The sequence below is a fragment of the Nelumbo nucifera genome, chromosome 1 (assembly GCF_055504915.1).
Source record: "Nelumbo nucifera cultivar China Antique chromosome 1, China Antique-T2T, whole genome shotgun sequence".
Lineage (NCBI taxonomy): Eukaryota > Viridiplantae > Streptophyta > Magnoliopsida > Proteales > Nelumbonaceae > Nelumbo > Nelumbo nucifera.
In genome coordinates, this window is record NC_142649.1 from 180,678,075 (window position 1) to 180,966,432 (window position 288,358).

The following is a 288,358-nucleotide window of genomic DNA, read 5'->3' on the forward strand; positions in this document are numbered from 1 at the left end:
AAGAATTTGGCATCTACCATTTTCATCAATAATTTGGGTTTTTAGACGAATAATATCCCGATCCCGAACTTTAAATTGCAACAAATATCTCCTGTACTTTTAATTTGTGATGAAAATCTCCCTGAACTTTAGCCATTAGACAAAGACCCCCCCACCCTTGTTAGTTAATTTTGAAAAAAAAAAATTATTCAGCTGTTTAAAAATTTTTAAATTACCAAACTACCCTCTCTTATTTATTTGAAAGATGAAAAACCATCACCGACCAGATCATCATGGATTCCCGTGACCACGGGGACGATTGATTTGTTCAACCTTCTTCAATTGGTGGGTTCTATATTGGAAATCCACATGACTGGTGATCTTGCTGTTGTGCCATTCTTTGGGTGGTGAATGTTGAGGGTGAGTGGTGAGACTAGGGAAGGGATGACAAAGATTAGATTAAGTTAAGAAGTTTAATAGAAAAAGGCAATGAAAAGAAAATAAAGAAGTTCATGTGGTCATTTTGATAATTGAACATATTATATCTTTTAACTTGACGATTAAAGGGGTATTTGTCTCATGGTAAAAGTTCAGGGGGGTCTATGTCGCAAATTAAAGTATAAAAGGTCTTTATCATTTGACTCCTAGTACAAAAGGGGGTCTTTGTAATTTACCGAATTTGGAGACTTGTTCCTTACCATTTCAAAGGAGTGTTGCCTTCCAATCTCTCTGGATTTGACGACAGAGTAGTCATAATCTTAAGCATTCAAACCTACAATCTGCACATTATAACCATGGCAACAAGAAATTCCCTTTTCCATTTGAAAAATCTTTCCTGAAAGTTCCCATTGATCATCAGACTGAAGACAGACTTCAAAATTTTTATATGTAGAGGTTTCTGATACACCTCTCCAGGGGGTGTTTTGGGGTCTAATCCAATTCAGGGGATAAATGAGCCTTAAAGCAACCCATCTGAACCAGAAAAAAAGGAGAGTGACACATGATACAGTCCAATACGCCCCTATTGGCATATCAGACTGTATCGATATTTTGAATGGCCATGATTCCTTCTCAAAACCTCTTTAATCATCAACACTACGGGTTTTGGTGGTGGTTGCAGAAAAAGCTGTTATATTGAGAACTGTGTTGATATTATGAGCCGAATATCAGGGTATAACCCTTATAACCAAGTATGCTTAAATAGTCTGAAAACTCGCGTACTTTAAATAGGGTTTTAAACTTTAAAAGTATTTTAATTAATTGTCAAATTGTTTAGCGTACTTTAAGTAATTAACCTAATTCCATCTTATTCACCACTCCTCTGTTTAAAATTAAAGGATAAAAGGCAAGGAAAAAATGTTTTCTGTTTCCCAAATTAACCGAAGAAAGAGATTTTTTTTTTTTTTTTTATGATCATGCGTATTTTATGGATTTGCTTTTCGTTCACTTTATTTTATCTTTTGAATTGTACTCTTCAATCACGATTCACGACACTATGCAACGATTAATTTCTTGTTAAGAGATTTTTTTTTTTTTAACTTTATTAACACTTAGAAGTAAAGCATGATGATTTCACAATCTGCGTGTTCCCAGCTCGCGAGGACTTAGTTTTGCAACAGAAAAGAAAAAGGAGAAGAACTTCTGATATTTTCCCTTCTAAGTTCAACAGATAATGTGGGAAGAAAAAATGCAAGAGAGAGAGAAAGACTTCTCCTTCTGATGGAACAACAGGAGTTAGTTTTTCATGTAACAAAGAGCTTGCAGTGCAGTAATATTTTATTCTCATATTCAAATTGTTCCCCCGTTGATTAGAGCAGCTGATTTCGGCTTCTCCCCTCGCATACCAGATTTAGATCCTCTACACCTTGGAAGTGAAAATAAGTCCATAATCAATTCATCACAAAAATAAGTTGAGCAGAAACAGCTGTTAATGGACCAGCAAAATGCAGCGACAATGACTAATATGATCCGTGGGTGATCAAGGAAGTTCTTAAGAACATGATGCGGGTTCTTTACTTCTCTCTGCCTCTCTGGCATGATATTATCAAGCGGCCAAATTATCAACTACATATATTAAAGCAACAAACTCAACTAAAATATACTTTAATTTTGAAATCCAACAAACCAGTTAATTTTGGAAAAAAACATTATTCAAAAACCAATTGTCATTCATTTCAATCAAGATAACACCAAATTTATGATATTTAAAACATGAAGAAACTGCACTCACATGTAAAATTTTCAGCATTATTATTATAATTATGCCATTGAAATAAAACAAAATAAAATAAATAAAAAGGTCCTAGAGATTGAGATCTTAGGTTCAGTTTGGAAGAAGTATAAATAATACAAATACATACAAAATACAAGGTTTTGCACTTTTATTTGTACTTCTTCTGTAAAACCAGAGCTTTTCTGGTTTGTTTTTCTTGTGTTTCATTCATTGAGGATTCAGATATATATATATATACAGCCATCAAATCTCCTAAGTTTACAGGAACTCAAATTCAAAACGGAGGCTCCTACTCCTAATTTGATCCTAACTCAGCGGAGTCTCCTAATCCTGGAGACTCCCAATTCAATCCTAACACCCCCCCTCAAGTTGGAGCATGCAAATTGTGAATGCTCAACTTGTGGAGAAAATACTCAAATTCTCTGCGACCCAGTGCCTTTGAAAAAATGTCAGCCAACTGAACGGTAGTCGACACATAAGCAGGACGAATGCAACCATTTTGAATCTCATCACGAACAAAATGGCAATCAACTTCAATATGTTTCGTACGCTCATGAAACACTAGGTTTGTTGCAATATGCAAGGCTGCCTGACTATCACAATATAATCGCATTGGGTTCGAATGCGTCACTCCAAGAGCCAATAACAATCCCTTCAGCCATTTTAATTCACACGTGGCCGTGGCCATAGACCGATACTCTGCTTCCGTTGAAGAACGAGCCACAGTGTGTTATTTCTTAGTTTTCCAGGAAATCGACGATTTCCCAAGTAGAATAAACCACCCAGACAGGGAATGTTGGGACAAAGGACAGCTCGCCCAGTCTGAATCACACCATGCATATAACTGCAAGTCACAATCTGAACGCAAGAGAATTCCTTGACTACGATTTCCTTTCAAGTAGCGCACCACTCGCAATGCAGCCTCCCAATGTCTTTTTGCGGTTGCTGCATGAATTGGAACAGAACATGCACACAATAAGACAACTCAGGACGAGTTGCTGAGAGATAAATAAGCCTGCCCACCAAGCGCCTGTATCGCTCAGGATTAGATAAGAGAGGCCCATCTGTCAAGGCCAGATTGTGATTATGCTCCATAGGAAAAGGAGCAGGTTTTGTACCAACTATTCCAACTTCAGTGATAATATCTAGAGCATACTTTCGTTGAGACAGAAAAATTCCTATTGAGTTTCGGGCAACTTCAATGCCCAAAAAATATTTCAATGGTCCCAAGTCTTTCATATGGAAGCAGTCACTCAAATATTTCTTGAAGACTTGAATTGCCATACGATCATTACCTGACACGATAATGTCGTCCACACACACGAGGACAAGCACATGTACCCTGTCTCGATGAAAGGTGAATAGGAGTAATCGGAACCTAATTGCTGAAACCCATATGTCTTCAAGGTTGTGGTTAATTTAGCAAACCAACATCTCGGCGCTTGTTTCAAGTCATACAGAGATTTTCGCAACCGACACACCATACCTGGTTTATTTGACTAAAAACCAGAAGGCATTCACATGTAGACTTCCTCATGAAGGTCACTGTGCAAGAATGCGTTATGTACGTCCATTTGATGAAACTCCCAATTTCTAGCTGCTGCGAATGTAAGAAAGGTATGGACAGTAACCATTTTTGCAACTGGGGCAAAAGTTTCATTATAATCAATTCCCTCAACCTGCTTGTTCCCAAAAATCATGAGACGGGCTTTGTATCTTTCCACTGTCCCATCAACGTTGTACTTGATTCAATATACCCATTTGCATCCTATGGCTCGTTTTTCGGATGGCAAAGGCTCTATTGTCCATGTCTGATTATTCTCAAGTGCCTGTATTTCTTTCTGCATTGCATCCCTCCATTTTTCATCATTTATGGCCTCAGCAAAAGAAGTAGGTTCAACTCCTGCAGTAATAGCTGCCAAGAAAGCACGATGTCGACAAGAAAAACTGTTACAATTCACATAGTTATCTATGGGATAAGGACTACCTACAAGATGTGATTGGCCGAGTGAGCTTGCAAAGGGATGCGGAGAGGGACTCAAGCACTGTGTGGTGTGAAGCACATAACCTCTCAACCTTGTGGACTGCTGTTTCTGTCGATGCCCACGCCCCAAATGAAATTCAGAGTGCTGTTGTTGCTCAACATGCTGTTGTTGCTCAACATCACTACCCCCCCTGACATCAGAACTGTCTTCGATTGCATTCTCTATGGTTGCGTCACAAGAATGCATGGGTTCACCAGCATTTGCATTTGGGTCTACGTGGGTTCCTTCTTCTACACGGACTCCTTCTTCAGCGAGTTCACCTCGCTGGATAGTCTCTATCTCACCATTTGTTAGTCCAGGTAAACAAGTGGATGGTACCAACACCTCATCTGTCCCACCTATTCCATAATTAAATTGACATTGAGCTTTGTTCGGCTGTGCATCCTCCTTGTGTGCATACAAGAATTCATGCTCTAAAAAAGTAATATCTCTTGATGCAAAGAACTTGTTGGACTCTAAGTCATGCAAGCTCCATCATTTCTTTCCAAAAGGATATCCAACAAAAACACACCATCTGCTTCGACTGACAAATTTATCCCCTCCATGTCCATGATTGTGCGTATATGCTAAGCAACCCAAAACTCGCACATTATCATAAGAAGGAGGTTGCCCAAATAGCATTTCATAGGGAGTCTTTCCTTTCAACAGAATGGACGGTGTCCGATTGATCAAATAACATGCGATCAAGACACATTCCCCCCAAAAATCAATAGGCAAGCTAGCTAGAAAGCACAAGGCTCGGGCAACATTGAGTATGTGGCGGTGCTTACGTTCAACCCTCTCGTTTTGTTGAGAGGTCCTGGCACAAGTGGTTTGATGAATAATACCACTTTCAGTAAAATAACTACCCAAGCAGATAAACTTAGTCCCATTATCAGTACAGATCACCTTTACAGGTTTGTTAAATTGCCTTTGAACCATAGCAAAAAAATTTCGAAGAACTCGTCCCACTTTCGTCTTATCAACCAGAAGATAGATCCAAACACCTCTAGAAAAATCGTCTACTATGGTCAAGAAATAATGAGCACCACAAGAGGCTGCAGTTCTATACAGGCCCCATAAATCACAATGAATTAACTCAAAAATATCGGATGCTTTATTATTACTAGAAACAAATTATTCTCGACATTGTTTAGCTTGGAAGCATACATCACAACTCTTAATACTGTCATCATTATTATTCTTAGTGCTAATAAAAGGCAGCAACTTAACAATTCTATAAGAAGGATGCCCTAACCTTTGATGCCAAATATCCCATGTTCTGCTCTCTGTAGTCTTCATTGCTCTTGTTGATGTAATGCTCCGGAAATAATAGAGTCCCTCTCTCTGCTCACCTGCTCCAATCAGCATCCTCGTAGTGCGGTCCTGTATCACACAGAATTTATTAGTGAACTGGACAACACAATTCGATTCCTCAATTAATTGTGAGACAGAAAGTAAATTGCAATTCAAACTAGGCACATATAAAACACTAGTTAGTTTCAAATGATCGTCCAATGCAACTGTGCCTTCTTTCTCAGCTATTGTCGCTTTCCCGTTTGGTAGTCCGATAGAGCACGAAATGACATTCTTTATGTCTCTCATTGACTCGAGGGCTTCCTGTCATATGATAAGAGGCCCCTGTGTCTATTATCCATTCTGACAGTTTTTGCTTACCACTTAGTCGTTGACTCCCCTCTTTCTGTGTGTTCAGAAGGTTGAGTAATTTGTTCCATTGCTCACTACTTAGTCCATTTAACCCAGTCTTGGCTGCATCAATTGATTATCCTTGAGACGCATTGCCTTGTGCAGAGGCTTTGGCTGTATTGGCCTTGACTTGGCCGCCACGTCCTTTTCCGCCTGCCCCTGCTCCTTGTTTCTGTCCACCACGTCCTCGGCCTGTTCCACGGGAATTATTCTTCGGCCAATCGCCCCACCATTCAGGGTAGTCGATCATTTGGAAACAAGACTCTGTATCGTGGCCTGCCTTGTTGTAGTGAGTACATATTAAGTTATTGTCTCTGCCTTTGCCTTGCCTCTTCCCTGCGTGGGCTACGAAGGCCACAGCTTCAGTCTTCTCTTCCTTTGCTCTAGTCATGGTTTGAACTTGCTCCTCTTGAATTACTATAGCATAGGCTCGATTCAAACTTGGCAAGGGTTATGTACTCAGTATATGCGAACGCACACCTCCATAGACCGTGTCATCTAGCCCCATCAAAAATTGATGAAGTTTCTCTTCATCTCGCTTCTTATCCCATGCCTTGCTTATGTTGCAGCTGCACTTTCCACATTAACAAGTGGGATATTGCTCATAATTTCCCAATTCCTCCCAAATCATCTTGAGTTTGCCATAGTAATTCAGAATTGTCATTCCTCTTTGTTTGCAATTTTCTAGCTCGGATTTGAGTTGTTGAACTCGTGATCCATTACCGACAGAGAATCGCTCCTTTATGTCGTCCCAGAGTGTCTGCGCAATCTCAGTGTACGTTACGGTTGAACGTAAATTAGGTTCAATCGTATTCAGAATCCATGACACAAGCATGGAATTCACCATCCACCAATCTTCCAATTCCACCGAATCGTCCGGAGGTTGCTTCACCGATCCATCGATGAAGCCAAATTTCTTCTTGGCTCGCAACGCCGTTCTTATTGCTCGAGCCCATTCATCATAGTTGTCGCCTCTAAGTTGGATCTGTGTGATAATGCTGCCTGGATTGTCATTGGTTGATAGAAGGTAGGGCGAGATCACATTCCTTGTCAATTGACCATTGCTCTGTTCTTTTTCTCTGTTTTCGGCCATCGATGGGCTTTAGTCCTTAAACAAAAAGCTGCTCTTCGGATTTGGGATTGCACTGACCGAACTCGCGAGTCAGTCCTTATAAAAGCTGCTTGTTGGATTTGGGATTGCAACCGAACTTGCGAGTCATCCGCAACCAACCTCTTCTAAAGCTTTTGCTCTAAAAACAAGGCAATCGCTGGTAATGGATTGTTGCCGCTGGTAAGAGAAGGTGATCGCTGGTAATGGATCGCTGCCGCTGGTAAGAGATCGCCCATTGGTAATAGATCGCCGCCGCTGGTAAGAGATCGCTGCCGCCGGAACAAAACACGACCACTGGTAATGGATCGCCGCCGCTGGAATGATTCTCGCCTCTTAGTGTTCGCACCGTTGGTAACAGATCGCTGGTAATAGATCGCCGCCGCTGGTAAGAGATCGCCGCCACTGGAACGAAAGACGACCACTGGTAATGGATCGCCGCCACTGGAACGATTCCCGCCTCTCAATGTTCGCACAACTGGTAACAGATCACCGCTTCCACCACCGATTGCAGTCTTGGTAGGACGAAGGCAAAGATCAAACTCTGTGGAAGACAGAGTCTCGAATGGAATCTGGAGTGCAAAGTCTCTCCTTTCCCGGCACCGAATTTCGTTGTTGCCGCCACTAATCTCCAGAGGTCTTGGAACATAGACCTCTCATGGCTCTGGTACCATGTAAAACCAGAGCTTTTCTGGTTTGTTTTTCTTGTGTTTCATTCATTGAGGATTCAGATATATATATATATATATATAGCCATCGAATCTCCTAAGTTTACAAGAACTCAAACTCAAAACGGAGACTCCTACTCCTAATTCGATCCTAACTCAGCGGAGTCTCCTAATCCCGGAGACTCCCAATTCAATCCTAACATCTTCCAAATTGAGACTTTAGGAACAAAATAAAGGAATAAGAAAAAAACTATAGAAATAAAAAAAAAGAAAAAGAAAATCTCATTAGGTGAATAAAAAAATGTCTAGCCTAGGTTCACTCCATATGCAAGCTCATTAACCCAATAAAAGGAAAAAGAGGGGGAATGAAAACCTTAGCCGAATCTTACTTAGCTTTTTCTAGGTAATAAACTTGATTAAACTAAACTCAGATTAAAATTTGGCACCTAACAAATTTTTTGATGAATATAAGAGATGTAGCAGAGTATTTTCAATTCTATAGGCCCCTGAAGGTTATAATTCCTTTTCGATGCAATCAGACCTGGCAAAAAATTGACCCAACCCAAAAAAAATAGATTAGGATCTCGTATTTAGCTATTTGAATTTGAGAATGACCCGACTTGACCCAACCTAGAAAAAAACTGGGTTGAGTTGGGTTGGGTCATGGGTCAATTTGCTGACCCAATTGTAAGGTCTAATTAGGACTATTTATATATTTTTAGAAGCTTTTTCTCTTTCATCTTTACTATTTAGTCTTTACTTTTAACCGTTTAAAATTTTAAGGTTAATTCCTTAAATTTTGACATTTTTATGTATTTTTTCTTTATTTTATAAAAGTTCTGTTATTTTTAAGAATGACCCGAATTGACCTGTGGGTCAACCTTAACCCGAACTTTTAGGGTTAGGGTTTAGCACTTGCTGACCCAACCTGAAATTCAACCCGACCCGAAATCAATCCACAGTGTCTTGACCCAACCCGAACCCAACCCACCCAACCCAATGCCAGGTATCACCTATATATATGGTAGGGACGATTCCACGTCAGATACTTTCTCTCAAGCAATGAAAACCCCCTACAAAGGTTGTTCAGTCTTGTGAACTAATTTTCTATTTTACTTGTTTCTTTTTCCTCTTTAGTAATACAGTTTTTTTCTTCCTAATAGAATTTTCATTTCCTGAGATGAGAGGGAGAGAGGTCAAACTGCCTTGGTTTAACTGAATATACTGTTTGGAAGAGAACATGGAGAATAAATAAAACTATGTTGATGGACTTACAAACACCAGCCACACCAATACAGCAATAAGGAAAATACAAGTCTTCCATCAGCTGTTGTATAACCTTCAATATAAGAGAGAGAGAGATTGTTTTGAGCACTAGAGCAGTGTCATTTTCCTTGGTGAATTCACTAAACCTCTGCCTAATTTATTGTTTTCGTTGTGGCTGTATACAATGATATAGACATCAAGTTCAGTAATCTGTCTTTCAGGAACCAAAAGAAAAGAATGTTATGCCATTCCCTATTTCCTGTTTATCTTCTGGAAATGAGTAGCCTGATGAGCATGGAGATGTAGCATATTCTGGCCTATAGAGTATAAATAACCTCTGTATCTTCTCATTAAAATACTACAGCTACAATTTAACAATCAGAGGTTTGATCACTTCTGTAATTAATTATTGTAACCACAATTAGATAGAAAGTGGAGATAGAAAACAATTCTTTTGAATGATAAATAACATTAGAGTCCACTTAACATTTTACAAGACTAATGGCTTCAAGTTGCTTATAACTCTCAACACATTCAACTGAATATTATTATCATCTGTTGGTTTCTATATTCACCAGTACCAATTGGTATTGGCGCCCTTAGAAACTGAGAAGAATGCAGAAGAAGAACCTGAAACTAGAGAATGTTGAAACGGAGAAGATATCCAAGGAGTCAACATAGAGTGGGACTAATACCAATACCAATTGGTATTGGCGCCCTTGCAAATACAGAGGCATATGTGATACCAGTCAACTTAAAAAAACGTAGTAACACAAAATACAAACTATAAAACAACGACACAACAGACTCTATCTCTTTACATAAAACTAACATAACTCCGGCGTGTACATTGGAGAGAAAACGCTGTAGAAGCACTTGAATTACAAGCTGCAATCCACAGCTTTGTCTTTCACCACACAATTTAGATTATCAACAGAGGAAGATGCAGCAGCCACCCCACGTCTCCTTCTCAGTCTCTTCTTCCTTGTCAATTTCCTCTCCAAGTCTCTCACTCTCCCATTCAGGCTTGATATAATTGTCATCTGCTCCTGGCCTGCTTGGATCAGCTTGTTTAGCATCTCCCTTAGTTTTTTATTACTTTCAGCTAGTTCTGTACCATGGAGGAGGTGAGTTTTGTCTTCAGATGTGGGGACCAGGTGGATTTTTTCTTTTCCACAGTCTTCTCTGTTCATGATATATTCATCAGCCACCTCAGACTTTTCAAGATCACAGCAACAGCTACCATTGGCTTCTAATTCCTCGGATGCTTCCATTTCCTTTTGCACATCATTTGAATCTTCCAAACTCATAGAAGGTGTGTATTGCTCCTCCATCTCAACTTTTGGCAGCTCAGACAATGCCCTTTCCTGATCATCCATTGTTTCTTCTTTGCTCTGTTTGATAGTTGTTTCTATGTCGCTAGCTGCAACCATGTAACCTGTGCAATCAAATGACGTTATAGTGTCTAGGGTATCTGAACTAGAAACGCTTTGGCCTTCTATGATCTCTTGACTCTTTTCCTGCACTATATGTGGATGAAGTGAGACCTCTAGGTTTGGGGATTCCACAACATCCTCTCTCTGAAATTCTTTCTTCTTCGATGGCCAGAATAGGAGCTTTTCTGTGTTGCAGATAGAATCTTCATTCCATGGCAAAGGCTTCTTATCAATCTTCTCCAGTTCATCAGATTTGGGCATCTTGGTCACTGTCACTTCCCCATCTGCCCCTACTTTGTTATCCTCATTGGGTATAGCTGTATAATCTGCAGAATGAGGCGAAACAAAATCTGTAGCACTCTCAGGGATGTTAGACATATCCAGACCTTCTGCAATCTCCTCTAGATAGTCCTGCCCCTCCATTACTGGTTGCATCAATAGCTCAGCTTCCACAATCTTTTCTTGATTTTCCTTCATTTCTAGTGATTCCCCATTGATCTCTGCCTCTACTTTGTCATCCTTGAATATAGCTGTGTAATCCACAGAATGAGGTGAAACAAAATCTGCAGCACTCTCATTAGATACATCTCGGCCTTCTGCAATCTTCTCTAGATAATCCTGCCCATCCATTACTGGTTGCATCAATGCCTCAGCTTCTACAAGCTTCTCTTCTTGATTTTCCTTCATTTCTAGTGGCCTACAGAAAAACTCTGCTGAATTAAGAGCACAATGTTTGTCTTGTTGTAGACACTCTCCATCCTTGCTTGACGCCAGATCTATGTAACCCTTGGATGGCTGTCCATTCATTTCTCCAGATGCCCGTGCTGACATCGGATTAGCTTCAGATTCAATGGATTTAGCCACTGTCTCAACATCTGAATCGATATGTTGGACCTCTACTGAAGACTCCATGAAGTCTCCCTTGGGATCATTTTCCTTATCTTCCAATAATGGTAATCGAGCAGATTCATCCTTGGGGTCAATCTCCTCATCCAACATTGATGGTAGAGCATCTGTCATACTTTCATGCACATGATTTAGTACCTCGATTCTACTATCACAATCAGGATTCTTATCCCATCCCTTACCTTTGTTCTCTGCAAATATTGCTACAATTGACTCCGGCCCTTCACATGTCTCTCTTGGAGATTTGCTATCAGAGTCTGCCTGAGCTTCTCCATCAGCTAACAAAGGGCTTTTATTAGCCAATCGGGAGTCAACAATTTCCTTGAACTCCCTATTGAAGTCTGTTGGAACTGGATTTTCAGCAAGAGATCGTTCATCTCCTGGTAACCCATGGCATGGCTTCATTAGGTCAGATATATCTTCATGCGTAGGCTTAGGAATATCATCAGCAAGTTCTGATTTTTCACGTCCTTCGTTTGATCTATTACCACAGACAGAGTCATAAGCGCTCTCCATGGAAGATTTTCCAGTGTACACAGTTTCGGTAGTTCCCAATTTGATCCCTTCATGCTTCTGAGTGGTCATAGAGTCGAGTCTCTCTTGCAAGCAAACAAGTTCCTTAGCCACAGATTTTCTGATATCTCTGACACTTGGATGCAAACCCTGACAAATGCAGAACCATATCAAATAAGCAATAAGCAAAAAGATTAAAAATACCAATTTTATAGACTTAAAATTCTAATGGTTACTAAGGATAATATAATATATTCTAATATCAGAAAAAACATGTACTACATATATATGTGTGCATATTTCTCCAATCCAATCCTACTGTTGCTATTACTGATGTACCACCGTTCAGTCAAAAATATAAAAGTTCAATTGACAAACTAAGTGATTAATTGTTTCTTGCTAGGAAGACCAAGGAGAAAGAAAAACATTAAATGCATGTTATGCTGTATGCATACCTGGATAGTGCATGTTATGCTGTATGCATACCTGGATAGTGTCCAATTGTAGAAGTAGACCCATTATGGTTTCACCAACAACTGCCCTTTGCTTCTCATCTTTCTGCAGCCCAGCAGAAGATTCAAGACCACTAATACGGTCTCTTAGATCTTTCACCTGGTCATTGATTCTTGCAATCTGCTTTAGTTTTTTCAGTGGTTCCCACTTCCTCACTTCATACCCACGATAAGCTGACTGAACAAGAACAGCTGCCTCCGTGATTGACAAAGTTTTCTTCTTCTCTTTCCTTGCTTCCTCAATTTCTCTCTTGCATTCCTCATTCATGGGTTTCTTCTGACTGAAATAATCTTTCTCAATGACTGTTTTTTCTTGAACCTCTTCATTATGTATGGGAGGCACACTTACTGAAACCTGAACTTTATCCTGTTTTGTTAGTTCTTCCTTTTTGCTTTCATCCTTCTTCACTTCAATGGTCCTTATGTCATTTTTCTTAGGCTGTTCTTCTGGAATTTTATTTGAACTTGTGTCCTGAGGTATGAAATCATGGCGCAGTCTGTCTTTCACATCTAATGTATTAGGAGTAGAAGTTCCATTAGAATCCTTGTGCAGTGCTTCTTTCAGACCAGGACTGGGAGACCTTGAGGCACCATTTGAACTCTTTCTCCGTGGCAGAGGATCAACCCTCAAGCAAACAGGAGGCAACTTAGATGCTTTTGGTGGTGATGAAGAACCTTTATTTTTGTCAGTACCCGAGGAGGTTTTTTGTCCATTCTTCTCTATTTGCTCCACAGGAATGTCTTCCGGTTCCCTTTCTGTGACTTCTGAGGATTTATTCTCCCCTTCCATCTTTTGCACATCGATGCTTTTGCTCTTGTCCTCCCCCATCTTCGACTGATTCTCGTTAGTTGAGACTCGAGAAACTTCTGGTTTATCCCCACGATCCTCATCACTCTCAAAAAGCATGACAGGAATAACCTTGAGCTTGGAAGGCGTTTCTTCAGCAGATGTTGGACCAGTGGTCGTTTCCTTTTGGTCTTTCTTTTCAGTTTCTTTTGGATTTTCACAAACAGGAAACCAGAACATTGGAAATTGAATCTTCGCCTTTCTATCGTCATCTTGCTGATTCCGTCCTCTCCTTTCATCTTCACCATGTTTCCAAGATTTGATATTGTTCAAGTCAAGTGGAAACAAACCATTCCATGCTTTTGCTTCTAGTCCAGAACTCTTGCTACTCTCCTTTGCATAACTAGGTGGAATCCACACAACTGGATATGGATAGTCTTCTAATTTTAATGGTCCAGAAAGCTCAGGCTCCATCTTCTCAACTTCTGACGCTTGCTCTTCAATCTTTACATTATTTTCCACCTTTGGACGGCATTTATGATTTGGACACCCACAACAAGGGTGGGTAGGCATGTTCTTGTCGTACTCATATCGAGGTTGTTCCATTGGATAATGCAAAGGGAAGTAGTAAGCAGGGTAGGATTCGGGATAATATGGCGGGTAAATTCCATGGTAATAAAATGGGGGTGGAGGTGGAAGAGGAGGTTGTGAAGGTCTGAAATTGTAGTAAACAGGACAGTAGCTATGGTTGCAGCAACCATGGCATTCCGTTGGAGATGTGTAGCCATAACTACCACCATGTGGCCACTGTGCAAATGCTACAGGAGATTTAGCTGGTTCGACTTTCATTTGAGATGGGACTCCTTCCCAGTTCGGTAAATAATAGTAGGGGTACATAATTTGATTCCGTTGAGGAATAGATTGGGAATTAAAGCCCACACTAGAAGCCCTGCCGAATCTGAGATCTTCGCACAAGCAATCAAGCAGGGAGAGATCTTGAGATTTCGATCACAGTATACTAATAGTTTGTATTAACTATTAAGAACTGCAGGGAAAAAAAAAACAGAGAAACAAAACATTAAGAGAAGACAACGGAGAAATAACATGTCCTACAAGCTACAATTACAGCACTCTGGCATCTCGACAAACAATAGAAAGGGAACAGAGAGAGATTTTCAATAAAGAACAAGAAAACAGTAACTTTCGGTGGATTAAGAATTTGATTAAAACCAAAATGAACAAACACTAGAATAAACGAAAGTCATAGAACTTCAGCTGAAATTAAATACTACAGGCAAGACAATATAAGCAACAACACCAACAGGAAGGAAACCATTTGATATTTGAATAAACGAAATTATCCCCAGTAGAAAGATGTACAGTTGTTCAATAATTTTAATGAATGAACTAAGATAAAAATACCACCATTTCATTTACAGGAAAAAAGAAGGCCCTACATCTCGAAGAACAACGGGAACCTTGACGATCATGAAACAGATAATCAGAAATCAAAGAAGAAAAGATTACTCACCGTTCTTTTTAATTGAAATGAAATCCTTCCGAAAGGTTCCGCAATCCAAATGACTTAGTTAATGGTTCAAATCAGTCCACAAACCCAAATATAGAAGAAAGTATTAGCGCCTTGTTACTTCTCTCTGGCGAGGTGCGACGATCAGACTTTGTGTATCGATGAGGAATGAAAGAAGCCAGCTCTTACATCTTTATATATATGTTAGCGAAAGTGGTTGGAAGTATTCTCAGGCGAACCGTTGGCCGTTGGGAAAGAAAATCAAACCTTCTCTCATGTTCCAGATTTTTCTCGTTTTCGCGCTCTCGCTGTTCTTGAAATCTCTGGATTTTTCTTGTTACGTGTAATGCAAAACTTCCACGTGTAAGTATTATTAAGCCTTTACAAAACTTACACGTGTGAATCCAGATTTTCTGCTCAAACTTAGGCAATGTTTGGTTGCTCATAACAAAATGAAAACTAAAAAACTGAACCAATTGGTTCAGACCGTTTGGTTTGGTAATTTTAAAACCTAAAAAACGCCCCTTTGGATTTCAATTAATTTATAAGTAAAAGAGGCTATTAACCAAATTGAACAGTATATAAGAAAAAATTAAAGAAGGTTGGACCAATCAAAATCCCCCAGTGAATTTTGATTAATACCACCTAATTGGTTGAAAAACTTTGGCTCTGTTATGAACGATATTTAATAATGAATGTGGGTAAAATGGGATTTACACTCAATACATTTTTAGTTGAAAAGACAAATGAGGAGCTGATACATTGTGTAGAGGCTCCCAAAATAGTTTAGGCTGTTTTTTAGAAACAACCATTTTGGATGTTTTTTTCACGTATAAGGATATATTGGCAGTTTCTATCAAGGTTCAAAGTATCGACATGTATCGGCCCGTATCGGCCGATACGCCCAACATATCGGGCGTATCGATATTTTGAACATTGAATATATTGTAAACTCGTTTTCTCACAAACAACCTTTGTAAACTCTTTTTTTTTTTCTTTTCACTTCTACCGGCATTGCTTGTATAGTATTGAATATAGACTAGTCCTTCTATGTGATAAATGAGAACTGTTATGTTTCCATAATCATGGATAGTATTGAATATAGCCATTAGGTTAATGTCATATAAAAAGAAAATTAGATGATCTAGTTTTGCTATAATCTCTCCCTCTCTCTCTCTCTCTAGCTGAAGAGGCTCAATTGAAAATGCTTTGTTCCCTTGTCTTTTGGTGAAAAAGATATAAAAGGAGGTTGTGGGATTGTTAATGGCTAAACCTAGGATAGATCATAGTTCATTGAACAACTTCAGTTGTTATCAAAAATGGTCCCTTAATCTTGAGGGGGTTGATTAAAATGGATGAGCATGCCTAACAATGGTGTTTGATGTTTACTTTGGGCTGATGAAATATTTTGTTACATACTGGTATTTACATGATTATATGCTAATTATAACCATGGTGTCTGATGTTTATTTTGATTTCGTTATAATGTTCAAGTTTGTCATACAACAATATTCTATGGGTCCTCATCAGTATTAGCAAAAAAGACAATCCATTGATTCAGATGATGATGATGATGAGGAAATGATAAACTTCATTCTGACTTCTTGCATACTACACTTGTATTGTCCACAAACAAAAAGGCAGCGTTACATGACTTCTTTTTTGACCAGACATACTTATGTGTGGATAGAAGTCCTTAATGACTTAGAACATGCATATAGATGCTATAATTCATTTAAGATGGAACAACATGTCTTCAAAAGCCTGGCGTCCCTACTTATGGTGAGAGGAGTTTTGAAGAACACTGGGAATACCACCGTCGAGGAGTCACTTGCATTTTTCCTCCTCACAATGGTCATAATGAGAGGAACTGCCTGATGTGTGAACAATTTACAAAATAGGGAAGGAGCTCATAAGGCCACCTACATTCACTGAAATGCAACCATTTATTAAGAAATGTAAGAGATATTACCCAATGTTCAAGGTAACTACACTTCATAGTTTGTAGTAACTTTCTCCACAATTGTTGTTCTAACTATGTTCATAATTGTGATTAGGATTGTGTGGATGTTATAGATGGTATACATGTATCAGCTACCGTCCCAGTTGCTAAACAAATACCATATAGAGGAAGGAAGGAGGTTTGTATGACAAATGTTTTGGTTGCTTGTGATTTTGATATGTTCTTTACCTTTGTATACATGGGATGGGAAGGACCAACACATGATTCAAGGATATTTGTAGAAGCACTTAGTATGCCCAATGTAAGGTTTCCCAAACCACCACTAGGTTTAGTAGACATTCCTTAGAATTGCCCTTTATCAGTTCTCTTCATCATTTGTGTGTCCTCACATCTAGAATTCAATGCAGGAAAGTACTACCTTGTTGATTATGGATATGCTAATGCTCCCGATTTCCTAGCCCTATACTCTGGTGAACGGTAGTGAGTTCAGGAGATAGTCCGATAGATTTAGATCTAAGGAAGACCTTTTCAACTACACTCATTCTTCACTGCGTAATGTCATCGAACGTTGCTTTGGAATCTTGAAGGGTAAATTCCTCATATTGAAAAACATGTCATGCTACCAGTTAGAGTTCCAACAACTTCTTGTAATATCATGCTTTATAATAGACAACTTCATAGAAAAAGAGGCGCGTGAGGATAAACACATAGATGAGTGTGTAAAGGGTTATGAAAATGACTCAGATGATGATGGTTCAAGTAGCGATGATGATGGTGAAAAGCACACTACATCTACACTGGGTTCGAGTAGCGAGATGGACATGGTTAGAGACTAAATTGCTTCTGAGCTTTGAAAAAAGTACCAAAGATCTACCCAGCGGGTAACGCAGATTTGTGGCTTATGCCGAAACATGTGAAACGTGATGTTATGTTTCAGACCAAGAAAGTGTTGGAATTCAAACTGTGATGAGTTTTATGTTTGTTATGAATTAAACTTCTTTACTGCTTCATATATTTTAAACTATGATAAGTTTATGTATTTTTATGCTCACTTGTTGATCATCATTGGATGTTTACTATACAAGTTATTCATGTAGAAATGACTGATGGGATGTTCTTACGAAACTGCTCTTGTGGTAAAGGGGAGATGACACTACATATGGCAAGGACAGAAACTAATTATGGGCGATGGTTTTTATGTTGCCCAGTAAGGGGTAACCACAGGGGTTCATTTGTATGGGTAGATGAATATGGTGGAATCCATCATAGAGCACTTAGGGCTGAAGTTATTCAACAAATTTCATCTACCAGACAACCACAACAAAACAAAGGATATTTTGCACTCATCGCTTGTTGTGGTTGTAACTTGGTTTGTCTTCTAATTTGGGTTTGGCTAATAATTATCTTATTAGTCTTAAAGCTCATTAAATAAGATGAATATATTATTATCAAAGTGGTGGACAAATGGAGATACTATTAGACATTTTAACTGATACTTATTGATTATCTGAATTTTCTTTTTGAAGCATTTAACTATTGTTTGTACTAATAGGTGATTGGATCACGCACAACCATTGGATATGATGCCATTATTCATGTTGATGTTGTTGATCTATGCCAACAGCATTTTCAACCGTTGGATTTAAAATTTTAGGCCAGATATTATAAAACAATCATCCAATTAATCTAGACCATTTGATAAGCATCGTTATATAATTTGGTATGATATTAGCGCACATCATCTTACGGGATAATGTGTGCACATACATGAAAAACGGTGATGAAAATCACCTTACCAAACAACATAGTGTTGCTCATTGCCTACGTGGCAGAAACACTCACAAACAAAATCAATGTATTTTTTTTGCGAAAAACGGGTCTAACAAGCATGGGCATTCTTTTTTACTTTGAAAATTGGTCCAAAAAACACCCACACTTCCAAACACCATCTTAATGTCTCTTTTAACTTTGTAAATAGGAATAGTAATACTTTGGGCAAATTTGTTCTCATTGGGTTAGGAGCTTGTTGCCCAAGATTTGCCAAAATTTGCTCTCATTGTGTGATTCACAATTTTAGCCTTACGCTTCTCCACAGAAAACAACTGATTTTTTATATCCAACCACTCTTATTCGAGTTTGAGTCTGAATTGCTTCTCACACCAACCTCATAACATCTTCCTATATTTTATATTGTTATTCATGGAAAAATGTTTTCAATACATGGTGGGATGGAACTGTGGTAGCAAATCTCGATTCCACTAATTCTCCTGTGAATTATGTTGGGCTTGGGTTGGGCTTAAACGCAACCCAAGAAGACTAAGTTGCACCTTAGCAGTCTTTTTATGTCTTCATCACTCACCACTCAAACTTTTGTAACCAACATGAATTATAGCGTTGCATTTTTGGAGTTAGAATGGTAACACATTGATACCACATCTACAATTCAATTTTAATGGTTGAAGAACGCATTTGGCTTTTAGTCGAAATGATCACACAGTTCATTCCTCTTTGGCCTTGTCTTGGGATACTCAAATTGAGCTTAGCCAAAATCGTAGGCCCAATAGTGTAGATTCTTTAAATCGGATACTCAACTTGTACTGTTTTGGGAGGCATAAGTTGACAGAGGAACTGCAATCTAATGTAGGCAGGACAGAAATTTGTGGATATAGCTTTATGGCCAACCCAAACTCCCACCATAAACCTAACCAGTCTCTATGCAGATCACGCAATGACTGTATAGCAAACTGGAATCAATGACAACACCCCACGCTAGTCATAAATTTATATGACCCACAACCAATGAATCTCTCACTTAACATTGATGACTAGTGTGAGACATTATTATTAGTTCCATAGCCTACTACACAGCCATAACGTTCAGCTAAACCAGCCCAACTTTTAACAAATTGGGCCTGGTCTTTTGAGTTGGTTCCATTCAAATCTTAACAAATTATACACCCAAACCAGCAGCCCAAGTTGTACCCACACAAACTATACCCACAGAATACATGCCACGTCCACGTTGGACCAAATAACAATGAGGAACCTAATACTTGCCTATGGTTATCCGTATGCCATGATCATTTATCAGCAAAAATATAAATTTAGGTCATGTTTGGGAGTGTGTAAGTTAAAAATAAGTGCTTATTCAAATAAACACTTATTTGCATTTGGCATCCAACTTTTTCAAGTGTTCATTTTTTAAAATAAGCACTTATTTTATATTGAGCGTTTGGTAGTATTTTCTATAATAAGCATTTGTGACTATTTTATCCATTTTCTTTCAAATTTTCATAATATACCCTTTGAAAACACTTTTAATAAATTATTTTTATAAAAGCACTTTTACGAAAGCACTTTTATAAATATACTTTTATGAAAAGCATTTTTACAAAAGCACTTTTATGAAAGTACTCTTACGAAAAGACTTATGAAAGTACTTAAAAGTGTTTCCGTAAAAGTACTTTATAAAAGTTCTTTTGTAAAAATGCTTTCATAAAAGTACTTTCTTATAAATGATTTCATAAAAGTGCTTTTACAAAAGTGTTTTTGTAAAAGTGCTTTCATAAAAGTATTTTTATAAAATTCACCTAGGGATAATTTTGGAAGAAACAAATTGAATAAATGCTTATAGTATATGCACTTAAAAAAACTGAAAATTTAGGCTTAAAAATAAGCCCTTATTTCGGGCTTATTTCCCAAATACCAATAAGTACTTAATAACCCAAATAAACATTTATTTTGAATAAACACTTATTTTTAAGCACTCCCATAATGTCCTTAATCCAATACTTGGGCTAAATTAGAATTGCATGGCATAACTAATTTTTATGTAAGTCATTAAAGAAGTTTTTTCATGTTTTTATATCCTAAGCGCACCTAATTGGTCCGAGATGTGTCACCCGGACCTAAAACTAATGGATCTTAATAGTAGAATCATAGACAGGTGACTTATAGAATTATTTCAACCAAATGTATTCCTAGGTTTTGTTTTTCAATTTTTTTTTGTGCCAAAAAGTTAAATCCATTATTCATGCAATAAAGTGTATAATGAAAATGTAACATTTCTATTTGCTACATTATAAAAGACAATGGTTTCTTAATAAGAAACTTGTAATATAAGTACTCAAGTCTTGAAATTCATATAAAGACTAAAAAGAAATCAACATATGCTCGTTTTTTAAATATTGCTTTAGCAAAGCATCTCATATAAAAGAATATGATCATACAGTGATAGTTCTAAGTTCTACTTCATAGCTGTCCTTTGTTTCACATTGAGAACTCCCAGTTGACCCTAACAACAAGACTGTTTGGTCTGAGAACCGTCTAGGCAATCGGTTCCATTTTACCCCAAACCTGGTCCTTGGCAAAAAATCGTTGAATCAGTCAACGAACCGTTGACCCAGGTGATCGAACCGTCGATCTGTTCAACAGTTTTGACCATTTATTTTTTAATTTTTGATGTTAGAATAGGCCATCCATTCGAACCAGACGATCGAACTGTCAACCTAGAAACTAGTAGCTAGAACGGTTCCGTTTCCGAGTCGTTTTTTCTAGATGTCAAAAATTAGATGAAATAACTTTGTAGTCATAGCCATGGGGAGGCTAGACATTGCAAGGGATTCCAAAACCTTGAAATAAATCCAAAGTGACCTTAAACACACACACACAAAAAAAAATTGGTGGTAAATCTACTAGATTGGAAAAGCTAAGGAAAAAAATCAGAAAATCGACTCCAAAGTTCCGCTTGAGATGGAATTAAACATTTCGGCCCAAGAACCATCCAGGCAATTGGTTCCGTTTTACCCCAATCCCAGTCCCTGACCAAAAACCATTGAATCGATCAACGACCCATTGACAGGGCGGTCGAACTATCGACTAGTTAAACCGTTCAATGGTTTTGACCATTTTTTTTAATTGGGAACTGTTTAGGCAACCGGTTCCGTTTTATCCCAATCCCAGTCCCTGGCCAAAAACTATTGAATTGATTAATGACCCATTGACTCGGGCAGTCAAACCATCGACCTGTTGACCCGTTCAATGGTTTTTTGTTGTCTTTCTTTTATTTTTTAATTTTTGTTGTTGGAACGGACCATCCATTCAAACTCGAGGGTCGAACCGTCGACCCAAAAACCGGTGGCCAGAACGGTTCCGTTTTCGGGTTGTATGAGTCACATGCTCGAATGGCATAACACGTATGGTACTACTTAATGGACATCACACACTCAATTTTTTCCTATAATTTTTGTTGCCAGAACGGGCCGTACATTTGACCAGACAGTCGAGCTGGCATTTTTTTTTTTAATTGGGAATCGTCCAGGCAACTAGTTCCGTTTTACCTCAATCCTGGTCCCTAGCCAAAAATCGTTGAATCGATCAACGACCCATTAACCCAAGCGGTCAAACCATCGGCCTGTTCAATGCTTTTGGTCATTTATTTATTTATTTATTTTAATTTGTGTTGTCAGAACGGGCCATCAGTTTGAACCAGACGGTTGAACCGTCAACCAAAAAACTGGTTGCAAGAACGGTTCCGTTTTTGGGTCATATATGAGTCACGTACACAAATGACATAACACGTATGATACTGTTTATTGGACGTTACACACTCAATTTTTTCCCTATAATTTTTGTTATCATAATGAGCCGTTCATTCGAACCATCGACCCGAAACCGGTGGCCATAATCACATAAGTCCCTGCTCGTTACTAATAAAGTTTATATTCTTTTAATATTTATTTTTCAGAAAACATCCATAAACCCTTTCCCGGTCATGTTGTTATTCTATTCTTTTATATTTAGCATAATGTTCTAGTTAATTAATTACTTGAGCCTTTAAAAAGATAGTTTGATGAGATCAGTGGGCTCGGTCCATCCATGTTAACCCCCACTCTATCGTACTTGGTTTTAGGTGTTATTGGGCATGGGCCCAAATTTGATAAAGGTGGTTCCAGATCAGATCCATCAAACGATCAGAACTAATTGGGTATGTAAAAATTGATAATATCTTTTTCTTACCCATTAATAAAAATAAGAATGGTTCAATGTTGTCGTCAAACGACCCTGATTTCATTCTTCCATTTACACCCTTGTCATTTTCATCTTATATCTTATATATATCTATATTAAACGGATAGGGGTGATCTCCCCTTTTTCCACTGGTTTCAATTCGATGGTTCAACCGTTCAGTTCGAACGAATGGCCTGTTCTGACAACAAAAATTACAAGTAAAAAAATACCTCTTCATAAACTATTTAAGGAGCAAGAATCAGACTTCAAAAACACACATTTTCAAAATCCACTTTCTCTCTCACTCTCAGTCCAGTTTGCTACAGTCTCACAGAAGTTTTCTTCAGAGATTCTTCAACTTTGTTGGTTGCATATTCTCGCCCAAGGCTCTATTGTATCCTGGGAACGGATTTTCTTGTAACCCAACAACAAACTCAATGAAACTGAGTGGGGGCAAATAATGTTCTAAAGATAGTGTCTTCAGACGTGCCTCAGAGCTTCTCCTCCAAAGTTACAGTGACCCCATTTCCCAACAATTTTAGAATGTTATTATGCAATGAAGGCGGAAGCAAGCATGACTTCGATCAAGATGATGAACCAAGATCTTATTCGATTGGACCAGTTTGATGGAACAAACTTTAGCCGATGGACTCAAAAAAACTAACAAAGCTAACAACGACTCAAAAAAGCTAAAGAAGGAAAGAGAAAAACGAGAAGAGGAATCACTTCTATGCCGATGACACAAACTAAGTGCCTTATCAGACCGACTCTACAACTTCTACAAGGAACTTACATCTCCAAAAGAAATCTGGAAGGCCCTAAAATTCAAATATAAGGTGCAAGAAGCAGGTATGACTAAGTATCTTATTGTAGAATACTTTGACTTCACCATAAACGACCATAAACCCATACTGGAGCAAGTTCATGAACTGCAGGTGACAGTCAACAAAATTCGATCCATTGACATCATCCTTCCTGAATCTTTCCAAGTGGGAGTAATCATTGCCAAACTTCCACCCTCTTAGAAAGATTACAGGAAGAAGCTTCTGCACAAGGCTGAAGAACTTACCTTGGAGCAAATTCAGGAAGACCTTCATATTGAAGAAGAGTCTCGGATTAGAGACAGTAGGGATAAGACCTTGGCTGGTATGCTGAACTATAAGGTCAATTTTGTGGAAAACAGGTTGAAGAAGACTAACCCTACATCACAAGTAAAGAAAAATGATGAGAACTTTAAGAAGAGCAACAATAAGAAAGGATCCTACTATGTTTGTGGAAATAAGGGGCATTATGCCCAGGTCTACCGACATCGGAAATGTGGAACTAAGTCTGTAAACATGGTAGAAGACAATCTAATGGCCATGATTACTAAAGTCAACATGCTAGAATCATCTTTTGGATGGTGGTTTGATTCAGATGCCACAATTCATGTTTGCAAGGACAAGTCCTTGTTCAAAATATATGAAGTGACTGATGGACAGGAGGTACAAATGGAAAACCAAACATGTGCCAAAGTTGTTGGAAGAGGCAGCGTAGAGTTGAACTTCACATCCGAAAAGACATTGACTCTCCTGAATGTTCTCCATGTTCCTAACATTAAAAGAATTTGGTCTCAGTAAATTTTGTCTGTTAGAGGGGATTCAAAGTTGTTTTTGAATTTGACAAACTAATCCTATCCAAGAATGGGGTGTTTGTTGGAAAGGGATATGGCTGTAATGGTATGTTCAAATTAAGTATTAATGAAGGAAAAGTTTCTGCTTATATTGTTGATTCTTTCTCTTTATGGCATGATAGATTAATACATTTGAATTTTAAATCTATAAAGAACATTAGCAAACTTTGTATGATTGCTTATAGTAATGAATCAACCGAAAAATGTGAGATATGTATAAAATCTAAAATGGCTAAGAAGCATTTCCCTAGTGTTGAGAGAAATTCTCAACTTCTACAACTAATTCATTCTAACATCTGTACACTCAATGGTGTATTAACTAGAGGAGGTAAGATATATTTTATAACATTTATACATGACTTTTCTACGTACACCTATGTCTACCTTATGAGAACTAAGGATGAAGCCTTTGACATGTTTAAACTGTATAAGACTGAAGTTGAAAATCAACTAGAAAAAAAAATTAAAATCCTTAGAAGTGATAGCGGTGTTGAATACTTTAAAAATGAGTTAAATTCTTTCTGTGAAGAATTTGGAATAATATATCAGTGTTCTGCTCCCTATACCCCTCAATAGAATGAATTAGCCGAAAGGAAAAGTAGAACACTTACAGAAATGATAAACTACATGTTGTTAAAAGCTAATGCACCATTAAACCTGTGGAGGGAAGCACTCTTAACAGCCTACCATTTACATAACAGAATTGTTTCTAGAGTTAATAACAAATGCCCATATGAATTATGGACAAGAATAAAGCCTAATTTAGTATATCTAAAAGTGTGGGGATGCTTAGCATATTATAGAGTTTCAGATCCTAAAAGAACCAAGTTAGGACTCAGAGTTGAGAAAAGTATGTTTGTTGGATATGCAGAACATAGGAAGGCTTATAGGCTTTTAGACTTAGAGTCCAACATAATAATTGAAACTAGAGATGTTGAATTCTTTGAGAATAAACTGTGTTCTGAATCTACAGAAAATGAATCCATCGAAAATGACAGAGAAGTTGAAAAAGAAACTTAGATCTCAATACCTGTTGATAATAATGAGATTAAAAGAAGAAATGACACAATTGTAGTAGGAGTTTGAATTGAGAAAGAATTATGTAATTGATCAATCAGTGTGGGGGATTGTTGGATTTTAATCACATAAGAGATTAAATCCAATGGGTTTGATTGGTCAATTACATGAGAAGTTGCACTTGCACACTTGTTTGGAAAATTAGCTTTTTCTCTTATAAAACCCAGTTTTGAACTTGTCCCACATTGAAAAATTATAAGCTTTGTTTTCAGTATTTTAATAGGAGTTGATTTACATTCCTTAGAAATAGTAGTGAGTATGGAAGTTTGATACCACGCAACACGTGCGCACGCGTGTGTGCAATGAGAAGCTTTAGATGCGAACTTTTCTCGCACCCGCGTGGCTCACGAAGGGCGGCTTTGGTTTTGGTGCGATGCTGACCGTTGATCACCATTGATGAGATCAACGGTCACGATTTGATCGGGTGTGATCAAGAGGTACAATTCAAAGTTAATAGTCATTAACTGTTAATTACTTTTTAAACAGTCACAATGTTTGAAATTGTGACTATTCAAGGTGCTGTCTCTAAACCAGCACCTACATTTTCTTCATACCTCTTCATAAACTATTTAAGGAGCATGAATCAGACTTCAAAAACACATATTTTCGAAATCCACTTTTTCTCCCTCTCTCAGTCCGGTCTGCTATAGTCTCACAGAAGGTTTCTTCGGAGATTCTCCAACATTGCTGGTTGCAGATTCTCACACAAGGCTCTATTGTATCTTGGGAACGGATTTGCCTATAACCCAATAGCAAACTCAGTGAAATTGACTGGGGGCAAATAATGTTCTAAAGACAGTGTCTTCAGATGTGCCTCAGAGCTTCTCCTCCAATGTTATAGTGACCCCATTTCCTAGCAGGTGGAAATTTTTAAAGTACAGTTATGAGACGTATTCTATAACTAAACTCCAACTATAAAGTTAAATTTAAAGTTTCTGTTAAGGTTAAAGTTAAAAAACATGAATCATATTAACTTTTAGGCTAGATTAAGATTGAGACATTGTTTAATCCAACTGTATAATATATAAGTACATAAGTCATTCTAATTCAAGTCCAACCTCAAAAATTGAATTCAAACAAATTGGATTGACCAATAACTTGGCTCTGCCTCTGACTTCAGCCATTAATGTAGCCCGGCCTGCTAGAACCCGATGGGCGTGCACAAGATCTCTACTTATATGATAACAAAGATAAACTACACACTTCTTGCTTAAGCTTTTCAGTAGTTCTAAATATGGTTTTCAAAATTGAACTGGATCGGACGGCCGGAATGGAAAAATTGGGAACCGGTCATCTGTTTTCCCTAAACCCATTTTTCCCCCCAAAATCATTGATTTTGGTCAACAAACCGCTTAGCCAGCCGGTTAACCATTCGAATTGTTCGAACGGTTTTGACCATTTTTCAAAATTTGCAATTTTTTTTATCAGAATGGGCTGACCATTCGGGTCGAACGGTCATATCGTTCAAACTGGTAACAGTCACCAATTCGGTTTTAAAAACCATGGTTCTAACCACCACTGACCAGATCAGGATGGAGTTGAGCAGGGATATTTCTATTGCTATATTTGTTGGTGACCGATGCCCATCTCTATCTTTCTCTTTCTCCCCACTCCCTACAATGCAGTCAAGGGGTTGATACTTGATTAATAAATTAAAATTTAATATTAGCTTTTGCATGTGAAATATCTCTGTATTTTTCTCCCTTTCTCTTTCTCTCTTTGTCCCTTATTGTAACTTAATTGATGAAGAAAGTCAAGACGTTGACATCAATAATGGATTTGAGTTGGTCCTTATGCATGTTTTAGTGCAACTACCACCGCTGAACTTTGAACTTTGAGGGTAATGATAGGTTTTGGCTGGCTTTTGCTTCAAACAATATTTTTGAAGCTTATAGAGAAGATTATAGAGAATCGGTAGTTAGAAATGCAAAGGCAAATAAGATCAATCCAAATTAAGCTAAAACCAACTTTTCGAAGAATAATGGATATGATGAAATCTCAATTCAATCTATCCTCTTAACAAACTCAGAATTTATAACATAATTATAGAGGGGAGGAGATTCCCAATTTAGGGATGCTATTTGTAGGGGATTGGGGATTAAATACATTTGAAAAATTAATTAATGAATTCTGAAGTAGAGCGGACTGTAAAAAGCCAAAACAAAAATCAATCGACCATAAGATTTCATGTCAAGTTCTAAATTATGTTGCAATTACCTCTCTCATGGTTTTCAAAACCAGACCAGACCAGACGGTCAGACCGGAAAAACCAGGAACCGGTCAGGTGACCAGTTCCGGTTTTCTCCAAAACCGGATTTTCCATAAAAGCCATTGATTTTAGTCAGCAAACCACTGACCTGGGCAGTTAACCGTTCGAACCATTCGAATGGTTTAGATCGATTTTCTTTTTTTTTTCTTTTTTCTAAATTTTTTTATTTTTTGTCAGAATGAGCCGTCTATTAAATTTGAATAGTCGGACTATTCGACCCAATAACCGAACCCCTCTGACCGGTTCGGTCTCTGGATCGGTCTTAAAAACCATGACCTCTCCCTCTCCTATTGATCTCACCAGACATCTCTCGCGTTCATTATCGCTAATGTTTCTGCCCCTAACAAATGCTCCCTATTCATGAGAAACTATCTTGCTGACAGAGTTATTAACCCACAACAAACAGAAGCGCATACGTCGCATGTATTGAGATGTTACCAGCCTTGTTTGTTGTACACGGATTCGAATCATTATAATTTAGGAAATATTACTTAAATACTACTTCCTAGAGATCTGACAAATAGTTGAAGAAAGCTAGGATAATGCAAATCAGCTCCTGATATTAAAGGCTCAGTTTGAAAAGAATATAAATATAAATATGTACAGTGAAATTATAAAATAATATAAAATATAAGATTTTACATTCTACATATTTGTATTTATACTCGTTCCAAACTGAGTCCAAAGTATTATCACCACCCTTTTATTCAATTTTGTGTATTTCATGCTTCCCATGAACGGCAGTAGAATAACGACTGACCTTGGTTAGCAGCTCTTTTTATGGTTGGTTTGATAGAAAATGGGAGAGAAAGAGAAAGATGAGGGAAAGTTCTTCAAAGAATTTCACAAAATTAGGTTGTGTTAAAAAACTTCACAATTTGTGCTTTCAAAACCAAAAAGCACAATGCCCTGAATTTAGGCTTTTATGTTTTAGGACTTAAAAGTGTTTGGGCTTCAGATTAAAATGTTTTCAGAGCAACTTGTCAAACGTCCCAAACACTTTTTGGTTCAAATTTGTTTTCACGGTTCAAAGCTCAAAAGCAAAAACTTCTCCAAACAAACCTTGGTTAACAACTTTCTGTTTCTCTTTATTGTCTATCAAACCAAACACAGTATTTGGAGTCTGCCCTGCAATTCATCGAAGCAGTCTCTTCAAGAAATTAAAAGAACAAAAATGGACCACTTTTCTTTCTTCGTATGTATTGTATCTTTCAATCTTGTGATAAGAAGAATAAACACAAACCATGTAAAGAGCTGGTTTTATGCTAGCTTCCACTACATACATTTACAATGGCGAGAACGCTGCTAAGTGAAATTGAGTGTTGGTAAATAGTTAATTAGTGACATCAATTAGTTAATTAGTGACATCAATTAGTTTTGAATAAATTAAAATTGAAGAAAGTCAAGAGGTTTATAATTCATCAATATAAATTAAAGGGTAAATTGTTGAAAGCTCCCTAAAGTTTGGTAATTACAATCTTCTCTCCTGAACAGCTGAACTTTCTGATCCAGTTGTAAACAGATCTCCTTTGTTAGAATTTTCTAAAAAGAGGCATAATAATGTTCAAAATACAATGCAATTACTCTTGAAGCTGGTTTCTATAGAAAAACAATTCAAATTTCATTAAAGGTCCGTTTGGTTTGCAGGAATAGGGGTCTGGAATTGGAATTGGAATGGGCTATTCCGATTCTAACTGTTTGGTTGGGTGGAATCGGAATCTCATTCCCCCATTTGAGGGAATGGCCATTCCCTGCCCCTCCCTTGGGAATGAAACTCCATTCCTGCTGATTTTAATTCCCATTCTCATTTATGTTTAAACCAAATAGACTATGGGAATGAACCATTCTGATTCTGATTCCGGAGGATTTCGATTCCGATTCCAACTACCAACCAAACACCCCTAAATTTTGTAAACAATAAAAAAGAAGAGAATTTAAAGTTGCAGTCTTACATTTGAGAGATTGATATGAAAGGCAAATTTGGAAAATAAATCAATTTCATAAAAGAGATTGGAAGGGTTTGGGTGTCCATTCATATGAAGAGGAAATTGTAAAATAAATATTTTGGTCAAAAGTAACTATATGGGTATTTTGGACATCTTCAAGACTCATTTTAGAAGATTCTAATAAAGGGGGTCTACTTGTACATTGCAACTAAGTTTAAGAAAGGTGATTACAATTACCAAACGTCAAGGGAGGTTTCAGCAATTTACACTAAATTAAAATGGAATGTTGGGCTTTGCTTGTGAGGTCTCTCCCCCTCTCTACAATGCCACCATGGCTTAATTGAAGAAAAGTAAAAAAGGTTGAGTTAAAAAAAGAAAAGATGGGAAATTGTCTAAAACCCACTATCACTTTTTATGAATTCTCTTAAACCCACCATAACTTTTCAAAACGTCCAAAACTCACCATGTCAGTGAGATTTTATTTTCTAAGACTCACCATCCATTAGAACACCATTAAAGTCCATTGACCTAAGTTGCCCAATCCAATTTCATATATAATATTCCCGCTCACTATCTCCCTCCCTCTATCAGCAATTTCCGTCTCTTCCCCTTCTATTCCCACCCCTTCACCCTCACCAACACACAGTGCCGATCTCACTGCCGTGAACAAGCCCTCGCATCCCCTCTCTCTTCTCTTCTCCTCTATAACCCTCACATTCCCCTCTCTTCTCTTCTCCTCCCTCAACCGTCGGAGACGGCAAGGCTCACTGCTGCAACCCTTGCACCCCCTCTCTCTTCTCTTTTCCTCCCTCAACCGTTGAAGACGGCAAGGCTCACCACTGCAACCCTTTTTGGGATTATTGTCACAAAGTGAATGAAAGTGCGAATAAAATGCAACAGAATTATAGCAATTCAGGAATTCCAGACTCGAGTTTAAGATTATTAACCCTAATCGTCTCAAACTGAAACACTACCATTGCACAACACAAATGTTTGGATTTTTCTCTTTAACAAATGAATAACCCAGCAGATCCAGAGTGCAACAGATGGCAATCACATATTTTGATGTGTGTTGAACTACTCTGTCCTTCACGTGGCTTCCTGTTTCCCAACAGAAGTTGTCATATATCATCCCTCCACCTCATTTCCCAAGTCAAATTTAATCTCCCATTGTTAACACCTCCTTGTTGACAGTAATCTCTTAGCTTCTTCTAACTGTCAACATTCACCCTTTTCTATATGAATTCAAAATTTCAAATAGCAACTAGCAAAACCTTAATCTGAATGGAGCTGGAGCAGAGAGGATCTTTTCCTTTCTCAGTAATGTGCTTTTTCACACTTGCAAGAAGCAATTGGGAGTGACCCCTTATATAGTTTTCTACCTCCAATGTTAAGTCCCCTATTATTAGGAACAAACAACAACGGAGTAACCAATTAAGATAAGTGCTCCTCAACAGGATCTAACCACTTGGTCATGTAGTCTAAACTGGGTCAAATGGATATCCACTGACCCAGTAAGAGATGGAACTAGGATCCAGAAAAATCCAATAATATTGTATCTTTATACATAAAACATTTTCCAGTAAACAATCAAATAAATTTTCTTGTATAGAAAATAAATAAATAGATAATAATTAAAAAAAAGGTGAATGATTGTGTGTGAAGGTGGTGCATAGAGATAACCATGAAATAATCATCTTCCATCAACATGTGGTTTGTCACATGACCATTATATATTCCATCAGGTTGAGGATCAAATGAGGGCCTATGGCCACTCTACCAACATATACCACCCAAGCTAGATGGTGGACCTTGCTTTTAGTAAATTCATGAGCTGATGTGGTTTGGGTTATTAGTTCATCAAACATGCATGGATGATGGAGCTTTTCCGTCTCCAACGGTTGAGGTAGGAGAAGAGAAGAGAGAGGGGATGCGAGGGTTGCAGTGGAGAGGTTTGCTCCGACAATGGCGATGGTTATAGAGTCGTTTCCAATGGCAGTGCGATTTGAGCTGTTTCTTGGTGCTATGAAGAGGTGGTGGAACTTGGGAGGGAGGAGAAGAAGAGATGGACTAAGCGGGTTAATTGTGTTTGATAATCTTTGGAGTCCATATTGCTAACACCGCTTCAATGGCAGAATCCCTTCTTCTCTTTCTAAATGCTCCCATCTTTGCACCCTCTTCTTGCAGTAAAATTCATTCTCCGGTCATCTTCCGCCGGAGATCTTCAACCTCGCTGGCCTTCAAGTTCTCAATGTAGCTCAGAATCTCCTCTCTGGAGGAATCTCTAGTGATATCCCGTAGAATCTCTGGTATGTGGACTTTGATGCGGATTATTTCATATATAATATTCCCGCTGGATGATGTGGCAGCCACAAGTGTTCTTGACATGTCAAGAACGATGCCAACATGTTTGTCTTGACATTTTAATACACACTCATGCGTGATGGATCGAACATTTAGGTAAAATAGTAAAAGGGTCCGAATATAATAAAGGGTAAAATAGTAAATTAGCGATATCTGTTAGTTAAATTGCCGTTATCTCAGTGAAATGGTGAGTTTTGGATGTTTTAAGAAGTTATAATGATTTTAAGAGAACAATTTCTCAAAAAAGATTTGACTTGTTTCGAGTAGAACTACCACCATTAAATTTCAACTTTGAGAATTGATCAATAGTGATGGTGTGGTTGACTTTGCTTCAAAGGTACACGCAACAATTAAGGGAGAGAAAGAGTAGTTGGTTGAGAAGGGAGAAGGACGATGGATTCAAGACAATCTACCACCATCAAATTTCAACTTTGAGAATTGAGAGTAGTGATGGTGTGGTTGGCTTTGCTTCAAACGTACACGCAACAATTAAGGGAGAGAAAGAATTGGGTTGAGAAGGACGATGGGTACAAAACAATCACAAGACAATCCACAACAAAGATCTAGCTACTAACTAGCTAGGATGATATGATATCAACCAGCTCCACTCAACTTTTCACTAGCCATGTGTGGGATGGGGCTCGGACTGAACATTGACGTCTTCAATCGTTATAGGTGGTCCAGTGCGATGCGCATGATCTTGTCTCTAGTGAATTCGGGTTCCATTAAAATGATTCATTGCCCTCCTTTCTCCTTTCTTATTTTTTTAAATGTTAAAAATAAAAATAAAATAGGTTTAAGTTTAATTGCCTAATTCGAAAGAAGTAGGGAAAATCTCTTCAAGAGAAAATGTTAATTTTTTCGACCAGATAAAAAAGAAAAAACCATTTACAACCTCCCCTTCTTCTTCTTCAGTTGTAGAAAAACCATGGAATCAAACCCCTATTTTAACAACGTTTGCTGAGATCGATGTGATTTTTATAACAAAGAAATATTGTACAAGAAATACAATATAAATATCCGCAAGCAACAAATACCCGCCTAACAACATGGGTAAGGTGGCAAAAATGCTTCAATTTTGTGTAACTTTACCCAAATAAGGTTCAAATCTTGATATAGCTAAAATTTGAAGTTTTTTTAAGAAGAAGAAGAAGAGGAGGGACGGTTCAGAGATGGGGGAGCCGCCTGGGGAACCTCGTGGTGTTCCCTCCTTTGCTTCGATGGTTGCATCTTTTGCAAATTCTTTTCTCAGAGGAAGATATCAAAAAATCTCTCTCCCCTCTTCAGTTCACTTTGGCTGGAAAATGTTCATATGGATGTCCTTCCCTTGCTAAAATCACGGAATTTCTGGTGGGTACGTTCAGGCTTCAAGGAGCTCTTGTCGTCACTGCCCTAGATCCTAGGCATGTGCTTCTTTAGGTTTGAAAATGAAGAGGAATACCTTAGAGTTTGGTTGCGAGAGGTGGTTTTTGTCAAAGACTACTTGCTCAGATTTTTGAAATGGACGCCAGGTTTGGAGTTAGGGTGGGAACCATCAGTTGTGCCGCTTTGGATCTCTTTGCCAAAGTTGTCGATCAATCTGTACAGTGATAGGTATTAGACCTGTTCATGGGCTGGGCCGGGCCAGGCTTTTACTCTTCATAAACAGGATTTTGTTAGGCCCAAGCCCAAGACCGGCCCGACCAACAGGCCTACAACTTGGGCCCAAGCCCGAAGCCCGACCTAACAGAAAGAAGGGAGAGAGAGAGAGAGAGAAGACTCACCGCCGCCACTGATGCTTTTGTCGCCGCCTTGCCAATGCTTGAGATTTGAAAGAGAAGAAGTGAGAAGAGGAACGAGAGAGAGAAAGAAAGAGAGAGAGAGAAAGAGAGAGAAAGAGAGAGAGAGAGAGAAGACTCACCGCTGCCGCTGATGCTTTTGTCGCTGCCTATCAAATGTTTGAGATTTGAAAGAGAAGAAGTGAGAAGAGGAACGAGAGAGAGAAAGAGAGAGAGAGAGAGAGAGAGAGAGAAAAGATTCATCGTCGCCACCGGTGCCTGTGTTCGCCGCCTCACTGGTGTCTGAGATTTGAAAGAGAAGAAGTGAGAAGAGGAATGAGAGAGAGAGAGAGAAAGAAAAGACTCACCGCCAATTGGCCAGAGTTTACTTGTTGCGCCGGTGAGTGTTCGCCGGTTCTGCGGCTGCCTGAGAGTGTGAGGAGGATGTAAGTCACTGTGAAGAGAAGAGAGGTTCGGCAGTTCGGCTAACTGGAAAGAGATGAATGAGAAGAGAGGTTACATAGGAATTAGGATATTAGGGTTTTTGAGTTTAATCTATAGGTTGGGCAGGGTCGGGCTATTTCGGAAAATCCCGAGCCCGGCTCGAATTTATTGTGGGTTGGGATTTTGGGCCCGAGGTCAAGCCCGTGGGCTCAATTGCGTGTTCAAGCCCGTCCGGGGGCCAGGCCGGCCCGTCGAGCCACCCGGCCCATGAACAGGTCTAATAGGTATCTGTGTTCGATTGCACAGGTAGCAGGAAGAGTGCTAAAGGTAGATCCGGCCATTGCATAGTTGACTTGAACTACGACAGCTAAGGTTTGTGTGGAGGTGGATCTGTTGAAGGAGAACCCTAGTCGTGTTTGGGTTGGGCTCGAGAAAGAGGGGTTCTGGCAAAAAATAATTTATGAGAATCTACCCAAGTATTGTACTTTTTTCTTCAAACATGGTCATGGCAAAGGGGACTGTAAATTGAAAATTAAAAGAACTTCAAAAACAAAGGGAGAAGTCACCAAGACCAATGTTACTTCAGTTTTGTAGCCAGTGGAATAAGCACCCGCTCCTAGAAGGAAACAGATTGTGAAATAGATCTACCAGGAAGTGCGAAGAGCACCTATAGTTACCATAGAGAGGGTATTGACAGAAACTCTAAGATCGGAGGAGGTGCAGGTTCAACAACTTGAGGTTACTGATACGGTGGAGATCCCTGCTGATGGGTTGCAAAAATCTTTTGCCTCCAAAGATGATATCGATATGAAGCCTATTTGGCCATACTTGCTGGAGACAATATGTCCTCTCTCTTCTAGGAAGCCAGAAAAGCTCTGGCATTTGGTGGATCTGAGGAATTCCAAATTGGAATTGAATGAAAGATTTAATCGTTGGGGACACAGCAATGCCACCAAATTTGATGTTGAGTTGCTCGACAAAATTACTAAACAAATGGAAGGTCCTTCTTATACATTCTCTGAGGACAATGCTGGCATGGATGTGGAGACGAACTAGACATAGGTGGTTTGAAAGAAAAGGCCTAGAAAGAAATATGTGTAGAGCGAGAACAGGCCAGTAAATAGATCACAAACATGCCAAGGTAAGTCTACTTCTAGTTGTTCCCAATGATGGTCTTTTCTGGAATATTCGAGGGATTTCTAATGATCCTTCCATTACTCGCTTAAAAAAACTCTACAAGTTACATAAATTAGGTGTGGTAACTGTGGCTGAGCCCATGATTGGGGATGATAGACTCTCTTTGATTACCAAGAAACTTAATATGACTGGTTTCATTGTTAATATTAGTAGCAAAGTTGTTTTATTTTGGAATAGTTTTTCTCTGTACAGTTGATAGAGGATTCGATCAGATTTTAATTGCGAGAATTACTACTTCTGCCAATGAGGCTTTTATTCTATATGTGGTTTATGCCAAACGTGATCGGTTTGGAAAGAAGAGTTCTATGGGAAAGAATCCAGAATTTAGCTTCTTGGGTTTCAGAACCTTGGCTGATAGCTGGTGAGTTTAATGTGGCTATGTGTAGAGCGGAAAAATTTGCAGGGAGAAGTCCTGATGTTTCTGCAATGGAGGATTTTGTAGAAATGATCAATGCAGTGGGTTTGGTGGACATGGGTTTCTCTAGAAGCAAATTTACCCAGCGCAATAATAGGGAAGGATTGGACTATGTTTGGACTCGACTTGATTGGGTTCTGGTAAACTCTAGATGGGCACAATATTTTCCCTTGAAACCAGTAAGCCATTTAAATCGAACTTGTTCAGATCACTGTCCCTTGGTTTTCTCAATTGTGGAGGAAAGGCAGACAGGTCCTAAACCTTTCAGATTTCAACAGATGTGGTTGTCTCACCAGTCTTTTCATAACGTAGTTAGGGATTGCTAGAATGTAAGTGTTCGTGCAAATCCACTTATGAGTTTATTTCTCAAATTACATAAATTATGAGGTAAACTCAAACAATGGAATTGTGAGGTTTTTGGGAACATTCATCAGGCTGTGAAAGAGGCAGGGGATAGAATACAATCTGTGGAGATGAATCATTTATAGGTGAACTCAGCCATCAGTCTCACTGAACTTAGGGAAGAACAAAAGAAACTTCATGAGATCCATAGATTGGAGGAAATTTTTTGGTGACAAAAATCTAGAATCAAATGGTTGAAAGAAGGGAACAGAAAATCCAAATTTTTCCACCTCTCTATGAAAAAGAATAGAATGAGAAGCAGAATTTGTAAAATCAAAGACTTGACAGGAGTTTGGATCATTAATTCAGAGGAAATGAAATTGAATGCGGAAAACTACTTTTGCAATGTTCTGTCAAAAGAAGGGGTGGAATGTGACAATGATCTGCTGGAGGTTATCCCATGCGTGGTAAGTCAAGAAGACAATGATGTTTTTATTGGCCGCTCCCTCTAGGGCTAAAATCCATGTGTTTCACACCACGGATAGAGGTAGTGCTCCGGGGTAGATGGCTTTATGGGACATTTCTTTATTTCTTGTTGGGACATCATTGGTACTGATGTGGTAAGGGTTGTACAATACTTTTTTAATGGTGGCCAGCTCCTGGTGAGTTACACTTATTCTTTTATTACTCTCAATCCAAAATGCAAAGTACCCAAAAGTTTTGCAGATTTTTGCCCCATAAGTCTAGGGAATTTTTGCTACAAAATTATTGCAAAGGTGGTTACTAAGATGTTAGAAAGTATCTTACCTAGGATGATTTCACAAGAACAGGGTGCTTTTATACAAGGACAGAATATCATGGATAATGTGACCTTAGTGCAGGAACTGGTTAATGATATTGATAGGAAAGCGGTAGGGGGGAGTGTAGTGTTAAAACTAAACATGGCAAAAGCCTATTGTTAGCACCCAATTTTTGCTCGGCCCCTTCACCCTACCTTTTTATAGCCCCTCATAGACCCCAAAAACATAGAAACACGTCCAAATTGACTTGACACTCTCTAAAACCCAAAATACCCCCTTTCTTGATGCAATCAACAAGACAAATAAGAACCTTGATCAAACATCAACCACAAACTTAAAAAACTACAACTTAGCTACACATTAACTTTCATGACTAAGCCCCAAAGATCCACCGTTCATCATGCCAACTTCCTTTCTAACGGCCCTAATCCATGCGATATTCAAACTCCAACTCCCCAAAATCAAATCCAACACACCCATCACCTTAATATCACTAGGAAACAATCAACTAGCGAATCCCTACCACAAATCTACGATGATCAACCGTAAAAACATCAAAAATCACATTCTAGTGACCCATAACGATAACCAAGATCGACCATGTCTTTCCAAGATTAGAACCATCCACTTGACTCCTCCCCTCAATCTGTTCGACCTCCCCTCAATCCAAGATCTTATTTCAACTAATCTCATTAATTAGAACTTACCATCTATCATCCCAACTTCATACGATCAATCAAACCATACCACTGTGTTTAGAGACCCAAAAAACCCCTCTACGTCAAATTTCATGACCAAAAACCTCCATTTGACCATTGAAAAATAAGATTCCACTTTGAACCCTTTCGTTAATCAGAAAATCATAAGCTAAGACCATGATCTGAACTAAATCAATCCATCTACACCTCTGATCAAAGATCCATCACTTCCATTAGATTTAGGATGATCAAAAGTGCCAACCTACCAAATTTCATCCCAAAATTCCCCCGTTTGACCCTTCATCAAACAATGATTCTGTTTCAACAAATCTCCTTGATCCGAACTTGTCAGTCATAGATCTCAATCATCCCGACCCCATTTGTCCGATCAGACCTCACCACTTTTTTCATCGACCCAAAAAAACCAAGGACGCCAAATTTCATGACTAGACTCATTCATTTAACCGTTAAGCTAAAAATATACCATTTTAACGCAGCAGATTAAATTGCCATGTCATTTGAACCAACCTGAAGCCTTAAAAGGGTGATGATTGATGTCAAATCCATTATTGACCCATTATAACACCTGGACCAATCAAACAAAGCCTAATAGACCCAAAAAGCTCAAAATACCAAATAGGCCCTTACTTAAGACCAAGAAAAGACAAAATAGCTTTTAAAAGTTCATCAAATTTACATTTTCTACCACTGACAGCCCCAAATACGAGACTGCAATGTCTGGCATGCCCCAAGCTCCCATTGGCCGCACAAAACCCATGAAACCACCCCCAAATCAAAGAAAGAGTTTCACCAAATAAGTAAGTTTGACTGGGCATCTATTTCTTTGCAAAATCTTTGCTTATTTTGTGAAAAACCTCTCTTGAATCCTAGGCACTATAGCTGGGCAAATTCCAGACCCATCTCCCTCCATTTTCTCTATAAATAGAGGCCTACCTCGAGCTTGAGAAGGGAGAGGGAAGAGAGGAAGGAGGGAAATCAGATTGAGGGGGACGACTTGAGAAGGGAGAGACTTGAGAGAGGGACTGGAGAGAGGAAACCTGAGATAGGTCCCTAGAGAAAGAAAGAAAGAGGAGGAAAGTTTCCCAACTCCTGTAACACACTCAGTTTGCTTGAAACCCCAAAATCCTTGAAACCAAGCTCAATGCTCATCCCTTGTTTCAACACCAGAAATGCCCAACCTAGCTTCTGCCTTGCTTGATTTTCATTCGAAGTCCTTTCAGATGTTGGAAAGATTGTTTCTAGGTCGAACACGAGAGGTAAGCCTCTCATTTTGCTCTCTTTGTTTTTAGTTTAGCCTCGGATTGCTTAAAGCCCTGAAATCCTGTGAAACTTGCATTCCCAACTTCCTCCGAATTGAGAAAAAGAGGTAGAGAGGCAAGGGTCTTAGGGAAACCAGTACCTAAGACCCGATAACATCACCTCAAATCAATTCTAGGTGGAGTTGGGAACATTTTTATCAGATTTCAGGAACTTTGAACAATCTCATTAGTTTGTGTTTTTCCAGAATCTAAGCCTGAGTAACTCTTGTATTGGGCTGCTAAATTAGCTTGGAGAGAGGGGTGCCTAATACCTTCCCTCTCCCAATCCTTAGAACCCATAATCTCTTGGTTGTGCCTTTCCCATGTAAAACGGAGCCATTATCAAAGACCGAAATCAAATCCTTTCAAATATGAAAATGAGGGCCCATTTTCTCTAAAACAATGGGTGGCGACTCTAACTCCTTTGAGCCGGCCATGAGCTTCTCGGAGCTCACACCTATGATCGGTTGAATTGGTCCTTTCTCTTTGTTGTTTTGAGAATGTTCAGTTTTAGTGAAACATGGATTGGTTTAGTGAAAAAAAAAATGCTTAACAACTGTTGGTTTTCTGTTCTGTGGAATAGAGGAGTTACAAGATACTTTCAGTCCACAAGAGGGTTGCGTCAAGGGGACCCTCTATCTCCATATTTTTTTATCATCACAAAGGAAGTCCTAAGCAGAAATTTGTCTAAATTGGGTGAGAATTATCCTACAGGTGTTTTTGCTACCCATAGGGGCTGTCCGGTTATCACTCATAGTCTTTATGCCGATGACACAATTATCTTCACTCGGGGCTCCAAGCAAGTGCTAGAGAAAGTCATGGAAATCATCCAGAGATATGAGAAATGTTTAGGTCAATTGGTGAATAAGGCGAAGAGTTGCTTCTCCACTTCAGCAAAAGCCTCTCATAGCAAAATCCATATTATCAATTCAGCTACAAGTTATATGCATAAGAAATTACCCTTCATCTACCTTGGTATTCCAATCGGAAAGGGTAGGGTGAAAGCAAAAGCTTTTGATGATGTAGTGCAAAAAGTGGTGGCTAAAATTTCTGGTTGGAAGGGGAAAATTATTTTAGCAAGAGGCAAGATTGTGTTACTCAGACATGTTTTAAACAGTATTCCTATCTATTTGATGTCAGCAGTGGCAACTCCAAAAAGTGTTATTAGGCGACTAAAACAGTTGATGAAAGGCTTCTTATTGACCAAATCTGACTCAGCCAATCCGTATCATTGGGTGGACCTTTCACTGAAAGGGGCCTCCAAATTAAGAATTTATATGATATTCATAAAGCTCTTCGGATGAAAGCTCTATGGCTGGTGCTTTTTCATAATTCTTTATGGGCTGATTTCTTTAGAGCTAAGGTGCTGAAACATGACCATTTTTATACAATTGTCCCTCCTTGCTACACTTCTCGCACTTGGAAGGTAAATATGAAACTAAGAGGTGATTTAGTTTATCTTTCAAGGTGGATGGTGGGTAAAGGAACACAGTTTTTAGTTTTATAGGTGGATTATGGATGGCCCCTTGATTGATAAAGTCCTTCGGCATGAAGGGCTGAACTTGTAGTTGAGGGTTTGTGATGTCCTCGATGAAAAAGGGGTTTGACACCTAGATCAGGTTTGTGGTTTTCTAGAGGAAGATGTCTTAAACATCACTTAGGGGTTGGTGTGAGGCTCTCCAACTGCCACAACAAAATAGTATGGCTAGCTAAGGCGATGGGGGAATTTACTGTAAAATCGACTTGGTCATTTATAGAACTACTCATCCTTCTATGAACTGGTCCAAGGTGGTGTGAAATGTGCTAGTGCCAACCAAGATAAGTTTCTTTAGGTTTAAATAAGATTATGGATGAGTCGGATTCCAAAATCTTGATTGATATACTTAACGGAGTTTGTACAACCCCTTAGAAGCTTTGGTTTTGGTTCTCTCAAGTACATAAGCTTAGGAGTATATTGGAATTCTTTTGTGTACATATTTATAGAGAGGCTAATCAACCGGTGGATGCTCTTGCAAAGCTTGGTTGCTTAACTTCTCAAAAAATTATTTATGACTGCAAAGAAATTCTTCCTTCCCACGTCCAGAACTTGGTTACTGCAGATGGTCTAAGTCTCCCTTTTCTGTGAATTTGTTAGTAGTAGGTTTCTCGGATACCTGATGTTTATATGAGTGGGGTTTCCTCTGTATAGATTTGAGGGGTAAGGCCTCACGTCCCCCCCCCCCCCCCCCCTCCGAGGCTTTTCTTGCATATGAATAAATTTGCGGTGGCCACCCTTCCACTGGGAGTAAATTTTGGGGTTAAAGTAAAAAAGGTTCAAAGTATCGATATGATACACCCTATATATATATATATTACTAGTAAGTGTGCATGTGATAATTTTAGATGATGATAATGATAATAATAATATATCCGATTTTTTCTATAAAATTTATGTATTTTATATTTTTTGTTTTTTATTATTAATCAGATTCGGATTGCAAATCCAAATATGACAACATAAACATCTTATCCAAATACAGGATAATTGGATCAAGTTGTGAAGTTTCAAGTATTATTGATAAGCTTATTTGCTTCGCTAGATTCTTCTTTTTGTAATATTTAATCTTTTTTGTATATCTTTTTTTATTCATTTATTAAAAATATGTAAGATTTAAATGGAGGGAATTGAATGGGGTGAAAAGTAGTAGTTCAATTTACAATTTAAACCTACTAATTAAATAAGTCCTAAATTCAAAACTAAGTATTTTAGTCAAAAGAAAGTTTCACAATTTTATTCATATTTTTTAATAGTAATGTAAACATAGAATTATAGATGTAAAAATAATTCTAATGTCACACATACTTTTTGTTTAATATGATTATACATGTGCCTAAATGTTTTTTTTTGCAAAATTTATGTACTTTTTTCATTTTTTTTATTTTTATATGTTATTAACTTTTATTATTTATTTATGGCATTAAAGGCTAACATGTTTGACCAAAATTTCAACTATTGATCTTTTCCAAATACTAAATAATTTCATTTTTTGTCAGTTCTAAATTATGTACTTCATTTTCATTACGAATAAAAATAATTATTTTTTATTACAATTATTTTCTTAATTTGATTAACAAAAATCATAAATGTGTCTAATTTTTTCTACATTTTTTGTAAGATTCTATATTTATTTCTATTTAAAAAAATTTTTTTTACCTAACTATGACTTCAAAAGTTGATCAATTTGATTTGGATGGTTGAATTGATTAGTCACCACTTGGATTAAAAATGGTTTTGTTTTTGAGTTAGTTTTAAAATATATGGGTTTATATTGTTAAAAATATTGACACATATCTAATTTAATAAGAGAAAATGGAAGTTAATAATTTAAGTATAAAACTTAATGAGAGGGAATTAAATGAGGTGGGAAGTAATAATTGAATTTACATATTCAACCATTACTATTAGAAATGGACTAAAGACACAATTATGGGCATTTTAGTAGCTATTAAATCTGGCATTAAAGCTATAATAAAATAGCTTTTATACCCTTTCTCAAATAAAGAAGTAGAGGATAATTTTAGTCCAAAAAAGTTTCACATCCAAATATGTGATGTAAGTGATAGTAATTCTAGATGATGATAATGATAGTGATAATATATCCAAAATTTTTTATAAACTTTTATGGATTTTTTGTTTTTATATTTTATATTTTCTGTCATTAATCGGATTAGATTGCAAAATCCAAATCTGATTACATAAACACCTCATCCAAATATGTGATAATCGGATTGAGTTGTGAAGTTTTAGGTAACATTGATAAGTCTACCTATTTGGTAGGGATGCAAACGGATTGGATCGGATTCGAATTACGGTAATCCAAATATGATCGAATACTATTAACAGCAGATCCAATCGCATATCATAAACATGGATTTGAATATGAATCCAACGAGGAAGTCAGATATTTAGATCTGATCCATTCCAATTTAATTTAAAAAATAATAAAATATTAAAAGAAAAATTAAAATACACCAATTTAAATAGAGAAAAACAAAAAGTACATCTTTTCAACTATTTTCATCAAATATATAAATTTTTATAAAAAAATAAACAATATAACAAATTTACAAAAATGAAATATATATAATATATTTATAAATAAATAAATAAATAAATAACATATATATATGTTATATATATATACAGGGAGTGATCAAAATTTGATCTAGTTTTTTTATTGGGTCCTATTATCTGACTTGACCCAATCTGAAGATCCGGACTAGGGATACCTGAATTCTGCAAAAAGGAGTAAATCAGATCATGATCCGATCCATTTGCACCCTATTTGGCTGGATTCTTCATTTTGTAATTTTTATTTTTTTTGTGTATCTTTTTTTTTTGTTCATTTATCAAAAAAAATGTAAGATTTAAATAGAGTGAATTGAATGTGGTGAAAAGTAGTAGTTCAATTTACAATTTAAACCTCACAATTAAATAGGGACTAAATTCAAAAATGAGTGCTTTAGTCAAACGAAAATTCCACAATCATATTCATATTTTTAATAGTAGTGTAAATATAGAAATATAGATGTGTTCAATTTTTTACTATAGTTTTTTTGTATTTTTGTGTGTAAAACTAATTATGATATTTTACATGTACTTTTTGTTTAATATGATAAATATATGATATTATGCATGTGTCTGAATGCCTTTTTTTTTGCAAAACATATGTATTTTTTATTATTATTTTTTATTTTATTAATTTTTATTATTTATTTATGATGTTAAAGTTTAATACATTTAATCCAAAAGTTGAATTATTTTTTATTAATTTTTATATTTCATTTTTGGTTGGTTCTAAACTATGTATTTCATTTTCATTATCAATAAAAATAATTTGGTTACATAAATGTGTCTAATTTTTCTATATTATTTGTAATTTTCTATATTTATTTCTATTTTAATAATTTTATTACCTAACTATGACTCCGTAGATTGATCAATTTGATTCAGATGGTTGAATTGCTTAACCACAACTTAGATAAAGAATGGTTTTGTTTATTAGTCAATTTTAAAATATATGGACTTATACCGTTAAAAATATTGACATAGATCTAATTAGTAACATTTATTAGTGAAAATAACTTAAAAATATAGGATTTAATAAGAGAAAATGGGATTTAATACCTTAAGTATCAGACTTAATTAGAAGACATTAAATGAGGTGGAAAGTAATAATTAAAGTTACATTTTCAACCCTTACAATTAGAGATGGATTAAATTCACAAATATGGGCATTTTAATAGCCATTAAATCTATAACAAAGTGCCTTTTATACCCTTACTCAAACAAAGAAATAGAGGGTAATTTTAATCCAAAAAAACTTCCGCACTACATTCACACGCACACACACACACCCATTGATTTCTGGGTCAGCGGTTCGGACTATCCAATTTGAACAGGCAGCTTGTTCCAAATTAAAAAATTAAAAATAATAAAATTAAAAAAATGGCCAAAAATTGTTGTTCAGGTCGAACGGGTTAACGTTCAATCTCCCGAGTCAATGAGTCATTGACCAAGTCAATGGTTTTAGGCCGAAGAACGGATTAAGGGTGAAACAGAACCAGTTGCCCAGACGGTTCTCGGGCCGAACGGTCTGATTCTTCAGGTCAACGATGATTCGGAAACACTGGTCAATATGTAGAGGTGTAGTGATACTTGGAAATAGTAAAGGTAGAGTTAGTGATTTTAAATAATCACTTGCCTTTTTTCTCTAAATAGTTGCCATATTGTCTACCTTTCCCTTCCTTTACAAATCCTACTACTAGCTTCCACTAACTCTACTTTTACAAACCTTTACTTATACAAATCTTATAATGGTAATGGCTTCTAAACTAAGGTTTTGTTTGGTTGCAGTGCAAACGCAAATATGTACACTACATATTTACCCATTTTTCGGTTCAAGAATGCAAAAACAATTCGCATTTTAAACCGTTTTTTCATTCATCTTGTTTGTTTGAAATCGGTGCAAAAGTGTGGGCCCATCATTAAATGCTCCAAATATCATATGCTTTTTAATGCCTTAACTTTGGTCAAAATGTTAATAATCAAGAGAGCACAAAATTGTATCCAAAAAATAGGTAAAGTAATGCTCTCTTTTTAGAGTACAAAAGTGTTAGAAAATGCAATTTTGCTCTGATAATAATTATTTTTTTATGCATCAAGCAAACACTCTCAAACGCAAACCGGAGTACATAGATATCCCAATTCGGCGTTTGTATCACAAACAAACGCAGCCTAGGAAAATTAAACCAGAATTTTTTTTTTTCATTTGCACTCTAGAACAAATGCAAGGAGTGCAAATGACAAATACAAAATTTAGTTTAATTTTTCTTTTGGGTTTTAGGTCTTATATTACTTCATTTGTAAGCAAACAAAATAAAGTAAATTTTGAAAAAAAAAAAATCATAACTTGTACCAAAATCATTTACACTACTATAGTTTTGCATCAATACAAATAAATTTGCATTGTAATCAAACACAACCTAAGGCTCAATTTGGAAAGAGTACAAATGCAAATATGTACAGCGCAAATATATACATAATATAAGGTTTAATTTGCTCTCTACATATTTACATTTGTACTTCTTCCAAACTGAGCCTAAATGTATGTATTTACCTTTTTTTATTTTTGGAACATTCTTTTAACTCAATCAAAGACTACCTGAAACTCACGCTTATGCTCTGCTCTAAGCCTTCTCCTTTGAAAACCTACTTGTACAAATTCCCCAAAATCAGTCTTAACCAAAACAAAACCTTGCTGTTGAGAGCTTCATTTCGATTTTTCCAAGTATTTTTGGGTCTTAAAAGTAACAATCACTAAAGAGACTAAAATATAGGTGAGATTTAAATGGGTATTGCAGAGATTTTCAAGATATAGGGGAGTATAGCCCCCCTGGCTCTGCCCCAGATGGATAACAAACTAAATCACAGAATTCTGCAGCCATTTCGTTGTACAAGTAAAGAGGAGAAGAGGAGAGAACTCGGACTACTACCAAGTCGAGGAGAACTGTGTGGACTTGAAACAAAGTGTCTCAAGGCTTTGTTTAAGACCCCCTGTACTATGGGGTCTGTGACAAAGACCCCTCTGTACTTTGTTTTGCAACAAAAACCCCTGTATTATGATCATGAGACAAAGACCCCCTTCTATTACGAGAAAAGCATTTACCTTCCCCGACCTCAAGATACATAAATAGTAATAGCGATAATCCCTTCTATCTCAGATTCTTTCACATTTCTTTAAATCCCTCTCTCATCCCCGATCTCTCTTCTTTCCCTTCCCCTTTCTCTCCTCCTCTTTCTTCTTCCACACGGTCCATGCCTTGTCGCTCTCCTCTTCGTCTCAAGGTTGAAGACGATGAACTTATATTATAGGGTACGAGTATCTTCTCCGCCGAGAACCACCCAATTCATATCCATGGATACGATTTCTACATCGTTGCAGAGGGCTTTGGGAATTTCAATCCGCAAACTGACACGGCTAAGTTCAATCTTGTCGATCCACTAATGTGGAATACTGTTGCAGTTCCAGTGAATGGATGGGCAGTGATCCGATTTGTTGTTGATAATCTAATTATGTTCTTATTTGGTATTACCTCCTCTGCATCTTCAATTATAGTTTCACCAATCTGATGCGTTTATTTATTTTATTTGGGAAAAAAAACAGGAGTTTGGCTGATGCATTGTCACTTGGGCGTTCACATCACCTGGGGATTGGCTATGGCCTTCCTGGTAGAGAATGGAATCGGGGAGTTGCAGTCTTTAGAGCGTCCTCCAGCTGATCTTCCTCCTTGTTAAGATATTCAACGACAAACAGCTGAAAGTTGCTGGTGGTTGATTTGTATCTGTTAGAGACCGGGATTTCTGTTTCTTGTCTTTTGTTAGGCTTATTTGCTCTGTATTGTTCGCCTCATTTGGCGACCATGTTCTTATTTTGTTTTTCCTCTCTTATTTCTTTTTCTTCCTTTCTTTTCCCTTTTACTAATATACAACGGGTGATGTTGTCTTAGAACTAAATTTTAAGTGCAAAGTTTAGTAAAGAAGCCGAAACATTTGTATGTTCTAGCTAGGCCGAACCTTCCACTGTCAGACAACAAACTTCAGAAGAGCATCTCACCTGACCCAATCATCAATCCACAGGCTGAAACAATAGCAGCAGGAGGCAGAGCTTGAACTTTGAAGGTCCCAGTGCAGCTCTTAGCTCTTAACAAGAGGCAAGCGTTTCATATTTTTCAACTGCCTCTGTTTTTGCAAACTGCAATTGCCAATTGAAAATCCGAAATCTACAGAATGACAAAACAAATAAAAAGGACCAAGTTATACTCGTCAAATCATTAAAATTTTATCTCTGAAGAAAGTACTGAAGAAACAGAGGAAGAATTATTTCGGCCACTTAAGCCATAATCAAATAGCCCCTTCGTCAATAGGTACAGAATCGATACGGGTTCATATGGAACTTGAGAGAGATACTATAAAAATTGGAAAACGAAGACCCGTTCCCTAATTGAAAACGAAATCTTAGCCCATCTGAGCCGAGAATAGAGATCATTTCTGCCTACATGAACACAATGAGGGTTAGCAAGGGATATGCCCGAATTAGTCGCTGCTACAAGTGGTGGTGATTATGGCCGAGAGGAACAGAAAACAGAGGAAAGCGGGAAAAAGAAAGAAGAAGAGAGAAAGGGGAAGGGGAAGAAGAGAGATCGGGAAAGAGAGAAAAATGTGAAGGAATCTGAGGTAAAAGGTATTACCGCTACTGTTGCTCATGCATCGTGCGGTCGGGATTAAAAAATATTAAACAACTTTTTAGAAGGAAGGCTAAGAAGAGGGTCTTTGTCTCACGGTCATAATACAGGGGGTCTTTGTCACAGACCCTGTACTACAGGGTCTTTGTAACTTACATTTTTAAAACAATTAAATTTTACTTCTCATGATGCAACTACAACCATACGATTAACCCAATTATAACCCAAAAAAATTAAAGAAAAAAAGTGGAAGAAATGCAAAATAGTGGCATGTTTTGTCCCATCGACATCAGTCCTTTATGCCGGTCTCGCGGTGTCTAATAAGAAAGATCGAGAGAGAAAGAAAAGTAAAACAAAACTAAACAGAAAATTTTAAAGGTTGTCTAAGGAGACACTAAGGCAGTACAAATATAAATATACTGTGTGAATACATACAAAATACAATATTTTGTATTCTATATATTTATATTTGTATTCCTTCCAAATTGAGACTAAAGAGTAGAAATACAAATATTGAAATATGTATAATACAAATAGATACAAGATTCAGGGTTTTACACTTTACATATGTATTTGCACTCCTTCCTAATTGAGCCTAAAATTCACCAAAAATATGTCAAATGTTAAGCCCGAAAGCATTGATATAAACAGATAGATTTTCCATTGTCTTAGGAGTTAGAACCTCACCTATTGTTTGCTGTAAGGCCCTGTTTACTTTTTGGTAAGTTTTTTATCCAGGTAAATGTATTTACCCAGGTAAGTGTTTCCCAAGAAAGATTTATCCGAGTAAGTGCATTTACCCATGTTCTTTTATTTCCCATGTAAATAAGACAATATCCATTTTAGCCATAAAAATTCATTATTAAAAGGGGTATTTGTGTCCAATTCAAGTGTTGACAACTTTCCCCCCAGGTGGGAAAGTTATTTATCCACCTACGAGATGTGTATGGTAAAGCAGGAAAATAAACTTTTCCTGGTCCTCACATAAATCTGAAAAAAAAAAAAAAACATGGGATTCTTGGTCAATGGGAATCAAAATGCCATTGGCCAACTTTCCCCATCTTAAAATCCAAAAAAAGAACGCCCCCTAAGTAGAAATATTTTATGTTTCAACATTTGTTATTTTCATAGTATGTTGAGAATTTCTAAGACAACAATGTCGTTAACAATGACCTAAGCTTCTTTGTAAACTTAGGGGGTGTTCTGTAGTGTGGATGAGAAATTGGTGGGTGGGGACTGGTCCATAGCACACCCTGTGGTAGGGACCAATCCACACCACACTACAGTTCACAACTATCCTGACTGTGGACAAACTGTGTGGACTAGACCAGTCCACATTACACTTTTTTTATTCTATATATCTTAATACATTTTATGAATGATATATACAGTTAATCATAAATATCTAATTTTTGCAATTTATATGATAAATATTTTGAAAAATGCATCAATGAATTAATATTAACCAATAAATATTAATTTTTTATAGAACAATAGTAAAATATTTAAAATATTTAAAAAATTATAAAAATTAAAATTAAAAAATTAAGTAAAATAATTAATATTTAAACAATTAAGTAAAATAATTAATATTTTGAAAAATTTTAAAAATTAAAAAATGTAAATTAATTAATATTTTATTGACAAAAATATTAAATATAATATTTAAACAATTGAAGCATGGGATAAAAAATAGGGTTTTGATCCAACGGTAATGTGAAACAAACAATAGGGTTTTAGAGAGACTTGTGAAGCATGGGATAAAAAATAAACCGTGGAGGGGATGCATCCACGAGTTTTTCCTGTTGACGCTATATTGGGGTGTGGCGTGGACTAATCCCGTCCGCATGGTTAAAAATGACGAGGAAGAAAGAATGAAAAAATTTAGATTTTTAAAATATTATATCATGTACCATTACATTCAAATGGAATGCAATAATATGCTAACAGTAGGGATAGAGTTGGTCAATTGTTAGTCAATTTTATACAACTTTCATGTATTTTGCAAACAGGATGGGTAGAGTTAGTCAATTTTATACAACTTAAGGATAGTTTAAATATTTTACCCAAAACTAATTGAATAGGTGATTAACAGAGGACAATTAATGAAAAAGGGTAGACACCAATTGAAGGAGAACTGGGAATAGCAACAGGGTGGGTTTAAGGTGGAGACCATAATCTCCATTCCCAATAAGCAATTCCCCATCCCTGACCCCAATCCCCATTAGCGAGAAAAATGAAAAAATCAACCTCCATCTCCAGTACTTGTCGGAGATGGATTTCCTATAAGGGACTTGAATCCCTGTATTCTTTTTCTTTTTTCGGTTAAAAATATATGCTTTGAAAAAAAGATTTACTTAAAAGAAAAAAATCACTAATTTAAATTGGTTTATACTAATAGAAATTTATCCAATATATGCAAGGACATTAGTACAATTATACAGAACTACTTTCAAAATTTCCCATCCCCACCCCACCTAAGCAGCCTCCATCCGTTTATTAATGGTTGGAGAGGCCAATGACATTAGTACAATATATGTCCATTAATATTTGTAATGACATTGATACAATTATACAAAACTAGTTTCAAATTTTAAAATAAAATTTAATTGGCCATCTCATCCCCACCTCATCAAAACAGTCCATCCTCGATCCCATCAAGTTGGAGAGGTCAATGACAATATTACAATATATGTCCAATATCTATAATAACATTAATACAATTATACAGAACTACTTTTCAGTTGGTAGGTTATCAAGGGGATGGGCTATAGCCCCATGAAGCGAAAAAAATACTTTCAAAATATAACTTCATTGGCCATCTCATCCCCGACCCCATCATGCACGTTGGAGAGGCCAGATTATCATCTCTAACCACACCTACCCCACCTCTTATATTATTGTAGTATAAAGAAATTCAACATCTACCGCCAATGAAACAGCAAATGAAGACACCAGCATGCTGAATCATTGCCCCTTTGATTAACAAAATTAACAGGGTGTTCTATCTGTCTACATATAATTAATTATGGATTTATTAACTATTAATTAATTAATTAATTAATTATTGAAACCCTTTTAAATTAATTAAATTCAATATTTTGGCATTACAGTTTGACTAGTACAATTGCAAATTAATTAATTAGCTCAAATCGACAATGTTCATCAAGACTCCCAATAATAAGTAAGTAAGTAGCACCCAGCATTGACTTTGACCTTTACTTTAAGAGTATGAATAGACATATTACGCATCTAATAATGTCTGCTCAGGAGATCGGCTTCCATGTGCTCAAACTGTTCCAATTGACTTTTTCAATCTTGTATTTTCCATAAAATAAAATACAAGTACGAAAATATTCTCAATGCAAAACAGTAAACACTGCCCGAATAAACTTTACCCTGATTGAATCCGAACTCATGTCATGAACATGTTCATAATTATAGAGTCCGATCTGTTATTCAGCATGCTCCTCATAGTATGTTCCGGTCTACATTGGGAATATTTCACGCACTTTATGTTAGTATATATTCATGAGAAACATTTCTAATACATGTAGTATGTGCCTGTGAGGAGCACATTGACCAACAGATCCCAACTCCTAAAATGGGAGATCAGAGATGTTTCTAGTGTATGACTGAAACTTGTTGAGAGGTTGGTGTGACACGTGCCCAGTGAGGAGCAGATCCGAAAGAGTGTTATTTTTTTCTTTTTTTTTCATTTTTGGTTTTTTTTAAGGCCATATACAGAAAGAACATATGGGCCCGTAGGGTAGGTAAAAACATAATTAAACATTTCAAACCCGACCACAAGAAAATTAGAGTGACCACATTATAAAAATTATAAAAATATTAAATTTTTAAGATTATTATTATTATTAATAAGAAGGATGGTAGTAGGTGGAGAAGATTGAGGAAGGAAGGTTAAGCGAAGAAGAGGAGAGAACATGCAAACCCTAAAGGGAATCTTTTAGGACAAAAACGGAAAAAGATGCTCTCTAGCTGGTGCCGTGCCGGTTCTAACTTCTACGGCCCCTTCAATTTTGTATTTCACCCAGATCTCATTTCTTATATATACAACTAACCAGACGATGGGATAGGCAAATTCAGAACTCAGAGAAGTAGCTCAGCTCGGCCTCGGCCCCGAGAGAGTAGTGTTGAGTGTAGAGAGGTGTAATTTTTCCGTCCTTCCCCTTGAGCATTAATTCTCTCTTTGAAACAAGGAGAGAAGGGTTCAAAAATGAGCTCAAAAAACATCGCACCCATCATCCTTGTATTCTTCCTTTGTATCTCTGGCTCTTCTGCCATCCCCGGTGGCAAGAAGATCAAGTACCACAAACCATGTAAAGAGTTGGTTCTCTACTTCCATGACATTGTTTACAACGGCAAGAACGCCGACAATGCCACTTCTGCCATTGTTGGGGCGCCTGAAGGGGCGAACCTCACCATCTTAGCAGCACATTACCATTTCGGAAATATGGTGGTGTTCGACGACCCCATCACCCTAGACAACAATCTACACTCGCCGCCCGTCGGTCGAGCACAGGGCCTCTACTTCTATGACAGTAAAGCGGAATTCACTGCTTGGCTAGCCTTTTCCTTCGTTCTAAACAGCACTGACCATCAAGGGACTATAAACTTCGTTGGCGCCGATCCTCTAATGCACAAGACCAGGGACATTTCAGTTGTGGGTGGCACCGGCGACTTCTTCATGGCCAGAGGAATCGCCACTATAATGACTGATGCTTTCGAAGGAGAAGTCTACTTCAGGCTCCGCGTCGATATCAAGCTCTATGAGTGTTGGTAACATACACCTACTGAACAAAAAAAAGAAAAAAGTAATGAATAAAATTGAAGTCTAGATTTGTTTTTCATGGATTTTATGCGATCCATATGTATCAAATAAAAGTTGATATTGTTATGTTGTAATAGCTGCTTGATGGGACTAGATTTGTTTTTCTCTACCTCTGTAAAGAATTAAGCACTTCTGGTCTTCTATGGCAGTGAACGTTTCAGTTGGTAAGAGATAGGAAATCTTAAACAAGAAGCAACTTTCCTTCACTCAAGAGTCACTTGGTTTCTTTTAAATTTCTTCACACAACGATTTCCTCCCTTCTTTTTTGTTCTTCCCCTTTATAATCATCTTTCTTCCCCAAACTCTGACCCACTTGTTTTCTTGCCATGACCTCATGTTCAACCTTAATTTGGCCTGTTACTCAGGCAAAACTTTTCTTCTTCAAACATTGTTAACATTATGCCCAGTGACCAGTTGCTCGAGTAAACATCTCCTGGGGATGGAGTAGTAATGCAAAAAGGATTCAATCCAAGAAATTCAAATTTCATGAACAATAATTTTCGGTACAAAGTCTTTCTTAGAGAATGTGAATGACGACTTTTAACTTCAATTTCTACCTACAAAGTCACATAACAACTTCAAAAGTCTTAACACAATCATATAATAGTTCATTGTTTTTAATGGATTATCCTTTCTACCAAAAAAAAAACTCACATAATAATTATTTGTCATTTGCCAAAACAGGGGAAAATCGGATTCAAATAATCAAACCATTTAACTCATATTGTTGAAATCTAGTTAGTATTCAAAATGGAATGAAGAATCGGATTCAAATAATTATTCATTATTTACTTTGAACAGTTGTATAGCAGAAAACCAGTAGATTAGGGTGTAGGGAGAGAAGAAAGGATGAGGAATTGAGGAAGAGTGAAAATAGGGAGGAAAGAAAAAAAAATGTACAATTTTTTGATTAACGAATTATGGGCTATATAAATTAAAAAGTATTACACACATGGGAAGACCACTACCCATGACAAATAATTGTAGGTCTAAAGAAGATCCAAATGACAAGACAAAATACCAAATGGATTCTTTTCTTTTTAAACTAATATTATATTGAAAATAAAATATTCATTATTTTACTATCTTTATCAAAATAATTAAAAATAAAAAAATTTAAATGAATCTCAACTCCAGGTTTTACTTTTTTATTGTTTTATATTTTAATTATTTTGATAAGATAATAAAATAATGAATAATTAAACCTTTAAATGAAAAACACATTAATTGGGTCATATATCACAGAGCTATTATGTGCTCACTCATTTTCCTTACCTATCTTGCCTACTACATACGAACCTTCCTGTGGGTGGTGGGCGCTCTCTCTCTCTCTCTCAAGAGCTAAGAATTCGTGGCGGACTGAGATTGTGCCCAACTGCAGCGGCCCATCACGGGGGTGGTCCGAACCCTAGCTCTGCCTGCATTCTATTCTTACAATACCACACGCTAACAACTCTAAAGAGACCTTCAATATCACCCCGTCCACAACCTTCTGGCCGACCACCCCTCTCTCTACTACCCTGAAATCCGAGTTGTTGCTGCCACTCTCAAAATCGTTGGCGAGATCCGCAAGCCCCAATTCCGTCCAATGGCATGAGAGGAGGGATGCCGCAACCGGAGAAAACACCTTGTGCTACATCATGCCAATGCCGAGATGCGCCTTCAAAAAACCAAGGCCAAATGTAATGATGAAGATGAAGAAACAAAACATCTATGACTTTTACCCTCACCCACCATGAAATGAACAGACAAAAAACGAACCCCACTACTCCACTATGATTATCACATACTTACGCATCACAACAAAATCGCAATTCGCAAATAAACTACCCATAAGGTCAGAACAACATATCATCCCACCCGAATAACGAAATCCAAACCACACAAACCAAGGCAGTCCGTATTTACTCAAAATGTGGAATTCTCAACGAGAAGCAGGTTTCAGAAGCTCTGCCCCAAGATATGCAAGTACCGCCTTCCAGAAGCTCTACCCCATTATCTGCAAATGCCTTTAACAATAAGACGGTATCTCTAAATGGGAACAGTTTTGGCAGAAAAAAATCTATAAGCGTTTATTATTGAAGTACTTAAAAAAAGCTAGAAATTTAAGCTTAAAAAATAAGTATTTATTACAATTTTATTTTCCAAATACTAATAAGTGCTTAATGGTGTGATTCTAATTTAAATAAATACTTATTTTTAAGCACTCCAAAACATAGGCTAAATACTAAAACTGACATTTTGTTATTTATGAGAGATTTTTATCCTCACTTACATATTGGTAACACACCAATTTGTAAAAATATTGGTTCTTATATGATTAAAATAATGGGAGAATGACTGATAACTTCAACGTCAAAATTTGTAGGTTCAAAGTACATTTGAGATAGATGTCAACTCGGAATTGATTCCAATTTACCGCAGGTATGAGTAAATAAAGTGTGATTTTTGTAGCTTCTCAATATTTATAACTTTGCAATAGAAATCAGAAATCTACATTAAGCCCGTGTGTACCTTTCCGTAAAATAATTGGTGTAACTCATGTGAGATATATAAATAATTGGTGTGACTCGTGTGAGATATATGTACATAGATTCTTCTTCTCGGGTAATAGCAATAAAAATAACTTTTAATGATGGCATAAAAGATGCATATGATTTTTTATTTATTTTTCTTTTTTTGTATCATCTGCCAACAACATACATGGCAGATTGGTAAGGTATAGTGACAACAACTACTATTGGCAAAGATTTTTTTTTCTGGTAATAAAGAGCTTCGTAAAAGAAAAAAAAAATCATTAATCGCAATTAAGGGGAGTACAAATCCTCAAATCAAATAAAAGAAAATGGACTGAACCAAGAGGAAAAATGATTCGTCATCAGTTGTGCTGTGTTAGGGGAGAGAGTTGTGGACGGGCAAGATGATGAGCCACCCTATTATTCTTCCAAAGCTACCAATGTTGGAAAATGGGATCATTGTAACTTTGGAGGAGAAATTCGGAGGTGCATCTGAAGACATTGTCTTTATAACGTTATTTGCCCCCACTCAGTTTCTGATATAACTGAATTTAAGTAAAGGAGAAGAGGGTCAAAGAGAGGGAGAAAGAAAGAATTCTACGGTAGAAAAGGCTGATGATCTTTATTCACTCCTTCAAGCTATATTTATAGCCTTACTGTGTAACAACAATGCTACAAACTAGGAAATAAAATAGGAACTACTCACCCCTGGGGCTTATCTACTAAAACAAACTAAGCTTATCTACTACTGGCTAAAAAATATTCAAAGATACTAATAGACTAAAGAAACAAACTTGACCAAGTCTCATGCTGCCACTGCCACATAATTTGTGCATATATCAGTTTCATTGAGTTTGTTGTTGGGTTACAGGCAAATCCGTTCTCAGGATACAACAGAGCCTTGGGCGAGAATCTGCAACCAACAAAGCTGAAGAATCTCCGAAGAAACCTTCTGTGAGATTATAGCAGAATGGACTGAATTGAGAGAAAGATAGAGTGAATTTCGAAATTATGTGTTATTGGAGTCTGATTCATGCTCCTTAAATAGTTTATGAAGAGGTATGAAGAAAAAGTAAGTGTTGGTTTAGAGAAGACACATTGAACAGTCACAAATTCAAACATTGTGACTGTTAAAAAGTAGTTAACAGTTAATGACTGTTAACTTTGAATTGTGCCTCTTGATCACACTCGATCGAATCATGACCGTTGATCTCATCAACGGTGATCAATGGTCAGCATCACACCAAAACCAAAGCCGCCCTTCGCGAGCCACGCGGGTGCGTGCGAGCAAAGTGCGCCTCTAAAGTGCCTCATTGCACGGCACACGCGTGCGCGCGCGTTGCGCGGTATCAAATCCCCATACTCTCCTCTACTATCTCTAAGGAGTGTAAATCAGCTCCTATTAAAATACTGAAAACAAACCTTATAATTTTCCAATGTGGGATAAGTTCAAAACTGGGTTTAGTAAGAGAAAAGCTAATTTTTCAATCAAGCATGCAGATGTAATTTCTCATGTAATTGACCAATCAAACCCATTGGATTTAATCTCTTATGAGATTAAAATCCAACAACCAATATCTGATCAACCATGTACTTTTTAAAGGGTTAAGCTCTGACTTGTAATTTTCATTTACTGCTCTAACCGCTTCTAATATAAAGAGTCAGATTCTATAAAAACTTTATCTAATCTCTCCTTCAGGATTTCCATGCATAGAACCTAATCTAATTGCTCTTCCTTCACCATCAAGAACTGACTGACAGCGTGTATCTCATTCCATAAACAAACACCTTTCCTCACCACTAAGGATGGAGCTTGATCCTGGCCTTTGTAAAATAACTCGTTCCTTGCCTTCCAAAGCTGCCAACAAAGGTGCCCATCTATCTGCATTTCCATCCAGATATTAGTCATCTTGGAACCAAGATATTATCCAGTCTCCCACTATTCTTGAGTCCAACTTTCCAGAGATATAAAAGCTAGAAGTGAGCAAAACCAGACTACTTTTGTAAATGGACACAGAATAAGTAAGTGTCGAAGGTCTTCTTCCTATCCACATCTTGGGCAAGAGGCCTTAACCTTTACTTGTCGATTTTTCATCCTTTGAGAAATCGAATTAAACTGTGTATACTCCATCCTTTGAGAAAGCCCATATCAGTTTATCTCCGTCTTCTTCCATACTCAGAGGTATGGCCATAATTCCTTCAACCTCTGATGGAGAGAACAGTCTAATTAATAATGCTTTCATTCCATCGGTGGGGGTTACATAGAATCAGATCTTCGACCTTAGTGACTTCATTTGCGATGGCCTGGTGGAGTGGATGTGGATCCTATAATCTGGCGAGGAAGGCATGCAATCAAGGGTCTTCCCAAATGAGGACTTCTAGTCTTGAGCCAATTCTCCAAACTAGTCCTTTCTTTAGGAGTTTCATACCATAAATAATGCTAGCTATTCATACAATATTAGTCACGCATCGCTTCCACGCTGATTAGATGAGTCATCTACATGGAGGATCTAGGGCTCCTCATCCCAAGTCGGGCCTTCTCTGACCGAGACTGGTGCTGCACTAGTTGACACCTTCGACGTGCTAACTTGCTTGATTACTTCAGGAGCTGGCGTGTCGAATGAACATTCTGCCATGAAATCCACCAAGACTTGTGCTTTGATTGTTGTATGTGGCTCGAACCGGATGTCGTACTCGCTCAGCTCAATGACTCACTTCATCAATCTTCCTGACACCTTGAGCTTCAGAAGAACATACCTCAATGGTTTGTGGGTGAGGACAATGATCGTGTGGGCTTGGAAGTACATGCACAATTTATGAACCACTATTACTAGCACATATGCCAGGTTCTTGATATGGGGTATTTGGTTTCTACGGCCTACAAAACCTTACTTACATAGTAGATAGGTCGTTGGACCTGGTCTACTTCTCTAATTAATACCGAGCTGACCACCTCGTTACTCGTGGAGAGGTATAACTTCAGCTCATCACCTTCCTCAGGTCGGGTTAAAACCAATGCAGAACTTAAGTATTTCTTCAGCTCGTGAAAAAGAGAAGGCACCGATCTACCAATTTAGACATAAACTGGTTTAGGGTAGCTACCCAACCAGTTAGCCTTTGAACTTCCTTTATCTTTTGGGGTGGTCTCATATCTAGTATGGCCTTTATTTTATCTAGGTTGGCCTCGATGCCACGTCGGTTCACTATGTAGCTGAGGAACTTACCCGCCGTGACCCTGAAGATACACTTGTTCGAGTTGAGTTTCATATTAAATTTTCTTAAAATTTGAAAAACACAATTTAAATCATCAATTAAAGAATTTGAAAATTGGGTCTTCACGAACATGTCATCAACATAACACTCTACTTTATTTCTGATCAAAGGTTCAAAAACTTTGTTTATAGGTCGCTAGAAGGTTGCTCCATCATTTTTCAGTTTGAAGGGCATTACTTTATAGCAATACAGCCCCAGTTTGGTTACAAAAGTAGTCTTGTCTTGGTCAGTTACACCCATCCTAATTTGGTTATCGTCGGAGTAGGCGTCCATGAATCAACAACTTGTGCCCTAAGGTTGCATCTACTAGGCGATCTATTCTAGGAAATGGGAAGTAGTCCTTCAGGCAGACTCTGTTGAGATCGATGTAGTGGACACACATGCACCACTTTCTATTGGCTTCTTTACTAGCACAGGGTTGGCCACCCAGCTCGGGTATTGGACCTCCTTAACGAAATCTATTGTGAGGAGCTTGTCAACCTCCTCATTAACTACCCTCCATTGCTCTAAGCGAGGTTTTGTTTTCTTTGTCTAACTGGCCTGACTGAGGAGTCCACATTAAGTTTGTGAGTAATTATACTACGGTCAATATCAGGCATTTCTGTCATGGACCTAGCAAAGACATCTAAATTATTGAGTAGGAAACTTACTAGCTGCGACCGTAGAGGTTTGCTTAGCAGAGCACCGATCTAAAGGGTCTTCGTCGGCTCCACTTTAAAGACGGGTACGTGGACTGTTTCCTCCATTGGGGCAGCTTACTCCTCTTTGTGCTCAGTGGAGGCTCTAGTTCGACATCTTCTGCCGACTTCGCCTTGCCCTTCAGTGCCGCCACGTAGTATTTATGCGATTCTAGCTGGTCACCTTGTACTACCCCCATTTCGCAACTTGTCAAAAATTTCATCGATAGATAGTTCGTGGACACTACTGCACAAAGGTCATGTAGGATGGCCCGACCTAGGATTGCGTTGTAGGGGGATGGAGTTGCAACCACTAGAAATGTGTGCTCGAAGCACATTGAGTTGGGCCATGTTCTTGCTGCAACTAGCATTGTAAGTCAACCGAAGGGCCTGACCACCTCTCTGCTAAATCCCACCAGGGGCAAATCTATTGGTTTCATGTCGCTTCGCTTTAGCTTTAACTTATCAAATGCTTTCAGGAACAAGATGTTCACTAAACTTTCTGAATCCACCAGCACTCCCTTTATCTCGAAGTCGTTGATCACAAGCTTGACAACTAGGTTATCATCGTGCGGATATTGGATTCCACGTGTGTCGTCCTTAGTGAAGTAGATGGGCTCTTCTACCCGAGGTCTCTTTGGTGGGTTCTCTACTTCTCGCTCTAACTCCCAAACCAAGGTCTTCCCTACTGCTATAGCGCACCCTGCCACGATTGACCCACCGATGATCATGTTAATCACCCCACGGATCGGCCTATCTTCAGGTGGTTGTTGTGCTGAGGTGGCAGGTCATTCCTTCTACTCAATTCTAGTGCTTCTCTTTTTTAATCTACTTGGCGGTCTATTGACTTCCTGCCCTCACACTAGATGTACTTCTTCAAATACCCATGGCGGATCAGCTCTTCCATCTCATCACAAAGGTTTCGATAGTTCTCAATGTTGTGCCCGATGTCATGATGGAAGTGGCTTCAGGTTTCTAGCTGTCAGGTCCCCCCACATCCTGGGTGGCCACTTGACATAGGTGGAATCCTTGATCGCCATCAGAATCTCTCCTTGCTTTGCATTGAGGGGGTTGTAGGAGGTCCTTTCAACAGGAGGGGTCCAACATCGCCGACTTGACCTAGAACCCCAGGATGGTGACTTACTTCTCTTTTGTGGAGACTTGCTTCTCCTCGATGACTTGCTCTTCTTTCGTCGATGCTTGTTGCTACTGGCTTCTTCGTCTTCCCTCTTCCTCTTTTCTCCCTACTGAATCTCTGCTTTGGACTTGTGGACCTCTTCTGTCCTCATGAACCTTTCAGCATCGGAGAGGAACTTCTCGATCGTCTTCAATGGATTTACCCCGAGGTGCCATGCGAACTTGTTGTGCTTAACTCCCTTTTGGGCTGGTGAGTCGAATAACCGGGTCATGGTCAGGTATCTGCAAGCATTTAGTGTTGAAGCGCGCTATGTAACTCCTAATGGACTCATTGTCTCTTTACACCACATTTAGAAAGCTCACAATGGATTTTGGGCACTTCTTATTGGTGATGAAGTGGGTGGTGAAGCGGTTGGCGAATTGCGCCCATCTTATAATCAAGCCCGGTGCCAAATTTCCGTACCACTACTGGGCTAGTCCTCTAAAGGTGGTGGAGAAGGCCTCACACATGCTTGCCTCATTTGCTCTAGCAAGTAGCATATGAGACTAGAATGCATTGACATGGTCGTAAGGGTTGAACTTCCCGTCAAAGCATGCCATTTTCCTAGTTAAGTTCAATGTTGTGACCTCTGAGGGTCTCTATGAAAATTCTATGGAGAACTAGGGAAGTTACATGGCTAAAATTCAGATTTTGGGAAGTTGGTGTCAAGTCCAACTAAGAAAGGGGGTGTTTTTGTGAAAAACTAAAAGAAAGAGGGTGTCTCCTTGTTACTAAACCCAGTTTGGCATCCCTCCTATTGTATTTGCATGCTCCTCACGTTTTAGTAAACCCTAAGGCACCTTTTAACCCATTCTTTTCACTCTTAGCAAACCCTAGCCACCCCTACTTGATTAATCTCCACCCTCCACTCCTAATCTTCACCATCCATTCTAAGGCACTCTTTTTGTAGTTTTTAAACCCTAGGGTGCCACCTAATTGCTAATCCTCACCATTCAGCCCCTGACCATTAAATCTCAACCCTACATAATATTCGCCACCCACTCCTTTTCTTCTCAGCCTTAGGATCATCTTAGAACCATCCTAACCCTTCGTTCTAAACCCAGGGCACCCATATTTTTGCTAAAACCCAGCTACCACCCCCTCTTTCTCTCTAATTCCAATTATATCCACCCTTCTCTATAAAAAGGACCCAAGAGCTGCTGAGAAAGGGTTGGATTCGGCTCCCAGGTGAGACAAAAGGCTGATCTTGAGAAGTTCAAGGGTAGAGGAAGAGGAGGACACCCAGGAAAGAGAAGGGGTTCCTACTTGCATTTCGCCAACACCACTACTGCCACCTTTGGAATCGGATCCCAACTAGTTTACATTAGCCTTAGTTCTAGTTTCATTATTTTCTTCTTGCATTTTATTTTCATTCCATTTGATTTTCGTTTACTTGTTTGCATACCTAGAATTCGGCCAAGTAAGGCGGAAGGCCTAGCTCGAGAAGTTCGAGGGTCGAAAGAGAGGTCCAGAGATTGCTACCTCTGATCGAATGCAAATAACAACGAACTCTGAACTAACTTGGACCTGATTGAGGAAGTACATGACCTAGCCTATATCTGAACTATGGCCTACCAACAGTAGGTAGCTCGGTACTACAATGCTTGGGTCAAGAAACACCAATTCCAAGTTGGTGACCTGTACTTCGAAAGGTGATGGTACCTGAGCCCGATGTAGGTAAGCTCGGACCGAACTAGGAAGGCCCGTATAGGGTGAGAGGGGTGTTTGGAGAAGGCACGTACGAGCTTGAAACGATTGATGGGAAGCAGGTACCCCAAGCCTAGAATGTTGACAACTTGAAGAGGTACTACTTATGAGCTCGTGAGTGAGACATCCACTAAAATTCGTTAAGTCTAAAAGACCACTGAGCTAGTCAAGGCACGTATTGAAGAGTGGATTACAAGTCACACCCAAGGCCTAAGGGCTATGGTACCGAGCTAATAAAAGACATCGGTGCTAAATAAGACCTAGTTGTCTCTTTGGCATAGGCAATTCAAGACCTAGTCACCTCCTCGTAATGGGAAATGTAAGACCTAGTTGCCTCCCCGGCATGGGCAAAATAAAAGTAGCTTGCATTCAGCCTCACCTGTGTGCAGACAAGTCAGACACATATCCTATAGTGTCGGTGCACCTCGGCTTACATTGAACTCGGATTGTTCCTATTTACGCCTAGCTTGCCATCTCGGCACCTTGGGAGTAATCTACATTTAGAAAAATTTTGCACAATTGAACACAAGATGGAAAACAAAAGATGTTTCATTACTTCATTACAAAAGAAGCCTCAGTATATTCCAAAAGAGAGAGAGAGAGAGAGAGAGCTACGGCCAAGCTCGGAGGCTCGATATACACTATAAACAACGAGGTCCAAGAAAAGAGGCAAATGTTAGTCTTGATGTGGCTCCTCACACCCTCCATTGACAAGCTCAGGATCTCTTGTTGGGTCCACTTCCATAGATGTGTTTGTAGCAGCAACCTCATCGATCTCCATGAGCTCGTTGATTGAAATGTCAAAGTTCCCCAACTTCTCTCTAGCTTCCCCGCCGATGTTGTCGTCATCATCCTCCTCGAAGTCTAGGTCTTCCTCCTCTGCCTGGATCACCATCTCTGTAGAAACCCCAACAATGGTGAGCGGCTTGAGGTCGAGCTGAGAGAACACACACCAAGCCAACCAGCGATAGAATTTGAAGCCCTTGCGGAATGCCAAGGTTGTTGTCTCATTCACGAAGTCATCGAATTTCGAAGAAGCCTTGTAAGCCTGGACAGCAAGAGCCCCAGCCTCCTTCACCTTCACCGAGAAGATGGCCTCACAGTTGACAAGGAGAACCTTATGCTCCTCGACTTCCTTTGTTAGATCGCAAATACGTTCATCCCTTTGCTTCTCTTCGGCTTCCCATTTCTTGGTGTAGTCCATGACCTTAATTGTTTTCGATTGGCACTCCGTCACTTTGGCCTCGACAGCTTGCACCTTGGCCTCCAAGGCCTTCGCCTTCACTCGGAGACTTGTAGTTGTGTTGCCTGACAGTCGAACTGCTCCACCAATGAATGAATCATCAAGTTCATATGCAAGGAGAATAAACAATTAGTAGGAGCCAAAGATACAAAAATCAATTATGTAAGTTCGGAAGCATACCACCATGAGATGACCCCAAGCTGTAGTGGCGAGTTTAGAGCGTGGCATCTCAGCATACTGGGCAACTTCGGTAGGGAAAATAACCTCCTTGCTCTTGAGGGTATCTACTCGGGCATCATAGATGCTCTGGCCCTGCCAGTGGATCGCATTCGGAGTGGTGATCTCGAGTTGAATGGGTCGGAGCTCATACTCTTGGGCCACCTCGGGCTTGCAGAGTTGTGGCCTCTTATGGAAGTAGCAGGTGCAGGAGGAGTGGTGATAGGCTCGGCGGCGGGGAGATTAGCTCAGGAAGCCTTCCTCTTCTTCATGTCAGTAAAGAGCTTTGAAATCAGAACATCAGCCATAGTACCTACAAGAAAGAGAGAAGGGGGCGTTCAGCCAACCAAAGCGAAGATGGAATGGAAAGATAAAGCACCAAAGTGGAGACCTACCCGGACTCAGCCCCGCATTAACCAACTTCTCCTCGGCCAGAAAAACGTTCAAGTCCAACATGAGCTTTGCCTAGGAACGAATTTGTTTCTTCATATCTTTATATAGATTAATGCCATGGTCAATGATGGTCATCCTCCAGAGCGTTGGAAACAGACACCCCCAACCATAGTAATGATAAAGTAGTGTCTCTTCCAAGCCAGGACCTTGTTGGGATATCCATATAAGATCTTGTATCCAAGGTGGGGGGTCAAGTAGTAACTACGGTACTCAAATGAAGAGAGACTAGCAAAATTTTTCTTGATGGAACAAATCGAGTTAAAAGTGTCCATGGTTAAAGGCTTATCGAAGTGATGAAACAGGGAAACGATACCTACTATAGAGTGAACTAAGTTTGGGTGGAGCTAGCCTATGGTGATATTGAAAAACTTGAGAATTTCTATGATGAATGAGTCGAGTGGAAAGCACAACCCAGCTGTTATCTGGTCTTTGAATACTATGATCTCATCGGGATCATTATCCCAGGGATACCCTTCTAAGGGAATACTCCAACCATGGTCCTCAGGAAACTTGTATTACTCAACTAGAGTTCGGAGCCTCTCCATAATCATAACAGAAGGACCGAAGAGATCTAACTCTGGCTTCCGAGGACAATGGGAGGTCAAGGCTTCCTTCTCGAAGAACTCTTGCTCCTTTGTTGGGGAGTCCACCTCAGATGGGCTAGGTTCAGAGCTATGTTTCGAGGCATCCATCTCGGCAAGACTAGACTCTACCATCTAGCCCGAGGAGTCCACCTCGGCCCCAATTGACTCACTACTGGCATCTAGTAAACTGTCAGTGCTAATACTTGGCATCACAATTGAAGAAAAACAAACAAGGAACAAAGGAGGCTTACCTAAAACCTAGGGCTGTTCACAGGTCAGGTTAGGTCGGTTACTGGCATTTTTCCAATCGACCCGACATGGTCAACTTACCTAGAAATGAAACCGAAACCGACCCAGTACTAAGTAAAACCGGCCAGGTCGGTTTGAATCGGTTTGGGTCGGTTTTGTAAATGATTCTCTCGATGTGAACGGTAAAGGATTCAAGTATAAGAAAGCAAAGGTTGGATGCTTGAAAATTAAAAATGATTTGATGGATTAAAACGGATATTTTATATATCAGAAATTTTATATATAATTGTATATTTTTGAAATAAAGTTGAAATATATATATATATATATATATTCACAAATATATATCTGAAATATAAATTAAAACTGAAATATATATATAATATCTAAGTCGGTTTGGGTCAGTTTGGTTTCGGTTTACCAAAACCGAACCGAACAATCGATATTATATTTTTTTGTAACCTGAAACTGACCGGTGCTGAAGAAAAACCAGCCAACTCAGGTTGGATCGGACTGGGTTGGTCGGTTTGGGTCTTGTTATGAACATCCCTACTAAAACCAGAGAGAAAAGGAGGTGATTTTGAGGACAAGGACAGGTGACACCGACCTGGGTGCAGACGCGTGAGCTCAGACCACGAACTCATAATTTATGACGAAGAAAATGGGGACCCCAAGGCCCCTATTTTAGCCATTGTAGTTGATCTTGGACAGTCAAGATCAACGCGATCCAATGGCTCCCAAGGAAACCGACTGCATGCCTCCCGAGGTTGAAGTTGGTTGATTGCACGTTTTGACGTTCGTAGGGTTAAATAACCCACATGACGTCCACGCATCCCCGACACACGATCTGGTTTCTTGGTTAAGCCACGTGGGTCATTGAGGTTAAACCGCCAAACCAGCCATCAACCTGGAAGGTAATCAAGGCCTAATCGACCTCAGCTCGTCATGAATTCCCCATACCAGGTCAGGAACCCTAGCATGAGGAGTGGAGGGCAATTGATGAGGGGTGATTTGGTCCGACCTAATAAGTAGAGGACACATGGACGCAACTTGCCAACTAGATGATGATTTAGCACCTCCGACCACCTCGGCGAATCAAATCACCTCGGGTGTCCCGGTCACCTTAGATTGCATCAAAGTCTGGATACCTCGGATGACCAAATCTACCAAAGTGACACGTACTAGATTCTAGAAGCCTGCTAGCTATCTCTGAGCCTTCCGAGATCATATCATGCAACCGTAGGCCTCATCCTCATCCCATCCAAATCGGATGGACACGATAAGCCTTATTAGTCATTACGTTATCCACCTCTCAAAGCAGAACAGACTCTTACTGCTCGAGCCGAAGATCTCGGAGATGTTTTGTGTGGCTTACGGTGGTTCAGCTATATAAAGGCATGAGCCCCTGTTACCCAGGTACATGCGATTAATTGCATTCTAGCTCTCGAGTTTACTGATTCCCAGGTCGCTATTCACTACTAAGTAATAAGTTAAGCATCGGAGTGGCCTCGCCAGGTTATCCACCTTGGGTACTCTGATTCATATCTCTTGCAGTTTGAGCAACCCACTTGGCAACCAATGTCCAAACAATCTTCCAGCTAGGAGCATTCATATCACACACCATCAGTAACAATTACTCAATTGTTACATAATTGTTGTCAATTAGATGATTGTCTTTATTTCATTGAAAATTGTTACAAAAAATGGTTATAAGCAATAATTATTCGATTGTTGCCTATACTTTATTAACAATTAATGTGAGTGTTAGGCAATAATTGCATAATTGTTGTCAATAGAATTAGCAAGAATTAATGATTCTCTTTATTTCACTGAGAATTATTGTAAAAGAAGGTTATAAGCAACAATTGATTGATTGTTGCCTATTCTTTAGCAACAATTAGTGCATTTATTTCCTATACATATATGACTATACGTTTTCATTAGTAACAGTTGATTGTAACTAAAAACTTTTAACCACACCACTATCCGCAACAGTCAATCCAGTTATAATTAAAGCTTTTAGCAACATTTTTTGAGCATTTAGAAACAAACTTTTGACTGTTGCCAATGGTCAATTTTCTTGTAGTGAAGAAAACTAGGTTTGAAGGTTGTTTGAAACCAAAAAAAAAATTAGAAAATAACGTTAAGGAGATACTAAGGCTCAGTTTGGAAAGAGTATAAATACAACAAATATGTATGGTATAAACACACAAAATATAAGCTTTTGCACTCTTTTCCAAACTGAGCCTAAAAGTCACCAAAAATATGTCAAATGTTAAGCCAGAAAGAGATAGATTTGCCGTTGATTGCCTTAGAACCTCACCTATTGTCTCCCAATATCACAACAATCCTCAAGCTTATTTTTTTCTTTTTAGTTTTTGGTTGAGGAAGAAACTGTTTTGGGTTTTAATGACAGCATAACTGCATAAGATGGGCTTCAGTGGTTAGAAATGGCGAAGAAAAAAAAGTGGGCAAAATTAGATTTTTAAAATATTATAACAATTATGCACTATCATGCACAAATCAACGGAATGCGATGGCTAATTAACCGAGTTAGTCAATTTTGTAAAAGTTAGGGATAATTTAAAATATTCTACCCAAGATTAAGCAAGTGATTACAAAGGACAGTATATATATCATCTAGTGGAAAAGAGAAATAGACATCAGTTGCAGGATAGAGCATTAGGAATGGCAAAGGGGTGGGCGGATTCAGGATGAAGACCATAATTCCCATCCCTAATTAACCCGATATTAATTTAAGTAATTATGTATTCCTTACCTTGATCCTAATCTCCTTGGGTAGAAAAATCAACTTCCATCTCCAATCCTTCACAGAGGTGAAGACTGCTTTGGTGGGGAATGGGGTTGGTCAACCAAGTTATATTTTAAATTTTGAAAAATAGTCTCCATCCCCACTAGCTGGTGCAGTCTCCATCCCAGCCCCATCAAGTTGGAGAGGCTTGACACCAAGCGGGGATGGAAAAATTACCAAACGAGTGACTACCCACTGTAGAGAATTGTGTATTATAAAGAAATTCAACACCTACCACCCTGTCCCTATTATTTTTATTTGTCGTAATATAATGAAATTCAACACCTACCGCAAAAAGCAGCAAATGAAGACCCCACCACAATTAATGTTCATCAAGACTCCCAATAGCGCAGGAAGCAGCACTCAGTGGACCGACTGGTGCTACGCATCTCGTTTCATAATATCTGCTCGGTTTGAAGTTTGAACAAGCTTTTCGATCCATTTCCATACAGTAATACACTTATTCACTGAAAAATGAAAATAGTACTATATAACTATATATATAGAAAAGATCGAAGTTGATAACGTCCAATTGTTAGTCGTCACCTCTGCTAGCCACCACTTATTCTTGTTAGTTGGCTAGTTGCTACGTTTGAAAGTTTCAAAAAGAGAGTGTTTTTCTTTATTTTTTTAACTCCATCGAAAATTAGACGCTCATGAAATGTCCATAAATTCCACACGAAATTACCTAACCTACTGGCAAGTGGCAACGGTGTGTGACGATCATATTATAAAAATGCAAAATGTATTAAATTTCTAAGATTATTATTATTATACTGGCAAGTGACAACGGTGTGTGAGAAGAAGAAGAGAGAACATGCAAACCTTGGGAATAAGATTGGTCAATGGGATTTTGATTTGTATGGATCGATGGAGATATCCATTCATGTGGGTCTATGAAAAATTCATTGTCCCTTTAAATAATAAAATTTTATAATTAAAATAATCAATATCTTATTTATCTAATAAATAAAAGAATTACACAAAATATGTACCTTAAAAAATAGCAGGGCCAAACAGAAAAAGATGATCTCAAGTGTGGATTCTACGGCTGTTTGATTTTGCATTCACCCAGATCTCATTTCTTTAAATACATATATATATATATATATATAACTAACCAGACGATGGGAAAGGCATACACTCAGAACTCAGAATTAGCACAGCTCGGCCTCGGCCTTGGCCCCGAGAGAGTGCAGAGTGGTGTAGAGAGGTGTCTTTCTGTCCTTCCCTTGAGCATTAGAATTCTCTCCAGTCTCCTCCTTGAAACAATAAGGAGAGAAGGGTTCAACAATGGGCTCAAAAAACACCGTAACACCCATCATCCTTGTCTTCTTCCTTTATATCTCTGGCTCTTCTGCCATCCCCGGTGGCAAGAAGATCAAGTACCACAAACCATGTAAAGAGTTGGTTCTCTACTTCCATGACATTGTTTACAACGGCAAGAACGCCGACAATGCCACTTCTGCCATTGTTGGGGCGCCTGAAGGGGCGAACCTCACCATCTTAGCAGCACAATACCATTTCGGAAATATGGTGGTGTTCGACGACCCCATCACCCTAGACAACAATCTACACTCGCCGCCCGTCGGTCGAGCGCAGGGCCTCTACTTCTACGACAGTAAAGCGGAATTCACTGCTTGGCTAGCCTTTTCCTTCGTTCTAAACAGCACTGACTATCAAGGGACTATAAACTTCGTTGGCGCCGATCCTCTAATGCACAAGACCAGGGACATTTCAGTTGTGGGTGGCACCGGCGACTTCTTCATGGCCAGAGGAATCGCCACTATAATGACTGATGCTTTCGAAGGAGAGGTCTACTTCAGGCTCCGCGTCGATATCAAGCTCTACGAGTGTTGGTAACAAACACCTAGTGATCAACAAAAAAAGTAATGAATTGAACTAGCTATAGTGAATAAAATTGAGGTCTATATGTGGCGTTTAGATATTGTTAAGCACTTCTGGTCTTCCGTGGTGGTGAATGTTTCAGTTATATATTAGGAAAGTATTAAACGAGAAGCAACTTTCTTTCTTTCTCTCAAAACTGAATTAACAAGGAGTCTCCCGGCATGTCTTTTTCTTTTTTTCCTTTCTTTGGGGTAAAGATCAATATCGTTGATATAACTATCTCTGAACAGAATATCCAGAAGGAAGAAGGATGTCTCACCAACTTTCCCCCTCCATTAAAATGACGCCACTGTAAACACTTGAATTAAAATCATGTAATGAATTCAACAAGCAGGAAGAAGAAAGTTGACATCCACGACTTAAAAAATGTATGAAAATTTATGCGGTGAGATGCAGATTCAAGAGTTCCACGGAATTTCGCCGGTTGGCCCTCTACCCATCGTTCATAATCTCTCTTCCTTGTATCGGAAAGTGTAAGGTTGAGAGCTACGTGACAAGATGACGACAACGTCGACAAGGTAGAATATAAAACCCAAAACGGATTCTTTTCTTTTTGAATTGGTCTGCTATTAAAACAATAAAAAAAGGGTAAATTCTAAATTGCATACTTTGGGGCTATTCTCAATAACGGGTCATACCTGAATTCCTGAAAACTACTGGTTTAGTGGAAAAAAGTTGACGGACGTTAAGTAACATGTGAAAGGACACAAATGCCCTTCATTCATCCGTTTGAGAAAATTTGCCTTCAAAAACCCTTCTATTCCTCTCCATCCAAATGATTCATAGAGCAGCCTCTTTCTTGTATACTTGCGGTTTCATTAAATAACATTCTATGTTCTCTTCATTCAATGGGCAAATTTGAATTAAAACAGGAAAAAACCCAAACTTTTAATGTTTTAAAGAAAAAGGGTAAAATAATCTCAAATACTACAAATAATTGACGAACTATTAAATAGTGAGTACTAAATTGACAGTTTTCGACTACAATAGCACGTTTTGAAATTCAAATACTAAAGAGAAATTAGCTCGAAAGTACAGGGTAATAATGTGCAATGTCTATTCTTTTATTTTGTGATAAACAATTCACTTGAAAAAGATTAGTTCTAATCTCAAAATTGCCCTTCTATTATTTGTTTAGATATTTTTACCTTTTCACTTACTTTTTATTAACCAAATAATTCCTAAAAATATTGATTCTCATATGATTAAAATAGCTGGCGTGGCAATACAAATACATTCTTTCTCCTACAACGGCATAAAAGATGCAAATGATTTTTTTTTATATCACCAGAGATTCTTTTGCATCTGGCAGCAACGTACTTGACTGCTCTTTATCCGTAAGATAGTGGCAATAACTTCTGACAAGGAGCGGTGTAGGGTTCTCATCAAATGGTTTTATGACAAAATGTTCATATAAGTTGGGATTTAAGTGAAAATCAGAAAATGGGCAAGGAATAAACAAAAAGGGGAATGGATTTATCATTTTAAATTTTCATTTCACGCCCCTTGAATTACAAAGAGGGCAGTTTGATAATTTCGTGTTTACCATCAGTTGACTTAACAGTCGGGGGGGGGGGGGGGGGGGGGGGGGGGGTCTTTGTGATCACGATGGTATTTTTCTATGACTCCATAGTAAGAGGGTATTTTTAATTTACTCAAAAATAAAGAAAAAACCAAGAGTAGGTTGTCTCTTTGGTCGTTATCGACTCAAAAGGCTAAAAGAGTCGAACATCAAAGCTACTTATTAATGTTTTTGATAAATGCAAATCTACTTATTAATTAGGCGGTGATTTTGAGAGCTTTTTGTTTTAAACGGAAAAAGTCAAATGGTTTTTTTACGAAGTACTTTTTTTAATGTTAGGCTGTCTCTTTTTGTTTTATGCTAAAAGCCCTTTTTGAGCTTTTACCAAACAATTTTTTTAACTGGTAGAATTTTTGCTTGCAAAAAACCCAAAAGTTTTGTTTGGAGGAGATCCCGTCGCAATTAGTGTGTGCTATTTCGATTATTATTGTTGTGCTATTGCCACCGTATCCATTTCCCTACTTCAGTTTGGGGCTCAAGCAATTCTATCTTGTATCGCGAGGATCAAGACCCGCCATTAGAGGGTCCCACCTAGGAGATCAGCATCATCGAATAATTCATCCAAATTTCAAAACTGCTGAATAGGCTGAATCATATAATTTACGAATTCGCTTTAGTGGATAAAATGGTCACGTAATGAAAAAAAAAAAAATTTCATGGGTAAAGTTGCCTACTGACATGCCACTCAGCAATTAAAAATCACGGCCTATTCATCAAATGGTTGTTCACTTTGGTTTGAAGGAAAAGGTAGGGAAGTTAGGAAACCTTTACAAGCCCTTATAGGTTTCTTTACCTTTTTCATCAAACTAAACATAACCTAAAAGACCAAGTGGCAAGTAGTTCAATTCAGCTAATTCAGTCATTTTGAAACAATACTGAATAATTCATAGTTCATTGATTTTGGGTTTTGTAAGAGTTACATTTGAATCTTTTTTTACCATCTCAAAAGCATAATAATGTAAAACACACCTTGGTTGGTTACACATGTTTCAAAGGTGGCTTTTGTATATTATGGGGTGTTCTTTTTCTCTGGATTTTGAGATGGGGGAAAGTTGGTCAATGGGATTTTGGTTCCCATTGACCAACAATCTCATCTTCTTTTTTCATATTAATGTAGGGATCAAGAAAAGTTTATTTTCCTGGGTAAGTGATACCATCTCCTAGATGGACAAATAACTTTCTCACATGAGGGGGAAGTTTTCAATACTTAGAATGGGACAAAAATGCCCCATTTTAATAATGGATTTTATGGTTAAATACACTTACTTGGGTAAGTGTTTCCCAAAAAAATCTTACCCAGATTGTATTTACCAGGGTAAATAATTTACCAACAAGCGAACAAGACCTTAGTGGTGAGTGGTGACATGCTACTGGGACCCACCAAATATTGGTGGATCCAGATAATAGTGTGATATCTTAGATGGTTTCTCAAATTCCAGGCCTCCAAATGTGGACAAACATCATAGTTCATGGGAAAAAGTGGCCGAATTATATATCCAAAAGCATATACAGTGATAATTCACCTAAACAAATAACATCCATTTATTATTACAAAAAAAAAGTCACAATGAGCGTTGGTTCCTTTTTGATGAAACAACCAAACTATTATCACTGGTCAAACACTTGTAACTTATCATTTTAGCTATAAATTAAGATCAAATTTCACCCTCTAAAACAAAAAGCCTCTTATACATGCATTTTTAAGGTATGGCTATTTCAATTATAGAACTGCCTCAAATAATAGTTGTATACCGATTCATATTGAGCAACATAAAACATTTCGGGTAAAAGTAGCAATAATACAAAAAACAATCTAAATGGTGGTGTATTGTGTCGTTTCTAATAGGGTCTCTTGAAGTTTTTCAATCACTAAAAATACATCAAAATAAATAAAACAAAAAGATGTTTGGGGGGATAAAACCTCTATCATCCATCCATTCTACTTTTTTGAGTTAAGCAACAATATTAAACTCATGTTTGGTACCATTGTCATTTATGGCTCAAACATTTAGAGACAATAACCCTTCATAGTGATATGAAACTTGTTTGGTTGGTACTCTACTCATGCTGACTGGACCCATATTGGACAAGTGTGTTTTGAGTAGTATTGTGTTTGTGTGTAGCATTGACAGTCCCACCTGAAACATTTAAATGAAATGTTTACATTCAATGTAACACCATCCAATTGCCAAATTTAAAAATAAATGTTTTTTTCTGATGATTGACTCGTTAATACACATAGATTAACATATAGATACAGATCAAGGTGTTCTAGAAGCATATAATTAAAAAAAAAAAAAAGATATGTTTTGGAGGTAGGATATACGAGTATCCAATGGTGTATATCTATCATTGCTAATATGTGGTGCACTAAAATGTTGCTACATTGCCATGTAGGATGCCAAGTAAGAGACAAGTTATTGCACTGTTTCTTCAAATGGGCAGCCAATGGAGGAAATGTTAACTTAATGTTCCAAATAGAAAATTGGCATTTAAACTAAAAGCACCTAGGCGACGATGATGTAGCATTTTTTCAATTAGAAACAGCCACGGTAGCAAATATCAGCAAAGTCAGCTCCCTACTGGCAGTGATTTGGTAGTATTGCACTTGTTGAATGATCCAAATTACTGAATGCTAGACCTATTCATGGGCTGGGTAGCCCAATGGGCTGGCCCAGCCCGACTTGTTCTAAGTTGTGATTGAACATGACTTTAAGTCTGTGGGTTCGGGCTTGAGCCTAAAATACTCGGCGTCAGGCTTTCTCAAAAAAGTCTGAGCCTAACTTGATAATTCTTTTTCTTTGTTCATCTCCTCTTTTTCAAGTAATAGTGAGATCATTCACTATTTTTGAGTTTTGATATCTGCTATATAATAAAATAATTTTTTATTAAATAAAAAAGATTTTTTTTTCAAATTTCTAACTAGGCTTCGAGCTTTATATGAGGATCAGACTTGGGCTCAAGACTTAGGCTCAATGGTCGGGCTCGGGCCTGAATGTCTTCTATTAATACAAAGACAAAGCTCGGTCCAACCTGTGAACAAGTCTACTGAATGCTAAAGTTATGTTTGGTTTGAAGGGAAAGGTAGGGAAAGGAAGAAAAAGATAGGAAACCCCACACAAGGTTTGTAAAGATTTCCCTACATTTCCTTTCCTTTTTTCTACTTTTTTCCTTCAAACCAAACACAGCCTAAAGGTTCAATGTCATATAAGTGGCCATGGTTAGAGAAAAGCTGGAAAGGTATAATCAGTGATTTATCATGCCACATTTCACGCCATATTTTCCTAATAAGAGTTTGCTTTTGAGCTATGGTTTGCGGGAAATAAAAATAAGCCAACAAGTGTTTTGAGTATTCCATAATAGTGGTTTTCTGAAACATAGCAGTTTAAAAGGCCAAAACACTATTAAGCCCCAAACCATAAAATTTAAGGACCTGTTTGGGAGGGTCAAAATTTTCATTGAGCTCCTTTGAAGAAGCTACTAAAAGAAGAACCAGAAAGTTTTTATTTTTATTTTAATTGTTTTTATTTTTTGACTGAAGCATAGCATATTTGAGTTTTTCATATTTTCACCAAACAATGCTTATAGGCTGTTTAGACCTGTTAATGGGCCAGGCTCAGATTGAGCTTTTGCCAAATTTTGAATGGGCCTACCCCGACCTGAGACTGAAGCAATGCAAAATGTTCATGGACTGAGCCCAAAGCCCGGCCCATGAACAGGTCTAGGGCTGCCTAAGTGGATTCTAACTTGCAAAACCAAAAGCTGCCACCTAAAAGCCCTCCCAAACAGACACTAAAATTTGGGCTCCGTGCTTTCGGGCTTTAAAAAGAGAAATTCTGAAGTTTATCCAAACGCAACCATATGTTATTGAATGTTTTGTAATTTTGTAATAGAATGTGCCACGTGTTTATTTTATTGCTGTTTTTCATGTCCAATAAAACCTTCTCAACAACCCTTATTTTCTCAAATGTTTATTGATAATGTTCCCCAATATCATTTCTACTACAGCAACATTGCAAGGTTTGCTGCCATGGGCCAATGGGAATTGACACTAAAATGAATAATCCAACACAAAGGCTATTCAGATATTAAACAGGTGTGGTTCCTATTCTGTGAAATAGAGTTTGTTGTCTCATTACAAATGAACCTAATTTAGTATTTAAATGGTTTAACTATCAGGATTAACTACGTCAATAATGGACCCCAAACAAAATATGAATGGTAAAACTGATTGAGAATGGCCTTATTCCAAAATCTGTATCTATATTTAGAAAGAGGGAGGATGGAAGTCTCCCCCCCCCCCACCCACCCAAATTAAATCCTCTCATTCTCTCCTTTGAAATCTCTCCTAACTCTCCCTAATACAGCAGGAGTATAACTTTGATGGATTGGACCAGATTAGAGGCAATCCAAACCCAAACCCTCTAAATATGGACCTCAGACCTGAACCCACTTCAAGGTCAAAGTGAGAACATAACCAGAGCCTTGATATCTTGGTAGATTGGGTGGAGAGGATAAAGAGAATTTTGGTCCGATGATTTAAAGCATATCGACCACCACCTTACCATCCGATAAGACCATAGCATCGGCATCCAATGTTTCAAAATTCGATCCAGAGACCAAATCATTTTTGTCTCCAGGTTGCATGTCACTGGTTCGACTCTTCAAATCGAATGGGTCAGACCATGTCAAATCAGTATATGTATAAATATGTGTTTTGTCAATAAATAGTGTATAATTATTTTTACATGTAATATATGCATAAGTACTATTATATATCTAATTTATATTTTTAATTTAATTTTAATTTTTTATTATTTATAAAAATGTTAAAATTTGCAATTTGGTGTAAAAAAAAGATTTTTTGGAAAAAAAAATAGCAGGGCAAGGGCACCTTGGGATTCATACATCTCAAAAACTTATCCAAAATATTTAAAAAAAAAAAATCACTCCAATAAGACATCAAAGCATGAGAGCACAAAGTTATGGTCTCTGAATACACATTTAGTGTACAATACATGACTGGTGACCCAGTCACCTGGTTAAATGGGTCAATGGTCCAACCACCAGATTGAACAGTTTTAACCAGGTCAACGATTTTTACCAAGGACTGGATTTTATGAGAATTGGACCCAAAATCATTGTTAGGTGATGGTTTGAATTGTCCAACTGGAAAGGCCAACAACGGATATATATATATAATATAAAATACCCCCTCAAAAGACTACAAGTGAGTTGGATCTCCTCCAAATAAAACACATTCCAACACCCTTCCGACATGATCCCATACCACATCTCACTAAGGGTGGCCATGAGCCGAGCTCTTTACGAGCTACTCGAGATTGGCTCGTGAAAAGCTCGATTCGGTTCAATTTCAACCGAGCTTCGAGCCAACCTAGAGCCCAGTTTATAGGTTTGATTAATAAACGAGCTGAGCTCAAGCCTAATAGAGCTCGGCTCGTGAAGCTCACGAACCGAGCTCGAATATATATATATATATAATAAAAATATTATAATTCTTAATTTTTAAATATTAAATAATTTATATATAAATTTTTATTTTTATAAAACATTTTTTCTCAAATCGATCTCGAGCCAAGCCGAGCTCAAGGTTCTAGCTTGAATCGAGCTCGAACTCGAACCTTGTACTACCTTGGTGAGCTGAACTCGAGTCTCATACTATTTGACTCGGCTCGGCTCGAATCCACTCCTATATCTCACCATGAGATTGTGGCCCATATATAAGATGCACAGTGTTAGATGAATGTCTTGAGGGTATTGGCAAGTGATCCGAACTCACAAGTATGGTAATAGTAAAATCCCTGTTTTCAGCTGATCAAAAATGCATTATAACTGGCTCAAGCTCAATTGTTCAATTGAATTTTGAATTATCTATTCTATATGTCCAAAATCTTCACGGTATTGTTTACAAAATGATTAGTAAAAGCGTGTATATATGGACTCTATATCATTAACTATGGTATCTGAATTTTATGATAGTTTGGCCAGTTATTTGGGGAACTCTGGGTAGTATTTTGCTAGGGCAAAATGATTAACAATATGAATACACGCATAGTGACCCATTTGGGAAGGTTGAGTTGAAGATTCAATTAAACTGCATTAAAATATTTCCAATAAATTATTCTAAAAAGGATGAAGCAGACAGCCCTTCAAATGACCGGTTGCTTGTTTGGGAGGGCCGAAAGTCTGAAACACAGTCGTTTTTGACTTTTCAAGTTATGCACCACTGAGACAGTCCACAAGCTATGCTCAGTGAAAGATTCAAAGATTCCAATCAACTGTCACTCAATCATTTAAAGGGCTATCTGTTGTGTAATCCATAATAATGAAATTCGGATTAGCTGAACGAGATGGTTGTTCAGCGGGATGTGTAACTAATTAAAATGTTCCACGCTAATAAAAAATTTATGGGCCCTATCGTGAAAGGTATGGGTCCTATATATTTTATCACTGGTGTTCCTACAGCCCGCTGAACACCTATAGTGTTCTGTTAATCTTTGTTCATCTCTTATAGGTTGTTTGCGTAGGGTCAACCTTGGGAAGTAGATATACTTGGTGAAAAATCATGAGCCTAAATTGGTTGAGTCAATAACTCGAAGGGTTGTCTGCTTCATCTCTTTGATTAGTGTTGAGGGGTGAAGTGACCCTCCAGTTACGAGCTGTCACATGATGGCCAAAATCGTCTCATCATATCTTGGTGTCACATGTAGCATGACCTCGAAAGAACGCTCCTTGACAGATCGATTTATGCCCCCCAAATAATACCGACTCCACTTAAAATAGCAGATCAACAAATTGGCAAATGAGACCTAGGCAACGACCTAATGAACTAGTCGGCCTCGGGGACACGACCTACGAGGCACATCCTCACTTATCCATTTGCATCACTTGACGCCTTCGAAACACATGATGACATTCTGCCCACCTGGCAACGGTGAGCCCAATTCCTCCCACTTGTGTGGGAGTACTCGACAAGTATTGGGCAGATAAGGCCTGTCACCTCTGGATATGTCGAATGCACATTGACTGAGCTCCACAATCTATATAAGGGTGATTCCTCGCCCTCTAACAATATGCTTACACTATCACTCTGAATCTCTGCCTATCATCTCTTGTTCCATGAAGCAGTTTGGTATTAACTTGACCGTTAGGTTCTCCTTCGCCCAGGTCATACCCGTAGGCTCTCTAATGTGTTCTTCTCTTGCAAATCTGGCCTATCAACCTTACCACCCTTTGTCTGATTTATCAAAGCCAACGGGTAAGGGTGATCATTTCAGTCCGGCCTGGCCCGTACAAGTTCAGTCCGAAAATTTTGCGCTTGGGCCTGTGTTTTTGTATTCAGGCCCAGCCTGGGCCCGGGCTCATATCAGACCCACAAATTTTAGGTTTGAGCTTGGGTTTAATACTTTAAATTTATACATTTTGTGTATAATGTATACATGTTATTTTACATTATATTATATATTTTATATATAAATATTATAACATGACACGTATATTTTATATTATAATGTTTTATTTATGAAAGACATTGGCCCAGAATCAGGCCCAGGCCTATGTAGACCTGGGCTAGGGCTTATGTTATAGGCCCAGAACCTCGGGCCCAGGCCTAAGCTATATAACCTTTATCATAAATGCAAAGTCCGGCCCATGATCAACTCTACCAACAGGGATTCAACACAGTTCATGCATCATCAAATAGAAATCGGATTCAGTCAGTGCAAAGCCCATTCAAATAGCCATCATAGCCTTGAACTGACTGAAGTCAATCTCCATCAAATAGCTTCAATCTCTTATGAGCAAAAACTATCCTTACATTACATCCAATTGGACATTGGGAATATCTTATGCGGCTGGATTCCCATAGCCTCAATTTGGAAAGAGTACAAATGCATATATGTAGAGTGCAAAACCATATATTTTGTATTATTTTAAGTGTATTTACACGGACGTATTTGCATTTGTACTCTTTCCAAACCAAGCCATATGCTTTTTGTGTAGGTTTTACTTGCAAGGAATCTCATCGCCATATGGAGCACCTTAAAGCAGCTGAGTCTTCACCTCAGCCCTCCCAAACGGGCTCTTAAGTTTATACCTTTAGTTACAGTGTTTTTTTTTTTATATGCTAGTGTAACTGTAATGTTAGTTACAGAGATTTTGGCGGTAAAGTAAGGGAAGGAAAAGGTATGAAAAGGAAGGAAAAGCTAGAAAAACCTATACAAAGACTTTTTCCTTCAAACCAAACACAGCGTAAGGGGTTATTGGTTCGAACCCGTCTTTTATGTCAAAAATCGGTTGGATCCTATATTTGGGAGAATGACCAATCAACCCAGATCAGAATTTTATAACCCCAAAGCATCCTGATCGTGAATTGATGAGGGTAGTGAATTCAGAATTCTGCATCGTGTATCTGTACTTGTCCGTAATTTTTTTTTTCACTTTTTACTTTTTAATGGGTTATCCATTATTCCACCCACGGAACCTATCGTTTGAAATAGAGAACACGGCGTATCTTTACATGAATGTAAGGTGGAGAAGACGAGACACTGAAGAGACGGAGAGTTCTGAAAATGCAGACCCTTACGCCATCAGCTATCGTCTTCAAGACACATTTGCAGCCTTCATGTCCCAAGCCTCTTAGATTTTACCACGTCTCTTCTTTATCTCCTTCAATTCCTGATTCGCGGAGGAAGAACCCATTACAGTCTTCCAGGAATCCCTGTACCGTATTTCCGAGGTAACTTCGCTTTTCCCTTTCTATTTTCTGAAAGATTCATAATTCTATCTTAAATTCGGTATCTCTTGTAGTTGTTCCTTTGGATTGCTTAAGCTCTAAGAATACTTTCTTTCAGTCAAGCATGGTTTGCTGTTTTTTTTTTTTTTTTCTCTCTCTCTTTTGCATGGATGGTTAACACTTTCGTGTTCTTATTTCTGTTTGTACTAAGGTTTCTAGCAGAATTTAGTCAAAGTATGCTTTGCAATTTTTATTTCTAAAATTTGAATAAACAAAGACCGAAGAAATAAGGAGCACAATGTGGATAAATTATACAAGGATGCAGTAACAGGTGTTCAATCTCTTGACAAGAACTTAAAATATCGTGCAGATTTTCAAGCCAATGGACTCGACATAAGAACTTGGGCGACCAGTGGTTAGGAAACTTCCAAACATCTTCGTCCAATGCAGGCTGCACTGTAATTTTTTTGTCCTTTCGATATTCTTTTTCTTGATTGTACCTTTATACACAACATGGAGAAATTCAAGCTGCTTTTTGTTGTGTAGTATAAACAATTTCTTGTGTTAACCGTTTAAATGAACAGTTTCCAGTCCACTACCACTAGCCATAATTGTGCTGCTAGTTGACGATTTTTACATTCTCCTTTTCTTTTTCTATTATGGTATTAAGGATGCCTTGTACTAGTCCTATAAACGAGCAATTGCCACATCTCTTAGCTGTGGTCCTATAAGCGAGCAAAGGAAATTCTTGCTGCAAATAACCGCTTTCTAACAGCATAACAGAACACTGCAGGGAGATTTATGTTTAAATAGCAAACCCTGAAGCCAATGTAATCTGGAATTATGATCCTAATCATCCATTGCGGCATTGCTATACTTACCTAAGAAAATTCACCTCAATTTCCTTGCTGACTCTCCAGTTTAAGGCAATAGGTTTGATGGTTGTGATGTAAGGATAAAGTCTTGGGCTGACAAGTGTGAAAAAATGGGTTCAAGTCTGAGAGTGGCCACATTATGCACAAAAACAAGGCAGCAAAGGTTAGGCCCACGTATAGTCCACCCCTTCCAAGTTCTAGCTAGGACCAACATTGGCTAATCACCTTTGGGATTGATGATTATGGCCACTAGATTGCTTTGAATTTTGGTTCAGAAATTTGCTAGATGAGAATATGGAATGATGGTTCTGCACCTCTGTCATTTCCCCTATGGTCCCATCTCATTTAAAGCCATAACATTGGTGATGTAGTTATTGCCTACAATATAAAGACCTTAGCTTAATTTTACCTCAGGATGCCAGAAATTTGACAAGATTGGTCACAGTTAGGGCTGTTAATGGGTCAGTTTGGCCTGACTTTATTTTAGTCATAACTCATTAATTAAGAATAAGATTACAGAGGAGAGGAGCTAAAATATCTTAACTCCCCAAAAATGCCAACATACACCCAAAATAAAAAGAACAATTACACCTGAGCCCAAAAAACAGAACTCCTATTCACCCCTTGCCTAGCTAAGCCACCTACAAATGAATTTGCACTTCCCTTTACCCATGTGCATTGAACTTCAATGTCCTTAGTCAGCCATTTAAATTTCCTCTTTTCATTGCTGTAGTTTCAAAGCTTAGAGCTGTCTTCTTTTAGCCAACTCACTACAGTCTCAGAATCTCCTTCTATGATCAGTTTATTGACATTAAGATCTTTATCCCTTTGTACCCCTTCCAGAGCTGCTAATATCTCAGCCCTCAAAGAATCTCCCACTCCAATTGGACCAGAGAACATGGCTGTCATATTCCCTTTTTCATCCCTTATAACTCTCCCTATACCCGAGGGCCCTGGATTGCCCATGCTACTACCATCAAAATTCATTTTGATAAAGCCGAGAGGTAGAGGGTTCCAGTAAGATCTTGAGACCTTCCTGACTAAAACCAACCATGTCGGTTCTGGTTCCATGATTTTGTCCCAATTAATAATCAGGTTGATTCCGGTTCTCGCATGTCCCAAACTGATTATCTTATTAAGTATATAATGTATTCCTAATTTTACTATTATTTTTATTATATTTCATGTCTGAAATGGTAAATTTGATAGATAATATATGATGATATTAGTTAAAAATGCTTAATTTATTAACATATATATAATTTAGTATTTTACTATCATTTTTATCAAGATTATATTATCAAAATTTACATTTTAAGTTATTATTTAAATCAATAAATATAGTTTTCGGAATAATCAGGTCTATCAGGTAAGACAAATGTAGTCGTATGAGACTACTAATAGCCCAAGCTGTGGTGTATAATCAACAAGAAATTAAGAGGATGAGAGGAGAAAGAGAAAAGAAGAGAAGAAGATTTCGAAGGAAGGATTTCAGAAAAGAAGAGGATACTTAATGTACCGCCCTCCTCTTTCTATTTATATTAATTCTGAAGTAAGGATAAGTCTGCTTACATGGCAAAATTAAAATCCTAATAAAAGACAACAATTTTAAAGTCCTAATAAAAGACTAACAACTAATTGTGGACTGACACTTAAATAACTAGTAGTTGTATACAAGTACAATAGAAAGAGGTGGGGACCACATAGTAGTTGTATACGAGTACAATAGAAAGAAGTGGGGACCACATCAGTGGTTTCTACACTCCCCCTCAAGTTGGGAATAGATGTTTGTCATTCCCAACTTGCATAGATCTGCTTCTAACTTCTTCTTTGAAACTGCCTTGGTGAGAAGATCAACAAGCTGCATGTTGGAGCTGATATATGGAAGACAGACTTCTTGAGATACAACCTTTTCCCTAATAAAATGTCGATCGACTTCAATGTGCTTGGTTCTGTCATGTTGTATCGGGTTATGAGCTATATTAATAGTAGCCTGATTATCACAGTACAACATTAGAGGTTTCTCATAGGTAATACCCAATTCATCAAACAATGATTTCAACCATAGTATTTCAGCCACACCATTTGCCATGGACCGATATTCAGCTTCAACACTGGAACGAGAAACAAAATTTTGTTTCTTACTCCTCCAAGAAACAAGGTTACCTCCTACAAAGGCACAATATCCAAAGGTAGACCTTCTATCATCAACACAACCGGCCCAATCTGCATCTGTGTAAACTTCTATCTTCATGTGATTATTATCCTTAAATAGTATACCTTTGCCTGGACACCTCTTTAAATATGCCAATATCCTCTCAACAGCAAGTAGGTGGGTAGTTCTGGGAGAGTGCATATACTGACTAACAACACTGACTGCATAGCTAATGTCTGGTCGTGTAAGGCAAAGATATAGTAGTTTACTAACTAATCTTTGGAACATAGCTTTATCTTCAAGAGGCTCTCCACCTTCTGCACTAATCTTGTGATTCTGTTCAATAGGTGTATCAGCTGGCTTAACACCTAACTTTTCTGTTTCTTCTAACAAATCAAGGACACACTTCCTTTGAGAAACAAAGATTCCATGCTTGGACCGAGCTACCTCAATACCCAAGAAATATCGTAGCTCTCCCAGGTCCTTTACCACAAATTCCTGATGGAGAAGTTTCTTAAGAGACTCAATTTCACTGTTATCACTCCCTGTTACTACAATGTCATCCACATATACAACAAGTTGAGTCAAGGAAGTATCCACTTTCTTAATAAACAAAGTGTGATCTGATTGAGCCTGCACATAGCTAAACTTTTCAAGGGTTTGTCTGAATCTATCAAACCAAGCTCTGGGGGATTGTTTTAGTACATACAAAGCTTTATTCAACCGACAAACCTTCTTACCTGTCTCTACACTATAAAAACCAAGAAGTAAACTGCATGTACACTTCTTCTTGCAAGTCTCCATTGAGGAAGGCATTTTTAATATCCATTTGGAACAAGGGCCAAGAGTAACTGGCTGCAAGAGATAATAACACTCTGATAGTGGTCATTCTTGCTACTGGTGCAAAAGTCTCCAAGTAATCTATACCATAAGTCTGAGTAAATCCCTTTGCAACTAACCGAGCCTTATACCTTTCAATGGAACCATCAACATTATGTTTCACAGTAAACACCCATCTACATCCAACTGGTTTCTTCCCTTTGTGTTGATCAACTAGCTCCCAGGTATTGTTTCTCAGAAGGGCATCCATTTCTACCATCATTGCATCTTTCCACTCAGGAATGGTCAGGGCTTCCTGTACTGTTCTGGGAATGGGAATATCAGCAATGGATGTAAGAAAAGACTTGTAAGAGGGAGATAGGTGATCATAGGACAAGAATTGTGAGATACAGTGGGCTGTGGGTGAGGTGCAACAGCGTTTGCCTTTACGAACTGCAATGGGAAGGTCAAGGTCATTCAATGGAAGTGAGGGCTCAGAAGATGGAGAAGGCTCAACAGCAGAAGGCTCATCTGTAATGGGAGCTGGAAGAGATGTAGTACTTGGATCTAGATCTTCAAAAGGAATTGGGGCTGGCTTGGCATGATGATGACCGAAATCAACCTGCCTCCATCGTCTGTGATAAACTCTCAAATCCCGACATTTTTTACAACCCTCCCCATTACACCCCTCTTCACTCAATAGAACAGGTAAAGGGACTTCTGGTGTGTTAACCCCAACCGTACTACTCTCCCCCTGAGAAGAAACCCTAGAGTAATAAGGTACATCCTCAAAGAAAGTAGCATCCATGGATACAAATCTCTTTCCTGAAGCAGGTTCGTAGCAACAGTATCCCTTTTGAGTTTGTGCATAACCAAGGAAAATACATTTTGAGGCTTTAGGGTCAAATTTGGAACAGTGAGGGCTAAGAGTTTGCACGAAGCAGGTACAACCAAAGGTTTTAAGAGGGACAAAAAACAACTCTTTATCAAGATATAAAAGAGAATGGGGGTTTCATGTCAAGAACCCGTGAAGGAATTCGGTTGATGAGATACATAACTGTGAGAATGGCATCTCCCCAGAAATGTATAGGCACATTGGAGTTGAATATGATACTTCTAGCTACTTCCAATATGTGCCTATTCTTTCTCTCAGCCACTCCATTCTGCTGAGGGGTATGGGGGCAGGTACTCTGATGGATAATCCCATAGTCAAGAAAATAAGAGGCTAGTGATGTTTTAAAGTATTCTCTCACATTATCGGATCTGAAAATTTTGATTTTTACCCCAAACTGGGTTAAAATCATCTGATGAAAGGTCTGGGTTAGGGTAGGGACCTCATCTCGAGAATGCATCAAGTAGACCCAAGAAAACGGGGTGTAGTCATCAACAAACAGCAAGAAGTATCTATACCCCCCCCATAGCAGTGATGTGATATGGTCCCCAAACATTGGTATGCACAATGTCAAAAGGAACACTACTTCTCTTATTACTTAATGAATAGGTTGTTCTACAATGCTTTGCAAGTTCACAACTTTCACACATTAAACTGGACATCTGGATAGATTCAAATAAATTAGGAAATAGGCTTTTCAAAGACTTAAAGGATAAATGGCCCAATCGGTTATGCCAAAGCATGACTTGACCAATAGACTGAGAAACAAAAGACCCTCTAACTTCATTACCGTCCCACTGTGAACTTCTTCCAAGCAGATAGATTCCATTTGTCTCATGGTCAGTCCCAATCACCTTCCTTGTCTCCAAGTCCTGAGAAACACATCGATCAGGAAAAAAAGTTACTGAGCAATTCTGGTTTTCAGTAATGCTACTAACTGAAAGTAAATTGGTGCTAAGTTTTAGGAACATGCAGAACAGAACACAAGGAAATGGCACTAGACAACTTGATGTCTCCCTTGCCAAAAATGGGAACAAGTGATCCATCAGCAATAGACACCTTGTCTTTACGAGAGGATAAGTGATAGGTAGTAAATAGTGAAGGCAAACCAGTCATATGATCAAATTTACCTGAGTCTATTACCCAACAATGTTCAGTGTTACCTGGAGCTGAAGCATGATAAGCTGAGGCCCGTATACCTAAATGAGCAAATGCTGAGGTGGGAGGAGCTAATGTTGTGACTGGCTGAGATGATGATGCTAAATTACCAACCTCCTTTTCCAACTGAGTCAAGGCAGCTCGGACAACAGCTAGAGTATCTAGTGGTGCTGCTCTTGTGCCTGATGAGGTTGCACAATCAGTAGTAACAGTTGTATTAGCATTCCCCTTTTTGTTCCTGAGTTTTGCGGGAACTAGATGAGGATGTAGCTTCCAACAGGTTTCTTTGGTATGCCTAGGTTTCTTTCAATGTTCACATATTAGGTCATTCTTGTCTTCCTTCTTCATATCTCTCTCCTTATCCCCCCCAAACTTGGGTTTAGTTGCTGTCAAGGCTGATTCAAGTGGCGAATGCTGTAACATAACTTTCCTCCTACTTTCTTCACTGTGCACTAGAGAGTAAGCTTGTGATAGAGTCACACTGTCTCTTGTTAGAAGCTATTGTCTCAGAATGTCATACTCATAATTCAGACCAGCTAGAAACTCAAATACCCTATTGGTTTCAACCTGCTTTCTGTAGGTCTGTGCAATCTTCTGGCTTTCCCACTCAATTGTTTCTAAGTGATCAATCTCATTCCACAAGGATTTTAAGGTGGAAAAATAAACCGAGACTGGCTTCTCTCATTGCTTAAGGTTATTCACCTTACATTTTAGCTCATAGGCCCTAGCAACATTGAGGGGTTGGGAGTAGGTTTCTTTCATGATATCTCAAATTTCTTTAGCTGTTTTTGCCCATAAATAATTCCGACTGATATGTGGTTGCATGGAGTTACACAGCCATGTCATAACCAAATAGTTCTCCTGAACCCATTTGGTATATATTTGGTCCTCCTTGGCTGGTTCCTTGACATCTCTCAGTAAATAACTTAGCTTTCCTCTACCCCCAATAACCATCATGGCTGATTGGGCCCACTCTAGGTAGTTTGACCCATCAAATTTTACAGTGGTAATCTGAAAACTGTTCTCAAGTATGCTAGCAGCACCACCAGCCCCTAAATAGTTTTCCTCTTGGCTCTTAAACTCCATTCTTTGTCAAGAAAATATTAACAAATGCCTTTTGTATCACTGAGACTGGGTAGTTACACCCAGAATTTGCTATCAGCCAAACCTACTTTATCCTTCTAGGTCGGCAATCCACCCAAAAATGATAGCCTTCCAAGTACAACTTAGAGTGCAGGGCTGAGAGTGCAAGGCTGAAACTAACTGCAACCCTAGAATTGGCGACAATCAAGAAACTAGAATCTTGAACCTAGAACTAGTCAAAGGTCAAGAAACAAGCCAATAACACAACCAGTTCAGCCGCACCTCTTAAAGTAACCAAAAAACTATTCTTTTAATGTATCAAGAACAGTTCAAGAGGAAAAAACTTTCAGTCGAACCTTTGAAATAACTAGAAAAGGTAACCCTTTTAATAGAAAAGATTGACTTGCTTCAGCAAAACTCTAGCCGCAACCTTCAAAGATAAGTCTGAACCCTAATCTTGAGGGTTCTTCCTTTTGACTTTTTGGCCGCAACCTTCAAAAACAAGTCTGAACCCTAATCTTGAGGGTTCTTCCTTTTGACTCTTCCTGATCGCTGGTCATCCTCTGATGCTTCACCAACAATCTCCAAGACTCAGCCGATGATCCTTTTTGCTGGAAATTTTCCAACCCTAGGAAATTCTTATGCAGCCGGCCATGTCAAACTATCATAAGATTTCCTTGGTTGGCTCTGATACCATGTAGTCGTATGAGACTACTAACAGCCCAAGCTGTGGTGTATAATCAACAGGAAATTAAGAGGATGAGAGGAGAAAGAGAAAAGAAGAGAAGAAGATTTCAAAGGAAGGATTTCAGAAAAGAAGAGGATACTTAATGTGCCGCCCCCCTCTTTCTATTTATATTAATTCTGAAGTAAGGATAAGACTGCTTACATGGCAAAATTAAAATCCTAATAAAAGACAACAATTAAAGTCCTAATAAAAGACTAACAACTAATTGTGGACTGACACTTAAATAACTAGTAGTTGTATACAAGTACAATAGAAAGAGGTGGGGACCACATAGTAGTTGTATATGAGTACAATAGAAAAAGGTGGGGACCACATCAGTGGTTTCTACAACAAAATAGGACCCAACTATTAGTGAGGATGGTTCTGGGTCCATTCTTTTGTCCTGATTAGTCGGTTTGGGGTTCTACCTAGAACCAACCCAGACCCGACCAATTGACAGCCCTAATCACAGTACTCTATTCAAGATGCCCCATACCACCAAAAATATAGCTAGAAAAGTGTGATAACTTGTGACAGTTCAAACTTGGTTTAGGAGTTCTGCTTCATGGGATCAGTTTCTTTTACATTTACCTCAAGTGTGCTGTAAAGCCTTAGCTGTGTATTGATGTATATCAGGGTGGCTTGGTTATATTACCCTTTGTACAGTATCTCAATGTACAAGCGAGCCTTATGATTTTTAAGATCTTTAATGAAATACTTTTCAGTGTTAAAAAACAAAAAGTGTGCTGAAAATTTTTATATAGGCATAGTCTGTAATTCAAATGGAGGGATCTTGCTGCATTAGCATATTTGTTCAGGTTTTGTGATAGACTGATTGAAGCCTCATCTTATTTATATTTTGTTCTGATTGGACACATTACTTTTTGACTTCAGGAGTCCAAATTTCCTGATGGTAGAAGTTGCAACGGAACATCTAAGTTGATGCAATTTCAAGATGATTTTGTGGTTTTGGGCAAATCTCCTGTAGAAATTACTTCAACAAGTGAAGATTGCATGCCTACATCATCTTTTAAGCATGCACTCCCAATTTCTGATTCATTCTTTCATGGTTCACTGAAGTTTGCACTGCTGCTTGGCTTGTTCACATTTCAAGGATCTGAAACAGCAGTAGCTGCTTTGGAAATTGCTAGTGGGTTGCAGTCAGTTCCTTTTCTTGGAGATCTTGGCGATATTAGCACAGGTTTTACTTCAGTTAGGAAAATCTCCTTGATACTTTTATTTCTGTCATTTTAGATATTAAAGGCTAGATCATTATCAAACCTTCTATGTCTTCAACCTCTTGAATTTGGGTGAGTTTCCTGTTAAAAATTAGGGTTCTTCTTGCTGACATTTGAAATTGATGCAATATGGTTGATTCTCTTGCATGTGAATGAGTGTTTTTGTTTAGGAAGAAGTTTATTTAGAGATAGCATCAATTAATATTGCTCAAATCTATAAAAGGATCCAACTCAACATGTTTATTATAGCGTAAGTAATCCAAACATGTTTATTTAGAGATAGCATCAATTAATATTGCTCACTTTCTGTACTTGGATCCCCCAGAACAAATCACTTTTATACTCAAAATCAACTTGTCTTCTTTATCAAAAGTTCAATTTGGTTTCTCAGTATTTCATCAATGTATTTCCATGGTTTATCCATTTATCATAACAAGCCCATTGCAGAATTTAATTTTAAACTAGAGGATTATCCATGATGTCTTCATAAAATTCTTCATCTTACATATATTCTTTCTTACTATAAGTGGGATCCTCTATATAAATGGTTTTCATTTTTATCTATGCTCTACCTCCAACATTGTTCCATTAGTTGTGTTGATATTAATATAAGAAACTGATGTAAACAGGGAGAATTGACATAAGGCATCTAGTTTCTCAAACTAGCACGTTTCTTCCCAAATACAATCAGTTACCTATGGTATCTTTTGTATTATCCACCTTCAACAGCACTCTGTGATTTCTTCATGTAGACTAGGATAAAAACCACATTTGTCTATGACAGTCTTATCTAGATAGAATAGATTTTAACTTTCAAGGCATAGGTTGATAATATTCTTACAAACTATTGGAAAGAACAAACTTCAATTCTTGAAAGTAAATCTTCCGGTATTATATATATATATATATATATTGCTCACACACAATATGCTCCTTTGGTCACTAAGTTAGCAATGGCAATTCTGTTTCTGTTGCAGGCATTCCTGCTGATCTTCTTCTCTGAACTAGGAGACAAGACCTTTTTTATTGCGGTAAGGATGAATAGTTGAGCAGTAGTCAAATTGATCAAATGCATTGAGAATTTTTTACATAACTCATGATGTGGGAAATCCTGAGTTTGTCTATACATTGCATGTATATGCGCCTCTGGTTTTTTCTTTTGTAAAACAAAGATCTTTTTTATTTATAGAAGGTGAATTAGTGTCAATACTCTTGAATTAGATGTCACTGATCCTTTCAACTAAAATTATGCTTGTTGACTAAGATGTTTCATCAAATTTTAGCTGTTTTGCTGATTTCTGTTAGAAATTAATTGCTTTTGCACTGTAGTAGAATAGATGTACAGCCTTAGGAATGTTAGCCCCAATTAAATTGCACCCCTACTCTAATTGCTTTTGCACTGTTAGCCCCAATTAGAGTAGGGGTGCAATTTGGTTGGGCTTTTTAATTTGAATGGGCCCAGCCTGAAAGCTCGGCCTCAATTAAGTGTAAATTATTCAAGTTGGGTACCTGATTTGCACACCTAGTTTAGAGTTTTCATGCAATTTTGGATCCAGATCATCCTTCTGTTTTTACTCAAAGAAATTCAACTCACTATTTGAGCTAGGTTTCCTTAAAAACGTGGAAAAAAGCTATTTCTGATATTATATTCCAGGTAAGAACATCTGACACATACTGATTATTCTGTATACCTTGAGCAGGCACTTTTAGCAGCTAGAAGTTCTGGGGCCATCGTTTTCATTGGAACTTATGGTGCACTTGTGTAAGTTATTTTGTTTTGTGTATTGTAATATAGATGACTAGTGGTGAATGCTAATGTTGCTTCCTTTACCATTGTTTATAGTTTTTCTCCTCTATATTTGTTTATTGCAACCTTTGTAGCCTCCCCCCCCCCCCAAAGATGGGATGAGATTGTTGCAATCATTCACTATCCAAATTTTTCTTTTTAAACTTTCTGAAATGTCCTTCTTCTGTAAGGTCTGTTTGTTTCTTCTTGGACAGCAATTGATAATCATGACCCTTTGTATCATGGACAGGGCAATGACTATTATATCTGTTGTTCTTGGACGGACATTTCATTATGTTGATGGTATCCTTCCATTCAGGTACTTACCTTGATCTCTGCATGCAGCTTAGAAGAGCCAAAGAGGACCTATTAGTTTCATTCTTTAGATACACACACTGGGAGTCAAATACACAATTAATGGAGTACCCCTATGATATAGCCATGCAACCTCAAGCAAATTAGGTAGTTATAATTCTGTAGTGTTATGAAAATATTTCATTTTTAACTTTTAGGCTCAGTTTAGAAAGAGTACAAAGACAAATATGTACAGTGCAAATACAGAAAATAATACAAAATACAAGGCTTTGTACTCTACATATTTGTATTTGTACTCCTTCCAAACTGAGCCTTAGGAATACAATAGAACAGACAGTTGAGATCCATAAGATGGTGGGACTCAAATCCTGTGTGCAGTGCACCATCTTAGAGTATGCTCATGGCAGACCATTCTGGTGTCTACAAGAAAATTTCGGATTTCTTCTTTGTTGTTTAGTATGAACTGGTATAATTCTTTTTTTTTTGAAGGATTTTTTCAGTTAGTCAAGTATAATTTTTGAACAATCTATTTGCAGATTTGGTGAGACTGATCTGCCAATTGATGATATTGCTGCCGTTTGCCTTTTGGTAATTTTAGTCTCTCATGTTTGGTTCATTCATCTTTTCCTACATATATGTGCATTTGTACAACTAGAATGATGTCAAACACGTAGCAATGATGGTGGTGGTATGGTTATAATAACATTGAATCAGATATGCAAACAGAAATACTTCAGTTATTATTTGTTAGGATAGCATTGTAATAAGGTGTATGAGATACACCATAACACCGAGACCGGATTCAGTCCTCACAAAACCGTCCTCACACCATGTTCACAGCTTTTTGCAGCTGTGCATTGGGAACATCTCCATATTTGTATGTTTTTACTCATGGGGAGATATTCCCAATACACATCTGCAAGTGGCTATGAGCACAGTGTGAGAACAATTTTGTGAGGGTTGAATCCAATTCCCATAGCATCTCATAGCCAACGATATTAGGATTTATTGAGTGGTTAGGATAAGATCAAGATAAATGAAGATTATCCTCATCTGTAATCTCTATTTATATCCCTTGTACTCCTGTTTTGAACATTATGCAATCTCCTCATTCTTTAGATTTTACATTCATGATGAAAATAAATTTCAGAGTTTATCTCCACCAGTATTAATCAATTTCAGGCTTATTTTGGAATTACCACCTTGCTGGATACTGCCTCAGATGATGGTTTGAAAGCAGACGAAGAACAAAAGGAGGTTGAGTATAAAAATAATTTGTTTCAAAGAGTCTAGTTTCCACTTTCCAGTTTCAATGGTCAGACCAAGAAGTCAAAATTATTGCAAATATTCCAATATTTCATATAAATAAGTACTTGAGATATACTTTGGTGATTAACATTTTTTGACTGCATTACTTTTCTCTCCAGATGAGAGTGATGATGCAACAATAGGCATACTTTAATTAACCATCAGGTCTCATTTTCTGTACCAGGCAGAGATAGCAGTTTCCAGATTTTCAGGAAATGGTGCTGGAATGGTTGCTGCTGCTAATACTATAATTAGCACTTTTGCACTGGTTTTTATTGCTGAGTGGGGTGACAAATCATTTTTTTCAACAGTAGGTGAGCCTAAGTAAATCCATTGTTTTTTGCTTATCAAGTAAATGTTACCCAAAAAGGGATGCATACAATAGGATAGAAGCTGTATTTCCAACAAAGGTGGAGCCTAGAAGAAACGTTTTTTTTGAAAATTACTTAAACCTCCTTCTGACAAAATATTTAAAAGTTCCCCTGTACTTTGACCTTCACAAAACCTCCCTTCATGTTTCAAATAGATATACAAACACACCCCTTCTATGAATTGTCTAGATGTAAAACACTGACTGCTTTGAAGCTTTTAAAATCTCATTTTTGCTGATGAAAAACTTTATTGGGATGAAGATTTATCAAATTAGCCCCCAAAACTTTATTGTTCACTTAATCAAGTGAACAACAAAAGCCAAGCTGGGATTAAGATTTATCAAATTAGCCCCCAAAACTTATTGTTCACTTCACCAAGTGAACAATGAAAGCAAAGCCAGGGTTGAATTTAAGTCTCCCCTTTTAGCAGAAATGCCATACTCAGGCAATCTAAGAATAAACGATGGTGTTCATTGTGCACATTAGTATAGTTACAATTTCAATGTCTCTGTTACAGGATAATTAACAGAAGGGATGTGTTTGCATATTTATTTGAAATGTGAAGGTGATTTTTAGGAGGCCAAAGTACAAGGGAGTTTAAATATTTGTCAAAAAATACTGGAGGTTTAAGTAAATTTCCCTTTTTTATATTTTGGTTGTGTAGTTTTTTATTTTTATTTGGTCAAATGGGTGATGGGGGTTGGGAAGCTTATAATTTCGAAAGGGATCTACTCCACTCTATATAAATGTATAGGATTTTCAATTTTTTCTTATGGGTGGGGGGGATAAGCGCTGCCCCCCAGAAGGATCTCTCTCTCTCTCTCTCTCTCTCTCTTTTTGAAGGGGGGGGGGGGTGGGGGGCTGGACCTGGACCCACCTTTTGATAAAGGGCCATAACCTGATGATGTTGCTCCTATATGGATCTAACATTGGCTTTTTTTCTCTTTTTTCTCTTTTCTCAATACCCCCTCCACATGTTTTCAGCATTTCCATTTCTATCTACATAGGCATGTAAATTGCTTCTTCAATTCCTGATTCCTGATTCCTGATGTATGTATTCCTTCTCTTCTCCATATTGATGCAATTCATATCTTTTCTTATGCAGCACTTGCCGCAGCTTCCTCACCCTTAGGAGTCATTGCAGGATCATTAGCGGGTCATGCAATTGCAACTTTGGTAGCCTCTTGACCTAACTTTCAGCTTCTGGTCCTCTCCTAGTATCAAGATTCTAGTTCTTTCCATATATCATTAAGTATGCAAGGATCTGTATTAAAAAAAAAAAGAAAAATCTTGTGTAGATTGCTGTTCTGGGAGGAGCTTTGCTGGGGACATTCTTATCAGAGAAGGTAAAGCTCAACTATTAACTTCAGAAACTGGATTAGACCAGACAGTTAAACCTCTCGGACTGTTATATCCATCAGTTACTTGGTGTAGTCTAGATTGTAGGGCCACAAACAAATAGGAATAAATCGGATATACCCTGATCCAAATTTAATTAATTAATATTCAGATTCAAATTGAACCTTATCCATTGGGTTTGAATTGAATTCAGATCAAAATTGGATATTGAATAGCATTAATAAGTCAAACTAAAAATAATCAAAATACAGTATTAATAAAATGAAATAAAAATGACTGATATTGTTTATTATGAATAAAATGAATTGAAAATAGCTTGCATGAAACTTGAACCTATGACTCTTTAGTAAAATACAACATTCAAATCAAATTTTACTAATAGATACAATACAAATATTAAGTATATATAAGCATATATATTTAAATCAGATAGGAAAGTGGTAGGCCTGTCAATGATTCCCAAAAATCTGTGGCCCAATCCAACATCCAATCCGATTATCTCGGATTCAGATGATATATTTATGTAATCGGATCAGATTCGGAGTTGATTGCATTCAATCCGGTTAAAATCCGAATTTGATTATATTATAAAATTTATCAATTTTAATATATAACTTTATTTAATTATATATAAAATTATAAAAAATATATATTTTATATATTATATTATATATGTATTTATATATAATAAAATCAGTATGTTATATTTACATTAATGTATTATATATAAAAGTTGAATCTAACCCAATCCAATTATAGCCCTAGATACTTAGATAGTGGTGGATCCATATTCAATCTAATTATAAACTGATCAAATTCGGATCACCCTTAACTGAATCAAATTCATAGTTGGACAAATTGATTTCGTTTGCAGCCCTACTGATCTGTCATAATTTTCTGACATCAGTCAGTTGAACTTCTGAATCAAAATCATGGTACATAATTAATGTATTGAATCAAAATTATCAATTCATGGAACCACCACTGCCATGATATCTCATGTTATGGAAAATGAGAAGACAGAACACTAACGCCATAAAATATACATGACGTTCTGTTGGCAAGACTGAAACATTGTGTTGAGTGCCCAGAAGGGTACACTGCTGTGAAATCTCATTCTTCAAATCTTCTTATTTGTTTCTGGGTGACTTTCATCCAACCACATTGCTCTTGAACTATGAAACACTCGCCACTTCGATCCCTCAAACAGTAGATCTTAACACTCTAGATGGGTTTCACATTTAACGAATTGATGAGAATGTGTTTATTTTTAGTTCTAATGTTACTTGCTTGTTGTTCTGAAACTTTCTAAGGTGCTTTGACTTTTGTTCATCGTATAGGTTGTTGCCTACGCAGGAGGTATTCTTTTTCTAGTTTTTGCTGCGGTGACATTGGTTGAAATAGTAAGTTAAGAGTTTAGAGTTTGCCAACAATTTTTGTTTCATCGTAGGCAACATATGTTTGTTTTGTTTTGGTTTGGTTTTGGTTTTGGTTTTTTTGGTTACCAAACATATATTCAATTTTGTAAATACATTAGACACGTTTATTCATTTCTAATGTAGAAATGGATCAGATGTAGGATCATTTTCAGGTATTTTGATGATTATCAATTTTATGATACAATTACTTAATTGTTGTTAATCCTCCTAGCATTGGCAATGAGACAGACAGAGCCACCATACATATCCTTAACTATATATTGAAGGAGTTCAAATCAGCCCCCCACCAGATTGTCCCACAGCACATCCCTACCGCGTATTGTGAACATCTCCCAATGATGACATCATCGTCTCTGGTATCATTATCGGGAGATGTTCCCAATACATGGCGGGGATGTGCCGTGGGACTTTGTGGAGGGCTGATTTGATCTCATATTGAAGACCAGATTTATTGGAGCTTCTTTTCTTTCTTTGCAACAATGTTTTAAAACCGGACCTAAAGGCTGAACCACTTTTCACTCCATATGGATGGGATCACCAGTTCGATCATCCAGGTTATAGGTCAATCCTTAATGTCACAACAACAGAATTTCAAATAATAATAATAATGTATTTTAATTTTATATTATTAAGGTTCAGTTTGGAAGGAGTACAAATACAAATATATAGAGTGCAAAACATTGTATTTTGTATGTATTTGCACTGTACATATTTGTATTTGTATTCTTTCCAAACTGAGCCTAATGAACGATTAGATGATTAGATAATTAGATTACAGGTTGATCAAAAGTAAAATCGTGATTGAGTCAATTCACAGGTCAAACCAGATGGGTCAATGACAGGTTGAAAATATTGCTTTGCAATTGGTCACAGAATTTTTTTTCTCACAGCAACCATGCATTGAGAACATCTCTCTATAAAGTGTTCTGAGGACAGTGTGAGGTCAAATACGGTCTACGTATGGGCATAAATCATAATAAACAACCACAAATACCCTTGCGATGTGGTATCCTATTGTTAAGAATCAAGGTTTAAAGTTTAAAACCTTGTATTACCACCAATATCACCTATATTGGGGCATATTGGCCCATATCATTAACCAATACATGACTGGTTTGGTATTTCTGGAAAGTAAAAGGACTAATTTGGTTTCCGGTTAACCTAAAAAAACTAGTGATTAATTAAATCAATCAATCTATATGTATGTATGTATATATATATATATATATGATATAAATATAAAGAATTAAAAAATGAAACCGATCAACCAGTGGTATCGGTTTTGGTTTCAGTTTGAAGATATAAAAAAACTGGTAAGACCGAATTAGTTTAAAAAAAAAAAACATGGTTCATTTAATTGAACTGTGAGCAACTCTAGTGAGCCACTCCCCCTTCCTGTCCCCACGAATGAGATAGTGTTTTTCCATTCCCATCCCTCCACTCCCCATCATTTTTTTATGTTGTTAAATTCAGATTATTTTTTTATTTATATTTATTTTCATTTTAAATAAAATAATTATAATTTATAATTCTATCAAAATAGATTCAAATACATGCAACATATTCAGTTATATTTTTAAAAATATTAGCACATATAAAAGCAAGGATCCCCATGGGACAGGTATAGGAGACCCATGGGGTGAAAAATGCTCCCGATCCCTGTAGGGAAAATCATTCCCATCTCTACCCACCCTACTCTCCTAATTCCTAATTTCTTATATGTGCCTTAGCTTTTCCGATGCTTCTTAAACTTCTTTCAGAAATCAGAACTAGTTGCATGGAATGGTTCCATTGTTTTAAGAAAAAAAAAAAAAAAAACAGGAGCAGTGACCACGAGCAGCATAGGAATCAAGCCCGGCTGCCTATGTTGGATCTGCATCGTGGACCAACCAAATCCACCAAATGCTGCAAAACAAAGGGACTTTTATTTATGTATGAGAGATGGCAAAAGGAACAACAGCCGGGTCCCACACAGGGAACACGTGGTGGGACATGGACTTAGCACAACCAGAACCTTCGAAGGACTTTTATTTAAGTTATGCTTCTGGAGGTCTCCAGAGTCCAGACTCCCTCCGCTGAGCTCTCCAGTCGCCAATGCACATGATCGCGTGGCCAGTGCGTGACAAGTGACAACGCTGCCCCACCGCACCCCCACTAGTACTACCACTTATAACGTTGTTGTTGTGCTGAGTCTGAGTGGATGTGGATCTGGTCCACTGGTCCACCGGTCCCCTCCCTTCTTCTCTTTTTTGTTTCTCCTTTCTAGCTATCTGCCAGTGCCACCCACCGCCTTCTCAGTTCTCACTCCCTCCCACTTCCACTTGGTTTCCAACTTCCTACCTTGTTGACGTGTTTACGATCTGTCCACTTTCCATACCAAAAATAATAAAATCGAGAAGATATTATATTTTATATCCAGCAGCAAGCCTAAAACTCTGAAAGTAAAGGTTTCCTCCTCCTTAATTGGCCACCAATCTTACACGTTGTCAGTTTGGACTCAAATTGGAGGTCCGATTTGCTAGTGGCCACAACAGACTTTGTGATTGAAACTTGAAAGCGCCCCGCAACGCCCATATCCACTTTTACACTGACTCGACTGAGGCTCAAGGCCTCAAGGGCATCCTCATCGCATGAGCTATCCTGCTCTATATTGCATGTTTATTGTTTGATGAAAGCTCACATTTGGTAATTGGTATACCAATTTAATAAGAATATCATGCTTATGGATATATGGATTTAGCTCCGTAAGGGTGACCCGAATTCGACTTTAAAATTTTATTATATCTATAATTGAAGTTCATCTCAATGTATTTTCACTAAATTTCATACAAAAAAAATCACTTCGTTTTGTTCATAAAATATAATAGTAAAGTCATTGTTATGATTTTATTAATAATATATAATATTTTGATTATAATCTGACTTTAATTCAAATCCACTAGATACCCATCCAATATATATATATATATATATGATCGGATTCAAATTCAAATTTAAATATAAATAAATCAAATTCAGATATGCATATATCCAATTCAATCCAATCCATTTGCAGCCTTATATGAATTGTAACTCCCTCTGAATTCAATTGTCCCCCTCTGCTGTATCTGGTATTTGGGACACATGGATAATGCGCGTGCAAAATGTATTTACACAAATGGATATATAATCCTTTTTTTTTAAATGTAACTTCAATTAATATCTTTCTTTCTTTCTTTACCTTTTGCAGATGGATTGATTCTAGGTTTCAAATCAACATCAACGAGCTTAGACGAACAAGGGAAACAAGAATACAAATGTTTAGTGAGTTTGTTAATCAACCCAATAAACTATTTCAGCCATTAAGAAGCTCACAATCGTTATCAGAAGGGAAGCATTGATCTATTCGACCATTCACGCACGAGATGTAAATAATTAACAACCCATTTTATTATTTAGGTAAAATATAAAAATCCTCTCCTAAAGTTTTTAACAATCATAAAAAAGCATTCCTTGTAACAAATAGTTTTCTTGAACTTTTGAACCTCCTTCCATCACTGACCTAGACGGAAACTCACAATATGCGGGGCCAGAGAGGTTTAAGGGTTGAGAACTTGAGAGGCAGTGGCCCCAACCAAGTGAAGAACGAAGAATCGTGGCTCCGTCTCAGCAAACAATTCTCAGGCGGCTGCTGGCTTATCATTTTCAATTCATTCTTCACCTTTTTATCATCATTCATCAAGACTCACAATCCGATGCATAAAATGTTTCTATTCATTCATCTCCTGCTGGCACGTTCAGAGGGATCGGTTTAAGTTTCAATTACCTTTTCAATCATGGCCTGACCCGATACACCCCCTCTAAGGGCGTATCGGGAAAGTCCCAATACGGGCCGATACATAATGGTATTTTAAACCTTGATCTACTTTTGCATTCCAGATCTCGCGCCAAATAGCCAATACCTAAAAGAGGACCCATAGGAACAACAAGCTCCTTGTAGCTGCTCTTTTCTATACCGGAATCGTCACCAATGCTCTTGCCTCCTGCATTGGAGCTCTTACGGGTACACACTAGCAGCAGAGATATGAGGGACATGCCATCGTCGAGTGATGGATCCGAAAAACCCCCCACTGCCTCCGTCTCCGAGGTTTTCACGTTGAGGAGATAGAGTTCCCAAAGCAACTTTGATGTGTCAATGGCAGTTTTGGTGAGATTGGGTATATAATCTTTAGGAATGGTTTGTCAACTCCATGTTGGGGTCCATCTCTAAAACGATAATGAGGTTATTTGGGACCGGTGCATTTGATGACCGTTCCGTTTCTGTGATGTGCCATACACGCTACATCAGCAAATAAATGGAATCGGTAAAAAATGGTATTTGGTAGGTGATGTAACTGTTTCTGGCTACGTATGTTTTTTTTGGTTAAGTACCTTATTATCCCGTTTGTTCCTAGGTGGCCGATGACTCAGAGGCTGAAGTGGAGTTCCCTGGTGTCGCGCAATCCGGTTACTCCCTGCAGAAGATGATCTGTTCATCTTTGTAGATGGCGGACCTGGTCGATCTGTAAGAACTGAATCAGAGAACCCGAGGGTGTTTACCCGGCGAGGTCACTCCGATGGCTAAGCCAGCACTTAGTCGCGAGTTGAGAATGATATTAGAGAATGAGAGAGCTAGAGAGCAGGGGTTACCATCTCTTTTTTCTTCCCTTCGCCCTTGGGGGGTGAGACCTTTATATACTGGAGTCCTCGTGGGTTTGGTGGAGCAGTTCCTAGATTCCCGCTGTGATGGATCCTGTTTTCGTGTTAGATGGGTGATAAAGCCACCAACCGGTAAGGTTGCCCATTTCCACCTAAATCGGGGAGTGGGTGAGCTAATATAGCCGTTACAAGTCACAATCCCGTAAAATGCGGGTTACGGTGGTGAGCTCCTCGGGGTTGTCATGCGGTGGTCAGTTTGACTAGGAAGCGAGTTGTCTGTAAGGTGCCGGGCTGCATGATGGCGAGCTGCCTAGTGGCAAGCTGCCTGTGAAGTGCTACATGGTGGCAAGTTGCCTAGTGGCAAGCTACCTGTAAGTGTTGCATGGTGGCAAGCTGCCTAGTGGCGAGCTGCCTAGTGGCGAGTTGCCTGTAAGTGCTGCATTGTCTGGGTGTCGAACTGCACCTAGTTGTCACGAGGTGCCAGGTGTCACGATATTATTGGAGGCCAAATCCGCCCTCATCATTTGCCCCCCACTCCCGAGCTGAAAGTAACTCGGCGAAGGAAGTAGATTTCTCCTTTTGGCCCATAATTCGACGAGCTCGTAAGCTGCTGATTCAATTTCTTAGGCTCTGGGAGCTGCTTGGAAGCGAGCTACCCGTAAGGTGCCAAGGGCTCTGCCAGTTCAGTACTTTAGCCCTTAGGCTCTGGGAGCGACTTATAGTCCACTCTCCTTGACTTTGTCTATGCCGAAGAGGCGATTGCATCTTAAGTGCCCATGCCAAGGAGGCGACTGGGACTAGCTCGCCCATGCCGAGGAGGCAATTGGGACTTAGGTGCCCATGCCGAAGAGGCGACTGGGACTTAGCTTGCCCATGCCCTAGAGGCGACTGGGACTTAGGTGCTCATGTCGAAGAGGCGACTAGGTCTTAAGTGTCCATGCCAAGGAGGCAACTGGGACTTGTGAAGTGTCGAGCTGCCTGTGAGGTGCCAGGCTGACCAAGTATTGAGCTGCTTGTGAGGTGCCGAGCTGCCTGTGAGGTGTCGAGCTGACTAGGTATCGAGCTGCCTGTGAGGTGCCGAGCTGACCAGGTGCTGAGCTGCCTGTGAGGTGTCGGGCTGACCAGGTGTCGAGCTGCCTGTGAGGTGTCGAGCTGACCAGGTGTCGAGCTACCTGTGAGATGTCGAGCTGACCAGGTGCCGAGCTGCCTGTGAGGTGTCAAGCTGACCAGGTGCCAAGCTACTTGTGAGGTGTCGAGCTGACCAAGTGCCGAGCTGACCAAGTGTCGAGCTGCCTGTAAGGTGCCGGGCTGACCAGGTGCCGATCTACCTGTGAGGTGCCGAGCTGGATTGATGAGCTTCATTGCTCTTTAGGGACCTGCAAGGGACTAAATGTTAGAGGACCCGAGGTGGCTAACCCAGTGAGGTCGTTCCGGTGCTTAAGTCAGTACTCTCACAGTAGACTGCGAGCTAAAAATCACAAAGTCTGAGAGCTAGAACTTGTTTATTTACTTCTGGGGTTGGTGCCTTTATATAAGCATTGTTTGGCATGGTTTTCACGCACCATATCTGAGATTTCTACGAGGTCATCTAAGTGGTTCGAGACTCCTGGAGTGTTTGGCACATGGGCTAACTTCCAAGGATCGTGAGAGTGTTTGGATATGTATGCCAAATTCGTCGGCGAGCACGTCTTGCAAGTCACCAGGTCGGCGCATGTGCTACGTCGCCAGGTCGCGCCTGGGCCAGGCCCCCAGGTCACGCTAGGGCCGGGCCGCCAGGCCACTGGGTGGGCGCCTTAGAGCTATGACTACGCTGCATCTGCCTCGTAATGTGAGAGCTTCAGTTTCTTTGAGTTCATAAAAAATGGAAACTATGAAGTGAGAGCTTCAGTTTCTAAAAAGCGAGGGCTTAGCTTTCTGGGAGAAGAGGACTTAACTTTTTGTAGGATGAGAACTTAGCTTTTTGTAGAATAAGAACTTAGCTTTTTGTAGCGTATTCCCACAGACAGCGCCAATTGATGTTGCCGTTTCTGGCTATGTATCTTTTTTTTGGCTAAGTACCTCATCATCCCGTCTGTTTCCAGGTGGCCGATGACTCAGAGGCTGAAGTGGAGATCCCTGGTGTCGCACAACCCGGTTGCTCCCTACAAGAGATGATCTGCTCATCTTTGTAGACAATGGACCTGGTTGATCTGCAAGAACTGAATCAGAGAATCCAGGGGTGTTTACCCAGCGATGTCACTCCAATGGCTAAGTCAACACTTAGTCGCGAGCTGAGAATGATATTAGAGAATGAGAGAGCTAGAGAGTAGGGGTTACCATCTCTTTTTTCTTCCCTTCACCTCTGGGGGTGAGGCCTTTATATACTGGAGTCCTCGTGGGTTTGGTGGAGCAGTTCCTGGATTTCTGCTGTGATGGGTCATGTTTTCGTGTTAGGTGGGTGATAAAGCCACCAACCGGTAAGGTTGCCCATTTCCGCCTAAATCGGGGAGTGGGTGAGCTAATATAGCCGTTACAAGTCACAATCCCGTAAAATGCGGGTTACGGTGGTGAGCTCCTCGGGGTTGTCATGCGGTGGTCAGTCTGACTAGGAAGCGAGCTGCCTATAAGGTGTCGGGCTGCATGATGGCGAGCTACCTAGTGGCGAGTTGCCTGTGAAGTGCTACATGGTGGCAAGCTACCTGTAAGTGTTGCATGGTGGTGAGCTGCCTAGTGGCGAGCTGCTTGTAAGTGCTGCATGGTGGCGAGCTACCTGTAAGTGATGCATGGTGGCGAGCTGCCTGTAAGTGTTGCATTGTCTAGGTGTCGAGCTGCACCTAGTTGTCAAGAGGCTACACCTAGTTGTCACGAGGTGCCAGGTGTCACGATATTATTGGAGGGCCAAATCCGCCCTCATCAATAGCCTTGTTTTAAAAAAAAAATGTTTTTGTAATAATTAGCTTTAGGATTCGAGAAAGGAGGAGTTTCTTGAAATGCCAAATTTTTGTTTCTTGAATCACCTAGTTGATCTTGAATCATTATGGTGACATGGTACATTGAAATTTAAAAAACGCTAACTACTTTTTGAGATGCCATACATTTGTCATTATAACTATGAGATTTTTGGACTGCAATCCCCCTCATAAATTTTTTTGCAGCCCCCTCCTAGTCTGTTAGTAGCCCCCCTATAAACCACATCTTGCCCATGAATTTGGCATCAATCTACAGGCAAATCATACAACTGCCATTATAAATATGAGATTTTTGGACTGCAATCCCCCTCATAAATTTTTTTTTGCAGCCCCCTCTTAGTCTATTAGTAGCCCCCCTATAAACCACATCCTGCCCGTGAATTTGGCATCAATCTACGGGCAGGATTCAGTCCACCCCTAGGAAATCCTAGCTTCACCTAGGGGTGGACTGAATCATAAAAACCCCTATATTATAATATTAAGCCAAATCACTTTAAACATTCAGTTAGCCTACATCCCATTTTTTTTTGTGTGTTTCTTAAAAAAAAAAAACATATGAGATGAATCACTTGTGAAATGGAATGGTCGTGAAATGCACAGGTCCCAAACAACCTCAATGCGCCCCGATACACCGATAGGGGCGCATCGGGCGAATTGATACACATTTTTATTTCTTTTTTTAATTTTTTTTTCAAAACCGGTTCAAGGGGGCCGGTTTAGGGCTCCTCCACCCCCTGAACTGGTCAAACCCCCGATACACCCACTATAGGGGCATATCGGAAGGGTCTCAGAACGATAAATATCGACCAATACGGGCCAATATGTGTCAATACTTTGAACCTTGGTTCAACCCATTCGTCCCCCCACTGTTGCCCTTGCTAGCCACTTGTATTTTTTAAGAAATAGTGTAACTAATTAAGCGTGCTTCAATCTCTTCAGACTTGCAAAAGAAAACTTTTTTCTGCAGGGGTAGGGGTGCAAATGGATCAAATCATGATCCAATCTGATCCTATTTGGTCGAGTTCGGATCACCCCTATTCAGATCTTCAGATCGGATAATAGGATCCTATTAGAAATCAGATCAGATTCGGATCACCCCTATTTGATCCAAGAAGATCCAATCTAATATATATTATATATTTATAAATATATATAATACATATATATATATATTATTTCTTTATTTATAATATATTTTTTATATTATATTTTTATAAATTTGTTATATTATTTATTTTTTATAAAAAGCATGTATATATATGATGAAAATAATTAAAAAATACTTGTATCTTTTTTTTGCTTTATTTAAATTAGTATATTTACTTTTCTTTTAATAATTTATTAATTAGAAAAGAAACAAGTCAGATTGGATCAAATCTAAATATCCAACTTACTGATAGGATTCAAATTCAAATCGAGTCCTATCTAATCCGATCGGATCTTTGGGTCGGATCAGATTCAACATGAACAGTGTCAGATCATATTTGAATATACACTAATTCGAATCCGATCCAAACCGTTTGCATCCCTATGCGGTGCTTCTGTTTGTATACTTATATCTAGAATGCAAATTCTTTGTAGCCCACTTCTGAATATTAGTAGAAGTACATGTTTATGGTGGTATCAAGCTCTATCCAAAAATTGTAGCCCGCTTTTAGGGTTTCTCTCCTCTTAAGATGATGGAGTTTGAACTGGGTTCCTCAGTTTTCGAACAGAGTCGATGAGTTTAGGGATGGGAGTTTGAAGGGAGAGGATAAAAATTGAAAGGAGGTGTTTGTCTAGTTTTACAGGGTTATTTAAGTAATTTTGTATATAAAATAATTTATAAAAAAGTAAAGTCAATATTAAAAAAAAAGGTAAAATACTTAAACCTCCCCTGACATTTTTAAAATGTACTTAAACCTCCCCTTACCTTTGAAAGTTGCGAAGACCTCCCCTCACTTTTGGTGTAAAAGCTGCTTACTGACCCCTTTTGTTAGTTACACGTTAAAAAATTTAATAGAAATAGATATTTATTGCTCAATTTTTTGTAAAATACCCAAAATACCCATGAATCATGTTTGGGTAAAATACTTAAACCTCCCTTAACGTTTCTGATAAGTACTTAAACCTCCCCTCACCTTTAAACGTTGCAAAGACCTCCCTTGACGAGTAGACCCAGGTACTAAGCAAATAGTTAAGTTGCCTATATAAACAATAACAAAACAAGGTATGATCTGTTCTAGACTTAAGTACAATCTATATATACGTTTTACTCGCCCTGTTTCCTATATAAACAATAATAGATCAAGAAAAATCAAGAATTTAAAAAAAACAAACACAAAAAGCTTAGGTTAATAATTATTCAATGCATGAAAAAAAACTACCTCTAAAAACTTAAAAAAAAAATTAAACTCAAAAAATTGTGTGAAATCACCTTCAACAAGTAGGTATTCTTTGTTTGCACACAGGGTTTTTTGTAGAATCCTTGAGAATATTGAGTTGGACTGCAGAACTGGAAAAGAAGAACTAAGTGGGAATTATTTCACGTGATGGCAGAATAATCCTAGAAGGGTAATTTTGGTAAGGTAGTCACTAGTTTGGGAATTTTTCACTCTCCATCCACTAGAATTAATACAAAGGGTCAATAAACAACTTTTAAACCAAAAGTGAGGAGAGGTCTTTGCAACTGTTAAAGGTGAGGAGAGGTTTAACTACATTTCAAAAACGTTAATGGAGGCATAAATATTTTTTAATGCATCAATCTAACGTTTTTGGTCTTTTGTCGAATTTTTCAAGGTATTTGTTAGAATGAAATTATTATAGGGAAGATTTGTATGATCGTCAGAAACTCCAGGAAAGGTTTTATATCTGACAATTACATCAGATGTTTCTCAATTTACTTCTGCCGGGCCGGGCCGGAATTTTTTTTCCGGCCATTAAGAGGGTCGTCCAAATTATCTGGTCCCTGAGACACGAGATTTCGTGGGCTCTCAACTTGGACTCGTTCCGATTCCATACATGTGACTGACACATGTTTCTAATTATAAAAACAACGATAGATTTTAATACAGGGGAGAATCGCAAATGCAAGAAACAAGCATTACGTGCAGCCATGAACATGAAGGGAATCGTAGAGGGCATATTCTCCACAAAAGGTCCTCCAATAATAACAAAAGCGAATTGGGCCGTCCACTAATACGGCTATAGTGGTGTCAAGTGAAGTAAGACTTTGAAGAAATGGTGGAGATGAAAGAACATTTGTTGCATTATGAATGAAAAATAGGGTCAGATATTTCTTTACTTTTGATGCAGAGACAGACAGAGAGAGAAGGAAAAGAAAAGACCCAGATTTCCACGTATGTATATAGTAAAAGTTCTAAACCCTAATGAACCATCTTTTATTTGCAAAAAGCAATCACACATCTCTTTTTATTGGTCTGGACCTTTCTAGATAAGTTTGGAGTTATGTGTATATATATATATATATATATATATATATATTCAAATCTAATAAAGATAAGCATCTTAAGTGGGATCATGGGAAGCATCACTCCAACTTATATGTTTCTTACATGTTTATATATGTTTGTGTATGTATATGTGTATAGATAATGTCATATGAATTCTTTAATTGAGGGAATTGGAATTACATCATTACCATCATCATCATCTAAGCCTTGCTTCAATAATATGAAGTCCGCTATATGAATCTTAGTATGCCATTATATTTTATTTAGGGGGCTTTTGTTCTGAGATTTTGAGAGGGGGAAAGTTAGTTAATGGAATTTTGATTTCTATTCACCAAGAACCCCCCATATTCGTTTTTTAGATTTATGTGGGGACAAGGGAAAGTTTATTTTCTTAGGTATCGCTTACCCAGATAAGTGATACCCATCCCCTAGGTGTGTAAATAACTTTTCCATCTAGAGGGAAAATTGTCAACACTTGAATGGGACAAAAATGCCCCTTTTAATAATGAATTTTTATGGCTAAAATGGTCATTGCATTATTTACCTAAGAAATAAAAGAGCATGGGTAAATGCATTTAATCGGGTAAATGTTTCCCAGCAAAAACTTACCCAGATAATTTGCATTTACCCGGATAAATAATTTACTGAAAAGTGAACGAGGCCTTAATGCCATATCCATTGTTAATTATGAGTACTTAAACGCTTCTTATTATTTTGACACATTTTTTTTGTCTACCTCATGTACTTGTAGTCCCTTTAACTGAGTCGGGATCTCCTCCTCATAAAAAACTATTCAAACACATTCTAACATGCACACATGATCAAACCAACTCCCTTAACTTGCAACAGATCTCTTATAAGTGCTGCCAATGGTCTTCTATATACATGACCAAACCATCTTAGTCTACTTTTTCTAGTTTTAAATTGAGGCATCATATCCTAATTGGTTTTATTTATTAATGTTATTTCACTTTCTTAGTTGATGTTGAGTCACCATGTTGGTATTTTTGGTTTAAGCATTAACCCATCAAAATGAAGACATGCACTATCAAAGTGATTTAGCTGACTGATGATTTTGATAAATGAGATAACATTATGGTTGCATTTGATTGTATATATGAAGGTGAAAAATAGATTATGAACTCCATGGAAATTGGTACCAAAAAGGAAATAAATTCTTTCTTCTTAATTTGTCTAGTGTTCCACGATGAATCTCTGAAAATTAAAAAATAAAAAATAAAATAATGTTCTTTTCCAAAACTTACTCTTCTTAGTTTTTTATATTTAACATGTAAATAAACTTTGTAAAATAGCTTCCTTAGGGGAATTGTTGAATTTTCATTCATTTTGGAAGATTGTCTAAGTTTCAAACATTCCTTTGGGAAATGATAGTGCAGCAATATGTTTTTCTTTTTTTTTGTTAAAAATGGTGATTACATGAGCCCCACCTTGTTTAATAAGGTGTCTTTGTTTCTCTGTGAAATGGATATATATAACTTTTTTTTTTTTTTAAAGTTCAGCTATATATTATTTCTACCCCCTACTCCTAAATTGTTTCAACCTAAATGGCAAGGAAAATTATAGATTACATTGCAAAGTAAAAGAAAACCATCATCATCATATAAGACTTATCTCAACTGGATCAGCTACATCATCTATGCCTTATGACATTTTGTTTAGTGACATATCCATTGTAAAGGATAGAAAATATAGGCCAAGTATTTCATCCTGAAAATAATTATACCGTTAATGGAAAAGTTTCACCAAATCATCACTTGTTTTGGTAATGCCACATCATATGTAGAAATATACTCTTTGGCAACATTGTTTCCTTTAATGAAGATAAAAGGTGGGGTCCAAATCACCAAACCATTTTTTCTTTGCCAAACCAAACAAGATGAGATTTTGTTTTTTGCTTCTCTGGGTTAGGCACATGGTCAGGACTCAGAACTCATGAGTTTGGGACACAAAAATCTAAAAGGAATGTCGGTCTCTATGCTACTGAGATTGATGATTGATAAAAAATAATAGAAAAAGAACATTGGGGGCCACCATTAGGCAATTGGTTGTCTCTTGTCTACTTGAAAGTGGACTATCTAATGATAAATGGGCCAATGCAATTCTTCAATGGCACAATCGAGCAAAATTGAGAACTTCATCTATATCATATTATATGGGGTCCTCTCACCTAAACACTTTCACAGGCTCTGACAAAATCTCTATTAACCCTCTTTTCCCCTAATATGTATGGTTAGAAAGCTCTCCCTTTCCTATATCCCTCTTCACTCTCGCTTGGGCTGGTTGAATTGGATTTAAGGCCAACCTAAGCCCAACCCTAAGATATAGATCTTGGGCCTGTTACCAGCCCATCTTGAGGTTTAAGCCCAAAGCCCAAGTTTGCCAACCCCTGCCCAACCAGAACTGCACTTAAAAAGTTAACATAACTAAACCCTGGTGTTAGCTTTTGGTTGGCTGGTCATTATTCTACCATCAGAAACGAGAAACCCCATCATAATCTTATTAACACAAAATAATGGCAATCAAAATCCCTCTTTTCTTTTCTTTAATTCCTTTTGAATGCAACAGTGTGTGGTTTTTAAAATAAATATATTTACACGTCATGCAAGAAATATATGGTGTGGGTCCATCCAAAATATGGACTGAATAAATTTTAGTTGAAATTAAAAATATATGCAAAGTGGCGCTGGTCTCTACCTAACTTTTAAATTATTAATCAATTAAATCTAATTTAGTTTCTCAATTCAAATAAAAAGGCCCATCACAAAGTCGTTCTGGTGTTGGTCTCGTTATTTTAGATAAAGTGGGATGCTTAATTATAAATCAAACCTACTTTACTGTGTTAAATCAAATACAGAACAGCCTAAATTCATAAGACTTGTAAAAATAGTGGCTTTTGAACAAAATATGTGCATATAATTTCTCATTAAATGGTTTGTAATGGAAGGCCTTTACTACGATTTTAATAATAAAGTAAAATTGTATATAAGGAAAGAAAGTTTTAATTTTTCTGTTTTCTTCGTTTTCTTCAACTTTTGCATTTATTTTAATATCAAATATTATTATCTTTTATTTCACTTTTTTTATATTTTGTTATTACTTAAATGCCATGATACATGGTTGAATGATCTTTTGTAACTTTTTTCTTAAAATCATCTTCTCTAATCTTAACAACACTAGTTATTTATTAACTGGTATATACTTAAGTTCTGCTTTGGCTCACAAGAATTGGGGTCTGGAATCAAAACCAAAATGACCCATTCTGATTTCATCCATTTGTAGGATTTTAATCCTCATTCATAATGGAATGACATTTCAGTCTCCCTCGTTCTCATTGGGAGTCATGCATGTTTTATAAAATCCAATATCCCAATCCCAATTCCTGTCTAACCAAACAAATATAGGTGATTCTAATTTCGAGTTCCAGAAGACGTCAATTCCGATTTCCACCTCTTCTTTCAATGTAATTGGGAGACAGCTATCTGGTTCTCTTCATCCATGGGGTTTTGGGTTAGTGATGAAAATTTCACGCTGACTCAATGGTCAGGGGAATGAGCTAAGATTGATAATGGTTTCTCCCGTACGTGGCTTTTCTTCTGGCTAGCGGTGCTATCTTCCTTTGGCATCATATGTGGAAGGCAAGATGCAAGGTATCGGTATCGATTGAAAATCTCCATTATGAGGAGTTAACTTTGGCTGTTGGCCCCCAATAACCACCTGTTGTTGAGAGGATTTTAGGCCCAGACACTTTTACCAATTCATGCCCATATTTGTGATTATGGTTAAAAAGAAATAAGGAGAAATTACTATTTTACCTCATTTTATGGCAACGTGGCATTGCCAAAAATATTCTCAACAACAAAGGCTATCGGCCCCAACAATCAAAGTTTTTCCCATTATGAGATTCCTAAAGTGGTAGCCGGAGGTCCAAATTTCTGAGATCAGTTATAGAATCCAAATGCCAGGTATTAACCAGGCCTCTTCTTTTAACAGGGACAATGCAAGTGCCCGTTGGACCAGACCCCTAAGAGGGCTTTTTTAAAATTAACTTTGATGAAGCCTCGAATATTCATGCGTCAGGTATAGGAGTTATAATCCGTGATTGTTTTGGTGGCTTCTCCTCTTCACTTCCCCCCCAATGTCAGCTTTGGAAGTGGAGTCTCGAGGGCTTTTGGAAGGTTTAACTTTTGTTTGGAATTGGGTATCACTTTGGTGGCAAATTTAACATATAATTGTGATTGCAGAGCTCTTTTTCATTATTTCTCTCACAATTCCGTGAAAATTCATTCCTCGTTAGGGATGCTCATGGTTTAGTTAATCGAACTATTGGTTTTTTTTGTAATTGAATTGGTATTATCGGTTTTGAAAAATCGGTAGCTGAAACCGAATCAAAACCAATCGATTAACTAATTGACCGGTTTAGTTAACCATCGATTTGGTTCGTCAGTTTTTCGGTTTTTTATTTTTATAATATATAATAAAAATATATATATATATATATATATATTTATATATATATATATATATAATATCGATTAACTGCTGGTTTTTTATATTGGTTAACCAAAACCGAATTGGTACCTTCGGTTTTTTCTAAATATTGAATCAAAACCAAACCGACCAATTCGATTAATCAATTCCTCGTAGCTAACAAGGCTGGTCATATTCTTGCTAAGTTTGGCTTAAAATTCTTAAGGCTCATACCTAATCGGCATGCCCTGCTGAGTTCTTTTTAATGAAATTTGCCTAAGTGGGCTTCAAAAAAAAAAAAAGAACCCTTACTCGTTTTCCATAACCTCTTAAATAAGTTTATATTAAAATCCATGCAATGTTTATTATTAGGTTGAAGAAAAACCCCTTTCTCTTTGTGATCAAATCGTTGTTTTTCCTAGGTAAATGATGATCTGCAGTTTTTCTTTTTATTTTTTTTCCAGTGCAACAAATTTAAATTTAATATATATATATATATATATATTGTACTTTTTTAAATGTATTAATTTGTTTTAATTAATTACATTCAAATATTAAAATATTTAAACAATTATCATTTATAAATATTAACATTATATCACATCATTAGAATATATTAGTTCAAATTTTATGGCCTAGACGTGAAGCCAAGGCAAATATCGACGTTATGTAGTAAAGATAATTCCCCAACCTCCATTAAACAAAATAATAATAACGCTTTCTGTTTTTATTTATTCTTGTTTTTAAAAAGAAGAAATGTCTAGGGGGCACCGGCACCCTGTTTTCCTTGCAAACCATCTTCAAGTAAACATGTCGCATATGTGATAAACAAGGTGGAAATTGATACGGTGGTCCTGAGGACCATGACACTTGAGAGTTGAGACCCCGTGACTCTGATCCGCTGTACCCTCGGATATACGATCACAAACTAACCTCCATTTTTTATACCAATCACTTGGTCTAGTACCGTGTAAGTACCGGTGAGCTATTCGTAGTCGTCAGATTGGAATTCAATGACATAATATCTCGACTTCGTAAATTGGTATTCGAAGAAAAATCGAGTCTCCTTCTTTTTCAAACTTGATAGAAGATCTGGAACCAACGGCTGTGATATTCTATATACGATCAAAAGCCGTTGACGCAGAGATCTTTTGATGACGTCACCTTCCGGAAATTAGTGCTGGGCGTCACGTTAAGATGGTGGTGGGACTGAAAACCATGTACAGATTTTTTTAGCGGTTTGGTGTTTGGGCCTGACAAAAAATAAATAAAAAACCGCCGGTGTTGAAGTTAAAAGTCTGAAGAAGGCCACGAAATCGGGCCCACCGTCTCGAATAAAAATAGAATAATAATATTCAGAAAACATGCATGTGGGGCCCGCAGCAGGCGCACCACGGACGGTGACGGGCCGCTGCCTGCGTGGAAATCTGGTGTCACTGCTGAGCTGGCAGAGCGTAGCGTTTCACCCCGTCGTATCGCCACACTACGAAGGCTCGGGCTTCAAGTGCGTGCCCCCGACCATCCAACCGTCCATCGGACGGTCCTCCGAACCCCCACCCTTAGCTTAACCTGCGCCCCTTTTTTCTTTCCATATTTATTTTGTTAACATGCTCTCTTTCTCTTTGTTCTTATTTCCCCAGCCTTTGCTTCAATCTGTCTTCCTATCCGAAGTCGCAAAACCCTAGTTTGCTTATCTCCTGCTGTTCGATGTCGAGGGGTCATCCGTTTAACTGAAAGCGGGGAATTCTACGGTTTTAAGCCAAGGTACTAATTTTATCCATTTTTTGTGTTGATTGTTCAGCGTTTCCTCTCTGAGATCTCAATTTTCTCATTCCGTCAGTGTTTTTGTGGGAAAATCTGTTTCTGTGATTTTTGATCTTGTGAAGATTGTTTGGTTCTGTTGAACCTGCGTAGGTTCAAGCTCGTGTGACTCTTGATTCCTTCATTTATTTTCAAAACTTGAATTCTGTATCGGTTACTTGCTTGTTTGATTTAGTAACATAACATGCTGGTAATTTATTTGTGGTCCAAAGCTTTCTAGTTAAATTTCTGGATAAAGATTGTGTAATTGTGATATGATTTTACTTGAGAAATAGGTCCTGCTTCCATGTCTGATCCAGTTTTAAAGCTGGTTACAGAAATTCACGACGCTTAAGGCTTTTTGAGTTTTTAGGTATAAAATTATGAAAGCTTGTCAAGAAAGTAGGTTCTCTCTTATATGCCAGGAAATTTCCCCTCGGGAAAGGAGTTACTTTTTCTCTCTCCAATTATCTCTTCTTTTTGCCTTCTTTTCTTTCTTCTTTGGTAAGGACGTACTTATCTGCTTCTGTTTTCTCTCCCCCCCCCCCCCCCCCCCCCCCCCCCCCCTCTCTCTCTGTAGAGTGTGGGGTCTTGTTATTTTTTTTTGGTCCTTTTCGGATTTAATAGTCAAGCTGTGCTACCTTCCATGCTTCTGGCGCCATAGCGACGAGTCTGTAAAATTTGTTGGTAAGTCATGTTCTTGTGTTTATTTCGTTTTTGTCACCATATTACGAAATAACGGATTCATCCACTGCTATTTAATTATTGCGTATTTTTTCGCAAGCTTTTCAATGTCAGCCAGCTTTGCGTAGCTTTTCCAGTTTGTTTACATCTGGGTCGTCACCTGTTCTGCTTCCCTGGTTTCATCACCAAAAAGCGATTTGTAATGCCACATCTATTTCATCTTTCAGCAAGATCAGTTATTTTGGTGTTTGGAATAGAACTTTTGAGATTGTTTTGGCTGCTTCTTTTTTTCTGCATCTGAAATTTTCATCCCTTAAGTCTAGACCTCCTTACATGTGTGTATATATTATATTGTCTGGCATTTTTTTTTTGAGACGGCCAGATGGGTTTCTTGCAACTTGTTTACTTCAATATGTTGCTATTTGGTTCCAAATGTGTTTTCTTCTGATCTTGTCAGTAAGAAGGTAACTAGATCTGAATAGAGTTCCTTGGTTAAAATCATAATAATGAATATTATCTTCGTTTAATGCCTCTATTGTATGGCTTGCTAGCCCTGCAAGCATGGAAATGTAATCATACAGATGGGTGGCTATATCTTGGAAAGTAAAGCCCAAAAATCAGATGGAAAACAACAGACATCCCCCCCCCCCACACACCCATAAGATTGTTTTCTCTGGCCATCAAGTGTTTTTCCTGGCTCTGAAGGAAATCTATCTCGTCATCTTTTCTTCTTCCTTTTTCCCCTTGGTAACCTTGGTTTGATGCCCATGGACCCCATTTTTTGGCAATTACATCAGTGCCGTGGGATGTCATAAGATTGATTTGAAAGATATGTTTTGTTGGTTTCTTTGAGGAGTGAAGGAATTACTTAATCTGTTACCCTCCTTTTTTTCTTGGAACTGAATAATCTGTAAGCTTTGCTAATAGGTCTCAGATGTCAGGGTGCAAATCGCATAAGCAATTTATAGTTTCTAGTTTCTACCTTACATCAAGCTCAGGTCTGTGTCCCCTGAAGAAATGCTCAAACCAAGCCCAACCAAGTTGCACTCTTACTTGACCCTATTGGAACTGATGTGTCTCTTGGGATAATTTTGGTTGTTTGAGCTTTCTTCTTAAGTAACTTCTATCATTCAATAGCACTAGGAGGCTATGAAGATCCTATGCATATTCCATGTCTATGGTGTACATCACAGGTTGGGTTTACCTACTGTCTGCATGTAATTTGGATATTCATCCTTAAACAGATAAATAATGAAAGCAAGAATTAATATCTTCTTGTTATGAGTCGCACTGACCTTAATTTAAACGGTATTAATGGAATGCTCTTTTTTGTGATTTAATTTCTTAATAGTTGTCAAAATCTTTCACTTTGCAATATGATTCATGATTCAATTCTGAAAAATCTTGTGATTTTTGTTTAAGACTTGTGTTTTTATTCATGAAACTTACCTTATGAGTTATATGATTCATGCGATTCAAATCAATTCAGTCAGGATCTGGTTCTTACTTCTTAGTCATTCCTTTGTTTACATTTTTGCTAGGGGCTTTGTGTTGAACCCTTGTTATAATCAAATTTATTATGTTATTTTAGACCTTTTTTACCAAAAAACACCTTTAGAAACCATATCAAATATATTTTTCGCCATGTATAGGTTTAAGATCCATTATGTGTAGGTTAATTTTTTTGGTATAAATATTTAGGTTAATTAACTTCAAGTTAAACTTGGTTTAACAATCTTACATTGATGCGTGTAGTAAGCTCTCTATTTTATCAAGTGCATATATGGTGCATATGGATTAAAAATGGGTAAATATTTTTCTATATATAGTTAGGTTTTTGGTTCATGTATGTGTAAGTTGTTGAAAATTTTGTACAAAACAGAAACAATCCTATGATTTACATTACAATATACAATTCAACTCAAGTTAATCTTACTCCACCATTTATATTACCATTATAATTTTCAAAACATTTAACTACTGGGGTTGGAGCAATCTTAGTGACAATGCACCAGAACAAAGCCTTCACTGTGGTCTGATTAGGATAAAAGGTTCTAGTTTTCTTATCTTTTGATGTAAGCATGCCTTGGGTTGAAAGATCATGTAAATTGTTGTCAATGAGTTTTTCCCGTCTAATTGTCCACTTGTTTTATTGGTCTTATTTTCCTTTTCTTTTCAAAATTCTGTTTCATATTTGGATTCAATGCCTGTACCATGCTATTTCTCTAATCACACAATTTCTCCTGGAACAGGATGATTGGTTGCAATGATGCCTGTATGAAGTATAGAAGTTCTTGTGGATTTGTCTTCATCTGCTATTACTGATTGATCCAAGTGTTTCCTTAGACTCTCACAAAATGGATCGTTGTGACACATCAGGGTTTGTCAGTGGGGGGGTGGAATGAACTCTTTTGCACACCTCTAACACTAACCGTTCAAAAAAAAAACAAAAAAACAAACTTTTCTCATTGTCCTTCTTTTGTCCCCGGAAGTCAGGCAGGCTGCTTTTTTCTTCATAATATTGAGATTCAGTTTGGTGAAGAGGATCTTTGTTTTTTTTTTTTTTCGGAAAAAAAGAGTACATGGATCCCAGGTTTCAAAACTTGGGTTTCTTTGATCCTAACCCTTCTCCTAATGCATTTGAGAATCTGAGCAAAGTCATACAAGTTGGAGAAGTTAGGGCTGATTGTTGCACAGATACCACCTTAAGGCTTGATTCCGCTGGTGCTTCTTTTCCTCACTTTTTGACATCAAAAGGAATTAAAAGGAAGTGGAGTATGATTGATGGGTCAATGGGCCTAAGAGATGGCTCATCTCTAGTTCTTGGGCTAGGCCATCCATCAAGTTCTTCAGACAGTAAGGGAAGTTCGGCAACTGCATGCACAACCATGTCTTCAGCCAAAGAAACTGAGGAGGAGTCTTCAATGGACATTGCCTTGGATTTTGTTCTGCACTTGGGGAATGAGAAGTCACCTAGCCCTAAGAAGCCTGCCATTGTTACTCCAAAGGAGCTGGAAGTGAGACCCAAGTTTGACCTCGAACTAAGTCTCTCAACTGGACCTGCTGAGTCAGATATAACAAGTGTCACACTCAACTCAACTCTTCAGAACAATTTAGAAATGCCAATGATGGTTAGCATGAACCCACAGTTGGATGAAGGATCAACATCTTCCTGCGATAAAATGAAGGATTCTATGTTTTTGTTGTGCACACTACCAAACACCATGCCTGGCTTTGTTCTTAACCAAATACCTGGCAAAGCAGATCCAGGATCCATCATTCAAGATCTCTCATCAAACATGGCAGCCACACCAAAAATATCAGCCACCTGTACTTCCGGGGTAACTCAGCCAAAGCAGCATCAGCAACAACACCGCAGCACTAGTGCAAAGACATGCCAGTTCAAAGGATGTTCAAAGGGAGCCAGGGGTGCTTCTGGCCTTTGTATTGCCCACGGAGGTGGTCGGAGGTGCCAGAAAGTTGGTTGCAACAAGGGAGCAGAAGGTCGTACTGTGTACTGCAAGGCCCATGGTGGTGGTCGTCGTTGCCAATTCCTTGGGTGCACGAAGAGTGCCGAAGGCCGAACAGATTACTGTATTGCACATGGGGGTGGCCGGCGATGTAGTCATGAGGGTTGCATCCGAGCTGCAAGAGGGAAGTCTGGCTTGTGTATCCGACATGGAGGTGGCAAGAGGTGCCAGAAGGAGAACTGCACAAAGAGTGCAGAAGGACTCTCTGGCCTTTGCATCTCTCATGGAGGTGGCCGTCGTTGTCAGTTTCCAGCATGCACTAAAGGGGCTCAAGGGAGCACAGTGTTTTGCAAGGCACATGGTGGAGGCAAGAGGTGCACAGTTATAGGGTGCACAAAAGGTGCAGAAGGAAGCACACCCTTCTGCAAGGGCCATGGTGGGGGGAAAAGGTGCTCATTTCAAGGAGGTGGAGTCTGCCCAAAGAGTGTCCATGGAGGTACGCGTTTCTGTGTTGCACATGGAGGTGGAAAGAGATGTGCTGTACCAGAGTGCACCAAGAGTGCTAGGGGACGGACAGATTACTGTGTCCGCCATGGAGGGGGCAGGAGGTGCAAATTTGAAGGATGTGGGAAGAGTGCCCAAGGGAGCACCGACTTCTGCAAAGCACATGGTGGGGGGAAGAGGTGCTCTTGGGGGCAGCTGGGGTCAGAGTTTGGAGGCCAAGCAGCCCCTTGTGATCGGTTTGCAAGGGGAAAAACTGGACTCTGTGCTGCCCATAATGCCTTGGTGCAAGACAGGCGGGTGCATGGAGGTGGCACATTGGCACCTAAAGTTGAAGATCCAAAACTTTGCAAACCTGAGAAGATGAAACAGGTTGTTACTTCTGATGACATGAATGTTGATCTCAGGAAGTTAGATAGCAGTGAAGGGAACCTTACAGGTTGGAATGCTATCTATTCAAAAGGATACGGACATCCAGCAATATCACTGCAGCTGCCTTCACAAGTTAGTCATCCAATTCTGAAAGTAAGCGCACCACCAGGTCCAGTTTCTCTTCCTGAAGGTAGGGTGCATGGGGGTAGTCTGATGGCGATGCTGGCAGGAAATACAAGTATAGACCCAAACACTGAGACTCAAGTTCTTGGTGGCTCATCCAAAGCCGGGATGTCTTGTATCATGCCTCACAGCTGGGTGTAAGCTTTTGATAAACCAAGAAGGTTACCAATCTCTCCCTTCTCGTTTCTGATTTGGTATTTGATAGAGCTTGTGCTTGTTTGGGTCCTGTGTTTTTAGTGTTGCATTTACAGATGAGAAAAATGGAAGTTTCTCAGTCATTTGATTTGTGTACGGTGATAATGGTCTAAACCTTGAAGTATTTGTTTGACACCCTTGTGAAGCCAAGGGGAAAAGCGTAGGCATTGTCTAGTCTTTTTATTAGAATTGGTAAGGTTGTCTCCTGTAAATATCTATAATATTTTATGTGCAGTCGTGTGAATATATCGCGTTAGCTTAATTCCGTCGATGCTGTTTTACTGTGTTTACTGGGATTGATTACTTTATCTAAGATTTTCCTGTCGAGTTAGATTCTATCTTTTTTAACATTTTCTACATGGTGATGGTGTAGCAAAAGTGAACTCTAATACAGAGATGGTTGGCTACAGTTTTAGGATGATCCTAGCCATCCATCTGTCGAGCAAGAAGTAAGAACAGGCTATAATGGTGGAGGCGGGGGAGACCAGTGGTATCATCCCGACGACCATCCAATTCCTATCCATCGCATGATCATAGGTCTATGCTTTGATTTTTCATCCAAGGACCATGAGAGAGAGTTTCTGAGCACACGTGGAACTGAGTACCCTATGTTTTTCTGGCAAAAGGAACTGAGAACCCTATACGTGGAGGTTTCAACTTTCTGAGCCCACATCAACTTCACGAATGGGAAATCCATGGCATTTCAACTTTCGTCCGCAGTCCGCACCATCCAGCTAAAAAAAACTTTCTTCCGCACCACTCCTGTCAAGGTTTGTCTAAGCTATGAGATGCTTTATAGTTTGTTCCACCTTGACCTTGCTACGGAACAATGGAATATCATTGATAAATGGGCCATATTTATTCTGCAACTTTAAACCTCAAAACTTGGAGTCCATCCATTGATCCAACACTAAAACCAGTCTTGTACCGACGTGGGCCCCCTCTGATTCCTGTCTAATGGGGTAAACAGGGCACTATCCTGATTCGTAAAATGCTAGGTTTCCGGTTTCCCTACTCTGTTTTGTATAATTTGTACAAGGTCCCCTTTTATTTATTTATTTATTTATGTTTGCTTCTTGGCACTATACGTAACCCCCCACCACCACCACCCCCCCCCGGGGATTCAATCCAAAATTTGACCCAGTACGATCGTCTGTCTTCCTAGCACGTACCCCCTTGTATCCTCCCCCTGTTCCATTACACTATCACCATTACCTTCTGTGTGAACTGTGAGGCTATAAGCATGTCCATTTTTCTATGCTAGGAAAAAAAATCAAATAAAGATTTTTGAAAAATTCTTTTAAAAACGACTCCTCTCTCATCCTCTTGGAAATAACTCTTCTAGTTTTGAGAGGTTCAACTCCACTCCTGACCCAGGTAAAGTTGATGTGGGCCCTCCAAAGATTGTACTCTTTGGCATGATGATGGAGCAAGGTTTAGCTGAACGCTTTAGCTGTTCAGCACGCTGTGGAACCAAAGATAAGGTTCTACGCCACTATTAAGTACATGGGGCCTGCCGTGAAACCTCATCATTGGGTCTACAGCCTGCTGAACAGCTAAAGCATTCAGTTAATCCAAAATCGATGACATGCCCTATAAACCATCCAGCCAGGAATTTGGATGGGCTTCACACTAAGCACGCCCCACAGCCTATCCCCCACTCCCCCGTGCATTAGGAACATCTCCTCTGTTTGTCATGGGTAGATGTAGATGTTCCCAAATCACAGAGGTGGATTGTGGGGCGCATTCTATGGGGAATCCATCCGAGATCGGCTTCAGTCAGTGCAAGGCCCATTCAAATAGCCTTTACAGCCTTGCATTGGGAACATCTCCACACTTTTATGCTATAATGGGTGTTCGAACAGACTTTGCACTGATTGAATCCAGTTTCAACCCATCCCATTAGGGGTGTTCATGGGTTGGGTTGATTCATTTTCTTCCACCGACCCGACCTAGTTGGTTTATTTATTGACTAAACCGAAACCGACCGACCCTGAAGCAAAACCGATCCAAACATGAAGGGTTGGTTTATCCGTTTAGTCAATTTTTATATATATTTTTTGAACTAAAATATTTATTTATATTTAAGTTTATTTCTTTTTAATTTTTATACAAAATCAAAATATATATTTAAATCGATTAGTTTTTATGCAAAACTGAATTTTTTTGTCAATATATATTTAAATTTAGACAAAACTGAATTAAATATTGTACCATTGTATTATATTTGTATTGGTTTTATTTTTTAGTTTTTATCATAAATAATCATTTTTTTCAAAGTTTAAACAAAACAAAAATAAAATATATCAACATTTAACATATAGGGTAGGGACTAATTAATAATTACTTAAACATATAGGATCAATTTGGTTCAGTTTGGTTTCGGTTTTCATTATGAAAATCGAAACCGACTGATGGTTTTGAAAAACCGATCACCTCGGGTTGGGTCAGGCCGGTTTGATCGGTTTGACATTTAATGTGAACACCCCTACATCCCATCTCTTCAGAAAGGACTAGGGGTTTGGATTTGGTCCTCACAGATATAAGGTTAGGATCTGCTACCAACACAACGTTCCCAATAATGTTCCAAAAGGCCACTGCGGCACATTGGGAACATCCCCCTTATCATTCATGGGGAGCTGTTCCCCATAGTATCTTGCTGGGACAGTGTTGGGAGGGATTGTTGGTGGCAGATCTGAACTCGATTGAAAGGATTTTGAAAGCCAGCCCCAAGTGCAAGTGCAAACCTCCCGGAAGGAGTTTCCTTCCCTGCTAGTTCAAGATACTCATCTTTTACCCAAAAAAGTCTTCGAACCTTCATGTCCCCCTTTATACTTTTTTCCCTGTAAGCTTATATCAGGCAGTTGGTCTCTCAAACTAATCATTGTCAGCGTAGAACTCAATTCGGCAACCTGTTGGCGCCAGCAGTTCAGGAATGCAAGCATGCAAGTCCTCTGGGTCCAGTTGCACTTGCACAAGGAACAATCTGGCCGACTAACGCAAGCATGCACTCTTCAAGTCACCCTAGTAACCATTGTCCTCTGATTCTAAGTTGCACCTTCTTCTCCGGACATCCATTCAAAGTTCAGTTAGGATTTGATTCCATGTATTTCATCCCCCCTTGTGATCTCGTTCTGGTTCAAACTGTTGCCACATCTCATGCTTTATATTCACAACGAATTTTGCCCTTGAGAGGCTTTTACCAGACCCAACACAGCTGTTTATGTCAAAAACCCTAATTGCATGCACACACCATATCAGTGGACTTTCCGTTGGTTGTATTTGTTTGTTCCACGTGGACTCAGTTTGGAGATGGTATCTCGCTTTACATTTTCAGAATTCAGATAAGAGACTAGAAAATTCTATTAATTAAAGGCTGCCAGTGACCCTTAAAGGAGGCCAAAGATGCCAAACCAAAGAAAATGAGAGAAGTTATACTACACAAAGTCAAAATGAGTGAAGTGCATCTTTTCCAAAAAATAGAAAAGAGAAGGAAAATAACGAGAAAATTTCTTCATTGTATGTTTACAACCACAAAATGCAGATAGCTCTTGAGACTATGAAGCATGTAGGGCATCATAAAAGTTGTAGAACATACCATTTGTCCACATGATCAGGACTACACAGAAATACGGCCAGCAAGACAACAGTACATCTTCTAAAGCTCAAATCCATTGTGGGGGGAAGCAGAAACCATTTTATGCCCGTTTCCATCTGATGCCTCATCTACACTCTCCTTACCTGGATATTGTGAGTGGACTGGGAACGCCAAATGGGCTGTCTGCCACTCTGAAGAAGAGCCACCTGTTCCCCTTCTTTCACCATCCCTTGTTTCTGAACCATTCATCACAGTTGGACAAAAATTTCTTGAGTTTTTTAATTTGTTTTAAAGTAAATCTTCCAACAGATAGCAATCACAGCTGGTAAGATATATAATAACTGGCAAGATATACTGCAGAATTACCAATGCTATTAGAACTTTTTATCAAGGTTCAAAATATTGATATGCCCCTGTATATCGGCAGAGGCGTATCGGTACCAAAAAACATCTGTTTTTATATTTTTTTGTTTTTTTAAATTGTATTCTGGATACTTTCTTATATATTTTTTGTATTAAAAAAGGAGGGGTCCCGAAACACCTGGGGCGTATCGTATTGAAATTTTGATCCTTGCTTTTTATGATAGAGATCTGGTTTTATCAAGATTCAATGGACAGCAGTACAGCATATGAGCCGGTTGATCAATGGACAGCAGTATAGCTCACATATTAATGCCATGGGCAACACTATGGACAGCAGTATGTGCCAGTTGATCAAGGATCTTAAACATCAGCTTTAAAGCTAAAATTGTTTAGCCAAAAATGAAAAGGCAAGGTCAACTTCCAAGAGAAAACTGTATCTACAAGATGGCAAGGGAACTCCTCTGGTATTGGGTTATGGCAGTCGGCAGTCCAATCCCACCATATTATTTCTTGTACAGATTTTTATTCTCATTATTAATAAATTTCTGATTGTTGTTGCTTATCAAAAAATAAATTATGCTGACAATTAAAATACAATAAATTTTTATATCCCCGTGGAACATCCTCTTCACCTGTGTCACTGTAGGGGTTCAACATCCACCATTTTAATGGTGGATCCTGTGAACCTGAGGAAGAAACAACCTGAAATGCTGCTGTGCTACCACACTCCTACATCCAAGGACTAGGCATGCACCATTAGAAAAGTTGGGGAACAAGCCTATCATTATTTTTGTAGCAGAATTTGCTCTGCATCCTTTCCAAAGATAAGTAGCCTTCTTTATTGTAACAAACAAAGCAGGGGGCACACTAGTTAGACCAACAATAGATCAGGGTTGACGATATCCAATTTGATCAACAGTAAGATCATGGAGGTCCAATCTATAGGAGTGCCAACGGACCAATTTTGGGTTGGACCCCATCCAAATAAAAATCAATTTGGACGGATTGGACAGACCAGTAAGACATTGAATTGGACTAGTTCAGGCCTAATGGTCAAAAGTATTTATTGGATTGGATTGGATCTGGTCCATCTGTAATGAATTTATATTAGATTGGGTCGGATAGAACCAATATCCAGTCCATTGATATAAGAATAAAGGTGACAATGAACCAAGTTTTTATTAAAACCAACTTGAACAGATTGGGCGGTCCAGACATTGAATTGGACCAGTCCACAATGGTCCAAAGTATTCACCGGATTGGATTGGACCTGCTTAACCAGATACATGAATGGCATTTAGAAATTGTACCAACCTAACCAATATCCAGTCCATTGATATAAGAATAAAGGTGACAATGAACCAAGTTTTTATTGAAACCAATCTAAATTAAAACCAACTTGAACAGATTGGAAGGTCCAGACATTGAATTGGACCAGTCCACAATGGTCCAAAGTATTCATCGGATTGGATTGGACCTGCTTAACCAGATACATGAATGGCATTTAGAAATGGTCAGTAGTGCGTTTTTAGGTTCAATATGTCATGGCTGGATAATAGTTGGTTCTTAAATGTTAAACACAGAATCTAAAAATGCATCCCAAGACCATTTTATGTTGGTCCATTTAAAAAGAATTAATGAGTACTCAGAACTAATTAAAGCCTGAAGGAAGTGTAAGATCAGTCCCACTAAAATTACCTGCAACAAAGATAAGGCATTTGCAAAGGTTTCTTCAGCATCATCTGAGAACTGCATGTACAAGGGGCATACCCCTTGGTACAAAGCCAGTCTTTGTCTAACTCTCTCCCTGCATGCCATCATGTTCAAATATGGTCAGTCCATCAATGCAAGAGGATAGAATCAGACCCTACATAGTGCCATAGACAAGATAGGAATGTTTATTAAAACAGGTCTCTTGGATGATGTAAACACCCAATCGTTTAGGCATTGCATGGATGCTCAAATTATGAGGATCCAAAAGTTACATGTAAATGAGAAAGTTAGTATAACCTTCCTACATAAGCTCATGGTTGCAAGATCAATGATATTGATCCAAGTCGCCCTCTAAGCCTCATGCTGTGCACAGCACATGTAGGGAAAATGGCTTCTCTCCTCCCACCAAAACTTGGATCTTCCTCTAGAAAGAAAAGTGTGATGAATTTAGTAGATATCATAAGACTCACTCATTTGTAAAGGCAAATATAGTGCCAGAAGGTCGGTAATGGCTCAGCAGGATAGCCATGAATCCAGTTCTGGTGAAGACTACAATAGAGGTCCCAAGGGTGTTTGACATCATGGTTGCATGGAATGCGAACATTTCACTCATATGGTTCTACAAGAGATAAGAGTTTCCAGTAAGAGTTGAAGTCTCATGTTCAGAAGAAAGATTTGAAACATTTAAAAATTGAAAAGGCATAACGAGTAACCAAATTATTTAAGGCAACCTTAAAGGCCTGACTAAGATTCAGAAGCCTTTCACCTCCAACCATAGTTGCTTCAGTCCTTAAAGAGACCGTGTGCATAACCTTCACTGCTTTGAGTGGAAACCTGCAGGAAAGCAATGTAAATGGACTTTCATATACAGTGGAAGTAAAATAAATCTCTATATAAAAGGAGCATTATCAATAAAATAACAATGTAAATGTCTCTTAGAATAAAAAATTGAGGCAACCATATCTTTCACTTAAAGGGACATAATGCAATATTTGCATGTGCACAACTATGCATGATGAATGTGTGTGCACATATGTATGTACATAAGCGTTAATGTATGGATACATGAACATAGTTCTACCCCTAAAAAATTTTTGAGTTGAGCCCTCAACAACTTGAAGAAATATTTCTGCCACAGCATAGCAATTGCATGGGAGGAATAAACTACTTCTCCCTTGTGCTATCTTCATTGATATTGGAAGAGACCACCCACTAACCTGACAATATTAACTGCCAATCACTTATTCTTGCACTGCCCAAATGCTAGCAAAGTTTGGAGTGCTCTTTTGGATACTTTTCGCTGCTTTTGGCTGGGTTGGCAGTTTTCTTCATTCAGTTCAAGCTTTTCCTTGGGGCTGACAGATTAGTTGTGTCAGTACCAGGGGTAAAACCATTTGAAGGCTGCTTTTTGGTCTATATGGGAGGAAAGAAACTCTCAAGTATTTGAGAACACCTATGCTAATTGAGTACTTGTGATATGTTGCTAAATGGGATTAAGGGAAGACTTTGTTCATGGTCATGGTTGGCTGTTCATAAGGATTTTAGGGGATTGGGTTATAATAGATTTTTTGACAGAGATGTTAAGCTTTTGTTAACAAGTTGTATGGTCCTATACACAGGAGGGTACATGGTTTATATTTGTAAAATTTTTTGTTTATATCATTAATACAATACCTTACTTTTTCAAAAAAAGAAAAACAAGAACTGAGATAAATATGAAATGAGCTTCTTTATAGACAGGGAGGCTATCATTATCATATGTGTAAACCTTAATCATATGTTGCACATCTATCCTCGATGTACAAAGATGATGGTCCAGTCATGTGCTAGCAACTTGAGTTTTAGCATCACACAGTATCACTTTGAGAAGAAAATTCTTGTCCCAAGAAAGGAATAAATCCTACTTACCCTTGTGATTACACCTACCCTTATGGCAGACATGCATAGAGACTAGGAGAGACCATGCAACAGGTCCAACTAAGATATCCTAAAGTTTTAATCTGACACAATCAAATTTATAAACTTCTCCGTGGCATGTCAATTTATTTTTACATCTAATTTGAATTGGAGGCTTGGGATCCACACAACTAGATCAATTCTCTAATGAACAAGATGTCAAGATCCCCTTTGGTAGGAGTTATTGGAGTTGGTCCAAACCCACACTCTCTCGTGTGCAGAGCATATGAGTCTCCTGCCCAACCTTACAGGTATTCAAGAAGCTTAACTGAACTCAAATAAGCCTCAACCCCAACTACTTGGACTACACAAATCCTTTCCTGCAATTGTGCTTTGTCAAGAGCCATGTTTTCTATCAAATTGCAAGTCTTCAGATCATTTTCTACCACTTCAAATCACGGTTTCTTTGGCCTTCCCCTTGCTCATTTATAGCCTTCTACTTGAACCAAGGCACTCCTCACCAGTGCAGTCTTGGTCATCCATGTACATGACCTAACCATCTCAAATTGGAGACATTCCTAAGTCCTCTCCGATGTGCTCATTTTTAACTGTCCTTTCTAGTCTTGTGACTTGCCACTCATCCATTTCAACTACTTTCATTTTTTGAACATGTTTTTCTTGATTGCCCATCATTCTGTCTGATGATAGTAATGGTGATCTAATAATTGGCTTATGAAATCTTTCTCTCAGGCTAACAAGCAAGAAACTTGGGTTCAAGTCTAAGAAAAGCCACATTGTGCAAAAAAAAAATGCCAAAGGTTAGGTCTATGTCCATTTAACTCTCCCTCTCCCAAGATCCAGATAGCTGGGGTCATCATTGGGTAATGGGCCTAATGGCCCTTAGGTTTCCTTTGTTTCATTGATATATGCCAACCATACAGCACACTTGATGCACCTTTCCACTTCAACCATCCTGCTCTAATTCTATGCATAATATCTTCTAATTTCCCCCTCACCACAAATGATTGATCCAAGGTATCAAAAGTGGTTAGTCTGGAGTCCCTCCTGATCACCTTTTTCAAGTACACCACTATGGCACTATGGTTGCTAACATTTTACTAAAATTGCAATGCACGTATTCTGTCTTAGTCCAACTAACCGTTTGGTTCTAAAGCATTTCTCCATTGTTCTAGCTTTGTTTTCAGCTCATTTCGAGTACTATCAGTAAATACTATGTCATTAGCAAACAAAATACACCATGGGATCTCCTACAAATGTCTAGTTAGTTCATCTGTAACTAATGCAAAATGACACTAGTGTTGACCCTTGATGTAAATCAATTGCGATTGGAAATTCTCTTATCTGTTCTTCCTAAGTTCTTACACTGGTCACTACCCTTCAATACATTTCCTTGACGATATCAACATGCCTACTTAGTACTTACAAGCCCCTTTCTTAAGTACGTGTACAAAGGGGATAAGGGGAGAGATAAACTCTCTTAACTCTCCCAAATACAAACAGCAAAATTACAATACAGCCCAAAATAAATGATCCCCTCCCGCCCCCTGATTTTCTAATGTATCAGCGAATGAATTAGCATTCCTTTTCACCCATTGCACATTGATTTCCATTCCCCAAGACAGCCAAGTACCCTTTTCTCATTAATATAGCATAGCACCACCATCCATCCTCCTCTTCCTTCTTTAACTACTCTAACTAACTTTGAATCCCCCTCAATTACTAGCTTCTGAATGTTCAGCTCTCTGGCCCTTTGAAGACCTTCCATCAGGGATAAGGCTTAGATGATGACGACAACGACGACGATGATGATGATGAATCATTGCTCAACCCTTCCCAAAGTTTCAGAGATGGCTCATAAGCTTAATTCCACAATAATTATTGCCACTTCATACATCACTTTTGTTGTCATATAAAGGGACCATTTACTTTCACTCATCAGACATTTTCTTTGTTTTAATAATTAAGTTGAACTTACTTTCAAAAAGTTGCAAAATATATAAATAAAACTTACTTTCCATGAGCAGTTTCTCCAGAGAGCATTACTGCATCAGCACCCTCACGGACTGCAATGGCAATGTCCGAAACCTCTGCTCGGGTTGGTGTAGGATGAACAATCATGCTTTCCAACATATTTGTTGCCACGATAACAGCTTTTCCCATACTACGGCAAATTCTAATAATCTCTTCCTGCATTAAAAGAAGCAATTTGCTTTCCAGTAAGTAACTCAAATTAAGGAATACCTCTGAGTCGTCTTAGAAATACATTGTTTGGTTGAGCAATTTAAGCAACAAGTCTCTTCCTATTTGTAAACCATGCTTTCTCTGTAGTGCCTTTTCCGTCAGAAATAAGAAAACTACCTGCAGCAGTGGAACCTCCTCAATAGGGAGCTCAGCACCAAGATCTCCCCTGGCAACCATAGCCTACACATGATTATTCATTAAGATCATTAAATCACAGGATGGTCAAACTAGAGAATATACATTTTCAATAGTTATACCAGTACCAGGTTGTCTATTGCCTATGAGAAAGAAATAGATATATATTAAAAGGGAGAAAATTAGAGAGAAAGCAAAGTACAAATGGTGGATGATGTAATATTTGGTGTATGCCACAAGGGGCATTTTGGTCTTTTTACTTCTTTTAAGTTGTGCGGTCACCCTAGTATATATAATAAAAATACTGGCGCCCCCAGTAGATGTTTTGAGTTTTCTCTCAACCTCTTTCTCTCTTCTCCCCTTCTCTTCTCCTCCTCTCCTCTTCGCCCACTGCCCTGGTGATTGGAACATGGTACCAAAGCGGGACAGTGCTCTGTAAATCATCTCCTGCAAGTCGAAACTCTCTCTCCTGCTCCTGTAGACTGAGAAGTGGAAGAGACACACTCGAACTCCATTTGAAGACTGTTCATTCTTGTCCTGCCCCTGTTTCTTGGACTGCAACTGATTCATACGACACCCAGAGGTCAGTGGATGACTGACCGAATCTCCCTAAGAGGTCGGTGTTTTTATTCCTGTGTTTTTTCTTGTTGTTCCTGGGTTGGAAACTACAGGGATCCTGGACTGAATACAAACAGAAGCTTAACCCCCCCCCCCCCTTTTTCTTAGTTCTTGGTGTTGAAACCAAGAACTGATTAAGTTATTCTGCTTGACTGAATGATATAAAGAGAGTTTATCCCTCTTCGTGGGTGTGAAGACCCAATAATCTTCATGTTTGAGGAATCTTGGTAGGTCATAAGTGACCTGGTTTGACTGACAGACGGCAGCAGCCTCTTTAAATGTTTTCTGTAGTCCGTATTGCCTTAAGAAGACACCTCTCAGGTCTGTGAAAATCTGAGACAGCAAGAACTGTGCTCTGTTTTTAGCAGATTTTTTGTATTTACCTAGTTGGGTAAGGACTGTAATCAGTTTGTGTCTGCTGCTTTCACTTGGCTCCAATGAATTCTGAAGAGTCTGCAACTTCAGAAGCTACCTCACATCAAGGAGGAATGTCTGGTGGTTATGAGACCCTGCACTTTCCTATGACCATTACCCCCTTGGACGGCAGAAACTACTTAACTTGGTCCAAGGAGATGCCAAGGCCTACAAACAGTTGGTCTCCCAGCAACAGGTGTTTGCTTTCCTTCTTTGCCTTAAACCCATGTATGAGCCTATCTGGGTACAGATTTTGAGCAGCAAGGATCTCCCGTCTGTCCAAGAGGTGTATGCTTTAGTTCAGTTTGAGGAGAGTAGTAGGTCTGCTATGAATCCTCTTGAGGGGGAGACCATAGCTTTAGCCACAAGAAGTAATACCAATTCACTAGGAAGGGGGAAAATCAGAAAAAGGTGGATGATAAGGATAAATTATGGTGCACTCACAGGAACTCAACAAGAAATCAGCAACAGAACAAAACAATAAGCCAATTCAGAAGAAGTTCACCTCTGCCAATCTTGCCTCACATGAATCTCCAGATTGTCCCTCTAGTTCTGATCCCAAGGAAGATATTATCAGCTCCTTCTGTGACCATTTGGAGCAGTATGGTAGGACTATCAGACAAACAGATCCTAGACCTGCACTTTCTACCTCATTTGCTTCTTCCTCAGGTAACTTAACCTCTGCTTTTCATGTGACTACTGATCCCCCGGAGTCTCCATGGATTATTGACTCTGGTGCCTCCAACCATATGATTGGTAAGTCAACTTTGTTTCAATCATATACCCTTCTATCTGGAAAAGATAAAGTGAGGCTTGCTGATGGATCCTTCTCCTCCATTGCTGGTCAAGGATCTATATCTTTACCTTTTGGTCTCTCATTACAAAATGTTTTGCATGTCTCAAAAATGGCTATTAATTTGTTATCCATCAGTAGTATTACACATGCTTTGAATTGCTCAGTAACTTTCCTTCCCGACTCTTGTGTTTTTCAAGATTTGGCTTCCGGGAGGACGATTGGTAGAGGTAGCATGGTCGATGGCCTCTATATGCTAGAGAATAAAGTTGGTCTTGCAGTTTCAGAGTCTTCAAGTCAGTCTAGTAATAGTCAAGTTTTTTTGTGGCATCACCGTTTGGGTCATATGTCTTTTAAGTCTTTGAAGTACTTATTTCCAGATTTATTTGTCTGTTCCTGTCAATGATTTTCAATGTCAAGTGTGTCAACTAAGCAAGCATTGTAGAACCTCATTTCCTTTACGTAATAAAATATCGGATTTTCCTTTCCATATTGTGTACTCTAATGTTTGGGGACCTATGAATATTCCAACTGAGAATGGCTACAAGTACTTTATTTCTTTTATTGATGACTTTTCACGATTCACTTGGGTGTACCCTATGCACTCACGAGAAGTTGTTCCTAAGCTTGTGAAAGATTTTCAACGAATGGTTTACACCCAATTTCAGACAGAGATTCATGTCTTTCAATCAAACAATGCCAAGGAGTACTTTCATGGAGACCTCTCCAACTTCTTTACGTCCTATGAATCTATTCATAGGAGCTCATATGCAAGGACTCCCCAATAAAAGGGGGTTGTAGAGAGAAAAAATCGTCACATCTTAGAAGTTGCTCGAGGACTCTTGTTGCAGATGCAAGTTCCAAAAAGATTTTGGTTGGATGTTGTTATGACTGCCACATATATTATCAACAGGATGCCTTCTCGGTTGTTGGAATATAGGTCCCCACACCAGCTCCTCTTCCCCAAGGCTCCATTGTTTCCCATACCCATGCGTGTCTTTGGGTGCCAATGCTTTGTCCATGATCTCTCCCCTACCCAGGGTAAACTTGATTCTAAGGCTATTATGTGTGTTTTTCTTGGATATCCCCTTTCTCAAAAGGGTTATCGATGTTTTGATCCAGTCTCAAGGAAATATTTTGTCTCTATGGATGTCTCATTCTTTGAAAATGTTCCCTTTTTTTCTGCTTCCCCTCGGGGGAAGAATCTTGGTGAGGAGAAAAAGAAACGGACTCCAGTCTTGTTGCCTTCCCCACTTGACTCTCCTCCATTTTGTGTCTTTCGGAGACAACGTTATAGAAGTCAAGGCCAACAGAGTTCAATAGCCAAGGGACAGCCTAAGACTACGCAAACAATGCCATCGAACTACCAGGAGTTGAATCAATGCCCTCACCCAAGTACTACTATTCCTGTTGAAACTCCTGAACCCATTGACATTGACACTTCAAATTGTGATCTAGACCTTCCTATTGCAAAAAGGAAGGGGGTTAGATCATGCACCACACACCATCCCGTGGCTCAATTCTTATCCTATGAAAATGTCTCACCTTCATTTCGTGCTTTTCTATCTAAAATTCATAATGTCCCAAGATGTAAATCAGTCCTCTAATATCAAGATTAAACTTAGTGATTAGCAGAATAGAACAGATCTGAATAACTGTATAAGAGAGAAAGATGGCGAAGAGAAGAGGTAAGAGAAGAAGTCGAATCAATCACCCTTCTCCTCTAACCCTATTTTATTAATCTCTAAAAAATTGATGATGACAAGTATACCCTTAAGTGGTTGGCCAGCTTGGCAATTACATAAAGAAAATAAAATAAGAGCAAATAACAAGCCCATTAAGTGAGGCCCATCAACATAAAATAAAAGATAAAATAAAGGATATCACACAAAAGGCTGTTAGGGCCCATTCGGCCCAGTCTCTTTACACTCTCCCTCAAGCTGAGCATAGATGTCAATCATGCCCAGCTTGCTTATATAGTGTGTCAATTTCCCCCTAGGAACTCCCTTGGTCAAGATATCAGCCAGTTACTCTTTTGATGTGATAAATGGTAAACAAACTTCTCCTAAAGAGACTCTTTCCCTTATGAAATGCCTATCAACCTCAGTGTGCTTAGTTCTGTCATGTTGAACAGGATTATGTGCAATGTTGATAGCAGCTTGGTTGTCACAATAGAGCATCATCGGTTTCTCGTAGTCCACCCCCAATTACTCTAGAAGGGATTGTAGCCATAGTAATTCTAACACACCATGAGCCATTGCCCTGTATTCTGCTTCAGCTGAGGATCTAGCAACTACTGATTGTTTCTTACTCCTCCAAGACACAATATTCCCAGCAACCAGAGCACAATAACCAGAGGTGGACCTTCTGTCATCAATACATCCTGCCCAATCTGCATCAGTAAAGGCTTCCAGCTTCATGTGACCATGCTTAGCAAATAGAATACCTTTCCCCGGAGTACCTTTCAAGTAGCACAGAACCCTTTCTGCAGCAGCGATGAGTATCTCTGGGAGAATGCATAAACTGACTGATAACACTGACTGCATAGGAAATATCTGGCCGAGTCATGCAAAGGTATAACAGCTTCCCAAGCAGTCTCTGAAACACTCTCTTATCAGACAAACGTTCACCATCTGTGGCAGAAAGCTTATGATTAGGATCAATGGGAGTGGAGATGGGTTTAGCTCCAAGTTTACCAGTTTCAGCAAGAAGATCAAGGACATATTTGCGCTGAGATATGAATATACCATCCTTAGATCGAGCAACTTCAATGCCCAGGAAATACTGAAGATCTCCCAAATCTTTGATTTCAAATTCAGAGTTGAGAAATGCTTTTAGTTTACTGGCCTCTTCAATGTCATTACCCGTGACCACAATATCATCAACATAAACAATCAAGAAGGTCACCAGAGAGTCATTTCTCTTCAAGAACAGTGCATGATCAAATTGTGTTTGAATGTAGCCAAAAGAGACAAGAGCAGCCCGAAACCTCTCAAACCAAGCCCGAGGAGATTGTTTGAGACCATAAATAGATTTGTGTAGTTTACACACCTTGCCTTTCATTTCTTTCCCATACACTCCTGGAGGTAGAGACATATAGACCTCTTCATGCAGTTCTCCATTCAAGAAGGCATTTTTAACATCAAATTGGTGTAGGGGCCAATCAAAAGTAGCTGCTAGAGAAAGTAAAACCCTGACTGAAGTCATCTTAGCTATAGGAGCAAATGTCTCAAGATAGTCAATGCCATACATTTGGGTGTAACCCTTAGCAACCAACCGAGCCTTAAACCTCTCAATAGAGCCATCAGAGTGATATTTAATAGTAAACACCCATTTACAACCCACCGGTTCCTTCCCTTCCGGCAAGTCCACAATATCCTAGGTATGATTCTTATGCAATGCATCAAGTTCGGTCATCATAGCTTCCCTCCATTCAGCTTGAGATAAAGCTTACGGTACAGACCTGGGTATCACATGGGAAGAAACAGAGGCAAGAAAAGAGTAGTAGGAAGGGGAGAGAAGGCTGTAAGATAAGTGTTTGGAGATACAATGGGCTGTACACTTCCGCTTGCCCTTGCGAAGAGCAATAGGAAGGTCAAGGTCTGGAATAGTCTGAGATGGGTCAGTAGAGGGCTGACTTGTTTCCTCCGGAAAGATAGGAGTGGCAAGATGCTCTTCTGAAGGAGTGGAAAGAACCTGCACATGTTGGAATCTCTGCCTTTGGTACCACCTTTGGAGAGCAAGAGCAGGAGCAGAAGCAGGAGGGGGAGCAGGGACATCAAGGGTAGGTCCAGTGGAAGAGGTGGACACCCCATGATCGGACTCACAAGGGATGGGAAGAGGAACAACTGGAGACATAGCAAAGTACTCATCAGATTTCTCCCCCTCAGGAGGAATACTAAAGAAGGGAGTCAACTCTGCAAATGTGACATCCCGAGATACAAAGTGGGTGCCACGAACTGGATCAAAACAGCAATAACCCTTCTGTGTGGAAGCATATCCCAGAAACACGCACTTATGAGCCTTAGGTTCAAACTTGTGCCTTTGGTGACTATGAATATGCACATAGCAAGTACACCCAAACACACGGAGAGGAAGAGAAAAGAGATCCTCATCCGAGAAGAGAAGACTAAAAGGGGTTTTTAAGCCAAGGACCCGGGAGGGCATACGGTTGACCAAAAAGGTAGCAGTAAGAACAGCATCTCCCCAAAACTTTATAGGAACATGGGATGCAAATAAGAGGGATCTGGCAACCTCAACCACATGCCTGTTCTTTCTTTTCGCCACCCCGTTTTGTTGTGGAGTGTAGGAACAAGAACTTTGATGAATAACCCCAAAAGTTTCAAGATAGGTGGAGAGGGTTCTCTCAAAATACTCCTTAGCATTGTCAGAGCGGAATATTTTGATACGGGTATTAAACTGGGTGATGATGAGTTCATGAAAATTTTTCACAATAGTAGTACTTCATCCCTGGATTTCATGAGATAAATCCAAGTGTAACATGAATAATCATCAATAAAAAAGATAAAGTACATGTAACCCCCCATGGTTGGCATGTGATATGGCCCCCACACATCAGAGTGAACAATATGGAAAGGAGAAAATGATATTTTATTGCTAATTGAATAGGAATGTCTACAATGCTTTGCCAGCTCACATGATTCACAATGAAGACTCGATAAAGACTCATTTAAACATATCTAGAAACAGACGACTCAAAGTAGAAAAGGACAAGTGACCAAACCGAAAATGACATAATAAAATTTTGTTAATAGACTCTGACACGACTGACTCTAAGGCAACTCCATGAGGTAGTCCCAAAGCTTGATTTGGTGTGTCCAGCAAGTATATTCTGTTCGCCTCATGGCCATTCCCAATCATCCTCTGAGACTGCAGGTCCTAAAAAACACAATGAGTGGGAAAGAAAGTTATGCTGCAATTCATTGACTTTGTTAAGCTACTAACAGATAAGAGGTTTGTGTTAAGCTTAGGGACATGAAGAACAGAAGATAAGAACAGGGTGTTAGAGGTCTTTATATCACCTTTACCAGAGATGGGGGCAAGGGACCCATCGGAAAGGGATATTTTCTCTTTCCCAGAGAGGAGGTGATATGAGCAAAACAGGTTAGATAGGCTGGTCATATGGTCTGATGCACCGGAATCAATAATCCAAGGGATTTTATGATTAACTGAAGCTGAAGCATGATTCGCAGAAGCATGAGTACCTGAGTGAGCAAAAGCCGATGAAGATGATGTACTGTTGGAAGGGTGAGTTGAAGAAACCGTAGCTTCCAGGTGATTTAAGAGCCTCCCGTACTTCTCAAAATCCAGCTTCATTGCAGCCAATTGCTCAATAGTTGATTTTTCTTCGCTTTCCTTGCTTCCCCCTTCAGGCACTGTAGCAGCATTAGCAGTCTTGGATTTTCCCACCTGACTGCCCTTCTTAGGGTTATTATTGTTCTTAAACCTATCAGGAAGAAGTTCAAGATGAAGCTTCTAGCAGGTGTCCTTTGTATGCCGTGGTTTCTTGCAATATTCACACATCTTCTCTCTTTTCTCAGTAGGGCCCTTCAGTTTCATTCCTGCATGTGCAAAACGTTCTGTAGATGGACTCTCCAACTGCACCTGCCGCCTACTCTCCTCACTACTTATCATAGCATATGCCTGTGAAAGAGTAACCTCATCCCTGGCCAAAATGTTATGTCTGATAATATCAAACTCTGGGTTGAGTCCAGTGAGAAACTCAAACACTCTATTTCTCTCCACTAGCTTTCTATACATTTCAGCATCCTTTTCACTCTCCCATACCACTGTCTCCATAACATCAATTTCCTGCCATAGGGATTTTAGTATATAGTAGATTGTCACACTCTTCTCCCCCTATCTCAGGTTCTTCACATCACTTTTCAATTTGTATGCTCTGGCTACATTCAGTTTCTGTGAATAGGTCTCAGTTACACTGTCCCATATCTCCTTAGCCGAAGACATCCAGAGATAGTACTGGCTTATATGGGGTTGCATAGAGTTGACCAACCATCCTATAACAATATAGTTCTCTTGCATCCATCTTTCAAATTCAGGGTCTGTCTCTTCGGGTTTCACCTTGCTGCCTGTGAGATACCCAAGTTTTCCTCTACTACAAACATAGATTTTTATAGACTGTGCCCAAGCAAGATAGTTCGTCCCATCTAGCTTAATTGTGGTAACACCAGTCAAAACGGAATCTACTAAAGCAGGTCCAGAAACTGGCACCTGCTTGAACTCACTTCCGTATGCCTCCATTAATCAAACAGAAATCAAAGAATAGAAAATTTTGACTATGTAAACTTACTTGAAGTCAAACCAGAACTTGGGTGCTTGAAAACTAGGGTTTTGCTCCGTCCAGTAGATGGGAGGAAGAGAGAAGACACTATCGCACCTACCAGACTAACCCAAACTCTTCCAAACCTGAACCACCCTCCTTTAGCAGTCATAAGACACCTTCCAAGCACAGAGCGCCACGCCCAAGCTTCACCTTTCCTGGTAATCTCGAAAATCTCTAGCCGGATAGGGTTTTGGGCAGCAGCAAAACAGCATCACTTCTTGGCAAAATCTGGCCAGAACTAAACTCTCCAAACCCTTCTACCAACTAGGCAAGTGATTCTCTATACTATAGAGAACCTATCTCTCCATACACTCTTGATTTTAGAGTGTACAGGAACAAAGAAAAGGAAGGAAGAGGAACTAAACCTGCTCTGATACCAAGATGTAAATCAGTCCTCTAATATCAAGATTAAACTTAGTGATTAGCAGAATAGAACAGATCTGAATAACTGTATAAGAGAGGAAGATGGCGAAGAGAAGAGGTAAGAGAAGAAGTCGAATCAATCACCCTTCTCCTCTAACCCTATTTTATTAATCTCTAAAAAATTGATGATGACAAGTATACCCTTAAGTGGGCGGCCAGCTTGGCAGTTACATAAAGAAAATAAAATAAGAACAAATAACAGGCCCATTAAGTGAGGCCCATCAACATAAAATAAAAGATAAAATAAAGGATATCACACGAAAGGTTGTTAGGGACCATTCGGCCCAGTCTCTTTACATCCCAATTACTAAAAGTGTCACAGATGCTCTCCTTTCTCCTAAGTGGACAGAGGCTATGAAGGAAGATATCAATGCCCTCCACAAAAACGGCACATGGGAGCTAGTGGATCTTCCCGAGGGAAAGGAACCTGTAGGGTGCAAATGGGTATTCTCTGTGAAACACAAGGCAAACGACACAATTGAGAGATACAAGGCTAGATTGGTTGCAAAGAATTTTACACAAGTGTATGGTGTTGACTATGCTGAGACTTTTGCGCCTATGGCAAAAATGAATTCTATCCGGGTTCTTGTCTCTTTGGCAACAAACCTTGATTGGGAGCTTCATTAACTAGACATTAAAAATGCCTTCTTGAATGGGGATTTGGAAGAGGAAGTATGCATGACTCAACCTCCTGGTTTTGGTGCTAAGGGTAAAGAGCAAAAGGTGTGTGTTAGAATAATGTTAAAATAACTTAGTTGCATATGTTAGGGCCTGTTTGGCTAATTAAAGTGTTTTTTATTTCGTTTTGTATTTCTGTTATGTCGGTTATTGTACTCAGGGGCACAAGGGTCTTTTCCCTTGTTATTTCTGCCACCCTATATATAGTAAAATAAAGACTGGCGCCGCGAGTACTGTTACATTGCAAAACCTTCTTTCTTCTCTCCTCTCTTCTCTTCTCTTCTTCTTCTCTTCTCTTCTCTTCTCTTCCTCTTATTTCTGGCCGGCCAACACTGTCAAGATGGTATCAGAGCGGGAATACTGATTAAAAAGAGCAGATCGATCAACCCTACTATCAAGAGCAGATCGATCAACCCAGAGAACAGATCGCACAAACTAGCAGAACCAGGGCGGAACAGAAATCTGATTCTGGACTACAAAATAGCTACAACTGGTACAGTTCTCCCTGTTTTTCTCTTATTTACCCTCCTTGGTCATGTGCCGAGTAAAAACCCTATGAGTTTGGGGCGGTTGAATGCTGCCGAACCTGTGTAACCCCAATTTTCTTGGATCGTGTGGTGATCCTGTTCATGTGTTAAGACAACTGTAGGTCAAGGATGACCTGTCTTCTCAATGGTTTGAGTTGACTACAAGTAAGAAGGATCTCTCCTGCTGATTAGTGGCTGTTAGACATCCTGGAATTCTGGTAGGTGGGGACTGTTAAAAATATACAGGTCTGAAATCTGCCGAATATTACCTCTGTTTTGTCCGGAATTTGGTACAGTTTGTGCTTAACCTGGTTGTTAAACCCAAGTGTGTGGGTGTGAACTGAGTGGAGCATTGTTTTGTGGAGTAAGGAGGGGTCCTAAGTCCGGTGTTTGGGACTGATTAACTGCTTGACCATGTCGACTGAGAATTCTGCTACTTCAGAGATCTCAGGGAGTCACAATGGAGTGAGTGGGGGAGTGAATATGAGCTTTCCCATGGCTGTTATTCCCTTTGATGGTCTGAATTACCTTGAGTGGTCTAGGGGAATAAAACTCTACATCACTGCTAGGGGGAGAATAGGATACATCAATGGGAGAGTAAAGGAACCGAAGTATGGAAGTGCTGAACATGATAGGTGGAACCAAGAGAACAGTATGGTGATGTCTTGGCTCTTGGTTTCAATGCTGCCACAAGTAAGGAAGACTTTTATGTGGGCTGAAACTGCTTGTGAGATATGGGAACAAGCAAAGTCCACCTATTCAGAGAAGAGACACTATGCCAAGATATATCAACTACAAGCTGAATCTTCTACTTGCAAACAGGGGGAGAGGAGTTTCTCAATGTACCATTCTAATTTGACATTAATTTGGAAAGAACTTGATCACTATCAAAATGTGAATTGGAAGTGTGATGAAGATGCAAAGGCCTATAAGTCACTTGTATCACAGCAACGAGTGTTTGCCTTCCTCCTAGGGCTGAATCCGTCATATGAGTCCATCAAGGTACAGATCTTGGGTAGTAAAGACTTGCCATCAGTCCAGGAGGTGTATGCCTTGGTGCAATCAAAAGAAAGCAGAAGAAGTGTGATGAATGGTGTAGAAGGGGAGTCAGTTGCTCTAGCTGTCCGGGGAAATTCAGATACAAATATCGGAGGTGGCTTTAAAAGGGGTGACACTCAGAAAAAATCAGATGATAAAAGCAAGCTTTGGTGCACTCACTGCCAGAAGACACGACACACGAAAGATACATGCTGGGATCTCCATGGAAAACCTAAATGGGCACAAGATTTGGGTAAGAAATCAGCACCTGATCAGGGCAAGAAACCAGGCCAGCAGAATCAAAAAAGGTATAACTCAGCTAATATGGCATCGACAGAGACTAGTCCTTCAGTAACTCAGGAGAGACAACCCAGTTCTGACCCTAAGGAAGATATTATCAACTCCTTCCGTAAACATTTGGAATTGTATGGTAGGACTCTCCGCCAGATGGATTTTGGGCCTCATTTGCGTCTACATCAGGTAATGCCACAGCCTTCCATGTGTCATCTCATACTACTGATTCTCCTTGGATTATTGACTCCGGAGCCTCAAATCACATGACCGGTAAGTCAAATTTGTTTATTCTGATGTTTGGGGCCCTGTTACTCTACCTACTGCGGCTGGCTATAAGTATTTTGTTACTTTGATTGATGATTATTCTCGTTACACTTGGGTTTACCCTATGCGATCTCGAGATGAAGTGCCACAAATTGTGAAAGATTTTCAATGTATGGTGTTCACTCAATTCCAAACGGAAATCCATATCTTCCAGTCGGACAATGCAAAGGAATATTTTCATAGTGATCTCACGAAGATCTTTGCTTCGAGTGGGTCACTTCAGCGAAGCTCTTGTGCCAGGACACCCCAACAAAATGGTGTGGCTGAATGGAAAAACCGTCACCTTCTCAAAGTTGCTCGTGGCTTGCTGATTCATATGAATATGCCAAAACAGTTCTGGATGGATGCAGTATTGTGTGCGACATATATCATCAATCGCATGCCCTCTCGGCTACTAGAGTATAAGGCCCCACATCAGCTCTTGTTCCCTACAGCCCCGCTGTCCACCATTCCGATGCGTGTTTTTGGGTATCGTTGTTTTGTCCACAACCTGTCACCTACTCGTGGTAAACTTGACCCTGGGCTATTCCTTGTGTTTTTCTTGGTTACCCCTCATCTCAAAAGGGGTATCGTTGCTATGATCCCATTGCCCGCAAGTACTATGTTTCAATTGATGTCTCATTCTTTGAGAGTCAACCATTTTTCTCGGTTTCTCCTCAGGGGGAGAGTAGGGTTGAGGAGAAACAAGCAACGACTCAAATTCAACTACCTCCTTTACCCGATCCTCCTCCGTTCCGGGTTTTTCATCATCGCCATAAGAGCCAACAGAGTTCAAGAGCTGTGGAGCCGAACACTATGCAACCAACATCATCGGATTCACCCGAGGCAGATCCGTCTCATCGGCCAAGTACACTTGCTCCCATTGCTCCTTTAAATGTTGATTCCCCCGTCACCAATGATCTTAATATTCCTATTGCTAAGAGAAAGGGTGTTAGATCTTGTACCACTAATCATCCTATCTCTAATTTTGTGTCCTATGAGCATGTTTCACCTTCGTACCGTGCCTTTCTCTCTTCTGTGGATAGTGTCCCTGTTCCTAAGACCGTGGCAGAAGCTTTGTCAAAACCTGAATGGACAGATGCAATGCAGGAAGAAATTGATGCCTTACACAAAAATGGTACTTGGGAGTTGGTAGATCTTCCTGAAGGGAAGGAACCAGTGGGGTGCAAGTGGGTGTTCACAGTAAAACACAAAGTTGATGGAACTGTTGAAAGGTACAAGGCTAGACTGGTAGCAAGAGGCTTCACACAGGTATATGGAGTGGACTATGCAAAGACTTGCTCCAGTAGCCAAGATGAACTCTATCCGGATTCTCCTTTCCTTGACAGCAAATCTTGACTGGGATCTTCACCAATTGGACATCAAGAATGCCTTCTTGAATGGTGACTTGGAAGAGGAAGTGTACATGACCCAACCCCCAGGGTTCTGTGCCAAAGGCAGTGAACAAAAGGTGTGCAGATTAAAAAAATCCCTATATGGGTTGAAACAATCACCTCGGGCTTGGTTTAGTAAGTTCCATTTAGCAGTCCAACAGATGGGATTTAAACAATGCCAGTCAGATCATACCCTGTTTGTGAAAAAAGGTGAAGGTAAAATTGCAGCTCTTATTGTGCATGTGGATGACATAGTGATCACAGGAGATTGGGAGGCTGAAATCCAGAGACTAAAAAAATTCTTAGCCACTAAATTTGAGGTGAAGGATCTAGGCACCTTACGATACTTTCTTGGAATTGAAGTTGCCCGCTCTCACAAGGGCATCTTTATTTCCCAACGGAAGTATGTACTAGATCTACTAGAAGATACAGGCAAGTTGAGGGTAAAACCATTTGATTCACCTATTGAACCTAATCACCATCTGGGAGACAGTCAGGGAGAGTTTTTGAAAGATGTAAAGATGTTCCAGAAGCTCGTGGGGAGACTTTTGTATTTGTCTATGACCGGGCCTGATATTGCCTATGCAGTGGGTGTCCTTAGTCAATTCATGCACAACCCTAGGACAACTCACTTTAAGGCTGCAAAGAGGAGCTTGAGATACATCAAGAAGTTTCCTGGAGCTAGTTTGTTGTTCCAGAAACACAGTCACTTAAAAGTGGAAGTATATACTGATGCAGATTGAGTATTGTGCCTTTGTAGGAGGAAACCTTGTCACATGGAGAAGCAAAAAACAAAATGTGGTGGCTAGATCCAGTGCTGAAGCAGAGTATAGAGCGATGGCTCATGGGGTTGCGAAAATCATGTGGATAAGAAATCTGTTAGGTGAACTGGGTTTCGCAGCAAGCAATCCTATGTCACTCTGCTGTGACAATAAAGCTGCCATCAATATTGCTGTTAATCCAGTTCTGCATGACAGGACAATACACATTGAAGTGGACAAGCATTTTATTAGAGAGAAACTTGAAAGTGGAGAAGTGTGTACACCATATGTCAGCTCGGAAGAACAACTTGCAGATATCTTCACTAAAGGTCTCCATCATGTGCGGCACAAAGATTTGTGTGACAAGTTGGGCATGATTGTCATCTATGCTCCAACTTGAGGGGGAGTGTTAGAATAATGTTAAAATAACTTAGTTGCATATGTTAGGGCCTGTTTGGCTAATTAAAGTGTTTTTTATTTCGTTTTTTATTTCTGTTATGTCGGTTATTGTACTCAGGGGCACAAGGGTCTTTTCCCTTGTTATTTTTGCCGCCCTATATATAGTAAAATAAAGACTGGCGCCGCGAGTACTGTTACATTGCAAAACCTTCTTTCTTCTCTCCTCTCTTCTCTTCTCTTCTTCTTCTTCTCTTCTCTTCCTCTTATTTCTGGCCGGCCAACACTGTCAAGAGTGTGCAAATTAAAGAAGTCCTTATACAGCCTAAAACGATCGCCAAGGGCTTGGTTTAGCAGGTTTCCAGGCAGTTCAACAAACGGGGTTCAAGCAATGCTAATCTAATCACACGCTCTTTGTGAAGAAGGAACAAGGGAAAACAACAGCTCTGATTGTTTATGTGGATGATATTGTCATTACCAGTGACTAGGTCTCAGAGATACAAAGGTTAAAAAGGTTCCTAGCTACACAATTTGAGGTGAAGGATCTAGGTCAATTGCGTTACTTAGTGTAAGTAAACCCTATTCGATTCTAGGTTGAAGTAGAGAAGAAAGACCATATTGTCCCTCATAAGAGATGGGAGAAATAACTTAAACTTAGATAAAATAGACCTTTCACTCTCAAACAGACAAAACCAAAATGACCAAAATACCCCTGATTCGAGTATTCTAACACAACCCCTCAAGCTGGAGAGTATATGTCATATAATCCCAGCTTGTTACAAATATAATCTACTCTACCCCGAGACAATCCCTTTGTAAAGAGATCTGCCCACTGATTTCCTGAGCTCACATGAGATGTGGTTATCACTTTCTCTCTTACGAAGTGACAATCAACCTCAATATGCTTAGTTCTCTCATGGAAGACCGGGTTGGTAGAGATGTGAACAGCAGCTTGGTTATCACAGAATAGTTTCATGGGCTTATCAACTGAGAATCCCATCTCTTGTAGCAAGTTCTTCAACCATACTAGTTCACATGTGGTATGAGCCATAGCCATGTATTCAGCTTCTGCACTACTCCTTGCCACCACTATTTGTTTCTTGCTCTTCCAAGTTACAAGATTGCCACCAAGGAAGGTACAATACCTTGTAGTTGATCTCCTGTCTGATATAGAACCAGCCCAATCAACATCTGTGTACCCTACTATCTCAAGGGTCCCTCCACTTCGGTATAGCAAACCACGACCTGGACCCTTCAGGTACCTAACAATCCTCAGAACAGCTTCCTAGTGAGGAACCCGAGGATGTTGCATAAACTGACTCACCATACTCACAGCAAATGATATATCTGGTCGAGTAATGGTCAGGTAGTTCAACTTTCCCACCAACCTCCTGTATCTTCCAGGATCATCAAACTCTTCACCTGCATCAACACTCAACTTGGCATTGAGTTCCATAGGAGTCTCTGCTGGTTTAGCACCTAACAGCCCTGTTTCTTCAAGTAGGTCAAGAACATATTTTCTCTGACATAAGTTAATTCCATGTTTTGACCTTGCAACTTCTATTCCCAGGAAATACTTCAGCTTACCCAAATCTTTCGTATTGAAGTGGTCCTGTAAGAATTTCTTCAACCTGTCGGTTCCGTTACTGTCACTCCCAGTTATGACAATATCATCCACATACACCACTAGCAAGATTTTCCCATCTTTTGAGTCATGGCTGAACACAGAATGGTCTACCTGACATTGTTTCATCCCAAAGGCTTTCACCACTTCACTGAACCTGCCAAACCAAGCACGTGGAGATTGTTTCAATCCATAAATTACCTTTTTTAGTCTACAAACCTTACCATCCTCCCCCTGAGCAACAAACCCTGGTCGTTGCTCCATATACACCTCCTCAATGAGATCACCATGTAGGAAGGCATTTTTTATGTCAAGTTGTACAAGAGGCCAATCATACATAGCAGCTAATGAAATCAACACGCGAACTGAACCAGGACCACAAAACGACCGGGGGCAAAGGAAGTACACCCTAGATCTCCTGAAAGATACAGGAAAACTTGGGTCAAACCTGCTGACACTCCTATAGATGTGAATTATAAACTTAGGGATTGTGGTGGTGAGCTTTTGGAGGATCCAAAGCAGTATCAAAGACTTGTGGGGAGACTGCTCTATTTATCCATGACTAGGATGGGCATAGCATATGTTGTGGGGGTTCTTAGCCAGTTTATGCATGCTCCTAAGGTAGCACATCTGGAAACGGCAAACAGGGTACTGAGATATCTAAAGAAATTCCTAAGGACAGACCTATTGTTCAAGAAACATGGGCATATGAGAGTTGAGATTTACACTGATGCTGATTGGGCCGGCTCGGTAAATGACAGAAAATCCACCAGTGGTTATTGTACCTTTGTAGGGGGAAATCTTGTTACTTGGAGAAGTAAGAAACAAAGTGTGGTTGCCCGACCCAGTGTAGAGGCAGAATATAGGGCCATATCACATGGAGTTGCAGAGCTACTGTGGATCAAGAACCTTTTAAGTGAACTAGGTTTCCAAGCTAAAGATCCTATGTCACTCTATTGTGACAACAAAGCAGCTATCAACATTGATGCAAATCCAGTTCTCCATGATAGAACCAAGCATATTGAAGTTGATAGCATTTTATCAAAGAGAAGCTTGAGAAGGGAGAAGTTTGCACCCTTACATCAGCTCAGAGGAACAACTTGCAGATGTCTTTACTAAGGGATTGAATTCCTTGCACCATTATGATCTATGTGACAAGTTAGGGATGATTGACATCTATGCCCCAACTTGAGGGGGAGTGATGTAATATTTGGTGTATGCCACAAGGGGCATTTTGATCTTTTTTCTTCTTCTTTTAAGTTGTATGGTCGCCCTAGTATATATAATAAAAATACTGGCACCCCCAGTAGATGTTTTGAGTTTTTTCTCTTCTCCTCTCCTCTTCGTCCACTGCCCTGGTGATTGGAACAGTGGACAACTTAACTCCCAGCCTAGAAATAGTACACAACCAACTCCCATTAAAACATGAAAAATAAAAATAATATTAAAAAAATTGGGGGGGTAGGGGAACTATCAGATTCTAGTCAATATCCAATCTTATCGAATATTTTTTAGGCTTTTCAATCAGATACTGATATAAAGATTCGTTTCTACTAGATAAAATAGTACACACCTCAAGCAAAGAAAAAATAATAATCACAACCTCAAAGTCCAGGTAGGAAGGAATATAAGTTTAAGACGAGCAATGATTCTGAGCTTTCAAACAGCAAGTTTGGCGTACAAACTACATACAAAACTGCGAAAATCTGTGAGTTCAGGTGTAGCATTCACTCTTAATCTAGCCAATTGATTCCACTTAGCCAAGGGCCCAGGACTTCGTTGACTGCTTAACACCTTAGATGGTTAACCTAGACATTAGAACATGGAAGTGTTTATTTAATACAATAACCAACTCCACCAAACGGTTTTTGTTTTCTAGGGTGATTATATTACTTTTTAGGGTGACTACATATATAATTTTTTCAGATCTCTAAATAGCGAGATCAGAACACGAAATGGCTTCCTTTTTTTTCGATGAATTCCATTGAGAAAAGAAGTTTAGGGCTCATTCCCTTTGTGTATGTAATTCTTTTCTCTCTTGCCTTCTTCTGTGATCAAAGAAGAGAGGCAAAGGGAGTTCTATTTTGAGATGAGAGCATGGTATACTATTAGGGGTGCAAGTCGGGTACCCAAATTGAAGATTTTACACTACTCCGGGCTCAAGTTTCTGGGCTGGTCCCATTCAAATTTTGACAAAACCCCAACCCAAGCCCACCCAAGTTGCACCCCTAACTTCTATTTTGAGGGTGAAAGGTGATACTTGTTTCTTGTAATATCACCATGGTTTCAAATGTCGCTAATGTCGCCCGGATGTCGAGGCTCACCGACATGAAAATGGATGGTAATATAAAAATAACATTATGTCGGTCGACATTTCCTATATTTCGGAAATTTCGACAAAATCGGTCCAAATAACCAAAAAAAATACAGTTTTTCCTATTATGTCGACAAGATGTCGACTAATGTTGACAGGATGTCGACTAATGAACATTAAAAATATAATATATTAGTATATTATATTAATATAATACAGTATATTAATATAGATTATTCCATTAATATTTCAAATAAAATATTTATAAAAAGAATTAACAAAATATAAAAACAAAAGAATAAATTAATTACTTTATAATATAAAACATAAAATATTTTTCAAGTAATAAAATATTAACTAGTTAGTATTTTTAAAAAATTTATTAAAATCAGAAAATGTTTATTAAATTTTATAATAAACCATATTCTACATTTAATATAAAAAATCAGAATAAATTTAATAAATTTTATACTAAATCATAATTTATTATAAATTTAGTATTAAAAATCATAATAAATTCATTAAGTTTTATAAGAATTAAGAATTTATCATAATCTTAATACTACAAAAAGGAGAATCAGTTTATTAAATTTATAATAAAACATAATGTATTATAACTTTAATATTTAAAAAATCAGAATAAATGTATTTCTATTTACTAGTGTGAAATAAACATATTAGAATTTATAATAAATCAGAACTAAAAATAAGAAAAGAAAATATCAGATAACCTTGTAAAAACATCAAAATGCATAATAAATCAGTAAATCGTCATTTACTAATTTGTTATTGATCTTAGTTTCTTAGCTTTATATAATGGTTGGGAATAAGATAATAGTCTAGAAATATGTATTATTGCTTCTTTTATCATTTTACAAAATATCTTTGCATATTTCCACATATTTCATAATATCTCCACAATGTCTCTAATTTTTACAATATTTCCCCTTGACATTTCCGACATTTCCGACATATGTCCTATATTTTGGTAAGCGACATTTCCATCAACATCGACATTTTAAACCTTGAATATCACTTATGCATAGAGTAACATACTAGAAGAGAACAATATTGTTTTTTGAATTCAAAAGTATAATTCACTTATTTTTTTTATCAATAACAACAAAATTATATTAAAATAGATATGTAAGATACAACCAGAATGGAGGGGTAAAATGTCTTAACCCTCCCTTTCAAACCCGAAAACACATATTACAAGATAGCCCAAAATAAATTAGGTCTTCCCACCCCCTATTTAGCCATGGAGTTGGTACTCCTCTTAGCCCATTGAACCCTTATAATCATGTTCTGAGTCAGTTGCTTGATTTTCTTTCTTTCATTTGAGAACTTCCCCAGGTTGGACTCTTCCATCTGCAACCATTTAACAATCAGTTGGGAATCTCCTTCCACTAGCAACTTGCTAATATTCAATTGCTTAGCCCTTTTAACTCCTTCTAAAACTGCTAGGATTTCAGCTCTCAGAGAATCCCCCTAGCCTATAGGTCCTGAGAACATAGCAATAATTCGACCTTCTTCGTTCCTGAAAATACCACCTATGCCTGAAGGGCTTAGATTTCCTTCACTACTACCATCAAAATTCAATTTGATGAAACCCAAGTCTGGTGGAGTCCAAACAGGTCTGATATCACTAGACATAGGAGCTGACCGAGCCACTTCTTCCCAATTTCTAATGATGCCTCCTACTGAATAGGCTTCAAAAAGCTTCAAAGACTTGACCCAGTGGACCACCCTAACATATACAAGTTCTATGAGGGCTTCCTTGCTTTTTTCTTTTTTGTTAGAGAATATTCAAGGACCTTTACCTAACAGCTTAAGCTTTTAGATTGAATGGTTCATTGAGATGGTATCAGAGCCACTTTGACCAAGTGGTTTAGTGTTCGATTCTCATTATCCCCATTACATTTAAATAAGTTTCATCACAAGGTATGGATGGGCTTGTGCTTGTTCACGCTTCAAGGACCTTTACCTAACAGCTTAAGCTTTTAGATTGAATGGTTCTTTGAGATTTTTCATGAAAGAATCTCTGATTTCTTTCTTTCCAAACTGTCTAGTAAACAGCGGCTCTTAACACATCTCCACAAGATTTTACCTCTCTTCTTTAGACCCCTCACTGAAATGGAGTTGAACAAGCTTTGCACACTTGAAGGGAAGGGCCACCTGCAACCAAATAGAGAAAAGAACCAACACCAAATATCTGAAACAAAAGGGCAAGAGACAAGCAAGTGATAATAGCTTTCACCATTCTTTTTACATAAGATACACCAGTGCGGGGATAAACACCAATTAGGCCTTTTCTTTTGAATTAGGTCACAAGTGTTACACTTTTCTACGATTGCTTCCCAGCAAAAAGCACCTACCCTAGGAGGGGTGGGGCTACCCTAAACTTCCCGGACTGGAAAAGGAAACCCAGGTACCGGACTAGACTGTGCCAATGCTTTGAAAAAGGAGCAGGAGAAGATACCCGAAGGAACAAGAGACCACACCGTGGAATCCACACTACAAGGTTCAAGGACTACCTCATCCAAGATTTTAAGCAAATTAGAGATGGGTTCCAACTCAAAATCTCTGAGAGCCCTTCTAAGACCCAAGTTCCAATCAATAGCAGAATTAGACAAGGTAGCAAATGTTGCTATTGGCTCATTTTTAAACCTAGACAGAGCAAACAAAGAGGGAAACTGCTCTTTCAAAGGAAGATCCCCCACCCAAGTGTGTTCCCAAAAATGTACAGACAAACCAGAACCAAGATCATACCTGATGAATGGAAGAAATGACTGCAGGATGGCATGAATCGACTTCTAAGGAGAGGCTCTTGAAGCCCTAGATGATAGTCCTGGATCCCAGCCAGCTGCCTCTTGCCCATGAATACTTAGGATTATTTTAGCCCACAAGTTTTTCCTTTCTTTGGACCATCTCCATAACCATTTCCCGAAAAGAGCTTCATTCTTCTTCTGCAGATTTTACAACCCCAGTCCCCCTTCACTTTTAGGTCTTGTAACTAGATCCCACCTAACTCTATGGTCCCTTCTCTCCTCCCCAGGATCCCAGAAAGTCCCTCATTAATTTTTACAACTCCCTACAAACTCCTTCTGGAATTCTGAACACGGACAAGAAATAAACTGGAAAGTTTATGTAGCTGATCCCATATGGTTGGAAGTTGGGACAAGGTTATTATTATGATGATGATGATTTCTTTGGACTGGCATGATGATGATGATTTCTTTTTTTTTTTTTTGATAGGAAATGTTGGACAAGAGAAGAGAAAGAGAGGAGAGGCGAGAGGACTGAGAGCCCCAAAAGAATACTGCAGGCGTGTGTAGTATGTTATTATTTATACTAAGATGGTCGTACAACATAAAAAATGAAGAAATTACAAAAGTACCCTTGCGGTACTAAACATATGTGTACAACAACATCTGTCAACACTCCCCCTCAAGTTGGGGCACAGATATCAATCATGCCCAACTTGTCATAGAGATCATGATGTCTAGAATGGTGTAGCCCTTTTGTAAAGATGTCCGCAAGTTGGTTCTCAGAGCTGACATAGGGAGTACATACTTCACCTATGATGACTTTCTCTCTGATAAAATGCTTGTCAAGTTCAATGTGTTTTGTTCTATCATGTAGCACTGGGTTAGCAGCAATGTTTATAACTGCTTTGTTATCGCAGAATAGAGTCATAGGCTTGTCCACTGGGAAACCCAACTCACTCAACAGATTCTTTATCCACATACTTTCAGCTACTCTGTGAGCCATTGCACGATATTCAGCTTCAGCACTGGATCTAGCCACCACATTTTGCTTTTTACTCCTCCATGTAACAAGGTTCCCTCCTATAAAGGTGCAGTAGTCACTAGTAGACTTTCTGTCACTTTGAGATCCAGCCCAATCTGCATTTGTATAAACTTCAACTTTCAAATGCTCGTGCCTTTGAAATAACAAGCCAGCACCAGGAAACTTTTTTAGATATCGAAGGATTCTTTCTGCCGCTTCAAGATGAGAAGACCTAGGTGCATGCATGAACTGTCTGAGGACACTAAGAGCATAAGCAATGTCTGGGCGAGTCATAGAAAGATATAACAATCTCCCTACAAGCCTCTGAAACTGTTTCACATCCTTGAGAGGTTCACCTTGGCTATCACCTAATTTATGGCTCGGGTCAATGGGAGAGTCAACTGGCTTCACTCCCATCTTTCCAGTGTCCTGAAGTAAATCTAGGACATATTTCCTTTGGGAAATGAAGATACCCCTTTTTGATCGGGCAACTTCAATTCCAAGGAAGTATCTGGGAGGTCCTAGATCCTTCACTTCAAACTGAGTGGCAAGGAAACCCTTCAACCTCTGGATTTCATCCTTCCAGTCACCAGTAACAATTATGTCATCCAAGTATACTATTAAAGCAGCCATTTTACCTTCTCCTCTTTTCACAAACAATGTGTGATCTGATTGACATTGCTTGTATCCTTTCTGCTGAATCGCAACATGAAATCTGCTGAACCAAGCTCTTGGTGATTGTTTCAGCCCGTATAAAGACTTCTTCAACTTGCACACTTTCTGTTCACAATTCAAGAATGCATTCTTGATGTCAAGTTGATGTAGATCCCAATCCAGATTAGCAGCAAGAGAGAATAGAACTCTAATGGAGTTCATCTTGGCAACAGGGGAAAAAATTTCTGCATAATCAACTCCGTACACTTGAGTAAACCCCTTTGCCACTAAAAGAGCTTTATACCTCTCCACCGTTCCATCAGCCCTATGCATCACAGTGAACACCCATTTACATCCAACTGGATCCTTTCCCTTAGGAAGATCTACAAGTTCCCATGTGCCATTTTTATGAAGGGCATTAATTTCTTCCTTCATGGCATCTGTCCATTCAAGTACTGAAAGAGCTTCTGCCACATTCTTGGGGATAGGGACACTGTCAATAGAGGTAAGAAAAGCACGAAATGATGATGAAATGTTTTCAAACCAAACAAAGTTGGAAATGGGATGCTTAGTGGTGCACAATCTAACACCTTTCCTGTGAGCAATAGGAAGGTCAAGGTCATTAGCAGCAGAGGTATCAATTTCAATAGAATCAGGAACATCATTGGAAGCCAAGTTACCTGAGTGGGTATGATCCTCCCCCGAGGAGTTTGATGGCACTGGAGGTACAGCTTCTAGATTCTCCATAGCTCTTGAATTTGGTTGGCCTTTGCGATGACGAAAGAAGACACGAAAAGGAGAAGGATCAGGAAGAGAAGGGAGCTGAACCAGTTTCTCCTCATGCCTACACTCCCCTTGAGGAGAAATAGGAAAGAATGGCTCATCCTCAAAGAAAGAAATAGCACGAGAATCCAATTTCCCACGGGTGGGAGACAGATTTTGGACAAAGCACCGACAACCGAATACACGAGGAGGAATGGGAAGAAGGGGGGCCTTAGGAAAGAGAAGCTGATGTGGGGCTTTGTACTCTAACCAACGAGAGGGCATACGGTTAATGAGGTAGGTAGAACAAAGAACAACCTCAAGCCAAAAACGTTTGCGGACATTCATATTTTGTAGTAAACCCCGAGCCACTTCAAGGAGATGTCGGTTCTTCCGTTCAGCCACACCATTTTGTTGTGGTGTGCGGGCACAAGAGCTACGGTGAAGTGAACCACGCGAAGCAAAGAACTCCGTGAGATCACTATGAAAAAACTCTTTCGCATTGTATGACTAAAAAATTTGGATTTCAATCTGAAATTGAGTGAAGACCATCCGATGAAAATCTTGGATAACTTTTGGTACTTCCGCCCTGGTGCGCATAGAATAGACCCAAGTATATCTAGAATAATCATCAATGAGGGTAATAAAATACTTGTAACCACTCTCAGATGGTAAAGTAACAGGGCCCCATACATCAGAATGAACAATGTGAAAAGGGAATTCAGATTTACTATTTTTTTGAAGAAAATGAGTTCTACAATGAACAATGTTTACTATTTTTTTGAACAGTAGATAATACCTTCTTGAACATCAAATGATAGCCTCTCTATAAACCAGAACTTTCTCTACGCTAGAAGATGAAAAGTCAGGCAAGCTTCTACTTGCTTAAGGTCGAACAGCAAATGGATACAGCTGGGAGATGAAGAGACTGACTGGTCGACATTGGAAGATGAACAAATCAGATTTGCTCGACATCACCCTTCAGGCCTGGACGACTTGCTCTGATACCATGTTGGACAAGATAAGAGAAAGAGAGGAGAGGCGAGAGGACTGAGAGCCCCAAAAGAATACTTCAAGCGTGTGCAGTATGTTATTATTTATACTAGGATGGCCGTACAACATAACAAATGAAGAAATTACAAAAGTACCCTTGCGGTACTAAACATATGTGTACAACAACATCTGTCAACAGGAAACGGTAACTTTCATTGATGATTTGAAAAGATTACAGATTTACCACCACAAAATTGATGAGATATCAAAACAAAATATTACAAACAAGCCCAAAACAAAGTCTTCCTAGTAGCTCCTTGCTTAGCTAAAGTGTCGGCCATTCCATTTGCTGACCTTCTTACCCATTTAAAATGCACCCCAATCTCCCTTGCTAAGCTAATAATCTTTCTTAGAGGCTGTCTAAGAGACCAAACTCCCAAGTTTCCATATTGCATCCACCCTATTACCAGCTTGGAGTCTCCTTCCACTTCTAATTGTTGCATTCCCCATTGTTTTGCCAGTCTCAATCCTTGAAGTAAGGCCATTACTTCTGCCCTTAAGGAATCTCCTATCCCAATTGGGCCCGAGTAAAGGGCCAAGACTTTTCCTTCCTCATTTCTGAACACCCCCCCAACTCCCAACCGACCTAGATTACCCAAGGAACTTCCATCAAAGTTTAACTTCACACTGAACTGAGGCGGTGGTACCCAACTTCCTTGTACCACAGTGGAGGGAGAGGATACAGCTATAGCACTCCAATTTCTAATTAAGTCAACTGTGGAGATGTCCTTGAAGAGATGTTGTACTTCCAGCCAATGCATAACCTTGATGGTGATAACCTCAACAAGTGTTTCCTTGGATTTTTCTTGCCCTAGGAAGATCCTATTGTTTCTCTCCTCCCAAATTGACCAAAGGATGGTTGCTCTTGTTATTCTCCACGTTATCCTGCCTCTTCTCCTTGGTTGTTGGAAGAAGTTAGAGTCAAAAAGGTTCAGCACACCCAGGGGGGATTCCATCTGCAACCAAACAAAGGAGAGAACCAACCCACAAATAAGAAGCAAAATGACAAGAAATCAAAAGATGAGTCGTTGTCTCACCATTTCTTAAGCAAAGGCAACAAACATGTGCGGAAAGGCACCAATCTCACCTTTTTCTTTTGATTAGCATGATAATGATGATTTCATCTCTTTATTTTAATTAATAAGTATTTTTATAATTTTTAATTAATTAATTAATATCTTGGCTTACTAATAATACTCACATGGGCCATACAACATATTTAGTTATTCATATTGTTTTATGGTGGTCCTACTCTTGTTTCAAGAGTTTCTTGTTTTAAGGCTTGTATCCAAATTTCACCTTTTACAAATATTCTCTTCTAGCAAAAAAAAAATATATCATTTCAATGATAGAACTAAAATTTATCACATGAACTGCTCTGCTTGGTAAAGACTCCACATTTTCTGAAGGTCTAAACTCTATCAACTACTAGGAACTGATCATGGGTAGGTATTAGGTATTGAACATTATATATTTGTTCCACTTCACAATTTGGCAAGCATAAGAATGTGGGATTGAATCTGAGAACAGCCACTTTGTGCCAAAAAAATGTTAGAACCATATCCAGTCTACCCTCCCAAGACCCCAGATAACTGGGACCAACATTGGGTAATGACCTTTTTATTCTCTAGGATAGTTTAAGTGTTTAACATGGAAATTTCAACCATTTCTATTTTTTACGGTTCTTTCTCTTCTCTAGAATTTAAACCATCAAAACAGATTGTTGTAGGCTCTATTAAGGTTCAGGATGAGAACAAAACCCTTAAAATTATCTGATTTGAAATGACTACCAACCCAAAACTGGATTTAAAGTCCATCAAAAGGGGCATAAACATGTTGCAATAGCAAATATGAACCCCAAACCAGTGTTGCATGGATTCTCCTAATGGATGAACTGTCCATGTCAGGCATGCATTGGACACCAACACTCCATGGATTGTAGGGGGACATTTATTTGATGTAAATGAACAGCTATGTACACATTGAATGGCATTTTTCCAACAAAATGCTATTAAATAACAAAGGGCAAGATTTTAAAAGAAAAATTCTATAGGATTATAATGTTAAAATTCAAGAAAATATGAGTATTTTAATGGTCTTATACTTGTCCAGAGACATGTCTGAAAGTCTATGGTTTTTTTATAAGTAATAGATCTTTAAATTTCATTGAAAACAATAATGATAGGCACTGTTACAAGCATCCCAAAGGGAGGCACGAGATGCACTGCAAGACTGTTTTTTCATCTTGCCAAATCAGACTCCCAGACACACATTGGTTTCTGATTCTCATGTCCATGTCCACGTGGACCACGTCCATGCAACACTGCCCAAACCCCTTGAAAACCAGCACACAAGTATTGGAACCAAGTTGGTCCAAAGATAAACAGCTGAATGTACAATAACAACTAGGTTGATTGGAGTGTTATTGCGTCAAAATGTATATGTAAAACAATTATAACTTCTACAATGGGGCCAAATCAGATTTATTTACAGTACTCAACCAGTGAAATTTACAATTATTTTAGAAATTGTTAAACTTAAAAAATGAAGGACAAAAATTGAAAGGTTTAGGTAATTACCCCATCGGATGCAGTAATAATTGAATGAAGATTTGGTATAGAGTCTGCACTTTCAATTTTAACAATCACATGTATGTCTGCACCACAACCTGTAAATACAATAGGGGAGGAACCACAACTAATAAGACTTGTAGTGAAAATAGAAAATACCAAAAGTAATAATAACAATTGATCAGTTTTAAACGCTTAATTTCAAAATAAATTTTCACGCTATATATTTACTTCGCAGAAAGTCCTTCAATTCATGGACCACTTTTGCATCTTTGACAAAGGAAACAGCATAGAAATCTACTTTATTATCCACTCCAAACTTAATATCATCCCAGTCTTTTTCTGCAGTAAATCAAAGCAAACTGTTATCTGCATTTGAACAGCAATAGAAGCTTCAATTGTTTCATTAAAAAGCATCCATTAAGAAGGATGAAACAAAATCAAACGTGAATATTGCGTAAACCTTTGAAAGATATTATGCTCTGAGGTCCTACCAGTGATGGATGGCAGTGTAGCACTTTTCCCCCGAACATTCAGATGCCGCCTTGACTTAAGTTCCCCACCATCAACAACTTCACATTTCACTGAATCTTCCGTTTTGGACTTCACCATTAATGACATCATTCCCCCTAAGGAAGCAACTCAAATCAGTCAGTTGTGCCAAATCATCAAAGACCACTTATAGTCTTAGAAATTTTGGAAGTCAAACATCTAATGGAAGATATCTCTTAAAGCCCCAAGAAATGGATGGAAACATATTTACAATTTTTTTATCATCAGAAAATATATTTGTTTTATTAGATTCAATTAAAGAGGTAGTTAATACAACTTTGATGACAGAAAAGTCATCCCCATTTTTCAAACCCTGATTACATAGAAGCCCAAAACAATTGTCGCCTCATAACCCCTTGTTTGGCAAGGGAATCAGCTAATCCATTTGCACTTCTTCTAACCCACTTAAATTCAGCCTCTATATCCATAACAAGATTTTTCACTTCCCCTATCACATGTTTGAGAATCCATGGAGTACGTCTGTTGCAATTTGCCCATGTGATAACTACTTTTGAATCCCCTTCCACCTCAATCCATCTAAAGCCCAACTGCTTTGCCAACCAGAGACCTTGTAGCAGTGCCCACAATTCACCCTTCAAGGAACTTCCTCAACCAATTGGCCCTAAAAATAAGGCCAAAATCCTCCTTTCATAATTTCTGATTTCCCCTTCTATAGTCCTATTCCAGCCATCCCTAGGTTTCATATTTGAACTCCCATCAAAATTCAACTTGACTTTATTGCTTTCCAAAGTTTCCAGTCCACTCTTGCTCCATCTTTTTCTATAGAAGACTACTATTACATTCCAAGCTCTTTGAATGTCAGTGACTGAGAATAATTGGAAGCTATCCAATGTCTTTACCCATAATGCCACCTTTAACTTTATGCTGTCTATCATTTCCTCCAGAGACCTGTTTTTTTCAGAGATCCTGTTGTTTCCTTCTTCCCAAACCACTCAACAAATTACTGCTTTAGTGGCTCTCCGAGTACCTTCCCTCTTTTCTTTGGTTGCCCCAAAAGGTTGGGATTAAACAGTCCCACCACATCTTGAGGGAGGGCTCACCTACAACCAAAAAGAGAACAAACAAACTCCCAAATTTGATTCACAAAGAGATAGGAGATTAGTAAATGAGATAGGACCTCTCCATTGTTCCTACATAAGAAACACCAATGAGGAGAAAGGCAAGCATAAAGCCTTCTTCTCTATAGCAAGTCACAAGTGTTTACCTTACCAAGGAAAATTTCCCAACAAAAAGCTTGTATTTTAGGTGGGATAGACTTACTCCAAATTTCTTTCACTGGGAAGTCCACCCCTTGAGGGTTAGGCGAAGCAAGGATTTTGAAAAAAGAAGGTAAAGAGACAATCCGGTGATGTTGACCAAACTCTAGAGACCTCAAGAGAAGGATCTAGGAATACTTGCCCAAACAAGTCAAGTAGGTGGACCAAGGAAAGAAATTCATTATCCGTTAAACCTTTTTTAGAGCCCAGGTCCCAATTTAAACCAGTTGGGGAAGAAGTTACCAGCCTAGACATAGTTTTTTTTTTTTTTTTTATCAATAGCCTAGACACAGTTTCTCCCTTAAAAGTAGAGAGAGCAAAGAGGTCTGGAAATTGGTCACTCACCACAAGTCTTCCCTGAACCTTACTTTATCTCCCCTTCCCACATCAAACCTAATGGAATTAAGAAAAGTAGGGTAGACTTCAGGAATAACTTTCCAAAGAGAAGCTGAGAAAGAGTTGGGAGCAATTTTAGCATCCCAACCATTACCATTCAACCCATGAATCATTGACAATTAGACTCATAATCATTATCAAGGTCCATAATTTCAAATTATAGTTTGGATCCTTTAAAATGGGAAATTCTGCAGAATCTATGAAATGGCATAAAGCTTTTTCATCTTGAGTAAAGCATTAGGGAAAACAAAGTTTTATGCTAATCATTGACAAATTGGAACATACAGAACTATTAAATATTCATTAGTGACCATACAAGATGAAGATATTCAAAATAATATCCACACAACTTTGATTTGGTTGAAATATCTTTGTTTCTGCCAAAATAAGTTCAATGGTTGATAAATGTAAATTATCATTGTGGAGGTGACATCACTAGACTCACCAAATGATCAAAACCCACCGAGTAAGCTAAAGCAGTGAAGACCATTTTCTCTCCACCACAAACCCTCACAACATATTACATACCGCATATTAACCATTAGTTGTAAATTGTGTGGTTTAAAAAAAGTCCTATAATTTCCTTTCTATCTTCCATGAAACCTATTATTTAGAGGCTGTAAGGGCAAGTTCTAGGTGAGGATTTATAGAGATGATGGACCGAATGGGCCTGAGTATCTTCTTTCTTATTGGGTCTATTACTTCTTCCTATTTATTAGTTAATGGGCCTTAGTTGTGGGCCTATTTTCTTTGTTTTTCATTGTTATCAATTTAGCCATGGCCCACCCTACCAGGGGCACCCTTGTAATTGTACATTTCATTAGAATCAATTCTAATAAAATATGATTAAGAGACTGGAGAGAGATACAATCAAGCTCTCTTCCTCCTCCCTTTTCTTCTCCATTCTTCCTCTTTCTCCTGAACCTCTTCTTTCTTCTCCTTTTCTTTCTTCTTCTCTAAATTCAGAATTGTTGCTAGTTTAGATTTCATCTTGGTATCAGAGCAGGTCACCACTTCCTGTTTTTCTTTTCTTAGGCACATCCACAGTGTATATGGAGAATTAAGTTGTTGATCGACTAGAAGTTGATGTTGCCTAGTTGGGAGAGTTTTCTAGAGAAGATTACACATTCAGATTGAAGCCCAAGACAGGTTCTTGGAGATTCCCAAAAACCCTAGCTGATTGGAGAAATCAAATTAAGGATTCTAGAGATAGTTTGATGCTTGCACTTGGGGCTTAAAAGAAAGTTTGTTGACCTATTTGGAGATCAACTATTTGGCATGGTCTCAGTATATAAAAAATCCATGTCTGTAATAGAGGAAAATGGGGGTTCATCACTGGGAGTGGCAAAACCTAAGGAGGACGATCCTACTTATGAGAGGTGGATTCAAGAAAACTACACAATTGTAAATTGGTTGGTTAATTCTATGCAACCTCATATCAATAAGCATAACCAATGGGTAGATACTACTAAGGAGGTATGGGATAGTGTTAAGGAGATCTCACAAAAGTTGAACGTAGGTCTTTTAAATTAAAGAATGATGTGAATAATTTAAGACAAGGGGAGAAGCCCTTAGTTGTGCCCTTCTCAATGCTGAAGTCTCTCTAGCAAAAAATTGATTTGACAGAAACAATTGAATGGGGGTGCACAAAGGATGCTGAAACTCAAAAAACTGGTGGACAGGAAGTGGGTCTTTGAGTTCACCGGACTCGACCCTAAATATTATAATAGTGAGAGAGAATGTTTTAGCAAAAGATGAAGTGACCCTTTCTCAAGCTAATGCTATGGTCAATAGTGAGGAAAGTAGAAGACAAGTTCAGATTCTAGAAGTACCAATAAATCATTTTGCTAATGTTGGGATGAAGCAAAAGGTATTACTAAGGAGGTTGTGTGTGACTACAAGAAGCCAAACCACATGAAGGATACCTGTTGGAAGCTACATCTAGAGCTCCAACCGACTAGGTTTAAGAATAACAATGGTAGAAAGAGTGGGAATGGAAAGGATGGTAATGCTAATGAGGCCACCTCCTTCGAGGGTGAAAAGAGGTCGTATGATGAGAAGTCTGTAGGGGAACAACTTGCAGCCATCAGGGCTGAATATAAGAAGTTTGGTTGTATTATCAATCATTTAGAATCTACCTCTTCACCTTTGTGAAGGGATGAGAGATCCATCGTATGGACGCCCAAATCTTGCGAAATAAAGGGGCGAATTTCAAAAGAAAATTTCTCTCCCTTTCAACTGGGAATCGCATTCCCTATTTAGAAAATCATATTTTCAATGATCAATCTTGAACCATAAACTGAACTAGATTTGAACCAAAAGGAGTAGGAGAGGATTATACCTGATACAGAGAAAAAGTATCTCCAAACGAAGGTGTTCACGCCCAAGGAAGGATTCAAAAACTGCTCCCACTGAAGATGGTGCAGTGCAGGATGGAGCAGAATCAATAGTATTCTTCTCCAAGAATTCTGTCCTTTGCAAGAAACAGCAGGATGGCACGTGAGCACAGCTTCCTATCAATTCTTTCTCAAAGAACTGATGTCAAGATCGAATCTTGACTTCTCCTACAACTGGAGATCGAACTAGATGTCTGGCGGCTGCAGGAAGGAGGCGGCAAGAAAGATCTTTTGCAGGGATTGCAGAAATTTTTCTTCTCTGATTTCAGCTCTGAAGAGGATCTGATTATGTGTTGTTCTAAAGGCTGCCGCCCCCTCCTGTTTTGTAACCCTAAAAGATCAGTTCCTAATCCAATTAGGAGCTGTTGATCCAAATCATATTTGGATCAGACCTCTCTTTAGGTGATAAGGATAAACCCTTATCTTATCTGCAAATTAGATCAGCCCTCTCCTAATCTCATTAGGAGGCTTCTAGATCTGAATCATATTCAGATCTGGACTCTCTGAGTGGATAGGGTTAAGACCCTATCCTATCTGTTGATCCATCTCAGAATTTGCCCATATTCAACTTATTAAATAATTCCAGTTCGAAATGGGCTTTAGGCCCATTAAGCTTATGTGCTCACTTAACCTTCCTAACTGCTGCCCAGTTGGGCTTCCTTGTATGGCGTGGGACCCAAGCATTGATCTACACATCAGCCACATGGGTTCGGCCCAGCCTTTGTTACAAGGCTTGGCCGAATACACTGTTATGGACAGTGCACCCCCTGAAACCCATCAAATGGGCTCTATGGACCCAACACTTACCCTAAGTGGTCCCTGGGCCAAGCCACCTTGTAACACCCAGGGACTGTAGACAAATGCAAGATTAGTCCATCAGGTATTATCCTCAATGGTCTTACACTTAACCTCTCAGCCCATAATGATCAAACACTGCCTGATAAGAGAGGACCTCTCCCTCGGCTGCAAGGAACAGTGTTGCACTCTCTACTTATATGGATCCCGGGAATTAAAACCTTTTGCAAACATTTTAGAAACCATAATATATATACTTTTATATCTCATATAAAATATACTTTGCAAAACAAATCTCAACGATTGAAATCGGCTGCCGGTAGTCTTGGTTTCCATCAGTGAGAGTGCATCCCCGATCATTACCTTTGTCCGACAAAGGGGCTGATCCTATCACTATGATCACCCACTCAGATGAATTCTCAGACTGTCCCAATATACCCAGGTTTTGACCCCCACTAAGGATCTCACTGATTGGTACATCAAAGACAGCCCAATCCGACACCTAGTGCAGTATCATAATCGAGTCTAGGGGTCGGGTGTAACTTTCCAGTTTTGCCCATCAATCTCCAAGGTCCAGGGCAATACTGGAAATCTGGTTCAGTTCAAAGATTCAATTAATCATACACTGTATGTGCCTAGGGTCTCACCCTGGCAGCTGAGACAGGCCACCCCAACCGACTTGCCGGCACAACAGTGTTAGCCTTATTAGGATAGGTCTCCCCAGACCGACCCACTGGCTGTGAACATTCTAAACTAACACGAGTCTCATTAAGTGTCCAGTTTAAGGGTATTACACAGAAACATACCAAGGGAACATGAATCAAATATGCACTTTTATTCATTTACAATAAACTCATAAAGTACATCATTCTGATTGAAGCTAAGGGCATACAAAACTGTCCAACACTTTGCCCCTTCCCTTTCCAGCACATGTTAAATCTTGTGTTAGCCCTTCTTCAACTCCTTCGGTCCCTTTGGTTGAGTCATCCACTTCTCCTGGCTCCCCCATCCCTACTTCTCCACCTCCTCCCAGTCCTCTTGTGTTCACTACACATCCTATTCTTCAGAGGTGGTACCAACGGCAAAGGCAAAGGCATGCACAACTTGTTCCCACATCTCTAAATGAGCCTTCAACACTTTCAATCATTGAAGAGAGGATAGGTCCTATACCATCATCACTAGTACCTTCCTTCCTTGACCTTGACCTACCCATTGTAGTAAGAAAGAGTAAGAGGTAACATACCACTCATTGCATTTCCAAACACCTTTCTTACAATTTGTTATCCCCTTCCTACTATTCCTTCCTAGCCTCCATTTCAGCTCAACCTATCCCTATGAGTGTATCAAAAGCCTTGTCTAAGCCAGAATGGAAGGATGTTATGAGGACTAAGATAGAAGCACTTTGTAAGAACAATACTTAGGATATTATAGACTTACCTACTATGAAGGAGTTTGTTGAATGTAAATGGGTTTACACTATAAAGTATCATGTTGATGGTCAGATTGAGAGGTATAAGGTCTGCCTTGTTTCCAAAGGCTATACTCAAGTATATGGGATTGATTATATGGAGGCCTTCTCTCCAATGGCTAAGATGACATTTGTAAGAGTTTTGTTGTCTTTAGCAATGAGTTATGACTAGCCCCTTTATCAATTTGATGTTAAGAATGCCTTATTGAATGGTGATTTAACTGAAGAGGTATGTGTCCCTTCCCCCTAGAATGTATGGTAATGAGATGCAAGGTAAGGTGTTGAGATTGAACAAATCTCTTTATGACTTAAGCAGTCCCCACATGCTTGGCTTGATAGATTTTGGGCTGCTCTTATTCAATATGGTTATACTTAGACTTAACTAGACCATACTCTATTTATGAAGAGAAGGCTTCTCAGGTCACCTTCCTCATTGTATATGTGGATGGCATTGTTCTTACAAAGATTGATACATAGGAAATTCATGATTTCAAGTGTTTCCTTAACTCTGAGTTCAAGGTTAAATATTTGGGAGAATTGCGATATTTCTTAGGCATTGAGGTAGCTAGATCTAATGAAGGCATTTTCATCTCTTAGTGAAAGTATGTGTTGGACCTTCTCATTGAGACTGGGAAGCTTGGTGCCAAACCTGCCTCCACCCCTATTGATGGGAAGGGTCTTGACAATAAATCCGATTGAAATATGAGGAAGTAGAGAAGAGAAGGAAAGAAGAGAGAAAGGAGAAGGAAGAAAGGAAGAAGAAAAAGTTTGGAGCAATAGAACCATGCTAGCGGCGCCAGCTTTTATTATATTATATAGGGCGGCAGAAATAAGAAGGGAAAAGACCCCCGTGCCCCTGCTGTAAGTGAGTACAATAACAGAAATAACAGAAATAAAAATCGCTTTAACTAGCCAAACAGACCCTAACACTAAATTATTTCAACACTCCCCCTCAAGTTGGAGCATAGATGTCAATCATGCCCAACTTGTCACACAAATCATTGTTCCGCACATGATGAAGACCTTTGGTGAAGATATCTGCAAGTTGTTCTTCTGAGCTGACATATGGAGTACACACTTCTCCATTTACAAGTTTCTCTCTAATAAGACCTTTGGTGAAGATATCTGCAAGTTGTTTCGTCCTATCATGCAAGACTGGATTAGCAGCAATATTGATGGCAGCTTTATTGTCACAGTAGAGTGACATAGGATTGTTCACTACAAAACCCAGTTCACCTAACAGATTTCTTATCCACATGATTTCAACAACCCCATGAGACATCGCTCTATATTCTGCTTCAGCACTAGATCTAGCCACCACACTTTGTTTTTTACTTCTCCATGTGACCAGGTTTCCTCCTACAAAGGCACAATACCCACTGGTAGACTTTCGGTCATCGACTGCTCCTCCCCAATCAGCATCAGTATATACTTCCACCTTTAAGTGACCATGTTTCTGGAACAACAAACTAGCTCCGGGAAACTTCTTAAGGTATCTAAGGATCCTCTCTGCAGCTTCAAAGTGAGTTGTCCTAGGATCGTGCATGAACTGACTAAGGACACCCACCGCATAAGCAATACCAGGCCTGGTCATAGACAAATACAAGAGTCTCCCTACGAGTCTCTGGAACTGAAAGGGATGGTAGAATCCATCATATGGACGCCAAAACTGTTGCGGAATGGGTGGGCGAATTTCAAAAATTTCCTACCTACCTTCCAACTGGGAATCGCATTCCCTGATTTTAGAATCAGGATTCAAGGATCCTACTGTTAGACAGTTTTGTATGCCCTTAGCTCCAATCAGTTTGATGTACTTATGACATTTATTGTAAATGAATAAAGTGCATATTTGATTCAGGTTATGTGGTGTGTTTCTGTGTAATACCCTTCAAACCGGACACTTATGAGACTTGTGTTGGTTTAGAACGTTCATAGCCAATGGGTCGGTCTGGGGAGACCTACCTTGATAAGGCTGATACTAATGTGCTGCCAAGTCAGTTGGGGTGGCCTGTCTCTGCCACCAGGGTGAGACCCGAGGTACATGCAGTGTGGGATCAGCTTGAGACCTTGAACCGGACCAGAATTCCAGTCTTGCCCTGGACCTTGGCGATTAGTGGGCAAAACTAGAATGTTACACCTGACCCCTAGACTCGATTATGGTACCGCACTGGGTGGCGGATTGGGCCATCTTTGATATGCCAATCAGTGAGACCCTTAGAGGGGGTCAACCTAGGTATGTTGAGATGGTTCATGAACCCATCTGAGTGGGTGATCATAGTGACAGGATCAGCCCCTTTGTCGGACAAAGGTAATGATCGGGGAAATGCACTCTCTCTGATGGAAACCAAAACTGCCGACAGTTGATTTCAATCGTTGAAATTTTGTTTTGCAAAATATATTTATAGGTTTCCAAAATTGTTTGCAAAAGGTTTTAATCCCCGGGGTCCATGTAAGAGGAGAGTGCAGCACTGTACCTTGCAGTAGGGGGAGAGGTCCTCCCTTGTCAGGCAATGTTTGTTCATTATGAGCTGAGAGGTTAAGTGTAAGGCCATTGAGGGTTAAGCCTGATGGGCTAATCTTGCATCTGCCCAGTCCTTGAGTGTTACAACGTGGCTTGGCCCAATGACCACTTAGTGTAAGTGTTGGGCCCATAGAGTCCATATGATGGGCTCAAGGGGTTCACTGGGCTTTCCAGTGAATTCGGCTAGGCCTTGTGACGGAGGCTGGGCCACACCCTTGTGGCTGATGTGTAGATCAACGTTTGGGTCCCACGTCATACAGAGAAAGCCCAACTAGGCAACAATTTGGAAGGCTTAAGTGAGCACATACATTTAATGGGCCAAAAGCCCAATACGAGCTGGGCTAATTAGATTGGCTTGAATGGGGCGAATCTGAGATATGGACCAGCCTTAAAGGATAAGGGAAAGTCCCTATCCACTCAGAAGAGTCCAGATTTGAATATGATTCAAAATTGGAAACTCCTACTCAAATTAGGAGGGCTGATCATGATCTGCATATTAGATAAGGACTCTACCTTATCACTTAAAGGGATCTACATCTCCTAATGGGATTAGGAGCTGATCCCTTTAGGGTTATAAAAGTAGGAGGGGCGGCAGCCTCAAAACACACTCATCTGAGATACAGATACAACACAGAAGAGAGAATCAGCATACAGTGAGACTATGCCAATTTCTCCCTGCCGCCTCCTTCCTACCGCCGCCATTAGCAGTTCGTCTCCACTCACGTGGGAGTCATCAAGTGAAAGAATGGTAGGATTCATCGTATGGACGCCATAAAGGTTGCGGAATGGGTGGGCGAATTTCAAAAATTTTCCTACCTTCTTCCAGCTGGGAATCATATTCCCTAAATTTAGAATGCAATATTCAAGGATCCTACTTGAACCATAATCGAACCAAATCTGAACCAAAAGACAAAGGAGGAATTATACCTGATCCAGAGAAGCAATATCACCCAAAGTTGGTGTTCATGCCCAAAGAGGACACCAAGATCCGCTTCTGCTGAAGATGACACAGCAATGTGTGGAACGGAACCAGCAGAGTGCGTCCTACACACTGAATCCTTCACTAGAATCCTCTGGAAACACTGAGCACCGAATCTTTTCAGTTCCTTCTGCAAAACTGATATCAAGAACTGATTTCTTGATTTCTTTTCTTCAAAGATTGAATCTTTTCAGAGAATGGCGGCGGTTGGAGAACTCCTGAGATAAGATGGCGAAGATTGCTTCTCTTCTCTCTGGAGTGTATGAGATCCTATCTCAATTCGCAGTAAGTTTTTTTTGCTCAAAATCCTAGGTTCGAATTGTGTTAATCCTCTTGGGATTTCTCCTCTTTCTTCTTGATTAAGAAATCTCCTAATCCCATTAGGAGTTATCCCAATCCAAATCAGTATCTGGATAGGGAATGATCTTAATCCTATCTGCAGATTACGTTAGCTTACTCTTGATCTTATCAGGAGATTACCATATTCAAATCTGATTCGAATTTGGTCTCCTGGAGTGGATTAGGTTAAAGGCCCAATCCTTTTGCTAACCCTAATCTCAGATCCACCCCTTAAGTGGGTGATCATATCAGCCCAGTCCGAAATGGGCTTTTGGCCCATTAAATAATCAGTGCTCAATTGGTTTCCAATCTGCTGCTCAGTTGGGCTTCTTTGTATGGCGTGGGACCCAAACATTAATCTACACACCAGCCACATGGGTTCGGCCCAGCCTTTATTACAAGGCCTAGCCGAATTCACTGAGAAGCCCAGTGAACCATTGAGCCCATCAAATAGACCCTATTGGCCCAACACTTACACTAAGTGGTCCCTGGGCCAAGCCATCTTATAAAAACCCAGGGACTATGGGCAGGTGCAAGATTAGCCAATCAGGTATTATCCTAAATGGCCTTACACTTAACCTTTCAGCCCATAATGATCAAGCACTGCCCGACAAGAGAGGACCTCTCCCTCGGCTACAAGGAACAGTGCTGCACTCTCTACTCACATGGATCCCGGGAATTAAAACCATTTGCAAACATTTTGAAACCATACTTAAATATATATCATATATGTAAATTTTGCAAAAACAAATTTCCAACGATTGAAATCAACTGCCGGCAGTTTGGTTTCCATCAGAGAGAGTGCATTCCCGATCATTACCTTTGTCCGACAAATGGGCTGATCCTGTCACTATGATCACCTACTCAGATGAATTCTCAGACTGCCCCAACCTACCCAGGTTTTAACCCCTGCTAAGGATCTCACTGATTGGCATATCAAAGACAGCCCAATCCGACACCTAGTGAAGTATCATAATCGAGTCTAGGGGTCAGGTGTAACTTTCCAGTTTTGCCCATCTATCTCTAAGGTCCAGGGCAATACTGGAAATCTGGTCCGATTCAAGAATTCAAGTAATCCCATACTGCACGTGCCTTGGGTCTTACCCTGGTGGCCGAGACAGGCCATCCCAACACTTAGTGGCACACCAGTATCAGCCTTGGCAGGATAAATCTCCCCAGACTTATCCAATGGCTGTGAACATTTAAAACTAACACGAGTCTCATTAAGTGTCCAGTTTTAGGGTCTTACACAGAATCATACCATACAACATGAATCAAACATGCACTTTATTTATTTACACTAAATATCAAAAGTACATCAAATCAGATTGAAGCTAAGGGCATACAAAACTGTCTAACATCAAGAAGTGTTCTTGATTTCAATTCCTTGTGAAAGAATTGAAAAGAAGTTGTGCTCACCTGCCGTCCAGTGGGTTCTTGCAAAGGATCCAGTTCTTGTGATGAACGTTGCTGATTTTGCTCCGTCCTACACTGCGCCATCTTCAATGGGAGCAGTCTTTGGTGACTTTTCTGGGCATGAACACCTTCGTTGGGGGATACTAATTCTCCGTATCAGGTATTTCCCTCTCCTACTATTTTGTTCAGATCTGGTTCAGTTCTTGATTCAAGATTGATCCTTGAAAATTAGTTTTCTAAAATAGAGAATGTGATTCCCAGTTGTAGGAAGAAAAGAAATTTTTGAAATTCGCCCATTCCATTCCGCTTTATCCGGGCGTCCATACGATGGATCTTTCCATTCCTTCAGTGGTATTAGAGCCATGGTTCAAATCTTGAATCAAAATTATTCAGATTTGATCCTACGCAAATGGGCAGAAGGCGTTCTACCCTATTTGCGCAGATTTTGTTTTTTGGGAAATTGCTCCCATAAATATGGGCGAATGATCTGGAATTAAATTTTGCATAAATCTGAATTTTATATGGAATGGTTCTTTATAATTTTCTTGATTTATGGGTTGTTCGTACAATGGAGATCGAAATCTTTTATTCTTGGCACGTGGATATCTGCGATTTGCAGATTCTTGTTCATTTTTTACATTTGGTCTGTAAATAATTTTTTTTTTAGACTGGATGTATAGGATTCGATCTGATGTAATAATTAATAGAATATTAGGTTTTTCTATTTCTGTATTATTTTGGATCGAAATTGGCGGCACTGGAAGGAGAATTCGGAGATATGAAAATCGCTATCTACGATTTGCAGTTTGTGAAACTGCAAACTGTGAACTAACCTCTGTTTTGTAGGATGGAGTGTGCGAACAGCCCTACTTGACTGATTTGTGTTTTTCTTTATCAGTATTTAATTTCATATCATTAATCTTGAATTAATTCTTGAATTAAAAATCAAACCCAGACAAATTCGAACCAGATTTGGACCAAATCAGTTGGACCGAATCTAGGGTTTGATGGGGCGGATTTTAGTCCTGATTCCTCCCTCTTTTGGGTCAGGGATTGATGTTTAATTGCAGGTATTAATTCGGCCCAACCTGTAAAGGCCCAGTTCTAAATTGTTAAAACTGCAGAAGCCCACCATTCGCATGAAAGCTATATGGGCCGAACTGCTAACTGCTATTCAGCCCATATACCTAGATAATATTAAATGTTAATAGTATGGACTTTAAATGGGTTTTAAAAATGGGCTTTACAGATATTTAATTGATTGGATCAATTCTTCCTGCATGTGATGTATGGATGTGTGATGTGCTGCGTTCATGAGCCATAAGCACTTGGCCCATGCTGATATGATAGTGGCTCTTGCGCACACCATGGCTGAATGCACATCATTGCCATGGTGTCCCTTATGATCATTGGATGACCTTCTCTTCGTGGTGGGCCCCACAAACCTGAAAAGGACACGTGCGGAAACCCTAGCCGATTTGGGCCACCAGAAATCTGGCTTTATGAAAGCCAGTGGGAGCCACTTAGGTTTGACCTAAAACTAGGGCGTAACTTGTTCCCTCCTGAAATATGAGTGCATGTGATAGGGAGATCCATATGATGGACTCTCTAAAGGCCTTCCATCATTAACATGAAGACGGGTCCTTCAAGTGATGAGGGGAAGCACCAGAAAATGGGCCAACCGATTTGCTGCTGGATCTGTTGGATTGTTTCATACGATGATAGGGACGTCATAGACCGATGTGAGAGGGGCTTCACCAGAAAATGAGAACTCACTGGACAGAAAGGTTTACCCGTAAACGGCTATGAACCTTGTCTGCAGAGGCCAAAGGGAAAGCTCATGTGATGAGTGGATATGATCCTTTACAGAAAGGTGATGGGGTTATGCAACTGAAACAATTGGCTCCATGCACCCTATGTGGTTTCCCACATTCCCAAGAGACATAATTGTCGCTGTCTCCGTCACTAAGATAGGAAGGAAATCCCGGTGATGAACAAATGGAAATGGGACATAGATTAAAAGTCATATCTATGTAGATGACATGAATCAAATTAGGTTGTGGACTGATGTCTTGCTATTTTACCAGAAAATGGCTAACGGACAATTCGCCAAGCTTCTTGATGACAACAAACTTAAAGGCCCTAATTACGTTGACTGGTACCGTAACCTTATGCTGGTACTAACTTCTGATAAATTGGATAAAGTTGCCAAAAACCCCGCCCCGGAGCGTCCGGGTGATCGGGCTTTTGAGGCCCGCAGAAGGGACTACCTTGAGTGGGAGGAAAAGAACTCCCTGGCCCGCTGCTATATCATAGCTTCTCTGGACAATCCAATACAGAGGTAATTCGATCAGATCGAATTGGCCAAGGACATATTGGACAGTCTGAAAACTATGTACGAAGAGCAGAATCGTTCTACTCGACAGAAGGTGTTGAAGCAGTTCATGACCGCTCAAATGACCAAGGGACAGCAAGTGCATGACCATTGTCTTCGGATGATGGGATACATAAACGAGCTAGAGGCCCTAGGGTCCGGGCTACACCACGTCACCAAGGTAGACGCCATTCTGAATTCTTTACCTTCGTCCTACAATTAGTTTGTCATAAATTATAACATGAATAAGCTGAATGTCAGCCTACAAGAGCTCAGCAATATGTTGCAATGAGCTAAAGAACTGATTCGTAAGGATGAGTCCGTTGCCATGCTTATGGAAGCAGGCAAGTGTGGCAAGAAGAGGAGGTCCAAGAAGAGGCCCCAGAAAAAGGGCAACAAATCCAAGAGACAGAAGAAGGACAAGGCATCTGATGCCTGTCACCATTGTCACCAGACCGGCCACTGGAGAAGGAACTGTCCTGCCTACCTGGAATCCAAGAAAGGTAATCCCGAATCCTGTCATAGAAACCAATTTGTTGGTTACTTCTGCTTCCTGCTGTATTGACTCTGGGGCTTCGAATCATGCCTGTAACACATTGTAGGGTTTCAGAATAAGCAGAAGACTGAGTGAGGAAGAGGTGACGCTCTTCTTGGGAACTTCTGCAAGCGTTGCTAGTTGCGGCCATCGGAACCGTAGAATTGTTTTTTAGAGAATGATCACTTGTACTTAAAGATTGTCTTTATGTACAAAATTTAAGAAGAAATTTGATTTCTGTCTCAAAACTGTGTGCTGATGGATATTCTGTTTTCTTTAGTAATACGATTACTATTAAAAGAAACAACAAATTCATCGCATACGGGGAACTGGAGAACGGTCTCTATGTTCTACATCCTTCTCTAGAAACCAACATAGCCAAAACTACGTCGGTTGACGTTCCCAAAAGAACTCGTGATACCGTTAGTCCCACGTGCCTGTGGCATTACCGTCTTGGCCATATCGGTATTGACGGAATCACAAGGTTGGTAAAGGATGGTCCTTTGGATTTTCTAACTGTAGAAGATCTTCCCACCTGTGAGCCTTGCCTTCATGGTAAGATGACAAAACGGCCATTCGGCGGCAAACCTAAAAGATGTACGGGCACGCTTGACCTTATACATAGTGATGTATGCGGGCCCCTGAATGTTAGGACTCGTAACCAACACGTACATTTCATCACTTTCACCGATGATTATTCGCAATATGGTTACGTGTACCTAATGAGACACAAGTCTGAATCCTTTGAAAAGTTCAAAAAGTTTAAACAAGAGGTAAAGAAACAGTTGGGGAGAGAAATTAAGACCCTTCGATCCGATCGAGGTGGCGAGTATCTCTCTGACGAATTCAGGGACTACCTAAAGGTCAACGGGATAGTATCGCAGTTAGCTCCTCCTGCTACACCACAACTCAATGGTGTTTCAGAGAGAAGGAATAGGACCTTACTTGATATAGTCGGGTCACTTCTCGCACACTCGGAGTTACCCACATCCTTTTGGGGATACGCATTAGAGACTGCGATTTACGTGCTGAATAGGGTTCCAACCAAATCGGTTTCGAGCACTCCATATGAACTTTGGAGCGGAAAGAAACCAAGTGTCAGACACTTGAAGATTTGGGGTTGTCCGGCACACGTTAAAAGAACGAACCCGGACAAATTGGAATCCCGAACCAGCTGTTGCCTATTGGCCTTCTATGACCCAGAGGAACAGAAGGTGTTTTGTAGTCGGAATGCCCATTTCTTGGAGGAATATTACATCCTAAACAATCATCGTCAGGAAGTTGTTCTTGATGAGGAGAGCTTAGGAGTAGTGGGAGATGTCCCACATGTTCCAGGTAGTGACCAACCTAGAAGATCTACCCAGGTATCCAAGCCACCAGTCCGTTATAGTTATGATCAGGATAGTTACCTGGTGGAAGCCTTGACTAGTGAGGAGGATCCCGTGACTTACGCGGAAGCTATGTTGGACATAAATTCCCAGAAGTGGGTAGATGCCATGAGAGCTGAGATGGACTCAATGAAGGCCAATAGAGTCTGGACTCTAGTAGATCCGCCCACTGGGGTAAAAGCAATTGGTTGCAAATGGATCTATAAGAGGAAGAAGGGCCCCGATGGCAATGTTGAGACCTACAAGGCTCGCTTGATGGCGAAAGGGTATACTCAAAAAGAGGGCATCGATTGTGAGGAAAACTTTTCGCTTGTGGCCATGCTTAAATCCATTAGGATCCTGCTAGCTGTAGCAGCATACCATGACTACGAGATTTGGCAAATGGATGTCAAAACCGCATTCTTGAATGGAGATCTTACTGAAGATATCTACATGCAGCAGCCGCAAGGCTTCATTGCTGCTGGTCAGGAACACATGGTATGTAAACTTAATAGATCCATATATGGACTTAAGCAAGCTTCTAGGAGTTGGAACATCCGGTTTGACTCTGCCATCAAAATCAAAGATTTTGAGCAGAACCCGGATGAGCCCTGTGTATACAGAAAGTCCAGTGGGGATAAGATTACGTTCTTGGTTCTGTATGTGGATGATATCTTGCTCAGGGAATGATGTAAGAATGTTGACCTCGGTCAAAGTATGGCTTTCACAGCAATTCTCCATGAAAGATCTTGGAGAAACGTCTTATATACTGGGCTTCGACTCTATAGAGATAGATCGAAGCGGATAATAAGATTATCCCAATCTGCTTACATTGACAAATTTGTCAAAAGGTACAGCATGGAGAACTCCAAGAAGGGAAACGTTCCTTTCAGGCACGGAGTTACTCTCTCCAAGAAGATGTCTCCCAAGACATCTGAGGAGATCGAGTACATGAAAAATGTTCCCTATGCCTTAGCCGTGGGGAGCATCATGTATGCCATGCTATGCAATGTTCCCTATGCCTCAGCCATGGGGAGCATCATGTATGCCATGCTATGCACTCGCCTCGATATTGCTCACGCGGTGAGTATAGTAAGTAGATTTCAGGCCAATCCAGGGCAGGAGCATTGGACCGCTGTGAAATGCATACTTGTGTACCTTCGTAGGACAAAAGAGTTTTGTCTAGTATTCGATGGTACATCACTACAGATCCAAGGGTATACCAATGTCGACTTCCAGTCAGACCCAGATGATAGAAAGTCTACATCTGGTTATGTATTCACGATAGGATCGTGTGTTGTTTGCTGGAAAAGCAGCAAACAGGGGTCCACGGCGGATTCCACAACCGAAGCCGAATACATTGCCGGATTCCACAACCGGATTCCACAACAGAATCGAACCAGATCTGAACCAAAAGAGAAGGGAGTGATTATACCTGATCCAGAGAAATAATATCTCCCAAAGTTGGTGTTCACGCCCAAAGAAGACACCAAGACCTGCTCCTGCAGAAGATGACACAGCAACTATGGAACAGAACCAACAGAGTGCGTCCTACACACTAAATCCTTCACAAGAATCCTTTGGAAACAATGAGCACCGAACTGAATCAGCCTTTCAGCAAAGACTGATATCAAGAACTCTTTCTTGATCTTTTCTCTCGTAGAGAAATCGAAATGGAGTAGATGGCGGCGGCTACTGAAGGAGAAGGCTAGAGAAGAAGATGGCGAACGGCTTTTTTCTTTTCTAGGGTTTCTGAGATCCTATCACAAAACTGCAAAGTGTTTAGTGAGATCCCTAGGGTTCGAATTCTTGTAATTTGAATAGGGTTTCCTCCAGTTGCTTAATGATAAAGAAAACCTCCTAATCATATCAGGAGTTGCCCTTATCCAAATCTGTATTTGGATTAGAACTCTTCTTAATCTTATCTGCAGATTAGATAAGCTTTTGTGCTCATCCTAATCTCAAATCCGCCCCCTGTTAATGACTGATCAAATCAGCCCAGTTCGAAATGGGCTTTAGGCCCAATAAGAATCAAGTGCTCAAAAGTCTTTCAAACGCTGCCTAGTTGGGCTTCTTTGTATGGCGTGGGACCCAAGCATTGATCTACACACCAGCCACATGGGTTCGGCCCAGCCTTTGTTATAAGGCCTACCCGAATTCACTGGAGAGCCCAGTGAACCCCCTGAGCCCATTACATGGACCCTATGAAGGGATGAGAGATCCATCGTATGGACGCCCAAAGGTTACGGAATAAGGGGGCGAATTTCAAAAATTTCTCTCCCTTCAACTGGGAATCACATTCCCTATTTAGAAAATCATATTTCCAATGATCATTCTTGAACCATAAACTGAACCAGATCTGAACCAAAAGGAGTAGGAGAGGATTATACCTAATACGGAGAAACAGTATCCCCCAACGAAGGTGTTCACGCCCAAGGAAGGATCCAAAGACTACTCCCACTGAAAATGGCGCAGTGCAGGATGGAGCAGAATCAGCAGTGTTCTTCTCCAAGAACTCTGTCCTTCGCAAGAAACAACAGGATGGCACGTGAGCACAGCTTCCTATCAATTCTTTCTCAAAGAATTGATGTCAAGATCGAATCTTGACTTCTCCCACAACTAGAGATCGAACTGGCAAAACGGGCGGCAAGAACAAGGAGGCGGCAAGAAAGAATTCTGCAGGGTTGCTTAATTCTTTCTTCTGTGATTTCAGCTCTGAAGAGGATCTGATTATCTGTCTACTAAAAGCTGCCGCCCCCTCCTTCTTTTGTTAACCTAAAAGATCAGCTCCTAATCCAATTAGGAGCTGCTTATCCAAATCATATTTGGATCAGGCCTCTCTTTAGGTGATAAGGATAAACCCTTATCTTATCTGCAGATTAGATTAGCTTTCTCCTAATCTCATTAGGAGGTTTCTAGATCTGAATCACATTCAGATCTGGACTCTCTGAGTCGATAGGATCAAGACCCTATTCTATCTGCTAATCCATCTCAGAATTCGCCCCATAATTAACTAATTAAATAGCATAGTTCGAAATGGGCTTTAGGCCCATTAAGCTTATGTGCTCACTTAACCTTCCAAACTGCTGCCCAGTTGGGCTTCCTTGTATGGCGTGGGACCCAAGCATTGATCTACACATTAGCCACATGGGTTCGTCCCAGCCTTTGTTATAAGGCCTGGCCGAATACACTGTTATGGACAGTGCACCCCCTGAAACCCATCAAATGGGCTCATGGGCCCAACACTTACCCTAAGTGATCCCTGGGCCAAGCCACCTTGTAACACCCAGGGACTGTGGGCAGATGCAAGATTAGCCCATCAGGCATATTACCCTCAATGGTCTTACACATAACCTCTCAGCCCATAATGATCAAACACTGCCCGACAAGAGAGGACCTCTCCCTCGGCTGCAAGGAACAGTGTTGCACTCTCTACTTCTATGAATCCCAGGAATTAAAACCTTCTTGCAAACATTTTAGAAACCATAAAATATATACTTTTATATCTCATATAAAATATACTTTGCAAAACAAATCTCAACGGTTGAAATCGGTTGCCAGCAGTCTTGGTTTCCATCAGTGAGAGTGCATCCCCGATCATTACCTTTGTCCGACAAAGGGGCTGATCCTGTCACTATGATCACCCACTCAGATGAATTCTCAGATTGTCCCAACATACCCAGGTTTTGACCCCCGCTAAGGATCTCACTGATTGGTACATCAAAGACAGCCCAATCTGACACCTAGTGCAGTATCATAATCGAGTCTAGGTGTCGGGTGTAACTTTCCAGTTTTGCCCATCAATCTCCAAGGTCCAGGGCAATACTGGAAATCTGGTCCAGTTCAAAGATTCGATTAATCCTACACTGTATGTGCCTAGGGTCTCACCCTAGCAGTTAAGACAAGCCACCCCAACCGACTTGGTGGCACAACAGTGTCAGCCTTTTCAGGATAGGTCTCCCCAGACCGACCCACTGGCTATGAACATTCTAAACTAACACGAGTCTCATTAAGTGTCCAGTTTAAGGGTATTACACAGAAACATACCAGGGGAACATGAATCAAATATGCACTATTATTTATTTACAATAAACTCATAAAGTACATCATTCTGATTGAAGCTAAGGGCATACAAAATTGTCTAACACCCTATGAGCCCAACACTTACACTAAGTGGTCCCTGGGCCAAGCCATCTTATAAAAACCCAGGGACTGTGGGCAGGTGCAAGATTAGCCCATCAGGTATTATCCCAAATGGCCTTACACTTAACCTCTCAGCCCATAATGATCAAGCACTGCCCGACAAGAGAGGACCTCTCCCTCGGCTGCAAAGAACAATGATGCACTCTCTACTCACATGGATCCCGGGAATTAAAACCATTTGCAAATATTTTGAAACCATACTTAGGTAGGTATATATCATATATATAAATTTTGCAAAACAAAATTCCAATGATTGAAATCAACTGCCGGCAGTTTGGTTTCCATCAGAGAGAGTGCATCCCCGATCATTACCTTTGTCCGACAAAGGGGCTGATCCCGTCACTATGATCACCCACTCAGATGAATTCTCAGACTCTCCCAACATACCCAGGTTTTGACCCCCGCTAAGGATCTCACTGATTGGCATATCAAAGACAGCCCAATCCAACACCTAGTGCAGTACCATAATCGAGTCTAGGGGTCAGGTGTAACTTTCCAGTTTTTCCCATCAATCTCTAAGGTCCAGAGCAATACTGGAAATCTGGTCTGGTTCAAGGGTTCAAGTAATCCTACACTGCGTGTGCCTTGAGTCTCACCCTGGCGGGTAAGACAAACCACCCCAACAATTGGCAGCACACCAATGTCAGCCTTGGCAGGATAAATCTCCCCAGACTTATCCAACGGCTGTGAACATTTAAAACCAACACAAGTCTCATTAAGTGTCCAGTTTTAGGGTCTTACACAGAAGTATACCACACAACATGAATCAAACATGTACTTCATTTATTTACATTAAATAAAAAAAGTACATCAGAATTGATTGAAGCTAAGGGCATACAAAAACTGTCCAATAGGAACTTCTTCACATCTTTCAAAAACTCTCCCTGATTGTCTCCCAGCTGATGATTAGATTCAATTGGTGAGTCAATTGGTTTTACCCCCAACTTGCCTGTATCTTCTAGTAGATCTAGTACATATTTTCATTGGGAAATAAAGATGCCCTTGTGAGAGCGGGCAACTTCAATTCCAAGGAAATAACGTAAGGGGCCTAGATCTTTCACCTCAAATTGAGTGGCTAAGAATTTTTTTAGTCTCCATATTTCTGCCTCCCAATCTCCTATGTCACTATGTCATCCACATACACTAAGAGCTGCAATTTTCCCTTCACCTCTTTTCACAAATATAGTGTGATCTGACTAGCATTGTTTGAACCCCATCTGTTGAACTACTAAATGGAACTTACTAAACCAAAACCGAGGTGATTGTTTCAACCCATATAAAGATTTTTTTAACCTGCACACCTTTTGATCACTGCCTTTGGCACAGAAACCTGAAGGTTGGGTCATATACACTTCCTCTTCCAAGTCACCATTCAAGAAAGCATTTTTGGTATCCAATTGGTGAAGTTCCCAATCAAGATTTGCTGCCAATGAAAGAAGGATCCAGATAGAGTTCATCTTGGCTATTGGAGCAAAAGTCTCTGCGTAGTCCACTCCATATACCTGTGTAAAACATCTTGCTACCAGTCTAGCCTTGTACGTTTCAACAGTTCCATCAGCCTTGTGTTTCACTGTGAACACCCACTTGCAACCCACTGGTTCCTTCCCTTCAGGAGGTCCACCAACTCCCAAGTGCCATTTTTGTGTAATGCATCAATTTCTTCCTGCATTGCATCTGTCCATTCAGGTTTAGATAAAGCTTCTGCCACATTCTTAGGAACGGGGACACTGTCCACAGAAGAAAGGAATGCACGGAATGAAGGTGAAACATGATCATAGGACACAAAATTAGAGATAGGATGATTAGTGGTACAAGATCTAACACCCTTTCTCTTAGCAATAGGAATATCAAGATCAATGATGACAAGTGAATCAACATTTAGAAGAACAGGAGCAAGTGTACCTGGCTGATGAGACGGATCTGCCTCTGGTGAATCCGATGATGTTGGTTGCATAGTGTCAGGTTCCACGGCTCTTGAACTCTGCTGGCTTTTATGGCGACGATGAAAAACCCGAAATGGAGGAGGATCGGGTAAAGGAGGTAGTTGAATTTGAGCCACCTGTTTCTCCTCAACCCTACTCTCCCCCTGAGGAGAAACCGAGAAGAAAGGTTGATTCTCAAAAAAGGAAACATCAATGGAGACATAGTACTTGCGAGAGGTAGGATCATAGCAGTGATACCCCTTTTGAGATAAAGGGTAACCAAGGAAAACACAAAGAATAACCCGAGGATCAAGCTTACCTCGAGTAGGGGACAAGTTATGGACAAAGCAACGACACCAAAAAACACGCATCGGAATGGTGGACAACGGAGCTGTAGGAAACAAAATCTGATGTGGGGCCTTATACTCTAGTAACCGAGATGGCATACAGTTGATGATGCATGTAGCACACAAAACTACATCCATCCAAAAACGTTTTGGCACATTCATATGAATTAATAAGCCACGAGCTACTTCGAGAAGGTGACAGTTATTTCGTTCAGAAACACCATTTGTTGGGGTGTCCTGGCACAAGAGCTTCGCTGAAGTGACCCACTCGAAGTAAAAAACTTCGTGAGATTACTATGGAAGTATTCCTTCGCATTGTCCGACTGGAAATTATGGATTTTGTTGAACAAGAGAAGAGAAAGAGAGAGGCGAGAGGACTGAGAGCCCTAAAAGAATACTGCAGGCGTGTGCAGTATGTTATTATTTATGCTTGGATGGTCGTACAACATAAAAAATGAAGAAATTACAAAAGTACCCTTGCGGTACTAAACATATGTATACAACAACATCTGTCAACACTCCCCCTCAAATTGGGGCATAGATATCAATCATGCCCAACTTGTCACAGAGATCATGATGTCTGGAACGGTGTAGCCCTTTTGTAAAGATGTCTGCAAGTTGGTTCTCAGAGCTGACATAGGGAATACATACTTCGCCTGTGATGACTTTCTCTCTGATAAAATGCTTGTCAAGTTCAATGTGTTTTGTTCTATCATGTAGCACTGGGTTAGCAACAATGTTTATAACTGCTTTGTTATCGCAGAATAGTCATAGGCTTGTCCACTAGGAAACCCAACTCACTCAACAGATTCTTTACCCACATACTTTTAGCTACTCCGTGAGCCATTGCACGATATTCAGCTTCAGCACTGGATCTAGCCACCACATTTTGCTTTTTACTCCTCCATGTAACAAGGTTCCCTCCTATAAAGGTGCAGTAGCCACTAGTAGACTTTCTGTCACTTTGAGATCCAGCCCAATCTGCATCTGTATAAACTTCAACTTTCAAATGCCCGTGCCTTTGAAATAACAAGCCAGCACCAGGAAACTTTTTTAGATATCGGAGGATTCTTTCTGCCACTTCAAGATGAGTGGACCTAGGTGCACACATCAACTGACTGAGGACACCAACAGCATAAGCAATGTCTAGGTGAGTCATAGAAAGATATAACAATCTCCCTACAAGCCTCTGAAACTGTTTCACATCCTTGAGAGGTTCACCTTGGCTATCACCTAATTTATGGCTCGGGTCAATGGGAGAGTCAACTGGCTTCACTCCCATCTTTCCAGTGTCCTGAAGTAAATCTAGGACATATTTCCTTTGGGAAATGAAGATACCCCTTTTTGATCGGGCAACTTCAATTCCAAGGAAGTATCTGGGAGGTCCTAGATCCTTCACTTCAAACTGAGTGGCAAGGAAACCCTTCAACCTCTGGATTTCATCCTTCCAGTCACCAGTAACAATTATGTCATCCAAGTATACTATTAAAACAGCCATTTTACCTTCTCCTCTTTTCACAAACAGTGTGTGATCTGATTGACATTGCTTGTATCATTTTTGCTGAACCGCAAAATGGAATCGGCTGAACCAAGCTCTTGGTGATTGTTTCAGCCCGTATAAAGACTTCTTCAACTTGCACACTTTCTGTTCATTGCCTTGAGCTAGGAAACTAGGAGGTTGAATCATGTAAACTTCCTCTTCAAGATCACCATTCAAGAATGCATTCTTGATGTAAAGCTGATGTAGATCCCAATCCAGATTAGCAGCAAGAGAGAATAGCAGCAAGGGGCAAAAGTTTCTGCATAATCAACTCCGTACACTTGAGTAAACCGCTTTGCCACTAAGCGAGCTTTATACCTCTCCACCGTTCCATTAGCCCTATGCTTCATAGTGAACACCCATTTACATCCAACTGGATCCTTTCCCTTAGGAAGATCTACAAGATACCATATGCCATTTTTATGAAGGGCATTTATTTCTTCCTTCATGGCATCTGTCAATAGAGGTAAGGAAAGCACGAAATGAGGGTGAAATGTTCTCATAGGAAACAAAGTTGGAAATGGGATGTTTAGTGGTGCATAATCAGGGACATCATTGGGATCCAAGTTACCTGAGTGGGTATGATCCTCCCCCGAGGAGTTTGATGGCACTGGAAGTACGGCTTCTAGATTCTCCACAGCTCTTGAATTTGGTTGGCCTTTGCGACGACGAAAGAAGACACGAAAAGGCGGAGGATCAAGAAGAGAAGGGAGCTGAATCAGTTTCTCCTCATGCCTACACTCCCCCCGAGGAGAAACAGGAAAGAATGGCTCATCCTCAAAGAAAGAAACATTCATGGAGACAGAATTTCCGAGAAACAGGATCAAAACAACGGTATACCTTTTGAGTGAAGGAGTAACCAAGGAATAGCACGAGAATCCAATTTCCCACGGGTGGGAGACAGATTTTGGACAAAGCACCGACAACCAAATACACGAGGAGGAATGGGAAGAAGGGGGGCCTTAGGAAAGAGAAGCTGATGTGGGGCTTTGTACTCTAACCAACGAGAGGGCATACGGTTAATGAGGTAAGTAGAACAAAGAACAGCCTCAAGCCAAAAACGTTTGGGGACATTCATATGGAGTAGTAAACCCCGAGCCACTTCAAGGAGATGTTGGTTCTTTCGTTCAGCCACACCATTTTGTTGTGGTGTTCGGGCACAAGAGCTACGGTGAAGTGAACCACGCGAAGCAAAGAACTCTATGAGATCACTATGAAAAAACTCTTTCGCATTGTTTGACTAAAAAAATTGGATTTTAGTCTGAAATTGAGTGAAGACCATCCACTGAAAATCTTGGATAAATTTTGGTATTGCCTCCCTGGTTCGCATAGGATTTACCCAAGTATTTCTAGAATAATCATCAATGAGGGTAATAAAATACTTGTAACCACTCTCAGATGGTAAAGTCACAGGGCCCCATACATCATAATGAATGATGTGAAAAGGAAATTCAGATTTACTATTTTTTTGAAGAAAATGAGTTCTACAATGTTTACTTAACTAACACGTTTGACAAGAGAAATCTGAAACGGACATTGACTTAAACAGTTCGAGAAACACAACTTTTAAAGACTCAAAAGACAAATGACTAAGGCGACAATGCCATAAATAAACTTGACTCTTACAGGACTGACTCATGTAAAGTCCAGCCTTATTCTCCAGCATGTAAAGTCCATCAACCATACGTCCCCTACCAATCGTCCTCCCCGAGGCCAAATCCTGAATCACACAATGAGAAGGGAAAAAGGTCACTGAGCAATTTAAGGAATTAGTAACACTACTAACAGAGAACAAATTAATGGGAAATTTTGGAACATGTAGGACATCAGAGAGGGTAAGGCCAAGGGGAAGAGAGATGGTTGCTTGACCAGCTATGGAAGTGTATGATCCATCAAATAGTCTCACCTTGTCTCTTCCAGAAAAAAGATGATAGGTTTGAAAGTAAGAGGACGTAACAGTCGTGTTTTGACGCTCCAGAATCAATGATCCATGGAGAGTCAAGGGTGTGAGAAGCAACATGGAAAGCTGTGGCAAAGTTACCTGACGTAGATGCAAATGAGGTTGAGGGAGGAGCATCCATCTGACGAATTGATCTACCATAGAGCTCTAAATGGTCACAGAAGGAATTCATAATATCCTCCCTTGGGTCAGATCCAAAGAGATGTGTCTGAGTCACAGTAGGGATGGAGGGTTGGCCATGTTGGCCATGTTGTATTTCTTTGTACCTTGCTGTCCGGACCTTTTATTCACATCTGAACCTTGCTTCTTATTCAGATCTTGAGCCCATTTTGGTTTCCCATGAAGATCCCAACAGGTATCTCTGGTGTGTCGGGGCTTCTGGCAATGAGTGCACCACAATTTGTCCTTATCTTCTGTTTTTTTCTAGAGATCTCCTTTCGTGGAAGAAGATCCCACACTAGTAGAGACACCCCCTTTTGCTGCCAACACAACTGCATCCGCACTAGGATTGTTCATCAAATTCCTTCTGCTTTCTTCAGATTGTACAAGAGCATAAACTTCCTGAACTGATGGAAGATCCTTAGAACTGAGAATCTGGACTCTGATGGATTCATACATAGGATTCATACCATGTAAGAAGGCAAACACTCTTTGCTAGGAGACAAGTTTCTTGTACAGTTTTGCATCCTCGTCACACTTCCAATCCACATTCTGGTAATGGTCCAACACTTTCCAGACAGAAGTCAAGTCAGAGTAATATACTGATAAACACCTCTCCCCCTGTCTACAAGTAAACGATTCTGCCTGCAGTTGATAGATCTTGGCATAGTGTCGCAGTTCTGAATATGTAGATTTTGCTTGTTCCCAGATCTCATTTGCAGTTTCAGCCCACATGAAATTCTTCCTTATTTGAGGTTGCATGGAGACTAAGAGCCGAGACATAACCATATTGTTCTCCTGATTCCATCTATCATATTCAACACTCCCAGAGTGTGGTTCTTTAATATTCCCATTAATATAGCCTATCTTCCCCCTTGCAGTGATGTATAACTTGATCCCTCTTGACCACTCTAGGTACTTTAAACCATCAAGAGGGACAACAGCCATAGGAAAGGATAGGTCACCACCCCCACTCATTCCATTCTGCATTGAAGAAACTCCAGATGTGGCTTAATCTTCACCACTCATGATTTCAGGTTTAAAAAACAGCACCCAAAGAAGGAGCATTGCCTCATAGAGTTGTTACAGAAGGCACCAGGCACTTCTTGACCTTCAGTCCACTAAAAAGATTGCTATTGCAGCACACAAACAGGTCCTTATGACCTACGGTTTCACAGGGATCCAAGAACAAACACTGCTGTTGCAGCACATAAACAGGTCTGTATGACCTACAGTTTTACAGGGATCCGAAAAGACAAACACTGCAATTGCAGCACATAAACAGGTCTGTATGACCTACGGATTTACAGAGATCATACAACCCCACAACAGAATGGAAGGAGCAAGGTGAAGTTCACCACACACCTAATCGGCAAACCTGGAACAGTGCCAACTTCAGGGCAGCCGAACAGTCAATGAGAGCAAAGTAAAAGAAAGAGCTACTTCAGTCCATCAACAGGGTAGCCGAACAGCAGTAACACAAAAAGGAACACTTCAGTTGAATACTAGGGCATCAACAGTCCATCAATGGGTGCAAAGTAACACAAAAAAAAACTTCAGTCGAATACCAGGGCACCCGAACAGCAGATGAACAGTATATAATACCTTCTTGAACATCAGATGATAGCCTCTCTATAAACCAGAACTTTCTCTACGATGGAAGATGAAAAGTCAGGCAGACTTCTTTGAACATCAGATAGAAAACTCTCTATAAACCAGAACTTTTTTCTATGCTGGAAGATGAAAAGTCAGGCAGGCTTCTACTCGCTTAAGGTCGAACAACAGATGGATACAGCTGGGAGATAAAGAGACTGACTGCTCGACTTTGGAAGATGAACAAATCAGATTTGCACGACATCACCCTTCAGGCCTAGACGACTTACTCTGATACCATGTTGAACAGGAGAAGAGAAAGAGAGGAGAGGCGAGAGGACTTAGAGCCCTAAAGAATACTGCAGGCATGTGCAATATATTATTATTTATACTAGGATGGTCGTACAACATAAAAAATGAAGAAATTACAAAAGTACCCTTGCGGTACTAAACATGTGTACAACAACATCTGTCAACAAATTCAGTTTGGAACTGAGTGAACACCATGCGTTGAAAGTCTTTCACAATTTTTGGCACTTCATCTCGAGATCGCATAGGGTAAACCCAAGTGTATCTAGAGTAATCATCAATCAAGGTAATGAATTACTAATATCCAGCCTCAGTGGGTAGAGTAACAGGGCCCCAAACATCAGAATAAACAATATGAAATGGAAATTCAGATCATTTATTTCTCAAAGGTAAAGAACTTCTACAATGTTTACTCAATTGACATGTCTGACACTATAACTGACTCACTGACAAGGACTTTGGGAACATAACTTTTAATGACTCAAAAGAAAAATAACCTACACGACTATGCCATAAATAGGCTTGACTCTCATTTGACAAACTCATGGACTCTGTAGCCACAAGACCAGCTTTATTCCCCAACACGTAGAGACCATCCACCATGCCTCCTCTACCAATCGTCTTCCCCGAGGCCAAATCCTGAAACACACATGAAGACGGAAAAAAAGTGACTGAACAGTTCAAGGAGTGAGTTATACTACTAATGGACATCAAATTTATAGGTAATTTCGGAACATGCAGTACATTATAAAGGCTAAGGCCGAGTGGGAGAGGTATGGTACCTTGGCTAGCTATGGTAGAGAAAGAACCATCAGCTAGTCTCACCTTATCTCTCCCCGAGAGAAGGTTATATGTCTTAAATAAATTTGACTTACCGGTCATGTGGTTTGAGGCTCCAGAGTCAATAACCCAAGGAGAATAAGTGGTATGAAATAACACATGGAAGGCAGTGGCAGCGTTACCTGATGTAGACACAAAAGAGGTAGAGGGAGTAGGACCAGAATCCATCTAGCGAAGAGTCCTACCATACAATTCCAAATGGTCACGAAAGGAGTTGATAATTTCTTCCTTAGGGTCAGAACTGGGATGCCTCTCCTAAGTTACCAATGGACTAGTCTCTGTCGACGCCATATTAGCTGAGTTATACTTTTTCTAATTCTACTAGCTTGGTTTCTTACCCTGATCAGGTGTTGACTTCTTACCCAAATCCTGTGCCCATTTAGGTTTTCCATGGAGATCCCAACATGTATCTCTCGTGTGTCGTGTCTTCTGGCAGTGAGTGCACCAAAGTTTACTCTTATCATTTGTTCTTTTCTGAGAGTCACCATTCTTAAAAGCACCTCCGACATTTGTATCTGAATTTCCCCGAACGGCTAAGGTAACTGACTCCCCCTCTACACAATTCATCACACTTCTTCTACTCTCTTCTGACTGCACTAAGGCATACACCTCCTGAACTGATGGCAAGTCTTTACTACCCAAGATCTGCACCCTGATGGACTCATATGAAGGATTCAGCCCTAGGAGGAAGGCAAAGACCTGTTGCTGAGATACAAGTGACTTATACGCCTTTGCATCTTTATCACACTTCCAATTCACATTCTGGTAGTGATCAAGTTCTTTCCATATCGATGTCAAATCAGAATAGTACATCGAGAGACTCCTCTCCCCCTTCTTGCAAGTAGAGGATTCAGCTTGCAGTTGATATATCTTGGCATAGTGTCTCTGCTCTGAATAGGTGGAGTTTGTTTGTTCCCATATCTCACAAGCAGTTTCAGCCCACATAAAAGTCTTCCTTACCTGTGGCAGCATGGAAACCAAGAGCCATGACATCACCATACTGTTCTCTTGGTTCCACCTATCATATTCAGCACTTTCGTACTTCGGTTCCTTCACTCTCCCATTGGTGTATCATATTTTCCCCCTACCAGTGATGTAGAGTTTTATTCCCTAGACCACTCAAGGTAGTTCAGACCATCAAAGGGAATAACAGCCATGGGGAAACTCATATCCATTCCCCCAGTCACTCCATTGTGGCTCCCTGGAATCTCTGAAGTAGCAGAATTCTCAGACGACATGGTAAGCACAAGTTTTTTTTATCTAAACTCTCAACTTAGGATCCCTCCTTATATCAACAAGCTCCACACACAACAATTCAGTTTTGGACTTAATCTGAGCACAAAAACAAACAGTACCAACTTCCAAAGAAGAACTATGACGAGACTGATTTTCACCACAGCATTAATCAATTACGTATAAGTTCCACCACAACATTAATCAATAAGAGAAATCCTAACACACATGAAATCAGACTAACGAGCAGAGAAAACAAGTCATCTACGACCTACAGTCACCTTTTCATAGGTACAGGATCACACGATCCAACAAATAAAAGATATAACCCTCACAAAAGTCTGCCGACATTCAGTGGTTTGGATTCATTTGCTCTCCATTTGGTACACAACCAAGGAAAGAAATAAAAGTAGAAAGAAAACTTTAGGGTTGTACCAGTTGCGGATCTGATTTGATCAGCCCAGATTCAGTCCTCTGTTCCGCCCAAATTCAGCAACTTGAAGAGAAAAAACTTGGTTGCTCAGATTCAACAGCCTTGCTCCGATACCATCTTGACAATAAATCCGATTGAAATATGAGGAAGTAGATAAGAGAAGGAAAGAAGAGAGAAAGGAGAAGGAAGAAAGGAAGAAGAAAAAGTTTGGAGCAATAGAACCGTGCTAGCGGCGCCAGCTTTTATTATATTATATAGGGCGGAAGAAATAAGAAGGGAAAAGACCCTTGTGCCCTGCTGTAAGTGAGTACAATAACAGAAATAAAAAACGCTTTAACTAGCCAAACAGACCCTAACACAAATAACTAAATTATTTCAACAGGAATCATAAGCTCTAAGCTACTAATGGACTGACAAGGGAGCATTTCAGACTTTTGAGAAAGCTTCTATACCTTTGTATGACATGGCCTAATATCTCATATGTGGCAAGTGTAATCAATCAATTTATGCATGTCCCCAAAGACACACATATGGTTGTTGCGGAGAGGGTTTTATGTTATTTGAAAGACACACCTGGGAAGGGTATTCTCTTTGCCAAACATGGACACATGAAATTATAAGCTTATATAGATGTTGACTAGGCAAGTAGTATTGATGACAAGAGATCCACATCAAGGTACTATGCTCTAGTTGCTAAGAATGTTGTTTCTTAGAGAAGTAAAAAGCAGCATGTATTAGATAGATCCTCAGCTGAGACAAAGTACAGGTCCATGGCTCATTGGGTTTCAGAGTTGTGGCTTAAGTTTCTCCTAGAGGAAATGGGCATTACTTATGATAAAACCCCCCATGCTATACTATGATAATCAGGTCGCCATCAACATTGCTCACAAGTCATAACCCAATTCAACATGACAAAACAAAGCATATTAAGGTAGATAGACATTTCATACAAGAAAGAGTAGCTAGAGGGGAGGCTTGTCTCCCTTTCATTGCTTCAGAGGAGTAGTTAGTAGACGTTATGACCAAGGCTGTTCCTAAGGCACAATTGCACCACTATGTAAGCAAGCCAGGCATGAATGACATCTATGCTCAACTTGAGAGGGAGTATAGAGATGATGGGCCAAATGGGCCTTAGTGTCTTCTTGCTTATTGGGTCTATTAGTTCTTATTTATTAGCTAATGGGCCTTAGTTGTGGGCCTATTTTCTTTGTTTTTATTGTTATCAATTCAGCCACCCTACTAGGGGCACCTTTGTGAGTGTACATTACATTATAATCAATTCTAATAAAATATGATTAAGGGACTGGAGAGAAATAAAATCAAGCTCTCTTCCTCTTTCTCCTGAACGTCCTCTTGTTTCTTCTCGTTCTTTTATTTCTTCTTCTCTAAATTCAAAATTGTTGCTAATTTATATTTCATCTGGATTCTTGAGTGGGAGACATGGTCAAAATGTTTATGAATATGTTTTCACAGTTAACTCTGTTACCTTGCATTCATTTTGAGTATGCAATGTGTGTTTATATATGTGCATGCATATTATAGATGCATACATACAGATTTTGTGCGTGTACATGTGAACAATGTAAATCCCTCTAATGATTAAAACAAGGTAACCAGTGTCTGGTCACTCAAATTACAGGAGGCGAAAGCATAGTCAAGAACTTTGTGCCGACCCTTTTGGGAACATTTTGGTAGTATCTTTGAAAAGCAAATAGGTTTTCTTTTAAATAATAACTTCTTTGTCTTTTTTTTGTGGGAGGTGTATGTGTAGGTGTATGCATTTGAGAGAGCAAAAAATCACAACAAGAATATTGTTCAATAGCACCTCAAGAAACAGAAACCAAGGATAAGTCAGGATGGGCTAGGATAGAAAAAAACTACTAAGACCCAGGAGATTAACAGTGATGATTAGTTTCTAAACATTTCTAATCAATCAAATGGCAGCCCAATGCACAAGGCTCCAGCCAATGCAGGGTTCTACGGAGGGAGAGATGTATGCAAGCATCCCTGCACATACAAAGAGGCTGTTTCCAAGATTTGAACCCTGGCCACCTAGGTCACAATGGAGCAACCCAACCGTTGTGCCAAGGCCCACCCTAAAACATTTCTAATCAATTGATACCCTTAAATTGTTATAATTGAACAATGTTGATATAATTGATTTAAACATCTTTTTGTTAGAATGTTGCAGTTAAAAACAACCAACATTAGCATCGTCAAAAAAATGCAGCATACCATCAACAAGAAGCATATCACCCACTTCTACATCATTAACAAAATCATCATAGTTTACACTGACACATGTCTCTGTGCCAACGCCTCTTTTAATCGTGAAAGTGAATTCCTGGCCACTTGTTAATGTGATTGGCTGTGGTAAATCACCACTTCTAACCTCAGGGCCCTGGTGACCAAAAAATTTTAAAAAAAAAAAGAAAGAAAGAAAAGTTAGGAAATAGAAAGGAAAATATTAAGACAGAATATAACAACCAATTTATATCCTTGTTGACAACTTATCCATGCACGCTTACATACTCAACAGAAGACAAGTTAACAAACATGTTACAATCATGTATTACATAAAGAACAGGAAGATATTCATTGAGTTTCAAGGATTCTGCAAAACAAAGTGCAAATCCCTAAAAGGAAAACCTAAAATATGCTTGATGAAAACTGTAGTTTGAGGGAAATCTAAAGCATCGATAGGGTTATAATTCCCAATTTATCCATCAGTAAAAGGAGATTTAATGTAGCATCAGGCAAACCAGAACAATCACCTTGAAAAACCATGTCCATCGCACGCATAAGACATATGGAACAAAATTAACAGGTCACACCCTAAAGGGTGTAAATTGTAATATGTAAAAAAGAAAATAAAATTGTGTCAATCATCCTATTTACCAAGTTCCTTTAGAGGATTAGAGAGTACGGAATGTACAGTATTTCCATTGGTAGAATGTATACTAGATTTTCTCAACATAGTGCCAGTCTCTTTTAGCAGTCACAACCCAACAGGCTAATCATAACCCATGACCCTTTACTGCTTCGGTAACAACAGTAAAGTAGAAACCGCACAATTACTCTAACTTCTTTAGAGATAAATTATCAGAAAAAAAAAGCATGAAAACCACTTTAGTTGTTGTACTAAAAGAAAAGGAGTTTTGAACACTAGCAACTACTATCCTACAAATCTGGTAGGCAGTACCTACAGATCTGTGACTAGAGACCTTCATCAGATTGAAGGAAGTGCTTGAGAAGGTTCTCACCCCATTGAGGGGCTACAATTTGGAGCATCTGGGAAGAGAGAAATTCAATGACTTCATATGAAGATTTAGAGATCCATAGATTGGTTAAAAACAATTAAAATGTAACTTTTCCTTTGATGATACAGGGAACTGGAATGAAATTTACATATCTTTGACCCAATTAAGAAAATTGCTGCTATTGTGTTCCTACCCTCTAAAGCTCAGTTTGGAAAGAGTACAAATGCAAATATGTACAGTGTAAATACATACAAAATAGTACAAAATATAAGGTTTTGCGCTCTACATATTTGCATTTGTACTCCTTCCAAACTCAGCCTAAAGGAGCAATCAAACTCAGCTTCAGTGTTTGTTTTATGAGTAATCTGGGCACTGGTGCATTAGCAGCATTTTACCAGATTATACATGGATTGTAGTATGTTCTTTTTGTTTTCGCAACTTTTTTTTGAGAAAAAGAAAAACAATTAAAGCTTGATGGAAGAATAAATGTCACTTATTGGGTCGTTAAACTGAAATTTGGTTCTGGGTAGCAGTGCAGGACAAATAACTTACTGCTGAAATTTTGATAAAAAGAGGGGTGGTTGTGGAAAACCCAAATTGCATTTTTTTGTAATAGCAGCTTGGAAACTGTTCACCATATCTTTATTAATTGTAAATATGCATATCAGATCTGGCAAGATTGACAGGAATGGTTTTTTTTTTTTTTTGATCAATAACACCAGCTTCATTAAATTAAGAGAAAAGATGAAGTATGTATACAAGAGGGGAGATAAAATACCTTAGCTCCCCAAATACAGAATACAAAGAGAATACAGAGAGAAAAAAAATTAAAAACTAGCCCAAAATACAGACTCCCTATTCACCCCTTGCTTGGCCAACCCATCCGCAAATGAGTTGGCACTCCTCTTCACCCAGCTGTATTGGATCTCAATGTCCCTACACATCCATAAGAACTGCTTCTTTTCATTGTTAAAGTTCCACAAACCACTGTCCTCTTTCTTCAACCAGTTAACCACCACCTTCCAGGATCAATCGGCTGACACTTAATTCCATTGCTCTTCGAATTCCTTCAAGTGCTGCAAGGATCTCAGCCCTAAGAGAGTCACCTTCTCCAATAGGGCCAGAAAATAGAGCAATAAAAACCCCTTTCTCATTCCTGAAAAGTCCTCCAATCCCAGAGGGTCCTAGATTCCTTACACTGCTGCCATCAACATTCAACTTAATGAAACCCAAGGGGGGAGGGGACCAAGAGGGACAAAGAGTCCTCTTGCATCTGGCAGTGGAAGCAATCTCTTTCTAGTTTCTTAGCAAGTCATCCACAGGAAAGTCTGAAAACAACTCCAAAGATTTCAGCCAGTGGGCAGCCCTTAAAAGGATTAGGTCTAACAGTTCTTCCAGGGTTCTTTCCTTGTCAAAAAAAATATGTGAATTTCTTTCTTCCCACAGTGACCAACACACTGCTGCCCTAATACTCCTCCACATAGTCTTCCCTCGCTTCTTAGACCGTCTGAAAAAAGGAGAGAACAACCTTTGGACACTCTCCGGAGGAAACCAAGAACACCCAAAGCGGGAGAAAACCCACTCCCAAACAGTTTTAGCAACCTTACAAGAGACCATGAGGTGGTAGCCAGATTCCCCATCGGCTTTACAAAGAGTACATCTTGTTAGACAGTGTACTTATTGTCATTTATTGTAAATGAATAAAGTGCATAATTGATTCATGTTATTTTGGTGTGTTTCTGTGTAATACCCTTAAACTGAACACTTGTGAAACTCGTGTTAGTTTAGAATCTTCACAGCCGTTGGATAGATCTGTGGAGATTTATCCTACCAAGGTTGACACCGATGTGCCACCAAGTGGGTCGAGGTGGCTTGTCTCAGCTGCCAGGGTGAGACCTGAGGTACATGTAGTGTGGGTTTTCTTGAAACCCTGAACTGAACCAAATTCTAGTATTGCCCTGGACCTTGGAAACAGATGGGCAAAACTGGAATGTTACACCTGACCCCTAAACTTGACTATGGTACTGCACTAGGTGTCGGATTGGGCTGTCTTTGATATGCCAATCAGTGAGATCCTTAGAGGGGGTCAAAACCTAGGTATGTTGGGACAGTCTGAAAATTCACTTGAGTGGGTGATCATAGTGACAAGATCAGCCCCTTTGTCGGACAAAGTGAATGATCGGGGTATACACTCTCTCTAATGGAAACCTAAATTTCTGGCAGTTGATTTCAAATTGTTGAAATTTGTTTTTGCAAAATATATTTTTATAGAGATATACATATATATTATGGTTTCACAAAATGTTTGCAAAAAGGTTTTAATTCCCGGGATCCATGTGAATAGAGAGTGCAACACTGTACCTTGCAGCCGAGGGAGAGGTCCTCTCTTGTAGAGCAGCGTTTGATCATTATGGGCTGAGAAGTTAAGTGTAAGACCATTGAGGGTAATACCTGATGGGCTAATCTTGCATCTGCCCACAGTCCTTAGGCCTTCATAAGGTGGTTGGACCCAAGGACCATTTAGTGTAAATGTTGGGCCCATTAAGAGCCCATACTGATGGACTCAGGGGGTTCACTGTATTCAGCAGTGAATTCGGCCAGGCCTTGTAACATAGCCTAAGGTGAACCCATGTGGCTGATGTGTAAATCAATGCTAGGGTCCCTCGCCAGACCCCTTTTAGTACCCAAGTATGTACCTCCTTGTGAAGTACCCTTGTTCAGCTATGAAACAACCCGATCTACCTTCTTTTCGGCCTCTTGCAAAGCACTAGAACCTGGGAGGGGCTCAGTCGAGAATGGGTTAAGACCTCCTCTGTTGCATACTGAAGTTTCAATCACCTGCTTCTCCCCCTCCTCCTTTTCCTCCCCCACCGTATCCCCTATGAACAAATGATCTAGGTTGAAAGCATCCATGTTCTGTTATTCAAAACGATCTTCATCATAGTCAGAATCTAAACCACAGCTAATCCATCCTTCGTCAGCCTCTTCCTTCTCTTCTGTACTAAGTCTCAAATAGCGCGGGTTCAGGCGATCAGAAACGTGGTGTTTTTGTTCGTCGCCGGCCAGCCGTCGAACCCAGCTCAGAGGATGGAAACCTTCTGCCGTTCTAGCCTCCTGCGCCCCTCCACAGTCGAGAGATCGAGACCTAGACGATGATAGATGATAGTTTTCATCTATCATCGCCCTAGGCCTACCCCGCCCCACGTGATGACTTAAGTTGTCACATGGGCAAGCTAAAAGGCTACCCGTAATGAGAGGCTCACCCGCTGAACCGGCCGGCTCAGACTTCCTTAAGGCCGGTTCAGACAGAGAGGTTTTAAAAGAGCTCGCCCGAGCCTTACCCCTTCTATCCACGTCAGCATAGGACGGGCCACCGGCTTTAAATAACCCACCTTCAAAAAAAATTGAATTAACACCCTTAAAAGGAAAGCTTCAAGGATTGGGGCGCCCCTACGACTATTCCCCTTCCTCCTTAGCCCTGCCACACGCACCAGGCTTACCCGCCATCCCCTGAAGACCACATGTACACACTCTTCTGCTCCTTCAACCTCTGTTCGTCTTCCCCAAAGCGACGCTTCATCTTCTAAGGCTAGCCAGACCTTATACCAGGCATCATCTGAGAGAACTTCGATGGCTCGAGGCAAGTTTTCCAGCAAGATCCCTGCAACCTTAAGCTCACAGGCTTCTTAAGTTAGCCTCCAGCAGATCTCCACCCAACGCTTTGACAATTTTATTTAGGATTTGTTCATTCCAAAGGTTGAAAGGAAGACCAAGAAGTTTGATGAAGAAGCTGCCAACTCTTGGTACGACTTCGTTGCTAGAGTCCAACTCTGAATCTGTATCAAACGTCCCTCTACACTGAATGTGTCGAGATTCAGTTTCTTATCGCCATCATCTAATAGAGCTTTCTTTTCAGTAAAGGGCAATAAAACAACATCTTCTAAGCCCAACCTTTCGGCAACTACTTCTGAGACCTTCGTCCAATCTTCTACCGCCCTATCTGCCAATAGAACCAACCTCTACTCCCAGCTCCCTCCCCCTTCTTCAAAAGCAACTCGCTGAATTTCAGTCGAGCTAGCCACCACAACTTCATTGCTTTTCTTAAAGCAGGGCACCTAAGCACAGGGAGAGGACGGATTACAATCCTTCAAACTCCTACCAGGAATTTCTTCCACTCTCCCTTCGACCTCCAATAGAAAAGCCTAAAGGTTAAAAGCGAAGGAAGCCCACCCTCTCCTCTTTTGGCCTTCCGAAATACACAAAACTTGCCTTTTGTTAATGCCAAAATGTTCTGTAACCATTATAAACCACCCGTTTCCATTCCTCTTTAACACTGATTCGAATTTCTTCCTCTCACAAGTCATCGAGTTTTTCCAACCTTCTTCCCGTAAAGAAATAACAGTTCCATCCACAAAACCTTTCAACCACAAACACGCCTCCTCTGGAAGAAGAATCGCTGCCCTGCTCCCTTCTCTGGTTTTCAGGTGAAACTTCCCCATTGTCCTTCCCAGCTCGAACAGTGTAGAGAAGATGGACCGAATGGCCCATAGGTTGTTTATTCTTTTATTCTTTCTTACTGTTTATGTTCTTGTCTGTAATGGACCTTACTCTAGGCCCATCCTTTCTATGTTATGTTCTGTGTAAATTCTTGCCCAACTAAGGGCCTCCTTGTAATTATTCAAAGTTTATCTTAATAAAATGGTGTTAGGGTGTTAGAGAGAGAGTAATGTTCGAAACTCTCATTCTCTACACCCTCATTGCCGAACTCTCAAGGTCTGTTTTCTTCATGGTATCAGAGCAGGCCTGAACTTCAGTATTCTAGGGCTGGAAGCTTCAGCTCGTGTTGCCTGATTCTTGGAGGTCATTGGAAGTTGCCCAAGACTCAAATTTCTTGGAGAAGTGATTCGGTGGCCAGGAAGAATCAGAGAAAAAAAGGGGAAACAGCTCGGTTCCTGATTTGAAGCTTAAATATTGTAAGTTGTGCTCAGACTTCTGGGTTATTTTGTTCTTGTTCTGCACTGCTAATCTCCGAAGTTCCTTTGGAAACAGTACAGATATTCAGCTATCCTCTGATCAGATTTAATCCAGAGATTTCTGGGTTGTTTTCATTTCTTTTCTGGACTATCAAGTAGCCGAAATACCTCTGAAATCAGTACTGCTGTTTATTGTCCTTTTTGGATTGTTTTTGGGCCCCTGTACGGGCTGTTCTTTGGGGCTGTTTTCATCTTTGACAGTGTGGTCTTCTATACTGCCCACTCTGTGTTTGTAAAAAGGTCTCTTCGACAGTAGGGACTGCTCTCTTCCCTTGTGGGGTACTGTTTGGAAAGTAATAAATTGTTTGTTAAAGAAAGGGAGCTTGGACTGGGTGCACAGTGTTTGGTAGTTTTCTGATTTATTCTTGAAGGCCGAACCAAGTTTGTTGGTGTCTCGTTCTGTCAACAAGGTGCTGCCTCTGTTTTTGGGGCTCTCACAGCTTAGGTGTGACTCAGCTTTGTGTATTGCTGCTTGAGGCTGGTTTAATACAGCCCTTGTTCATCCTCATCCGGTGTTGTTTTTGGTTGAAGTTTGCTGAAATCTTATTTGATGTGGTTAAAAGGATGGACTCATTAGAGATTGAAAACAAGAATGTGGCTGAATTCGGACAGGTTCCGAGAGCTCCTGTTGACTCTTTATTGGCTGTGACCACAGTCAAGCTAGATGGAACTAATTATCTAGCATGGTCACAATCAGTAAAGATTTATATATGTAGTAGAGGAAAGTGGGGGTTTATCTCCGGGAGCAACAAGGCTCCCCCAGAAGATGATCCATCTCATGAGAAGTGGATCCAAGAGAACTACACTATTATTGGGTGGCTTGTGAACTCAATGTAGCTACAGATCAGCCAGCACTATCTATGGATGAATTCAGCAAAGAAAATTTGGGATAGTGTTGCTGAAACCTATTCCCAAAAACTAAATGTGGCTAGAGCCTACAAGTTTGAGAAGTGATGTGAAGAATCTGAGATAACGGGAGAAACCATTATCTGTATACTTCTCAACCTTGAAGTCTTTGTGGCAAGAAATAGACTTGATAGAAGCTGCAACCTAAGACACCACTAATGATGCAGAGACCTACAGGAAACTGGTTGAAAGAAACAGGGTGTTTGAGTTCTTAACCGGACTAAACCCAGAATATGATATCACAAAGCAGAATAATCTATCCAAGGAGAGTGTCACATTGTCACAAGCTTATGCATTGGTGAGCAGTGAAGAGAGCAGGAGGGCTGTCCAGGTTCAAGGGGCTGGTTTTTAGTGATCACTTTGCAAATATGGGGATTAAATCCAAAAGGGTTGCTGGGACTGCTAGTGGCTCTGGAAAGAAAGAAGTGGTATGTGAGTACTGCAAGAAGCCGAAGCACACCAAAGATAAGTGTTGGAAGTTACATCCTGATCTTGTTCCAATTCGGTTTCAGAAAAAACATGATAGTAAAGGGACAGGGAGTGCAAATGTGGTTGTTGGGCCAGATAGTGATAAGTACTATACTGAAGATATGTCTGCGTGTGCACAGTTGGCAGCCATGAAAGCAGAATATGAAAAGTTTGGAAAGATGATCAGTCATCTAGAGGATGTGACTTCTTCCAACCCTTCAAGAAATTCAGCTCCTTCCACGTTTGCTCATTCAGGTACAAGGGCCTTTGCCAATCATGCAACCACTTCAGGTAATCTTAAGATCCCTTGAATTATTGACTCAGGTGCTTCTGATCATATGACCAACCTCTCTACCCTGTTTGTTTCATATGACTTGCTTCCTAGACGTGATAAAATCACTTTAGCCGATGGTTCACTTGCCCCTATTTCTGGCAAGGGAACCATCAAGGCTACAAATTCCTTGTTATTACCTTCTGCACTTCATGTACCTAGACTAAATACAAATTTGTTGTCTGTAAGTAGTCTAACCAAGTCACTCAACTGTTGTGTAACATTCTTTCATTCCTACTGTGTTTTTCAGGATCTAGAGTCTCGGAAGGTGATTGGGAGTGGCCATGAGGCGAACGGAATATACCCGCTTGATACTCCGGGACAATGCACTGATCATCCTGGGAATGTTGCTCTTGGGTCTGTTTCTTCAGAGTCTATTAGTCGGATTATGTTGTGTCATCGTCGTTTGGGTCATCTGTCTTTTTCTGCCTTGAGTCATCTATTCCCTGAACTGTTTAAGGGAATTAGTTTGTCCAGTCTTCATTGTGATTCTTGTGAATTATCAAAACATTGTAGAAACAATTATCCTTTGAGTAAAAAAATATCTTCTTTTCCTTTTAATATTGTGCATTCTGATGTGTGGGGGCCTTACCACTTACCCTCCATGGGTGGCTACAAATATTTTATCTTGTTTATTGATGACTTTTCTCAGTTCACTTGGATATTCCTGATGAAATCCCGTGATGAAGTTCCAAGACTTGTAAGACAATTCCAGGAATTTGTTCTAACCCAATTTGATACCAGGATTAAAATCTTCAGATCTGACAATGCAAAAGAATACTTTGAGAAGAACCTATCCTGCCATCTCTCTAACATGGGGGTTATTCATCAAAGCTCCTGTGCTAGGACCCCAGAATAGAATGGAGTTGTTGAGAGGAAAAATAGGCATATTGTTGAAGTTGCAAGAAGTATCTTATTTTCCTCACATGTTCCTACAAGGTTTTGGGGTGATGTCGTCCTTACTGCTACCTACATTATAAACTGTATGCCATCCAGGGTTTTAGGGTTTAAGTCTCCCTTCAATCTCCTTCATCCAAGCAATGACATTTTTCCTATTCCTCTTCGTGTCTTTGGCTGCACCTGTTATGTACATGTTCCAAGTGTCCAAAGGCATAAATTTGAACCAAAAGCCCACAAGTGTATCTTCCTTGGTTATTCCCCCACACAGAAGGGTTACTGTTGTTTTGATCCAAAGACTGGCACTCGGTATGTCTCAATGGACGTCACCTTTAATGAGTTTTCTCCCTTTTATGGTTCCTCTCGGGAAGGACATTGTCCACAGGGGGAGGATTTGCCACAGGTGTTTTCCCTTCCTCTTCCTGTTCCAGTTGAGTCTTTTGACAAGTCTGCTTCTCCTTCAAATGAATCAAGGACGGATAAGTCGTTCCATTCTCCCTGTCCCAGTGTTCTTCCTCCTTTACCTCCCCGTCCTATCCGCAATCCCAAGGTGTATCAAAGGCAAAGATCCAGAAATGAACAGGTTGTTTCTCCCACAACACATGAGCCTCATACACTTCCAGTCACAGATGAGACAACAGGTACTGTTTCAGCACCCTTGGAGTCATCCTTCCCTGACCTTGATATTCCCATTGCTGTTAGGAAAGGAAAACGGAAGTGCACTGCTCACTGCATTTCCAAGCACCTTTCTTACAAGTTGCTTTCTCCTTCATACTTTGCATATCTATCTTCTATTGCTTCTAACCCTATTCCCAGGTCTGTGTCAGAAGCTCTTAATATTCCAGAATGGAGGGATGCTATGAGGTCTGAAATTGATGCCCTACACAAGAATGACACATGGGAAGTGGTTGATTTGCCTGGAGAGAAGGATCCAGTTGGTTGCAAGTGGGTCTTTACTATCAAATATCGAGCTGATGGCACCATTGAAAGGTACAAGGCCAGGCTGGTTGCAAAAGGCTATACATAGACATATGGGATTGATTATCTGGAGACCTTTGCACCTGTTGCCAAGATGACATCTGTGAGGGTTCTTCTATCTTTAGTTGCTCACTTTACTGGCCCCTTTATCAATTGGATGTGAAGAATGCATTTTTGAATGGTGAATTACATGATGAGGTTTATATGTCTCTTCCTCCAGGGATGTATGGAACTGATATGCAAGGAAATGTATGCAGACTGAAGAAATCACTTTATGGACTAAAACAGTCCCCTAGAGCATGGTTTGAGAGATTTATAACAGCACTTGTTAACTTTGGTTATGTGCAGACACAGTTTGATCATACTTTTTTTGTGAAGAGGAGTGGACCTCTGGCAGTATACCTCATTGTGTATGTAGATGACATTATAGTGACTGGTAATGATGTTTCAGGAATTCATGATCTCAAATCTTTCCTCCATACAGAGTTTGAGATTAAAGATTTGGGGGAACTGAGATACTTCCTTGGCATAGAAGTTGCTCGATCCAAGGATGAGATTCTTATCTCCCAAAGGAAGTATGTTCTTGACTTGCTCTCTGAAACTGGGAAGATGGGTGCTAGACCAGTTGCTACTCCTATTGATATGAGTCATAAACTCTCTGCCTCAGATGGGACATTGTTAGAAGACAAAGGAATCTTCCAGAGGCTTCTTGGGAAACTTCTGTACCTATGCATGACTCGGCCAGATATTGCATATGCAGTTAGTTGCATTAGCCAATTCATGCATGCTCCTCGAGACACTCACATGGCAGCAGCAGAGCGAATCCTGTGTTATTTGAAGGGTGGCTCCCCAGGAAAGGGAATTATGTTTGCCAAGCATGGTCACATGAAACTTGAAGCCTACACCGATGTTGACTGGGCCGGAAACATTGATGACAGAAGATCTACTTCTGGGTATTGCAGCTTGGTGGCTGGTAATGTTGTTTCTTGGAGAAGCAAGAAACAATCGGTTGTTGCTCGGTCTTCAGCTGAAGCAGAATACAGGGCCATGGCACATGGAGTCTCTGAACTTTTATGGCCAAAATCATTGATGGAGGAACTTGGGGTTGAACATGACAAGCCAATGATGTTGTACTATGATAATCAGGTTGCCATCAATATTGCTCACAACCCAATGCAACATGATAGAACTAAGCATATTGAAGTTGATCGACACTTCATTGGAGAAAGGGTCTCTTCGGGTGAAGTATGTCTTCCTTTCATCACATCTGAAGGACAGTTGGCAGATTTTCTCACCAAAGGCATTCCCAAGGCAAAACTTCAGCATGATACTAGCAAGCTTGGCATGATTCATCTATGCTCAGCTTGAGGGGGAGTATAGAGAAGATGGCCCATAGGCTGTTTATTCTTTTATTCTTTCTTACTGTTTATGTTCTTGTCTGTAATGGGCCTTACTCTGGGCCCATCCTTTCTATGTTATGTTCTGTGTAAATTCTTGCCCAACTAAGGGCCTCCTTGTAATTATTCAAAGTTTATCTTAATAAAATGGTGTTAGGGTGTTAGAGAGAGAGTAATGTTCGAAACTCTCATTCTCTACACCCTCATTGCCAAACTCTCAAGGTCTGTTTTCTTCAAACAGGAAGTATTTGGCTTCAATTGTTAGCTTCAAACGCCATTTCCCCGCCATCTTGAACTTTCTCTCCTCTCCCATCTCTTTTGATGTTTAACTGAATGGGAACAAATGTTAGCTTCTCAAATCCCAGATATACTTTTCCTCCAAAATTGATAGGTGTCTCAACCTCTTTCACAAAAAGGAGATTCTGCACAAAAAGATAAAAAAGATTATACTTTTCCTAACAATTCCATGAAGTTTCGTTAATAAATTTCATGCTTTAGAAATATTTCTTGATTTCTTTAGATTTTCCAAATATCTTAGAAAAAATAATGAAACATCCTAAAACTTCTGTCTTTCCATGGCAAGATGTTCATTGATATCAAAATTTTGAACCATGGTTATGAATAAGATTGACAGTACTATTTGGGGCTCAAATATGTCTCCCAGGGACTTGAGGATCTTTTGGAGGCTTGGCAAATTAGGGGTCTGAGAAGGGATGGGAGGCTAATGTGGTAAATGATTCCTGCTACAGTTATGTGGGCCATTTGGGAGGAAAAGAAATGCATGTATCTTTGAAAACAAAGCCATGGAGGAGGCCATGATTGCTAAGAAGGTCATATTGATGTTACTGCCTTAGGCGGCCAGGCATTAACCAAAGGAAGACCATACAGCTCTTTTTGTTTTGATTTTCCTTTACTTTAGTAATCTAAGCATGAATGATTTCAACATATTTTTGTAAATCCCCAATGTACAGCCCTGACTTCCTTTTGATTGATACAATCTGAATATGTTGCGGAAAACCCAAGAAAAAAAAAGATTCAAATGGCACCCAAAAATGAGAGAAAACAGAGATAAAGAGAAGCAAGCAAAGAGAACACACAGATTTACATGGTTCAACTTATAGCCTACATCCACAGGCAAAGTAGGAGCAAAAATCCACTATGTAGTCAGCAATGGAAAAAAAATATAGAGTTGTGCTCTCGCAACCTCACTCATAGAAAACCCCAAATCCCAAATACACCCAAAGTCTCACTCTTCTCTCACAAGACAAAGACTAAGTATACAAGAGAGGAAAAAAAACCCAAAATACATAACTCTTCATATTTGGTTCGGACCCATAAGCTGGAATATGGAGCGGCCCAAGCCCTACGCTTCCACCACAAACCACCATGAAATTTTGCCTTTGAGCTTTTCTTAAATTAATTCGGAGCAAATTCATGAAGCGGGTCACCACAAAGAATTCAAGGCACAAACATAACAGAATACTTTACTTGTGCTTAAAAATTAAAAATTAAAAAAAAAAAAAAAAAAAAAAAACTGTATCATTAGTTGCTCTTGTTACTAGCCTCTGGTTGAATGTCTACCAATTTAGAGTGACTAGATCAGATAAAGACATGGTAGAGTAAATGCATTGATAGCAATGCTTTAATAGGCAAAGGCCGGAGGTGAGGCCCTAGAAACTTCAGATATGAGTTATAAGGTGTGAGGTTTAAGCCTCATTGGATCTCTTATTTGTTTTTCCAAGAAAAATCAAATGACTCAAAATGTGACGGAGTATAGAAATATGCACAAAAAAGAATTACACTTTCATATAGTGAGAATATAAAATGAAATAATCACCACAGAAAATTGATCAAAAAAATAACCATCACAAAAAGGACTATAAGAACATTAAAATCTCTAGTGAAACTAATATTGGCCTTTGTTTGGTCTTCTGATGAGAAGACTACTTAAATTGATGTATGCCATACATATTCTTAAATAAGGTCTCTCAAATAATGAGGTATTTCCCTATACCTTCAGGCATGATCCTCAAGGTTGAGTTTCATGGCATTTCCCTTGAGAATTCCCTTGAATGCATAAGCCTTGGTTGCTCTTTAAAAATAGGTTGATAATGTTCCATCCCAGTAGCAATTGGTCTTTTCTGTGATGGGGTTAACATGTATATAAATAATTCTTTTTACTATCAAGCCTTTTCAACAGTCAATGACAAAAGGAGGAAATTGTATGAATACAAACTTGCCTTGGTATCAAGCATGATGGCAATTACATTGCCCTTGGATTGAGCATTGTATTCTTTAACCAGGTCAATGACTTTCTGATGAGATGCATGATCCCCATGAGACATATTTAGCCTAGCAACATTCATACCAGCCTCAGCTAATTTCCATATCATTTCTCGTGTGTTGGTAGAAGGACCAATAGTGCAGACAATCTTTGTCTTGCGTCGAACCGTTGGTTTTAACCACATGCCCACTGATGTGTCTCCAAGTTGTTGAATGCCATGGAGGTGCTGAAATTCCTCCTCTCTCTGATATGCAATGAAAACTTCAACAAGTCAGATAGTGAAAAAAAAAATCACATTTAAAAAATTAGGAGTATATAATGTTTCTACCTTTTTGTCCTTTTTCTGTTTGCTTTTTTCTTTGTGATAATAAATAAAACAGTCCAGAATTTGTTAGTCTGGTGTGATGCAAATTGGTCAAGATGTGGCATTGAAAGTGCCTTATGACTTGGTTAGCATTAGTTTTTTTTTTTTTTTTTTGAAAGGTAAAGTAATAACGTTATTGAATCAGAAAGAACTCAATACAACAAAAGAGCAAGCCACAAGTAGCTGCTGAGATTTCAGGACAAGTTACAGATCCCAAATCAAAGTAGACTTAACTAATACAGGAACATTTAGCTCTTTAAAATCAGGTGTAACAGCCACCCAAGAAATCAGCTTGCTGACCGCCTGCTGTACAATCTCCTCCGTTAGCTTTGTTGCTGAAGATTCTTCTATTCCTTTCAGACCAAACTACCCACACCACTGCCACAGGAATAGTTCTCCAAATCAAACTACCTTTTTTCTTCAAACCTTGGAGATTCCAGCAAAGCAGCAGATCTTTAACTGACTTTGGCATAACCCAATTAAGACCAGCCACTCCAATGAAATGGTACCAGACTTTTGAGGAGATAGGACAATGTAAGCACAGATGGTATGTGGACTCAGACAACAAGGCACACAACCCACACGTCAGAGAAGGGAGCTGAATGCCCCTTCTGTCCAGATTGAGTCTTGAGAGACATTTGTTCAGCACCATAGTCCAAACAAGGAATACAGACTTCGAGGGAGCACAGGACTTCCATACTTGCTGGTAGGGGAACTCAGTAATACCCGTACTACTAAGCTTCAAAGTAAGGGATTTGACTGAGAAGCAGCCATCCTTACTCCAGTACCAACTCCATTCATCTTCACCTGCAATGTCTATCGTGTGCCCCTATAAAATCTGCAGAAGTTGCATCACACCTTCTATTTCCCAATCAAATAACTCTCTTCTGAACTGAGGGTTCCAGATCACTGAGTTGTTAGAAATCACATAAGACTCTGCCACTGATATTTCTTGATTAGCTGTACATTGGAAGAGAAGGGGAAACACCTCAGCTAAAGGTCTGTCCATGCACCAGGGATCTTTCCAGAATTTCAGCCTATTTCCACTTCCTACTTTTAGTCTCACTCCCTCATACATCACAGGAAAAGATTTTAGAATCCCTTTCCAAACCAAACATCCCCATGTTGTTTATGGATCCTGAGATTTCCAATTACCCCAATCCACACCAAATTTGTTGCAATTAAGGTCCTCCACCAAGAAGATCTTTCTGCTGCAAATCTCCAACACCATTTACTCAATAAAGCCGAATTAACCACCTTTAATCTTCTAAGACCTAATCCACCCTCTGCCTTAGGAAGACAAACTTGATCCCAATTCACAAGGTGCATCTTCTTCTCTTCTTCCCACCCTCTCTGCATCTTCTCGAACTTCTTTGCAATTTTGGATGGCATAGGAAACATGGACATGAAGTAGGTAGGGAGGTTGGCAAGGGCACTCTTGATAAGGACCACTCTCCCTCCTATAGACAGATATTTTGCCTTCCAGGATGCCAACTTTTTCCCCACTCTCTCAATTACTGGATCCCATAAAGCAAGAGAATAACATTTGGCACCTAGTGGGAGGCCAAGATACTTACCTGGCAAATAATCCACCTAGCAGGCCATCAGTCTAGCAAAAGAATCCAGGTTAGGAACAAGGCCCACCGGGATTATCTTACTTTTATGAAGATTAACTTTTAGGCCTGAAACAACCTCGAACCAACAAAGAATACCAAGTAGAACTTCCACTTGGTTAGCAATAGTGAATTAGAGTATGAACTAGAAATTGAAGGTAGCAGAATGGAGACGAATTAGTGAGACCTGCAAAGAAGGATGAGGTAGAAAATGCCATGCCAGGTTGCCATAAAACCTCTTGAGATTGAAACAACAACTACGACTGTGAAAAACAAATTTGCAACCAAGAGGCTGAAGTCAATTCAATTATGAAAGAACCCCAGTGGAAGAGGATCGGAAAAGGAAATCACATCTACAGAAAAAAGATGTGTAGAACCAGAAGTGGATAGCAGTGGAGAAAAAGAAAAACATGAACAAGTCTAATGTGGAACACGAGACTTTGCCTCGTGTCATTCAAGCAGAGCCAGTTTGTGGGTCCTTTTTTTATAAAAGTAAAAATTTTATTAAAACAAAAACTGAGTACAACCAACAAAGGTGTTAAAACAACACCCACAAATAATTAACAAAACAACTACAGCTCCGCTATTTAAACTGAGGGTTGAAACCTTTGTTTGGGTGGTTAGGTCAGTTTGTAGGTCTTCAAGACTAAACAAAGGTTTCAACCCTCGGTATAACTAATGTAGTCCATTTTAGATACTGTTTTTAAGTGTGTTGCTCTAGTGTATGCTTTTCCTTCGAGGGGTGATGTTCGCATCCCCCCTCCCAAAGGTTATTAATAATATTTTCTTTTTCAAAAAATATTAAATAAATAAATAAAATTCAAAGTCATCTAGATGTATTGAATACTCATATCTATGTTAGGCTTGTGATTCGCATAAATCTCTTGCTGGTAACAAATATTAACAAATTAATAAAACAGACATCCTAAACCTGAGTAAAAGATATATAGTAGCAATTCATATTCAGACAGATGCAATGTTACAGACTACAGCGAGCTACTAACCTGCACGATATTGAAAGGAAAAGAAGGAAGCAAACAAATATTTCATCGGCGTAACTTGATAAATTTCTATTGTGCTGGAAAATTGACCAATATTTTTTTATCAGTAAAATTGACCAATATTCAGCATTACAATTTCTAACAGTTTGGTAAATATGTGTGGCACAAGTTCATTTCTGGTTAGATTATCAAACAACAAATAACTATGCAATCAATATATAATCAAACAAGTTGGGTTTTGGGATTCTATAACCCGTATGTTACGGGTAGGGTACCTTATTAGGCTAAACCTGACCCTCTCAACCTGCATATTATTGGAAAACATATAAACTTTATGTATTAGGTGTTGAATTTAATAATATTTTCAATTAGATGTAAAGGATAATTGATAGTTTATGTGTTCTTTTACATCTTAATCAAATAATTGAAAATGTTGTTGTTTATTTATGTTATTTTACTTATTTATTACTTTTATATAACAAGAAATAATAGGAAATTAGATGTGGGTTTTAAACTCAATCCACCCCTACCTTGAATACATTGAGGGTTTTGCATTTTCATATGCGGGGAGGGTTTGGATTCTCAAAATCCAACCCGTTGGGCGGGTCCCCGAACCCACTTTGTTGCCATCCATGTTTGGGTTAGGCTTGGGGTTGGGCATATTGAGCTTTGAAACTCAATTTCCAGATAGAATAAGTTGATTATATATATATATATATATATATATAAAATAAGATGATAAAATGTTGGGCAAACTTAAATTGCATTGTATCAGTACCTGTGCCCGTGCACCAATCGGGTCGGGCTTGAATTGGGTACACCCAACTTGCACCACTGGCTCTACTGCCTAAAATTGTTTAACAAAGCCCGTAGTACATAACTGCGTACAGTACTTCTGAATCTTTTGTAACACGACTACTAAAATCTTGCAAACGGGAAGAAAGATAAATTCTTGGCACATAAATGAATTCGAGACAGTTGAACAATAAAGCTAAACACCTCGAGCATATCTGATTAAGCTACAACTATAGAACTACGGTATAGAAAAATCCTTTGAACAAAACACACTTCTGAGTTAAAAGAAAAAATTACAACCTTCGGCGTATCCTCCGGCGACATCGGGAGAACTTCTGACTCGGCTCGAGCAGATCTCCTGGCCATTGCCATAATGCTGCGGAAAGCTATGTTACTCTTGCGTTCTTTTCCAGGAAAAAACTTGGCCCGAAAACTAGAAGTCTTTAGCTTTTCGGCTGGAATCTTTGTGGATCCTTGACTAGGATACGCAAAGGAGCCATGAACGGATCTAGTTGCTACTATTTGCGCCATTGCAGATTAAAGCACCTATGCTCGAGAGAATAGACGGAGGTCACGGAGCGGACCGAGTGGTCTTTTATGCCTTCTGTGCTTCCTTCTATGGTTCTCTTCGAAGAAATCGCCTCCAAGTGATGGCTGAACTTAAGAGAAGAAGCGAAAACTTCGTAAGTATCGAAGGAACATAGATTTCCGTTCGCTGTCTTAATCTTTCCTGTTCAAAACAGGTTTTTCTTACATTAATGCCCTCCTCCATCTTTTACACGTAAGACGACAGTGTGCGTGTAGTTCCATTGACGGGAAGGAATTGAATTGCCTTGGCCCAAAGCCCAATGTTAAGTGTAGTTAGACATGGGTCTAGACTTGGGGCCCAATTTTCCTCCCTTCTCATGCCAAGTGTGGCTTTTCTACATTTTTTTTGAAGTTACTCTGCATTAGGGGATTTTTATTGGAGTCTGATCAGCCCACGTACTTACTACACTTATTGGGCTTAAAACTTATTTATGACAGCAATCCTCCTACTCACACCTGCAGCAATTACATCCATTATTCCAATCAAAAACATATAATGATTTACCTATTTACTATCAAAATCCAAATACATGACAATAATTATTTGAATAAAAACAAATCATTAACTCCAATATAATATCATATATTTCTAATAAACGAGACTTCCATAGACCCTAGTGATAATTCCTAACTCCAAATATAATAAACCCAAAATCCAACTAATAAAACCTACTATAAAATTCTAATTTGAGATTAATCTTTAATAGTTCTCTCTCTCCCTTGTCTTTTTAGATGTATATTCAACATTTAAAAAAAAAAGTTAAGAATGAAAATTTGATGTATATAACTTGTGTGTTCCCCAAAATTCATAATACATGTTTTGAAATAAAATAATATTTTATAAAGAAAAAATAACCACTATGTATTTGGCATAGTTTTTGTTTATTAAATAAACATTTGTAATTGATTTGTTTTCAAAATCGATAAAAATACTTGATAAACCATTTATGGACAATTAAGCACCACTAGGCGCCACATCGACAAAACAGTGAATCGGTGGGTGCCAAACCCAACCAAAGATAAATAGTCTTGCTCTAGGTTAATAATTTGCAGATAGTGATGAGCAATGTCATTTTCCACAGGGACTGAGTGAATTTATTTCCAAGTAGATGGATTAAGGGGGGTTGTAGAGCTAAGGAAAATAAGAAAATAGCAAAAAATATCAGAAAACAAAGATTAAATCGATGGGAGATGGCTTCCAGTTGAAGGGACGAGTTCAACTTTGATTCGTAGCATTGATCATTGATGCAAAGATAGATTCATATGTTTATGAATAAATTGGTTATAGCTATTAACAAGCTCTAACAACCAGCCTCTACTCTTATTATTCGACAACCAAAACAAGCTCTTTAATTGCTTCCCTTATTAATAAGCAGTCCTAAACAAGCTCTTAGGATTGAACCTATTAATAGCATTAAGAGGGGAGAGACCCAATTCTAGTCAATAATCTCACAAGCTTGGACTGTTTAAACCAAATCATACATTTTCCTAACATAGATCAAAAACTTTTTTGCAATCAATTTATGTTAGTTGCCACCATGATCGAATCTACCAATCATATACGAAACTGGAGGTTCAATCGGCCATGGATTGTTTCCATTGAATGAGCAAGGGGCCCTTCTTGCTTAACCAACAAAAATAATCCTCACAGTTAATTCGCAGAAAACATATGAATACCCATAAACAATGAACTGAAATAAAAATCAATTAGATCTCACAATGCATACAGAATCAAGGCTTCCCTAACCCTTCAACCATAAATAAAAACTTACAGACACTTCATGATGAAATCGCAACTTCCAGATGAGAAAGGGGGGCGAACTCTTACTTCTTCCTCCTTGGTTGCTGATTTATCTCTCTGAAGACTGAAGCTCTCTTGGAGGAATTGATGCCTTGGGTGCTGATCCGCCCCCCCTTTATATAGATTTGGGGAGAGGGCTGCTCTCCAACTCCCTTAAGGAGATTATCCTCTGACTGGAAAGTCCTATTCTAATTTGAACTTATCCTACCTAACTCTTATCTCTTATCTTTTTAGGATTACAATTTGAGAATTTAAATCTGATAAAACTCTTTTATTGAGATTACATCCAATTTCTATTCTAATGGGACTCTTGGATCTTGAATTCGAATTAGGCTTCTTTAACAATTCGGGATTGCTTCAAGACTCTTCTACGAAATGGGCTTCAGCTTGTGAAATGGGCCTTGTTGCGAAATTGCTCCGAATTTGGGCTCGAATTCGTCTTCGATGCGGATCGATTATGCCAAAACCCAAAACATAAAAGTTGTGGGCCTTTTCATTATCTTTCTAGTGCTTCTTGATGTCCAAATCGGAGTCCGGAATTGAGAGTTATGCCCATATCACTGATCGGTACCGAAATTGTGCAAAAACATCTGATTATCCTTGTTTTCTTCCAATCGCCTATCTGCTTGCCCTGAATCGAAATACAAGAGTAATGAGTCTAATTAGGTATCAATTAAGTGCAAAATACTAAATATTGATGGATAAAGATATGACAAATTTTATTATCATCATGAATATACGTTCAATCTTTGGGAAAAACGTTAAAATCGAGCTTCCCCCAACAGTTGGTGCGTATATAAATCAAATCAAAACTCATTTTTATGAATATCAATACATACAGATGAATATGATGAGAAAAATGTTGATTTGACGATGACATGGCAGCGTTTTGATAAACGCCTATCACGAAATGCCCATAAAACAAACCCATGACGTGGGCTGATATCAATATATTAAAATTTAAATTCAGAGTCATATCAATTTGACAAAAATGTAGATTCTGACTACTTCCACCCTGGTGATAAGGGATCATGTATATGCCTTTAGTCTAAGATGCCACCATATTCATCCATATTGGTTGGATAAAAAATGAAGTCACATGCTATGGATTATAACGCATACATCAATCCATGCATGAGTTTCACAAACAAATTTAACAACAGTAATAATGACAATAATAATAATAATAATAAATGAAATAACAAGTAAAAAAATGTTATCGATTCATTTACGAGATAACAATGTGCCAAGTAAGCTCTTCAAATAACTATCAGCATGCATAGTCATAAATTTTTATATGCTTGGAACCCAATTTAAACAAACATAAAAAAAATACAGTTTTTTCAAACATATAACCAATAAAGCACCTCGTTGATTTAATTTATATTTCATAAAACAACTTAAATATAAAAAGTCACTCAATGTGGTAAAACAAAATGTAATAATAAAAGATGAACGGTATATCAAAAAGTCTATATACCAATGAATAATTGTTATCACCCATTCCATTATTAATATTTATAAAACCATTATGCATATGCATCTACCTTATTATATACATTCTACCTAAATCTAAGGTAGTTTACTAGTTTAGTTATGAATTGCAATGGGGTAAGTTCAGGGTAGGGATCATACTCACGTCCTTAACATTGATTATAGAATAATTCAAAGTCATTGCCTTTTACCCCTACAATGGATAAAAAATGGCATTCTATCCCTGATCCCCACTGAGAATAGGTTCTTTGTCGAGACCTGATTACATAAAAAAATAACAATTTTTAGAAATTATATTTACTTTAAATAATATTTTTTAGATATTTACTGATATATAAAATAAACAACATAATTTCATATGTGGCATATATTACGCTAAGAGGAGGCCGTAGTGGTTATGACAGATCAACAGATCTTCTAGGATAAGACCTTACCTCCATAGGTTCAGAACACGGGAGCCTTGATGAAGTCGAGGTTCTCTTGAACCTTAGCTCTACAAATAGATATAAAATTGCCTTTATAGTTCCTTTTGGGCATTATGAATAGAATGTTATGCCCTTTTGGTTTAAAAAATGTCGAAGGGCATAACACCTAATGTATTGACCCTAAATGAAGAACACCTCTTAGAAAAAACCAACATTTTCAAAATAGATAAGGTAGAAAAGGCCTCAGACTCTCACTCGGTAAATATACTAAGTGATGAAGAGGGTTGTGAAGAAGAAAATGCATAATCAATTAAAGATTTAGAAGAATCTGTAGCAGAGATAAATAAGATCTCTTATCAAAGCAAGAAGCCTTTATTACCCTACGCATACACCAGTTGATTTATTATTTAAATAACTAGTTAAGCCTCAAATTGGCTATAATTGGAATATCTTTTATGAATGAAATTTATATGAAAAATCTGAATATCAGATTCATGGGATGATACATCACACGACGATGTATGTCAGCGCCAGTAAATTAGCTGGGAATGATGAAAAGGTTATCGCCACAGTAATCATTGAGTCCTTTACAAGACAATTAAATGGCTGGTAGCATAACTACTTTACCAAAACATAAACAGAATTCATCATAAATTTTGTCAAAAGAGACGCTGATGGCAAAAGGGTCTTATCTTAAGCCAGTGACGGGATCTCCTCTTCACATGCACATCCACCATGCATTGGGAACATCTCCCATGAATATTCATTAATAAATATGGGAGATGTTCTCAATGCATGGCAAGTGGTGCCTGTGAGGCACCAGGTGTGAGGAGCAGATCCGGTCTCCTTAAGCCAAGCTAACCTATTCAAGATGCCGTCACAACACTGATTCTCAACATTCTTAGTCATTTTATAGGCAAATCAGAAATATGAATGAAATGTTAACTGAACAATTAATAAATCTATGAAAATTGGTATCTGAGCTATTGATCCCTATGGAATATTTAGAATTATGTATAACAGAAAAACTCTCTAAAGCATGGAATACTGCTTATGGGAAAATAATAGAATCAGTTCATCTACCTTTAGAAGCAATCAAGGTAGGGAAAGATAAGCTACTTGCAAGACAAATAAAAAAACTCAGCAATAATAAAATAATCCGAAAAAGTCATTCCTGGACACTGCTCTTAAATTATAGAACAAAATAATTATACAAATATATACCTTAATGTTCTAAGCAGACAAACTAATAGAATAGAAAACCTATTAAGTTCTTTAGAAGTTTATAGAACCATGAGCAAAAGGGAAAAATCCATGGCTGTAATGTCAAGCACCATAAGGAAGATGGATTAGATACCCAATTCCCAATCAAAATTATTTCTGTTACGTTGCTTTTCTAAGATATGTTCTTCGTCTAGGGTCAATACATTAATTTTCCCTGAATTTTCTTCTCCTGTACTTGTCTCATTTTTGCAAATACATACTCCATTCGTGCAACACGACTCTCTTTCTGATTGTTCTTCATCATCTGATTATCTTAATTCATTTATCTTTTTGTAATTTTGAAACACTTATTAGCATAATGTCCCTTTTTCCACACTTAAAACAAGTGGGGCTTTTGTTTTCATTTATTTTAGAAAAGTTTGATTTCCTATTTCTTTTTTCCTCTTTCTTTTTGTAAAATTTCGATTTCCTTTTTCTGTGAACCAGTTTCGAACGAGATGGCTCAGGAGCCATTCCAAATTGGTAACAAAAATCTCATAACTCTCTCTTAGAATTAGCCTTTTCTTTCTTAATTTGCTTATTTAGACGTAGATCATTATACAATTCTAATCCAACTTGTTTGATTATTTGGACTAGGTACCCGTATGTATAATGCAGGTATAGCATTCTACCACCTCCTGTATTTATGAGGTGAGTTCTTACCTTTTCCACAAATACTAGATGAAGACTAGAGATAAACTGTTATTTCCAGTAATTATGCCTAGAGTCGGGGAGTTTGTGTACTTTAGATAGAAAGACGTCTTTATACCATCTAAAATCAAATAGTGTTTTACATGTTAAATTTATTAATTGTTCACTTAACATTTCATTCATATTCTTTATTCGCCTATAAAATGACTAAGAATGCTGAGAAATAGTGTTGTGACTATATCCTTAATAGGTTGGTCTTGGCTTAAGACCCTTTCACCATCAGCGTCTCTTTTGACATAACATATGATGAATTCTTTTTCTATTTTGGTCAAGTAGTTATGTCACTGGCCCTTTAATTGTCCTATAAAGGACTCAGTGATTACCATGGTGATAACCTTTTCATCATTCCCAACTAATTTATTAGCGCTAGCATACATCATCATGTGACGTATCATCTCATGAATCTAATATTCAGATTTTCCATTTAAATTTCATTCATAAAAGGTTTCCCAAAATTGGTATTAGAGCCATTGATCCCTATCTAACATTTCTTATCCTGTACCTACCTTATTAGGATTTCCTCTTAACTATATACTTCCTATAACCTTTGGCTATAACCCAAAGACTATAGTTTATTCGGATATATCACTTGGCTATAACCCAAGTTGGATAGCCTAGACACCTACCAGTTTCACCAAGTCTAGAACCCTTGAACCAAGGTTGAAGTTGTGTTTAGGCCATGAAGAGTTGAAGGCTGCTGTAGTCGATTAAGAATTAATTGGTGAAGTGAAAGGATAAGATGAATAAACTATTTAGGATAGCCTCTAGTGTAAAAAAAAAAAACCCTAATGAGAGTGGTACTAGTTCGTCCCTAACAAAGTCTATGTCGATAAAAAAATATAGAAGAAATAAACTATAATATTAATATAAAAAAATCTTTATAAAATTGGACCATACCCAAGGTTGCACCCTCGAAAGTCTATAAGAGAGGAATGTTTAGCTTAAAAATAGATCTTAATGTAATAACTATAGAAAGAACTATAGCTATAGGAAATGAATCATAAACATTTCCCCTTATAGATAGACAAGTAATAGAAAACTATAAAAATAAGCCAGATTGTCATTTTATACACTTTGGTTTAATCCAGGTAGCCATAAAACCATCAACAAGATTAGGTCTCCAAACAGCAAATTTAGCCTGTTTGACAAACTCAAGACATAATAAATTAAGTGATTCCTTATTAAGAGTCATAGAAGGAAGTTTTCACCAAGGTCCTTTCTATTTCAATGCCTTCCCTAATTTTTTAGTGTTACTAATAGACCCAATGATACATGAGTCTTTAATCCTTAGGCTGTAGGCCCAGGATTTTGACATGAAACCAGGATCGGAAAACGTAGCGTTAGTCTACAGGATATACTTTAAGACCATGAATACTATTTGCCATAATGCAAGGATCACAAAAACAAGGGGAATGACTACCTTATTTCAGAGCAATGCTATGGATAATGTTACTATTCCTAGGCAAATCACATGGAATGATGTGAAATTGCCGGAGAGTTGGTCAATAGCTAGAATTGAACCTCCTAGATCCATGGAGTCCATTGAATTAGTTTATATATTTAGTGAACATGATGAATTTGTAGAGTTAAGGTTCAGGAGAACCTCGACTTCATAAAGGCTCTCGTATTCTAAACCTATGGAGGTAAGGTATTTTTATCCCATAAGATCTATTGATTTGTCAAAACCATTACAGCCTCCTCCTTGCGTAATATATGCCACATATGAAACATTGATAGTAGACACTCCACATTCAGATTATCATACAGCTCCAAAATGTAATCCGCTAGTAAAATCATCTTATGAGCCCATAGAGGCAGATTTCGAAATGAATACTCTATAAATTTGTAGAAGAATTTCAAAAAAAAAACAAAGATCTAATAAGATTATATTTTAATTATCAACCAATAAAGAGAAAAATGGTTTTTTAAAAATTTTTCGAAAAAAAATAGAGATTGTATTAGAGAAGAGTGGTACAAGGATATGCATAAAGTAAAGGAAAATATTCCTTTTTAGGAATATTCTCAGGACCCATAGAGCCATGAGACCCCCTATGGAAGATTTAAAATTATGTGTAATAGAAAAAAACTTTATAGAGCATGGAATACGGCTTATGAGAAAATAATAGAATCAATTCATCAATCATTAGAAACAATCAATATAGGGAAAGATGAGCTAATTACAAGTCCAATAAAAAGCTCAACGATAATAAAAGAATCCGAAAAGGTCATTCCCGAAGACTACTCTCAAATTATAGAACAAAATAATTATACAAATATATGCCTTAATGTTCTAGGCAAACAAATTAATAGAATATAAACCCTATTAAGTTATTTAGAGGTTTTTCGAACCATGAACAAAAGGGAAAAGCCTATGGCAGTAATGTCAAGCTTCCCAACTGATATGAAGATACAAAAGACTCATTTAGATTTATCAAAGGTAAGCAATAAGGAGCTATCTACAAAGTTAATATCCTCTTCAAAATGGGAAAAAGGAGATACATCTAGACCTTCTAATGCTAAGAAGGGCACAGACTCTTGGTTAACAACCAAATTAATTTCTCCCTTAAAATGGGAGAAAATGCCAACATTCTCAAAATAGATAAGGTGGAAAAGGCTTCAAACTCTCACTTGGTAAATTTACTAAGTGAATTAGAGGGCTGTGAAGAAGAAAATGCAGAATCGATTAAAGATTTAGAAGAATCTTTAGCAGAGATAAATAAGATATCTTATCAAACACTGTTTTCAAAACCAAATCGGATCGGATGGTCGGACCAAAAAAACCGGGAACCGGTTACTTGACCGGTTCCGTTGTCCTCCAAAACCACTTTTCCCCCAAAACCGTTGATTTTGGTCCACAAACTGTTGAACCGGCCGGTTAATTTATTTTATATTTCATAAAACAACTAAAATATAAAAAGTCATTCAATATGGTGAAACCAAATGTAATAATAAAAGATGAACGGTATATCCGAAAGTCTATATACGAATAATTGTTATCACCCATTCCACTATTAATATTGCTAAAACCATTATGCATATGCATCTACCTTGTTATATCAATTCTACCTAAATCTAAGGTAGTTTACTAGTTTAGTTATGAATTACAATGGGATAAGTTCAGGGTAGGGATCATACTCCCGCCCCAAACACTAATTCTAGAATAATTCAAAGTCACTGCCTTTGACCCCTATAAGGGATAAAAATGGCATTCTATCCCTGATCCCCACTATGAATAAGTTTCTTGTCAGGCCTGATTACATAAAAAAATAACAATTTTTAGAAATTATATTTACTAGAAATAATATTTTTTAAAATATTTATTGATATATAAAATAAACAATATATATATATATATATATGTGTGTGTGTGTGGTCGTAATTGCCTATGTTTGTCAACAACTTTATTTCACTGATAAAGATCAAAATTAAGGTTTCATTTGTTTGCATAGTTAACTCCTAAACTGATGTTATATTGCAACCCGTTCATGTTTTGCAGGTGTTTAATAGCGGTGTTAATAATGCCATTAATTGATGTAAAATTCCTTCATCCAAAATTTTATCTCTACAAATTGGTGTGATGTTAATACTTATTTTGTCTATTTAACACTTGTACCCTGGTTTATTTCCCTTTCTTTTTTTTGGTGAAACACATTACCCCGATAATTCAGTTTGTTTAAAACCGGATCATGGGCATAAAAGAAGTGAAATCTGCTTCACAGAAGGCGTCTCACACCAACTTCACTGACACATCCCACCAGGTATCGGAAACATCTCGTATACTTATGAATTATTATTAATGTGAGATATTCACAATGTACGGTAGTATATGCCTGTGACGCCGGTTTGAGTAATAGATCTGGTTTTTGTATAAAAATGTATTTACACGGCAAATATGGTCGATTGGTTTCACCATGGCATAAAAATGTATTTACACCGCAAATATGGTCGACTGGTTTTAACCATGGTGGAATCTGTTACATATCAAGACTGAGGGATAACTACAGCCACCGTTGACTCTTCTACTAATTGAAAAGTTTATCATTCCTTATTTTCAAATAAGCCATCGACTATCAATATTTCCCATGCAAAATCGTAATGGAAAATCTCTGGTTTGAAAATTATCCATATTTATAATTTGCCCTAAAAGATTTGTCTGTTAATGTAAGAGAGTAGAAGGTAGGAAAATGTACATTTTTCCAAGACAAGAGTGTAGGTTTTTATGATTATCAGAAAATTTAGAAAGGTTTTTATATTTTACCATTTTTTTTTCAAACCATCGGCGGCTAGTCCATGAGTCAATGTCCAATTGTCCATCCCCCTCCCCTGGCGGCAGTGGGATTTGATCCCACGTCTCTACTCCAACGAGTCAGGGATCTCACCAGCTAAGCTATCATCAGTGGGCACATCGGCACCGGCGTAGTTACTCGTTAGCGCGGGAAAACTTGCAAGTCATTTGGCGCCATACGCCACCGTATAAATAACATATTACTACGGAAAAAACCAGTAATGGCCGAGTCCGGATCTCACTCTTTCCGTTCATAATCTTCCATACACTTGAGCTTTCCTGTTACCGTCGCCACCATCTGTTACAATTTACAACCTCTCATTCTCATTCAGTTAGATTGAATCGAGCTCCCGAATCATGGACATGGAAGGGCTATCTATCATTTGTGCTGGTCTTGGGTTTGTCGAGGAGGATGAAAATGGCTCCCGAATTGGTTACACAAAGGGCGAATATTGCTTAGGTTTGTTCCGAATGCTTTATTGCTTGATGATTCCGCAGACTTTTAAAATTCACTTTATTGTTTCAACCTTTTCCTTTTTTTTGCTGCAGATAACTTGAAGGATCTGCAGAGATTTCTGAGACGCGATGATCCACAAACACGAGATGTATTCAAACAAGTCTGCAAATGGAACACAGTGTCTAAGGATCTAATACCAATAATCGAACATTGCCAAGACGACCGAAGCTTGGTGATAAATGCAGGTGAGTTACTCGTTATTTATTACTGTTCTTCTTCTTCTCCATCCGTATTATGTTAACCCAAAGATCTGTGGCATTCTTTCTGAACAATTTCATTTATACTGGTGTAGTGAAGGTTTTGATATTTCTCACTATGCCTATTGAGCCCACGTCTAGCGATATCTCCCAACAGATGGAGTATCTGTGGGATTTAAAGGCTTCAATTACTCGCAATGACACAATTGCTGTGGTTATTTCCCTTCTAGAAGACCCGCTGGAAAATCTGGAACGGTATGCTAGAATTTGCCCGTTCTCTCTCTCTCTCTCTCTCTCTCTACCACATATACTCTTTTTTTTTGATACTTAAGATTTCGACGCAACCTTATTGAGAACTGAATATATGGAACACTTAAGTTTTAGCTTTCATTTGCCATTACTGAGAAATGTTTTCCTCAGTTATCCATGTCCTAACTATATACATAATTTCCTGTTACCCGCGGAGGAATGATGGGGATTGAGCTTATGTTCTCACTGAACAGATGCGTACCATCTCTTTACCCTGCCGTTTACATCTTGATGTCAATAGCAAACTTTCTGCTAGGGCATAGGTTCTTGCCTTTTTATAGTTGCAAGTCCCTTGCCGTTTCACGTTGATGCACTGACCAGACTTTGATCTACCGTATTTCGCTAACTATTTGCTTTTTCTGTATTCCACAAAATATTTTATCGCAGCTTCTTACAGAAACAACCAAATAATATGGCCATTTAGAACCTTGGCAGAATGTAAGTGTTAGCAAGGATTTGGCAACATAGGAACATTGTTGGCATTGTCTGTCCGTGCTACTGTAAATTGAAAGCAAATCAAGTGGGAAGCTGTGGTGCTTCTTTATCAAAGGGTCATCAAGAAAACATTCAGTCATTTTTGTGTAAATCGTATACTTTAAAACTTTATGGAGCTAACTAAATTATAAGAGTCTTGACTACCTTTTTTCAGTGTAGCATGCAAATGTAATTGGTCATTTTTACACCTTGCTAGGATCTTATCTAGCATGATTATATTCTAAGGACTTAGAATTATGTTTATTTTATAAGCATTCCTATTTAAGCACATAATTAAACCTGTTCAAAAACCTAATAAAATCTGAACAATTGTGCTCTACTACACCATTCACTTTAGCATTGACCAGCTTCACCACAAGGTGTTTGTTGGTCCCGAGAACAATACCTTGTTGCCAGTAGTCAACTACTTCATGAAGAAATTTCATAGTAGTCGACTACTACATGAAGAGATTTCCTAGTAGTTGACTACTACCTCAACAAAACTCGGAATAGAAGCAAGAACAAGCTAGAAATAACAGAAAATATCAAGGCAACCAAGCAAAGGCAAATAAAACAAGCACTACCAAGAACACAAAGCATTTATGTGGTTTGGCCTTACCACCTATTCTTCACTATGAAAGAAACAAGAAACAGTACAGGTACCTCGTGGCTTGCAACCCAAACCAACCCTTAACCCTTGTACACCCGTCATCCCTTTCCTCTCTCAACCCGAAGAACAAAAACAAGAGAAAAACCTGACTCTTACACTAAGAGCACTCTCTTTCTCCCCCTCTCTCTCTCTTTCTAAACCCTACATACAAGTGAAACCTTTTATATGTAAAACCCTCTTTAACCTAAAGAGGAATCACACCAACTATTATATTAAAAATAATCCAGCGGTTGAAAAATAAGACACTACCTCAACAATTTTTTGGTTCTACAATTTTGTGTCATAAGTGCATTTAAATTTATCAGATTCAGAGAAGACACAGTGTTGTCTATCTGTTATTTAGTTATAGCTTCCTCTACAATTTTATATTCAAATCCATTTTTATTTATTTTCCTTGTAGGATTTATTTACTAACTTGAATAACACTCTTAATTGACTAGATTGTTTATTTTGTTCTACACACTGACTATTTTTTTGCCCCTTTCTTTTGTTTTCATTTTATTTGCTATTATTATTCCTTTGATTCTTCTTATCCTATCCTACTTCAACCAGTGGAGCATTCACAGAGGATGATTGGAAGTTGGTCCAGTTGGTGCTTACTTTGTTTCGGAATGTCCTGGCTGTCCAAGAAATTACATTGCAGCAGAAAGCTGTGGGATCTGCCACTCAATATATTTCCTTGAGAGACAAATTTCTGGAGTTATTGTTTAATGAGAACGTAATGGATCTCATCATGGTTCTGACACAGCATGTTGGTGGTTCTTGTTACTATCTCCGCCAAGATAACTTACTTCTGTTAGAGATATTCTATTACATATTTATGGGCCAAGAGCCTGAGTTGATTGCCAAAGCTTCTCAAAAGGGTTCTGAGGTTAGCTTCTTTGATCTTTCTTCTTGATATCTTTCTGGAAATGATAATGGATTTGATATGGAGAAACATAGTGTAGTAAACAAGAACAGACAAAGAAAAAGATAATGGAATCATGATTTTCCAAGTAAAAGCTTCCATGGATAGGCTCTGAAATTCTAATATCCAAATACTGACACAACTTTAGCACGTTGAATTGGGTATAAACACATATCTGTCAAACAAGCCGGAAATTGGAATATATGGAGGTAACAGTTTACTCTGTCAGAAAATAGTTCCCCCTCTCCTGTTTGGTTTCAGAATATTGAGCATGCAATTTCTGTTATTTGCTTCTCAGGCAAAAGTCTCTAATCTTTTTTTTTCACTGACAGGAAAATTCATTCCTTTTGTTGTTGAATGTGCTTTCTTATGCCATTTGCTCATTGTCTGTTAGGAAACCACATGAAATGAAATGATTTTTGTTGTACTTTTATTTGCATCGAAGTGTCTGTAATTCCTTCACCAACAACCAGTCAGTGTTGAAGCTTTAATAAAAATAGAGATGAGGTCATTTTAGGATTTCAAGAACTTAACTCATTTTCCACCTTTTGTTAACACTTGTACCATGGGCATTGCAAACACTCTTTCAACACATTTTTTTTTTTTATGTTAGAAAAACATTTTTCATGTAACTCTAATTCAAATATGTTCTTACCATGTAGGTGGAGGGAAATGTTAAAGAATCTCTTGATTCTCTAAGGTCTATCATGGAGGAGGAAGAAGCAAAAAGGCGGCTCACTAGACAACTGAATTTGGATCGACATTCACAATTTAGTGGAACTTTTACTCGGTTTTCCATGGTATGAAGATTCACTATAGATAATGCCTATGGCAGTGTTATCTTAAACTTATTTTGACTGCAGCAAATTACTTGCTACAGGATGGCTCTAAAACATTATTCAAAGGGAATCCTGGTTCAGCATCCTGTGATAGCCTGTTGAAATCTCATAAATCACAACGGGGTCCTCTAAAGAGAATTGTATGGGACCATGGAAAATTTTCTTCACCAAAGGATAAAATTTTGGAATTGCTCCATAACCTTCTAAACCAGCTACTGTCAGGTGGTTACAATGGTATGTCTGTTATGTGGTGGAAGATGTTTTTGTATAATCTTTGCCTTTTCCCCCTACATTGTCGATGCATATTTTCATTGCTGAACTTTTACTTTTTCAGTTTTAATGCAGTCAATTCGTGAGGATATTGAGAAAGAACATCATGCAATACAAAACAGCGATGTTGCTATTTTCTTCCAGGTTGCTCAATTTGTTACAGCTTTTCAACATCACAAGTCCTTAATTTGGAAGGTGAGAAGTGACTCCAAGGGTTTTGTGTTTCACTAACTTGTATCAATGGAAAAAATACATATATAGCCATATAAGTTATTATAAGATGATCTGTAAGAAAAATGCTCTCATTGAGGCTTGACAATGTCGCACAAACTCAAATGGTTTGGCTCTTAAGGTCATGGCAGGTATACCAAGTTAGATTTCCAGTAATAGGACTTTGGATTGGTAGACATGGTTCAGGTGGTAATAGAGGCTAGTGTACTGGTGTAATGTTTAATAGCTGACTGGTTAGGGTTTTATAGTAGCTTTATGTTAGAGGCTTGTGAAGCTAGTAAGCTAAGTTACACATGTTCACTATGGAATGGGGTTTCTGAATGCTTTATTGCAAGTAGAAGAAGAACTAGGACCCATAGTGATGTATGATGGGAAGGGAAAAAGTCTTAATGGAATGAATGTGGTTGGATGATGAGAGACATTAAGGATCTGAATTATGAGACAAAAAGATTCAGATTTAAATAGATAGGAGAAAGATAAGAAAGATTGTACCTTTAGAAAAAAGAGAGAAAAGTTAAGGAGGACCACACTAGTACCCATTCAAAAGAAATTTTTATTTTTTTAAACCAAATTGAAAATTTCAATTACAATGACTGTATAAAGTAAACACAAGGACTTGGACAAAAACTAACTGAATAAATTTTAATTGCTTCAAGACCAAGACAAACCCATTTGAACACTCAAATAAATATGCCGGCTTCTAAAATAATTATAAAGATACTTTATTAATGCTACTATAACCAGGAAAACCAAAAATAAATTCTAAGAGTGGCCCAAAGAATAGAAGACTCAAATCCTCTCATAGACCAACACCCTATTAGTAAAACGACCATAATTTAAAACAAATCCGATTTACAAGATCTTGGTTTTGTTGGATAGATAACTTAATTATCTGTCTAATGGCACCAATGATCATCTATATTGGCCCTTGAAATTAGGTTAAGAGAAAAATGACATGATTGCATCTTCAGTTCTCTAAAATTATAAAATCTTTCTAGTAGAACTCTTTAAACTAATCTCATCATTTAAAATGACTAATCCTATTCCTTTTTTGATTTTTTTTGAGGAAAGGTATTAGAATTAGTTGATAGGGGCATATTGGCCTTTTCTTGGTTGTTAGTTTCTCTCTTGTAACAATTTTACTTGTCTGGGGGCATTGTTGTAATTTCATTTGTTAATGAATAGTAATAAATACTCGGTTGACAGTAAAGGGAGTAGTTTAGTTCGAGTTCTCTTTTCTGTTCTCCCTTTTCTTCTTCCTCCTTGCTTCCTACCTTTTCTTCTACTGTTCTCCTTTCTTCTTCCTCTCTTTTTTCTTTTATTTCCCATTTCACTTTTTCAGGTTAGCACAAAAGGTAACTATTCATTTCAGAAACAATAAAGGGGGGATGCGCATGAGAGGATATACAGGTCGGTACATTCAAAAAACCAAGAAAAAGAGAGGAAACCAAAAATACCCTCCAAAATTACAAAGGCAACGAATTCCCACTATACAAAATAGTCCTATCCTCCCCAAAATTACAATGACTAACCCTATTCTTGAGGCATTAGCAAACTAGCAGATGCCCTGGTAGTTGATGGAATAAGAGTGATGTAGGATGTAGTAGGGGTTCTATGAATTTAAGTTTTGGTGGCAGGCTTTATGGGGGAGGAGGGGCTTTAAGTGATTAAAGACGAAGAAAATGGATGGATAAGCAAGTAATTGGAGGAACGGGCTTTAAGGATAAATACTGGCAACAACCAGAGTTCACTGTATCAAACTTTATTTCCTCAAATGCGATATTCCTTTAGTTGCAATTGCAATTACTCTTTTTATAGACTCAATTTATAAACTCGGATGTCCCTTTTACAGACTCGAATTTGGACTAGGAAACTAACCCAGATCAAATTCTAATTGCTTTAAAACTATCACAATCCATAGGTAACCCACCAGGACACTTAAGTAAGGACTCTAACTCCTAAACAACTCTAATAGCACTTTCCTAATCCTACTAAAACTAATGTAATGTAAAGGCACCAAAAATTATTGAAAAATAGTAAGTCGTGACTTCACTATAAATAGCAAGCATGAAAGTTACCATGAATAGTAATTTTGAAATAATCACAAATTTCTAAAAAACAGAATCCTATTCTTAAGTTCCTTGCAACTAGAAAATAAATTAAAAAACTCAAACAATACAAATATTCCATCACGTAAAAATTTTGAATTGGTGTAGGAATGGAAAGTCAATTATTCATCTTTAGAAGTAGTTCATCATTATATGTAAGAATATAGGTTTTTTGATGCTTTATAGGTGGTAGGTGGTAGTTATTTCTCAGCACCCTGTTTGAGTCCCTCAACAGTTGGCATTCATCTTGAATTTTTTGGCATTTATTGTTGAGATATGTGAAATCCTGTAATAAGGGCATCTTTGGTATTTTACAATAAGTGGGACATGTATGGTTTTTATGTTTGTCAGGGGTATAAATGCAATTTAAATTTTTATACAATCGGCTCTCAACTCTCTCTCTCTCTCTCTCTCCCCCCCCCTCTATAGTCTCACTAGATTGTGCTTCAAATTCCTCTAATGATTATAAGACGTCATTTTAATTCGTCTTTGGGTTTTAGTTTGATAGGAAACTGATGTAGGGGAAATGCCCTGCCATCCTAGTAGGATGAATGTGGTGGGAAGAAGAGAGAAATAAGGATCTGATGACACCAGAATCATGCAAACTGCATAAGTTTCAACTTCATGTTGATGAATATGCTGAAAGAAAAATGATGTGGTTGCACCTTCAATTTTTCAAAATTCTTAAATGTCTGTAATAAGACTCTTAAAACTAATTTCACCCTTGAAAATGACCAACCCTTTTCTTGAGGCAGTAACAATTTAGAAAACAAATGTGAAAAGAATTACTATAATCCAAAACAGACATTTATAAATATGGCATTGAATGAGGAATTGGTAGGAAACTCCTTTTTTTTTTTTTCTCGGGTTTTTTCCTACTTCCATGCTTGCACTACAAATGGGGAGCTCCAACAATGAAGATTATCAGAAGTACTGAATGTGCCTGCAAAATATAACTTATACACGACCAAAATCGTAATACTGAACTAACTAGAAGAGGTAGCATTTGACATTTTGTACTGGAACATAATTTCCAATTTGGATCCAACTTGTAGAACATAATTTGAAACATATCCTGTATATTGAGTTAACCTATCAAGTTGTTGCTTCTCTTAGAAATTATTAAACACTCTTCATCATTTCACTCCATTCTGTTGTTCTTCTAAATTTGATATATATCGGTGTGGTTTTTCTGTGCAGCATATGAATGTGGAAACCAAGGCATTTGAGGCGATTACAAATAAAGATGATAGCACGTTCTTCCAAGGAGAGATTTGTGGTCCAATTGCAGCAACAATGGATGAAGCTATGTTCTTATTAGTCACATCTAAGTGGCGTTATGCTTTTGATGCCTTAAAAGAGACCAACGATTACAAGTTTCTGTCTATTTCAGGAGCTCTCATGAAAAATATGGTGAATTTTATGCTAACCAATTATCTCAATATTTTGATACTGTTGCATCAATTTTATTTATACTGGACAAATTTATGTTCGGCCTGCTCCCCTTCTTGTTTCATGTGTAACAATGTCACTTTCTTTTTCAAAAGACATGCTTTTTCTTTGTATTTGCTTAGATATCAGATGGGCATGAATGAGTTGATTCAGTGTTTCAATAGAATGATGTACATGTGATGAAAGACATCTCAGCAATGGATTAAACTAATGCCATATTGCTCAAGACTAGGAAGATTTACAACACTGTTAGTTTAGGTTTTTTTAGGGTGTAAATATTCAATTACTGCAGTAAGTATAAGAGAATGTAGAAGAAAAACCCATGTACAAGGAGCTATGCAATGGGATTGAAATAAACTGTTTATCTCCTACCTATCCATTATGCATACACAGGGAATTACAGGCAAAACTTTCAGGATAAGGCATTTCCCTGAAATCTTTAGACCTATAGCCAAGAGTATGTTGTACCAATTCCTTCATGGCATCCATGGTGGAGTGGATGGATGATTTTCAAGGACATAGGCATTTCTTTTATTCCAAATGAGCCAGAAAATTACCAAAGGGAAGATTGCCCACGGCATCTTGCCCCTTTTGCTAAACTCGTCAAGATGCCAACATAAGACACTAACACATCCTCCTAAATAGAAAAGTGAAGCACTGCTGAACTCTGAACAAATAAAAAAAGTAAGGTCAGATAACCAATTAGAAAATTAAGTTGAATAGTATATTGTGACTATTCATCCCATGAAAGGGTTCAAATAAGGGGCAAACATGGCTACACTAATTGTTTCTTTTTGGAAGGAAATGGTGTTTTACAGGCTGGGGATTATCTAAGAGGGGTTAACTGAGGGTTGTAGAGGCTGTATAGGAAACAACTGGAATAAGAGTTGGATGGATAGAGTTTAATGTTCATGTAAAATTAAAATGACAGATAAAGAAGAAAATATAGAGATGCTTAGAAAAGAAAATGGAGCATGATATACCACTAGAAGCAATACCAATATTTATTTTATTATTTAGTTATTTTTGTTCAGTACCCATTAAGTAAACTTATTGATCTTATAAGAGATAAGATGCAAGAAGTACAAAATAGGCGAAGCTGAGACCAACTTGCTACCCCAACAACTATCATGCCTAGAAAGGAATGTATAAGGCCTACCTCCACTCCCACCCCACCCTAAGTGCAGCCCTCAATACAACTCTTCTCTATTAACTTATTGGCAGATATTTGTATCCATCTATACAAGGTATTCATGGTCAATGCCAACAACTTACTTCCTTAATGACATGTAGATATACCCAAGGTGCAGATTTTTCTTCTTTCATCTATCCGATTACAACTGGACAATAATTCAGCCCAGTTTTAGTTTTTCTGGCCAACACAGGTTAATTTAAAGGCATTTTCATCAACTGAATAATTAAATAAATCTGACCTTGAAAGATACACTGTGGTTGATTGAGGGATGCCTGAGAGTGTAGTCAATGTCATAACATTGTTGATCTTTAAACTGTTAAGGTTTCTGCTCTGCCTACTCTATTTTATGATTATATTGCATACTAGGATGTCAAAGCCAGTGTTTTGTGTGTGTGTCTTTTTATCTTTCATGTGCTGATCTAAGTAACTGAATCATGATATTGAACATATTCTGAAAACAATTTATTTAATATTTTTCATATGCATTTTGATGTTTGGGTTGTGATGGTATTGCTTGTTATTTCATGATCTTTTTCCTAATCCTACTTGTCTTTGTCTCATGCAGATTTGCATGTTAGGTTTGGTGCTTAAGTTATTGCCAGAAGACTCTAAGGAATCTCGAACTGCTCGCATCCTTCTTTATAAAATATTTTATGATCAGACAGACCAGGGAATGACTCCTTTCCTAATAAACCTGATTAAATCTTTTGACACTCATAAACAACCTAAAGGGTAAGTCTGCGTTTTTTTTTGAAACTCCTTTATTTCTTCAGTATTAAATCATCAGGTTCACTGTGTGACAATGTTATAAAAGTCCAAGGGTCATTTTTTAATGTTTGTCCAGGGTATCCGGGTTTTGGGAGGGATGGACTGGTTATGGACACAACTCTGACGTTTTTTACAAGGTTGCCATTATCAGATTTGAATCTGCATCTTCACACTTATCAGACCTAGGATTTGCCATTGCACCAAGCAAAATGACCCATAATTATTTTAGAAGAAAACTTGTGTCAAATTGTGGAATAAACCTATTTAAGAAAAGAAAGCTTTGCCCCTTCAGTTATCAATGTCATTTGCTGATCTTTAAACTGTTAGGTTTCTGCTCTGCGTATTAGATTACATATTGCATGCTAGCGTGTCAATGTCAATGTGTCTTTTTATTTTTCATATGCTGATCTACTTGATAATTATAATACATAGATATTTGGAAACTATTTCATTCTTCCTTGACATGGCAGGCCTTGAATGGGTGCCTCGGGTCAGATAGTCTTTCTTTGCCCATGGAAGTCACTTGGGCTTGGTTCAAGAGGATGGTTGTATTGGAAGATGCCAGATCTGCTACTCACACCTACCCACAAGATGCTACAGCTGTACATCTCACACTCATATAATGTCATTGATGGGGTTGTACATGAGATGTACAGATATAGCATCTTTGTGGGTAGCAGATACAGACAAGCAATTATTCAAGCTGTCATCTTGGGGTGACCAGTGGACATCTTTTATGGGGAGGAAGCCTCTTCTGAAGCATTGGATAGTCACTTCCCTTCCCTTCTTTCATTAATTGGCATTGATTCCTAAGGAATTCAAAGGTGTGTGATTCAATGGTCTGGAGGAACCTTTTGGAGGTTTTTTCGGACTTTCCCTGGGCATAATCCTCATAAATCTATCTCCTGTGTTTTATGGGGAAGGCATGTCTCACAGTTTGAGTAAAACAAGGTAAAATTTCCCTATTTTTCTAGGGAAGATAAAAACCTATTGGTGTAAAAAGATTCCAGTTGTGAAATTTCTCATGATGTTTTGAAAACTTTATCCAGAGCAGTGTTTTAAAAGGCGTGGGAGGTGTACGCTTGGAGGCGCACCTCCAGGCGAGGTGCTCCCAAAATGCCCTGAGGCGTATGCCAGAGGCGCTAATACCTCTGAGGCGTACACCTCTTGCGCTTTTTTCATGAGGCGTGCTAGAGGCGTACGCCTCTTGCGCCTCATCATGCACACCTGATATGAAAATACAGGAAAAAAAATAAAAAAGAAAAAAAGGAAAGGAAAGGAAAAGAAAAGAAAGGGAAAGAAAAGGAAAGGAAAGAGAAGAAAAAAAGACAAAAGGAAAGAAAAGAAAAGGAAAGGGAAGGGAAGAAAAGATAAGGGGAAAGAAAATGGTTTGCCCCCTTCGCTCGCTTGCCTTCGCTTCGACAAGACCCCCCCCCCCCTTTGAACTACTGTTATGCATCTTTATTCTTCTTAATATAAAAGATTTTTATTAAAAATAAAGAAAAAATGAAGTCCCCCTTCCTCTTCATCCCCCTCCTCTTAAGAAGGCTTATGCCTCCATGTGTTCGGGAGGCTTATGCCTCTTGCGTTCTGAATAACGCCTCTAGGTAGTCGAACGCCTCGCATCACACCTCCGCGTTTTAAAACATTCCAGAGATTCCAACTTTGGTGAAATATTGGGGAAAATTCTCCATTTTTCCAAATTCAGTTGAGAGTTATTATGAGGTATTCTAAACACTCTCAACTACATTTCTGTAGAAAAAATGGATTTGTTGATTCTAGGTGTTGAATTGACAACTTGATTGAGATTTTATTTTGAAGGGCCATTCTTAATTGAGTAACTTAAAAATAAAAAGTTAAATAAGCATTGCAGTCTTTAATCCTTCCAATATGGTGAGAGCATTGTCCCAAAATACTATTGTAACATTTTCCTAATATGATAAGTGTGATATTTACACTATGTATACTCTATGATGTCGGATAAACTTAGCTTGGATGGTAATTAATTAATTTTTACTATCAGTTCCTATTAAGTCCTTTTAGTTTTTTTTCTTACTTCTTATCATACATGGTTAATTAATTTTCCTAATATGATAAGTGTGATATTTACACTATGTATACTCTATGATGTCGGATAAACTTACCTTGGATGGTAATTAATTAATTTTTACTATCAGTTCCTATCAAGTCCTTTTAGTTTTTTTTTCTTACTTCTTATCATACATGGTTATTTCTTATAGGTTTTAGAGTCTCAAGTGGTTATTGTATTTCTTTCAACATTCCTGAACTTGTATAGATAAATTCCGAGTTTTCTTAATACATCCCCAATTTTCCTAAATTCCCAAAATTTTTAAATTTGTTGCTGTGTTATTAAAGCGTTGCTAGTTATCAACTAGTGAGGCCATACTGACTGCATCACTAACACAAACCAGTCAGACATTACCCATGATGGGCAACTAAACATTAACTAAATTAATTGGGCCAACTAATGACTAATTGATCTATTCAAACTAGTCAACCACAAAGTTACTTTAAAGTTTTATTTGCTTGTTTTTTTATCTCTTTATTGTTTAAAATAATATCACATATACCTTTATTTTGTTATATGCACTTTAAATATTTGTCATGGCACATGGTTGCATGCTGGTATATAAGATAGAAACAAGGCATATGGTAAGATAACGACCGAAAGGAGTCATAGTTATTCCAATAATCTATGTACTGGAATAGAATTGCCACAAAAAAGAGGATCACACCAAATAGCTAAAAAATTGCAGTGTTTCTTCAAAAAGAAAATAGTGTCACTCCCTTATCTCAACTTTTATGGTCTTCCTTTTATTGTTTGCAAAGGCAAGGTTATAAAGTATAAACTAGATATTCTATATCATTCTCTCATTGCATAATTGTAGTTTGTACCAACTTACATATGATATTTCATCAATATTTTAAATTTAGAACAAATATATATATTTTTTGTGGCCAACTAGTTAGTGCCTAGTCACCCATCGCCTAGGGAGGCAAAAACAAGTCATCACCTCACTGCATTGACAATAGTGATTTGTTGTTAAAATTTGCAAAAATTGTCCAAGTTCACATGGTGAAATAAACATAAAAAGTCAAAATTTCCAACTGGGGGAGGGGAAGAGGTGTTGCATTTTGATGTTTGATCTCTTGGTAATTTTGAGACCATTGGAATTGGCTGAGTTTTCACTAAGTGGGGTTATGGCATAATATGGGTCTACAGTGGCCCCAAAACAGAGTAGGGATGCTGGTTTCTCTAATGTTGCATTGCATCCTTCTTCCTTACCTATCCAAAATATTCAACTAGTGTTATTTAGATGGAGCAAAAGGATTAGTTAAGAACCTTGGATGATTGTGCGTTACTTGTACGAGATCAGAGAGAACTTGTATTGCATGCTAGTGTAAATAAGATGGATTCCTAAAGAGATGAACACTGTTGTGGCCTTGTGGGGCGTAGGAAGCCCCTTTTTGTAGGGAAACACGTTTGTCATATATAAACGGGGGCTGGGTTGCATTCCACGCTTTTTGTGCATTGTTGTGTATCCTCTCATGCATATATCTTTTCTCTCTTTAATACTACCAGTTGAAGTTAGCTTAATAAAATGGATGAAGCTATGTTTCACAGACAGCCTATTTATGTGTACACTTAGTTGCTGATTTTGGTATGCCATTTTCAATTTTTGATAGATGGGACACATCTCCAATGAAAACACAAAAGATGTTCTTTATATATACATGTATATTAGCTGCTTAAATGCATAACCTTTTCTCCTTTGTCAGTGATCTTGCAGATCTAGTCGAAATGATATATTTAGTTGTGCAGATTATGGAGAAACTTCAAGCACGTGGCACATTAAGGGTATGTTTTTTTTGTTTATGATATATTATTTTCTTTCAACTTATTATATACTCAATCATCCCTAATTTTCTTTGGAATGGACATGTATTAACTATTAATAGAAAACATAAGCCTTAATGCTGCTCACATACCCATTGCATGGAATAAAGATGTGAGCATAAATCAATTATCTCTGTCAGGGTACCTTGGAGTACAAAATGAGTCAGACCTTTACCTCTTCTTTAAGGCTTAAATGCCTTCTATAGCTTTGAGCTAGGTACTTATTACAGAGAGGATTTCACTCATATTTGGTAAAGACCTAATGAGAAAAGTGATGCGGAGATATTTCTTTTCTCATAATATCTAATGTTGTAAAAGACATTCTTTTTTCTTAATATTTTGGTCTTTTAAGCACATTTTGTTATCTCAATTAAGGCAGTTTAGTTTATTTTGGATGGGTTACCTAAAAGTGATCTTCTAAACCCATCTTGTTTAATATTGTTAGTTTTTAATATTTCCTTTTGTAATTTGGGATTGCTATTACACAGTTTGAAAGTTTTATTGTTCTTATTCAAATATCCAAGTAGTGAAAATTAATGAAAAAGTTGAAAACGATATTGAATTCAAGCAGCAAATTACCCTAAGTATTTGGGGTTCAGCTGCATAAGTTCTGCTTTGCTATTTTACTCTGTTAAGATAGTATTATCCCTCTCAGATTTGTTTTCTCCATATCATTAGTGAAAATGGTGTTGCAATTATGATTCATGGATGGGAAGTATCCCAAACTAACCACTTCTGGTACTTTGGATCAATTGTCCATAACGAGGGAGAAATTAGTGAAGATGTTACACTTAGAATTACAGCAGGGTGGTTGAAGTGGAGAGGTGCATCCGGTATGCTGTTTGATTGGCATGTTATCAATGAGACTTTCTATAAGGCAGTCATATGACTAATATTGCTATGAGATAAAGTGTTGGGCAATCAAGAAACATTGTCAGAAAGTGAGTGTAGCTAAGACGAGGATGTTGAGATGGATGAGTAGTGAGATTAGAAAGGATAATATAAAAAATTAGCACATTAGAGATGACCTAGTAGTAGCTTCAATTATTGACGAGGTAAAAAAAGTTGATTGAGATGGTTTGTTCATGTTCATAGATGACCAATGATTGAACCAGTGAGGAGTTACTTGATGCAATTAGAAGGCTCTAAGAGAGCAAGGGGAAGACTAAAGAAATCATGGTCTTAAGTGATACAAAATGGTCTAAAAACATAAAATTTGACAGAAAATGGCTCTCGATGATGGAGCACTATGATGGAACAAGATTCTTGTAGCTGACCCAAATAGGTGGGATTAAGGTTGAGGTTGAGTTTAGTTATTATTATTATTGTTGTTGTTTTGATAATTACACCTACAGTAATTCAGATAATGCAAGAAAAGTAGAAAAGAGAGAAGGAAAAAGGAGAAAAGAAGTTTCAGCAATAGGTTGTGGAAGAATAAAAGAAGGGAAGAGAGAAAATAAGAATATGAACCTCTCTCTCTAACCCCCTTTCATCACTTTTATTAATAATTCTAAGTCTGAGTACAATTACTTGGATGCCCTTAATGGGGCAGCCAGCACTAAAGAGATAATTAAAGAAAATAAAAGAAGGCCCATAACTAAGAAACATAGCTTTTAAACACTACTAAAAAGAAATAAAGAACACTAGGGCCCATTTGGCCCATTCTCACTACATTGTTGGTCTCCCTATCACTTTCTATTACCCTTAATGTGCATCAGATTAATCCTTCTGACTGGTGTAGCAAAACTGGTGATTTCGTGAATTAAACTGTTTGACAGTTTGACTGTCTAGTTCAATTCAGTTTCCAAGGTTCCCACTGAATGCATTGCTCATAACATATGTGCCAACTATGCATTTACAGTGATGTTATGTATGATTGTAGGTAAAATGAAGGAAATGATGTTCAATAGGGAAACATCATATTCCTAATTTTTCTAATGTTTGGTTGTAACTTGGGAAAAAAACTTAAATGGATGAGAGACATGGCGTTTGCACTTTGCAAGTCAAGAGGGATCTTCATTTTCCATGATAGCTGCTTATTAAGTCAGAAAATAAATTTCAATGCTCTGTGTGTATATAATTTATTGGCTACAACTGTTTCATATCTCTGTTTCAAGGTGTTGGAAAAGTTTTCTTCTACCATATTAATCTGATCTCTTTTGCTCTTTTAAATGATCTTCTTAGGTTTCTAGAAAATCAAGAAGGGGAAGAAAGAAGAAATTACTAGGGGATGGCAAAGCAGCTGAAGAGGAACTATTGGGAGATGATAATAATAGTGTACGGAAAGAGATAAATTCTACTTGTGAACCATCTCTGGACTCAGGCATGCCCCTAAAAACAAGTGTAACCAACTCAAGTGTTGATGGAAAAGAAGAAAATATTTTGGACAGTTATTTGGTTGATGAGCCTGAAATACCCCCATTGGACACAGAGATTCTTGGGGAAGATTTGGCACAGCCTGTTAACAAAAAATCTAGTCATACAGCCAATGATCTAGCATATGCAACAGAGAATTCATCTGATGATGATCAGACAGTTGCTACGGATGAAGTTGATTTTAAAATATCTAGTTTGGTCACTACTTTTACAAACAACACCATTATCCAAAACTTGTGCTGGTTGTTGAAGTTTTACAGAAGCAATTCCACTACTACAAATCACCATATCCTATACATGCTGCGGAGGATTTCTGATGATCTTGAACTTTCTCCTATGCTTTATCAGGTTCCAATTCAAAACAAATTTGCCATTCTAATACTGAAAATGAAACTTGAAACATGTCCATGTCTCATTATGTATATCTGTGCTTGCCTAACTTGCAGTTATCACTCCTCACCATCTTCTATGATATCCTTGCCGAGCAGAAGTCTTCTCCATGCAAGGATTATGCAAATATAGTTTCCTTTCTCACTGATCTGGTGAGGAAAATGCTAAAGAAAATGAAAACCCAGCCACTTCTGTTTGTGGAAATACTGTTCTGGAAGACACGCAAAGAATGTCACTACATAAATTCTGAGTCTTTATTACATGAGCTTCGCAACTTGAAAAGGGAAAGTAAAAAATGGGGAAATGCTTCATCTGAGAATGAAGGACAAATCAGTTCATTGCAAAGCAACAGAGAGATGGGCAGAAGAAGCATAGCAGATTCACTTGGTGAAGATGAAGCTGATATTGTTTTTTCCCACGATCTCAGTTATCAAAAGTAAGACTTCTCTGCAAAATTTGAACTTTCTTTCCATCAATAAAGAAAACTTAAACTTTCTTTTCGGCACCAGTCTCATATACGAATTTTTATCAGTATTTAAATAAGTGCTTTCTGGGATGAGAGTTCCATAGTTTGCCTCTGCAATTCAGTTTTTAATTTTACTTCCATATTATAATTTGAAGAAACAATGCTTGGAGCATAAAATTACAGTGTGTTCCAAGATTCTAGGATGTGTCTTAAATTTCTTGCCAATAGGATTCACACAGATGTTGATGTTGATTAGTTCACGATATGTATGGACAGGGAAGAAAATCCAGATGAAATGAAGCTTAAGAATGATGCTGAGATCAACGGAGAGGAAAATAATGACATGAATGATGCTTACAGGTATAGTTATCAGACATTTCCCCCCTTGTTTTAATTCTTTGGACAATAAATTTCCTTGTTCACTCTGTTTGGCTTTTGTAGTGAAGGGCATGCCTTGGAAGACCATTCTCCAAGAGGTCCCCAAAGAAAGAAGAGACTTGTTTTTGATGAAGAGCTGGAAACTGATATTAAGAATCTTTATGAGAAGTATGCTTACTTTGAGAAAATTTTCTTTTCTCTTTTAAATATTTAGGTTGAATTTTTAAGGTTATTCCGAATGATGCTTATTAATCAAGGAGCTAAAGAGGACAGCAAGCTGTGTTAATCACAATGGACTCTTTTTTTCTTTTAGCTTATGTCTCAAAATTGACTTATGCTTATGAAATTTGACATTATTGCTTCATATAGTTTTGTCTAGCATTTCATGCAATAATTTGTACTCCTCCCACCCCTCCTCCGGTTCTTTTCTAACATATTTATTTGACTGTTCCAGATACAAAGATAATCGGCACTGCAGTCGTCTTATTGCTGAAGCTCTTGAGCATAGTCGAAAAGTATCCCCAGTTCAAGTTTCCAATAAGCTTAAACAGCTAGGACTCAAGACATCCAAGAAAAGAAATCTTTGCACTGGTAGGGATGAGCATGTGATGCTGGAAGGAAAGGAATTGGGGAATGACGATACTCACCTTCCTTTGAATGGATTGGAGGAGAGCTCTTTCCGTGGGAGGTCTTCGTGAGTATTGCACCAATATCTATGATTTTAGACCATATAATTTGCTGTTTTAAAAAAGGTTATTATCTTCTTTAGGGCAAGGGCTTATGATGTATAATTTCAAGGTGTTGTTTTAATAATAGGAGTGCAAATCAGGGTACATTTAGGATTGGAGACCAAGAGATAACTCAATGTGATATTTTCCATACCTTGGTTTGATAATACATGACAAGGGAGAGATTGAGGATTGTTAAAGTGAGCCGAATAGGGGTAGTTTAGTCATCTTATGTTTGTTAAGTGATTTGCTTATGTGGCAGTTTTATTAGAGACACTCTACCCACACTTAAGTAAGGGCAGTTGTCTTTGTAAATGTCATTAGAATCTAAATGACTATTAAGGGGGTCGACTGAATGGAATAACCATCAGATTTCGACAGACCCTTCTTTTCCTTCTTCTTCTCTTCTTCTTCCTCTTCTTCTTTCTTCTCTTCTTGGTTTGGGTTACTGTAGCCATTCGAAACATGGTATCAGAGCCATGTTCCAGACCTACTTCAGTTCGTAAAGCATCTCAGCAGTGTTCATGACCCTTCTTTCGTTTCTGGTCAGTCAATGGAGAGAACTGGTTCGCCCTAGGTCTGAAACGTCACAACTCGTCTCTCTCTGCTGCACATAATCTTCTTCATCAAGAAAAGTGATTTCAGCAGTGAATGGTTGGTTGAGACTCTCAAAGGAAGGTCGGTTATCTCTTCTTCTTGTGTTGCTGGTATTTCTGGGTAGAAACCCTTCAAGAATCTGTTAGTACTGATCAGAACCTAGAGAACTAGGTTCATTGTTGCCTTAGAATGGGCTGTGTGTACAGTAGTCGAATGGTGTAGGGGGTGCTGTAAGTTGTTGAGTGGTGTTAGGGCTGCTGTAAGTGGCCAAGTGGTGTAAGGTGTAATGCAGTGACCTAGTCGAGCTTCTTGTGGTTGTGTAATGCCCTCTTAAAAGGGTTAAACTAGTCTGAACTGGGTGTAACAGGTTTGACTATGTTGTGGTGCTTGTGGTGCACAATCTTTATTGAGTGGTTGTAAGAGGGCTTACATGTGATTAGTGAGTGTTAGATTGATGCTTATGTGGTTCGTGGTGTTGTGAAATCAGCAGTAGTGTGAATAAGAACAAGGCGTTTGTACCCACTGTTGTGTTTAGGGGCTGCTATAGGTGCTGGAACATCAAACTTTGAATAACAGCTGTCAGCTTGTAGCTGAGAATTCAGGTTAGAGGCAATTGTGAAAGAGTACAATGGCAGCAATAGGAGATGGGAATAATGATCAGAAACCTAGTGTGGTGGTTTCCCCTGACTACCTAGGTGTACAGATGACCTCAATTAAACTGAATGGGGAGAACTATGTTCCATGGGCTAAATCAGTGGAAGTTTTCCTCAAGGCAAAGAGGAAAGTGAAGCACGTAAGAGAGGATAAACCATCGGATGACTCTCCAGGGTTTGATGATTGGGAACAAGAAGATGCTCAAATCATGACTTGGCTATGGAACAGTGTGGAACCCAAAATTAGTGCCAACTTCATGTTTCTTGATACGACTAAGGATATATGGGAACATGCTAAGAAGTTGTATTCTGGACAAGATAATACAACAAGAGTATATCAACTTTATCAGGAGTACTTTGATTTGCAACAAGGAAACAATACACTAGAAGAGTACTATGCCTGCATGAAGAATATAAGGAATGAACTCAATGTCTATCATCCCCTCACTCCAGATATTAAAGTTCAACAACAGCAAAGGGAACAACTAGATGTTACAAGATTCTTGGTGGGGCTGAAATCGGAGTATGAACCAGTTAGAGCTCAAATATTAGGGAGCTCTACCCTTCCTACACTTGAGGAAGTATTCTCACGGCTTCGTAGAATTTCATTGGGACAGACAGAGAATCCCACACAATCTGATAGATCAACACTTGTGACAGCTAGAGGAGGGACACAGTACAAGAGGGGGAGGACATGCCTCCCGAGGAGGTCGTGGCAGTTCCATGATCGGTCGGGGTGGTCGTGACTCATGAGGAGGCCGTGGTGGAGGGAAGAATAACTCTGCAAGGAAGTGTACTCATTGTGGCAGAGAAGGACACAGTGAATTTCTGTTATGACCTACATGGCCCTCCCTCTAAACGGGCTAATCATGCTGTAGCAGGTGAGGTTGATATCAGTGACAGTAAACAGGCAGACCGAACTCCTCCCACATCTACATCTACTTCTGGGAGGGAGATGGTGAGTGTACCGTGTGATGAGTATGAGCGGTTCCTTCAAACCACTTCACAGCATACCACTGACACACTTGCCCACTCAGGTATTGCTTGCATGTCATCTAAAACCTCTCCCTGGATTATTGACTCTGGAGCCTCTAATCACATGACTGGGACTCTAGGTGTGTTTTCTTCTCTTTCTGAAACCTCCACACCACAAACTGTTACACTCTCCAATGGGTCCTCATCTCCCATCTGTGGTGTTGGTAATGTTGACATGGCTTCTCTATCCTTATCATCTGTTTTATATGTACCTAAGTTTCCATTCAATCTTATGTCTGTTAGTAAAATAACCAAAGCTCTTAACTGTTCTGTTACTTTCTTTCCTTCCACTTGTGTCTTTCAGGATCTCACGACGGGGAAGAAGATTGGTGGGGGGCATGAGGATTGTATTATCTTGACGGTGGTGGATCTTCAATTGCTCTTCAGACTTCACTTACTCCTCTACAATGGCTTTGCCGACTAGGACATCCATCTCTCAAGGCTCTCAAGATATTGGTTCCGTCTTTGAGTCATTTGTCAGTTTTGCAATGTGAGTCATGTCTGTTTGGGAAACATCGTCGTGTGTTCTTCAGTCCAAGAGTTGAGAGTCATATGTTGAGTCATTTTTCTTTGGTTCATTCAGATGTTTGGGGTTCAATCAAAATAGAGTCTTATAATGGGTACAAGTATTTTGTCTCCTTTATTGATGATTGTTCAAGAATGGCATGGATTTACTTAATGAAAGAAAGAAGTGAATTATTTTCCATTTTTCAAAAACTCCATGTTGAAATACGTACACAATTTGGTGTTCCAATCAAAGTTCTCTGTTCAGATAATGGTCGTGAATACTTTCTTACTTCATTTCAACAGTATTTAGAATAGCATGGCATTATTCATCAGACCTCATGTGCATTCACTCCTCAACAAAATGGGGTAGCTGAACGGAAGAACCGTCAACTTCTTGAAACTGCTCGGTCTATTCTTCATCACATGAATGTTCCTAAACGGTTTTGGAGTGGTGCTGTACTCACTGCATGTTTTCTCATTAATCGGATGCCCTCTTTCATTCTTCGTGGTCGGTCTCCCTTCTCTATCATGTTTCCCACTTTATCTCCATTTCCATTAACTCCTCGTGTCTTTAGTTGTGTGTGCTTTGTCCATAATCTGAGTCCTGGAATAGACAAGCTAGATGCACGCTCAATTAAATGTGTCTTCCTTGGCTACTCTCGGACTCAAAAAGGGTACAAGTGTTATAATCCCATTACCCGAAAGTGCTATGTTTGCCCTGATGTCACATTTTTTGAGTTTGTCCCCTTCTTCTCAAGACCTGAAGCACTTCCGTCTCCACCCTACTTCCTCTTCCTCTTCCTCTTCCTCTTCCTGTCAGTGATCCAGTTTCAAATGCTGTTGTTGGAGTAGATTCATTCCCTCATCCAGTGCAGATCACCACCAAACGACCACCGATCCGGCAAGTGTATACACGTCGAACGACACTGGCCCCTCCTCCAGCTTCTACCTCATCTGCGGATCCTCTCATGCCTCCTATTGCTGAACCTTCAGACCTTGACCTACCCATTGCCTTATGGAAGGTAAACACAGTTCTACCCTCCATCCCATTTCCAATTTTGTTTCATTATCTCGTCTTTTTACCTCACATCGCCAGTTTGTTTCACTTTTGTCCTCTATTTCCATACCTAACAATGTCCAAGAAGCTCTTAGTTCACCTGGATGGCGGCAGGCAATGGAGGAGGAACTTTCTACTCTTCAACATACTCAAACGTGGGAACTTACTACTCTCCCACCTGGTAAGCATGTTGTGGGCTATAAATGGGTGTATACTGTGAAATACTTGCCAGATGGTAGTGTGGAGCGTCTGAAGGCCAGACTTGGAGACATTCTCTCCGGTGGCTAAGATTGGTTCTGTTCGTGTACTAATTTCCCTAGCAGTTATGTATGATTGGCCTTTGTTTCAGCTTGACATAAAAAATGCCTTCCTCCATGGTGATCTGGTGGAGGAGGTATATATGGAGCAACCACCTGGGTTTGTTGCTCAGGGGGAGGATGGTAAGGTGTGCAGACTGAAGAAGGCAATTTATGGGTTGAAACAATCGCCACGTGCTTGGTTTGAGAAGTTCAACGAAGTGGTGAAGAGTTTTGGAATGAAGCAATGCTAGGTTGATCACTCAGTGTTCAGTTATGACTCAGAAGCTGGGAAGATCTTTTTAGTGGTCTATGTGGATGATATTGTCATTACCGACAGTGACAAATTGGGGATTGACAAACTAAAGGTATTTCTGCAAAAGCATTTTCAAACAAAAGACCTTGGAACATTAAAGTATTTCTTGGGAATAGAAGTTGCCAGGTCAAAACAAGGTGTAAATCTGTGCCAAAGAAAATATGTTCTTGATCTACTGGAAAAAACAGGACTGTTAGGTGCAAAACCGGTTGAGACACCTATGGAACCAAATGTTAAGTTGAGCAGTGATACAAGAGAAGTATTTGAAGATCCTGGAAGGTATAGACAATTAGTGGGGAAGCTGAACTATCTGACTATCACGAGACCCGACATCTCCTTTGCAGTCAGTGTGGTGAGCCAATTCATGTAGAACCCTCGTATACCTCACTGGGATGTAGCTCTTAGAATTGTAAGATATCTAAAAGGAGCTCCAGGCCGTGGACTATTGTATAAACCAGGAGGAAAACTTGAAGTAGTTGGGTATACAGATGCAAACTGGGCAGGCTCAGTGATTGACAGAAGATCTACTACAGGCTATTGCACATTTCTTGGAGGAAATCTTGTGACGTGGAAGAGTAAAAAGCAGACGGTTGTGGCCAGAAGCAGTGCTGAAGCCGAGTATAGGGCCATGGTACACACTACCTGTGAATTAGTGTGGTTGAGGAATCTCCTACAAGAAATTGGGTTTCACATGGATAAACCTATGAGATTGTACTGTGACAATCAAGCTGCACTCCATATCTCATCCAATCCTGTCTTTCATGAGAGAACAAAGCACATAGAGGTTGATTGCCACTTTGTGAGGGAGAAGGTTCTTGCTGGAGAGATAAACACAGAACATGTGGGCTCGAATGATTAGTGGGCAGATTTGTTTACAAAAGCTCTAAGCTCAGGGAAAGTGAACTATCTATGTAACAAGTTGGGATTATATGACATATTCTCCAGCTTGAGGGGGAGTGTTAAAGTGAGCCGAATAGGGGTAGTTTAGTCATCTTATGTTTGTTAAGTGATTTGCTTATGTGGCAGTTTTATTAGAAACACTTTGCCCCACACTTAAGTAAGGGCAGTTTAGTCTTTGTAAATGTCATTAGAATCTAAATGACTATTAAGGGGGTCGACTGAATGGAATAACCATCAGATTTCGACAGACCCTTCTTTTCCTTCTATTTCTTCTTCTCTTCTTCTTCCTCTTCTTCTTTCTTCTCTTCCTGGTTCGGGTTACTGTAGCAGCATTCGAAACAAGGATGATGTTACCCATAAAATTACAGTAGGATGGGAAAAATGGAGGTCTGTAACTAGAATTTTATGTGATGGGAAAATACCACTTAGGTTAAAAGGAAAATTTGATAAAATGGTTGTAAGCAAGGATCAAAATATCAATACGATATGCCTTATATTAGGCATATTGTATCCGTATCGGTGGACTCCAAAACACATGGATACATCAATAAAGAAAATGTTTGGGAGTTTTAAAACTTTGGGGGCTTTAACAGCACCCTTCTAATACCTAAAAAATAAAAAAAAGTGACTATTGTCCATATCAAGATGCACTGATACCCAATTGAGGGCATTAGGTGTAACAATTTTTTGATACTTGGTTGTAAGGCCAGTTATGCTGTATGAAGCAAGAGTGTTGGGAAATCAAAAAACATGTCCAAAAAACAAGTATAGCAGAAATCGATGAGTGAAAAAAACTAGAAAGGATAGGGTCAGAAATAGTCATTTGAAGAAACCTAGGAATAGCTCCAGTAGGTGATATAATGAAAAAATAGTAGACTAAGATGGTTTTGTCACATGTATAGAAGACCTTTGACAGCACCCATAAGAAGTAATGTGTTGTAAGTTGAAGGGGCTAGTAGGGGTAGGGGTAGACCAAAAAGGACATGGGTCTAAGTAGTAAGAAATGATTCAAGTTCTAATTATTTAACAATGGATACTGTATTAAACAGAATGGAATGGTGAAAAAGGATTCATGTAGCTGGTCCCATAAAGTTAGGATAAGATTTGGATGATGATGATAATGATTTCAAGGTGTTGTTTGAGTTGTAAAGAGAACATTTACGTGTTTTAGGGTGGAAGAATGCAGAATTGCTGCCCATTATGGGTCTGAGGTCCAATCCACTGACAGTCTTTTACATTGGGGCCACAACAATAGAAATTTAGGTTGTCCAGAATTGAGCTTGTAAACATTATATGCCCAGCTGTCCAGGGGATAGATATTGGGTGCAACTAGCATTGGACCAACTAGATTGCTCAGGAGTTTCCCATTCATTGCTGCAAAAGGCTTCCTTAAGATCTTACTCAGAGCACAGGTTATGGTTTTCAAATACAAGTTTTGTCCCCTATAGAATTAGTTATATACTCATTGTAAAACAGTTAATAAAGAATATGTGAAATTTTTTTACAAAGCTATGTGTGTTAATTAACTTGGTTTTTTCCTTTTAGTTTTGCTCAAGGAGTCAATTTTCTTACAGTGGGGAATCTCAATCATCCATTGGTTTGGGACTGCATAGCTATATTCAGTTTTCTCTCTTATCCTATCTAGTTTCTATAATCTATCCTTTATTTCTTCTTTGTCTTTCCATTTTTGTGCAAGCAACCGTTGAAGTTGCTGCAGATCTGATTTATCTGGGAACTATGGGGGTAGATCTAATTTGCCTTCTTAAGGAACTGTAATTATTTGCTATAGACTTGTAAAAGCATTTAACATATAATAAGCATCTTCGCAAGCATTTTTCATATTTACAATCATACTGACATTTTTATTTTTACCTTGATTAATGCATATTATCTTCATTGTTTCTAGGAAAAGGATATGCGCCTTTAGCAAAGAGCAGGAGCTCATGGTTAAAGACTTATTTGAGCAGTGAGTGTTCAAATATTTTATTTGCATCACCCCTTATACTTAAAAACAATTAAAATGGTAGAAAATAGAAACCAGAATCATCTCACTAGTACATAGTTACCATTGTTTAAATCTGGATTCCTATGATTTAATTATTGTGTATGCAGGTTTAAAGACCACAAGAGGTGCAGCTACATGATCGCAAAAGCGTTAGATGCTGATAACACATTTACTGCAGCTCAAGTGTCACATAAACTTAAGCAACTTGGTTTACTTGTTCCTCGAAAAAAGAGACCGTCTGAAGGCAAGAAGCACTTGCTTGACAAGCATCCCAAAGGATTGTTTTCAGATGTGGAGGAAGACAAATCTGATGAAGAAACACTGATTTCACTAATGAAAAGGTTAGTTGTCTGCTTAACTTTTGCAAATTTGTACTCTCCATAGGGCTGTAAGGTATTTGCCTGTGTTGTATATTCTCTAAATAATTGAAACATTTATTCTGGCATTTCTTAGATTTGGCACTTAGTGGAGAACAGTACATGTGCACAAGTTGATGTTAGATGAGTAGTAGCATATCGTATTCGTTCGACCAATTGTATAGTATTGAAGGGTTGCTAAACTCGCCTATTTTGTGATAGAAAAGAAAAATATATGCAAAACATAAAGTCAGAGAGATGCAAGAAAACCATAGTTAATTTTTATAACAAGTTCATACTTCATAACTTACATAACAACATACAGAGGGAATAGAAAATTTGCCTGTGAAATGAAGTATAATAGCAAATTCGGTGAATGAGTGGAGGGGCTTGAGCTAAATTTCAGCTGGAGGCCCCTAGGAATCAGGTTTGACTAATTAAAGTGGTCAAGTAATAAAATATGATTATTACAACAACTCTTTGGAAGTAGGCAATGCTGTAAAGAGAATTTATTAGGACAAAAGAAACTCCAGATGAGAATAACTCCCCCCCCCCCACCATCTACAACAAAGACGCTGCTGTAGATATGATTAGAGATTTAATTGAATATCATGACCTTTTAATAGTGGTGCCAGACTTCATGCAAGCATTGTGTGATGAAGGCAAGGACAGTAAATGCTCCCTTTCTGCTATTCAAGTCAATAATTCGACAAGCAACAAGGCAAGTTAGTAAAAACAGTACAGAGGATTTCTAGACCTGCTTGCAAGAATAGGAATAGAGATTTGATTTACTTTTACATGTTACTTATCATGGCTCCTAATAAGGGCTAGTAATTGAAATGCCTTCCACCAGTTGCCATATAAAAGGGCACAAAAACCCTTTATGTGAAAATGGAGACCGAGACTTCCTACTCTATGATTAGTTTTTTCATTCTTGGTTTGGTTCTTTAAGGCTCCTCTTTATTTTTCTTTCATTCTCTACTAATTCATTAAACCTGGGATTGTAATCTTGAAAAAGGAGCCATTATTTGGTGCAATGGTGAAATCTCAGGCTAACAAGCATTAGAACATGAATTTAAATCTTTTTCCCAGTCTACCCTTCCCAAGACCTGGATAACTGGAATCATCATTGTGTAATGGCCCTTTAAAATTATCATCATGAAAATACTAAAGTAAAATTTGATATGGCTTATTGATTTTCTTTTATTTTTTTCTCTTATTTTCTTTATTATGATTATAATAATTAGGTTATTTAGCTCCATGCTGCAAGTTTTGTCCAATTCTGAGAACTGTCAGTATTCCTAAAGCTTATACTGTTAAATCTTGGTAGCTGATCATTGATTGCTAAGCATGTAAATTTTTGTTAACTTTAACAGGAGCAAAAAGAGCAAGCCATTCTTTGGGGATGTTGCCACTGCAGATTTACCTAAACAGAATATTGAAGCAACATCTTTACAGGATTATTCTGATGAGGAACTTCTGATCTCTATTCTGGAGTGAGCTCTCTCTCTCTCTCTCTCTCTCATACACACACACACACACACACAAACAACACTGGATGATGGATTTACAGTTTCTTTTATTCTTCTGAATGGCCCACAAAAATATCTTTGATAATGTAATACACTAACATGATCTAAAATACATTAAAAAAGAAATAACTATTTAGAAAAAAACTGTATACTTGTTATCTCAATATATTAAAAAATGATGCATTTGAGGATGGGCCTTGGTGCAACGGTTGGGTTGCTCCATTGTGACCTGGGTGACCAGGGTTCAAATCTTGAAAACAGCCTCTGTGGGTAAGGCCGCATACATCTGTCCCTCCCCCAGGCCCTGCATTGGTGGGAGACTTGTGTACTGGGCTGCCCTTTATTCAGATATGATGCATTTCCTTGACAGATATCTTTTTTAATCTTTTGCCTTATTTTTGTTTTTAAAATCCATTTAAAAAATATCTTTTTCTAAGTTTATCACACATTTGGTATTATACATATGGTTTGCAATTTCTCTGAAATATGGCAAAATTTCCCCAAAATTTCTCTATATTTTGCCAAATCCCAAGGGGCAAAATGAAGACACTACAGAATAAATAAAGAAAAGGTACTTGAATTTATTGAATATTTGGCCTTTCAATCAACACCTTGAACTAGGTTTTCAAAATAAAAGTTCTTTTAAAAAATTTAGTTGGGTAACTATGTAAGAATAATTAACTCTATAATAATTATGCAATAATAGAAAGCTTGTAATAATTAATATGATCTTTTAATTTAAGATAGAGATTATCTTGAAGAACCTCTAAGTGAAGGAGTTGGTATATAAGAGTTAAATGTGGTTTTTTAAGGTTGCTAACCTTACATGATAATATTAGATGTTACCACTGATACCTATTCAAGATTTTAAATTATAAGTTTTGAATGTGTAATTATTACCTTTTTTAAGATATTCAAGTTTTATAAATAAATTTCAAATTCTTTTTAATATTTTTATATTTCCCAATTTCCTCACATTTCTAGATATCTGAGTGGAATTTAGGAAATCCCCATTTACACATGGCAAAAGCCCTAACAAAATATAAACTTTGAACCATGGTTATGGTAATATATTTAAATATTGAGGAATTGCGTATTGGGCCGTTTTTCAATTGCCTTGCTTTGAAGATCTTTATTGCTTTATTTTTTTAGTTGCAGCTTACCATTATAATTGCTGCATTTCTTTTAACTACCTTTGTTAATTCCTCTTTCTTAATATACAGTAAAACTGGTAAAAGGCATGCTTCAAAGGCACGGGATGAGAAACTCACAATTAGCTCAGTTAAGGAGACAGCAATTGGAAGTAACTCTACTCAAGGTGCTTCAGGAAGGTATGTTGCCTTTTGATACCCACCCAAACTCTTCTTGATAAGACATGAGTGAAATTTACCATGTATTATCCTGTGGAATGCTTTTGAATTCTGTTCCGAAATAAAAAGATGTTTGCTTTGCCTAAGGCTCAGTTTGGAAGGAGTGCAGATACAAATATGTATAGTGCAAATACAGGTTTAGAAATACAAAATACAAGGCTTTGTATTGTGCATATTTGCATTTGCACTCTTTCCAAACTGAGCTTAAGGCTGTGTTTGGTTGCAATGCAAATAAATTTGTACTGATGCAAAACTATGGCAATGCAAATGATTCGAGTGTAAATTCTGGCCTATTTTTATTTCAAATTTTAGCTTATTTTGTTTGATTGCAGTACAAACGAAGTAAATTAAGACATGAAGCAGAATAAAATAAAACCCAAAACAAAATTAAACAAGAATTTGCTTTTTTCATTTACACTCCCATGCATTTGTACTAGTACAAATGAAATTGCACTGCAACCAAATACAGCCTAAAGAACTTTTTTTTAAGCTACAATACCTGCCTGGGTACCTTATGTGCCGTACAAATCAGTGTCGGATACTGATGTGTATCCAATACCAAACTAAATATTGCACAAGCACTTTCAGAAATTATTTTTATAGCATTAATACTTACGGAATATGTGAAGTGGTATGTCTTGATAAATCATAGCGTAAAAAATTGTATTTGCTAGAGGTTTACGTTATACTAAATGGGAAATGGAATATTCACACCTATGTCCAAGTTCTCAGGAAATGGAGTTGTATCCCCGTTTCCTGTATCTATTTCCATATTGGTGTCTTTGTCTGGAGTCTAGACATCTTAGGTTCCAAGTTCTTTTTCCCTTGGATAAATTCCTAAATCCTATGAAATGTGTTTTATCTTTTAGCACTCAAGTCAAGGGTATCTGGTTACCTGCTATCATCTATTTGACTTGGGTCAATCCATCGTTAATCGTACCTTTCATTTCAAGTCCCCTCTGAAGGAAGCAGAAATCCATTACTGCTTTACCTCATCAGAAACGTAATGAGCATAAAAATCTATTTGCTGATTAGCCCAACTAATGATGCTCAATGATTTATTGGAGGTTGGGCATGAATTCGCCGTCCAGAACTGAATTGAAATGCATAAAAGAAAAAAAAAAAAATTCTGACCAGGTTTGAACGTCGAACTATCAATTTGCAAGTGTTTGTGCATTGAACTCAAATCAACTTCTGTCAAAGTCAAACCTTGACTAGTTATTTTGGGTTGGTATTTGCAGGGATTCAAGCAGCCAATCCAAGGAGGCAGGGCTACCGCATATTAATGATGTGGCACTCAACGTTGCTAACCTTAATCAAGAGGCTGAATTTTCTGGTGGGGGCAGTGATGAAGAGATGGAGTCTCCCGTGAACAACGTCTCACAACAAAATATCAATGATGAATTGGCCGATGAGATGGTGGACTCGGAGGATGATGTTGGGGTCGTTGCACGCACAAGTGCCGTATCAAGAAGGAAACTGAAGATGGTGATTGATGCCGACGATGACGAATAAAGTTTGCAGCGCGGTGGGGTCTTCTGTCTTCATACATTTGAAGGAAAATTGAACATGATTTGAGGCCATTCGGGAAGGTATTGGAACTTCTAATTTCCAAACCATGTTTGTTTGGACTAGGGATGTTCGAACAACGGCTTCCAGGGAGCGCAAAATTCAACTGTAAAAAGCTGGTTTCTGGAATTCAGTCAAAGCCATGCATAATGTAAATAACGTAATTTTATCAGGAGTTATATGCTGATTATGCTCTCTCTCTCTCTCTCGTGTTGTATGGATCCTTTATAGGCTTAGAAAATGGACAGCCATAAAAGGGCGTAATCCGTCTCTTATCCCTGGATGTCAATTCATATGACCTTTGCGGTGGGTTTTTTGGTAGCACATTGGTCTTGTGGGTGAGCTTCTGTTGATGATAATATTAACGGTGTTTTTTTTTTCGCAAATACAGCTCTAGATACGGATGATAATAAGGGTGGTGAGCCTGAGTCCAAATTAACTTCATTTGATGGCTGTTTTAGGGGCTGATTGAATGATAATAACGCCCCACATCACTCCACATCAGCCATCAAGAACATATCCCTCACAACCAGGCTAATCTTTCCGTGCACATTAAATAGCCCCTAATACAGCGATCAAGTGAAGCTAATCCGGACTCGGTGAGCCTTTTTTTGGTAGGAAACATATCTTGATAAACTAGCACAGCAGAAACAAAGAAAACAACAAACAACAACCAACAAGAAATAAGAACTAAAAACAAGGATAAAAGCACCTAACTACAAAGGAGCCATGTCAGCAGAATCTGTGATCATGGCCAAGGCTGTGGGCCTGTGGCGCCTAGTCCTAACTTAATATTCATTTCGCCCAATTTTTTCAGATTGGATTCGAATTGGCAGCCCAGAGGTTGATGAACAGATTACACTTACAGTGTTACGTGAATCTGTGATCATGGCCAAGGCTGTGGGCCTGTGGCGCCATTGAGCTAGACGGTTTAATATCAAAATTCCCATGGTTTCCTATGCAAGTATAGTACATATCTCCAGGTTGAAGGAGATGAAACATGAATACATGATGACATGATCCTGCTGTTGCAATCTTCCTTCTTCCCCAAAGAGGAAAGAGGGTTCACTGGCAAAGATTTGCCTGAGGGAAAGATATCCTTCTCAACGAGCCTAATTTTCAGTATCTCCGGCTCCGGGTATAAATTACTTGTACCACTCTCAGGTATTGGTCAAATGTTAAGACCTTCCCTTGTGTTTACGTATTTGAGTTGCTTGTTTTACCCTTTCATTATCATGCTTCAATTTTAGTGAGGAAAGTGTTTATTTGACATTTGCAATTTGTCAAAAGTATATTTTAACCTCAAATGGCACCTTATATATATATATTAGGAATAAAATATTCTCATTTATATTTCTTAAAGGGAAAAGTTTTTTTCTTAATGCGAATAAGAACTCAAAAACATGTTTAAAAATAGAATATAATAAAATAAAAGTTTGAGATGATAAAATTGTATTTAGTGTTTATAAAGGAGGTTGCTTTTATCAATTTCAAAAAATATAATTTAAAAATGAATATAATATTTTAAGATTTTAATAAAATACCTAATATTTCTATCTTGGCTTATAAATTCTGGTCCGGATCATTGCAGTTTTTTTAATTGTGTAAATTATAGACTACCACCCCTATACTTCGACCAATGGCCAATTGATGACCACCTAATGTTTTGTTTTTTCTTTCCCGGGGTCCGTAAAACACATAGATTATAGGTGTCATTGTCCTCAACCTCAAACTTGCGAGTTGCGATTTAAGTTGTTCGGGAACGATAACAAGTCAGATTAATGACAGGTAGGTAATCTAAATTTCGCATACTGCACAACGTTTTTGATTTACAGAAGCATGCGGGTTGAAAGCACCGTTCTTTGAGTATATGTTTGGCATTGATTTTATAGATGCAACGGTGCTGCTGATGTGTGGTTGAAAGAACGAGGCACATTTTATGGGTTATAAGGTCGGATTATCTATGGTAAACAGGTCGACAAGGTTACTGTTTACTAATTAATGTGTTTAACCAATTATTCTTCACCAATTAATTAATATTTTTACCGATTATTGCTCTTTTCACCGCTCCAATAACTGGTTATGTAGTGTTCACTAATTGATGAGAGTGTTTCACTAACTAATTAATGTGCTTTAATGGTTGTTGTTCATTAATTAATTAATTAATATGTTTTACCAGTTACTGTTTACTATTTAATTAATGTTTGTTAGTTACTACATTTTGTTAATATTTCAGTAATTTTCAAGCAAAATTTCGCAATAATTTTTGTTGAAAAATAAACCAAAAGTTAATTTTAGTAATTTGAGAAAATTAGATAAATTTATAATTTTAAAAACTACTTTCAAATAAGAAGTAAATAATTATATTTCCAAAAAAATAATTTTTAGTAAATATCATTAATTAATTTTCAAAACTTCATATTCAGATTTTAATTGAATAATTATGTTTCAGTAAATGATATTATTTTTATATTTTTAGTAATATTATTGAATAATAATTTTTCAATAATCATTTCTCAATAATTAAAAAAGATTACTGAAAATGTCAACTAATTGGTTATCCACCCTGATGGTGTGCGATCTGGATACTCTTAGCTGGAAGATGATTTGAATACCAGGCACGTGACGAGCTGGACCAAGCTGCAAGATAATAGATTAGAGAACCTAGGGTGGCTAACCCGACGAGGTCGCTCCGATGCTTAAGTCAGTACTATATTATGGATGCAAGCTGAATACTTGAATTCTAGAGTGCTAGTGAGCAAATAATCGCGCATACATTCGCTTTGAGGATTGATGCCCTTATATAGTTGAGTAGTCGTGAATCTTATGAAAAGGCTCCGGAATCTCTGGGTTGCGTAGATAAGATTCGTTCTATTTCCGAAGGAGAGTAATGTGCCAGTTGATAAGGTTTATTACTTCCCTCCGATTCGGGCGGAGTGGGGATGAGCCTTGTTAATAAACGCCGTGATCCCAAGGAATTCGGAGTCCATTGAAGAAGCTTCTGGAGTCGATTACGTGGCGCTTCGGTTCTTTGGCCCCGAACTTGCACCTCGATTCTTTGGCTCTGAACTTGCACTTCAGTTCTTTGGCTTTGAATTGGATTAGGTACCGACATGCCTTTATGGCGAGGTGCTCAAGACTTTGAGCTTCCAAGCTGTTGGGGAGGCTCCCTTGCTGAGTTGTCATCCTAGTGGCTGATCGCGTCCACGTGTACCTCGGTTGCTAGGTCGGGCCAACTTAACCCTCATCAATTGCCCCCCACTCCCCGCGCCAGGGGTCGCAACCTCGGTGTGGGGAGTTCACAGTCAGCGCAAGCAGGTTGGCCCGATTTCTTCTTGGTTCACCTCCCAGTTTTTTGGTCGGACCGATGTAAACTCCGCGGATGCCAAAAACTGCGCTCAACCAAAATCTTTCCTGGAAGGGAGTGCGGCTGGTTTTCACGAGAGCCGTAGGATCGCATCGATCTGAACCATTAGTTCTCGAATATGGTGGCTATAAATAGGGGGGACCTAGGTCCCCTTTCCTTCGTCCTTCAAAGTGCATTCGAGAGTTGATGTTGCGCATCCGTTCTTCAGCTCGCGTCTTATATTCGAGGTAGTTCGCTTCCTCTTTCGTCTTTCGATGAGTTTGCCTTGTTCCGCCCCTTTTTACTTCGAGTTCGCTTGTTCCCTTTTTATTCATTATGTTTGGTCTTAGTTTAGATAGCCTTCTAGATGGGAGCGGTGAGTCCACTGGGGCCGAGGTGGGTACCTCGGCACAGATTGCGAGGCTTCATCCTGCCGAGGTGGGCACTTCAGCACAGGATGAGGACCCCAATCTGTCTGAGGTAGACTCACATCGACGAGAGTGAGAAGCTTCTAGCAAATCGGCCTCCTTCTCACACCAAGGTCGCCTACCAAACATGCTCCTATCCTTGGTTGATCACTATAGACTTCCTAACGATCTCGTTTATAGTATCCCCTTAGGCCAATTTCCTTGGGATCACAGTCACGACGAGATTGTGGTCTTCGAGGAACAGCTCGTAGCTGGTCTTCGTTTTCCACTCCACCCTTTCATAGTTGAGATCGTCAAATTTTTTGACATCGCCATAGACCAGCTCCACCCGAACTCCATTCGTAATATTGTAGGTACCATCTCCCTTTTTCACGACTATAATCGACCTCTTGACCTTGACATTTTTTCCTCAATCCTTTCCATCAAAAAGAATTCTGCCTGTGTTCTACTCGAGCACGGGCGTAGTTACTACATGTCTCCACGCCCCAGGTACAATTTGTTACACGATCTCCCCAACAAAGTCCTGGCCTGGAAGAGGGGTTACTTCGTAGTTCATAACGTGGAAGGATGGCCTTTTCCAACCCACTGGAGACCTACCATCTAGGACCCCGATGTTAGGATGGATAAAAAAGTGCGGGAGGAAGTCTAGGCTTGGGCGAAGCTAGGTTTGAAGTTCGAGGACTTCGTGACTGAAGAGAAGCTCACGCAGGCCAGCCTAAGTCCTCCCGGTAGGTTGCTAACTATTGTACTCTTTCTCTTATTTTGTTTTACTTCGATAATATTGCATCTGACTCTATTCGTTGCTTTGTTGCAGTTATCATGGCCGATTTCTCTGACGACGAGCTCTTCAAAGGCATGCAGAAGGGCAAGAAGAAAAAGAGGGCCTCCAAGAAGGCCTGTATTCAAGAGGAGGTTCCCACTTCGGGCATTGGTGCCACCTCCTCCAAACCTTCAGCTGACACCGAACAACCCCCAGTCATCGACTTGGTCAAGGAGGACCAGGATAGGGCTTCCCCATGCCAATTGCCCAAGGAAACTACATCCTCTGAGGCCCAACAAGCTCAGGAGGCCATCCCATCGAGTAGTGACGTCCCAGCTCGGAGCGTCTTGAGCCCGAAGCTTGGTCTCAAGAGCAAAGACGCGGTCTTCCTTGAAGAGGTTACTCGGTGGGCCGAGCTACCGGCTGCTCAGCTCGGAGGAAGAGCGACGACACACTGCATGGTGGTATGTAACCAACTTTCAACCCTTCTGTACTTAGATTTTTTCTCAGTACTTATGTCTCGTTTCTCCTCTTGTCAGGTGAACTCTTCGATCCACGCCCTAGTATACCAGTTCGAGATGAACTTGAAGCGAGCTCTTGAAGTTGAGGAATCATCTCGCAAGGCTCACTCCGATCTGAACCTGGCTCGCAGCTAGAACAACAAATTATTGAGGGATGCACGAGCTCAGAAAGAATTATCGACCATTCTGATGGTAGAGGAGGAGCTGAAGGTGCGTGGGGCAACCCTTAAGAGAGAGATCCAGAACCTCGAGGAACTGGTGAAGGAGAGAACTGACATCCTGCTTCGCTCGATGGAGGAAGTGAAGATTAAGGCCATCGAGGAGTACAAGTATTCGGCGGAACAACGTGAATTGCTTTTCGAGACCGGGACAGCAGGCTACTGCAAAGGCTTCAAACTCAGTAGTTTATTGACCCGACGTGAGTTTCCTCACCTCGACCTCAGTGCCATCACAACATCAAAGATCACTGAGGAGATGGTGCTCGAGGTAGCTAAGGACCCCGACTCCGAGGAGGAGAGTGACGACCTCTTCGACGATGAGACTGTGGAGGGGGATGAGGGAGGTGATACCATTGACACCGCCAATGATCTCATGGAGACTAATCAGCCCACCGACGCCGCTACTAGGAAGTGGGGACGAAGAGCCCCGAGATGATTGATACCTCTTACCTCTTTTCTTGGACCCACCGTACATAGTGTATGTTCCGAGCCTCCAAGCTCGGTTGTAGTTGTTCTTCTCTCTTTTTTTTTGCCATGTACTCAGAACTTTTTGTTAATGAAACATAATGATTCACATAACCTTTTGTGTGTAAAAAAAATTTCTAAGTGTTGGTTATCTCGAAGTGTCAAGCTAACGAGATGGACTCCAAGCAGGAATAACCTAGTATTGCTGTACGCCAAGGTGGATGGACACTGTAGGGTATGTACCCGACCTGTCCAAGCACAGGCTACTCACTTGCCCAAGCCGAAGAGGCAATTGAGACTTTCTGCGCCTATGTTGAGGAGGCGTTTAGGACTTATTTGCCCATGTCGAAGAGGCGACTTGGACTTGTCTACCTATGCTGAGGAGGTGTTAAGGACTTATCTGCCCATGCCGAAGAGGTGACTGGGACTTGTCTGTCTATGCCGAGGAGGCGATTAGGACTTATTTGCCCATACCGAAGAGGCGATTGGGACTTGTCTGCCTATGCCGAGGAGGTGATTAGAACTTGTCTGCCTATGCCGAAGAGGCGACTAGGACTTATTGTAGTGCCGAGATCTTTTGTCAGCTCGGCACCAAGGCCCTTAGGCTTCTGAGAGTGAATCAAAGTCCTCTCTCCAGCTTGTCATCTTTTTGTCCAGTTCGGTGGTCCCATGGTCTTAGAGGAATTTTACCTTGGAGTTGTCTGGGAGTGAATCAAAGTACCTTCTTAGGTTGTCAATGTTCCATGCTCGAGGTACCTGCTTCCCTTCCAAAGTCTCGAGCTCGTACGCGCCTTCCCCGAACACCCGCCTTACTCGGTATGGACCTTCCCATTTTGGTCTGAGCTTACCTGCATCGGTCTCAAGTACCATAACTTTCCAGACAACCAGGTTGCCGACACGGAACTGCTGCTTCTTGACCTGGGCATTATAGTACCGAGCTACTCTCTACTAGTAGGCTGCGGTCTGAATGTAGGCCAGGTCTCGCACCTCCTCTACCAGGTCCAGGTTGGTACAGAGTTTGTCGTCGTCAATTTTCTCATCATAGGCCTCAAATCGCAATGTGGGTACCTCGATCTTTGTAGGGATCACCGTCCCTGTGCCATATGTGAGGTTGAAGGGGGTCTCACCCATTGTGGTCTTGATAGTAGTTCGATAGGCCCAAAGGACACTGGGTAGTTCGTCCACCCACAATCTCTTTGCTCGAGCTAGGCGAGCTTTCAGTCTGCGAAGTATCGCCCTGTTAGTTACTTCTGCTTTTCTGTTCGCTCGGGGGTGTGCCACCGAGGTGAAGTTTTGCTGAATCCCCATCTCGACACACCGGTTTTGAAACTTAACATCTTCAATTGCTTCCCATTGTCGAATATTAGCACCCGAGGTAGTCCGAAGTGACATACTATGCTTTTACAGAAGAAACTCTATATGTTACGGGTCGTGATGGTTACCAGGGGTTCGACTTCCACCCACTTCGTAAAATAATCTACTGCTACAACCAAGAACCCCCTCTGCTCTGTTGCTGGTGGAAAAGGACCAATGATGTCAATTCCCCACTGCGCAAAAGGCCACGTAATGGTGAGGTATTTCAAATCAGCAGCAGGTTGGTGGTGGATATTGGCATGCCTCTGACATTTGCCGCACTTCTTGATAAGCTCAAGTGCATCTGCCTTCATTGTGGGCCAATAATAGCCTTGCCTTAATACTTTTGTGCGAGGGCTTTGCCCTTCAAGTGGCCACCGTACAAGCCTTCATGGGTGTTGGAAGTACATGCTCAACTTCTGAGGGTCGCAGGCAGCGCAAGTAGGGGAGCGTGAAGTATTTTCTGTACAACTGTCCATCTATGAGGATGTACTTGGATGACTGGTGCTCTACCCTTTGAGCCGCATTGCGTTCTACAGGTAGGGTCCCGTGGAGAAGATAACCGGCGAGCGGGTCAATCCAGCTCAGTTCCGCTTGCAACATGGGAGCAACCTCTTCTGCCCCCCCGAGAATCCTGGGTCGAGGTAAGTCCTCTATGTACACGGTTCACATAGTGTTGTTGCTCGTGCTCGCTAGGCGTGATAAGGCATCGGGCTCAGCATTCTCGGACCTCAGAATTTGCTTGATAAACCAGGAGATGAAGCTATGTAGGATCTCTTTGACTTTGGCCAGGTAAGATGCCATAGTTGGGTCGTGGGTTTCGTATTCACCAGTGATTTGGTTGACCACTAGTTGTGAATCGTTACATACGATGGGGTGCTTTGCTTTCATTTCCCTTGCTAAGGTAAGCTCGGTGATCAACGCTTCATACTCTGCCTCGTTGTTCGATGCCTCGAATCTGAACAGGAGAGCATACTCCAACTTCACATCGCTTGGGCTGTACAGTATCAGTCCTGCACTACTTCCCTATTGGTTGGAAGAGTTGTCAATGTGGAGGATCCAGGGCTCCTCGTCCTAGGTCGGTACCACTCTGACTGGGCCCGGTGCCGCACTGGTTGACGCCTCCGTCGTGTGAGCAAGCTCGGTCAATTCAGGGGTCACTGTGCCGAACATGCACTCTACTACGAAGTCTATCAAGATTTGAGCTTTGATTGTTGGTCATGACTCGTACCAGATATTGTATTCGCTCAGCTCGATGGACCACTTCGTTAATCTTCCTGACACCTCGGGGTTAAGCAGAATCTGCCTCAGGGGTTTGTTGGTGAGAACAACGATTGTGTGGGCCTGGAAGTATGGGTGAAGTTTTCGGGCTGTTATGACCAATGCGTACGCTAGTTTCTCAATCTCCAGATACGTAGTCTCTGCATCCTACAAAACTTTACTAACATAGTAGATGGGTCGTTGGACCCGATCTACTTTGATCAATTCCGAACTAACTACTTCATCTCTTGCGGAGAGGTATAGTTTTAACACGTCCCCTTCTTTAGGCAGAAAGCGGTACTTAAGTACCTTTTCAGCTCGTCAAAGGTGAGCTGGCACTCTTTGGTTCATTCGAAGTTCTTGCTCTTTTTTATAGCTTTAAAAAAGGGTAGGCATCGGTCAGTCGATTTAGACATGAAGCGGCTTAGGGCAGCTATCCTGCCAGTCAGCCTCTAGTTTTTTTTTTATTTTTCGGGGTGGTCTTATATCTAGGATCGCCTTTATTTTTTCTAGGTTAGCCTCGATGCCACGTCGGTTAACTATATAGCCTAGGAATTTACACGAAGTGACTCCGAAGACGCATTTATTCGGATTTAATTTCATATTATATCTTCTTAAAATTTGAAAAACATCATTTAAATCATTCAACAAGGAGTTTGAGAACTAGGTCTTCACGACCATGTCATCAACATAACATTCTACTTTATTGCCGACCAACGACTCAAAAACTTTATTTACAAGGCACTGGAATGTTGCCCCAGCATTTTTCAATCCAAAGGGCATGACCTTGTGACAATATAGCTTGAACTCAGTTATGAAAGCGGTATTGTCTTCATCAGCAGGATCCATCCTAATCTGGTTGTAACCGAAATAGGCATTCAGAAAACTCAGCAACTCGTGCCCTGAGGTCGAGCCCACTGGGCAGTCAATCTTGGGCAGCGGGAAGCAGTCTTTCGGGCAGGCTCTGTTCAGGTCGGTGTAGTCGACGCACATGCGCCACATGCCATTGGCCTTCTTCACCAAAACTGGGTTGGCCACCCAACTTGGGTAATGGACTTCCTTGATGAAGTCTGCCGCAAGGAGCTTCCCGACCTCCTCATCGACTACCCTCCAATGTTCCGGGGCGATGTTGCATTTCTTTTGTCTTATTGGCCTGACTAAAGGGTCGGCATTAAGCTTGTGAGTTATAATTTTTGGATCAATCCCGGGCATCTCTACCGCGAACCAAGCAAAAATATCTAATTTTTCAAGTAAAAGCTTACTAGTTGGGTTTGAAGTGGTTTGTTGATCGAGGCACCGATCTAAAGAGTTCTGGCTGGTTCGGTGGCCGAAATTGATATGTGGACCGTTTCTTCCTTTGGGGCAGCTTGCTCATCGGTATACTCCGCTGGTTGCTTGAGTTCAACGTCTTTTGCCATCTTTGCTTTTCCTTTCGAAGCGGCCACATAGCACTTGCGTGATTCGAGCTGGTCACCTCGCACGACTCCCACCCCGTAGTCGGTTGGGAACTTCATCGCTAAGTAGTAAGTGGACACTATCGCATGCAAAACGTGCGTGATAGGCTTACCTACTATTGCATTGTAGGGGGAGGGAGTCGTGACTACCAAGAACGTGTGCTCAAATCGTATAATGTTTGGCCATGTGCCTGCTTCCATGGGTACTGTGACTCGACCAAGAGGTCTGACCTCTTCGCCGCTGAACCCTATCAAGGGTGTATCTACTAGTTTCAGGTCGCTCTGCTGTAACTGTAAGTTGTTGAAGGTCTCCTTGAAGGGTATGTCTGCTGAATTGCCTGCGTCTACTAAGATGCGTTTCACCTCAAAGTCATTGATCCTTAGCTTCACTACTAAATAATCATCGTACGAGTATTGGATCCCACGCGCGTCGTCCTCTGCGAAGTAGATCGGTTCTTCGAGCCGAGGTCGCTTTGGCAGGTTTTCACCTTCGTTCTCCAATTCGCGAACCGAGGTCCTCCCAGCTGCTGATGTACATCCAACAATGATGGACCCACTGGTGATCATATTGATCACTCCGTGAACTAGCCTTTCCTTTGGCAACTGTCGAGGTGGCTGCTCATTCTGCCTGTTAGTCTCAGAGGCATTCCTCCTCTGGTTCCCCTGTCGGTCTGCTTGCCCCCTCTCTTCTCGTAGGATGTAATTCTTCAGGTACTCGCGACGGATAAGTTCCTCGATCTCATCGTGGAGATTCTTGCAATTTTCTATGTTGTGCCCATGATCTTGGTGGAAATGGCAGTAGACATTCGGGTTTCTTGTTGCCGGGTCTCCTCTTAGCCTGGGAGGCCATTTGACTAAGGAGGAATCCTTAAATAGCCAATAAGATCTCTCCTCGCTTAGCATTCAAAGGTGTATAGTTTGTTCTCTCCACAGGCGGGGTCCTGGAACGCCGACCTGACTTGTGCCCACGCGAAGGGGACCGACTTCTCGACTTGCTTCTTCCCCTGCTCGGGGACTTGCTCTTCTTTCTTTTCTGCCCACCATTGCTCGCCCCTTCATTATCTCTCTTCCTCTTTCCATCGGTGGATTGCTAATCTTTTGGTTGATCTCCTCATCGGTACCGATGAACTGGTCTGCCAACTTAAGGAACTTGGTGATATCTTTTGGTTTGTTGGCTACCACGTGCCACTTGAACTCTTTATGGGTGATTGCTTTCTTTGTCGCAGTGAGTTGCACTGCTAGATCGAGGTTCGGTATCTATAGGTAAGTATCGTTGAAGCGCTTTATGTAGCTTCTGATTGATTCTCCTTCCCTCTGAACCACGTTTAGAAGGCTTTCTTGCGACTTTGTGCATTTCTTGCTGGTAATGAAATGCACAGTGAACAAATCGGAAAACTGTGCCTAACTTTTGATGGAGCCCGGCGCGAGGTTCCGATACCAGGTTTGGACTACCCCCTGAACGTGGTGGAGAAAGCCACACACATGCAGGATTCGTCAGCCTCAGCTAGGTGCATCTGAGACTAGAAGAATCCATGTGATCATTGGGGTCAAATGACCCATCATACTTATCTAACGGGGGTACCTTGAAGTCTTTCGGCATCGGGGTTGCTAGGAGCTCGGGAGACAAAGGAGATGACTGGCAAAGCAAGGGAGGTGCAGTTTTCGTTGCCACCAAGCCCACTTCTTCCTTTTTCTTTAGCTTGCTCTGCTTGTTGGCTTGGCTTCGCTGGCAGTTTCTGGCCAAAGAGCGACGTGTCTTGCGGCGTCGCTGTTGCTGCTTCTTAACCGGCTCAACCTTGGTGCTGCTGACTTCGATCTAATCTAGTATCTCAACATCATTACGTACATTGTTGCGAGGTGGATCCTGGTTCCTCCTTACCGAGTTCTCCTTGTTGTGGAGTTCGCAATGGCTATCACGAGGCACCGAGGGGTCCTGCCTCGAGTTTGCCCCTCGAACTCCAGGCTAGTTGTTATCTCCTCGCGATCTGTTGTTTTCCTGTTGGGAGTGTTGTGCTGGATTGGCTCTATTGAGCTGACTATCCTCGGGCCTATTTCTAAAATTTCCTTGTGAGACTGGAGGAGTGTGCTGACCGTCTCTCCTCCCATGGGGTGAAGCCTGACCCCTGGAGGAACCGACACCTGTGAGGTCCCCTCACCCCGATGGGGGGATCGGTGGACAATCTGGCTAGTCCCAGGCCGATTCTGGTTCTGGCCCTGGCGCAACCCTGGGTGACAGGGTGGAATTGGTTGCTGGTTCGGCTGCAGTGGTGGGAACTACTGCTGATACTGCTAGTACAGGTAGTACTGTTGATATTGTTGGAACTGTTTGACCTGCTGCATTTGGATTTGTATCGTCCGGACGCACTGAACGAGGTCATGGAATTGGGAGTGTTCGATTCTAGGGGGGACCACGAATGGCTCATAGAAAGTTATGCCCACTAGGGGAATCGGGATGCTCACTTGCATAGTACCCTACGGTACGAACAGTGACAGAACCCCTGAAATTATAAGGGGAATAGTAAACTAACCGATGCATACTGTAGGACCTTGGGGGAAGGTTGATTGCTGATCTTTCCCCCCGGTGACGTTCATCTTGATGCTTTTCCCGGTGTTGCTGGAAGAATCCATTGAGATAAATCGAAAGCTAGAACTACAATTGAAATTGGGATGACCTTTTGATTGGTTCCCATCGACGACGCCAATTGATGGTGCGCAATCTGGATACTCCTAGTTGGAAGATGATTTGAACATCAGTCATGTGGGGGGCTGGACTAAGCTACAAGATAATAGATCAGAGAACCCAGGGTGGCTAACTCGACGAGGTCGCTTCGATGCTTAAATCAGTACTATATTATGGATACGAGATGAATACTTGAATGCTAGAGTGCTAGTGAGCAAATAATCGTGCGTACCTTCGCTTTAAGGATTGATGCCCTTATATAGTTAAGTAGTCGTGAATCTTACGAAAAGGCTCTGGAATCTCCGGGCTGCATAGATAAGATCCGTTTCGTTTTCGAAGGAGAGCATGTGCCAGTTGATAAGGTTTATCACTTCCCTCCAATTTGGGTGGAGTGGGGATGAGCCTTGTTAATAAACGCCGTGATCCCGAGGAATCCGGAGTCTGTTGGAGAAGCTTCTGGAGTCAATTATGTGGCGCTTCGATTCTTTGGCCCCGAACTTTCACCTCGGTTCTTTGGCTCCGAACTTGCATTTCGGTTCTTTGGCTCCGAACTTGCATTTCGGTTCTTTGGCTCCAAATTGGATTAGGTACCGAGATGCCTTTATGGCGAGTTACTCAAGATCCTGAGCTCCCAAGCTGTTAGGGAGGCTCCCTTGCTAAGTTGTCATCCTAGTGGCTGATCGCATCCACGTGTACCTCTCGGTTGCTAGGTCGGGCCAACTTAACCCTCATCACACCCAATATACGTTATTGTAAATTGGCAACTAATTTTATTGAATAATAACTAATGATATTTTTTTTCTGGGTGGATTACCTCTTTTTTCAGTAAATATCAAAATTTTTTCTAGGTGGAAAACCTCTTTCTTTTCAAGAAATATCAATAATTAGTTGGCAACTAATTATTTTTCATTAATTATTGAAACTCTCAGTGAAAATTAGTAATTATTTTCAACAATTATTGTAAATTTATTGAAAATAATATTTTTTATTAGTGACAATTATTTCTAGAAAATAAATTTCAATAATTATCATTAATTTCATTTTCTACAGTAGTTATAATAATTCATTTTACCAGAATTAATGTTTTGAAAATTAATTTTAGATAGTTCTTCTAACAAAAAGTTTAATTAATTATTTTTTGGTAATTTGTTTTTGTAATTTAATTTTCAAGAAATTAATTAATTACTCATAAATGTATAGTTAATTTGGATTGTTTGCATAATTAATCTTTTGGGTTATTGGGCCGGGCTTTTGACATGATACCTGGTTTCATAATTTGTCAAAAATAGCGGAAAATACTATTATTTATTTTTAAAACAATATTAGATCCGAATATTACCAATTAGTAATTATTGTTTTTAAAAATAATAATTTACTAATTGTTTTTTAAGCCTTCCCTGTACTTTGACCTCTGAAGAAAATTAAATAAAAAAATTACCCTGACATATTTTAGATAACCAATTTGTTAATTTAACCAACTTTCTGATTTTCCTCGTACATTACACGGGTCCCTACTAGTATATAATAAATACTAAGTGAAAGACATGTCGTTCATGCCTAGCACGGGGCATTGTCATTGGTTTCACAATCTGTGACACAACACACAATCATTGCGTTTAGCTAATCTACTCTTTGGAATTGGAATTTGAGGCTCTAGGTGGTATGGCCAATAATGGGCCTCGCTTGCATCCTGCTTTGTCCCCCAACCCTATAAAATGTGTGCAGATGCTAGCATTTTTGGCTTTGGTTTAAAACCTAAACTCATTAGGGATTGCAATTTTTTCCTGTCCCCACTGGGTATTAGGGAAATCAAACTCATTAGGCTGCGTTTGGAAATGATGCAAATATGTGTGAATACAAATATGTAGAGTGTAAAACGGTTCATATAAATTGCAAAGTTGGGTTCATTTTTTCATTGACAAATTTACATTCTTACTAAACATACTTTTAGCTGTAATGGATGCAAATGCAAATTCCAATAAAGTATATGATTTTTTTTTTATTAAAAGCACACTTGAATGCAAATTTACTTCTTTTTTGTTGATATATTTTTACATCTTATTATCAATGTAAATTTGCATTGATCTGTCATTTATCAATGCAAAAATGTAATATTACCAAACGCAGAAAAAAATGAACCAGAGTACAAATTTACCCTGAACCGAGATTTACACTCTATTTGCATCGTTTCCAAACACAGTCTTAGGGATTGCAATTTTTCCTGTCCCCCATTGGGTATTAGGGCTCCCCAACCGGATTGGGTTGGATATGAAAATTGCTTTATACATGTTGGATTATTATTGGGTTGTGTATAAAAACTGCTTTATGGTTGGAACTTTATCATGTAAAAAATAATGGCATGCAAATCAACTTAAATATTTGGGGTTATTATCCAGCATGATGCTTTTGGCTCAAGCCCCCCAAAAAGTGTGGTGGGTGTTATTTGAGTTACATTTATATTCCATTAAATTCAAATAGATGTTAATCAAGTGCTAAATCAACTTATATATGGGCTCCTATGCCCTTCAAGCCCAAAGTAAGATTTTAATTAAGAAAAAAAAAAGGAATTTGAGTATCTCATAGATCAGGGATGAAGCTCATTTTTCTCCTTGATAAGAATTGGGGACAGGGAAGGGAGTTACTTTGAAATTGGGTTGGGGATGAAAAGTATATTCCTTGCCCTGAATCCGCGCCCCATTGCCATTCTTAAAACTCACATAAATTACCTCTATAAATTGAATGGCTCAATTTTTGAAATAGGCTTAATTGAATGCAATAGGCTGTGGAGCCAATGCTAATGGCCCACATTAGTCATAAAATACATAATAGGGGTTACAAACATTCAACCTTTTACTATGGGCCTTACAATATGACAAGAATGTTTGGCTGTACCATAGTAGGGTCTAAAAATATAAAATTGATCACCTGGAGTTCAGGAACTGAAAACATAAGGCTGCGTTTGGAAATGATGCAAATAGAGTGTAAATCCTGGTTTAGGGTAAATCTGCACTCTGGCTTATTTTTGCTTGTATTTGGTAACATTGCATTTATGTATTGACAAATGACAGAAAATAATTTTCTAATGCATATTTATATGGATAATGAAATGTAAAAGTACATCAATAAAGAATAAGTAAATTTGTATTCAAGTGGACTTTTGATAAAAAAAGGCTTATACTTTATTAGAATTCGTGTTTGTATTCATTACAGCTAAAATTCTGTTTGGTAAGTGGATAAATTTGTTAGTGCAAAACTAACCCAACTTTACAATTTATATGAACCTTTTTACACTCTACATATTTGCATCACACTTATAACAAATCCTAATTAAGGAGCAAAACGTATGCAAATCGCAATAGGAATATTTAAAAAATTTTAACCTGGAATTTTTTTTCACATATCAAATAAAAAACAATAGAAAATAAATTTTACCTGAAGGAAAAACCCAATGACAAGCAGTTGATTGCTAAACCCTAGCTTCCTATATCTCTCAACAGTCCGGGCAAGATGGTATGACTGTCACACTAATGTTTTTGCAATGCCAATTGATTCTTTGATGTGAAGGATGAATATACAACTGATTTGCACACCTCTCAAGGTGTCTAACATCCCAATAAAGGCTGGTTTACAACTAGTTTGATGCTTGAACAATCAATAATTGAATGTGCTTATTAGTGGGGTTTTTCTTGGCAACTACTTTGCTAATACTAATCAATGGTTGGGGAAAATGGTTAGAGCAATAGGGTTGAACATCCACGACCTTTTTTTTTTTGTTTAGGATTTAAGAAATCCTAGAATAATCCCTATTGAATTGGAAAAAATCATGCACAAAGTTTCCTAACCAAACTCTCCTACTAGTTAGCTATCATAAGTTTTAGTCTAAGTAGACCTTTGACTCGCACCAAACCAGCCCCAAGAGCATTTTTCCAACTCGGAATAATGAGGGAGAACAAACTTGTATGGTGTGAAACCCATAGTAGTCTACTTAGAACCAAAATGAAGAACCCCACATAATAGAAAAAAATAAAAATCCTAAATGAAGTGGAACCCACATAAATTCCTAAATGAGGGAGAAATGCCTACTATTGGGCCCAATGTGTCTTGCACTTTATGTCTAGGATTTGCCACCCTCAAAGCCCATACCCGTTGGTCCTAAGTGAAAGGTGTCTATCACGTAAATGGGTCTAACAAACACTTGCAATATAATCCCTCTTCCATTAAGGCCCAACACTAAAATAAGGGAAGAACTTAGTCCCTACTCGTAGAAGAACCAATGTCATGCTTCCTACTCAGATGAATCTTAGAAGATCTTTGATTTTAAATTAGTTTATTGCCAGTAAACTTGGGTATTCATTAGAGGAAACATTCCCTGAACATTCACTGTCTGATAGAGTGGCGGAATAGTTCTATCACAATAATCACCCACCATAATTCATCAATAATTGCTCCAACGTATTGGCTCTGAGTAATTAATTTGGTTCATTGGTTTTTCAGTTTTTTTATATTTATAGTATATATTATAAATATATATAATAAAAAACTAAATATATATATATATATATACCGATCGAACCGACCGATTCAATTAACCAGATTTTTTTTTCTTATTCACCTCTCTAATAGTACCCATTATTATGTGCACAATCTAGAAATTCCACCAATCACAAAGTATAAGAATCTTTTTGAAGTGTTTCGATTCAGCATTTAAATTACATACCCATTGAGGATTGACACATAGAATAAACGTATAATAAACTTATTTTATTCAATATAATAAATGCAGTTTACATGAATATTGGACTCAAAGAACATACATTGTCCAACATGAACCGCTACACTTTTTTCCTCAGAATTAGGTACATACAGTAGCAATCAATGCGTGACAATTATCAGGTTTCAATTCCCCAACAACAATTTATCCTTCGCTAGGGACCCGTTTATGGTTAGATTTATCTCTGACTCTGACCTACAATTACAAGGATCTGATCAGCATAACTCTACTTCCGGTACCCGCCGGTGATAATTAAATAACGTTTCAGAATCCATACCAAGTTACCATTTTTTTTTAATTATTTCTCACGCCCAAGCTTTTATTTACATTTTAGAATATCAAAATTAAGTAGGTAACATGGGCATCTTCATTCAGCTATGATTCTTCATTCCTGAACTTGGCCATTTTGGCAAGCTCGTCCACAGCTTCAACCAAGTGATCAAGCCTAGCCACAAACTCTACAAGCAATGAAGTGAAGGTAGCGAGTGACAGGGCTGTGGTGCTCTCTAGTGCCCTCATCCTCGGGAGGTCTTCGCCGTTCGTACCTTCTTCGTACGAATCCACCTCTCTTGAAGGCCATGAGTAAAGCCTCCTCTGCTGCTTCTTCATTGTCTCGTGATAGGATTCAGCCTGCAGACCAGCTGCAGCTGGAAGGAGAGTCTCAGAGGGTGCTTTCTGGAGCGTGGGATTCAGGGGCGGCTCGGGGCGATTGCTACCTGCTGGCTCTGCTGCTAATTGGCCGGAGAAGTCAGAGGCGGAAGAAGATAAAGTGTTCGACGGTACGACTCTGCAGGGGAATGACTTGGAAGAGTAGTCAAGCAGATCATGGCTCGATGTGAGGAGGTAGGAATGCATGTCTATGGCACGTTGGAGGCGTTCAGTCGAGCTTTGAACCCTCTTCAGTAACGAGGTTCGAAGACTTCGTTTCATGTTGCTTATGTCGTTGCCCAAGCTCCTTATTAGCTCTGCTGCTTGGCTGCTGGCCTCCTGGATCTCCGGTTGAAAGGTAATGCGAAGGTTATAGGGTGCCTGAAAACGAAACAAATTAAATACTCGTAAACCAGTTTCGTGAGTTTAATTATATATACACATCATTGTTTCTATCGGGGAGAAGAAGAAGACCTGAATCTCAGAGTGTAGGACACCATGAAGCGCCATGACCTCGTAGGCGCAATATCGGAGTACGGCCCCGACTTTCACATATTCCGACCATGGGTAGAAGAAATGCCTGAACCTGCCATGGGGCGGCTCCCATTTCGCCGAATTTGCCTACAATCATATATTAACATATATCGATCGATCCCAACATCTTCAGGCAATCAAAATGATCAAAATCAATGCTTACAAAAGAGAAAAAAGGGTTACCAGATTATCGAGTTTCGCCGATGAATCCATTGTCTCTCGGCATTTTCGGTACGCCGGCTCGTCAGAAAATTCGTCCATGACGTTCTTTGCGAAGTCTGGGCGATCAGACCCATCATCTTGTAAATATTTTCTTACACACTCTGCAGGGATTCACGCAGATAACAAATGTTTAGGGCATGCATTAAGTAATGAAGTTGTTTGAATACAAACATATATAGTAAGGAAGAAATTGACGGGGGCCGGGATGGATTATAGGCTACCTTCAAGAGAGTCCGCCACTGAATTGAAGCTGTTGACAAGCTCCTTGTGGAGTTGCTCCCCTGCCCATATAGGGAAAATGAAGACGTTTACTAGAACTGCCACAAACCCTCCAATGGCAATCGAGTATAACCGATCCATGGCAGTTCTGATCGGGTTTCCCATCCGATAACCAGACATTATTATTAAACAGAAGGTTAAGAGTGTAACCCTGAAGCCATATTCGTATGGGACCAGGGACGGCCATAACTTCATGAATGAGGTAATAGCACCTGCATGCCAAAGTAAGGATCAATCACAGAGATCTAGAGAGATCTAGAGAGAGAGAAAGAGAGTTCAAGTGTTCAACGCAGTATATATACGTACCTATAAAGAAGATGCTGAAGCCTATGATTATAGGTTCAGCAACATGACCGGTGCACAAAGCAACTTCGGCAACGGCAATCGCAAAGATTCCGGCAAGTAAGCTTCCAATTGCTCGGTTGAATCCTCGGTTAAACGTGGCTCCTTGAGGGATTTGTGACAATGACAAGAGTTAGGGGAATGTATTCCTAGATTCTCCCTATGCAAACAGTGGATACATGCATGCATGATATATAGTCATACTTCATACCTACGTATGTATATGCATCAATCATATCATGCCATGCATGCAATACATGAATGTACATACATGCATACATATATATATATAGATATGAACCGGTCATATATACATACATTTATACATACATACCAACTGTATATTCGAACATGATGGCGACAGTGAGGATAGCCCAGATGATGTTGGTGCCTCCGAAAACATGATAAGTTGCCCGGAAAAGTATTAGCAGCGACACAAGGAGAACTGCAAGTCCCACCTTCAGTGAGAATGTTACTCTATTGCTATCTTCTTTTGCGAAGTTCCACACATTCCGAATCCATTCTCTAACGGAGAAGCAGCCTCTGTTACCCGATTTCTTTTTTGTCATTTCGGGTTGTTTCACTTTGCTGGATGCCGGAGGAATGTCGATCTCGATGCTACCCTTTTGGCCTGATTTTATCATCCTCGATGCTTCTGGCGTTGCTCCGGCCACCGCCGGTGCTAGAGCCAGAAATGAGGAGATGAACTCAAGACTCAAGAGTGGTAGCTGCTAGTTAGCTCTCTGCTACATGTAGATATGGGTAGTGAAGAGATTGTGTGTGTCGGGGAGTGTGATTTAAAGAGCGAGTTTGGCTATGGCCATGTCAATAATGCATCTAGTGGGAGAGAGCGTGTGTAGATCCGATATGATTATCATAAAAGAAGAAGAAGAAGAATAGTACCAACAATGGAAAATAATAGAAGAAAAGATTGACTGAAAAACTTGGGCACAAGAGATGCTTAACCTCAATAATTGTTTCATGGATGGATAGAGAATTAGAATCAAAACACCTCATCACTCATGGCGGATCAATTTTGTATTTCCACATTTTTTTTTCTTTATAATAATAATAATAACTCAGGCTTCTCGAGAAAAATCCATCATATATCAACGACTTGGTGGAGAGTATTTTTTGTATGATGCTCTGTGGGTTGGCTACGTATATTTTGTGTCATGAAATCTACCTCAAACCGATCTATTCTATATTCTCTACCATCATCCGCAAACTTTTACCCCCAATTGACGTTCATATGCGCCCCACAACGTCCCACAACACATATCGGCCATGTATTGGAAACATATTCCGATGATGACATCATCATTTTTAATACTATTATCGGGAGATGTTCTCAATACATGGCGGGATGTGTTTTGTTGGACGTTGTGGGGCAGATCTGAATTGGAGCTGGTCATAACATGTGGAGGAGCCCTTGCTGCCCCGCCAACATGGTAAGATTAGGGTTGCAACTTAGGAGGGGTTTATACAAAAAAAAGGTCAGATATTGGGTTGGATTGGGTTAGGATTGACTTTTGTCAACCTGATTTACGTGAGCATAATTCAGTCTAGGGTTAGAATTTGTAAGCCCAAAGTACATTTTGGATAGGTGCCAGATCGGAATTGATGTCAATTCATGGCGAGTATGGGTTTTTGACCTTTTGAATGTTTATAGTTTTGCAGTGGAAATCAGAAATCTGCATTGGACTTGTCCATATTTTTCGTTGACTTAAAGGTTGCCCTAACCCTACTCAACCATTATTAATATACATATGTATCATATTCCTAGAGGTATAAAGTGGGCCGGGCCATGCCGGCCCGCACTTGTGCGGGCTGTGCCATGCTGGCCCGCGGGCCGTGCCACCCTCTCCAATGAAAATTTTGGGGGTCGGCCCAGGCTCGTGCCGGCCCGTGTCATGCCACAGGCCTGGTTGGTCCATGGGCCGAGCCTTGGGCCAGGTTGGGCCGTGCATCGGGCCAAAACTATTTATTTAAGAAAGTTAACAAAAAACTTAAAATTTTAATTTTATATGAATTGTGTGTATAAAATTGCTTATATATACAATTATTAAATAAATTAGTATAATAAAATAAAAAATATTATTTTATTAATATATTATATACTATATATATTATTATATAATTATAATTTATATAAAATATATAAATAATATATATGGGCCGTGTTGGGCTGTGCCGGCCCACGGGCCACGGGTGGCATGGCTTGCTTAGTTGTACCGTGTCGTACCAGCCCGTGGACCTAAAACCCCAAGCCCAGCACGGCCTGCACGATCGTATTGGGCCTAGCACAACCTGTGGACCGTCAGTCGGATTTACACCTCTATATATTCCTGCCATACACTATCAAGATTCATTTATCTTGACTAATAAATATATATATGCTTATATGGCCATTGATTTATTGGTATTGATTTTTCATTTATTTGAAGAAAGTGTTTTTTTTTTAATTTTCTTATAATAAGTGATTTTAATTCTATAATTTTATGTTTTATTATTGCTGATGTCATGGTATTGCATTTTTAATAGGAAATCTACCATTACTTATATATACTCTAATCATTTGAAGGATTCAACTATGATACGGAAAAGATATTATATCCGAAAAACTTGTAATCAATTATTGTGGTATTTATTAAAATTCATGAATAGCTCTTCTAGTACCATGTTTTTTTGGTATTATAGATTTTCACTCATTTGAAACAGTCCTTTTTTCTCAGTTATATATTAAGTAAAATAACCAATAAAAACATCAAACAAGTCCATATAATAAAAAATATGTTCAATATATAGACATGAACAAGATAGGAGATGGTCAAGGGATTTTAGGTTGGGTTAGGGTTGGCCAAACCCGGCTCAACTTGCACCCTATCTAAGATCTATGGCTTGGCCTATTAACTAATGCCACAACGCTAACTAATTTGGTTACAGTTCTGCTTGAAGAATCACTGGAGAATGGGTTATGATTCAAACTAAAATGATTCCTTTTGAAGCTAAATTTCGTAGCTTCAAAGAATCAAATCTTAAAATGAATAATGAGCCCAACCAATTTTCAAAAATTCAAACTTAGAAGTAATTCTTAGAATAATTAATCACAATATCCATTGGAATCAATTCTCTGGAAGCATCACAAACACAGCCTTAGCGGCTCCTCCAAGTGAAGGATATATATAGATTCACGTATACGCACCTTGTAGGAAGTAAATTCGTCTCAGCCCCTCAATTGTTGTTTCTTGAAAAGGTTTCTGATGGAAACCTAACAAAGGAAATTAATAACTTCATGCAGATCGTGTACTACTTGACCCGATTACTAGATAACACCATAACTAAACCAAAGGCAGCTTAATTGATGAGATGATGATTCATTTGTTACGTGCAACTCAAATTACAATGCAAATCAGACGGTCAAGATCAATGGCCCACCACCCGCTACTTAACTGTCCTAAATTCTTTCTGTTTTCTTCCCCAAAAGAAGAAAAAGAGAGGAATATCTAAGAACTGCATAAGAGTTAAAACTAGTGGTTGAGACTGAGTAGCTGCATCGACCGGTTGTATGAAAGAATAACTTCTAACCGAATAATGGAATGCTTTAACAAGACAACAAATTCTAAATAAAAAAACATATCAAGATCAAAACTTGTGTTATAAATGAGCATCTGGTTCTACAGAAGCCTCTTCTCACTTTGAAGCAAGCATTAAGTACTTCTCTTCTTCACCTGGGAATATATTATTTATCCTACTAGGACTGATATGTCTCTTACCTTGCATCCGTTTGTCAGAGATACACAACTTGCAGCTAGCAATTAACACTACTGGATTTTGATTCTATCCAATAAGTCACCCTAAAAATTTCTCTTGTGGCAACCTCCTTCCATTATTACCTCACCTATATATATTCTTTAACTGAGTTTAGCTACTAGCACTAGTGTTCCTTCAGAAATATTCCCGGAAAGTCAAAATCTTCATTCCAATTTATTTTATATATTGATACATCTCATCAAAAATATTACCAGAAAAAGTGGTGGTGGAGGTGTAATTAGAAAGGTTGATGGTCGTTCGTTTGCTTTTCCAAATTCCTATGGCTATGCTACCTCTCTTCAAGCTGAATTCCTTGCTCTGTTGGTTGGTCTTCGGCTTTGCCACAATAATGGTATTTAATCAATTGAGGTGGAGAGTGACAATTCAAGTCTAGTTGATGTAATGAATGACAATAAAACATTCCCCCCCTGGTCGATTTTTTACACATTGAAGACAATTGAAACAATGCTTAATAGCATGGATACTGTTTTTATGCACACTCTTGCCAATAAAGGTATTGAGGATAACAGATTGGTCATATTAGCTAGATGCCATCTCTCACCTTCCTCAACCTCTCATTACTCTTTGTTGAGGAGGATTAATATATCAATGTTCCCATATTGTTTTTAGATTTTTGGGCTGAATTTGTGAAGGGGAGGGTTTGCAATTCTCTTGGTTTTGAGGCAAGACGGGCTATGTCCTCCTCTGTTATCTTCTTATTTAGTCTTTGATGATAATGGTTAATAAAATTTAAGATGGCCGCCCCACCACCTGAAATATATTTTGGGGTTTAAAAAAAAAATACCATGCATCCTTGAGTTAATAATCAAGTGGGAGCAGATGGGCCTTAAAGTATTGATATCTGTTTCTAACTTTCTATCATCACCACTTTTAGAAACATGAGAAAGCTAAGATGGAGGAGATTTATTATTACATGTGATGTGGGTGAATATATTCTGGTTCTGGCGATCGATAAAGAAGTTGTTTTTACGACTGCTGGCGAAGATAAAGGAAGCTCTTTGGCCTCTTGTAGTGCATGTACTCTCCCAAGCGCTCAGCTCATCAGCTTGCGATAACATTATTCCCATCTCGTGTTAGGACTATTGGGAGAGGAACTTATCACAAGATACTATATGTGTGATGATGAGCCATGCACAGTGCCTCCACTAGGACAACGTCTTTGCTCTGGTCAAGTCTCTCGGGTGGGTCAGCGGAGCATCCAGCAGAAAAACCCAACACCCCAACCCAATATGTGATAGCAGCCATGATCGATGGCGATGTGCACTTTGGAAACAAGAGTTTCCCCAAAGGATGGGCTACGATCTATTGAGGGGAGAATAAATTAAACATGCTGAACGTGTCAAAATGTATATATGCTATTCTCCTACAACCAGATGTGTAACCAGCAGCAATGACTTTTACCAACTAATTACATACTGGATGCATGAGCCGTACAGGGAGAAGGATGGTGATCATGCTTGGTTCCAATTTCTTTTCAACATTAATAGATGATCCACACTCCACAGAGAAAGCTGCTCCGAACCCATTAATTAAAGCTCTTCCGATCCCTCAAGAATGCATGGGTTGAGGGTGCATATATCTCAGAATTCCAAAAGGGCTAAAAACATGCATGAGACAGATAAGATCGTGGTTGTAGACAAACTGGCGAGTCCGATCGGGAGCAATGGTGGATTCCCAGCAAATCCATTGGATGTTCGACCTTCGACGTAACATGAAAGACACAAAAAAGAAAAAAGCAAAGCAGTTCTCTCTAGCTGCTAACTGCCTCTACTTTATAATAGACAATGATTGATGCATTTTAAGTGGGCCAAGCCACAAAATCAAATTCTTCATTTGGAGATGATGATGACCCAACAATCCTTGAACTTGAATGGTGGTAGCTAGTTTCTGTGCCCCTTTTCCCTAAACCCTCCAAACAAAAAGAAAGTGCGTAGAATTGCACAGGTTCCATATGTTACAGAGTTTAGAGAGGAATATGAACAAGCATATATTAGTACGTACGGGACACAGGGTTTTTCAAGCTTGAGAGTTGAGACAACCTAGGCTTCTTAAAATATGATGCCCATGGCCGTCTACCTGATCAGGACAAATTCGGAAGATGTATTTCACAAGGGACCCTACAAAAGAATTCGGATGATCAGGCTTACTCGTACAGCATCAGGCATGTAGGCGCCGAGCAACTAATCTCAGCAGTAGGCCGGCAGCCTGAATGTCTCACTCCAAATTCAGTCTGCATGTCCCTTTGGATCGATGACCAAACACACTGAACCGTCCATAAAGGCATAAACTATATCAGAAGTTAATTATGGATGGTAGTTTACATACGAACACGGTTGACACCAGAGACAAGTGAGAAATCTCGAGGGTTCTCAACTCCGGTACGTTTTCCCTTTATTGGGGGTCATCTCAATCTCATCAATTATTTAAGACACCAAAGAATGGGAAAAGAATGTATTTAAATAAATAATGAAAACTTGGAAGAAGAAATGAGAAATAAATTTACATCGTTAATGTTTCATCAGCCGAGCTTCAATGACCAGAAGGATGCAATTGTTACAAACAAAACCCTCAGATACAAAATACACACATATGCATCCTTTCCGATAAAAAATAAAAAATACAGAAACACCTATAAAAGAAAAAGAAAAAGAAACCAACTAAACTTGAACACGATCATCCTATTGGCTATTGCTGAGCAGTTGAGGAAATGGTTGTTGAGTTTCCATATCCGGTCTCCTCTGGCGGTGGCTTCACATATTTCCCTATTACCTTCTGACGGACACGCATCCTCATCCTATGCATCTTATCCCTACTCTGTTGCTTCCTCTTCTCCTTTTCCCTGTGTCTTAAATTTCGCTCCCTCTCGTACACCCCTTGCCAGAAGACCTCACCAGTTGATGGCCACAGCCACCGTTGAGTGGGATGATCAGAATCTGCCTCCTCAGCCAAGTCCTCATCCATGCTTTTTAGGGTGGTGTATGAGAACCATCTGACCCACATGTGACCTCTCCTGCTCTTCAGCTTGTGTTGTTCTTGCATAGCACCAGTCTCAGGGTTCATATATACCATTCGCCTAGCACTGTGGTATGCCCAGACATTCACAAGTAGCTCAAGCACACGAGAGTAGCAATGCCGATCCTGCAATATCCAGTATCATTACCATAATCTAAAGAGGGAGAGTTGAAAAGCAACAATGGGACATTGCTGGGAGGCTACTTTTGAAGACCTAAACAAACAATTCTAACTCCACTTCAAAACCCAGTCAGTATCCTACTTTTGAAGACTGCACTTGGCATTGCAGTATTGCCATCAATAAGCAAATACTTCAATTTCTAATGTTAGGTTTAGCTCATGTGCGCATCTATATCAACAGCAGAACTGAGCCGTTTTGCCAGTTAATAAAAGCTATTGTACGTTATTAATTTAGAACTACATTTTGCATATCAAAGTTTTAAACCCCACGTTATTAATTTAGAACCACATTGAAAAGGTTCCCACTCGGTAGAAAAGAAACCTGTCAAACGGTACAATGTTCCAGATGTGTGGTACATGATACATTTAAGTCATACAAAAAAGACATTATATCCTTGGCATTCTCAGAAAGTTTTTGCAAGTAAAGCCAATGAACTGCAGCTAACCTTTGATAGACTCAGATAGCAGCGCCCACTTTGATGGTGCTCATTGTACATCTCTGTATCCAATGCATCAACAAACATTCTGCAAAGAGGGATAGAATCTCAATTAATGGTGTCAGAGAAAGACAAAAAAATCCCAAGACAGATGAGACCATGTGAAAGACTAGAACCATAATTTGTAATCTTATAACCTTGAAAACATGGCGAACTCAACAAAAGAACGAGTTGGCAACACCCAGCTGTGCATGACAGACCATGTATCCCCATCCACTGGCATTGGTGGCAAGGAATCCCAATCAGGCCTTATACCATACATATGCCGTAGAGCCTCAGAAACTGCATACCTTCAAATGACCAAGGCAGGGAAAGAATAAAATATTTAGAAATCGAGCAGGGAATAAAGCAATGTTATTCTCAATTCAATCCCCACACATTCTTAAAAATACATAAATGTGAACTTTGGATGTTTGTGTCACGTCTACTGTATGCCCAAGGAGCTTTGTAATATTTAAGAAAGATGAGATTCTGTGAGAATGGTTAAATAGAGTGAAAAATAACAATGCAGGAGTTCCTACCTGCAATTTCCAGCATTTATAGCATCACAAAAAGACCAAAAATCCTGTTGCAACTTGTTTCTTGGATCTTTGTCCATACGAACCCAAAAGTAGAGAGTATCACCATGCCTCTGTGACTGGATGGCATTCAGCAATGCATTTTCCGCAATCTTGGACAAAGAAGCCTGTTTGAGTTGAAGTTCAATGTCAGAAACAGAAAAATAGAAATACTCTAGAAAGACTGTTCTTTCATACTCATCAAAAACTGCATTTTCATTATACTCAAAATTCTATTCCAATCTAGTAGAATTGGAAGGCCACAAACTCTTTTTTCTTTTTTGACAGAGAAAAGGTCACAAACTCTAAGTTTAACCATTATCTTTGAACATCTAGATATTCCAGATTAATTAGTAAATATTAAATAATGGTTCAAATGTAACAAGGTGCAGATGAGGTGCACCATATATTGGTGTTTTACAGTTGGACTCGATCACAATAGACAAGCTATAGATGAATTAACAATATTAAATACTGGTTTAATTGAAAAAGGTTTATAGAAGATTTCTTCCATCAATAAAAGCGTTTTATTGAAGTTCAAAAGCAGAGAAAGTACAAAGCAAATAAGCCTGCTCAGGATGGCATAGCAAAAGAAATAAGTACTAAAAGGGTGTAAGTGAGATAATACAATACCATTATTGCTGTTTCTTCTCGTTTCTTATTTCCCCTTTTTTGGAGATCAGTAACAGAGTTTTTAGTAAAGCATGATAGAAGAGAGAGGTGTACATATCCTGATATCCAAATAAATGTGTACAATTAAAACCACTTTCTCTTTCTAGCAGGACATGTTACACCCTGCCACCTTCTAAGTGTTCTCTCATGTTTACTCATTTTTTTGATTGGTTTCCATGTTTACTGAATTCCCACATGCACTTCCAATAACAAGACCAGATATACAAGCATCAAGAAGATTCTTGTGTAGGTGGGCATGCCGGTTTTTATCACACTAGAATGCATTTTTAAAGATAAGCAAGCTCTTAAAGATCACAACCTCCTAGGTTTGAGGGGGCTATTATGTCAATATTAAATAATGTTTCATTAAAATAAGAACTGAAAAATGATGTTTTACCAAGCCATCCGGAATAGCTTCAATTAAGACATATTTATATAGATTCATTTAGTATAATTAGATTACGATGCTATAGTAATCACTTGCAGACCCTTACTAGAATTACAATTTCACTTAACTATACCCAATAAATTGACTACTCTGAACTCAGTAGGTTCCTTTCAACAACTTGACTGCATCTAGTTTCCAGTGGCTGTTCCAACTTTACTCAAAATTCCAGGTAATAAATTATTCTTTCTTCTGTATGTTACATGTATGTGTGAAGTGCTTACTATAAAAAAAGGTAATCAGCTTAAAACTTAACCAATTAGAAAAATAAAAACAAAAGATTTCAGATATAACATCAAATATTGAAGGATACCAGATGCAGAGCCAGAACATACCTTTCGTGCAGTTGCTCTCCATGACTGAAACCCTATCCAAGCATTCTTGTGTATACGATCAATCCTATTAGCCAGTGCAAAGAAGGCTCCATATTCACCAAGGACATCTCTGTAATAGGGATTGCTAAGAATAGGAAGACGAGAAGGTGCATCAACATCATCTGCTCCTGGTCTTCGGCCCTTTGTAGACTACATTGAACAACCCACATCAAAATAAAATTGGGAAAGAGATGCATGTTTCATTTATATGGCATCAATATCAAGGAGAAGAATAGGTATTAATAGTAATTTAAGATTTCCACACTATAATATAAGAATTATTTACATCAACAGCAAGCACATAACACCCATTATCTATATAATATGTAGTTAGTGAACGGTATTTATGGACCAAATAATACATATTTAGGCCAGTAGACTTTATGATCCAGAATCAAAAAAATGGTTGGGCCCGTATAATCTAGAACAATGACATAATTTCATATATTAAATTTGTATATTAATGCTAAACATGTTGGAATTCCATGCTAGTGACAACTTAATTCCAGTAATGGTAGAAGCAAATACTTTTATACAGAAGAATCCCTTGAAACAGGTATGTGGACTTCACCATGTCCATCAAATGTAAGTACATCAGATAAATTTGTTGTACAAAGTCAGAATCAAAATAATCAATGATGATTAGTCCCAGTTTACTAAGATGAAACACACTCATCATCCAGGCCTTATCCCAACTATATGGGGTGGTCCTACATGAATCCTGTTTCGCCAGTCCATTCTGTTTAATGTCATAACCATCGTTAAATTATTGGACAGATGACATACACTACACTCTAAAAACACAAACAAACTCCTCATGTGCATTTAAGTAAATAAAAAACAACATTCACACTCATCATAAAAGTCTACTCAGGAATAAGCTCCACACTGAGAATGTGAATAATAACTCAAAGATGAGCAAATAAGTTTGTGTCTCACCAGCCCGATTCCGCGATATAGAGAAGAGTGATGTAAAAATGGCCAAGTCCCTTCCCCAAAGTAAGGTTCATAAATGCACAATGGCTGGCCTGTCCTTTCAAGCTCCCTATCATCTCTTTCATGTAAATCATTCCTTGAACGATCAGCCCTTTTAGCATTTCGATAGACTTCTTCCCATGTTCCACGAGGTTGATCAGTTCTATCCTTCATCTGCATGAAGTTCCAAAAGGACAAGATTTTCACTAAGGAAAAACAAGTGCCGTAAAGGGTAACCTGAAATTGTTAAGATTACTTCAAAAGACATACATTGCACCATAACTTCTTACCTCTTCTTCTTCTCGTCTCCTTCTAGCATTTATCATTTCAATAGCTTTTTCTTCATTCCAATCTCTGTAGGAGAAAGCTTCATCTGCAGTGCTAGCACTGGAATTCTCCTTGTGAGTATGGTTCCAGAGTTCCTCAACCTTCTCTAGAAAGCTACAACTTCTTGCTGTTCTATTCAAATATTTTGCATCTGTAATTTCTTTAAAGAGGTGCCACTGCCATTCATGTTTCAACTGAGGATGGATTGCAGAAACATCCCGAGGATGTGCAACTTCCGATGGGAACTTGAGAACATTTTCCAGCAATGAAGTGTACCCTTCAATGGTTTCTGAAACCATTAAGTTTCTAGCAGGACCCTTTCCAATTGATGCAATATTCCGGGTCAATGGAGATAGTTTTCCTTTTGAGACTGCTTGGAGTAGAATTTGTGTTAGAGCTCCAATATTTTCCTTTGGGAAAAGATATCCATTCACCCTGTCATCAACCTAATTGTTATTGTGAAATGCAGTTAGCAGTTATCTTGGAAAGGACTTTTTTTTTATTAATTTGAAGTAAATTAAAAGAAGAGGAAATTCATAACTGAGATTGTAAATAATATAAGGCTTACACAGCTTTACTATTAGAGAACAGGACCCACACTTCTATATTAGGATTTAGGAGTATCAACCTAGTTGGATAATCTTAATCATCTGATAGTCAAAACACAATTGATTTGTAGCTGGGATCAACAGCTTCTCGTGGTAGAAGAGCTCCAAAGCTCCCCATCAAATAGTGGGTCCAACCCTAACAATGTGCACCACTCTAACAACATACACATCCTAGGCTAGCCCAAAATTCAAGTTATTAAGTAGCTTAGATTACCATCTAATATGCAGAAGAGAAAAAGGGTACTCAGGAAGCATACATATTTCCTAATTATTGCAAGATCTGGAGCAATAATTGTTTTTCCAAAGCACATAGACCTTATCAAAATCTCTGGAAAAGATTGCTCTTCAAGGAAGGATCCATAGATCACAAGATCAGCAGTGCTTAAAAAACTGTTCACATCTCCATCAATGCCAACATGCTTCATACTGCCCCTTGGATATCCCAAGTTTAAAGCAATGGCCTACAAAACGAATAAACTGTTAACATGAGTTTAATTAAATTGAAAATATAAGAAATAGTAAGGAAACTTAACTTGTCAAAACCAGAAGAGATGAGACTTTTTTTATAGGAAACAGAAGGAGATAGGGCGCAAGTTTTAAATGAAAAATTAAAATATTACCTCCACAGCTGCACTATAATTACTAGCTGAATTCCCACTTAAAATGCTGACTTTGAGATGAGAATTAGAACTATTATCAGATGGGAATATTGTGAAAAGTGGTAATAAGGCTTGTAAAATGAGTGCATGCTCCATCAACAGACCACTGTATGAAAATTGACTTCCAACAAGGGCAACAAGAAAGTCATCAGATCCAAAACCCATACTTTTTCGAAGATCATCCCAGTTGTACAAGGCCAAGAAATTATCTGCTTCCCATGCTTCAGCTGGAGAACCCGGTATCACAAAGTAGTTTCCGACATCAAAGATGGAATACATCATCTGAGGAAGTAAATAAATACATGTCATGGATAAGAACCAATCTAGCATTCCGATTATTGTTGACACATTATTAAGGAAACTGGTTACTTATATATTAAAAAAACACTAAGAAAACTGACAGTGACTGATCTGTATCAAGCATATAACTATAAGATTGTGATGTTGATTCAGATCAATCCCGTAGGAGATGTCCTAGGTCATGAATTGCAGAGTTTCTTTTGTTTTCTGAACAAGCAACTTGTCAACCAACTCATGATCCCACTACCTACGTGATCTCCTAAGTTGGTCCCTTACCTTTCCATATGTGCATCATGCATGCTGATACATGTCAATAAAATCACATTACCATAAGTTTGACCATACAGTTATTTATCAAACATTACCGGCAAGACGTAGTTGGGGAAGACGACAACAGTAGCTCGGTTGAATGCATCTTTCCAACTATTGACAATCTGAGTCTGTCCATTTGAAACGTATTGTCTTAAACGAGTAGCCAGTGATCTTTCGTGGATGGTCCATAGAACAGGTAACGATTTGAAAGGCTCGTGCATAAGACTGTATCATGCATAAACATACATTTTTCTTGGATATTGGTCTATAACATAATGTATAAACTATGATAGTAAGAATTAATTAGCAATTTTTTTTATTGGTAATTAATGAGGAAATTTGTACCCTCTAGAAAATACATTTCAATTGTAACAGGCATTTTCATTTATGGGGCATCTCTTCAGCCTCTAGAAACTTGGCAAATTTTTCCAATTCACATTGGAGGAGAACTACACCATTTATATGGAGGCATTTATAGCTCTAAAAGGATCTCTACAATTACCATAAGCAAACAAGTAATCAAGGCAAGCTCATGCAAAAACAAAGTTACACAAATCAAAAAGTGAGGCATGTTGACCCTAAAACCTTATTTTTTTACTTTCTTGGAGAGGATAAACATTTCAAAATGAAAAAAAAAAACGTTGGACCCAAAGTTAAAAGTATTGATACACACCTGTGTATTAGTACTAAAAAACATGTGCGGTTATATTTTTTTAGTTTTTTTTTCAAAAATTGGTTTTTGGGGAGGTTTTTTTTTCAAAAGGAGGTACGCTCACCTTAATGCGGAGTGTTCTTTCTGCACTCCCTATCTACTTTTTGTCTCTATTCCAAATGCCTGTAAGTGTTGCAAGGGTCCTAGAGAAGAAAATGAGGGACTTCCTTCGGGCAGGTTGGAGGAACACCTTCAAATTCAACTTGGTGAACTGGAAATTTGTGTGCCAGCCTAGAAAACTTGGAGGCCTCGGCATCAGAAATCTCAAAATGGTAAATAAGGGCTTACAAATTTTTGTTGGGACTCAGGTTCAACAAGGAAAGATACAGCCTCTGGAGAAGGCTTATTAGAGACAAATATGGGCTTACAAATTTTGATTGGGACTCAGGTCCTGGTCTATCTCCCAAGTCCTAAGGGATGTGCTTTATGGAGTAACATAGCCTCTATTCTCCCTGCTTTATTGAGGGGTATCAGATGCAAGGTTGGTAAAGGCAATCACCTCAAATTCTGGCATGACAGGTGGTGTGGAAACCAGACTCTACAAGAGAGATTTCCTTCTCTTTTCGAGATTGCTCTTGATAAGGATGCTGTGGTTGAAGACTGTTTTGATTCTGTGAATGGAGAGGTTATTTGGAGTCCCACTTTCAGAAGAAACATCAATGATTGGGAAACCGGTCCTCTATCTGAGCTGTTAAATCTAATTCAAATTTCAAAGCATCCAGCCTAATCTACAGACTGAAGATGAAAGATTCTGGGCTTGGAGACCCTCAGGAAAGTTCTCCCCTCAGTCTTTCTACATTAACTTGCTTCCATGTGAGGGTATTGACTTCCCATGGGCCTTGATCTGGAATTCTCATGCCCCTTCTAAGGTTTCCTTTCCGGTTTGGACTGCTGTTTTGGGTAAATGTCTTACCACTGATCGGCTGCTCAGAAGGGGGATGCTCCTACCGAACATCCTATGTCCTCTATGCAATGAAGTTCCTGAATCCTCCAACCATCTGTTCATTCATTGCAGCTTCTCCTCCCAGCTGTGGGGTTTGGCCTTTTCCTGCTTTGGAGTTCAATCTTGTCTACCTGAACCAGCCCTTCAGCTCTTGCAAGGATGGTCTCTCAAGGGTTTGAACAATAGGGGTAAATTGCTTTGGGGGATTTTCCCTTCTGCTATCAATTGGGCCCTCTGGAAGGAAAGGAACAGTCAAATTTTTGACAACACTTTTTCTGATGTAGTTTCAGTGAAAAACAAGGTTATAGGCTTTTTGTGTTCTTGGTTAAGTGTACAAAGGGCATTCAGGGGTGTCCAGCTTTACTTCTTTTTGCAAGCTGGACCTTTCTTTTGTTGACACTCTGTATATTCCTGTTGTATAGGCTTTCATTGTACATGGGCTGTTACTTTTAACTTTAATACAATTCAATACTTTACCTGCTTAAAAAAACAGGTGTATCGGGACCCCACAGATAAGATACACCCGATACGGGGCATATTGTATCGAAATTTTGATCCTTGGTTGGGCCCCATACGTATCATAGCACTAGGCAAAATGACACAAAGCAGATAATATACTCTACATGTCCTCAAGCTACTAAATTAGTATGTTGTAAAACATCTTAAGAACTGCTAACATGTTAAGTTGTTAACTTCTGTAAGATTCACAATGCAACAATATACCTTTGATGGAGATCTTTCTTGCTTCATTTTTCATAGCAGAGAATAAAGGGGTGAGTGTGATCGGCCAATATGAAGAATGAGAGGGAGAAATATCTTGGCCTCTAACCTTTAAGAAACATATAAACGACTGGGAACTAGATGAGCTGACTAGATTGTTGCAGAAGCTTGACAGATGGCTCCCTCAACCAGACAAGATGATGAAACAATTTGGAGATGGGATAAGACAGGCAAATTCTCAGTAAAATCCTTTTTCAACAAGATGAACTTCTCCATGAAGAGTTTCGTTATAAAGAAACATGGATTCAGCACATTCCATCAAAAACATCTCCCATGGTCTGGGGCTCTGGGCTACTACGTTGAGAAAATCCCTATCTAGAGATGGCTTAGTGAGGAGAGGAGCAAATAGCCATCTACTGCATGTGTTTTATACATAGAGGATAGGGAAACATGCAACCATATTTTCTTGCACTCCCCTTTCGTGGCAACTTTCTTTGATCATTTCTGTGGATTAGTAAATCACAGGTGATGCCACCCATGATCAATAATGAGATGTTAAAAGGATGGAAGTTGAAGGGTCTAAACAGAAGGAGTAAAACTCTTTGGAGCACTATCTCTCCAGCAATAATTTAGAACTTTTGGAAGGAGAGAAATGTCAGTTTTTTATAACCACTTCCAGTCTAGAGAAAAGGTGCTGCAATGGATGATTGCTTATCTTCATTCTTGAGGCACACGTCTTTCAAGGATGTCCTTCATTATGCTAATTTTCAACATGGTGTTTTGTTCACATAAATTACAGGTTCTTGTAATTTGTCGCCCTCATTTGGTGACATGGCATCCTAAAGGACTGATCTTCTTTTATAGCTCTTCACCATACATGAACAATACAATGCACATTTTGGGAAAACATACAAATTAGTACAATACCTTACTCAAAAAGTCAGCCTTCATGTTTCATTTTCATACAACAGTGTGAAGTTGCTGCTGTCAGACTCAAAGCTGCATTCTCACACTGTTTTTGAGAGGAAGAGTAACTAATTGCATTCTCACACTTGTTAGCTTGAGATTTTACCATTGCACCAAGCAATGGCCTCTAATCCACCTCTAACCAATTTTTCCCTAATTCCCAATCCTAGTACTCCAAGTCCTTTTTTTGGATAATTAACAGAACTGCCCTAAGTCCATTTCTTAACATTATAGTAAAATCCTTCTTGCCAACAATTCGCTGAGTGTACCTTTGAGATAACTCATTCATATCTGGGATGTGTCAACTAGTAAAACCAAATCCAACAATGAAACCATGAATGATTATATTGAACATTGTGATATATCAACATACCAAATACAGACTCTTGATGCAACAGAAGAACAGATCAGTAAAGAGAAGAAAAGCCAGAAGAGCATAGATTTTATAGCAATAAAAAAAATAATGAAACTGAAAAACATCTAAATATTAGTGAAACTGAAGTTTTATAAGGGAAAAGAATATATTTACCATGAGAGGACATCCCTGGTTTCAAGAGAATTCAGAAGTATACCATCATAGCTGCACAAAGCATCTTATTTGATTAGATGTAAAGAAGTAAAAAGACTACTTTCAATTAGAGCTTCAATTTGGGCCACGTTAGCCCAAAACCAACCCAGGAAGGTTGAATTGGGTTGGGGGGGGCTGAGGTTTGGGTTAGGGATAGGGTTGAAAAATATGAAACCGACTTAACTTTGGGTTGGGTTAGAATTGATTCCTTGGGCAACTCAATCCAACCCAAACCCGACATATCTTCATATTTACATGTATAAATATCATATAAACATATAAAGAGTCATTACCTAATGATGGTGCCAGTTGTCTGGGGTCTTAGGATGAGTAGACTGAATATGGTCCTAAGCTTAGGTATTTTTTTGCACAAAGAGGCTGCTCTCAAGCAGAATGAACAAAACAGGATTCATGTAGCTGATCCCATATAGTTGCAACAAGACTTAGATGCAGATGATTTCACATGGTTGTGACAAGGCAAAAATTAATACTCCTAAAGCACCATAACTATGTTCTTATGCATATAACAAATTAACAATGCTAACATGAGTTGCTAATCTTAAGTCTAAGAAATAGGAAGAACCGAAGAAGTTAGCAAAAAGAAGTCAACTAATTGGACCAACTCCAACCCCAACCTAACATGAAGCCATCGAATTGGATTAGGGTTGGGTTCAACCTGGCTGACTTGCATCACTACTGTCAATGAAGAGGAGCATTCTCTTGTCAATGAAAAAAAAAAAAAAAACAGTTTAACCCCTAGGCCATCACAAGTTCACAAAATAACAATCTCAAGTTTCTGAACTACATATACTACTATACTAGTCAATTTTAAACAACAAACCATCAAGACACTGAACAGTAAGAAGGGCACACAGAGCCCATAGGCCAGTAGACTATTGTTAGGAACTGAAGAGAATATTCAACTGAATTCTTCAGAACAAATGTCTAGTAGCATAAGATTAAAGTAGTGAAATAAGTTACATACTTCAACCAATCTATGACAATCTCTTGTTTGTTAATAGTGCGAAGAATAGTGGCAGGCAATCCTATATTTCTCCAGACAACATGCGCAGGACCATCTTCAAGTGAATAGACCTGCAAGAAACAAAACCAAAATCAACATCTACTCTTCAAAATATAAACATGAATCAAATGTACATGGTGCAAGTAGAACAGCAGGGTTGAAACTTCAATTTACATACTAAAGGATGAATTGCCATGTTTAACAAAAGGATCCGCATAGATATCATTTTTTTTCTTTCCTTTTTTATCAACCAAAAAGCAGTTTCTGGAAAAGAAAAAGATCTAAGCCTTACAGCAGGCCCGAAGGAAGGCCCTGAAGCACCTATCAACTAAACAACTAAGGCTTAAAAACCAAGAGAACTAGAGCTTCACTTTAAAAAACCCCAAAGTAAGTGATTAATAGAGGACAAGGAAGTAAGGCTGCAACTTGGGCCGGTTGGCCCTAAGTCCCTAACTCAACCCGAAAAAGTCAGGTTGGGTTAGGTTAGGTTAGGTTGATGCTCGGGTTAGGGTTAGGGTTAGGGTTGACCCCTTGGGCAACCCGACCCAACCCGAACCCGACTCTATAGTACATATCATACATAAATATATGTTATATATAATATATCATACATTGATTTGTTTAAATGCATGATAGTTATATAGCCCCCACCACATACTATCATTTATTTCTTTTAAGATAATCACTTCACTTAATCCTAATTGGAAATACTAAAACCTTAATAACATATTTTATGTTTTTTGAATATTTTATTCTTTATTTCCTCTCTGTTGTTTGCCACCCATAGCTTGTTGCCTATAAAAGATCTATTATAAGTCATAACTCATAATAAACTATAGTCATTTCCAACAATTTTTTTTTCTGAATTTTGTACTTAGAGAACCAATAAAAATATCAACAAACAAATACTAATAAAACATAGGATTAATATATGTAATGAAAGTTGAGTTAAGATATTAGATTAAGAAGTTCTACAAGATTTCTAGGGATGGGAAGAAGGTTGGGTTGGGTTAGGGTTAGGGTTGGGTAGGTCTGGTTGAAAGTCGGGTTGGATTAGGGTTAGGGTTGGGGTTTAGAACTTAGGGTTGGGCTAGGGTTGGCCTCAACCCAACCTAACCCGGCCCGACTTGCAAACCTACAAGCAAGGTTATTGTGAAGCTCTGGTTCTCTTGGTTTTACACTTACATTTGCATATATCAGACATTGTTTAATACAATTAATACATATTTGGCCTGGTTTGATCAGGTCAAGGGCTTTTCCCAATTCCAGCCACTGGAAATAGGTCGGGTTCACACTGGGCCAGGGTCAGTTCAAACAACCTATGGTTTTCTTTAAGTTGAGCTATAATGCCAGCTCCCCCCTCCCCCCCTCCCGGCGTCCACCTCATTTCTTTCTCTCTTTTTTTATTACAGCCCAAAGATCTTTTCCCAGTTCTAGCAACTGTAAATAGGTCAGGTTCACAACAGGCCTGGGCCAGCTCAAACTACCTATAGTCTCTTTAAGTTGAGCTATAATGGCAATGATTTGATTTGATTTTTACAATTTTTATATAGGACTATCAACAAGTTGGATTTAGAATGCGTTTACTAGTTCTGGATTTGGTGCACTGATACTCTCCATACATAGGCAATGTCCTTCAAAACCCATACTGGGCATAAAACAGGAAAAACACCCAGTTCTTTTTTCTTTTCTTTTCTTTTCCAGCTTAACCAGGCACAACCTCAAAACCTCATTATCTGAGTCAATGACATATACCATGTCAGTGGCCTTGCAACTCCAGCAAGGTTTTATTCAATAAAAGGTGGGACACCCATTCTAGTTCAATGACAGAAGTGAAACTCGTCTATATACTTTTAACTACACCCCTCCTACATTTTTTTATCAGTAACTACACCCCTCCTACATTTTTTTATCAGTAACTACACCCCTCCTACATTTTTTATCAGTAACTGCACCCCTCCTACTTTATTCTCTTTCTTCCCATGATTACAAGGTCCTTTGTTATTATTTATTTTTATTTTTATCAATAATTGAGGTCCTCTGTTATTATTTATCCCCAGTCTTCACCATCTATCTAATTTGATTATTTCTTGGTTTTAGTTGACCTCTTATTCTTTCTTCTCCATGGAGGGCCTCAAATTCATAATCCGATATCCTAAATTTCTTTTATATCAATCAAGCTATGAACTAGCTGGTTTCCCTTCTCTTAAACACCCTATACCCTCTAGACTTCACCTATATCAGTCTCTCCAATCTGTGAGAGGAAACCTTGAGACCAATAAAGAGCACAATTCCTCTTCCTCAATCAGGCCATAATTCATGTGTAGAGGCCATAGGTTGCAGACAAGAAAGAAACAATGCAAGGGCATCAAGGTGAAATGCATCCCTCAGATTCAACACAACATCACCCCTCCCCAAAAAGATAAAAAAAAAAAAAAAAACTTTCCTTTAGCTATGGGTGTGGGTACGGTTGGTTTTGTTTATTCGTGTGTGTGTGTGTGTGAGAGAGAGAGATTCTGTCGTCCAACTTATGAATTCTGTAATATTCAAAACTCTCTAATTTGACCATATCTTTAAATATTGCATAAGGAATTTAGGATGCATTTTAAAAGTTGTGCATGAATGCATAATTATGCTTGCAATGTTGGAAAAACTCCTATTGATATTAATAAGAGTAGCCGTAGTCTTCTGCAGATTATGGATCCTATTTCCTGGAAACACTCACTCTTAGAAGATGGAATTCCAAGATTCCAGGAGCTCCTGCTCTCAGATAATGAACTGAGAATCTAAGCAGGAGGTTGGAATATACTAGCAATCTTCTTCACATGAATTAGGCCACTAAGGTTGGAATATGCAAAGTAGGTTTAACATTTATCTTTTCCTCCATCAAGTTTATCAAAACTTGCCTCTTACTAAAGTTTCTTACTGAAGTTTCTTCTTGAATTGTATATCAGCTTAAATGGACTGGAAGTCATACATCTTCATGTTCCTGACAATGGGCAATCTCGCAGATGGTTTAAATAGATAATCAGTATTCCTCATTATAATACAAGACTTAAGATTTTTCAAACACACATAAGAAACATAAAACGGATATGCTTAACAAACCGGGAAAAAGGCTCCAGCAGAAAACTCCAATTCAGGACCACACTATAGAAAAACAGAATTCTTAATACCTGAATTTCATATCCAATCTCCTGCAAAGAGAGAGCAACGCTGACAATCAGCAGTTGTTCTGGTTCTACCAACAGATCTGCCAAAACCTGCATGAAAATTATAAGAAGTTAAACAAATTAAAAAAAAAAAAAAACCAACAGAGACCCAGAAACAAGAATTCCAACCAATATATCATTACACTGCCGTCTGCCTGACAAAGGCAAAAATGTAATCGAAATTATTATTTTTTTAATGTAATCGAAATTCAATAAGGCAACAAAGACGCGAAAACTTAATATACCAAGAAATGAACACATAATGAGAACCAAAAGATAGCAAACGAAAATAAAGAGGGAAAAGAAAGTGGAGGGACAGTAACCAAGGCAAGCTGCGGCTTCCTGACTCCTGAACGCACTCCCGGTCTGCTCGAAACTGAAGATGAATTCGCCTCTATAGCCTCTCGTTGGAACTTGTCCAACAACTTGGATGGCTCAAACCTGATTCCTTCGCCGAAGTCTAAGCCATCCATATCCTTTAAAAACATCCAGTTTCCAGAGCTTGGCTCCATTTCTTCAACCGAATCTCCGGATTTCTCCAACACAGAGCCAGGCAAAAACGCCTGGAACAAAATAATAACGAAGAGGAAAACGGCAATGGTACAAATCCATTGGAGGTAGTCAACCTTCTCGAATAGCAAGAAACGAGCAAAGAAGCGAGTAAATCTGGATCTGGGTCTATGCAAGAATGGGTGTCTATCGCCTCTGTTGGAAGACCCAGAACGAAGCAGTGGAGCCCTCTTTAATGGAACCCCATTCTCTAGAGAACCCATCTACAACTCCATAGAACTTGCTGAGAATGGAAAACCAGTTGAGAAACAGCTCGAAACCAAATCAAGAACAACACCCGGCAAGAACAATAGCAAAGCTGCAATCTTGTTTTGTCTGTTAGTGATGAGACTGTATTTTTATTGCGTTAAATTTTCTTACAGATGGAGATCGGAATCTGATCTCTGCCATTAAAGAGTGCAAGATGGCTGTGACCTGTGAGTAAAGGAAAGAGTAAGGAGGAATGAAGAAGGATGGGGGCTGTGTAGGTTAAGTTCCGTGCGCATCCTTTGTTGACGTGTATGCGTTTTTCACAGGTTTTCTCAGAATAACAAACCAAACAAGGGAAAAAAACGCGTTTTTCTGTAATAATATATAGCAGATCAGAAGCAAATGAGGCAGCTAAATCTTTGGATAATTGGATGGTAGAATCTTACCATCCCCGGTTTATAGAAAGTTTGTCTGTACACTGTAATCCGTAGACCGTAGAGTAGGAGTAGCCGAGTAGGGTCTAATTTACTGATGAGGCCTTACTTTTCCGTGGAATTACTAAAATGCCCGTTAAAGGTTGAACACTCGAACTTTTTTAGATTTTTCACTTGAAATTTGGCAAATATTACGTAAAAGCCATTTTCATTCCTACTTGTCTAACGGTACATGGTAATACGTGCGTTACGATATCTTTGATCCCATTTCAATGGCATTTGATGCAATTCTTTTATCCATCCATCTTGCCCGGGCAGCATCGACAAAGCGGATCTGATCTCAAACAATTACGACATAGAAACTTAGAAAGCGTGAATACTTCAACGACTTCTTAAGTCAACGTTTGCATAAAAGGATTAATCTGAGGATACCATGATCATGGGAAACACGAGTCAGGACTACAGTTACTGAAAATTAGGGGGTGTTTGGCCTTTAAAAGTTTAGAAGGTCAAAATTTGGTCTTAAGGCTGTGTTTGGTTGCAATGCAAATAAATTTGCATTGATGCAAAACTATGGCAGTGCAAATTATTTGAGTGTAAATTCTGACCTATTTTTATTTCAAATTTTAGCTTATTTTGTTTGGATTGCAGTATAAATGAAGTGAATTAAGACATGAAGCAGAATAAAGTAAAACCCCAAACAAAATTAAATGAGAATTTGTATTTTTTTCATTTGCACTCTCATATATTTGTACTAGTGCAAATAAAGTTGCATTGCAACCAAACGCAGCCTAAGGCTCGATTTGAAAAGAGTACAAATACAAATATGTACAATACAAATGTATACAAAATATAAGGTTTTGCATTTTATATTTTTGTTTTTATACTGGCAAAAAGACCTGTACCCTAGGAAACTCAACGAAACCCACAACAACTGGAAATCAAACAATTTTGATCTTTAAAGATAAATAGCCTAAAACCTCTGTACATC

General features: G+C 38.9%; 10 protein-coding genes and 1 long non-coding RNA gene across 16 annotated transcripts; 6 read left to right on the forward strand and 5 right to left on the reverse strand.

Annotated features, from left to right (window-relative positions):
- Positions 1-9,631: 9,631 nt before the first annotated feature.
- BAG6 (BCL-2-associated athanogene 6) lies at positions 9,632-14,919 on the reverse strand. Its single transcript, XM_010263143.3, has 3 exons — positions 14,671-14,919; positions 12,327-14,184; positions 9,632-11,990 (listed from the first exon to the last, which is right to left on the reverse strand). Exons 2-3 carry the CDS (start codon positions 14,034-14,036, stop codon positions 9,867-9,869), a joined length of 3,834 nt encoding a protein of 1,277 aa, XP_010261445.1. The 5' UTR covers positions 14,037-14,184; positions 14,671-14,919; the 3' UTR covers positions 9,632-9,866.
- Positions 14,920-45,920: 31,001 nt separating this feature from the next.
- Positions 45,921-47,021, forward strand: LOC104600278 (uncharacterized). The gene is made up of 2 exons (XR_735648.3): positions 45,921-46,567; positions 46,646-47,021. It is a non-coding gene; the product is annotated as an uncharacterized LOC104600278 (long non-coding RNA).
- Positions 47,022-51,811: 4,790 nt separating this feature from the next.
- Positions 51,812-52,666, forward strand: LOC109114898 (dirigent protein). Its single transcript, XM_088895477.1, has one exon. The coding sequence runs from the start codon at positions 51,961-51,963 to the stop codon at positions 52,525-52,527; it is 567 nt and encodes a 188-aa protein (XP_088751603.1). The 5' UTR covers positions 51,812-51,960; the 3' UTR covers positions 52,528-52,666.
- A 15,933-nt stretch (positions 52,667-68,599) lies between these two features.
- On the forward strand, positions 68,600-69,523 carry LOC148804214 (dirigent protein-like). Its single transcript, XM_088903717.1, has one exon. The coding sequence runs from the start codon at positions 68,776-68,778 to the stop codon at positions 69,343-69,345; it is 570 nt and encodes a 189-aa protein (XP_088759843.1). The 5' UTR covers positions 68,600-68,775; the 3' UTR covers positions 69,346-69,523.
- A 9,956-nt stretch (positions 69,524-79,479) lies between these two features.
- On the forward strand, positions 79,480-95,454 carry LOC104600277 (GDT1-like protein 1, chloroplastic). 2 transcript variants are annotated; one of them, XM_010263140.3, is made up of 12 exons: positions 79,482-79,730; positions 80,098-80,185; positions 88,331-88,648; positions 89,652-89,705; positions 90,375-90,436; positions 90,711-90,779; positions 91,312-91,363; positions 91,958-92,032; positions 92,268-92,397; positions 93,560-93,630; positions 93,753-93,800; positions 95,154-95,454. In XM_010263140.3, the coding sequence occupies exons 1-12, from the start codon at positions 79,564-79,566 to the stop codon at positions 95,223-95,225; spliced, it is 1,206 nt and encodes a 401-aa protein (XP_010261442.1). In that variant the 5' UTR covers positions 79,482-79,563; the 3' UTR covers positions 95,226-95,454. The 2 variants fall into 2 exon arrangements, with proteins under 2 accessions (XP_088751604.1, XP_010261442.1); XM_088895478.1 differs by lacking the exon at positions 91,958-92,032 and having other exon boundaries at positions 79,480-79,730.
- A 16,953-nt stretch (positions 95,455-112,407) lies between these two features.
- Positions 112,408-118,312, forward strand: LOC104600276 (WRKY transcription factor). 2 transcript variants are annotated; one of them, XM_088895479.1, is made up of 3 exons: positions 112,414-112,581; positions 113,198-113,304; positions 115,554-118,312. In XM_088895479.1, the coding sequence occupies exon 3, from the start codon at positions 115,884-115,886 to the stop codon at positions 117,966-117,968; it is 2,085 nt and encodes a 694-aa protein (XP_088751605.1). In that variant the 5' UTR covers positions 112,414-112,581; positions 113,198-113,304; positions 115,554-115,883; the 3' UTR covers positions 117,969-118,312. The 2 variants fall into 2 exon arrangements, with proteins under 2 accessions (XP_010261439.1, XP_088751605.1); XM_010263137.3 differs by lacking the exon at positions 113,198-113,304 and having other exon boundaries at positions 112,408-112,581.
- Positions 118,313-121,361: 3,049 nt separating this feature from the next.
- On the reverse strand, positions 121,362-205,789 carry PKP-BETA1 (plastidic pyruvate kinase beta subunit 1). Of its 2 annotated transcripts, XM_010263136.3 has the most exons (12): positions 205,343-205,789; positions 201,226-201,513; positions 187,951-188,116; positions 155,256-155,390; positions 154,993-155,103; positions 154,771-154,859; positions 127,972-128,034; positions 127,625-127,800; positions 124,428-124,530; positions 124,167-124,315; positions 123,682-123,790; positions 121,362-121,856 (listed from the first exon to the last, which is right to left on the reverse strand). In XM_010263136.3, the coding sequence occupies exons 1-12, from the start codon at positions 205,571-205,573 to the stop codon at positions 121,749-121,751; spliced, it is 1,728 nt and encodes a 575-aa protein (XP_010261438.1). In that variant the 5' UTR covers positions 205,574-205,789; the 3' UTR covers positions 121,362-121,748. The 2 variants fall into 2 exon arrangements, with proteins under 2 accessions (XP_010261438.1, XP_088751606.1); XM_088895480.1 differs by lacking the exon at positions 201,226-201,513 and having other exon boundaries at positions 205,343-205,713.
- Positions 205,790-215,820: 10,031 nt separating this feature from the next.
- On the forward strand, positions 215,821-246,199 carry ATIM (timeless family protein). Of its 3 annotated transcripts, none has more exons than XM_010263134.3 (20): positions 215,821-216,069; positions 216,159-216,311; positions 216,419-216,578; positions 218,329-218,647; positions 219,346-219,483; positions 219,564-219,756; positions 219,857-219,987; positions 223,332-223,544; positions 225,344-225,510; positions 229,348-229,426; positions 231,650-232,189; positions 232,288-232,667; positions 232,974-233,057; positions 233,139-233,243; positions 233,530-233,769; positions 241,071-241,130; positions 241,277-241,510; positions 242,902-243,021; positions 244,281-244,388; positions 245,669-246,199. In XM_010263134.3, the coding sequence occupies exons 1-20, from the start codon at positions 215,967-215,969 to the stop codon at positions 245,940-245,942; spliced, it is 3,801 nt and encodes a 1,266-aa protein (XP_010261436.1). In that variant the 5' UTR covers positions 215,821-215,966; the 3' UTR covers positions 245,943-246,199. The 3 variants fall into 3 exon arrangements, with proteins under 3 accessions (XP_010261436.1, XP_088751607.1, XP_088751608.1); XM_088895481.1 differs by having other exon boundaries at positions 241,268-241,510; positions 245,669-246,191; XM_088895482.1 differs by lacking the exon at positions 215,821-216,069 and having other exon boundaries at positions 216,175-216,311; positions 216,424-216,578; positions 241,268-241,510; positions 245,669-246,191.
- A 9,449-nt stretch (positions 246,200-255,648) lies between these two features.
- LOC104600421 (uncharacterized) lies at positions 255,649-256,704 on the reverse strand. The gene has a single exon (XM_010263348.1). The coding sequence runs from the start codon at positions 256,702-256,704 to the stop codon at positions 255,649-255,651; it is 1,056 nt and encodes a 351-aa protein (XP_010261650.1).
- Positions 256,705-263,216: 6,512 nt separating this feature from the next.
- Positions 263,217-266,150, reverse strand: LOC104600420 (aluminum-activated malate transporter 9-like). Its single transcript, XM_010263346.2, has 6 exons — positions 265,612-266,150; positions 265,242-265,382; positions 264,878-265,147; positions 264,618-264,757; positions 264,375-264,521; positions 263,217-264,281 (listed from the first exon to the last, which is right to left on the reverse strand). Exons 1-6 carry the CDS (start codon positions 265,919-265,921, stop codon positions 263,628-263,630), a joined length of 1,662 nt encoding a protein of 553 aa, XP_010261648.1. The 5' UTR covers positions 265,922-266,150; the 3' UTR covers positions 263,217-263,627.
- A 5,400-nt stretch (positions 266,151-271,550) lies between these two features.
- On the reverse strand, positions 271,551-287,239 carry LOC104600272 (glycosyl transferase family 1 protein). Its single transcript, XM_010263133.3, has 14 exons — positions 286,498-287,239; positions 286,139-286,225; positions 282,924-283,033; positions 281,900-281,950; positions 278,083-278,254; positions 277,379-277,699; positions 277,016-277,219; positions 276,114-276,596; positions 275,788-275,997; positions 274,810-274,998; positions 273,322-273,485; positions 272,938-273,090; positions 272,750-272,828; positions 271,551-272,249 (listed from the first exon to the last, which is right to left on the reverse strand). Exons 1-14 carry the CDS (start codon positions 286,945-286,947, stop codon positions 271,797-271,799), a joined length of 3,126 nt encoding a protein of 1,041 aa, XP_010261435.1. The 5' UTR covers positions 286,948-287,239; the 3' UTR covers positions 271,551-271,796.
- Positions 287,240-288,358: the final 1,119 nt, after the last annotated feature.

Bases quoted from the DNA above. Each gene is read 5' to 3' on its own strand.
- BAG6 (XM_010263143.3), bottom strand. From the start codon at position 14,036: ATGTACCCCTACTATTATTTACCGAACTGGGAAGGAGTCCCATCTCAA. The intron at 11,991-12,326 runs GTATGCATACAG...TGCATTTGTCAG, and splicing joins TACAATTGGACACTATCCAG to GGTTTGCATCCAAGTGTCAG.
- LOC109114898 (XM_088895477.1), top strand. From the start codon at position 51,961: ATGAGCTCAAAAAACATCGCACCCATCATCCTTGTATTCTTCCTTTGT.
- LOC148804214 (XM_088903717.1), top strand. From the start codon at position 68,776: ATGGGCTCAAAAAACACCGTAACACCCATCATCCTTGTCTTCTTCCTT.
- LOC104600277 (XM_010263140.3), top strand. From the start codon at position 79,564: ATGCAGACCCTTACGCCATCAGCTATCGTCTTCAAGACACATTTGCAG. The intron at 88,649-89,651 runs GTTAGGAAAATC...TTTCTGTTGCAG, and splicing joins TTAGCACAGGTTTTACTTCA to GCATTCCTGCTGATCTTCTT. The intron at 93,801-95,153 runs GTAAAGCTCAAC...TTCATCGTATAG, and splicing joins GGACATTCTTATCAGAGAAG to GTTGTTGCCTACGCAGGAGG.
- LOC104600276 (XM_010263137.3), top strand. From the start codon at position 115,884: ATGGATCCCAGGTTTCAAAACTTGGGTTTCTTTGATCCTAACCCTTCT.
- PKP-BETA1 (XM_010263136.3), bottom strand. From the start codon at position 205,573: ATGGCGCAAATAGTAGCAACTAGATCCGTTCATGGCTCCTTTGCGTAT. The intron at 154,860-154,992 runs GTAAATATATAG...TTGTATTTACAG, and splicing joins ATTGAAGGACTTTCTGCGAA to GTTGTGGTGCAGACATACAT. The intron at 124,531-127,624 runs GTAAGTTTTATT...GCTTTCCTGCAG, and splicing joins GGAGAAACTGCTCATGGAAA to GTTTCCACTCAAAGCAGTGA.
- ATIM (XM_088895481.1), top strand. From the start codon at position 215,967: ATGGACATGGAAGGGCTATCTATCATTTGTGCTGGTCTTGGGTTTGTC. The intron at 218,648-219,345 runs GTTAGCTTCTTT...CTTACCATGTAG, and splicing joins CTTCTCAAAAGGGTTCTGAG to GTGGAGGGAAATGTTAAAGA. The intron at 244,389-245,668 runs GTATGTTGCCTT...TGGTATTTGCAG, and splicing joins ACTCAAGGTGCTTCAGGAAG to GGATTCAAGCAGCCAATCCA.
- LOC104600421 (XM_010263348.1), bottom strand. From the start codon at position 256,704: ATGCTAAGCGAGGAGAGATCTTATTGGCTATTTAAGGATTCCTCCTTA.
- LOC104600420 (XM_010263346.2), bottom strand. From the start codon at position 265,921: ATGATAAAATCAGGCCAAAAGGGTAGCATCGAGATCGACATTCCTCCG. The intron at 265,383-265,611 runs GTATGTATGTAT...AAATCCCTCAAG, and splicing joins CATGTTCGAATATACAGTTG to GAGCCACGTTTAACCGAGGA. The intron at 264,758-264,877 runs GTAGCCTATAAT...GAATCCCTGCAG, and splicing joins AGTGGCGGACTCTCTTGAAG to AGTGTGTAAGAAAATATTTA.
- LOC104600272 (XM_010263133.3), bottom strand. From the start codon at position 286,947: ATGGGTTCTCTAGAGAATGGGGTTCCATTAAAGAGGGCTCCACTGCTT. The intron at 281,951-282,923 runs GTATGTAACTTA...TGCTTTGTGCAG, and splicing joins ATTGTCATAGATTGGTTGAA to CTATGATGGTATACTTCTGA. The intron at 276,597-277,015 runs GTATGCTTCCTG...AATAACAATTAG, and splicing joins TTGCAATAATTAGGAAATAT to GTTGATGACAGGGTGAATGG.